Genomic DNA, 287,263 nt, shown 5'->3' with positions numbered 1-287,263 from the left:
CATAAAAGGGGATAACCATACCAGCCTCATAGAATTACTGAGTCGATGAAATGACAGAATCTCCAAAATGGGCCAAATGAAGATGATGATGATGATGGTGATGGTCATGAAGATGGTGGTGGGTAGCAGGTCTAAGCCTGCAGCACATGCCAGGCATAGTTCTGAGACCACCCTAAAAATCAGCATTTTTCATCCTCATGACAACTCAAGGAAACTGAGGCACAGGGAGGTTAAGGAACTTGCCCAGGGTCACACAGTTGGTAAGCCTTAATACGTGAAATCAAGTCCAGGCAACGTGGTGCCGAGCTTGCACTCGAGCTGCACCCTGCAGAGCCTGGCACATAGTAGGGACTCATTTAAGGGGCAAGTCTTCTGCTCACTGCATAACTCTTCTCTCTACTGGGTGGCGAGCACCTCAAGGACAGGGGCTGCTGGTTCCTGCAGCCGGGTTCCTAGCACAGGGCTGGGCCCCTAGGACTGTGGCCTGGATGGGTGTGGCCCCCCCAAATTGTCCCTCTTGTCCTGTCCTTTAATGGGATAAGGGTCCCCTGAGGTCAGGCTGCCTGGAGTTGAATCCTGGCATCACCATTTACTGGCCCCAAGCCTCAGTTTCCCTAACTGTCAGAAGGAAGCGGGAGAGTACCCGTGTTACATGGGCTGGTGACCGAGGCCAGGTTGTACAATGCTGAGCAGAGCGGTAGGTGAGAGCTCTGTGCATGTTCGCCACCATTATTAGCACCGTTATTTTCACTCTTCTTCACGCTCCCGCCGGGCTTCCCCATCAGCCCCTGGCTTTACGGGGACCAGGCCCCATTCCCAGGCAAGGAACAGTTAACCAGACTCTTTCTAGTGACAGGTAATTTAACTCCCATCTCAGATGCAGCTGCGGAGGCCAACGCAGAGGTGAGGCCGGAATTCGAGATTGGCCCTGGGCCGCGTGCTCCGAGCGCAATGGCCAGAGCTCTCGCCCCAGCCCCTTTCTTCTCCCGCCTTGCAGAGTGGCGGTCACAGATATGGCGAAACCAGATCAGCTGCGAGTGGGGCTGGGGCTGGGAGCAGGCAGGTGGGGTGGGTGTAACACAACCCTCCCGGTGTCCCTCCCAGACAACACTGAAGGTGCCCTTTGACTTCCCCCAGAGGCCCAGAGACGTTGAGGTTTTGGCCCAGTATCGCACAGCTTATCTGCAAGCCAGCTGGGCTTTCTGATCCTGGAAGTCCCTGATGATAAAACTCCGGGACACCCCCACCCCGGCTCAGCCCAAGGTCGCTTCTTGGGGAATGGGAGGCAGGGATGAGGGTCCTCGGAGCTTTTCCTATGAGTCTTGGACAGGGAGCTGGGCCAGAGCCTCCAGTGTGGGGAGGGGTGAGCCCCGAGCAGCAGGATCGGGTACCAGGCCCTGCTCCTTGGCTCCCCGGGGAGGATCAGTTGCGTGGAGGAGGGGAGGAAGGCCAGGACATCAGGTGTGGAAGGCGGTGGAAAGCCATCCCTCCAGCACAGGCTGAGGGCTCCCCCAGCCTCATCTCCCTTTCTCTCTGTACCTCGCTTCTCTCCAGCTCTCGCTCCCTCCCTTGGCCTCTCCCCGTTGTCTCTGCCCATCCTGGTCTCCCTGCTTCCTTCCCTCCCTTTTTTTTTCTTGTCAGTCTTTTTCTACATATTTCTTTGTTTCTTTTGCTCTGGCTCGGCATTTCTGTCTGTCCACATCTCTCTTTCCCTCCCCGTTTCTCCCTCGTTTCTGCCTCTCCTTCCCCCCCTGCTCTGTCTCCCCTCCGTCCTGTGACCCCACTCCCCTGGAAGGAGATGGCAGACGTGGGGTAGGAGAGTGGCACAGCAGGCTTGAGGGGTCAGCCGAGAGGCCTGGAGGTGGGGAGGGCAGGGCCGAGGACAGAGGCCGCTGTACAGGCCCAGGGAGGAGACGGCACATTCTGGGCACCGTGAAGGCTACGAGGTGCATGGGAGGGGCAGCTGTGAGGAGGACTACAGAGGAGGGAGCCCCGAGGAGAGGCTGGGAGAAGCACCAGCAGTTGGGGAAACGTCGGGAGAAAGAGGAGGAAGGGACCTCAGCACGAGCATGTCAAGGGGGTCAGGTGGGCGGAGCCTCAGGTCTGATGGGCAGGAGTGGTCTGAGTGAGGCCAGAAGGGCAGATGCTGAAACCTGGAGTCCAGGCCGGGACCAACGACGGGGGGAAGCCTTGAATGCTGACCAAGAGCCTGGACTTCAGTCCGCGTAGTGATGGCTTTTTACGTGAGTCTGATGAAACTCCAGAATTCTCCCCTGACGAATGCATATGCCCAATATTTGGCACCCACGTCAAGGCTTCTGGGACCCTCTGGAGTTCTGTCACGAGCCACAGGATTTGAAGCTGGTTCCAAGCCCTGGGGAGCCATTGAGGGGTCTGAGCTGAGGAGACAGTGGACTTGGAGCGGCACTGCAGGAAGGTGAATCTGAAGAGGTGTAGCCTCCGTTGCTGGGCAGAGAGAGGGGTCCAGCAGCAGGGCCCACCAGGCCCAGGGCCTGTTGGAGTGCCCCTGCTTCCTGGAGACCCTGCAAGTCTGGCAAGAGGGGCACTGGCCCTCCTCCCAGTGCCGTGAAGGACACTTGCTGGTCCTGAGCCCCTGGGCCTGGCCCGAGAGCCCCGGGCCTTTGCAGCCTGGTGGACGACCAGCCTGGGGGCCTGAGACAGCAGCCCCGGCCTGAAAGGTCCAGCCCAGGCGAATTCCTCCTTCCCACCCACCCACTCACCCACTGACAGTTTTGCATGTCCTGTGCCCAGTGTCTACCTCCCTGGACAATGTCCTTTAGGCAGGGAGCAGCCCCAGGGTGGGGGCTGCCCTCGCCCCGAGAACTGGGCCAGCCCGGAGTCTGCTGCAGAAGCTCAGTCCTGTGGCAGAGCGACATCGCCCAGGGAAACCTGGGTCCTGGAGGGCGGGGAGACTTCCCCTGGAGCTCTCCAGCAGGTGGTGACTCAGGCAGCCACCAGGCTTCCGGCCCCCAGGCTCTTCTGCCTGTGCTTCAAGGATGGCACTCCAGCTCCTGCACGGGACCCTGTCACCTATAACACCTGGGTCCTGTCCCTGTCACACCTTCCGCTCAGGCCGCCCCAACCAGTTGGAGCAGAACTTGCTGCTGTGTAGCCGTTAACATTCATTAAGTGCCTGCTGTGCGTGCCAGTTGCCGGGTACCATGCAGCCCTTGCAGTGAGCCACCATGTAGGGGGTGGTGGTGCCTGTTTTGCAGATGAGGAAGCTGAGGCTCGGAGGGGTTAAGTAAGTTGCCATGATCACCCTGTTAGTGACAGAGCCAAGATGGAGCCCAGTGGCAAAGTCCAGGCCTTTCTCCTCTACCACATCCCTCTCTCTGCCTGGCATACAAAGGGGGCCTCAAATTGGCTTACCTAGAAGCTTGGGAGACCCAGGAATGCGTCCCCAAATCCACACGTTCAGGCACCTGCCTGGCTCCATGAAGACCAGCTAGGGGTAGGTCAGCTTTAGCAGCCGGGGTGGGGGTAGGGGTGGGGTAAGGGTGGAGGCGGCCCTCAGCTGCTCCCTTTCCTTTAGCAGAAGAACCACAAGGGAGTGTCAGAGGTCCGTGAACCCGGTGTCCGGGGCTCTAGCTCTGCCACTGACTTGCTGTGTGACCGTGGCCTCCTCAACAGCCCCCTCTGGCTGTGCCTCTGTCTCCCCATCTCAACCTGCAGGAGCGGGGCTCCTGCCTCCCAGAGGGCGGTACCAGCCGAGTGCCTGCAATTCCTTGGCCGAAGGGAGATGTCTTGGTGCCCTCTGTGCAGAAGCTTTGCCAAGCTAAGGGTTTGGCATGCCATCTTTGCCTGCTCTGTTCGAGGGTGACTGTCTTATTCCAACAAGGAGCCACCCCCAGGGTGGCCGACTCCAAACCCCAGTGACTCACTTACAGAGCGAGGGGCAGGCGGGCGGGAGCTGTCTCTGTGGCTCTTGGCATCCGGCGGAGCCCGCGGGCCCACGAGCCCATGCCGGGCGGGAACCGGTGTCAACCACTGGCTCCTATAAATCGCAGGGCCGGGACAAGGTGGGACAGTCAGCGGCCCTTGGAGAGAAAGTGCAGCCTGTGTACTCTGGGGAGGTGACCTGGGGGGACCCTGGGCCACTCCTCGGGGGCGTTAATGAGCACTCCATCTGGTGCCATCCTCAACCACGAGCTGACGCTGACGCAGCATTTCAGAGGGCAGAGAGAGAGAGAGAGCGTGCGCGTGTATTCCAAAGCTAGCAAAGGCTCAGTTTTTCCGATCTGGAAAAATCCGTTCAAAGAAGGGAAAATTGAGGATGAGGAGCCGAAGATTGCCTGACTTATGTGGCCTTTGTCCGTGGACTTGAATGGCCCGCAGAAGACCGTCTCCCTTGATGTCTAACTGGGGAGGCCCCAGCTGGAAGGAGGCGGCGCTGTGTGGGAAGGGCCACAGCAGGACTAGAATAGAAATGTGACCTTGCCCTTCCCAACCCGAAGCTCTGACCGCTTTGCCATCCTGCCTCCCTCAGCCTTCGGCAGACTGCAACATGCACCCTGCTTCCTGACCCTGATTTGGACTCAGAACCCTCACATGTCTGCGAGCTCAGCATCACAGATACTTTTACTAGGAGGAACCCCCGGCAGAGCACCTGGAGCCCGGCCTTCAGAGGGTTCGCTGTCCCCTTTAGGAGACAGGAAGGAGCTGAAATGTGAAATCAGAAAAATAACGATGACCGATGCTGACTTGGTGCTTACTATTATGCACCAGACACAGTGCTGTTCTAAGGGCTTTTCATGTATTAACTCCTTTTGTCCTCACAACAACATATACAATGTTGTCGCCCTGGTTTACAGATGAGGAAACGGAGGCACTCTGAGGTTGAGTAACTTCCCCCTAAGTCACACAACTATAAAATCGGGTGGCCAAGCAGCCCGGGGTTTGAGCCCATAGCCCTTGTGCGGCAGGTGCCAGTGCCTCCTCCGTGCCAGGCCCCGTCCTCAGGGCAGGGGGCCCGGGGGTGGAAAGAACAGACAAGGAGACCACCCGCAAGAAACCAGTTATTCTTTCCTCTTTCACGCATCCATTCATTCCTCCTTTCATCCATCCATCATCCATCCATCCATCATCCATCCACCCATCCACCCATCCATCACCCATCCATCATCCATCCATCCATCCACCCATCCATCATCCATCTGTGTCTGGTTTCACTCACGGTTGTATCCCCCATGCTCAACATAGTGCCTGGCACATAACAAGCCCTGACCAATATTTGCTGAAGAGACGAAAAAGTGGAGACGGATTTGGGCCCTGTCCGACATCTTGGCGTCTGAGTCCCTCGCCTTCTCCCAGCCTCAGCGCGCTGGGGAGTAAACAGTGCCCGGCTCGCCTCACGGCTTTCTGGGGAGGTTCTGCTGGTGAGGAGGCAGATGCTTTGCAAACTGTGAAGGGCGGCGAAGACACAGTCAGCACGGGGCTGCTGTGCAGGCGCCGAGGCCTGCAGAGCTGTCTCTCTCAGGTCTGGCTGGGGCGACCTGTCAGACACTTCCCCTCGGCCTGCCAAGAGGCCCAGAAAGGAAAGGAAATTGACATTTAATGAGCATCCATGAGGTGCCAGGGCCTTCACACGCGTTAACCCTCTCTTCTCTTTTCTCGTGCACATCAAACAATGGAAGCCCAGAGAGGGCCAGCCACTGCCCAAGGTCACACAGACAGTGAGGAGCGGAGCCCAGCTGAACCCTGGCCTGTGAGCCCTGAAGCCTACGGTTGTGACAATGTCCCCTGCCACCTCCCCTTCAAGGGATGCTGCTGACTGCCTGCTTTCCAAACTTCCCTAAGTCTCCACTCTTCAAGGTTACACAGCAAGCTCCTGGCAGAATCTTTTAAAAAGTGTTTCCATTTAGTTTTTGCATTGATTATTTCCTTTTTGCTTTATAGGAATTTCCCCCCTTTTATATGCAAAGAAAAGCCAATATAAATGTTCTCCCCACACACGGGTTAACCCTTATCCAGCGGGTGGGTTCTGAGCAGGCACTTGGGGAGGAGACGGCAGGTCAGCTTCTCGCCACAGCTCCCTGAAGGGCCTTTTCGTGGACCCTTGCGATAGTTCACATACCAGTGTGGGTGTGCCGCCTCCTGTCGTCTGTGGCAGAAGCCCCTGGCTCCCGATCACCAGTGTCCTATGACCCGCAGTACGGGGCAGCCTTCTAGGACCTGAGTGGAAACCACCCTTTGAAACATAGAGCCCAGGGAGTAGGCTTCCTGGAGACACTACCCTGTGCCACAGGCCGGGACAGAAAAAGAAATGCCCGTGGCCACTGGTGCAGGCCACCCACGGAGATCCTGGCACGGTGCTGGGCGCCTCACCAACATCCTCTCCCTGAGTCTTTGAAACAGGAAGGGCAGGGCCCAGTGACCCCATTTTACAATGCGAGGGGGGAAAGCTGAGGCTCAGAGAGGCCGAGTCACCTACACAAGGCCACAGAGCTGGCTGGGGGCAGACGGGGTGGGACAGGACGCTGGATTATACGTTGCTGCAAGTCCAGGGTTAAAAATAAGACACCGTGCGTGTGAGGTGGCAAAGCGCCTCCTCTGTGCCAGGCGCCGTCCTCAGTCCTGGGGACCCGACCCAGCCAGGAAATGGGGGAAGCAGCCCCAGTTCTGCTAAAGGCTCGCCGCGTGGCCTCGAGTTTGTGATTCCCCGTCTATGGTCACAGAATTCACCCTGTGTGGAAGGAGGGGGCTGCATGTCTCAGCCTTCTCTGTTCTTTCTTACGTCTTGTTTGCGTAACGATTTGTAAAGTAGAGCAAGGGGCGAGAGAAGATGGCTGGGGTTTGTGGATTAGCAGCGCATTATGGCTGAGAGCTACTAAGAAGTTCTCGCTCTGCCACCTAGGACCCCCATTACCAATACCCCGAGGGGCAAGATTGGTGGAGGAGTTCAGGTACACAAGGGCCGAACTGTCCCTGCAGCCTCGTCCCACTCCTGACCCGCACCCCCTGGGGGGGCGCTGTGTGGAGGAGCTGCAGCCGTGGGTCCGACACTGAGGGGAGAAGGGAACGCACCAGGCCTTCCACGTCAGTGCTCGGGGTTCTCTGAGACCCTTCTAAGGGGCTCCTTCCCCAGCCCTTGTCCCGGGGCAGACCCTCACCCCAAGACCCAGCACCCGGCGCCCTCAGCCCCTGCCCCTCAGCAGAGGCTCAGCCTGCAGTTGGCTCCTGTGCCAGCAGGCCAGCCATTTAAGGCTCCACCTCACCCCTTTAAATTCTATTTTTTCAAACCACATTCTTGAACTTGGCAGATAACGTGGCAGCCCGACAAGAGCCCTATTTACTCGGAGAGCCGTGAATGGGCCCTTTATAACAAGCTTCATTAATATTTCTACCTATTGGCTGGCTCTCCGCTTCCTCCCCCTATACAAACAGATTCTCCACACAGAAAGACTTTTCAAATGCTCTTGTTGACTTTCCCCAAACAGGGAGAGCAGCCGGGCCGTCCAGGGTGTGTGAGTGTGTGTGCAGGGGAGGGGGCGGCCGTGGGCTCACGCCTGCCCAGCCTGGTGCAGGAAGGAAAGAGGCCCGCTATTCACGGGCAGGGGTGGGCAGCCTGGGTGAGTTCAGGTATGCCGCCTCACAAAGGCACACTGAGCCCGGCCTGCACTGCGAATTCCAGAGTGCTGGCTCGAGGAGTCAGGCGGTCCCTTCGCAGCCCCTGCTGCCTGGCCGGGTGACCCTGGGCAAGTCCCTTACTCACTCTGGGCCTCCTTCATCAGTTGGGCCTATACCCTGCTCCTCAAAGTGTGGTTGGTCCATGCACCAGCAGCAGCGGCATCTCCCGAGGGCTTGTACCACATGCAGACTCTCTGTCCAGAATCGCGGTACCTGAATTGGTGTCTTAAGACCTCGGGTGCCATGTGTGTGCAGTAGGACTTCAGAAGCCTCAGATCTACAGCATGTGCCCTTCCACCAACACCAGGGCTGTTCTGTGGCTCAGAGGACATCACAGGCCTTCAGCGTCATCGAGAAGGCAGACACCGAGGCTACTTGGCTCTCTCCATTGTGACCACTGGTCTGGCGCACAGTTGGGCCTCAGGAAACAAGCAAACAGCAAAGTGCATTGTCGAAGCCTAAAGCCTTGTGCTAATGATAGAAATTCTTCCTTTTCAGCACGTGAGAATTGGGAAGAACAGCCTATCCTGTCGTTCAGAAGGTCACGTGGCTTCAGGAGGAAGCGTCTAACATTGCAGTGGGTGATGCAGTGAGCAACCTGTGCTTCGGAGATGTGCAAGCAGAAGCTGGAGGACCTGCGAGAGGGGTTAGAGAAAGCCCCGAGCCCCATGTGTGCCTCCGGCTCAGGAAGAAACAGTGCAGGGGGTGGGCCGACAACACGTCCACACTGAGCATGCCCACGGGGCACGGTGGCGCCCTTGGAAAGAGGCAGAGCCGAGTTAGGATGCTGACGATGCCCTCCAACAGTGAGGACCTGGGCAAGTGCCTTCCTTCCCCTTCCTTGTGCATGTGATAAGTGTTTATTCTGGGTGTCAGGCCCTCTGCTGGACCTTGGGGACATGATGGCCAATAAAATAGGCTTTGTCCTTGCCGTCTCAGGGAAGAGACATTCAACAACAAAACAAAAATACCAATACAAATGCTGGGGAGGAAGCAGAGGAGGGTGACTGACAAGGTGATGTGTATGGGGTTGGGGGAACTCATTCATCAGGGGCATTAGGCAAGACATCACTGAAAGGTGGCTTTTTAAATTCAATCCTGGAGACAGAGGACGCAACTCTGTGAGGAACTCAAGGAACGGCACCCAGGTGGTGGGAACAGCATGCGTAAGGTCCTGAGGTAGGAAGCGCTTGATGCTTTGAAAGGAGGTCAGTGTGGCAATAGCATTTCTCAGGGGCAGTGGGGTGGCAACTTCTACCTTGCAGACCTGCGAGGAGGGAGGGTTGCACGAGAGAAGTTCTCAGAGCATAATGTGTTTGCTCTTAACTGATCTGCAGGCCCCTGTGGCTGCGTTAAGCTCCTATTGGGACCCGGACCGCTGTCTGCTCTTTCCATCTCTCAGCAGCAGCAGGGGTAGTGCCTCAGCTTGGGCCACAGCCCAGAACAGGGTCAGCTGAGCTGGAGGGGGCTGAATGAGCTGCCTGTGTGCATCTTGGCTACCTATATCTTACCTTTTTGGGGAGGGGGTGGCCTGCTCTCTCCTGGGAAACCTGCCCAGCGTTGGCTAGCCTAGGCGGCTTGGACAGAAATCCCTGACCCCCTGCCTAGGTCTCAGTAGCCAAAGGCCAGACCCTCTTGGGAGCACAGAGCCCTCTGACCAGCCCACACCCCACTCCCTGGCCAGCCCTTAAGTACCAGGCTGGAAATAACCAGTTGGCTCCGCCCCTTTGGGCTGAGGGCTTGCCTACCACAGGGGCTGAGGTAGCTGGGCAGAGCAGGGATGGGGGCTGTCCCAAGAGAGGCCTCTTGGATTCTTTCAGCTAGGAGGCCCCTACTTTCAGGCCTTGGAGGGTAGGATGCGTTGGTTCAAATCCTGGGTTTGCCACTGACTCCCCGGGAGCCCCTCAAAAGCTGCCTTAATTTAAGCTCAGTTTCTTTGTCTGTGCAGTGGAGTTGATCACTCCCTCTAAGGGTTATTGTGAGAATGAAATCACATGACAGCTGTGTGAGCTTTGTAAACTATAAAGTGCAATGCACATGAAAGAGTTTGTGGCTGGGGTGAATGCTTCATGTTGTATCCAAGGTCACGAAAAGACAGTTCGGGCATGCAGTCCCAACCCTACCTCTGGGGAGATCGCAGCTCTTCCGAGAGTCTCAGCTGTAGCATCTGCATCCTTCTCCCTGCCTTAAGGGGTTGTTGTTGGAATCCAGCTAATCCAAACCATATCTGCATTGAGCACCTACTATTTGCATTGCTCATGGCATTCTAGAAATCTTGCGAACGGTAGGGAAACCTTGCAAAATGTAGGTCCCCTTTTCTTCTTCAATTTCAGAGACCCCTTTCCTGAAGACTCAAGATAAGCCAAGGATGTATCCAGGAAACCAGACAAAGGACAGAGGAAGCGCAGGATTCTAGATCTCAGACGTGGCCGCCACGGTCACATTGCCAGTTGAGATCCTGCTTCAGCCTCTTACGGTCCTTATGACTTTAGGCACTTACTTAGCTCCTGTAAGCCTCAGGTTCCCCACCCATAATGCAGGGAGAATATTTATACCACAGAAGACTGCTGCTATGATTAAATATATCAGTTGATTGTGCTTAGCTCAGTCCCTAGACCATTGTGTACTGGGTTAGCCAAAAACTTCATTTGTTTTTTTCTGCAAGATGGCTGTAGTAGTGCTTAGTTGTCTTTAACTTCATTCAAAACAATTTTGTTAGACTGTTTTGTGACAGCCGTCATATCAGCACGCATTGAAAAAACTTGTCAAAATTGGGGATTTTGTGTGTAGCCATTTTAATATTGAAGATGAAAGAAATATACATTTATGGCATATTATGCTTTATTATTTTAAGAATGGTAAATATGCAACTGAAACAAAAAAAGATTTGTGCAATGTGTGGAGAAGGTGCTGTGACTGATCAAATGTGTCAAAGGTGGTTTGCAAAGTCTCCTGGTACTATTGACATTTTGGCCAAATAATTCTTTGCTTTGGGGTTGTCTTATGCATTGGAAAATATTTAGAAGCACTCCTAGCCTCTATCCTCTAGAGGTCAATAGCAAGAGATAGCCAATATACTCAAAATATCCAAATCAATAAAGTTATTGGTGACAATGAGAAATGTGTCTTTTATTTAAAAAAAAAAACCTGAACAGACTTTTTGGCCAACCCAATATAATCAATAATGTTTGCTGTTATGAGAAGTAGAAGTAAATAAGTAGTTCATCATTGTAGCAGTAGCAGTGGTAGTATATACTACTAGTATAAAAATACTAGCAGTATGATCACTAGTAGTAGCAGTAACGGTGAGAGTATTAGTAGTCTAAGTTATAGCAGTAACAGTAGTAGAGGCACTACTAGAAGTGCTGGTGGTGGTAGTCGTAGGAAGAAGCACTAGTAGTAATGGAGCGGCAGGGTACTAGTGGTAGTCATGGTAGAAGTGCTAGTAGTAATCAAATGGTAGAAATACTGGTGGTGGTAGTAGTAGAAGTGCTCCTTGTACCAGTAAACAGTGGCAGTGAAACTGGAAAAGTAGGAGTTCGTGCTGCCTGTCACTACCAGAACCAGTAAGTAGAGACAAGGATTGAATCTTTATGGGCGCTTTATTCAGATGTCAGCGATCTGAGAAGAGGATGCGTTATGTACCCTAAAATGCAACTTGACAGTCCATGTCAAGCTGACCTTTTCAGAGGGAGAAGGAAAGGGTAAAAGAGGGTTTGGAGAAAGGTTAATCAGGTAAGAGTTGCAGTCCAGCAGCAATTTTCCTAGTACAGTCATACCTTGATACCCATCGGCTTCAAAACTTGTCAAACCCTGAACTCATCACATTTTTAAAAAGATATATTTTATTGATTATGCTATTACAGTTGTTCCAATGTTTCCTCCTTTGCCTCCCTCTGCCTGGCACCCTATTCTCTACAGCAATCCCCTCCACTTTAGTTCATGACCATGGGTCATGCATATAAGCTCTTTGGCTTCTCTGTTCCCTATAATATTCTTAACATCTCCCTGTCTATTTTGTACCTATGAATTATGCTTCTCAATCCCTGTACCTTTCCCTTCATTCTCCCCCTTCCCCCTCCCAGCTGATAACCCTCCAATTCACAACTATCAACAACTGAATCTATAGAACAAACTAAGCAAACAACCAGAACTATACTGGTCACATATTGATGAGAAAAATGTTTTAGCACTCTGGCGCTTGCCTGGGACTCAGCGCACTTGCTAGAATTTGTATGAGTCACCATGACGCCCAGCAAGAGAAAATGTTTCATCACGTGTCACTTGTTCAGCACTCATCAAGAATTCTGGAACAGATTAACAAGGAGGAGTGTGAGGTACCACTGTATGTCTTTATCTGCCGATCGACAATTCTCTGTCTGAATCACAGACATTCCCTCTGTGAAACACAATGGCTCAGATACCATCTCGAAGGCTTGCAGGGCCCCTGGGGCACAAAAGTTGAATTGCCTGTGGACTTCCTGGGATCAGTAGGTCATGCATTCCAGTTCCTGGAATACCAGCTTTCCACATGCATTGATTACTTAAGCCTATCAACTATAACTGAAGCTACAATCTTTAACTCTTGAGTTCCCCTATCAGCAGCTATGGTAGTAGCAGCAAACATGTCAGTATGACTGTAGTAATAGCAGTGCCAAAGGGGGCACATGTTCCAGGGGAGAGGTAAGGCTAAGAGAATCCAGCCCCTTTTGGTCCTGGGAAGAGGACACAGGGTCCAGCTGATGGAAATTGGAAAGGAGAAGGGTCCTGAGAGATGGGCTGGAAATGAAGCAGAGCCCTAGAAATGGGGCTAATCAAGTCCTTGTCAGCTTGATAAGAGCAATGACTATCTCAGAGACAGAGTCCTGGGATTGTGGGGGCTGTGTCTCCCCCTCAATCTCTCCCAGGGAGACAGGGACAGTGTTTTTTCCCAGAAATCCCAGAATCCTGGAGTAGGCAGAGTCTTAGGGACCTCTGGCCCCTGTCCTCCTCATTCACATTCAGGAACATTGAGGCTCTGGTGTGGGTGGAGTGGGGGCGGTCTCATTGGGCAACACAGCTGGGAGACATGCTTCCCATTACCTCCTGGGGACTGGCTCTTAGGGTGTGGGCTGCTGTGGAAGCCCCCAGCCCTGCATGCCAGGTCCTTAGCTGCCTGAAGGGTGAGTCAGCAGTGGGGTCTGGCACCCACCCAGGCCTCAGAAACTCAGCATCCTCGTTGCTGATAAGGTGGGTGGATTTTCCTAAGAAGAGCCAGGAAATCATAGGAGGGGCCTCTGGAGAATCCCCAGACCCTGCTCCTCCAGAAGAGTCAGTGAAGACAAGTTCCCAGCCAGGACCATTCCCCGGGCCTCTATGGAAGCTTCTGGCTTTGGACAGTTTGGAGTATGATCCCACCAGTCTCCCTGGCTTCCCATCCTGCTAAGCAAGTTTGCTCTTCAACTTGTCCCACTTCTGGACCTTTGCTTATGCTGTTCCCTTTGCCCGAAAGGCTCTTCTTTGCCCTCATTCCTGCCTCAATTTTTTCCCGTCTTTTAAAGCCTTAGTGCCACCTCCTCCAGGAAGCCTTCCAAGATTTCCCCAGCCCTTGGTCTCTGGCCAGAATTCCCTTTCCTTGCCTGTGCTCTCATGGCATTTGGGTTCAGCTGCTACAAGTAGTGCATTTTAACAGACATGCCCTTATCCACTTTGGAGAGTTGTCTGAGGCAGACAGATGTTCATGTCCCCACACGCCAAACCAGCCAAGTGAATTAAGGTCATGGGACTGGTAGGTGTGGGGGAGTGTAGGTCCCCAGAGGAGGGCTCTCAGCCCAACCAGGAGGGCTTCCTGGGAGAGGATGTAGCCACTCTGTGCTCACAACCAAACAACACAGTGGACTGTTAGTGTCCAGTTTATGACCCAGCACATAGTGGGTGCTTTGGGTGTGCTTAATCAACATTCCAATTGAATGCGCAGCTGCATCTCCCCATTGGACTGCTTATTGTCACCAGTGTGGAGAAAAACTAGAATGAAGGAAAAATCTGGAAAACTCTTAGTGGACCCCATGGTCTCCACAGGCAGGGTCTCCGTGCAGTTCTGCCCTCCTCAGCCTGTGATTTCTCAGTGGATCCTAGGCTAGCAGCATGGGGGAGCACAGTGAGACAGCCCCCCAGAAGGGTGGATGTCCTGGCAGAAGCAGACAGAGGTCTCAAAATGCCCATCAAGATCTAAGCAACCACTGTCAGAACAGAGCCCAAGTCACACACCGGATCAGATGACTTTGGTCATCAGGAAAACTTGAAAGCCGAAGTTGTTGACACTTGTTGTGCAGTAGATCCATCTGGGGAGCTTTAAAACTCTGCCCTGGCTCCACCCCCAAACCAATTAATCAGCATCTCTGGAGGCAGGGTCTGGAATCTCCCGGTGATCCCGATGCCAGGGGTGGAGCACCGCCACCGCCTTAAAGTTTCGCTCAATGCGCCCCAGGGGAGAGGGCAAGCAGTGTGAAAGCCGATAGGGGAGCACGTTTCAACAGAGATGGTTAAATTAAGGCGAGTGTGCACTTCAAAGGCCGACTTCAGTTATCCAAGTTCAGCTTTGCAGAACAGCTCACAGAAAAGGGCTGCAGAGCGTAGAGGGCACAACCCAAGTTTTGGCAGCGGTCAGATTCCCGCATCGCTTAGTGGGTGTGTGACCTTAGACAAGTTACTGAACATCTCTGAGCCTCAGTTTTCTCATCTGCAAAATGGGACGATCATAGTGTCAGTCTCAGAAGGTTGCTTTCAAAACTAATTAAAATGAAGTAGAAGAAGTACCCAAGTGTTCAATGAACATTAACTCCCATCCCTCTGACTCAGAAGGTTGTAGACACATGAGGCATCCTTGTGCAAGAGAGGACCCTCAAGGCCCCTGTAACATTCTTACACGTCAACATGATTGTTTTTAGAGGAAACCATCCAGCTCATAGGTAAGTCATTCCCGGGGGAACAGTGGGTAGACTGACTCAGGGGAAAGCTGCTTACGTTTCCAGGGAGAAGAGCTGAGATCCCGGCAACAACAGGGAGTTTCCACAGCCCCGAGTCCTTTCACAACCACCCATGATGCTCATCTTCACCAAACGATCAACTTGGCTTCCTCTTGCAGGGACCTCCATCAGACAGACAGCGGGTGACCCTCTGTGCAGGGCCCTGAGCTGGGCCTTGGGAGTTGATCTCTCCCTTCACAAAGCTCCTTGTCAAGCGAGAAGCCTGTCGTGACTGCCAGTACCTGCCAGATGCCGCAGGGAAGCCTTGTGAGGCCACAGAGGAGAGGAGCCAGGCATTTAGGGGAAGGAGTGACCCAGGAGCATGGGTTACTGTGACTCTCTCCATTTTTTCCTAAAATCACGGCTCTTCACCACCAATGTAAGTGCTGCTCCAGCTTGTACTGCCCCTCCTTTCAGTTTTCCCACCTGTGAAATGGGGGTAGGGGACCGAATAGAAGTCAAGTCCGTGATTCCCTATGGTCCCTGCTTTGTAGGATTTTGTGAAATGAGTCCTATGGCCTACATTCACGTTTAATTAAAGATTACAACAAGCTTTCTTTGGAAAATTTCACAACTGGACTTGGATCCATCTGTCTTCTCCTCCACCCCAGGGGCACAAGTGGGACGATGCAAGATGCGAGCCATGTCATCAGCTGAGAACGTCCTTCCTCCCTGGTCTTTTTAGTCACCTCTGTCCCACCTGAGTTCAGTGCAAGGCTGTCCGGCAGGGTGAGCCCCAGACTCCTCTGCAAGCCTGGCTGGGGCTTGGGAGAGTGTCACCCAGCTTCTGGGCACTTTGGAGAGCAGCTCTGTGGCAGGGGCTGATGTTCTCCGTGATATATGAGTCCCTGCAGAGATGCTTACATCACGAAGCTAAGTGTTTGTGGTTAGCCTTGAGAGGAAGGAGGGAGGGGAGATGGCAGCTGGGAAGAGATCACCAGCCTCTCTTCTTCCTTCCCAGGTCCTTCTCTTCTCCGACCAACACTTGCTGAGCTCCTACTGTGTGCAGGAGCTCTGAGACTGCAGGGATGAAGCCAGCACAGTCCCTGCTCCCAACGGACAGGAAGACCCATCTGAACAGCACTGAATCAGCACTGCAGTGTCATCAGCACTACAACAGAGGGGAGCCCTGGAAGCTGCCGGGACAAACACAACTCCAGCCTGGCCTGGTGGGGAGAGGGTGACAGGCAAGACTTTCTATGAGAAGGCTTGCAGGACAAGCCCACCCGGTAGAAGACAGCACTCCTGGCAGAGGGAACAGCAGGAACAGTGTTTAGAGGAATCGAGCGGAAGCCCAGGAAAGCTTCTGGACTGGAGCACAGGATGCAGGGGTAGGGGGCAGTGGGTTGTGGAGAGGGACAACCACAGGGATCAGCAGACGATACAGTCCGAATGACCTTGGGTCTCAGCGGGGCAGCTCAGTCTTTATTCTGAGGCCCCAGGGAGTCAGGGCAGGATTTTCCAAGGGAGGATGGCTGGGATTGAAGGGAGGAGTGGATGGAAGGGGCTGGGCCAGAAGTAGGCATGTGCATGGGAGGGTCCCCTGATTGCTCCATGTTGCTTTTATTCGCTCCCTCAAAGAGCATTTCTTGAAGGCCTGCTCATCCCTCTCCACAAAATCAAGCTGGTCAGCCCCTGCCCAGTGCCCAAGCTCCGAAAAAAAATGTATGGAAAGAGCGTGGCTGCGTCTGACAAAGCCTCCTTTGTGATGAGCCCTGGGACCACCGTGGCGCGGTGCTCTGCTGCCCTCTAGCGGGGCCTTGGAGATTCACTCCTACAGGGTCCAGGCAGCCTCTAAGTTGTTTTGAGTTTCCCCAACTGCCTTCCTTCCCTGCGTCCCTCCCACAACCGTGAGGGGCCGGCTGTTCTTGATTAAAAGGTGCCGTTTTAGAATCGAGGACAGGCTCCAAACATCCAGCGTTGTACACATTCTGACCCAGGTTGGAAGCCTGGTGCAAAAGTCCCTACAAACTGCTCATCACATTCCAACCCGCACAGGTCCCCTGCCTCTGCACTTTTCTCGAAATCGCTTCGGTGTGGCTCATCCCTGTGAGGTAGGAGGTGGACAGCAAGCTGATGAATGAAACTGATGCACGCTAAGGTGTGAAAGACAAACAGTCCTTAACCCTTTTAAGGGCATTTAAGGAAGCACCCGTTCACTTGCTGGGTCTACAACGGGAAAAGGCAGCCTGCTCCACCCCACCTCCCCACCCCCGGGGCAAACAGCACCGGGGCTTACAGCTCAGAGTCCCTGGTTTAGAGCCCTCGGCTCTGCCGTCCACTACGGCTTTCTCCACGGACAGCCTCCCCCACCCACTCTGTGTTCTTGTCTTCTCATCTGAAAAACGGGAGTGGTAATTCTTGTCCTAGGGTTAGGAAATATATGACAGATTGTGGAACTTCAGAGTGGAAAGGAATTTTGAAGATCATCTAGGGATTTTTATTTTGCTTTTAAAAGAAAGGTTTTATTTACTTATTTTTAGAGAAAGGGGAAGGGAGGGAGAGAGAGAGGGAGAGAAACATTCATGTGTGAGAGAATCATCCATCAAGAGCAACCGGGACCTGGCCCACAACCCAGGCACGTGCCCTGACTGGGAATCAAACCGGCGACCTTTTGGTTTTCAGGACAATGCCTAACCCACTGAGCCACACTGGTTAGGACTCTATTTTGGCTTTTAGAAAAATCTTTACAATTTATGAATCACTTTCAAATACAGGCTCTTAGACTTATGATAGGGATGTAGCCCAATAAATTCATAGTAAGTTGAAAATATGTTGAAAGTCTAAAATTAATTTAATACTACACTGTAGAGTGTCAGCTGTTCACCCTCTGGACCCTGCACTGGCTGGGAGCTCCGCTCCCCGCTGCTGCCCGGTATCACGGGAAAGTACCCTACCGCATGTCACTGTTCTGGGGAAAGATCAAAATACAAAATTCAAACTATGGTTTCTACTGGATGCTGAGTGCTTTTTCACCATCATAAAGTCAAAAAATCCTAAGTTGAACCATTGTATGTCAGGGACCGTCTTTCTGTACATTCTTACTGAAACCTCAGAGCAACTACGGAAAATCATTCATCTCTTTGTACAGGAAGGAAACGGGTTAGGAAAAGGGAAAGGACTTGCCCAAAGCTCTTTGCTCTGCGTTACTCTCCCTGTTAGATCCTTCCTGTTAGGAGGCCCTATAGCCCTCACCTGCCACCCTCACCCCCTGCCCCCGCAGGCCTCTGAACTCCCCCCAGAGCTCCTGCACACTGCACTGTATTTACCTGGCTCCCTAGCAAGACTCCAGGATTCCTCCACCCGGTGCCCAGCACACTCCCAGAGATCTGTGCTGCTTTCATAAGCCAGGCCAGGAGAGGGTTAAGCACCAGTCCTGGCCTAGGCTCGGCCTTGGCATTGGAGAAGCAGGTGGCCCAATGTTTAACCAGATGCTTTGGGGGCCTTCTGTCAACTCGGTCAAGAACTCAGTCCAGCCCTGTCTTCCTAGAGCTGAGGCCTGGCCCCTCCCACCCCTCTGGCCTGGGATTCCAAGAAGCTGGAGCTGCTAGGGAGGGGAGAGGGGAGAGGAAGATCAGGAAACTGGAGGATGTGAGGAGAGCAGGGAGAGCCTGGCCCATGCCCTGCCGAGGTCTGCTGTTTGCCCTTCTCATCCTTGCCTCAGTATCCCCATCTGCACACAGAGGAGGCTGGTCTGGGTGGTCCCTCCTGATGGGATTGGGTAACAGCAAGGGATCTTCAAACTCCAGAACCCCCTAGCTAGGGGTCCCCAGCTTGGGAAAGACTTTCTCCACCAGAGGCGAGGGTGGGTAAATCTTTAACTAGCAGGCCCTGGGTAGGCCGGAGCCTTTCCGGATGGATGAATGCCTGGGGGGAGGGGAGGATGTAAGGTGTGCAGAGTCGGTCCCAGCGGTGTGGGAAAGGGGAGGGCAGTGGGGAGGAAGAGAACAAGACTCAGACAGAGCTAACTCCGAGAGCAAAGCAGGATATGGAGGAGCGCGGATCCCCCGATGGGTAAGCAGAGTTTCTGGGAGGTTCGAGGAGCCGCTGGGCGGAGGGACGGTTTAACTAACTCGCTGTGCCGCCACAGGGACCCCGCGCGGAGCCTGGAGCAGGGGCCAGAGGGGCCAGATACACCCATCCAGGTGGTGCTCAGGTGGGTATAAGTTGGCTGGGATGTGCCCGAGAGAGAAAGGGGCCGATGGAGACGTCGGGATGGACCATCCACCCTCCCGTCGGACTCCAGGGTGCGTCCCATGAGCGCTGCCGAGCTGCGCCGAGGGGAACAGAGCGTGCTGCACTGCACGGGGGCCAAGACTCTGCAGGTGAGGACCCCTCCCACCCCACTCCAACTCCCTAGCCCCACCCTAGCACCTCAAAAACCTGCCCAGGAGCGCCTCATCCCGACCCCCAGGCAACCTTGTCCAGGCCACGCCCTCCCTAGGCCCCGACCCCTACTCCACCGCCCCTCCCTCAGGTGAGCCCTCCGGGCGGGGGCCCGGAGGTGGCGTTCCGCTTCGGGGCGGTGCTGGACGGGGCGCGCACGCAGGAGGATGTGTTCCGGGCGTGTGGCGTGAGGCGACTCGGGGAGCTGGCGCTGCGCGGGTGAGTGAGGCCCTGGGGGCCCTCCGCAACCCTGCACCGCCCTGACCGCCGGCCGCACCCCGGCCGCACCCCAGCCGCCGCTGGGATCCAGCCACACACCCGCTGCCCACAGCTTCTCCTGCACCGTCTTCACCTTCGGCCAGACCGGCTCCGGGAAGACCTACACCCTGACTGGGCCTCCGCCCCAGGTGGGCTGAGCACGAGAAGAGCCCCCCAAGGTCGTGGGTCAGTGGGGAGTTACCGATGGTGCAGGCTCACAGAGGGAAGGGCTATGGACAGTGTAGCTCAGCCCCAAGTATTTGCAGACAGGGAAACTGAGGCCCAGGGAGGTGAAGAGACTTGCCAATATGCAGTTCAAATGCTGTCCCTTTTACTGACTAGCTCTCCGAGTCGTCGTCTGTAACATGGAAGTGACTGTGAGAATTCAGTGAGATGTTATATGGGAACTTGGCATTGTTTCTGGGGCATAGTAACTGGGGGTGCTAGGAAGGGTAGTTATTGCTGTGGTAATGTTTCTGCCCCCAGGAAGAGGGGGTGCCCATACCCCCCAGCCTGGCTGGCATCATGCAGAGGACCTTCGCCTGGCTGTTAGACCACGTGCAGCACCTGGGTGCGCCTGTCACCCTGCGGGCCTCCTACCTGGAGATCTACAATGAGCAGGTGGGATCTGCAGTGAGCAGGTGGGGGACTGACACGAACAGAAATCGTGCAACTGAACGGAAGCCTTGCTTCCCAAGGAGCTTGGGCCAAGGGGCAGAATAGGTGGGGCGGGGGGGACTGCTGTCGGTAAGGTCTGGGGGTGGGTCCCCTTTCCTGACCCTCCACCCTCATCTCCCAGGTCCGGGACTTGCTGAGCCCGGGGTCTCCCCGGCCCCTCCCCGTTCGCTGGAACAAGACCCGGGGCTTCTATGTGGAGCAGCTGCGGGTGGTGGAGTTTGGGAGTCTGGGGACCCTGATGGAACTTCTGCAGATGGGTGCGTGCCACTTCAGGGGAGCTTTGGGGTCCCAGGAAGCCCATCCCTCTGTGTTTCACTGAATGCACGCGGGGCCCCTGGCTGGGGCTGGGGGTGGTCAGAGGTGACCCTCGTGCGAGGCGAGGGCCAGCAAAACAACAACTCAGACACTGTGCACCGACGCCCCCCTGACCTGCCACTGCTGCCTCCCACACTCTTTCTGGGCCCGCCTCTCTTTCCAGCCCAGCACGTCTGCCTCAGGCAGGCCTTTTAAAAAAAGCTTTTTTTTTTTGCTCCATAGAGAGGCCTCGCCACCTCAAGGCCCCCTGCTTCCCATCTGCGCTCTTCCACGTGGCAAAGCACATACCCCCCAGACTCTTCCAATGTCCTTAAGGCCAAGGTCATAACTCCTAGTCTAGCCTCTCGGCCCCTCTGTTCCAGTCCTACCCGTCCATCCAGTGCTTACTGAGCACCCACCCTGGGACAGGCACTGGGGATACTGAGAGTCTGGGCTCCTGCCCAGCCCAGCGTCCTGCCCGCTGACCTCTCTGCTCCCTCTCTCTTTCTCCACACAGCAATACGAGGGGTATCGATCAAACGTGAATCAGACATTCTTCCACTCAGTTCTCTCTGTCCCCTTCTCGCCTGTTCGTGCCAGAGCCGGACCCCACATCCCCTCATCCTCCTTTCCTGCCACTGGGCCTTTGCACAGGCTGGGCCCTCCCTCGCCAGGACACCTCTGCTCCTTGTCCGTCATTGGTGACCACCTGCTCTTCCTACCAGGTCCAGCTCCTGATGCTCTTCCCCTCCAGGTCTTAGCCGTCGAAGGAGCTCAGCTCACACCCTGAACCAGGCCTCCAGCCGAAGCCATGCCCTGCTGACGCTCTATGTCGGCCGCCAGACTGTGAGTGCCCCAGCCTGGGGAGGGAGCCGGCCCGGGGCCACGCAGCAAGGGTCCGCCTCCGGTGTGTAAACAACCTGGGCGTGCACAGGAGGTCACTGTAGAAACCATGTCCCTATCAAGCCCTGACCCCCCCAGTCCCAGCAGGTGCCTCCTGTGGATCCCGGGGAACCCCCCACCGGTGGGAAGCTGTGCTTTGTAGACCTGGCCGGCAGTGAGAAGGTGGCGGCCACAGGATCCCGTGGGGAGCTGATGCTGGAGGCCAACAGCATCAACCGCAGCCTGCTGGCCCTGGGTGAGCCCCGGGGCCCGGCTCTGAGTCCCTCCTCTTGCCTGGCCTGCAGCTGTCCACGAAGGGGAAGGGCAGTAAGAGCAGTGGTGGAACCACAGGGGATATAGTGTGTAAAGAGCTGAGAGCCAGGAGCCACAGGCCTCCTTCTGGCCTCAGCTTGCTGTTGACCTGTGCCTCCACTCTCAGAACCCTGTTGATGAATCTAGACACCTCATAAACTTTATTCTGTGAGAATGCAGCTACATTCTAACCTGGGAAGTAGACTCAGTCAGGTGCAGAGTATGGGCCACCAGACACTCAGCCTGCACCTTGTGCATTGGGCAGGCTGAGGGGCGGGGACCTGCCCTGTCTTCCCTCCTCCTCCCCAGAGGGCATGCGTGGGAAGATGCTCTGGGAGCTCCTCTCCATTCAGTCCATCTGTCAGACACTTTCTGAGCCCCTGCCCAGTGCCAGGTCCCTTTTTGGGCACTGGAGGTGTGGGCAGAGGTTCCTGCTCTACATGGACCAGCTGCATGGCCTTCGGGTGTAACCTGGCTGGGCCTCACTCTCCCCACCTAGGTCACTGCATCTCCCTGCTGCTGGACCCACGGCGGAAGCAAAGCCACATTCCGTTTCGAGACAGCAAGCTCACCAAGCTGCTGGCAGACTCGCTGGGGGGGCACGGGGTCACCCTCATGGTACGGGGCGGGGGGGCCAGCAGGGAAGAGCGGGGCCTGAGGGACGGGCTCCCAGAGAGGAACACTCAGGGGCCTCCTCCCAGGTGGCCTGCGTGTCCCCCTCAGCCCAGTGCCTTCCTGAGACTCTCAGCACCCTGCGATATGCCAGCCGAGCTCAGCGGGTCACCACGCAGCCGCAGGCCCCCAAGGTGAATGGAGGGAGACACGGGCAGGGGGACGGCGGGGACGATGGCTGGGGACAGGCAGTAGTTGGAGCCTGAGTTGGTGTAATGGCTGGGACTGAGTCAGAGTTAGGAGTAGAGTTGAAGTCCTGATGATGGGGTGGGGTCAGGGTCATGGTCAGGGTTATGGCAGGTCTAAGGTTGAAGTCTGATTTGGGATATGATTCAGGGTCTAGTCTGGATCCCAGTGGGTATTGCGATTAAGTTTGAGACAAGTAGGGGTCTGATGTGGAGTTTTGTTTGGGGTCAGGACCTGAACCAAGGTTCAAACAGAACGGAGTTTTGGGTTGGACTTGGAGCAGGGTCCAGCTCACAGAGGGCCCTGCGGTCGTGCAGCCGAGGCCATAGGTACTTTGATGCCATTAGGACAAGGTGCCCCCTCCAGGTGGATGTAGCCTTGTGCCAGGGTGCAAGACTGGTGGGTGAAGCAAGGGCCGGTTGTGGGGTCCCCTCTCTCCCCACTCCCGGAGGTCCTCGTGCAGTGCGTGACTTGCACAGCCACAAACGGCAGTGCTGGGCTCTTTCCCTGCAGTCCCCTATGGCAAAGCAGCCCCAGCGTTTGGAGACTGAGATAGCACAGCTCCGGGAGGAGAACCATCTCCTTCGGTCCCAACTGGGCCGGATGGACCCCAAGGGTATGAGCTCCCTGGGGGTGAGGTGGGATGTGGAGAGGGCCTGCGCCCCTCGGGATCCGGCCGTCGCCCCTTTCCCTGCAGTCTCTGGACTCAGTGGTACCCGAGTGGCTTGGGCCCAGCGGAACCTCTACGGGATGCTCCAGGAGTTCATGCTGGAGAATGAGAGGCTCAGGTAGGGCCTGGCCAGGGGACTCAGTGCCCGCCTCTCACTGCCGGGCCGCTTCTGCCAAACTGCCTCCCTCCCCGGTCCCTCACTCCCTCTGGCTCCACCCGCCTGCTGGGGTTTGCACTGCACTGCAATGGGGGGGGGCTGGGTGACACCCCCACCAGCCCTGCTTCCTGTCCCCGTCCCGGGGCCTATTCTTCCCAGGAAAGAAAAGAGCCAGCTGCAGAGTAGCCGGGACCTGGCCCGGGATGAGCAGCACATCCTGGCCCAGCAGGTCCACGAGCTGGAGCGGTGAGCATGGCCACCAGCCCTGAGTCAGGCCTTGGGGTGGAGGGCAGGTGGGAAAGGGGTGGAATGGTTAGGAGTCTGACCTCTGGGTCCAGACCACCCGGGTTCTAATTCCAGCTCTGCCACCTACTAGCTGTGCGACCTTGGGCGAGTCCTGTAACCTCTCACTGCCTGGTTTTCCTCCTCTGTCAAGTGGGGATGATACCACGCCCACTTTACAGGCTTGTTTGAAAGACCAGATCAAATGGGTTCATGGGTAAAGCGCTGCGAATGGTGCCTGGCACACAGTCAGTGCCCCGGGAGTGTTCGCTGAAGCAGGGCATGAGGGGGCCGGCCTGGCGGGTTGGGTCGGGCTGAAGCTGCAGGCACAGACCCCGCTGTCCCTTCCAGGCGCCTCCTCTCTGCCTGCTGCCTTCACCGGCCCGGCCTCGGCCCTGCCCCGCTGTGTCCCTGTGCGACGGGGCCAGCTCCCTCCTGCCATGTGAGTCTCCACCCAGCCTGAGCAGGGAGGGGCAGGCGCCACCGGGAGCCTCTGACGTGCCCTCTTGCAGGCCCTGCCACCCCTGTGCGCCTGCCCCTGCTGCCGCCTCTGCCCTCTGTGCCGAGTGCCGCCGGCCCACTGGGCCTGCCCACGGAGGGAGCTCCACCTGCCCCAGGTAGGAAAGGCCCAGGTAGGGCTGAGGGACGTCCAGGAGAGCTGGAGACCTTGATCTGGGGGGTCAGATCAGGAGGCTCCGGAGCTCCAGGGCCTCCAGGGTCCCAGGCTGGGTCACGGGGGCCAGTGGCTGGCTTTGGGCTCCTTCTGCTGAGGGTGAGAATCGCTGTTTACCTCCTGCTCCCTGCCATCCTGCCTTCTTTTAGGAATTCTCTCCACCATGTGCTTGTTCATTCATTCACTTACACATTCCTCACGTGTGCATTTGCTTATTCCTGTGTTCACTCACTCGCTCCCTGACTCTCCCCCAAGCTCTTTGACACAGACTAGGCAAGGCCCCTACCCTCAGGGAGTTCTAGTCTCCAGAGAGTACACAACCAGGCCCCCCAACCCGCTGCCCATAGAAAAAGTGCCCAAGACCTCGCCCCTTTATGCCCATCTGACATACTTGGTGCCCCGTCAGGCAGGTGCAGCAGGGATGGTGGTATTGTGCTCAGCACCTGGGAAGTGGGGCCCAGAGGGACAGGGCTGAGGTCACCCAGTGTCGGCTCTGGTCTTTCCTGCAGGTGTTTGGCGCTAAGGCCCCAGATGGCATGACCCTGCCTGCCCGGCCCCCGCCCTGGGCACCCCCATGCAGCAGCCCTGGCTCTGCCAAGTGCCCGAGAGAGAGGTGGGCCCGGTCCCGGGGGACTGACTGGGGTGGGGCAGGAGGAGGCCTGGGCGCGGGCCGGCTCACCTGCACCACCTCGCCCCGTCCCAGGAGCCACAGCGACTGGACTCAGACCCGAGTTCTGGCGGAGATCCTCACCGAGGAGGAGGTGGTACCTTCTGCCCCGCCCCTGCCCATGGGGCCCCCCCGGAACATGTCACCAGTGCTGAGAGGTGAAGAAGGGAAAGAGGGAGGAGCCACTAGTGTGTTCTGGGACCCTAGGTCAGAGCCCGCCCTCTCCAGACCGTAGTCCTTCCATTTCTGGAGCAGGGTACGTGCTGAGTGGTAATTTCTAAGACCTTTCTCATTTCCAAATTTGGAATTCTCTTCCTTGGGTCACCTTCGGACCCAGAGGTATACCAGAGCCCACAGTGTATGTGGGGGGCAGGGGCAAGTGGGCACCCCCGGAGTCTTCCCCAGAGGATGCTGGGACCCGATGAGCCCTGGACAGTGCAGTCCTCAAGTCTCGCCGTGACCCTCAGGTGGGGCCGCAGTTCCAAACCTGGCCCGGAGGCTGGAGGCCCTCAGAGACCAGATCAGCAGCTCCCTGCGACGCGGCCGGAGCCAGCCACCCTCCCACGAGGGCACACGGAGCCCCAGCCGAGTTCTCCCTCCCTGCTGAGGGCAAAACGGAAGCCCAGGAGACCACCGTGCGACCTGGGGCTGGGCTCTTCGCTCTGGGGCTGCGCTCTCCCCATCTATTAAATGGGGGTGGTAGCTGCCGGTCCATTCTTCAGGCTGGCTGGGCAAGGACAGTTCCTGAGGGCCCGGGAGTGAGGGCTGGAGGGCTGGAGGGGAGCAAAGGGAGGGTGCCACCCCAGACTATGAGAAATGAGACTGGATTCAGGAGGAACCGGGCAGCAGGTCATGAAGTGTGCGTCCCAATAAAGAGGCCTCAGTCCCAGGTCTGGTGGGTCCTGTCCTTCGGATAGTCACTTCCCCTGGGGACACACTAGGGGGGAGGGGTTCTTGGGGGGCTGTGAGGAAGAGGAGGCAAAGATTCTTGGCAGAAATGTGTGCCCCTTTCTGATCAGGAATATTCCAGATTTCCAGCTCTTTTGTGTATTACACCCATTTCAATTGAGCAACTATTCTGTGCCACTGGGACACTATGGGGAAATCAAATGATGAGCAGTTCCAGGAGGGAGATGTGAAGGAAATTGGTCTGGCCTCGACCTGAAGCAGGTGATGGACTACGGGGGGTGCTTCTCTGTGCTGGCTGCATGTGGCTTGGTGCTGGAAGGATCATGAGCCCCAAGTTCCGACGGACCTGCTCTGAGACCCTTGGCAAGTCCTGCCCCCTCCCTAGACCACTTTCTGGATCCCGGTCGGTTAGATGGGGGACATGGCTCCCTGTTCCACTGAGCTCCGGTGAGGGTCAGGGAGGTGAGGAATCTCATGATTCCAGGCACAGTGCCTAGTAGGCTGTAGACCATCCCAGGTCTACAATTAAGGGGAAGTCCAGGCGTGCCCTGAGAGGTTAGAGGTGCCAATAGAAGACCCCATTACGACAAGAACCACAAGGCTAACCTAACTGTCCCATGTTATAGTTAGGGAAACCGAGCTCCAGATGGCTGACTCCACCATTGGCTTGTACATTCACTCATTCAAAAACACCACCGGCATCAACTGCGAATCAGGGCGATGGAAAGACTGGAGAGGAACAAGCTGGCTTCGCCCAGGGAGGTGGCACTCTGGTGGGGAGCAGACAGACAGACCCTTACCACCTCACGCATGTGCTCTGAAGGAAAGCCAGGGTACCGGAGGCACGGAGGAGGGTCACTCAGTCAGAAGGCAAAAGAGACCTTGCAGTTCAAAGGTGGCTGCACCAGGAGGTGCCCGGCCTCGTGGGCCACTTCTGGAGCTTGGGCTTGTCCTGAGGGCAAAGGGGGGCCACAGATGGGCCTTGAGGAGTCACCTGCTTAGATTTGCATTGAGGGTCACACCAACCACTGTGGCAGGTGGGCTGACAGGTGAGGGTGAGCTGGAGGCTCACCAGGAAAACGACCAGTGCAGGGAGGTGACGAAATTCCCCCACCAGAAGTGCCTGAGCCAGGCCTCGGGTTGGGATCCACTGGGGCCTGGGCCCCGGGCTCCGGCAAGGCCCCGAGCTGTCCAGCCTCAGTCACAGGCGTGGGGAGCACCGGGGCGGAGCAGGCCGAGGCCAGGGGGCACCTGGGGAGGAGCAGGGAGCCCGGGAATGCCCCTGGGGAGGGAGGTCACTGGGACAGTGCCCGGACTTGCCCACAGGCCTGGCCTGAGGAAATCAAGCCCCGTTGCTCCCACCCCACTGCCCAGTGCAAGGCCAAGCAAGCAAAGACCCAGGGCTTCCCAGCCCACCACACTAGAAAATAGCCCTGGGATGTTCCCGAACGATGCCCTCCTATCCCCAGAGGAGTGAGGGCCCACAGACAAAGCAAGGTGCCTCACGGCTACACTTGAGCATGCTGTGTGACTCGGGGCAGGCCACTTGGCCTCTCTGAGCCTTCCCCAATACAGAGCCTGTGACTGAGACTCTCTCTGCATGGCTGGTCCCTGAAATGAGCTGGCAAGGGTCAGCTCAGGGTAGAGCCCCCAGCGGCCACGAGTGAAAGGCAAGACTTGTGGCCGAGCGTTAGGAGTATTCAACAGTGGTGACTGTGGGTGGCCAGTGTCCACAGAGGCAGAGCCCAGGGAGCAGGGGTGACGGCAGACACCACAGGCAGAGAAAGAGGCCAGATAGAGGGAGCTGTGGTTAAGTCCACAGCCTGAGCTACACAAGTTCAAATCCCAGCATTATCACTTGTCCATAGTGTTACAGGGTACAGCCAAGATGGGGGACCCCAAATGGGCATTTGAAATGGGATCCAGAACCCAAGGTGTCCAGGAGATTTTAAGATGTCTCCACCCCTTCCCCCACAGGTGTAAGTTGGGGGAAGGGGCACGCAGAGCAAGAACATGCAGGGCAGCTTTGCAGCTAATCCATGGCATGGTCATTTAGCATACCTATAGCCTTTGGCTGGTCACTTAGATATGCTAAATAGCTATGGCCATGCTCTAGGCCAGGGAGATGGAAAGGGACCTCCCCCACAAGATGTGACTGGGGGCAGGTCCCCCAAGTTACAGCACCTGCGTGAGAGTTTGGAGAAGATTGGCTCCATGACATGGGGTCACACCTGCCCAGACCCGTGATGGCTACCAGAAAAGCTGGAAAAGACAGCAGATTGAGGACAAGTGTGCCCGAGTATGGGAGGAGTTGGAAATGGGGCTGCAGAGGAAGATTGGGGCGGGGATTTAAACCCACACATGGCAGCCATTGAAGGGAGAAGCACGTGGTTTTGGCTGAGTGGGGACTCCCGTGGCCCTGGGAGAGAGGACCATGTGCCTTTGCCAGAGTGAGGACCCCTGCAGCTTTAGAAGGGGGAACCACCACCTGGTTTTAGCAGAGATCCCGGCGACACAGCTGAGGGTGCCAGGAACCCAGGGAGGTCTCCCAGTCGAGATGGAGTACTAACTGGGAAGAACCAGAGGACTGCCTGAGCCATGGACTTCTATCTCCTTTCCTGAGATACGGTACTCTGGACTGGGCAAGGAGGGAAGGAAGGACTGTGTCTGTCTTTGGGTGTTTTAAGAGATTTTAGGATTTTTTGCTGAAGACATTAGGTCCCTACTTTAAGTTTGTATAGCATTAAATAAACATTTCCTTTCCTTTTCACGAATCTCTGGCATTGAGAGACATCTTTCCTCTGGCGGCGGACATAACGGACCTGGGGGCTTCTTTCAGTAATAGTATATCGTCCCAGGCACCCCCCATTTGTTCTATAACAATGGGTGATCCTGGGCAGGTGACTTAACTGCTCCGAGCCTGAGAGGCCTCATCTGCAGAACGGACACAATAACCGCCCCTCATGGGGTTAAACCCGCTGACGTGTGGGAAGACAACAGCTCGAGGCTTTGCCCGTTGCAAACAAGTTGGCCAAAAGCAACCTGTAGTTAACATGACAATTCCATGGAATTGATGATCTGAGTTTAAAAAAAAAATCAACAAATATTTATTGAGAACCCACTTTGAGCCAGCATTGATATAGCATAAAAACACAGCATAAAAATTCTTTCCCTCATGGAAGACAGACAAAAAGCAAGAAAATGGACAAAATACACGGGAAGAGAAATGCCATGGAGCAAAACAGAGTGGGGAGGTCCACCTGCCAGAGCAGGTGCAGCTCCGGGTCAGGGGGACAGGGAAGGTCTCACGCAGGTGAACCTGTGCAGAGACCCGAACGAGGGGAGGAGGGGGAGCCTGATTCACTCCATAAAGTGGCTTTTCTGCTCTCAGGAACTTTCAGCTCTAGGTGAGGGCAAGTCAGCTTGGGTGGCTCCGCAGGTGGGAGCCTAGTCTCCTCCCCCGCCAGAGCCCTTATCTCGCTCGCTGCCTCCCGGCCCCGCTTGCTGGGAGGTCTGCAGCCTCCGGCAGCGGTGGCCCCTGGCACTGAGCGTGAGACTCTCCTTAGCCGCCTTGGGAGGATGGTCAGGGACCACCCAGGGGGGCCTGGGCTGTTGCCGGTCCGTGTTTGGATGATCCCTTCTCCTGCTGGAGGCAGCCACGATTTTTCAGTCCCCTAGTTCCAGCTCAGCAAGCCCCCACTTACTTCCCCAGACACGGACACGGGACTCAAGGGGCTAAGTCTGCGCCACCGCCGTCTCATAAGCCCTGTATCCACCTCCCCGCCTGCATCCTCGCTCTAGAGCCACTGCTTGTCCAGAATCCCCGGACCCCAGGGGAATCCCACAGGACCCAGCAACACATCAGGACCCTTCCCCTCCAGGGGGCCCTACTGAGAACTTGTGAATTGCAGAGGACGCTTCTGGAACCCTGAAGGCTGGGGGCCTGTCCCAGAAGGCTGGCATGTGGGGGCATTTTTTTGGCCCCATGAAATAAGGTAGTACTCCAGAACAGTCCAGCTTAGACTGTGGTCTCTGGTACCTCAGAACGTTACAATTGGGGCAGCTCTCAGAAATCCCGAAATATTATAGGGATGTCCCAGAATCCCAAACCCCTAAAAGATCTCTCTGAAATTTTGAAATGTACAGAAGTCGGAAGGGGTTCCCTGGGATCTTTGGCTGGGGGTGGGGATGTTCACCGGAGCTCAGAGGGTCATCCGTAAGTTTCTAGAATGCTGGCCAATCTGGAGAGCGAGTGAGCGAGATATCTAGACCCCCATTTGGGCCTTCCAGATCCTCAGGGGTCCCGACTCCTAGCCCGCACCTGATGGGTGGTCAGGCAGCACAAGCCTCAGGAAGAGCGCTTCTGTGGAGACTTACTTGGGTTAAAGGCTCCGAGGTCTCATCCGGGCAGCCGACGCCCAGCGGACTCCCAAGAGGGAAAGTCAATGTGAGAGCATGTGCAGACCCCACTGCCAGGAACATCCCGCTCCCGTCTCTCTGTCTGCTTTGGCCACAGCAGCCTCCTCGCACAGCCCGGCTGTGCCCAGCTTTCTCTCACCCGGGGTCTGTCTTCCCTTTGTGTAAGGATGCATTTGCCCCCAATTCATATTTCCTTCGAGTTATACACAACAGGTTCATTTGGCTGCTTTGAAGGATATTTTGTGTTCTCTTAGAGGACTTGTTGTATTTCCATCTTCTTACTGAGCTTCCAAAAACTCATCTCCCTTTATTTTAAGCAAACAAACAGGTGCGGCCAGGTTGGGCAGGTAGGGGCGGTCTTGCCATGAAACAAGGAGCAGAAACTACTGGAACCTGGAAGCCGGCTGGTGCTGGGGTTGGAGGCCAGCACTGGGGTCAGGAGACCTGGGTCCTAAGCGTGCTGCAACGGACCTGCTATGTGAGCCAGACAGGCCCCTGGCCATCACTGACTTCTGCAGGGGCTGGCCGTGGAGGAAGCTGCCCAGAGGTGTCCTTCTCAGGACCCTTCCCTCAGCTCTTAGCTCTGCTCACGCCCTCTCTCACCCATCACACATTTACTAAGTCCCTACCTGAAGGCCAGGCCTGCTTGACTAGGGGGACAGTGGCCTAACCTGGTCCCAAGGAGCTTCTAGACAGCCAGGGGGAAGGACAATAAAAGTGACAATTGCTAGCAATGGAATAAATAACAATTAGCCAGTTTCTGTGGTGCCTGAGCATTGTTCCCAGTACTTGCTGGTGTATTAACGCATTCATTTCTCATGACAACCCTGTGAAGTAGGTACTATTGTAATCCTCATGTTGCAGCCGGGGAACCAAGGCAAGAAGAGGCTCAGGAATTTTCCAAGGTCAAACAGCTAGAAGGCGGCAGAGTGGGATTTGCACTGGAGTGGTCTAGCTCCTGCATACGTGTGCTTAACCACAATGTCAAGTGCCACCCAGTAGGACCGAAGGGGAAGGGCAAACAGCGGAGCAACTTCTATCCAACCCAGGAACCTCTGAGCACGTGGGCAGCCTCCCTGGGTAAGTCGGTCTGCACGAAAGCCCAGCACAACCCGGCAAGGCCAGACCCTGCAGGCGTCTTTGATGAGGCCAAGAAAGAGACCTCCCCAGGCCTTTTCTGTCCATAAAAAAATCTTCATCAACCCCAACGATCAAGGAATTTTTTACAAACTGCCCAGTGAAGCAGGATTCTGGGAAGCCTGAGCTGGAAATCAGAGAATTCAAAATGAGCCCCTAAAGTTAGCCCTTGTGTGGCGGATGGGGCCCTGGCTGGATATCTGGGGGGAATCCAGGCTACAGAATTGTGGGCACATCCACTCCCTCCCTCAGCCTCCGCCCGCCAACAATGGCCGTGGGAGCCTGGATAAGGAAGTTAAGGTCTCTGAACATAGTCTCCTCCCCCGCAAAACTGGGATGTTTGGTTTACTCCATGAGAAGTTAATATGCGTTTGTAGGGGATGATGTGGGGATTGAAAGAGTGGATCCATGTAAACTGTTTGGGACAGAGCCTGGCACGCAGTCAGTGCCATGTACATGCTAGCTGCCGTTACTGCTTTTTATGACACATGGATGCGCTCAGCACACATGCCCTGCCGTTCCCGTACTAACGGGAGCGGAGTTGCATTCATGTCTGGACTCCAGTTCTACGGACTCATAAACTTGTCAACGTCCGGCTCTGCTGGCCTCTTCCTTCAAGGACTCTCTGGGGACAGATGTCGACTTGGTCAGCCAGGGGTCAGGCTGGCCCCTGGAGGTCCTGCTTTAGTGGACAGGTGAGACCAGCCCCAGAGGAGCAGGAAGTGCGTGTGTCCTCTCCCTGGGTGCAGACAGGCCTTTGGAAGGTTATTCCTCTGGCAGCCCTTTCTCCAGGGGCGCAAGGGGAGCCAGACCCTGGGCCACAGGCTCTGTCCCTGGGACAGCCGGATCCCAAGGACACAGCTCCAATGTCTTGCTTTTTGCCTCTCCAGGCTAAGCCACCCATTCTCACGATCAGGAAGCTAAATTGGCAACACCTAAGGGCGCCTCCCACCCAGGGCACGTCCCCCCGGGCCTAGCACTTACTGCTGTGTGCTTGCTAGGCTCTCTGCACAGAGCAATAACAGGACACGTTTCTCATCATTTAATTCTTCTACACCCCCCTGAGCTCTTTTTAACCCCATTTAACAGAGGAACAGACTCAGATTCAGAAAGGTGGAGTAGCTTAGTTAACATCAAATGGGCGGGAAGGGGTCCCGGCCCTGACTGGAAACCAGGTCTGTCTGGGTGCAAAGTTCAGCTGCTTGACCATCCCCCTGGGGACGAAGCCTTGGGAATCCCCCCAGATACACAGACTAATTCGAAATCAACACAAGGAAAAGCCGCCACAGAACAAGGGCTCTTTGCTTTTTAAATTGCATCATTCGTGGTATCAGTCACTCATTCACTGATCATTATCACGGACTTGGGGAGGATTCAACCTCCCAGTCGCTCTCAGCTGTCTTCTCGTTGGGTGGTCCTTATTGGGGTCTGACCTCGAAGTTCTAAGTAAGTCAATTAGCACGTGTTCACCAAGCACCTACTAAGTGCCCAGCACTGTGTTAGGCCCTGAAGAGGAAAAGAAGGGTCAGATTTCAGGGGGGCAGACAATGAGCATGCTCTTGGCTGGGGAAGGGAGAGCCAGACTCCCGTAAGCCTGGCTCCAGCTGTGAGGAGTCGGTGAAGGGGAACAGCGCCCCCTGCCCCAGGTCTCTGAAAGTACACGGCCCAAGGCCCTGCTATGTATCAGGAACAGGGCCTGGCAGGTCTCTGCACAGTGACTTGGGCGTTAGGGAGACAGATCTGGGTGTGACTCGCTACTCACTGGCTGGGTGCCCTTTGACACTGGATCACCTGGTCTCTCAGCCTCAGTTTCCCCATCTGCAAAAATGACTGCCATCGTAGTAGAATGATAGAACCTTAGTGGGACAATTCAGTGAGAAGACGTGCTTGTGGGGTGCTCAGCATGGGGTCTCGCACATCACACACAGTAGGGCCTCAATCACGTGATTATTCAGATTACAGCCACCTCGTGGTCTACAGCAGTGGTACCCAATTCTGGCTCAGCAGGAGGACCTCCCAGGGAACTCTTTTTATTTATTTTTAGAGAGAGGGGAAAGGAGGGAGAAAGAAGGGGAAAGAAACATCAGTGTGTGGTTGCCTCTCACAAACCTCCAACTGGGGACCTGGCTTGCAACCAAGGAATATGCCCTGATTGGGGATCGAACCGGCGACCTTTTGGTTTGCAGGCCGGCACTCAATCCACTGAGCCACACCAGCTGAGGTCAGGGAACTCTTTTTAAAGGATCCTCCCCTAAGCATCCTGCTCTGTAGCCGGGGTGGGATAGGCAAAGTAGAAGCTGGCTGTTTCACACTCACCATTTTCAGCGGGCTTCTGTGAGAAGTTCTCCGGCCAGAACAGTTCAATGGGCCTTTGCCTTAGCCTCTGGCTCCTGGTCTGTATTGTGTGCCTCCGTGAGCAAACCCGTGGTCTTTCCAGAAGTCCTCTGCTGCCCTCTAATGGACATGGCCTGTGCTTGCCTTTCTGCAGCCTCTGTAGAGCTTGCCTGGTACCACGAGCTGTGCTAAGTGCCTGGGACGATATCGCCCCTCCAGTGTGTACACCTGGGGAGCACTTTCACAAATGCCCCTCCTCTGGCTCTTATTTAAGTCCTGTCAAGTGAGTTACTGTTACCCTCGTTTGGAGATCTAAATGAGGAAGGCAAGGCCAGAAAGGGAAGGACTGCCCCACGGTCACCCAGCAAGTTACAAGAACTGGGACCCGAGTCTCTGAAGGCCCAGCTCTTTGGGACGAGGGTGGGGAACAAGTACCAAAGCCTAGAAATCACCGGGCAGTGAGGGCATCTCCTCTCCCATCGCTGGTCACAGAGTCCTCGGTGCTGCTCACCTCCAGCTTGGCCACGAACAGACAGGCTTTGGCTCCAGGTCCAGGGGAGCTGGGCAGGGTCAGCATTTGGGGCAAAGCCTGCAGCTGGACACCTCCTCGTGGGGGGAAGAGGGTCACTTGCCATCCCCGTCCACCAGGAGCAGAGGAAGGCCCGAACCTTGACCACACCCTTTGGTCTGAGTTCTGCCCAACGTCCTTGATGGCCTTGCTGGTCCAGTCACCAAGTCCCAGTGTCCCAGCTTCTTGGAGAACTCCTAGGGAGTTACTTTCGTGGGCTTCCCACTTCCACTACCTCCTCATTGGTTTCCCCTGATCAGGAATCAGAATGGCCACTCACTCCTGAAAAACATCCAATGCTCCCCATACACTCCAGGCAAGGAGCAAGCCCCTCGGCCTGTGCCATAGTCTTAAGTGCTGGGCCTCAGCCACACCCACAGCCTCATGTGGCCACGCCCCTCTGCCCCTCAACTCCAGACCTGTGGTTTTTGGTTGGTTCAATTTTTGTATTCCAAATACATCTCCCTCCCTCCCCCTCTCTCTCTCTCTCCCCTTCTCTCTCTCTCTCTCTCTCTCTCTCTCTCCCGCTCCCTCCCTCTCTCTCTCTCTCCATCTTCCTCCTCTAAGCCTTCCTAGTTGCTGTGCCTTCTGTCTGGACTACCCTCCCCCGCCCATGCACCCCATGCACTTCTGTCTGGCTAAGTCCCCCTCATCGGGTTAGACTGCCCTCCCCGGCCTCGGATCCCCATCGCTGCAGTCACCATTCTGTCTGATTACCTCCTCCTCCCTCCTCCCTCCCACTCTGACCCGGAGTGAGCTCTGAGAGTCCTGTCCTCATTGACACGCACTCAGTGTGTATGTGGTGACAGAGAGAGTGGATGAATGAATAAGTGATGCGGAGAAGTGGGGTGCTGGAAGTCAGGCCGATCTGGGCCCCAGCTCGGCAACAAGCTGGATGACCTTGAACAAGTCCCATTGCCTCCCTGAGCACAATTTTCATCTGAGAATGAGGCCTCCCTTCCCCACTGCTTGGGGCACCTCTCAGGCTCCGAGGCCTCCTGGACGGGGCGGGCCCTTCCCCTCCCCTCAGATGGTTCCGGAACCTGGCCAGTTCCTGGGGACTCTTGAGTTCCTGGATCCCCTAAGCGGGCAGTGGCCCCAGAGCCTCCCTACCCCCCATCCCTGTGTCCAGGGAGGGAAGAGAGCGCAGCCCCTCCTGACCGCACGGCCAGTGGTGCATCTCTGTGTCCCTCCCGGGGTTAATTTTTAAAAAGCAGCTCAAAGTCCAGTGGGTCTTGGCAGAGTTTGCTCCCTCTGTTTGTGCTGGTTAATGATCTCAGGAGAGCAAACATCCCTGGAGGCAGGAGAAGAAATAAACGTCCTGGTCCGGCCTCCGGCCTCTCCCCTCCCCCAGGAGAGGCTGTGCAACTGAATGAGCGGTCCTGTCCAAAGAGGCCCATGTTGCTCTTCAGCCCGTGGGCCTTGGGCTTCCCATGCGCCCATGGGGTTGACAACCCTAATAATGCTGTGAAGGTCAGAGGGACCCTCGCAGTCCCCTCTAAAATGTTTGCTTCAATATTTTAATTTAATGAATACTGTATAGTTTCCTAAGGCTGCTGTTAACAAGGTACCAGAGATCGGGTGGTTTAAAACAACAGGAATTTATTCTGTTGGTTAGACGTTTGACCCCAAGTTGTCAGTGGGGCCATGTCTCTCCTGAAGGTTCTAGGGAAGAATTCTTCCTTGCCTCTTCCTGGCTTCCGGTGTCTGCCAGTTGTCCTTGGCCTTGACCTGCAGCTGCCTCACTCCAATCTCTGCCTCTGTCTTCACCTGATCATCTTCTTCCCTGTGTGTCTCTGTCTTCGCCTGAATCTGCCTCCTCTTCCCCTTAGGAAGACACCAGTCACTGGACTAGGGCCCACCCTCATCCAGGCTAAGCTCATGTGAACTAATTACATCTGCAAATGAGGTCATGTACGGAGGTTCTGGATGCACGTGAGTTTGGGGGACACTCTGCAACCTGCCACAAGCATATTCAGCTCTTCCTGTGTGCCAGACACTGTCCCCACAATAATGCTATGGAACTAGTACCATCCCCCTTGACAGAGGAGGAAACTGAGGCACCGAGTGGTGAAGTTTGCCCGCCCAGGCCACACAGCCGGTGAGTGGCACAGAAGGTGGTCTGGCTCCTGAGTCCGTGCCCCCAACCATGCCAAACGCTGCCTCCCTCGGCGATGCCACTTACCACAGGTGAGACCCCGGGCAAGTCGTTTGCCCCTTGGAGACTCCAGTTCCCTGAGAGGGGGAAACCCATGCCCGGGTTATGAGGCGGCGGTGGGTGAGTGTGAAGTGCTGGAGCACAGCTGGCACATGACAGGTGCTCTGGGCACGGGCATGGGAGCTGTCATTACAGTCGCCACCATCATTATTCCTGCTGTGATTTGTGGGGGCTGCAGGAAACCCGGGCAAGAGACAGAACACTGCAGACAAGATATTGTAGACTGCTCTGTGGTCTCTGATAAGTTACTTCCATTCCCTGTGCCTCAGTTTTCTCACGTGAGAAATGAGCCCACTCAGGCTTGTCCTCCCAGCTCTTGGGACTGCGAGGTCTGGGTGCAAAGACTCAGCAGGAAAGGTCAGGGCTAGCTGTGCCCTGACTCCTCGCATACCCCCGTGACAGGCGGGAGTCTCTGGGGAAGCCTTCCCGGGGGTGAGCGCAGGCTGGGCTGCATCTGGGCCCTGCTGTGTTTGGCCATCACCGCCTCTGAAACAGACACCCTGGCCCCTTTGGACCACTGACCCCCCGCCAGGGCGCTATGAGGGATCGATCAGACCTGGCCTTGAGGCCCTGATTGGCCCTAGCTGAGCAGGGCAAACACCAAAGCCACTATGACCCACTGACCCTTCCCCAGCTTCAGTTTGCAGGTGTCTCAGGCAAGGAGCTCCTCTGTCCCCAGACTGAGCCCTCGAGGGACTCCCTAGGCAGAGCCATGCAGAGTCTCAGGGCCCTGCTGCTGCTGACCGCCTGCCTGGCGGTCACCACCAACCCTGTGCCCACACTGCTGGACGACATCCAAGTGCAAGAGAACTTCAGCTTGTCCAGGGTAAGGCTGGCTTCTCTGGGGGTGATGGCGGTGCCTGAGCAGCTGGGCCCTGCTGCGGGGGGCAAGCCTGGCTTGCCTTGGGGTCTCATTCTCCCCATCTGGAACTCCGGGGTTGGGTCCCTAATGGCCTTTTTCCTGCTCCGACCATCTGGGATTTGTTGAAGCGACAACTCAGTGCACCTGCTGGTCTGTGGGACTTCTGTCTGACACGCCAAGTCAAATGCTCTCACCTTCACACCTGTCCTCTCGGGTTCCAAGGGGAACCCGTGGTTTTATTAGAACCCACCCCAGAGGCGGCTTTGAGCAGACTGCCACCCCTCAGCCACCCCCACCACCACCAAGCCCAGCTTTACAGGACTCTTCCTGCCCACCCCACCCCACCCCAGCCCTCACCCTTCAACCACTCGCCTCACCCCACAGCATCTTTGTTAGCCCATGCTGGGTCGTCTGCCCTCACAGGTCTGGGTGGCACAGGGCGGGTGCGCGGGGTTATGGGGAGAGAGGAGCAGGCCAGAGCTCGGGCCTGGCGGGGACAAGGGCGCTGTGTGCGGGGAGTCCTAGGCCTCCCTTCCAGGCCCAGCTCTGCCCGAATCACTGGGTGAACTGAAGCAGAACCTCATCCACCCAGGGCTCAGTCTGCACATTGGTCCGGGGGCCTCTCAGACCCTCGCTGTGGCATCCCATGGATTTTACTTATTTCCAGGGACCACGAAGGGCCGTGGGCGGAGGGGTGGTGAGGCGCAGGGCCCGGAGGTGGTCTGCGATGGGGGAGGGGCGCAGGCTCACTGGCCCTCAGCAGGGGACGTGGGGGCTCCCTCAACTCTCCCACGTGCAGTCAGGAGAGGGGGGCATTAGGCTTGTCCTGTATCAGCTCAAGGAAAGGAGGTACTTTATAACATGGGGCCCTGGGCTGCTCTCGAGGTGGTGAGCACCCTGCCCCCCGACTCCTGCTCTTGGGGAGCACTGGTTGGTGATGACTTCAGGGCGCAAGGATTTGGACCCCGTCCAAGTGACAGGCACAGACCTCAGATGGCAACAGAGTAAGGCTTCTGCCAGGCAGGCGGGACCCCACCTGAACACCTCCTTTCTAAGCTTGCCACAATGCCCAAAGTTCTGTTATTAGGGCTCCGTCCTCCCTTGAAGCTGTGTGGCCTCGGATTAGCTGCAAGATGTTATCACTTGAAAGCGTTAGTCATTCAGAGGCGGGAGGGGAGCAGCCATCTGCCAAGTCTTCTTTGAGGTCTGAGGCCAAATCCGGACCCTCCGCGTTGTGGCTGTCTTGTCTCCTAGTTCTATGGGAAGTGGTTCCAAGTGGCCATGGGCTCCACATGTCCGTGGATGGTGAGGTTCAAGGACAAGCTGACCATGAGCACGCTGCTGCTGAGAGAGGGAGCGACAGAGAGGCAGATCAGCACGACCAGCACCCGCTGGCGGTGAGCTTGGGGATGGGGCAGGAGGGGCAAGAGGGGCCAGGGCCCCCCAGCACCCCGCCCTGGCTTCAGTCACCACCGTGTTCTGCAAAGTTACAGGTCTCTCCTCCCAGCCAGGCCCTGGGCGCTGACCCTGGGCTCTGAGCTTGAGATCTCTCTGCTGCTTGCTCCCCCACGGGGCGGCATTTCTAAAGTGGCTTTTTTTTAAAAGATTTTATCTATTTTTAGAGAGGGAAGGGAGGGAGGAAGAGAGGGAGAGAGAGAGAGAGAGAGAGAGAAACATCAATGTGTGGTTGCTGGGGGCTGTGGCCTGCAACCCAGGCATGTGCCCTGACTGGGAATCGAACCTGTGACACTTTGGTTTGCAGCTCGAGCTCAATCCACTGAGCTACGCCAGCCAGGGTCTCTAGAGTGTTTTTTTAAAAAAATTATTTGATTATTTTTAGAGAGAGGGGAGAGGGAGAGAAACATCAATGTATGGGTGCCTCTCACGTAGCCCCCACTGGGGACCAGGCCTGCAACCCAGGCATGTGCCCTGACTAGGAATTGAACCGGCGACCCTTTGGTTTGCAGCCCAAACTCATTCCACTGAGCTATACCAGCGAGAGCCAGGGTGTCATTTCTAATCATCCCATCTGCACCTCAAGGACAATGCTTCCAACACTATGCCTGTTCTTCAACCTGCTGTCGCTCCCAGCACATCCCTTAGTGCAGTAAGCGTACTTCGACCCGCCAGCTGCCCAATCTGGAAACCTGTGCAGGAGAGCAGTGGCCTGAACTCTTGTTTCTGCTGCTGTAGGCCATTCCACCCATCATTGAGCCTCATCCTTTCTCTTCCGAAATCCCTCCCATCCATTCACTTCTCCCCTCTTCCTTACCACCAGCCTTGGTCCAAGCTGCCTCCCTTTCTTTCCTGGTTATCGACAACAGCCTCTCTGCATTTCTCCCCACCTCTAATCTCGAACCTTCCATTCAATCCAGTCTTCACCCAGCAACCAGAAAGACCTTTCAGAAACTCAAATCTGCTTAAATCTTTCTATACCTCCTCCCTATTGCCGTTGGGAACAAAATTCAACCCCTCTCACGTGGCTTCCCAGGCCCCTCCCCGCACTCACCCTTCCCTGTCCCCTTCCTCCCTGTACTCCGTGACCCACCCCTGTGGGCCTGCTTTCAGATCCTGGGACCCTTCATCCTCTCCTACCTCTTGCGCCGTATGTTCCTTCTGCTAGGGAAACCTCTCCCCACCTCCCTGGGCCAACTCCTCGGGATCCTTCGGGACTCAGGTTCTATGTCCCTTCCTCCAGGAAGGAGGAAGGCCTCCCTTGACCCCCGCAGGTTCAGGTTACAGCTTTGTCTCTGTGCTGTCAGAGCCCCTCAGGCCTGCCCACCTGTCCCACTTCACTGTAAGCTGCTTGTGGGGACAGGGTCTGTCTTGCCCTCCCCTGTATCCCCCGCACAGTGCGTGGCACATTGACGCTGCTCAATAAGTAATAATCATCGTAACAGTCAGAGCTAAGGTGTGCATGGTGCTTACTCCAAGCTCTTTACCTGTGATATCTCATTTGATCCTCCCGGCCACAATGTGAGGTAGAAACTATCATTACCCTTGTTTCAGGCAAGGGCACTAGGGCAAGAGAGACACCGAGTAATGAATGCACACGTTAATTCATCACCCCAATGCATCAGTATAACGTACAGATTTGATTTTTAGTACACGCTTTGCTAACAGATGGCACGGATTCATCCCTTTTTCCCTGTCCCTCTGTTCCCGAGTATGTGAAATGGGTGTCTTCTAGGGCTGGGGTAAGCATGTTAAACAAGATATTTGAAAATGTTCCTTTCCAAACTCAAAAAAGAAAAACATTTGAGAAGGGCCTGGGAGGAGAAGGGTGGGGTACCAGGACCACGGTCTCCACCAGAGCTCACCTTTGTTTTGGGTTTGTTCATTTCCAGGAAAGGGGTCTGCGAGGAGCTGTCTGGGTTTTTTGAGAAAACAGACACGGATGGAAAGTTCCGCTTCCACAAGTCCAGTAAGCTGGGTGAAAGGAGACACCTGCAGTTCCCTGCTTTGCTGAAAAATACCTTGACGTCTGAAGCTCTTTCCTGTGTCTCGGCATTCTCTCCTTCTGTAACCTCTCCTCTTTTTCTGAGATGTCATCTAGCCTCCCTCCAAAATTCTTCTTCCTCCTCCTCCTTCTTCTCTCTCTCTCTCTGTCTGTCTCATGTACGTGCACATCCAGAGTTAGACTGATGGTGTGAATGTGAGGATAACATCAAGATTTCGTCAGTCTTTGCGTTAGGCGTCTGCAATCAGCTGATAAAAATTTGTGAAGCATCTACCGTGTACAGTGTGCATGGTGCTAAGTGACAGAGGAACATGGGCATGAATTGATTCATTTATCCAGCACATGTTTATTGAATATGCCCGGTGTATCAAATAATTGTGTTAGGGGTTGATTATATGAATGTTTGGGTAGGTGGATGGTTGGATAAATGAGAGAATAAAGAGATTTTGGTAAATGAATATACATGTGCATGGATGGCAGATAGGTGAGTTAATTATCTATTACATAAATTGATGACTTAATAGATGGAGGAAAAAGAAGGAGGGAAAGAAGGAAGGAGGGAGGGAGGAAGGAAGATGGATACACTTCTGGACTGACATATGGAGAAGATGGATAGATGGAATGATGGTGGATGAATGAATAATGACTCTCTGTAGGAGACAGATGGGCGAATAGACAAACGAGTACATATGGAAGGGGTGGGTAGATAGGATGGCTGAGTAGGTGATGTGTGGGTGAACAGGCGAAGGATCTCAGGCTAGCAGAGCCTCCTCTGACCACCGAGCCCTTTGTTTCCCTGCATCTCCCATGCAGAATGGAACTTGACCCTAGAGCACTATGTGGTCCATACCAACTATGATGAGTATGCCATTACTCTGACCAAGAAGCTCAGCCACCACCATGGACCCACGATTACCGCCAAGCTCTATGGTAAGGGTCTGGAACCGGATATGCTCTCTGGAGCTGGGGGGCGGGAGGAGGGAGACCTGTGATTGGGGGACAGTGGAGCAGCGTGGGGAGGAACAGGGAGTTCCACCTTTTCCTTCTGATAAAACTTCAGTTACAGGACAGGTGAGAACATTTACTCCCTCTGAAGGAGGCAGAGCTCACTCTCACATTTTAGGCAGAATCCTCTTCTTTTGATTTCTAAAATTCCAGACCCAGAGAATTCCAGAGCCTCCAGGCCCTTAAAGAAACCCAGGGAAGAGCCCTCTGTGGGGATCTGGGGGACCGGGGTGGGCGCTTGGGAGGGGACATGCCTTCCTCTCCTGGAGCTGATCTTTGCATACATGCATTGAAGAGATCGAACTGGACCAATAGTTTCAAACTTGCCCTAAATGAACATCACAGGGCAACATGACCTCCGGTCCTGTCAGCCCAGGCCCCGAGGTTCTAGGTATCTTCTCTGCTCCCCACTTGCAGGACGGGAGCCGCAGCTTCGGGAAAGCCTGCTGGAGGAGTTCAGGGAGTTTGCCCTGGGCTTGGGCATCCCCAGTGACTCCATCTTCACAATGGCTGACAGAGGTAAAGGGCGCCCCCACCCCCCCTCACGCTTCTTTCTCCTCTTCAACCTTCATGGCCCCCAGAGAATATCTTCTTTGCCCTGGGTCTTTCTTCTAACCCTCTGAGATAAGTGGAGCTACAGTCCCCTTTTTCCTTCCAGAGAGGGCAGTGGGGGCCCCTGGATTTACTCCAAGTCACATAGCATGTACCTGGTTGGCGGAGCCTGGACTAGAACTAACTCAGTGTTCACTCTACTGCTATGAGTCTAGGAGAGGTTATACCCAGAATCCTTAGGTGCCTCTAAGGAGGTCACCGAGGGTAAGGGTGAAGAGCATGGCCTCCAGAGTTTGAACACCTGGGTTCATGTTGAGGGGTGTGGCTGGTTAATCTTCCAGAGCCTCATTTTCCTCATCTGTAAAATGCAGATAATAATGTCTCCCTTCTAAGTTGCTGTGAGGAGATAAAGTCGTTGAATACAATGGTGATGTGCCTGGGGTCTCGTAAGTGCTCAACAAATGTTAGCCACTGCTGTTCTGTGATGGTGCTGATGAAATGCTGGTGGTGGGGTGGAGATGACAGTGACAGTGGTGACGGTACAGCCACCAGCCTGTAGCTTTTCCAGTGAATGACCTTCAGCAGACCATGTGGGTGGAGCCATTCACGAAGAGGCTAGTGCACAAGGCAGCTGTCAGTGTGATGTCCACCTGGCCTGTGGGCGGCAGTGTGAAAGGAGCAAAGTCCTCCCCGGTCCAGGATGCTCACCATGCGTGGTCCTCTTCCTCACCTCTGTGCCCTGTCCTCTGACCTAGGAGAGTGTGTCCCCGGGGAGCAGGAACCAGAGCCCACTTCACCCCCAGTGAGTACCTCTTTCCACTCCCCCCTGCCTGCTCGTTCTTGCTGCCCTCGCTTAGGCCCTGCGTGGTGGGGGTGGGGTCGCTGAGAGGGGCCGAGGGAAGGCAGTGAGAGGCCTGGGTGTTGAAGGCGGTCCCACCGGGCCTCAGCCTCGGTTCTGCCATTGAGGCCAGTGACTGTCCTGTCTGGGCCTCACTTTTTTCCCATACGAAGTGGGTAATCAGTCCTTCCAAGAGCTGGAATTTAATGCCATGGGAGAAAAGGGGTTAGCATAATGCCTACAAGCAGTAAGATACTTAATACTGAACTAACAGTGCTCAATAAATGAAAATAAGATTAATTGATCTTTCTAAAAAATAGCAGACCAGACAGCAAGCAGCTTCTTAGAACACAGGGTGGGACTCCTGCGCTGCCTTTTGATTTTGGGGGCTTCCTAGCTCTCCTGGCTTTTTTGCCATATTGATTAGGCTTTACTCATTAGTTTTCCCTGATTATTTGAAAATTAGATATCTTAATTTATCCTTCTGATGTGTGTATAGATCTCTATGTGTGTGTATAAATATGTATGTTTATTTAGAAATGTATTCTTGAACACTGAAAAGATACAAGTGTAAAAAAACAATTGTTCTTATTCTTGCACAGAATGAATAGTTAACATATAGTATTTGTTTGCTTCTACATTTTTACAAAAAATTACCATTGACTTTATGAAACTAACATATATTCATGATAAAGAATTGAAACAAGGCAGAAAAGTATTTTAAAAAAATGGACGTTTTAAAAACATTCGACCGCCCCCAAATGACCAGCATTCTCATCGGTCTGGGAGTGCGGACGTGTGTGGGCCGGCCAGGCGGCAGGAGGTGGGCTAGACAGAGACACAGGTTTAGATACGCTGTTACTAAGTGGCATTATATTTTATATTGCAAGTGCTACTTCTAATTTTTAAAGCTTTGGTTGTAGTTTTCTTTACTTTTTAAAAAATGAAGTGGACTTCTTGAACTTCAAGTAGATATTCCTCCACCACAAAAGATTTCTTTCTTAAAGAAGGCTCTGAGTTCGAGTCAAGGTGATGACAACTCATTTAGGAGGCTGGCACCACTGGACCTACTTTTAGAGGACATCTGCTGTGTCTGTGACTTGAAAGACAACCGTTAGCACTCCCACACTTTGCTCCATCTCCTGTCCCCTTTTTCTTTACGCTGTCCAGACTACTGCTGTCGCCACAATTCCCAGTCGTCTAGTAGTAGTTCTGTGTTTTAATAGATTCTACGCTCACCCGTAGTGAATAGAAGCATAGCTTCTCCACTCCTGAGCCACTTATTTCTATTACTCTCTTAAGTAGTGCCATTTCTTTACCTAGCAGTGTTTCCAAGGAGGGTTCATGGATGTTTTCACCCCTGAATTCTTCCTTTTTGAGATTGTTTCCTTGTGTCCTTCTAATTTGAATGACAGTGGGTGGCATATTCTTGGGTTTGTCTTCTTGCCCTCAGAAGAAGTTTCATCGGCCCTGCTCCGTTGTTCTCAAGTATTGATGATCACTGTGAGAAGCCAGAGGCCAACCCAGTATTTCTTCTCCTTGTAAGCACTTTGTTTCTTCCACCCAGGGGCCTGGACAAAGTTTGTCCTTGAGGTTAATGTCTTAACAAGGCCGTGTCTTTGTGTCGGGAATTCCACATCAAAATTTCCTGGGATACGACATGCTTAGATTAGATTTCTTTGTATTTCAGGGAACTCTCCTGCATGGGAATCTTCCTCCATCCCCTTTGTTGGGTTCTGCTACCTTGGGAGCACTTGTTCTTTGTGCTGGAGCGTCTCTGTCTCCCATATCTACTAGTTCCTCTCCAAGTGCTTTCATCTGGATTATCCCCGGTCTTTCTCCTAGGACAGTCATCCCATTTGGCAGCATCCGCTCTGTTCCCACTATTTCTAATTTATTCACTCGCTCTGAATTTATAGCGTTTGGGTTCTCAATTTGTTTATCTAGGCCTGGTTCTCTCTTTTCATGTTAGTCTGGTATTTACCATTTCATCTTTGAGTCCCGTTTTAATAAATGCCTGTTCTTATTAAGTCATTGTATAGCTTGAGGCCACTGAGGAGTTGCCTTCTGTTCCTTGAGTTGTTTTTCTTCAAGGAGGTGTCACAGGTAGGGAGCCTTAGATCAACACCTGTGGAAGGGAAGGGACAAAGGGAGAGTGGGTCTGAGTTGTTTCTGTATCGTTTCTTTTTATCTTGCTCTTGCGAGCCAGTTTTAGTCAGATTTTCTAATTTGGTGGGGTGTGGGGTTTCATTTACTCTTTGGTTCTTTTCCCACTAACTTTGGCCCTACTTCCCTCTCCTCCAAAATTAGTGTAAGGTCTGGGTTTTGGTGTTCCATCCACTCTTCTGAAGTCCAAGGTTGTTGGAATACCCTTGTTGGTTTTCTCTCTTGAAGGACTGCAAAGTGTCCTACGTGGGTGGGCTTCATTCCCCCTGGCTGGGGCTGGAAGTGATGAGCATCAGGCCCATGGGGACACCCCCTGGAGAACTAGACTGCATAGTCCCAGGACCTTCACTTGCAGGGGGTCAGCCTCTGAACTCCCTCCCACTAGGAGTCATGTTCACTGCTCCTCTGCCGGAAGAGGAAAATGATAGGGTTGCCCTCAATTTTCCTCTCTCAGGATTTGGGAATATTAGGGAGCGTTATCAGGAATGTGGTGACTTGCCAGGGCTGGAAGTTGGAGGGCAGGACTAGGAGCTGACCCTTGCTGACCATCCTGTTCAGCTCCAGATTATGTGATTTATTTTCTTGATCAACAGTTTTAGTTTTTGCTTTAAATTATGTCCCTTTCTTTGTTTGGGTAATGTCGTGCACATTTGGGGGCTGGTATTTTTTAATTCATTTTTTGCTAATTGTTAGGTATTAGAGAGGGCGATTTTGAGGGACATTTCAATCTGCCATCTCCATCCAGATCACAACAGAATCTGTATTTCCTCATCAATGTCAAGAATGAAACAATAACAAATGACTCCCCTTGCAAAAGAGACTTGTAGTACACACCCATGGCTTTCCTCCAGGTTTTCAACATCCCCATTTTTGTGGATATTACCTGAGATTGATGTTTATATTTTCTATCTTTCTTTTCAAGAATTACTTTTAATATTTACATTAAGTTGTATGACCATTTTAACAATTTCACCCAAACCCTACATTTTATTGGCTTTACAGTTGACCATCATTTCTTTGCTATCACATCATCTCTTTTCCCTTCTCAGTTGGTGGGAATATTTCCATAAGTAATTATTTTCTCCAGAAAGATACATGAATGGAAAACTACTCGATCCTGGTATGGCTGGGAATGCCTTCCTGTGTTTATGTCACATAGTCAACAACTTGGATGAGTGGAGAATTCCTGGGTTACAATGTTTTCCCCTTTATAACCTTAGATATTACTCTGCAGCTTCTTTCATTAAATGTCATCATCTTCTCCAAGGGCCCCTGGGCTCTTGAGCCTTTGTCTCTAGGAAAGGCCTGGATGGGGCTCTCCATTCATTAATTTTGCCTTATTCCTTTGAGCTCTTGTAAGTGGACAACTCAAGTCTTTCTTCAAGTGAGAAGTTTTCTTCTATTATTTCTATATTGATTGCTTCTCCTCTGGCATTCATATTGCGTGAATTTCTTTCTTATAATCTCTGAAGGGTAGTGTACTACTTCCACTGTGTGGTTAAACGCAACACAATCTTTTTCATCTCTAATAACCTTCTTCTGCTCTCATACTATTCATTCCCATAACTGTTGGCTCCTCTTACATTGATGCGGTATCATCCTGAATGTCATTGATTTTTCCCTTTCTCTTCGTTCTCACCAAGGCAGGCCTACATGCAACCAGCTTGAGATGGGTTCTGGTAGGCAGTGGAGTCCCTGATCACAGCTTTCATTTGCATCTTAGAAGGAGAAGGAAATATAGTTTTACTTTTGCCAATTCCAGGTCTCGCTTATGGGCAGGAAGACTGGTGGCCCAAGTTTCCCCTTCTTAAATTGCCATGGACCCCTGACTCAGGGGACTCTATACTCGGAGACCCCTTCGACAGCTTTGGCAGCCTGCCCTGTGCCACAGCCCCAACCACCACAGCTGGGAGTTAGGTTCAGTCTCAGGCCCCTTCTCCTCCTCTAGATAGCTTCTCCTCCGTAAGGAGCTTCCACTGTAAGCAGCCTTTCCTGCAAACCAGTCACACCTGTGCTCTGTTGTGTGCAAATTGCCTTCAAGCTTCTTGCATGCGAGTACTGTCCTTCCCTGGTTTCCAGCTGCAGGGTAGATTTCTTTTCCACTTTTATATTCTTTTAACATTTCAACTGGATGTTGGACGTGAGGCATTGTTATACCTCAAGGTTATGATTTTTCACTTCAGACCAGAAATCTGTCCTCTAGTAGCTGTGCTTCTGTCTACACCCTGATTCCCCAAACAAATGGCTTATGTGTTCCAGGGGTACAGGTGAGCAATAGTGGCAAGGTTTGTACAACGACCTCTTTGTCTTCCCCACAGAGAGCCCGGCGGGCTGTGCTGCCCCTGGAAGAGGAAGGATCAGGGGCTGCGCAATCAATAGCTAGTTTCAAGAAAGAAGGTAAAGATCTCTCACTTTTTCACCCCTTTCTGGCATACTCCAGAGAGGAAGGACCCGTTGTTGGTTCACCCTAACTGCCCTCACGACCATGAAATCTCTCCTTTTTCTGCTCGAGTCCAGGACAAAGCCTAAAAAAAGACAAATCAAGGACTGCCCTGTGCCAGGAGTTGTGAGGGGAGAGAGAAGAGAAGGCATGGTCTCGGCCCGTGACAAGGAGCCAGTTCTCACCTTGTCTGTCCCGCTGTGTGGCCTCCTAGCCTGGGTTGCTTCATCTTCATGATGGGATAACAACCTGCTGAGCTGACCACGGGGGCTCTTGTGGGAGCAAGGCTGGGGGAGGACATGAGTATGCTTCGTGCAGTTGACAAGTGTTTATGAACAAGTCACTCTCCACCTTGCTCCACAAATACTGAACCCTGCTCCCCCACAGACCCAGTGCCTGGCACTGGAATCACAGAGATACATCACCCATGTGTTTTTGGAACTTCTAGCTCAAGTGGTGGAGGCAGTCAGGGAAGAAAGTGGCGGGCCCAAAAGGGAGGGACAGCTAACAGGCTGGAGTAGCTCAGAGGATGGAGGGTTGAGGAGACCAAGGGCTGCATGGATGCTGGGGAATTCATGCCATGTGCAGGCATCCAGGTAGAATTTTGCAGAGCAATGCATTCCAGGGGCAGGAACAAGGAGAGCAAAGGCGTGGAGGGGGGGCACCTCAGTTACAAGGTCAGGCTGGTGGCATGGCTGCTGGTGGATGTGTGAGAATCTTGGGGCAGACAAGACCAACACAGGGGCTGGTGGGTCTGTGGGTCACTGGTAACTCCCCATGTTATAGCGCGGAATGAACACTGGTTTTGGAGTCCAACAGACATGATTTCGAACCTCAGCTCTGTGTGACCTTGGGGAAGTCACTTTACCTCTTAGAGTCAATTCCTTCATTAATTTTTTTAAAAGATTTATTTTTAGAGTGAGGGGAAGGGAAGGAGAAAGAGAAGCAGGGAAATATCTATGTGTGGTTGCCTCTCACACGTCCCCCCACTGGGGACCTTGCCCACAACCCAGGCTTGTATCCTCACTGGGAATCAAACTGGTGACCCTTTCTTTGGTTCACAGGCCAGCACTCAATCCACTGAGCCACACCAGCCAGGGCTCAATTTCCTCAGTTATAAATTTAGTCAGTAATCCTTCCTCTTAGTGCAGAGATAAAACTAAATGAGATGATGCCTGGTTGAGCGTCCAGCCTGGTGACAGGGACACAGGAAGCACCCAGTGAGTGCCGCTGCTCTGCCCCTCCCCAGATTCCTGCCAACTGGGCTACGCAGAAGGTCCTTGCCTGGGGATGATCCAGAGGTATTTCTACAACGGCTCGTCCATGGCCTGCGAGACTTTCCAATTCGGCGGCTGTCTGGGCAACGGCAACAACTTCGTCACTGAGAAGGAGTGTCTGCAGACCTGCCGGACTGTGGGTGAGTGCGGGCCCACTGCTTCTACGCAGGCTGCATCTCACAGCGCTGTTCTCCCAACCAACCACCTGCCCATCGGACAGGTAGTTGAGAGAGGATGTTCCAGGGGTGGGATTCCTGGGCAAGTTTCCTGAAGTCAGGAACTGCCATTTGGATACGGGCAACCCTAGGCAAGTTGTCTCTTACCATGGGCTCCATCAGTTCTGCCGACAAGAGAGGGACTCTGTGATCTAGATGAGCAGGGTCCTCTGGTGTAGGCCCTTTGTCTCAAGTTAGCCAATTGTGAGGATGACTAATGCTGGCGTGCCCGCTTCCCACCCCACAGCGGCCTGCAACCTCCCCATAGTCCGTGGCCCCTGCAGAAGCTTCAGCCAGCTCTGGGCATTTGATGCCGTCCAGGGAAAGTGCATCCCCTTTACCTATGGGGGCTGCCAAGGCAACGGCAACAAGTTCTACTCGGAGAAGGAGTGCAAGGAGTACTGCGGCGTCCCTGGCGACGGTAGGAGGCTGTTGGGGTCCAGGTGGGAGAGCCCTGGTGGGTGGGGGCTGGGAGAGCGAAGTTCTGGACTCTGTACCAGGTGACCGGCCCACTCACTCTCTGGGCCTCAGCTTCCCATCTTTAAAATGGGGCCAAGCCCTAGGCTTTACCCCAGCTTGGATGGGGTACCTGGGGTACCCCAGGTACAGGCAGAGGGTGCCCAGGGTCGTCTGAGGAGCGTGGCAGAACAGGGCTGATGCTGGCACTGCCACCATCAGGCTGGCCACACTGGGCAAATGCCAACTTTAGCCTCAGTTTTCTCTCTGGAAAGTGGAACAAGACACCTACTTCCCAGACTTCACAGCACCTCACACAACGACCGCCCAGCTAATGGCAGCTGGTCCTGATGATCGCGGTGGCACGCCTCACTTTATGACACTTCACAGACACCTTATTTTTACAAACTGAAGGCAAGACCCTCCACCAGCAAAGAGATTGCAACTCACTTTATTGGGATAGTTGCTTTATCACGGTGGCCTGGGACCCAAGGCTCAGTATCTCCGAGGAATGCCTGTTACAGCATTGCGGGGAACAACAGTCATTTAAGATTACCGTGCCTTATTTCCCCACTGGGAAATGGCATCTGCAGTAAAGCAGAGGAGGCAACAAATCAGATCACTCTCTGGAATGCACTTGGGCTACCGAGTCACTCGGCAAGCAGAAGGTTCTGGCCTCAGGCTCCCACTCAGCCCGAGCGGCCTTTCCTCCTCCACGAGGTGTCCCTTCCCCTGACCTGCCCCTGCCATGCACCCTCGGGTGAGCCCCACACCTACGCCCTGGGCCCCTGTGTCCACAGGAGACGAGGAGCTGCTGCGCTTCTCCAACTGACCGGTCAGTCGAAGGCCAGAGGTCCACGGCCAGAGGATGGCAGGGAAGCTGCGGACCAGTGTCTGTTCCAGGGCCCCACACCGGGCAGGCCGGGCCAAGAGACCTGGGTTCAAATAAAAACCAAATCATAGACTCCTGCAATTAATTCCATGTCCTGACTGTTGGTTGTCACCGGAAGTGTAGGGAGATGGGGGCAGGACGGGGAGAGAAAGCTGGAGCGGGGCATGAGCAACAGAGCCTCCCTAGGAGTGAAAACTGTGTGTGTTGGGGATGTAACAGAACCATCTTCCATACGTGAAATTGGCTATGCAAATTATGAAGCATAAATCAGAGTTCTATTTGCTTGAAAGTAGTATAAAAGAGGGTTGCTTTGTTTGGGTAAACCTAGAAAAGAGGGGAAAACGCTGGGTACTTGTTTCTGGGAGAGGTTTGACCAGGTCACCAGCGACCCAGGGTCAGGATAATTGTACCTGGGGGTGCCCAGGTAGGTCAGTGCCTGAAATAATTCCCGTCTTGTCCCATGGAACTCCCTCCAATGCTTTACTTCGGCCACAGCTGCGTCCTCAGCACCACCTGCTGGAAACCGAAACACCTCAGGCCGTTTCCCCACCAGGCCCGAGTTCCCATCTCCTGGGGTCCTCACTCTGCCCTTGCCCCAGGAGAATGTTCACCGACCTTCACATCACGTCCTTGACGACCAGCAGGGCCCTGGACCAGAGCCAGCAGCCCTCGGTCTGGCTGGCTTCCCCTCCCCTCAGGACTGGCAGGCCGTCCGAGGGGTTTCAGGCAATGACCTGGCCCAAGAACGCAACTCCAACAGCCTGCAGTTCAGACACGGCGAATATACAAACATCCGGTTTATAAACACTTCTTGCGAGCTTCACCCACCCGCAGCCCAGCTGGATGCGGCTGCTGCTGGGAGGTGAGCCCAGTGTGTGTCCTGACCTGGAGGGCTGACCGGGGCAGCAGCAACCCAGGCGGGGCCAGCGCCTCTTCTCCATGGGCTGACCAGGGCTGGGGGCGAATTCAGCCAGGGGTCCTGCCCGCGCCATTAGCCCATCTGCTTAAGAGACCCACCACAAAGGAAGAAGGCAGGGCATTCCACATCCTTTTCAGTGGAGAGGATAAACCCAGAAGGAAGCATTTGGCTGTAGAAAGCTTGCACCCCCCTTGGTCAGAACACATAAAGTCCCCCCTCCCTCTGTCTCCTCCAAAGTCCAGAGCGTGGAGAGAGGACTGTCCTGAGAGACACATCTGGGGTCATGGCCAGGACTGTCTGGGCAGAAGTGCGTGGGGTCCAGGCACAGGGTGGGGGGGTGGGGTGAGAGACAGGCTCCCCAGCCTGGACCTAACAAATGGCACCACGCCTGGCTCCCGTCCACATAGGCCTCACACACCAGAGCCACCCAGGGCAGGGTGGAGGTGCCCCTCTGCAGAGGGCTCTTCTGAAGTGACCTGAAGAACAAATGCTTCAAGCAGAGGGCTCAAGCCACAGGTGTGCTGGGCAGCCACTGGATGGTGTGGGGCTCAGGAGGGGTTTCCACGGTTCTGAGTTCCCCGTTGAAAACCTGGGGTTCTCGATTCTCTAGAAAAGTGCCGTAAGTTTCGGCAGCCCTGGGCCTGCACCCTGTCCGCAGCCCCCAGCCCCCACCCAGCCTGGAGGAACTTGTCTCCATGACACTTACCAAGACCTTCCCCACAAAAACTTCCCTCGGACCCCGACTTTATCCCTCAGGGGTGCAGTGGGGGGAGGGAGCACACCGTGACCCCAGGTCCAGAGCCGCAGCGTCCACTGCAGAAGGCCCAGACTGGTCCTCAGCAAGCGGCTGCCCTGAAGACTCCCCTGACCCGAGTGGCACACTCTTGCCCGACACACAACAGACGTGGCTCGTTAGTGCACGTTCTACTTTAAACTTCCAAACCCCCAGGCTGGGGCCTTCGGCTGGATGAAGGCTCCAGGCCGGGCCTGGGCCTCATCTGTGTGCTCTGAGGTGTGGGGAGGATTGTCCGCCACAGTAGGACTCTGCCCGGACTTCTGTTTGAGACTGACAGAAACTCCTGGATTAAATGCCAGCAGCTCACTCAGGGATGCCCACGCGGTGTACGGAACAGCAGGAGACGCCCACAGGAGGGTGGTTTGGAGGGCAGGGCTGGTGCCCCGCCCCAGCCCATCTGCACTGTGTCTCCAGTGTAACGTGACGGAATTTGTCCTGCTGACTGAGGAACCCTCTCAAGGGAGAGCAGCCTGGGTCAGGTGGGAGACATGGGGAGACAGGGGTGCCGTGAGGCCCTGGGTGCTGGCACCCCATCACCTGGACACCATGAATGGCGTTCTGGCCGCAGCAGGCCTCGTTTAGGAGGGGCTGGCACCCCTCCCTCCCCACTCAGGCCTCCGCTCACCTTCCAGGGGTGTCTTTCATCTGACGTGCCTTCGGCAGGACCCGGGCAAAGCACTGCGGTGCCCAGGTCTGACAAGTGAGGCTCTGGACGAGGCCCGCAGGGCGACGAGTCCACCAGGGCGGGTCCCGGCAGTTCACACGGAGCACACGCACAGCCGCCATCAGGAATCTGGCAAAGCTGCAGACCCTCCTCCCCAGGAAACGAACCCCACACACAAGGGGCACAGGAAGGAGCTCCGGGCAAGGTGGCCTTGGATGTGTCCCTCAGGCACTGGGTCTGTGGGACTTGGGTGACATCTGCCCTTTCTCCCATGGAATGGTGATGCTCCAGGAGCCAGGCCTGTAGGGACCACACCCGCCCTTGGCCACATCCGGCCGCCATGTATCAGATACTGGCTGAGCTGCATGTGGTGCAGGAGTAGGCAATGTCCTCAGAGGGGTTGGCAACCCTGACCTCAGCGTGCCCCTGGGGAGGGACTCCAGTGGTCACCCCCGGGGAGCCCGCCTCTGGTCCATCTCTACTCACCAGCAGATGCTCCTAACTGGACGTCACGGCCCAGCCCCAAACCCAAGAAACAACACCCACACACTGCCATCTTCCTAAAGGTCGTTTTATTGTAAAACCATAAATACAACACTGACATGAAATCATTTAAGCAACTGATCCTCTCTAACCATTAAAAGGGTGTCTTTTTGCCTTGGCATCGACCGACTGGGAAACAATGTTGCGAGAATTCATGGGGTAGAGGGGTTCTGAATTGTGGGCTGGGGCTTTTGGCGACTTAAGGAACCAAGTGGAACCTTCCTCTTCTCCCTGGGAATGTCCCACTTTTGGACAAGAACGGTTCAAAACAGCAACATTTAAACAGCTCCGTTTTAAATTTTATTACTTTGTAAAAATCTTTCCTTCTTCTGTCCCTTTCCTCCATTTGACATCAGTCAAAGTTTGAAACACCACGAAGATTTGGCTGTAAATGGAGAAACGGTACCCAAACAAAGCAAAGTGGAAAACCCAAAGGACAAACAGAAAACCCTTAAATAAACCCTCAAGTTTGGTCTCGGGGGCTCATACGTCACACAAGAACCATCAACTTAACCCCCCCGCAGTGACTCCTGGCGGAGCTGTGGGATCCACACCGATGCGGGAGACCGCCAACGACGCCTTCCCTTAATTAACACAGCAAGGGTGACACTAGGTAACTTTTTTTTTTTTAATACAGTACATGGTACACAGGGTCCCAAGACGGCCCTGCATAAACCCCTCGTGGAGACTTGAGCCAAGCACTGGCTGTTTATAAAAATATTGTGTTGCTACAAAAGTATAAATTAATGCTACCGGTATTAAGAAATATTAAACACATAAAACTTATAAGGATTAAGAAAAATATTCATTAATACCTGTAGAAAACTCTGGCCTAAAAAAGATATTTTTTTTGTGTTTGTTTTTTTGTAAATTTTTTTTTGTATTTTTTTTTAAGATGACTTTGAGTTTCTTGCACGCGAAGAGAGAGACACAGTCCGATGTGCCCGTGGTATTGCCTAGATCGTCTTCACTACTGAGAAAGGGTGGGGGTGCACGCACGTGGTCACAGGGCGGGGCACGGGAGGGAGGGGCACCAAGGCTTTCTCGAGATTTACCTGATGTGAAAGAATCACCGATGGGAAGTTGTGCGGAAAAGAAGGTAGGATCAGAAGAGAACTGAAAATAATTTATACTTTTTAAAAAATATTTCGGCTTCAGGTGGTTGTACAAAATGTTTTCCTGATGCTTGGGATCTGAATGGCCCTGCTGGCATGCGCCCGGTGGGTCTGAGGCTTTGGCCCCGGCCCTGCAGGTCCCTCTGTCTCCTGGCTGCTGAGTCAGCCCCGTGCCGGTCTACGAGCTCACTCACCCTCTGGGAACCCCGCCGCCCAGGCTGAGCGGGAGGGAGGGTCCCAGGCAGGGGCTGGCTGGCACCTGGGTTGTGGGAGGAATGCCTCCTTCCGGCTGGTCTCAGACCCCAAGGTCTCCGGCCAACCTGGACTTTGGGAAGCGCCACAGGGATCTCAGGCCCCTGAGGCTGCAGTCAAGGCCGGGCTGCGCCCCTGTAAGGAACTTTGGTTTGAAGAGTCAAGGTGCCCAGTGGGACGCATTAGATGGGTAGGACCCTCACGGTCCTGATGCGGACGCCCAACTGCAAACCTCGCAGATCCCTCTCAGTATAGGAATTGAATCTTTAAAGCGACACTGTGGCAATGGCAGTGGGGCCATGAATACGCGAACAGGATCTTCACCTTCGTCCAAGTGGGAGTGGGTGCCTTCTCACACAGAAACCCCAGGGCCCCTTCTGGGAAAGACTGGCCTCTACCAACTACGACCCTCAGACCCAAACAAAAGCCAAAGAAAAACCACATCATCCTCCAGAAAACCCTGAAAAGGGGAAGCCGGGAGGGAAACATAAGGAGGAAAAACACCGTATCATTGGTTCACCATAACTGGCCTAGCAAACGTTAGCCACAGTGAAGAGAGGGGCGGGCCCCATCCCAATTCTCCCACTGGCCCAGGTGGACACAGGGAGCTGGGGCAGGGCCGAGACAGGAGCCCCCCTCTGCTGTCTCCAGGGGACAGCCTGAGCCTTACTTAGCCTCTGGGTCCTGTCTAAAGCAGCAGCCTGCCTAGGAGCCCTCCTTCAGGTACATCCCAGGGACACTGGTGCCAGCCGCTTCCCAGCCCAAGGGCATAGCTACAAACCCACTCCAGCTCCAGGAGGCTGGAGGCCGCCCACCGTGCCCTGTGCACTTCCTCTTCCTGCCTCTGCAGGCACGCCCCTCATGACGACAACATCCAGGCCCCGTCCCCGCCTGGGCCATTTCTCCAGGGCCGCCCTTCTCCATCTGCATCCCGGCTTCGTTTCAAACCTCGCTTGTGAACCTGTGGAGCCCAGAGGGTGCGCGCTGCGTCCTTGACGTCTCCCCAGGTGTCCACTCTCCAAGGGGCCTTGTCCAAGTCCAGGAGGAAGCAGGTGGCCACCTGCAAGCATGGGGAACTCCGAAAGACAGAAGTTCGGCTTCACAAACGTGCCATGTACCATTTCTCTGGTATTTCTTGAAAGTGCAGGAAAGGACCAACTGAAGGAGAGAACTCCGCAGCCTCTAGACCTGGTGGAAAGCAAATATTCCTCCCTGGAACTCTGGAGCCCCGTAACTTCCCAATGCGCCATCAAACCCTTTTCCCAGCCAACAGCCACTCTCTGAATGCCAAGCATGAGGCTGTCAGGTGGGCTGGCTGGCCTAGGCACAGGGAAGGCAGAACAGTGCCAGGCCAGGGGCATCCATGCGAGACACCTAGGATGGCACCGCTGCTCTCGGTGGAGCCAAGACCCCTGGGCTGCTCCAAGTCCGAGGGACCGCCCACCAGGCATGGTCCTGGGCTTTCGTGGTGAAGCCAACTGATCTGAGATGAGGGGCCAAGCTCCTGCAGGCTCCTCTTGTGTCTGTGCACGACAGAGCGAAGACCTGTTCTGTCCTGGGAATCACATGGCTTGAGACGAGTCGTGTCCAAGTCAGCTGGCCAACACCTGGAGCCACCCAGGATGTGACAGACATGGTTTCTGGTCATCAGCTGCCACGGGCCTGTGGCGGACAGTCCTACAGCAGTCCCAGAAGTAGGAAGCAGAAGACAAAACCCTCCTGTAGGGCCCTGCCAGGCTGAGTGCCTGGAGACGAAGTGGAAAGGTCTACCTCAGTCCTTTGGCTGAACTAGAATTGCAACAAGGTGGATATTGCTGTAAATCAGGGGGCCAGTGTCTGGGCCTGGGAGATCTTTGGGTGGTTAAGCTGCCGGCTGGGCAGGACCTGCGCTACGGGAACTGCCCGCGCGGCACAGTCTTTCCTGTTGGCAACGTGAGTTTCTGGGGAACCAGAGGGTGCGAGAGGCGAACGGCTACCTGCCGCCTTGTTACCGCATTGGGCTGAGGCGGCCCCAGGAGACGGCTGTCAGAGGGCCCAGCGGCACCGTGCCTGTCCTCGGACACCAAACCCGCCCTGAGGACCGAACTGAGGTGGAGGGGAAAAACAGAACAGGAGCTGATGCCTATGACTTAAGAGATCTGGAATTCAAGTGAGACTTACTCCAATTTTCACCCTGGAGGGCAGACATCCCACGCTCCAAAGAAGCTTCTAAATGCACATCTGGACTCGGTCTCTGATGGCTTTACGAGAAAAAGAAATGCCTGTTTTCTAAGTACCTGGCCCTCAAGTGGGGCGGCAGCAGCGCGGCTCGGCTCCAAGCAGAGGGAGGATGGGCTCCAAGGCCGGTCCCACCGATCACACGAAGGGAGCGGCTGGGGTCCTCCCGGTGTGGTTCCAATGCCTGGCCACGGGCCCATCCCCAGCAGCAAAGCGAAGCTGGAGGAACCGTTAGCTGCCGTAGGCATCTGTCACTCCCCAGCAAGCCTGCAGCCGCCTTCTGGAAGGCCCCCAGAGGCCTGGCCGAGGTCTGCCGACGCACTGTAGGCAGTGACATGAGGTGACTGTCCAGTGCGAATGGAGGCTCCTCTGATAGCGCGACCCCAGTTGGAAATGTTGCAGAGGAAACAGGTCTCCTCTCCAGGAGGGGAGCTTCTCCGGGACAGGAAGTGGAGGGTGGCTGCCGAGACCACAGCGTGCTGGAGAGAATGTGGGAACGGCCCACTCGAGTGAATGCGCTGCAGCATGTCCCAGGCCCAGAGCGTCGGCTCTCATGAGGCAGAGCGAGCAGGCTGGGCCCCCGGGGACAGTGTTTGCTCACCAACTTCGCTTCCCCACCAGCCACGGGCCGGGGGGAGAGGACTGTTGTACAGTGCTTTTTGTAGTCGAGGTATCTCGCAGTTGAGTAATGCCTTATTACTAGGAAAGGATGGTAGAATGTGCCTTTGTGAACGCCCCCCCCCCCCCCCCCGCAGCGGTGATCTTCCTCAGCCTGAAGCCCGCCGTGTGACCATCTCTGTGCCACAGCCACGGACACCGGCGGACGTGAGACCACCAGCACTTTATTCACAGAGAGGTGGGGTCCGGGGGTTGATCACTGATCCCGAAGGAACCACCTCTGGGGGAGGGGAGAGGCCGCACCCTCAGCATTTGGACTGAGTGTATGGAAACCAAATTGCTCAAGGAGAGAAAAGCCTAAGGACCTCTTTCACAGCATCAAGTTCAAGTGGCCGGATGCTATTCCACCCTCAAGACATCAATCACTTGGCCTGCAAGGCACCATGCTCAACTACTGTCCTGGAGGGAGGGCTGAGGCTCATGTGGGGGCCCCAGGGCTGCGGGCCATGGAGCCGTCGGAACCACCTGGGGTGCTGGGGAGGGAGGGGAGGCCGTGGGTCTGAGGCGTGACAGACGTGAACAGGGATCGACTCGGGAGTCCCCGTGGAGCTGGAAGTGTCAGTGATGCGGCGAGTAGTGTAATGCACTCTGGGTATAGAAATCAGACATTCGCGGTACCAGACGCAGCGAGCCAGGAGGGCGGGGCTTCCTCTCCCACTCAGAACTCCAAAGCCACGTGCTTCCCCGTGGCTTCCCCCGAACCCCACCCCTGCGGAGCCTGTGGCTCCAGCCCCACTCCTGGTCTCCAAACAGCACAGACTAGTCCATGGTCTTTGCTGTTCAAATACATGGAAACTGGACTGTACAGGGAAGGCTAATAAAAACCTTAGGAGAGAGAATATGCCACTGAGATGAGCTAGTTTACAGTGCGACTTGAGGAACAAAAAGGGCAATTTAAAAAAAAAAAACCTTCAACATATAAGTTATAGACATTCAGTGCCTCCTAGCAGAGTCTAAATTAAATTTGAAGGAACAAACCAAACCAAAACGAAACAAAACAAAAAGGTAAGAACTGCTAAAAAGTTAGGAGAAAATATTAAGGAGTGGAGACAGCATTAATACTTCTCTGAAATATGTCTTTTTCTTTTCCTCTTACATTAAAAAGCCAAAAGTCAGCTTTCTATTCTTAAAGTCTCCTTTCCTGCTCTGGGGGGAGAGAGGTGTGTTTCTAAGGCGGCCGCCCCGGGACACCCGAGGTGCCCCCGAGGCAGCAGCTCAATGCCCTGAAGGTGAACGAGAACAAAGTCCAGTGCAGAAACTGTCCATCTGATGCAGTCTGGAGAGTCCGTAGCAGGGCAGCCGGGGAGGGGCGGGGCACATCTGGGGTGGGAGGGGCCAGGGCGGGGCGTGAAGGGAAACGGGGGACCACAGGGCGGGGGACAGAGAGCGTCAAGTCACTTCAGATCTCAGCTGCCTGAACATCTTGCAACATCAGCGTTCTACCAATCTGCACACCTGAAAACGGAGTCTTAAAAAGCCCCTCGCTGAGAAAGGGAGGTGAAGCGTCCTCCCTCTTCCCCAAACACTCAGCTTTCCTGACACGCCCAGTTTAATGCACACGCGCCCACGAGCGGGCGTGTGCGCATGCACCAGGGTAGTGTGTGTGCACGCGCATGTGCGAAGCTTCTGTGGCCACGCCGGTGAGCAAAGAGCCCCACGCCCGCACCCACGGTACGTGCGCTTGGACACGCCTGCACAGGGGCAGGCGTGTGTGCACACACATGCACACACACACTGAAAAAAGCACTTAAGTTTCCAGGGGGCATTTATAATGAGGTCCACAGTGTTTAGAACTTAAATTCCTTGTCTTTGTTTGCGACAGTGTTGTGTATTTTTTTTTTCCCCTACCGTTCTCTTCTCTTTTTCTTTTCTTTTGTTCGGAAGTAACGTCTTAAAGCATGTTGGATTTCAGAAACATGAGTTTGTTCATATCTTCTGGACTGAGCAGTCGCCTCCTTTTGATCAGAAGGGCCTGTTCACACATATTCACACACCCGCTCCTGGCCCCCACGGCCGGCACGGCGAGGAGCCAGAAGGCGAGCTTGGCGAGTTTCGTGTGCTTTTGGGTGACGCACGACCAGTACTGGAAGAGATCAGGGGTGGCCTGGAAGAGGGGCTCCTGCAGGTAATCGTACACTTCGTTCTTCCCCAGCCGATCGTCTTCCTGAGCTGTGGGGTTCTCACCAGTGGCGGAGCGGGGCTTCTTGGCGGCGGGTTCAAAGTCAGCCTCCTCGGTCCAGGACTCCTTAACCTCGTTGATGAGCTCACACACCTTGCCGATGATTTCCTCATGCTGATAGGGCGGGACAGGCCGCAGCTTCTGCTGTGGGTCCAGGATCATGGCCACCTTATGCGCCGGGTGCACCTTGAAGTTCTCCTTGAGGGCTTCCAGGAAGAGGTGGCAGAGCTTGCTGACGGTGCCTGCGTCATTGGCCTTGGCCGTGAACAGCTTCTCCAGCCTGACGTAGGTGGGCAGCACCAGCTGCAGGGTGGGCTGGCTCTCGTTGCTCAGCTCGATGACCGCCTGCTTCACGGGCGTCAGGATGGCCGCCAGGTTGCTGAGCAGGTGCTTGTTGAGGCTCTGGATGAGGTTCATCTTCTTGGCCCTGCTGTAGAACTCACAGATCTGCTCGTAGCGCTCGTGCACCAGCAGCAGCGAGTCCGTGACCGAGTTCCAGCAGGGCGGCGGCGAGGTCTCCTCCAGCGACCCGAAGGTCTCCTTGGCGAGGCCCGTGGAGCCCGCCAGGTCCTCGCACACGTTGAGCAGCTCGATGACCTCGTGCATGCTGCGGGCCTGCAGCGTCCGCTTGCTCAGCACACTCTGCACCACCGAGTTCAAGGCACAGGCTGAGCAGCGCAGGCACATGCCGGCCTTGGAGAAGGCGGACGCGCTCACCCGGCAGTCCGTCACGTACACTGTCCTGATCTCCGACATCACAAACTCAGACAGCACGTTCTGCACCCAGTGGTGCACCAGGTCGCCGCTGTCGCGGATGTCCGCTCCCTTCACACCCAGCACGTAGCTCTTGATGTGGTTGCCCTCGGCCTGGTAGGCGGTGAGGATGTAGCAGGAGTCGGGGCCGACGCTCTGGGAGTGACAGGTGACGCCGATGCCCAGGCAGGCGTTGCTGCCCAAGGCACACGTCACCTTCACCTTCACCTGGTTGTACATGCGCGGCAGGTGCTTCAGCGCCAGCGTGTTGAAATTGCCCAGGATCTCAGTGACCGAGAAGGCCCCGTATCGGGCGCCACTATCCACCAGCGTCTGGGCCAGTTTCAGGAACTCCTTCCCGCTTACCACGCTCAGCGCACCCAGGTCGGCGCACATCACCCGCAGCAGCCGCTCTGCGATGTTCTGCCGCTCCTTCTCGGGGATCATGCTGTTGGATGTCAAACCAGTGGTCGTGGCTGGCAGGGGACACAAGGAGAGAGGTGATTAACCCTGGCATTTGAGGTTCCTTGGCCTGGCAGCAGCCCAATACTCTAAGCATCTAGTATGAGCAATTCTGAACCAACTTCATTTCATCAGTCTCGCAAGAATAACATTCTATGGTTGACTGATTGATTAGTAATGCTTGCCACGGGCACGGGAATAGAACATGGTGGTATGTGTGCAACATGCTTGCTGCACGTGCCATTCACCTAGACTTTGGAAGTCACCTAGTCCAGCTACTTCCTCCTTATACCAATGGCCTCAAATAAAGGGATCTCTAGCGAATAAACCATGTGAGGCCACAATGTCAGGCAGGAGCAGGCAAAAGACACTGCGAGAGCGGATTCCAGTTCTGATTCTGTCACTACTCTGTGCGCTCGGCCCACAAACGGGTCATCTCCTCTCCCCAGGCCTCCTTTTGCCCATCCCACGAGGTCGTAATTCACACCAGCGGGGTCGCAGGTGTGAACGTGCTTTGGAAGCTGTTACACGTGGTCTTCTGTCTCCATGGGAGGCACAGGGGGTGGGATGAGGGGCAGAAGGAACACGCAGAGCAGGTCTGGGGGTGCATGGGGCAGGCCTGGGAGAGACCTACCGTTGTTGGCGCTGTTCCTCTGGGCCTGGGGCTTCCACTTCTCCTCCACGACAGCGGGGGGTGACCGGGACTGGTTGGAGGCGATGTTGTTCTCATTGTCCGCTGCGGGCACAACGGGGAGACTACGTCACCCTAAGGTGTGAGAGGCCTGCGGGCGGCCGGACGAGAGCTGGAGCATGGTGGCGGGTGACGGCACACGTGGCCTCCGGGACCCAGGCCCGGCTCCGGATCCTGGAGCTCCTCCTCACACACGGACTTTATGTGTGTGAGGCCTCATTTCCATCAAGGGGAAAAGGAAGCCATCACACAGATGTTAACACAACTGCTGGCGGGACTAACAGGAGATAATACGGGAAAGGGCAGAGCACAGGGCCCAGGGGGACGCAGAGCTGGAATAAAGGCTGTCTCCCTGGGAGGGACCCAGGCAGGCAGGAGGCGGCGGCTGTTCCTGGCAGGGGATGCAGAAAGAGGAGCCAGCTCTTGCCCAGCCTCATCCTAGAATGTGCCACAGCCCCGCCTACATCACACGTCCTCTCCAGAACCCGCAGCCAGCCTGTGGCGAGTGCTGGTCAGCCCCCTTTACAGGTGAGAGGACTCGGGCCCTGAGACGGAAAGCGGTTCCGAGAGCTCAGAAATCAGGTGTGGCCTTTCCAAAGTCCTCAAACTGTAAATGCCCACCTGTCTGCTGCCTGGGGGTCCCCATGCCTCTTAGTGGGGGTCTTGGGAGGAATGATCTCTGAGGGGACCCCCGCCTCGCCTAGCAGTTTATCCAGCTGAAGAGGGCAATTACCGAAAGGGTCTTCTGGGTCCTGGCCTAACATTGTGACTGCAAAGCCTTGGGCCAGTTACGCAGCCACTCTGTGCCTCAGTTTCTTTATCTGTAAAGTGGAGCTGACGCGGACACAACTCAGATGGCTATTTGAGGGTTAAGTGAGCTAATGTGCGTAAGACTCTCAGACCACGTCCGGGCACCGAGGAGGAGCTGCAACCACGTCCACAGCGGCGCTACTTTGCACCAGTGATTCCCTTCCCTGAGCCTCAGTTTCCTTATCTGTACAGTGGGATAATGTCAGCTTGCTGACGGGCCGTGCAGGAGGTCGAATGGGATGACCACACCTGGCACAGACGACTCACTCTCCGAAGGCTGGAGGTCTCCGCATCGTCACTGCCAACACGGCCCCCTGGACTGTTACGAGAGGCGGGACAGGGTTTCCCAAAGCACACAGAGGGAGTTTATTAGTGGGAATTACCCTGTGCCAGTCAGCAGCCTCTTAATGAGATTGGTGTTACTCGAGGCTGATCCCCTTATCAGCAGCGCTGTGCACTGCACAGATCATGACGTTTAATTTCTCTGTATGGAGTCAATCCTTTAATCCCGACTCATCCGGGCTGGGCATCAGCCTGGCTCCGCGCTGGATTGCCTCCCGTATTTTCTGCCTGCACTGGACCAGAACAAAGCAGCCCAAAGCCCTTCGTGGAAAACAAGGGGAGATGCTCCGGGGAGGTGGGGCCACCAGGAGGTGCAGCCTTCATTTGCATCTTAATGGCCTCTGCCCAACTGCCTGAGGGATGTGGAAGCCCAGGCACCCAGACGCTTCCCTAATTGGCCTCAGCTTCCCGATGCTGGCGGAGCAGCAGGTGCAGGGCTGGGGTTTTGGAGAGGAGGCTCAAGGGAGCTGGGGTGTGGGCATCTTGGGCAGCGGTCCCTGACCAGACAGCCTTCCACCTGCCAATAGGACACATCATGAGGTCAAATATAAGTGTCCCGTGCTGGCACTCCAGGCCTTCGCTGGTGCAGGAGGGTTGCTGGCAAAGGCGAGTGGGTGTGTGGTACGTGAAAAGGAATCCTCGGGTGGGAGGAGGGTGGCTGGAGATGGCAGGCTTATGTGCCCTGGTGTTAGTGATGGAGACGCTCAGAGAGGGGGACAAAGTCTCCTGCCCATGGCCACAGGCCAGGGAGGCTCACCAGAGCACGGGGCTCCAGTCTTGGCTGCCAACCAACTCCGTCCTGATTTGAACAAGTCCATTAGAAAATAAATAACAGGCTTCCCAAAGCCATGTGAATCGGTGCCTAGTGTACGTCAGACACCCAGTAAATACATGCTGAATGAATGACCAGATGAATGAATGGATGAAGAATGAGTGCAGAGAGGTCACACTAATGGAACAGCACCTAGCCTGAAAGAGACCCTAGTCCTGCACTACTCTGTGCTAGTCAACTGCGTGAGGTTTGTAGACTGAAGAGAGTTCCAGGCAGTAACAGTCAAAGCAGCAGGGACAACAGCAGCTACCACTACTGAATCACCACACGGGCCTCATACTATTCATTTCCAGTGCCTCCAGGCACTACTGAGGGAGGGTGCCAGGGGCAGCTGGCTGCCTCCCCCAGACTCCTGTTCCCCTTCCCTGGGTAGTGGCTCCGGGCATTTTTCCTGCCCCTGGAATCTGAGCAACTGTGACACGTGTCACTTGTCATTTAAAGTGGTAAAGAAGGAAGCGTGCTTCTCTCCCTGCACACCGGTCACAGGGAGAGGGTTCTGCCGGCCCAGGGGAGGGAGGAGCCACACCAAAGGAGCCTGGGTCCCTGATTTGCCATGTGGCGAATCGTGCTAGGGGTCACTCGTGCTAGGCGGTGATGTGGCTAAGAAATACATGTCTATGATAAACACTGGGAATCGGGCATTCATCTGTTATAGCAAATGGCAGCTCCCCGGCTAACACAGAAATTAGACTAGCCATGGAGTGCTACTGTGCCGAAACGCCCAAATCAGAGGTATGGGTTTGAAGGCAGGGTGGCCCGGAGCGAGGGCGTTCGCACTGCAAGCTGAAGAGATGGCAGAACAGCGCATACAGAGGCGGTCTGGACAGTGGACTGTGCCCTCTGGCTCCGCAGCAGCGGCTCTCCAAGCCTGGCCCCTGGGCTAGGGCAGCGGCGCAGCTGAGGGCTCTTCAGAAAGGCGAGTCCTGCCGCCCTAGACCGGACGTACGGCATCCAAAGGTCAGGCCGGGGCGTAGACACCTGTGCTTTCCCCGGCCCTCCTGGCTGGTGACTGACGCCTCTGTGCCGAGACGGGGCGCAGGCCTCCCCGCTCGCCCTCCCGCCTCTGCTCACCCTGGTCTCAGACCATGATGCTCCGTGTGCCCCTTTGGGTCTCTTTCCTGGTCCGCTCCTCTTTGGCCTTTCGGCTCAGGCCAGGAGCCGCGACCTTCCAGAGGCCTTCTTCAGCTCTGGGCCCACTCTCTGTGCTCCCTGCGAGGCCGCTGTCCCCCCAAGAACACACACAGACCCCACCTCGTGTTATAGTGGATTGACCAGGGCTCCCCGAGGACAGATCCCGTGTCCTGTGAGCTTTTCCTGGGGAGGGGTGGCCTTCCCCGGGGCCCTCAGGCTGGCTCTGCCACCTCTGCCTTTCGCAGGGCTGGGGTGAGGCGGGGCGGGCTGCCGGCTCTCACCTGCGTGGGACTGCATGTGCTCCAGCAGGTTGTTGTAGAACTGGAACTGGATCCCGCAGGCGCCGCACGTGTAGGGTTCTGCAGGGAGAGAGGAAGTCGCCGTCTGAGGGGCAGAACCACCCCGGACGCCTTCCCTGCTGGGCTGCGGGCAGATTTGGAACTGGGAACCCACGTACACACTGGGGCGCTGGGCCCAGCCTGACATGCCCCTGTCCCTAACTAGTGAGGGGGTGGGGCTCAGGGCAGGACGGATCGGATCGATGGAGAGAGGGGGACGTGCAGATACAGAGACCGTCTAACGCAGTCAGGCAGCCATTTATTGAGTGCTTACTGTGTGCCAGGCACTGTTCTGGGCACTGGGGATGGGCTGGAGGAGGGACCGGGCGCCCCCTCGGGCAGAGACCGTGTCTTACGGGTTCCACAGCGCATCTGTCTGCCTGTGGAAGCACACGGACGTCACTGTTTGCTGGGGGAGCCCATGAATGGGCGAATGAACTAAAAACAAGGCAGTGGACGCAGAGGAAAAGCAGGGAAGAAGAAATGAGAGGACAGAGTCAGACGTGGAGGAAGCCACAGAAAGCAAGACGCAGGATAAGATGCTGAGAAGAGGAGAGGTGGAGGGCAGAGGGCAGGGAGCATCGGAGCATACAGGAACAGGAGTGAGGGCGCCCGTGGGCCTTGACCTCTCGTCTCTGTCCCCAGTACGTGACTGAGTGCCCAGCAGAGACGAGGGAGGAAGGAGAGGGGTGCACGGGAGAAAAAGGCAGAGAGAGGAAGAGGATGGCTGACACGGGGCTCAGAGGCGGTCTCTTGAGGCTGCTGCGGTGAGCAGGAGCCGGGAGGGCTGTGTTCCTGCCAGGGCCAAGGGCAGAGGCAGGCTGCCACCGGCAGGGCTCGGCCTCGCCACCCATCCAAACTCCTCCACCCGCCCGCGCCGGACCCTCCTCCTGCCCTGCCTGCCTGGGAGGGCGGCCCAAGGTCAGATGCTCTGGGGAGGCCCTGAGAGCGGGTGGCCACTGCGTTCACTCCCTGCCCTGCCTCGCCCTCTCCAGCCCCCCGGTGGGACCGTCACTTACTCTGTAGGAGAGGGAAAGTATTGGAAATCAGGGGACTTGCAGTTTCTGCAAAAGAGAAACAGTTTAGCTAAGTCTCTTCCAGCTCTGGTGCTCTGAGGTGACTGTCACTACTTCCGTGTTTAGTAAGTGGGGAGCCAGATGGGGCCCTCTGAGGATGGGAGCACCTGAGCCAGGCTCACAGCCGGGGAGGGAGGGCCCGGGACACGGGCTGAGCAAGATCAGCCAGGGCCACCCCTCTAGGACACACTCAGCTCTCCAAACCTGAGCCCACAGAGTCTAATGAGAAATGGCCACGTGGGGTGGGGGGCTGCCTGCTTCAGGACAGGAAGCTGCTTCTAGGTTCTAGGTCCTGGCACTGAACAGGGGTGTCTGGCACCCAACAGCAGGGCAGCCACAGTGAGGGCTGTGCTCCTGAGGACTTCTGCCTGCCAGGACGTCCCCCACGTTCCTGGTGGTGTTGGGGGTGCCTCAGCAGGAGGCAGCAGAAGGGCTGGGTGGACGAGGCTGGAATTCTGGCTCCACCAGGTACAAGCTGGGGACCTGAGCCCACAAGCCACTGCTCCTGAGCCTGTTTCCTCATCCAGAAAGTGAACACAACACTGACCCGACCCTCCTCCCGGGCCTGGGGTAAAAATGAAAACAGGTAAGACACAAACAGCTCTGAACACGTGCCAGGCACATAGTAAGCGCTCAGTAAGTGGCGGCTGCCCGCTACACTGGGGTTCCGGATTCTGAGTATCAGCTCTGGGGGGAGGAGGGGCGGGGGGTGCGGCCTGGCCCGCTGGGCAAGGGCTCCGGGAGACCGCAGTTCCAGTCCTGCCGCTGCTTGTTCCCGTGTGGCCTGGGGCACAGCTCCTCTTGGGGATGCTGCTGGGGTACGTTTCTCAGAAACGTGAAGGGGCTTGGAAAAGTCACCGTGCTCTCTCCAGTTTAAGGGATCATGTCAGCTTTCTTGGGGCTCCCCAGCACACCTCACTCCTTTGCTCAGGGCACCCATCAAACCACTTGATTTACTTAAAAAAAAAAAAGAAAGAAAAGAAACATGCCACCACAGGAGTGGTACGTAATCTGTGCGGGACACTCGCCGCATGTCCGCCAGCTCGGGGCTAGGTCCGCTGCCCCCACCCCGCAGCAGAGGAGGAATGACAAGGCTGGCCCACGTCGCCAGCTCACAGGCGGCAGAGCTGAGGTCGGAACCTCGGCTGCAGGTGGAAGCTGCAGCTCCAATTCTTGCACGGAAGCCTCCCCATTCAGGTCTGTGCTCCCGACTATTTCATAAACCCCTGATGGACATTCAGGCTGTGCCCATCCCTTATCTAGACCCGAGCAGGGCCCAGGACAGGCCGGCACAAGCTGAAGCCTACTATAAACTTATGAAGCTTCAACTATGTAAAAGAGTGTGTGTGTTACTTGAATATGACCAGTGTCAGAATTCTTTTCCCTTCCTGCCCTGGCTGTCACTGTGCAGACCACCTTGCTGAGCCTTTCTCGGACAGAGGCTGCTGGGGACCACCTATGGACCCTCCAGGCTGATCTAGCTCTGTTTGAGGAGAGTGGCCTTCGGCTGCTCTGTTCTAATGCACTCTCAGCCTTGCTCGGGTCACGGGCAGGCAGCCACCAGGGGGCGCCAAAACACCACCATGAACCTCAGGCAAACCTTCGCCTGGTGGAGGCTGGAAGGGAACCTTTGGATGGCCCCTGGTGCAAAGCGGGGCCAGAACTCAGAGCCTCAGGCTATTAGGCCACAGCTCTCTCTACTGAACCCCCTTTGCCCTTCCTGGAACAAAACTGGCTACAATATTTACACTAAAAACAGAAATGGCTCTTTGGGGCCCAAGACCATGTGAGCAGATGTTGCAGACCATGCGGAAGGGGAGTTCCCCTCTCCGTGGGGAAGAGACGAGGAGGGGCCACAGTCCCTGGCAGGCCCCTGAGGCTCAGAGGGACACCCCTGAGGCCCAGAGGGACGTCCCTGGAAGAAAAGGCCCCTGGGCTGCTTCTGCCTGGCCCTGGCCTCCTCCCAACACCACCGCCGTGCCCCGAGGAGACCCCAGCCCACAGAGTGCCTGCTGCAGCCGCCACTGCGGGTGGGAGCAGACGGCGACAGCGGCCTCTCCACACAGGACACCTGCCACGGGGCACACTCACCGCTGGAGTTTTGGGAACTGCTATTCGTCTCTTCAAAGTGGTTTTGTGCTTTGCTTTCTACTCTCCGACTGAAAGCGCTTTCTGCTGGTTGGGGACAGAAGAGAGCGAGAGAGAACGAGGGTGACTGACCAGCACCGGGTCCAAAGGCGGGGGCAGCAGGCCAGAGGTGGCTTGGGGGCTGAGGCACCTGGCGCCGCTCAGCCTCTGGTCTGGGGAGGGCCAGGGCCCGGAGCCAGGACTCCCAGCTCCTCAAGCTCAGCCGAGTTGCCCAATACCTTGTGAGGGCCCCAGGAGACCCCTGACAGTGCCCAGAGGGGCGGAGGTCCAGGCATGGGGGGATGGATGTGTGGGTGACCTGTCTAGGAGCACACAGATGAAATCCAGCCGAGAGAGCAGGTGGAACATGGGCCTAGGTCACCCACCATTGGCCCCTGGGGAGCCACATTTGTGACACTGAGGAATTTAGGCCTGCCCCCCACCAGTCCCCATGCCCCATTCTGCTCTCTCAGCCCCACAACAGAGCAGGCAGGTGACAGACCATCTCCTGGGGGGTGGGGGGGCCAGACAGCTAGTCCAGCTCTGCATGCCAAGTGGTCCCCGGATGGCAAGGGGGCGCCCTGGAAAGAAGGCAAACCAGGCAGAGTGGGGGAAGCTCCACGCCCCGGGAGGCCAGAGAGCAGGTGAGGTCTGACCCGAGTTCACTGGGAAAGGGACTCGCTCCTGAATGATTTCTTGGGCATCTCCGCTCACAGGTGGCCTCTCCTTAGTGACTTGCCTTCTCCCAGGCACTGCCTGGAAACCATGGAATGCAGAGATGGCGCCCAGCCGGTGGGAAAACACCAGTTTAGTGCCCACCCCTCCCCCAGCTGCAGAAGGCACTGAGACAGAACATCCATGCTAGAAGGGGACTCGGCTTTTCCAAGCAGCTCGTGGCACAACGGGGGCACTGGACGCTCCGGGAGAAAAGGGCTTCAGGAACAAGCCACTTTGGGATGAGCGGCCGACGCAGCCCCCTCATTAGGGAGAAACAACTTGCATGAGGGTGTCCAAGGCCCTGAGAAGTTCAATTGAAGAGACACCCATTTCGCTTCTTCCTTTACCCCAGACTTCCCAAATGATGCAGCCGCCGAAGCCTATTTTTTCATTATCAGATTCCTTAACATCCCTCGAAAAATGGCAATTTCAGGACCCAATTTGGGAAATGCCCCTGTTGCCCAGTCCACTGCCCCATGGCAGCAGGGCAAGCACTGACCGTGGGGGCCGGGGCTCTGGGTGGTCACTGGGGTGGTGGGACAGGACGCCAGAGGGGCTCCCACAGGTCCTGCTCAAAGCCCCGTGCCCTCCCCAGCCATGCCTGCTGCTGCTAACTCCTTTTGACAAAGGAGGCCCACACCACCACCAGGACGACACTCTCTTCCAGCTCTCTCTACATACAGAGCACCTGGGCTGAGAGCTGCATGTGTGCTGCCTTCAAGGAGTCATCTTTCAATTGGCCTAGGGGAAAGGGCAGGGGTGTTCATTTACTGAGCACCTACTACGTGCCAGGTGCTGATGCCATGTTCTCCCCCTCAATCCTCCCAATAGCTCTATGAGGTCCATGCTGTCGCTTCCACTTTACAGATGGAAAAAAAAAAGAGGAACGTGAGGTTGGCGGGTTCCTGGGGCTGAACACGCCGTAACCCTCTAAGACGGCACAAGGAGGAGACTCCCTTCTCGAATCAGACGCTTCCTTTTCCCAAGCGAATCCTTCCTCCATCTTGATCCTCGTGTGTGCGGGGAAAGGCTGGCCCCTCTGCAGAGGGTTTTCATGCAGCCTAACTGACGAACTGGTAGAACTTAGGACGACCGAGGTTATAATTAGTTTCTTGTTAGTCAGTTCATAATGCATATTTTCATCAGCTCTCCCTGCCACAGGCACCTCCGGCCGCAAACCAGTGGGGCTACGCCGCAGGCGGGGTCCCACGCACGGGCCCGCACCCCCACACAGGAGGGGCTGCCTGCTCCAGCGTCAGGAGGGAGGTGACAACGGGCAGCTCCAGCGAGCAGGTTCCCGCTTGCAACCCGGTAAAAGCCCAGGTGTGAGCCCCCAGCCCCAGGTCTTCCAGGTCCGGTAGAGGCAGCTAGAAGCAAGTCCTGCGGCTTGCTGGATGCTTACGCGGGGACACCGAGGTCCAAGAGCTGACACAGGCCACACAGCCCCTTCCAGGCAGTTCCCTGCAGAAACTACAGACGTGAAGGCTCCCAGAAGGACAGGAGTAAAAAGCAACATCTGAAAGCCACAAGCCCATTATATAGTTGAGCCAACAGTGAGCCCACGATGATGAGCAGTCTATTTCTAGAAAAATCTAATGGCTATTGGCTCTTCTCAACGCAGTACCTAGAAATCCATTAGGTTCAAGGTTCAGCCTTTACTCTCCTTCTGGGACATCTAAGCATGATAAGCTTATCTTCAACATTTTCAAGAACCACATCCTTGCGCAACAGTGTCCCCCTGCACCAAAGGTAACAACAGACACAACTAGTCCCTTGGCTGTGTCCCCAGTCGAGTCGACTGGTTCGCTGAGCTCCGTCTGATCACCTGGACGTTTAATGGAGGGCTGTGGGCCCCCTGAAAGCAACGGAAAGGCCCATGGTTCCAGGAGGACCCCACTGGCACCCTACCCTACACCCCCCACATGCAGGCATGCAGCCCAAGGCTTGCTCCATCCAGTTATGAATCAGGATTCCTGATAACCGATACTCGGCACACAATGCGTCTTATCAGCTTTCCTGGGAGGAATGCGGTGTGAACCTATTACTGCCTGTTCACCCTTCTGGGGTCTGAGCCCCTCTCTGCATGGACCCGGGAACACTGGAGCTTGCACCCGCTGGCTTCTGCTGGGCTAGGGCTCACGGAGCCATTTCACGGGCAGTGCTCGGTAGAGAGATGCCGAGGGAGCAGAGCTCCAGGTCAGCCACTCTGCTCCCAAGAGAACAGCTCTTTGTAGAAACGTGTTCACAGACTAGGGGATGCAAACTCAGGCCACGGGGTGGCGGGGTCCAGGCAGGTGACATAAATGGATGAACTGGGCTGGATGTGAGACAGACAACAGTGTGACCACGATGAGAAATGACACCTGCCACTCGGCTACTGTGTTGGGTGGGCAGGAGGGAGTGGCGGGGACTGTGGAGAACTGGCGAGCACATGCTCTATGGAAGGAGGCAGCTGTGGCTCAGCCCCAAGCCGATTGTTGCCCTGCAGGAACGTGGGCCCTGAACGGCCAGATCTGACTTGTCAATGTCTGCTAGGATCAAGTTTTACATAAAAGCTCCTAAGGTTCAAATGTTGGCAAGTAATTAAAAACATTTTTTGAAAACACCGTAGGCCATAACTTGGGAAAAAATATTCTTCTCTTTAAAAAAACCAAGTTTGCAAACCATCTTGTACAGCCCTCTGATTTAGGATAAGAAAACTCAGACTCAGAGAGGTTAGGGGGCTCGTCGTGGTCACGGCCAGCCAGAGGCACAGCCTGGACCCAGACTCGCCCCAGAGAACTATGGGACCCCCACTCTTGCTCTTGCAAAGGAACAATGACCCTGGGCACAGCTGTGGCAGGCAGGTGGAGGGCGGGGAGCGGAGGAACTGTGGGGTGACACAGGCCATCGGTACCTGCAGTTGCCTTGCTCGCCGGAGATCCCGAATTCGGAGTGCGGAACGTCTGGGTTTGGGTGGCTGGAGGGGTGCGGTGCAAGAGGGTGGAGCATCGGACCACGGAGGCCGAAGCTTTTTTCCCCGACTGGTTCGTCTGGGTCTTCGCGGCCACGAAGCGTGGAGTCGGGGAGACCTCTGGATGTGAGCACTCAGAGCCCGTGTCTGGATCGTCCGGTGGCTCCCACCCGGGGGCGGTACCTGAGAGGGTCACGCTCTCAGTCCCCAAGAGCCCCGGGAGCTGGCCGAGGAAGTGGCCTCTTGTGCCACAGACCCCCCTGCTCGAGAGTTGGAACCTCTCCTCCGTCCACAGAAAACGTCTGGGAGCCTAGGACCTTTCCCAGCTTCTCCTCGAGGGAAGCCCATCCCACAGGTTCTCCTCCCACTGGCCCCAAGGGGTACGGCAGACAGGGGTGCAGAGGCTCCGAGGGGTACACGCACCCCTCCAGGGGCACACAACAGTCTGGGGTTGAGCTAGGATGGATTTCCCAGGCTCCTAAGTCATTTCACTCCACAGTTTGCACCATCTGCTGGCCCTCTCACAGGGAACATTATCAGACTAGAATTCCCATCGGAGCTTTCACCAAGAAAGGAAGACTTTCAGACAGACCTGCCGATGGCTCTTATAAGAAAAAAATGAGATATTTGCACATAAGAGATATTTAAAAATAAGAGAACATAGTGGTCCCTCCTTTCCGTAAAGTTCAAAGTTTATCTGAAGCAAAAATTCAGAGAATATAAGGATCCACAGAAGAGTATTAACCATGCCACCAAGAGGGAGAAGAGACACGGTGGGGTTGCGGGGAGGGGTCCTCTCTGAAACCTTTACTGGGGGGAGGGGTAGAGTGAATTTGCGGCACACAGGAACAGCTCCCTCCAAGGCTGGTGGAAATGAGTGGGAGACGAGACGCAAGAGAGCTTGGGAAACCCGCCTCACGGATTTCAGTCTTCGGAAGAGAAGTGGAGACCTTACATTTCTGGCCCTGACGGAGCGACGGGTGTAGGACTAGCTCGCCTCCAAATTCAACTGTGAAGCTGGACGAAACACATGAAACGACAGTTTTCAGACCCTGAACAGAAGGAGGGGCAGGACCACGCATCCTGAAAGACGACCTCCCTCGACCTCCACGACCGCTCCTGCTCTCTGCCTGGAGAGAGGTCGCGGCCACAGCCCGGAGGTGAAGCGCAGAGGGGGCTCTTTAACCGCCCTGACCGGAGGAGGCGGTGATCAGAGTCAGGGCTTCTAAGGTGGCCGGAAGTTGCAGGGCAGAATAACATAAAAGAGAGAATCAGACAAAAAACAAAACAAAAAAAACCACCACCAACAAAAAAACCCTCCAGAAATGTGCAGAGGCACCCCTGAAGTCTTTGGCTGAATGCCAAACTGATGTGTGCAGAGAGGCTCGCACAGCCTGGCTGCCGAGAGCCACCGAGGCCCGTGAGCTCAGTCGGAGTTCAGGGGCCGCACAGGGTCAGAGGATGCGTGAGTTCCTACCTGCCAGAGAGAAGGTGCCGCTGAATAACCTGGGCACTCGGCTGAGACCCCGCAGGGCCGTGCCTTAGGAGGATTATTTTAACCCTAGCTTGAGGACTGCAGTGCCCCCCCCCTTATCCACAGGGGACACATTCCAGGACCCCCAGTGGATAGCACTGAATCTGAGATAATACTATGTTTTTTGCTGTGCATACATATTTATGATGAATTTTAATGTTTGAATCAGGCACACTAAGAGAGCAGCAACAAGAATAGTAAAATAGAACGGTTGTCACAGTACACTGTAATAAAGTCTATGTGAATGCACATGGGGCCATTATTAACACAAGCTGCTTTGGAACAAGCCCTGTGACAATGCGACGGTTGATCTGACAGCCGAGAGGGCTGCTAAGGGCTGGACAGTCACACAGCATGGATGAGCTGGGCCACAGAGGGGTCCACACTCCGGGAGGGCCGGGGCAGGACGGCATGGGGCTCCATCACGCTCCTTGGAACCCTGCACAACCTCCAATGCGTTAATTACTTATTTCTGGAATCTTCCATTTGATATTTCCTTTTTAAAATGATTTTTATTTATTTATTTTTTAGAGACAGAGGAATGGAGGGAGAAAGAGAGAAAGAGAAGCATCAATGTGCAAGAGAAACATCCATCAGTTGCTTCTTGAATGCCCTGGCCAGAATTGAACTGGTGACCTTTTGGTCCACAGGCCGGTGCTCAGTCCACTGAGCCACACCAGCCAGGGCACCATTTAATATTTTTACACCATGATTGACTGCGGGTAACTAAAACTGGAAAGTTAAACTGTGCATCAGAAGGGGCTCCTGTACTCCACACCTGCACCGACACAGCTTAAAAACAAGCCTTTGAAATATCAAGGCAATCTGTATTAACTGCCTGCCAGAACAAAATTCAACATTTTTCAAAGAAAGATAACAAAACCCAGGCACTCGACAACACTGTATCTACAATGTGCAGCATAGAATAAATACAAATATTCATTCAGTGAAGCAGGAAAATGTGAGCAATGTACTCAAGAGGGAAGAAAAACAGCCAACAGAAACGTAAGGAAATGATGACAGGGATAACGGAGTTTGCAGACAAGGACCTCAAAGCAGCCATTATTATAAATACACTCAAAGATTTAAAGGGTAACATGAACATAATGAAGAGAGAAATGATATAAAGAAGAACCAGGTGCAAGTTACAGAAATGAGAAATACGACAGCGGAAATGAGAGACTCACTCGATGAATATTGCTAATAAAAAAACTAACACACCAGAGGAGAAGAGATCAGTGAACTTGCGGACAGGGTGCTTGAAGTGATCCAAAGTGAAACACGGAGGGAAAACGAGGCTGAAACCCTGCACAGAGCTTTAGCTGATCTTAAGCATCATCTGACCATCTAACTTACATATAAATAAAGTCTCAACAGGAGATGAAAGAGAAATTGGGAGAAGAAAAGTATTTACAGAAATACCAATGGGAAATTTCCCTTGATGAAAAATTTCAACCCACTGACCCAAGAAGCCCAAGGAACCCCATGCAAGATAACCCCAAAGAAAACTGCACACCCATAGTCAAATTACTAAAACCAGTAATATATAAAAATATTTAAAACAACCCAGAGAAGAAGATATATTCAGTACAGAGTAACAATCAGAATGACCTTTGACTCCTCACGAGACACAACATACACCAGCGTATAAACAAACGACATGTGTAAGGTGCTGGGAAAAATTTTCAACCCAGAATTTCATATCCAGAGAAGAAGTCCTTCAAAAGGTGAAATAATAACATCTTTAGTTAAGAATATCTTTCACCAACAGACCTATAAGGTAAGAAATGTTAGAGAAAGTTCTTCGGGGAATAAAGGAAAATTATAATAGAGGAAATTAAGATTTATACAAAGGAAAGTACAGAAAATAGTAAGTATGTGAGTACATATAAAAAACATTTTCTCATTTCTTAATGACTGTGACAAATAACTGACTGGTGAAAGCCAAAAAGAGTAACTACTGGGTTTGCAACTTAGACTTCACGTGTGAGCCTGCGTGCAGCAGTGCGCCTGCGTGACAGAGGACCTGCTGGTCCGATGTGAGAGCAGCGTGAAGGACGGGGGGAGCAGTGGGAGGCCACGGACGGACAGAAGGTTCTCACACTATGTGTGACGTGCTGTATAAACTCATGGCAGATCGTAATACATTAAGATACATATTATACCCCACAGAGCAACCACTAAGGAAAGAGGAATAGGCATAAAGCTAAGAGAGGAAGTTTTCAACCCTTGATTAACATTAAAGAAGGCAAGACCAAATACATGAACAAGAAATGAAGCAAACAGAAATACAAGAAGACAGTAAACTTAAATACACCCATATCCCAAAATATACTAAATGTAAATGGATTAAACACTTCATTTATAAAAGGCAGGGATTGCCCTGGCTGGTGTGGCTCCATGGGTTGGGCATCATCCTGCAAAACTGAAAGGTTACAGGTTCAATTCCTGGTCAGGGCACATGCTTGAGTTGTGGGCCAGGTTGCCGGTTGGGGGTGTGCAAGAGGCAACCCATCGATGTTTCTCTCCTTCTGGTTCTCCCTCCCTTCCCCTTTCTCTAAAAACTAAAATAAGTCAATAAATAAATAAGTAAATAATTTCTTAAAAAGTCTTTAAAAGGCAGGGATTGCCTTCTTAGGATAAAGGAGTAGAAATCAGCTACATGGATGCACTTCAAGTATAAAAACACATAGACTGAAAGAAAAGAATGAAAAGTGATATACCACACAAACACTAATCCTAAGAGAGCTGCAGTGGCTATATTAATATCAGATAATGTAGATTTCAGACAATGGGTATCACCTGATATATAAAGGGCATTGCACAATTTTAAAAAGATCAATTCATCAAGATGTAATGATCCCAAGTATGTGCACCTAAAGGCAAAAGCTACAAAATACATGAATCAGAACCTGGCAGAACTAAAGGGAGAAAGAGAAAATCCACAATGCAAGTTGTAGATTTCACCTCTCCTCTCTCAGCATTTGACAGAACAAGCCTTTAAAAAAAAAAAAGCCTGAAAAGGTAAAGAGATTTGAACAGTATTATCAATCATTGCAACCTGACACTGCACTCAGGGAATTCTCTTTTCAATACCTTCTATAAGGCCAGCAATACCCTGGTAGCCAAATTAGACAAGGACATTACATGCAAAGAAAAGTATACTGCCGGTTGGAATGTAAAATGGCATAACTGCTTTGGAAAACAATTTGGCTATTTCTTACAAGTTAAACCTACCTACCGTACGACCCAGCCATGCCACTCCCAGGCATTTACCCAAGAGAAATGACAGCACTGGTCCGTACAAAGACACACACGGAAGGGTTCACAGCAGCTGTGTTTGCACCAGCTCCAAATGGCAACAACCCAAATGTCCACCCACACGCGAACACAGGAAATCATGCTACCTGCACAGCTGGTCCTCAAATAATGTAATCGCATTCAATGTTATTTCATTATAACACTGATGAGATGTAGGAACTTAACTCTTGTTGCATCAACCAGCCTATGGGAGAACTGGTATTGTTTTATACAGTTTCACTTAAAATTACAGAACCTATCGACAACATGAAATGAGGACTTACTGTATGTAGACACTACTACCACCTATCGGTGAATAGGAATGAAGAACAGATACATGCAAACACGATGAATCTTAAAACAACTGCGGTGAGCGAAAGAAGCCAGACACCCTCCTACGCCAATACAAGAGTGCACACTGTCAGATTCCATACACGCAATATTCTAGAACACGCAAAGGAATCTACAGTGATAGGAAGCCGATCGGAGCTCACCTGTGGAGGGGGGCGTGGAGAGCAAGGGATCAGAAAAGGGCGCAAGGCAACTTTTGGGAGTGACAGATGTGTCCACACTCTTGACTGCAACGATGGTTTTGTGGGTGTGCACCAGTCAGAACTTATCAAAATGTACACTTTAAATACAGGCACTGTATTACATAACAATATGCCTCAATAAAAGCGTCTTAAAGACTTCACCAGAAATAGTTATTTTTTTGTTTGTGACCATCATGAACAAACCACTGACGGAGTATGAAGCCCCCTGCTAATCCCAGTTCTCCAGTTCCGAAAGGGCCTGCTTTGGGAGCGGTTAACATCCAGGTAAAATTCTAGGGAATTTCAAATAAAGGAATCAGAAAACATGTTCTTGAAAGCAAATGAACTCTACAAACTGCCCCAGGTCTTAAAGTGATTCAGATACCTGCTCAAGAAAAGGAAGCTTCAAAGAAAGAAGTCATTTTTCTGACAAAAAAAAAAAGAAATGTCCCAACATTGTAACCTTCTTCAGTTTGACTTAGTCTTAATGTGTTTTAATCACGTAGAGGCATAGTGACTTATTAAGGAAACAAAAATAAATCCATGTAACTCACATTGTCAGAGTAAAAGATAAGAACCATAGAAGCACCTCAATGGATGCAGCAAAAAACACACAACACCAATAATCCGTGATACAAACTTTCGGTAAACTAGGAACAGAAGGCGACTTCCTCAGCCGATACAGGGCATCCGTGAAAACGCACTTCAGCGAACACAGCGCTGAGTGACGGAGACCTGCGCCCCGTCTCGGGAACGAGGCGGAGATACCCACTCACTTCATCAGTGCAGCACTGCACTGGGGGGTTCTGATCAGCACAGGCAGGAAGAAAAAGTAGTAAGAATATAGCTTGGAAAGAAACGAAGCTGTCTTTATCAGTAGAATGCATCAGTATGTATAAGGAAAATCCTAAGAATCTACCAAAACAAACTAATAGAACTAATAAGTGAACTTAGCAAAGCTGCAGGTTCAATATTCAATATTCAAAAACCAATTATGTTTACATGTACAACAACAACAACAACAACAACAACTGGAACACAAAAAGTCACAGTAATGTTAAAAACCATGAAATGCTTAGAGGTAATGTAATGAAATGTGTGCAAGACCTCTATGCTGAAAAGTAGCAACTACTGCTGATAGAAATAAAAAGACATCAATACTTAGATATATACCATGTTCATGGACTGGAAAACAGTATTATTATGTCTATTCTCCCCAAAATGGTCTACCGATTCAGTGTAATCCTAAATAAAATCCCAGTTAGATATCTTGTAGACAATGGCAGGGAGACTAACATCATAAGGAAAAAACTAAGTTCCTAGAATAGACAAATAGACTCTTTAAAAAGGGCAGCACCAAAACCCAGCGAGTACCTGAGTTAAGACTTATTATCAAACTCCAGCAGATGAGACCACAGACAAAGAAACCAATGGGGCAGAAATAAACTCACTTACTTATATATTCAACTGATTTTGAAGAAAGGTCCCCATGCAACATAATTAGGAAAAGGCAATCTTTTCAACAAACGATGTCGGAACAACTAGACATCCATCTGTATGGAATAAAATGGATCTCAACTCATACCTCTCATCAACTCACAACTTGAAGTGGATCACAGACCTAAACGCAAATGCTGAATTTATAAAGCTTCTACAAGATAATGAAGGAGATTATCTTTGCCACCTTGAGGAAGGCAAGAATATCCTAGGTAAGACCCAGAAAACACCAACCATTGGGAAAAAAAGAATACATTAGATGTCATCAAAATGAAAGACTGCTCATCAAAAAAAGACACTGTAAGAAAATCAACAGGCATGCGGAAGACTGGGAGGAAATATTTACAATATAGGCATCTGATAAAGGACCTGGATCTAGAATATATAAAGAACGTCTACAACTTAATAATAAAAAGCCCAATAACCCAACCAAAAAAATGGGCAAAAGATGTGAATAGTTTCCAAAGAGAAATAAACAAATGGCCAATGAACAAATGAAAGTGCTCGACATCATTAAGTCCCCAGGGAAACACAAGTGAATGGGAGATGCCACTGCACACTCCCCAGGACGACCGGGACAAGACAGCGCCCTGCCATCAAACGCTGGCAAGAATGTGGGATCCGTGACTGGTGGGAGGGTGAGACACTCTCCCCTAGGACCCAGCAATTCTACACTTTGGTATTTATCCAAGAGAAATGAACACGTATGTCCACACAAAGCCTTGTGCAAGCATTTTCTTAGCAGTTTCATTCACAACAGCCTAAAACCGGAAACAACTCAAATTAACGAGCAAATGGCCAAACTGGTATTTTTTCATACAATGGCTCAGTAGTCAAAATGAAGGAGTAACTGATATACATATAACATGTATGAATCTCAGCAACACTTCACTGAGTGAAAGCCAGACACAAAGGAGTACATCCTATGACTCCATCTGCAAGAACTTCTGCAGGCAGCCCAGGTCCCCCTGGACATTCTCACCACTCAGGGTCTCTCGAGGCCTGGCCCTGGGTACCACTGGAAGCTGTCAAATCTAGCCCCTGATTCCACACAGAATCCACGGACATGCAAATCTCTGGATACAAAGGCCACTGGAGGGGCCGTTGGTCAGCCTTGGAGAATCAGTCCTTTTTTGGATCTGGCCTAAATCTCTCGTGTTGTAATTTAAACACAGCTGATCCTAGAGCCCTCAGACTTCAGTGAATAACAGAGAAGAAAGATGTACTCAATAGAGAGAAGCAGAAAGGCACAGAACAAGAGTCCATCACCGAGAGAAAAAGAAAATGAGGAACAAAGGAACAGTGGACAGCCCTTCAGGAGAAAACCTGGACATTAAGGGAGAAATCTGGGTGCGTGCAATGCAGCCCCTCATGCTGTCCCATCTGACACGATGCTGGGCAGCTTCGTGGTTAAGAGAATGGCCCTGGATTTTGCCTTTGAAGGTTCAAAGCCAAGCTCCCCCTCTTATTGACTCCATGACTGTACTCAACCAGTTTCAGAAGTTTGGGAGAAGAGCAGAAGCAGCCAGCACTGAAGGCACCCTCCAAAGGCTGAAACCATGGTTGCAGGCTGGCCTTGCAACTAACACCGAAGTGCATTCTGGGGAGCGTCCTCTCCAGGCAGCAGCACAGGTGCCCATGCACGGCTGCCAGTCCCAGCCCATGGAGAGAGGAATCCCCGGAGGGCCCAGGCCATGGAGCTCAAGCCCTGCCACAGCCCTGATGACTTAGCACCGGCACCATTAGTGGGTCAAGTGGATGGGTCATGCCCACCAAGCAGAAACTGTGTCCTCTCCCCACTGCCCCTCCCCCAAACATGTGGTAGGAACTGGATGACCCGACCCGTGCATCCCCAGCCTCAGTGGCAGGATGGGTCCTCTGGTTTGGCCACACTAGAGGGTTTGGAGATGCCCAGAAACCCAGAGCCCTGGGCTGGAAAGACCTCAAGAACTTGCACAGATGGGAAACCCAGCAGGTAACTCACCAGTCAGAGGGTGAGTAGGACAAGAAGCCTAACCCAGTTACGGACCTCACACCAAGCTCTCGCCCATGGGAGACCTCCAGCCTCTGCTGCTCTGCCCAGCAGGGGGAGCTTCCTCGGGAAGCTGCCTGCACTGTCCCCTAAGCTCTGGACACCTTCCTGCCCACCCAAATGCCCCTGGGCGGGGGCTGCCACGTGCCTATGTTATTTTCCAGGCTTCCGAAGGATCCTGGGCTTCCCAGACTGTAGGCATCTTAACCCTCTGCTGACCTTGCATAACTCCTTCCTGTCTCTGGACCCAAGTCTCCCAATCCAAAGAGTGTGGAGTGGGGGCCACACAGCTCCACCAGGAGAAACAAAAGCAGGGGTACTCCCACATCTGCTCCTAAACATCTGCTCTGCCAAGGGGGGTCAAGCTCTGCCCCCGTCGAGACTGTGGTTGAGGACTGAGGGTCCCCTAGCTCATCGTACACTTGGGGTTGAAGGATGGAGCTGGCTCCAGCCTCCAGAAGTGGAGCTGGGCAATCAGCAGCGTCAGGAGGACGGAAAGCCACTGTGTCCCTGTGGGAAGGGTCCTTAGAACCTTTTCCCTGCTGGGTCAGGACAGGAGGGAGAGACTGGGGTCCAGAGACAGTGCAGGGCCTGCCCAAGGTCACATGCAAGCCCATGACCTCACCGGGATTAACACCCAGGGCTCTGAGTCCTGATTTAGCACCCCTTCTAGCTCCTTACCCTTCCACCACAAAGGGCAAAGAAGGAGCCTGCCTGTCCAGTTGGCCATCCCTCGCCTGGGTTAGGCTCTGCATGGGTTCAGACCCAGGCTGCACCCCGAGATGCTGGCTTTGGGGGTGAGAATTCAGGAGCATGATTTGGAGGTGCTTAGAGGAGGTGGGGACAGGACCACGGAAGGACTTGGGTGAGTGGTGCCCACGCTCTGAGTCCACTGAGGGAAGATTCAGTCTTTACTGGCTCAAGGGTGGGGCTTTCCCACCTATTCTAGCTGCTGGAGTTAAGGTGCCCCCCACCCCATCACAACTGGATACGAGACTGGCCTAAACCAAGCTCACCTTTATTTTCACCCTCCCCTAGCAACACCCCAGAGCCTGGGCCTGTGGCAGGCCCACCCCTTCCCCAGCAACAAAAGGTACTCACTGATGGGGGCGTGTAAGGCCACGTGCTCCTGGTAGGGCGTGTAGTACTTGTACTGCTTCCCGCAGAATTCACAGGTGTAATTGCCGGTTTCTGCCCAAGAAGGAAAAGAAAGTGTGGGACTAGGCACCCAGCTCCCATCCAGAAGCAGCGGCGTGCGCCCTCCCCGCAAACTCCTTCTCATTCTGGGACAACACACTGCAATCGGGAGACCCCACTTGAGTCAACTACGACTTGAGTTCAATTCCCAGCTCTGCCATTTGGAGCTGTGTGACCTTGTGCAAATCTCTTAACCTCTCTGTGCCTCAGTTTTCCTATCTGTAAAACGGGGATAATAATAGGACCACCTTATAGGATTGCTGTGAGGATTAAATTTCTATGTCAAGTGCTTAGAACAGTACCTGGCACACACTGTTCTCTCTCATCGCTCCGCCCCCAGGCCCCGGTGCTCAGGAAACGTGCGTTGACCCAAGGTGACCTCCAGAGCTAACCTGTCTGTCAGCCCCTTTGCCCTGACCTCTGCAACGGCCACACTCGGGTCCCCTCATCTCCAGGACCTTCCCCTGCCCCCAAGCACCCCCCACCCCCCAGCAGAAGGTCACTTCTTCCTCTCAGGTCCCACCGGACTTCATTTTTACCTCTCTTTTGGGTCTGCCTAACTTCTTTCTTCTTAAAAATTTCTGATGTAATATTGTTCACTGGGGGAAAATTATAAAATACTGATAAATACAAAATTTAAAAGAGAAGAGAAATTTCAATCATCTACAATCCCCACACCAAGAGCGGCAGCTACCCCCTGGGCACACGTGCACCTTGCAACCTACCCCGGGCCCCACCCCTCTCTCCCATTACACTGACATCACCCGTCTGGCTGCTGCGGGCCCGGAATCAGCGGCCCTGATCTATATCCACTTTGTAACCTGGTGCATTCAATCGACAATACTTTGTGGACATCTTGCTCAATCAATAAACTTCGATCTCTACTGCATTCATTGGCTGCACGGTTCCCAGTGGACTTCAGAATCTGCTGCACTAGCCTCCTGCACCAGGGGATGTTTAGATTGTTTCCAAAAAATTTCCTTTATATATATATACATATACATCCTTTATATACATATACATATATATATATGTATATGTGTGTGTGTGTATATATATATATATAAATGCTGTGAACCACATCCTTGTAGAAGTCTTTGCACATTTGCTCATTATCTTTGCACATCATTGCAAGATAAAGATTAGTGTGCATAATCTTTGTACATTATTTCCACGGGAGAAATGAAGGGCTATGTATTTTTAAGGCTTTTGATAACCACAGCACCAACCACCTGTCAAAAGGTTGGGCCAATTTTTGTCTTAATCAGAAAGATGTGAAAATGACTGTTTCCATACACTGTAGCGAGCGTTAAGTATTATTATCTTCTTAAACTGTGCCTGATAGGGGAAACCATAACGCACCGCTGGCTTTATTTTCCACCTCTTTGAGTTGTACGGAAATTGACTGTTTCTCGTGCCTAATTGCAGTTTTTCGTTCATGACTTCTCTGTGTTTGCCATAATGTTGCTATAGGTGTACTTACCTTTTTTAAATCACTAAGAACTCCGGAGATTAGGATACCAATATTTTGTATGTTAGTTATAAGTATTTTTGGTTGAATTGGCTTCTTAATTCTGTTTATGGTTTTTCTCTCTCAATATAGAAGCTTTGAAGCTTCTTTGTCTACTCAGGCGATCCCAGTCCTCACTGCTAACGGCCCTCTCTCGTTTACATCACCCTGCTCTCTGGCAGGGTGCTTCTCACCCCCAGGGAGGTCCCCGGGCCTGCAGCACCTGAATCACCACCTGGGAACCTGTTACAAATGCAAATTCTTAGGACTCACCCGAGACGCACTGAAAGAAAAACTCCAGGGATGGGCTCCAGCAACCTGTGTTTTAATAGGCCCCTTGGAAAAATTCTGATGCACGGGAAAGTTTGAGAACCACTGCTCTAATACATAATTATACAGTTCTGTTAGTTCGCCTGGCATGAATGTCATTAACTCTTGGTAATGACTTTGTCAGAGCCTCCTTTCTGCCTGCTTGCATGTGCCCAAAGATGTCTCCCCTGGATGTCCCTGTCCTCCGTTCATTGAACGGTACTGTGCTAAATGCTGGCACAAGGTGTTGAGCAAAAAGTCGTGGTTCCTGCCGTCAAGGCACTTACAGTCTGGAGAAGGAGACAGAAAACATGAAATAATCGTACAAATGAAAAGCTGCCACCATGCCGGGCGCTCTTAAAGGAGACGTGGACAGTGCTAAGAAAATTCTACCAGGGAATTCGACTTGGTTAAGAAAGCACCAATGAGTTTCCTCAGAAAGAGAAAAGATAATGAATTAACTAGGTATGCCTCTAATAAGCCCATCATAATTGGATCATTTTAAATTAACCCAAGAATCTTTGTCTTCTAATACAGAAGAGCATGCCATTTCCTTTTCTTGCCATAATTGACTTGGTTCCACTTGTTTTATGATTTTTTTTCTTTATGCTCCACCCTTCTGGTTTGTCTCCTTGAAGTTTCTGTTGTTTCATGCATAAACTCTTTTCTTTGCCTTTCCATTATTCTCCAATACACTGTCTCGGACAGTATGAATGTTTCCCTAAATGCTATAATCAAGCAGGAAGTGATATGCTCATGTCTCTTACCATTGAGAACGGGAGTTTAACTGCATGCTTCTCGGACTCTAGCATGTGTCAGAATCACCTAGAGAGATGGCCACAACACAGGTCGCTGGGCCCCAGCCCAGAGGTTCTGACTCCCCAGGTCTGGCGTGGGCCCTGGGAATTCCCGCTGTGAGTCAGCTTCCAGGGGACGCGGAGGCTGCCGCTCTGGGGACCACACTCTGAGGAGGCCTGCTTTAACCAGCCTTTCCTGGATTCCTCTCAGCGTTTCTCCCTTCTTGCATGTTCAGAACTCCCTTTTAATACTTCAGAATAAGCTTTGCCTTTTGCACTCAATTTGACAATCAGATCTGCAATATTTTAAACTTACTTCTGGTTTACCTGGCTTTGGTATTCACCACAAGTGCTCTTGTACTGTGAATTATTTCTTCATAATTGAGCCCTTAAGTGTGCTCTACCACTCAGTTCCCTGGAGCATAACTTCAAATAATTTCTTGAAGATGAGTACACAGGAGATACGGTATGTTTTTGAGTCCCGGCTTTTTCTCTTTACACACAAATCACAGTTTGTCTAGATATAAAATTCTTAGATCACAACCTTTTCCCTTCAAAACTATTCCATTACGAAAACAAAAAACAAAAACTACTTCATTACCTTTGCCATTTGGTATTGCAGAGAAGACTGAGGCCTATCCACTGTGGATTCATTTGTATGTAACTCACTTTGTTTTATTTCTAAATGGCCACATACTTTTTTTCTTTATATTTATAGCTTTGAAAAGTCACCAAAATCTGTTTAGCCACAGGTCTCTTTACATTCCCTCTACCTGACCTACGATGAGCCCTTAAATCTACACACACACAGACCTGCCTTCAAAGGAGCCAAGTTTTCTTCTAATGTATCTATGACGTGCTGCTGGTGCATCACCGGCAGTCCTGCAACTGCTTCCCCATTCTCCGTACTTATCACAATTTCTCCCTACCATCTCACCTGTTCCCACCTGCCCTTCACATCAGTTCCATCTCGACAGATCGACGCTGCTCTTTACTGCCTACAACGGAAGTCTTAGTTCTGTTCTTGTATTTTCCGCTTCTCTGCAATCCTTCCTCGTCTCGTGCCTCCTTCTGCCTTTTTGTCTTATCCTGTTGCTTTTTTTACCACACAACTCCAGGCTCCTTTTTCACAGGGTTCATGCTACGGGCTGAACTGTCCCCCATAAATTCAGATGTTGACGCCCTGCTTCCCAATGGGATGGTATTTGGCCAAAGAGTGATCACCACAGAACCCAACCATAACCGGCACCCCGATATTGGACTACCAGCCTCCAGAACTGTGAAAAAATAAACCGCTGTTAAGCCACCCATTGTTAAGGCAGCCCAAGTGGACCAAGGGCACAGAATCCACTGTGGCTGTCAAACTAAATGTTCTTCCAGATTTCGCAGTAGACCATTTTCAGAGGTATGCTCTTCCCCCTGAGTCTCCTAAGTTCTCTTTGTCTTGTTATGTGGAATTTCAGAGTTCCCATGGTTTGTTTTTTTAATTTATTTTTCAAGTGAGTCTTCCTGATCCACGTGTAAAAATCAAGTAACCTATACACGAATCCAGGCTTACTCTGTTTCAGCAGACATGAATGAGCTGCTCTGAATCTTCCCATAATCATGGTCGACCATCACGGTAATAATTCTCAGATCTGCAGCTGGGCAGCAAGCAGCCACACAGGACCCCTTAGACCAGCTCCTTCTGGCAGGACTCCTCTGCTCCTTCATGCCTTGGGCTTCCTCCTCAAGTCCCTAATTCTCTAATTTGTTCAGCTGCTGTGAACTCGGAAGGCATACTTCCCAGCATGCACTATGGCCAGGTTGTTTTCCTCTTCCCCCACCTATAATTGCTACTTGCGGCAACCAGTCCTGGCACAGTGTACGGTCCCTCTGCTGGCTCCTCCTATTCCACACCTTATTTTTATAGTTCTGTGGCACTGGCCTACTCAAAGAAGTGGCAGGAACCCAGGAAGCAGCATTCTTATCTCACAAGGCAGCTCCTGAGTGGTAACAAGGGGCAGCCTCACACTGTTCTAGCAGCCTCACGTCCATAGCGTCAAGCTTAATTTTCTCAACGCAATTCCCTCCTCCCACGCCATCGGTGATAATTCCTCCCAGATCCTAGCACGGGTTGTCTGTAAGGCACACAGAACAAGTTTCATCTTGTTCTGCACCTTTCAGGGTAATTAACAGGCACCACTTATTAAATTTAATGCTTCCATGTAAGCATCACGGACTAATTCCTTTATAAACATAATCTCCGCTCATCTCCATGACAATCCTGAGGGGTGTTGTATTGTCATCGCCCCGTCTCTGAATTCAGGAAATGGTGGATCAGAGCGATTACAGAAGGTGCAGGATGTCACGCGGGGATTAGGTGCGATAAGCTGGGATTCACGTCTGGGGTGGTTCTAAAGCTCCCGTTCTCCTCCATCTCTTGGCAGCGCCGCTCCGTCATGACGCCCTGAACACGAGCCAGGTGCTGGCTGACACTTCACACACTCACCCTGCAGAACGGACGGACGTTCTTGTGCCTGACTTACAGATGGGTCACAGGACACTCAGAGAGCGTCAGCAGCCAGTGAACCGGTGGCGCCAGCATTCGAACCCGAGCCTGCTGGACTCCGAAGCTGATGTCCACAATTACAGCGCTAGGTAAGGAATGGACGGGCAGTGCTGGGCCGAGGCTCCCTGTCCTGGACCTGTCTACGACTGTCCGTCACGGGATGTGTCTAACGCACATGAGGGTGTTCTCACGGTCTACCCCTGGCAGTTTTCCTGTTGAGGATTTCCTCCTTTTCTTTATCTTCAAGATAATTTTAATGTTACTGTTTATTGAATGTTTACTATGCATATCACAAGCAGCGTGCTAATCACTTTACAGGTATTATCAGATCTGCGGTTTTCTGAGTGCTTTAAGAGTAAGAAGCAAGCAGAGAGTCATCCCCTATGAGGAAAGAGGAACAAGAGGCATAGGTACCTGGAGCAGACTGACAGCTGTTGGAGCGGAGCTGGGGTGGGGGACCGGGTGACACAAGGGGAAGGGAGAGAACAAGAACACACAGGCATGGCCCCAGGGCATGGGCAATGGGTGGGGACTGCCTGCAGGGGTCAGGCTGGGTGGAGGTGGGCAAAGGGGGGAAAGTGGGGACAACCGTAACAGCAGCAACAACGACAACAATAACAACAACAACAACAACAACAACAACGAAGAAAAAAGGAATTCAGGGACCCAGCCAGTGCCTTCCAAGGGCCTGGGACCAAGCTCCACCCCAAGGTGCATCTCGGGCTTCCCTGTTGCGCTCCCTCGATTTCTCTTCCGTCAGAGTTCCACATCCTTTCATTCTGTGTGTGTGTGTGTGTGTGTGTGTGTGTGTGTGTGTATTTTCGCAAGCTGCCTTAATCTTTACTGTGATAAGGCAGAGTCAATAAAGGTCTTTCACAGGGCAGAGACGCACAGGACATACAGAGAGGAAGAAGCAAGAATGTACATATCTGAAGGACTGGACCAGATGGGACCACATGTGAGATGCTCCCCTCCATCCACAAATAGTCTTCCAAAAATGCAAATCAGATCCCATGCCTTCCCCATTTAGTGCGCTCTTCCCGGGTCAGCTCGTTCTACTCGGGATTGAGTCTAGATAAACTGTCCAGCATCCGAGGCTCTCTAAAACCTGAACTCAGAATCGACTTGCCTATCCCTGGCTGGTGTGGCTCAGTGGTCTGAGCACCAGCCTGTGAACCAAAGAGTCACAGGTTTGATTCCCAGTCTAGGGCACATGCCTGGGTTTCGGGCCAGGCTGCCAGTAGGGGGCATGCAAGAGGCAACTACACAATTGATGTATGTTTCTCTCCCTCTTTTTCTTCCCCCTCCCCCTCTCTAAAAAATAAATCAAATCTTTAAAAAAAGAATCAATTTGCCTTTCAATTCCCAGAAAAGTGCTGCTCTCCTGCCTATGGGTGGGATGCAGGGGCTCACTTCCCAGCCTGGTTCCCACTCGGAAGCCTCCTGGATTCCCAAGGCAGGACAGGTACTCCTGGCACCCACAGCCCCCTGTGCTTCTGGACACGCAGTAACTATTCTTACTGACCTATGGGCCTCCTCCTTTCGTGCATCACCCGAAGGGAGGGTCTGTCTTGCTCACTGCCGTGCCCCCACAACACTCAATACAAGTGTGTTGGGAACAGGCAGGTCATGTGCCTGGCTCCTGCCCTCAGGGGTTTACTGGGACAAGGACAGAGCATCTGCCTCTAGTTCCTCTGGACAGCCTCACTGGCTGATAAACCCCTTCAGATGACAATAACGAGTTATTTTCCGAGCACCTATTATGTACCAGGCACTGTGCTAATTAACAGGTGACTGATATCCACGATCTCATTTAATCCCCCAACAAACCCGTGGGGACATGTCATCCTCATGCCACAGGTGAGGAGCCGAGGCTCAGGACGGCTAACAGATTGCCAGGGCACCAAGCATGTGCTACCTTCACTGTTCTGACCTTGACCCTGTGCTGTCCTGCTGTTTCTCAAAAGCTAAATCCTAACACTGACTGACCCATTTGACAGGTGGGCAAAGTGAGGTACAAGAAGGCCAGTGGCTCGCCGGCCAGAGACGTTGCTGCCAGCTGAGCAATGCCACCCTCTTCCAGCGGCGGAACTCACCTTGCCACCCTCGGCCAGCCCCCTCCTGTGTCCCCACCCTGCCCCCGCCCCAAGGAGAGGCCCGCATACTTGGCCCGATTTTCTGGAATGGTTCCGGGGGTTCCTCCTTCACCTCTTCAGTGGCCACGACACCTTGGTCGAAGGGATCTGTGGGAGAACACACGGCCCTTAGCACCCTGGTGACCAGGTCTCAGGAGCCCAGCTGGGGACCAGAGAGGTGGCCAGCCACCAAGTACTTACCTGCCCGGTTCTCGGGGGCCCCTTCCACACTGAACACTGAGTCCGGGCGGGAGGCGGCAGCCACGGAAGGAAAGCAAAGAGGAGCCCTGTTAGTCCCTGCCCACTCACAGGTGCCTCTGCCCACTAGTCCCAGTTCCTGTCCAGGTGAGCTTGCCTTTGGGGCCTAAGGGAGCTGCCCTGGCTAGTAGGGACGCCCCAGAAACCCAGGGACCACAGGGTGGTACATCCCAACCAAGATGCAGCCTGTGTCTCCATGCCTCTGCCTCCCACAGCAGGGCACCTCTGCCCTCCCGACCCCCGGCCCGGCAGGGGCAGGCAGGTGTTTCTGCCTGCCATGTCTGGATTGCCAGCACCCCTCTGAGGGGCCAGGGAGACACCAGGGGGAGTGGGGAAAAGCAGGCAAGAGGAAGCATGAGCCAGTAGGAAGTGAGCCTGGTTGTGAGGTGGGTGAGCTCAGGGTGAGGGGGCTACAGAGGGGCCCCAAGATTCTTCCCAGGTCCAAGACCCTATTTCTAGGATTCTAAAGTTTCTAAAAACAAATTACCTAAATTCATTGTTCTAATTTCTAACTCCATAATCTAAGACACTAAAATATCAACCTTCATTTTAAAAAATTGGTTTAATTTCACCAGAGCACATGAATACTCAATACGAAATCATATAATGAATTGGTATGAAATGGTGGGTATTAGACTGATTTCGATCTACAAAACCAGCAATTTCGCTTGGGTTGCCCTGATCAGAAGTATATGTGCAAGGTGATGGAGACCTCTTCTCCCCCGGGACCCTCATGGTCTCGCCCTTGCATGACCTTCCTCTGGGTCGGAGGAGGGAGGGAGGGCTGAGGGAAGGGGGGGCCAGATAAGCAGCCCTGGGCGGTGCTGGGGCGCTCTCTCTATGTGACTCGCTCCCAAGGAGTGAGGGGCCTGACTCACCATCCACTGCGTGCAGGTCCCGGTGCTCCTGGAAACAGCTGTAGTATTTGTACTTCTTCCCGCAGATGTCACATGTGTACCTGAAATTATCTGCGGGAAACATGTGGTTACCAGGGCTTCAGTCACTTGGGGTGGGATTTTGGGGGCCAGCTCACCTGGCCTCAGGAACCAAAGAAGGGACTAGCTCAGACTGGCCCCGATGGGTGACTCCATGGAGAATCAGTTCTGGGGGTATTAGGGGTCATCTACACAAGGGGACTGGGAAGCCAGCCCCCAATCCCACCCTAGGGGAGCTCGGCTCCTAAGGGCAGGTGGTAGCTGGCCCCACGGCTAAGCAGGCCCGGGGCCGGCAGCTTCGGAGAGGGCTCCCAAGGACCCGGTCTCCTGGTGTTCACATGCTGCGTGTTCCCTTCCCCTCGAGCCTGGGCAGGACCAAGTGACTTGCTTCTAATGAAGACAATGCAGCAAAGTGACATCCCTTCTCTGTCCAGGGATGTCACATCTGAGATTAGGTTACAGAAGACCATGACTTCCATCTGGCTCATACAGTCTCACTCTCCCTAGCTGGCATGCAGTGAGCTGCCCCACGGAGACCACCTGGCAGCCTCGGTGAACAGCTGGGAGCCGAGGCCCTACATCCAAGAGCGTGCGGAAGGCCAACTCTGCCAACAACCATACGAGTGAGAGTGGAAGCAGCTGCTGCTCTGGTTGAGATCTGAGAGTTGACCATGACCCTGGCCGACACCTTGACTGCAGCCTTACATAAGACCCAGAACCGGAGGACCCACTCCCAGATTCTGACCACAGAAACTGGGAGATAATCAGTGTTTGTTGCTTTAAGTCGTTAGGTTTGGGGGAAATGCGTCAGACAGCAACAGATAAACACAGGGCCCAAGTCTGGACAATCCCTAGGTCTACCCAAAGCCAGAGGCTGGACTCACACCAAAAGTTGTCCTCCGCACACTGGTGACACTGGCAACACTAACATTTGCTCGCACAAACCTTGCGTGTGCACTCCTTGGGCTGATCTAGGGATGGCCCAGCCATTCATCCTTCTAAGGATGCCCAGCACAGGGAGGGTGGGCAGCTTGCTCAGGCTACACACTGGGGCTGGAAACAGCCAGGATTCAAGTATTGACTTAATTCTAAGCCACGGCTGAGTCAGGGTGTAACAGGGTGCAGCCAAGAGGGGGGCCCCAAATAGGGATTTGGAATGGGGCCCAGAACTCAGGGTGTCCAAGGAAATATTAGGATGTCCTCACCCTCCACCCCCACCCCCACAGGTGTGGGCTGCGGGAAGGGACAAATGGAGCAGGGCCATTGAAAGCTGTTTTGTATAGCAACAGCTTTGCAGCTAACCTCTGGCATGGTCATTTAACATATCTATAACCTTTAACTGGTTACATAGATATGTTAAATAGCTGTGGCCATGCTCTGAGCCAGGGGAATGGAAGTAACTACCCCCCCCAAGACGTAACTGGGGAGCAGGTCCCCTGAGTTACAGCACCTGGGTGGGAGGAGCTTGGAGAAGATTGGCTCCATGACATGGGGCCATGCCTGCCCAGACTCACGATGGCAGCCCAGTAAAGCTGGAAGGATATGGGAGTGTAGCCAGTTTTGGGAGGAGTCGGAAATGGGGCTGCAGAGGAAGATCAGAGTGGGGATTTAAACGGAGACACAGCAGTCATTAGAGAGAACCATGCGGTTTTGACAGAGTGGAGACTCCTGCAGCCACTGTGCAGAGGACCACTCAGCTGTGGCACTGCAGAGAACCACGTGGCTTTACCAGAGTGGGGACCCCCAGAGCTTTAGAAGGGGGAACCACCACCCAGCTTTAGCAGAGATCCCGGTGACACAGCTGATGGTGCCGGGAACCGAGGGAGGCCTACCAGCTGAGCACGGATTACTGGGAAGAACTGGGGGCTGCCTGAGCTGTGGACTTCTATTTCCTTTCCTGAGATATGGTACCCCAGACTGGGTAAAGGGGGGAAGGAAGGACTGTGTGTGTTTGTGGGTGTTTTAAGGGACTTTGAGATTTTGATGAAGGCATTAGGTCACTACTTTAAGTTTGTATAGCATTAAATAAACATTTCCTTTCCTTTTCATGAATCTCTGGCATTGAGAGGTGTCTTTCCTATAAGGTGGTGGACATAACGAACCTGGGGGGTTCCTTTCAGTAGTAGTATATTGCCTTTGGCCCCCCATTTTGTTCTGTAATAAAGGTGCATGGCCCTTCCCTGTCCAGCCACCCTCCATCCCTGGGCTGGGGCACCAGCCCCCTGGCCCCTCTTCTGCTCCTCGACACCTAAGTACAGGATCAGATGAGACCCCTCCATGCCAAAGCTGTAACGCCGGGCAATTCTGTGTGGTTTCTGGCCCCCAAGTAGCTGAACTTTGGGACACAGATGACATCAGTTGTCTCCCCACCTCTGCCCCCACTGCACCTGCAGTCTCTGAAAGTGCCAGGTGCCAGGGCCACAGAGACTGACTGGTCCCCGAGTGAGGTGTGCACACAGCCTCGGCACATGCAGACACTCTGAGGGTGGGGGGATCAGGCAGGGTCCAGCAGGCCACCCTCCTACCAGTCTCTCCCATCAGGCCTGAACCAGCCAGGGGACAGTGCGGGAGGAAGGCCTGGCCCTGCCTGACCTCACCTGACCTGCCAGCCAGGGCCACTCCACCTGGGAATTCGGTGTCCCCTCTTCCCCCTAATGTGAAGGGAGGAGAGAGGATTGACCTGAATCCTGGGGCCTTGCCCAGACTAGCCGTTCCAGGACCCCAAGCCTGGCTCGGGCTTCCCCCGTTTCCTGGCCAGGAATCCAGCTTAGACAATGACCTCCCCCATCAAGTCCCATCCAGACCACAATCCTCTCTGGGTGCTGGACACCTGGGGAACAGAGGTGGGGAAGTCAAGGCCACCTGGGGTCTGTGGGTTCCAGATGGGGCCCTGCCCCTGAAAGTCCTCTCCCACACCGGCCAGTGCTGGTCACCCCCTGCAGCTGCCTGCCCCACTTGCCTCGTCCCTGCCCACACAGCCTCTGCAGCCAGCCAGGCCACGCCTACCACCTCCGATCAAACAGGAACCCCTGGTTTCTGCCACTGACAAGCGCCCGCCCAGCATGCGGTGTTGAATCCCACGCCACTATGTCTCACAGGGACAGGGAACACATTCCCAGACCCACCTCCTAAGGCAGGAGTGGATGCGGACAGGAGAGCCGTCCCTGAAGGACGAATGGGAAACCACATTCTCAGAACTCCCGGGGAGCCGGGTGTCTCTGGAGACAGCACTGCAAACCCACTCTGGGAGGCAGGCTGCCCAAGCTCCAACCCAACTGCACGGCTTACAGGGAGGACTAACACCAGCACACTCCCCAGCCTCCGCCCCACGGCTTTCTTCTCTGTAGGAGGGGGACGACAGTTCCCCCCCCTCCCGGAGCTGTGATAAAGAATCAACAAGTACGATGCTAAGGGAATCGATGTGAGGACAGCAAGAGAAGTGGATGTGAAGTTAGTCTTTTTGTAAGCTGAGAGATGGGTAAGCGGGCAGAGGCCTCCGTATCTGTATAACTTTTCTAACAAATGAAAGATTCCCAGATTACAGGGGTGAGACCTGGCTTCTGTGCCCCCCTCCACCCCTGACAGGCTGGACGACATCTCTCTGGGTCTCAGAACGCCCATCTGCTCCACGGGTGGGCAGGACATGCTCTCCTCCACAGGACCCTTTGGCTCCAGGACTCTGCGGCTGGGCTCCCGTAATGAGGCTGGGGGGTGCGAGGGCACCAGGCTTTCTGAGCGGTGCCGCTGGCCTGGGTCAGGGCAGGGTTGCAGCACGGGGAATAAAATAAAGCCCGCTGGCCACGGGGAGAAAACGCCACAGGAAGGAAGGGAGAAGTGATGGAAGGACTAAAAATAGCCCCGGCGACAGAGTCCTTAACCAGCAGCGGGCCTGCGGGAACAACGGAAGTCGGACGGAACACAACACATCATTGAGGGGCTGCCCGAGAGGCCCAGAATCGCTGAGGAAGGAAAGATAGATGGGGAAGACCTTGGGATGGGAGGCTGACCCCAGGCAGAGACCATGGGAGCTGGAAGAGAAGGGAGCTATTGAAGGGGAAGGAGCCTGGGGCCCAGCTGGGGCGGGGCAGGGCTCAGGAGGAAGGGCAGGCCTTCCCTCCTTCCAGACATGGGCCCTCTGGCTGCTGTCGGCCAACCTGAGCCCCGGGTTCTCCTCCAGACGGTGGAAGAGCAGCCTCAGCCCTGCCTGCCTGCCTACCGCGAGGGTAAGAACCCGCAGCCAGCGGACGGGAAAGCGCCTCAGGAGGGCAGGTGCTTTGGACCCAGTGCGGTTAAGGTCCTGCTTGGGCCTCAGACGCCTGCTTCGGGTGTTTTGTTCGAGGGGGTCCTGTTTGTTTATATTTTAAAAAATGTTTTTATGGCGGTACAACAAACATGCAGGACAGGAGTTCCCGTCTGTGTAACATGGCAGAGACAAGCAGCTGTGACAGAGGTGTCCGGTGGCCTGCGAAGTCCCAAAGGATCAGCGTATGGTCCCCTACAGAAGTGTGCTGGCCCTGAGGTGCAAAGGGCACAAACCCTAAGTGTGCGGCTTGTTCCCTTTCCGCAAACCCGAAACACAGAGAGTGGGAGGAACCAGCGCCCTGCCCCGCTGTCGGGACCCAGGGGCCCCTTCCTAAGGGGAACCAGGACTCTGACTCTCGCAGTGCGACTTCGTGTCCTGTTTCTGCACTTCCTGCAGCAGAGCTCAGAGGAGGGGCTCTTTGCTGGCTGCCTTTGCTCCCGTGGTCGGTGGGCCATCCACGCTGCTGTGCGTGGCTCTAAGTCTTTGCTCCTCGTGGCTGTACTGCGGTCCTTCGTGTGAACACTCCATGACTGACTTATCGCTTTAACTACCTGGGCACTCGCTCGCTCGGGAGGTCCCTGGTTTGGAGCTGTCACAACTACTGCTGCTGAGGACACCCCAGTTCACAGCTCAGGGCGGACACAAGCACACATTTCTGCTGGGTCACACCTGGGAGTGCGTGAAGCTGCTGGGTGCCGGAGCTCAGGGTTTGTTGGGTAGGGCCGGCTCCACCCCAGCCTGCAAACCTCTGGCTGGCTGCTCACCAGGCCTGTGAGCAGCAAAGAGAACACTGTCCCCAGATGTCAAGGCCCCGCACATCCCAGGCTCCGGGGTACCGCACCCAGGTTCACTGGTGCCCATGGATGCTTAAGAGATAATTCACTGAAGCAGAAGTTCCCTAACATCAGCTATGGAGCCCAATCCATGGAGGGGAGTCAAAAGAAGAGAAGAAACTGCATATGCTGGGCCACCTTAGAGGTGCCTGTGCAGGGGCCTGAGAAGTCTGTAGCAAGAAACATGTTCACCTTATCGGAATGCAAGGTTTCCCAGGCGTTTTAGCCAGAGAACCCCTTACCAACAGAACACCTATTAGCTTCCCTGGAATGAGAATGCCATGGAACACACTTTGGAGGAGGCTGTTTCGAGGTGCTGTGTTGCAATTCCATAAGAACCCTCTGGCCCCAGAGCCTCGACCGTAACAACGTGTCTCTCAGAGGCCAGCTGGGCCCTGCTGGTTGGGGAGGGGAGAGGATGAGTGTTTCTTCCTTCTACCCCTGGCTCTCTCGCCCAGCCCCCACCCCCCAAACCCACAAGGAGGGGAAAATACTCACTGCCTTGGGAGGCTCCCTCCCCTGAGGTGGCTTCAGTGTCTGTGAGAGGAACAGAGACAGGGGGAGGGGGAGAGAGAGAATCAATGAGAAGGAGGTGAGGACGCTGGACCAACGGCTGGGCACATGAACCCACTACAATGCACACAGGGACACTCTCCCCAATTCATAATGCAGAGAACCGAGCCTCTTAGTCCCTCCCCATGCCTCCCACCCCCACATCAGTCAAGGCTCTGACCCAAAGCCTTTCCTCCCTGTCAGCCAGGCTCAGGGAGGGCCAGGTGCCAGCCCTCCTGTCCCCTCAGCTTCAGTGTCCTCATCTTCAGAATGGACACAGCCACCTGCCCCCACTCTAGGCCCGTTGAGGGGAGCACATGAGATGATGTTGGGCAACACTGAAGCATTCTGGGAGGAAGCAGGCCTGTGCGGAGAGGCAGCGGGCCTCAGTGGCAGAAGCCTGGTGACATGTCCTGCAGCCCCTCACCCCTGTGCACTCTCCCAGGTAAAGCAGGATACTCCTCTCCTCCTCTGGAGTTACCCAGGTGGGGCCCTGGCATAAATGGGCAGAGAAGAGGGGGGCGTGACCCCTGAACTCCGCCCGAGGGATACACCACTCACCTCGGTGTGCGCGTACGTGGGTCTGGAAACAGTTGTAGTACTTGTACTTCTTGCCACAGATCCCACACTCGTAGGACCCTGGAAAACAGGAAAGAAAGGAACTGCTCAGCCAGCACCCAACACCTGCAACCGTGTGGCCCCAGCACCCGCGGTGATGCCTCCAGGGACCACTGACTCTGCCTCCAGGGGGCAGGGCTCCTCCAACGGCCGTCTTGTCCCCAGTAAGCAAGGAGGCGGCAAGGACCTGCAGAGGCATCGTCACCGGACCACTGTGGGGCACTCAGGGGAACGCCGTCACCCTGACACCGGCATGGAACCGAGCGGCCTGTCATCCAGTGATTTTATGCGTCTTGTCTCGCAGGGCAGAATGTAAACACGTGCGGGGCAAAGACCAGATCTGTGTATTTCTTTGTCTTCAGCTCCACGACTGGCACAAGGCGGGGGCTCCATAAATTTACGGTGTTCTACTCATCTGTCACTGAGTAACAGTGACCCAACCCACGGCCACTGTGCACCCCAGGCTGGCGCAGTGGGCTGCTCACTGAGGGGCCTTCTGGGGACTCACTCTCAGCTGAGGCAGACCCTTCTCCCCCCTGCCTGACTTCCTGCCTCCTCACTCCCGGGTTCCCCGATTACCTTTTTGTCCTCCGTCACTGTCACTCTCTACTAAGCACCAGGTACTGCACAGGCCTGGACTCTCACCTCAACGCGCAGGTGAGGGGGCCAAAGCTGGCCGGCTGTGTGGCACCCTGCCCACCTCACACCAATGAGTGGAAGTGGGGTCCGGACTCAGGCCCCCTCACACATCAGCTCAGTGCCTCCTCACCAGCCCAGCAGCCAAAGGCAATCGTTACCCCCATTCTCAGGCGAGGGAAGTGTGGGTCGGAGGGTGACACGGACCGCCCAGATGTGTCTAGATCCAGAGCCAGCGTGCGTGCATGCCCACCACGCAATCGGCCCCTGGGGAAGCACCAAGAGGAGATGGTGCTTGTTCACAGGAACACTTACCGAGGACACCCAGGTCCCACCTCTGTCCTCCGCCTTCCCGGAAGTCCTCATGCGGTTGGGACATGTAAGCACCCACGTCAACAGTGAGTATCTGAGTTCTAAGGGGGCAGGTGGTCCAAGGCTGGGGCTACTCAGCTCATGGTTTGTGAGGAACTGGGCTCAAAGGCAGCCACCAGGCTCCAGAGCCATCCTACTGCCGCCATGCCAGGTCCCCTCCAGGTGCCACAGGAGCTGTAAATCCCCTGCCATCACGGGGCTCCCCCTGACGCTGCAGGGCAGTGGAACACCCGAACCACGCCTGGTACCATCACGGGACTCCCAGAGTCCACTGTCAAGAGGCAGCGGCAGTTGGCAGGGCATGCCAGCACTTGGAAGCGAGACTCCCCCCCCCCATCCTGCTGTCGCTAGTGACACATCAAGGACCCTCAGGCACCAACCAACAGCACTGTCCAGCACTCTCTACAGCTACCAGCAGAGAACCTGGCGTAGCACCCTCCCTGAGAGCCCTGGGCAGGCCAGGTGAGACCAGCAGAGGCCAGGGGAGGCTAGTGCCTGCCACCACTAAAAGGAAGAGGGAAGGGTCGAACACGGAGGTGGAGTAGGCCATCTCCTGAGGACAAGGAACATGGGTAGAAACCCCCCCCCAGCTGTCTCACCTGTACCCAGCTAGCTCCCGATAAGCTGCGACACGTTTCAGGACACACAGAAATGCAACAAGACAGAAATCCAGAGCCAGTGAAGGGGAAAACAAAAATGCAAACGGGGCCAGACAGAGCGATGGCCCCTCACGACGGGCAGTCCTGTACTTGGTGTGGAGCATCACAGCGGCCACAGCTCACAGATCAGATGCTGAGGAGCGGCCAGAGCCTGCTGGGGGACAGGGGACCTGGAGAGGTAAGTCAGGGACGAGCAGGTTTCCTGAGGCTCTCTGGGACTTGGCCTCGGGCCAAACATCCCCTGAACCAGGATCTTCCAAGCAGAGAGAAAAGCCCCTAGGGAGGTGTGACCACAGGCAGTTGTGAGACAACCAATCCCCCAACCATCAACGCCCACATGCATCCTTCCCAAAATCCACCTGATGGAGAACACGGCAGCAGGCAGGGAGCCCACCCCCGCTGGTTCTCCCTTCCTCCTCCCTGCTCACCTTCCCCCTTCTCCCACATTACACACGAGACGGTTCTCCCGTCCACCGAATCCCGCCTCAGCGTCCTGCACGGGACGTGAGCATCTCAGGGCTCCCGGCAAAGGCGTGGTCTGAAACACTGGCGTCGGGCTCAGATGGTGGGGGGCATCTACCGACCGGGAACAATTCACGGGAACTGAGTGTTTTCTGAGTCACAGCTCTCAGCAGAATTGACGATCTAATGGGGTCCTCAGAGGAGAGACCACGAAAAATAGTGTCTGATGAGAAACCCCCATATCACCCCAGCAGACTTTGAGTCAGAGAACTGAATGACGCCAAACAAAAATGAACTAAGCAAACAACTAGACCAAGAACAGAGCCACAGAACTGGAGATCACATGGAGGGTTATCCGCAGGGAGGGGCGAGGGGAGAATGGGGGGGGAAGGTACAGGGAATTAGTGGCATAAATGGTAGGTACAAAACAGACAGGGGGAGATTAAGAATAATACAGGAAATGGAGAAGCCAAAGAACTTACATGTACAACCCATGGACATGAACTAAGTTGGGAAATGATGGGAGGGGGGGTGCAAGGTGAAGGAGAGACTAAAAGGAGAAAAAAAATGGGGCAACTGTAATAGCACAATCAATAAAATATACTTTAAAAGTACTTAAAAATATACTTTAAAAAAAAGTGACGTTGCTAGTACAAAACTCCATACCTCCCCGGCTCCTTAGTTAGGTGATCGAGCTTTCTGAGCACTTAACACTTAGGAAAACCAAAAGACGGGGATTAAATTCATGCCGAATCCTGTCTCATTCAACATATAAGAAATATTAATTCACAGAAACATGAGCCAATTGAAAGAGAAATAAAGCCCCATCCATTTTATGAAAAGGTGCATTTTCGATAATTTTTTACTTGCACATTTATGATTGCCCTAAATTTGTTTTTGGCAAGTTGTATGCTAATAATAACTCAGCCTAGAAAAGAAATGTTTTAAAATATAGAGCTTTATGAGCCCAACAAATTTTTTTTTAGAAATTTCTATTTCAATTTACATACATCTTGTTGCGGGAGAGGAGTGTGAAACAGTGATCAATAAAAGGCTCTCAGGCATAAAAAATATATGACATCAGGGTAAAATCCTGCGAGGGGAAGTGGACTGGAAATACGAGTTCAAGGAGAAAGCGGGAGGACGTGAAACTTCCGGCTGCTGCAGATGGGCCTGTTCCCACGTTCCTTAAACGGATGATGGCGCATGGCGAGTGGCAGCGGGGCCCTAATTATGCGGGATGCATCTAAAAGGGTTCACAGCTTTATTTCCAAAGGCCACAATATTTTTTACACAATACTCCAGAAATCATATCCTCTATAATTGCTTAAACGTTGAATTAAAATGTAAGATGTCAACTCAAACACGTGAAAGAGAGTACGGTTTCTCAAAATTCTTTTAGAGGACAGCGAACAGAAGCGTGAAGCCACACGTCTGTTATTCTTATCGTTGCAGATGCAACCCCAGATGCCGCCGACGTCCGAGGCTGCGGCTAATACCACGGGTCTCTGCTTTGCATTTTTGTCCCCTTTTAAAAATGCTTTCCTGCTCTTTACTTCGCTCCACTCCCAGCACACCTACAGGCAGGTTTTACACATAGTGACGCACATAGTGAGTCCCTTGGCTCAGGGCCCTGGGGTCTGTTCCAGTGGGGGGCACCCTCCAACTGAGATCCCCTTCCCACCTTGTACCTCCCAATGAAGAGCCCTCATCAGAGACAAGATGCACCTGGGAGGGTGGCCAAACCCCCTCCTTTCTGAGTGGCTGCAGCGAGCGCAGAGCGCCGGTTCTGGCAGGCTGAGGCGTCAGGCCCTGCCAACAACCTACTGAAACTGACTATCAGCTGGCACTGCGAAGTAGGACCTGGCGCCTTCACTGCTGGGTTTGTCACACACCAAACCCATGTGGCCTTGTCTGAATGGCTGTCTGCTCTTTCGCTGCCCCTTCCAGAGCCGTGGCTCAGCTCCCTCCTCCCTGGGCAGCCCCGCACGTGTGGCGACACCTCCACCCCTTGGTGCTCACGGTTTGCTGCCTAGAAACACCCTTGCAGGATCCAGTCTGCCCTCGCACACCCCGACCAGTGACCCTCTCTGCTCACCCGTCTCTGGGGCAGGAACTCCCTCCCTCACAGGGTTCTACCCTGCTGTGGTTCCCATCATCACAAAGTCCTTCCTTTTAATGAGTTGAAAGCACCTCCTGGTAACTTCCTCATATTGGCAGGGACTACCTAAAACATGTCCGCTCTGTCTCCTCCCACCAAAACACTTAGATTCTACCATCCGTCCGGCCCACAGCTCCCCCCCCCCCCCCCCGCCCCGACAAAGAGCCCTTAGCTCTGCCCTGAGGCTGCTCCCTACTCTGAGCCGGTTAACTCTCTGGAAGTAACCTCTTGGTTCACCCCCTCATCTGAGGAGGAGTCCTCTGGGCCACTAGCTCCCTCCATGGGCTCCTCAGCCACCACCGGGGAGCCCTGACCGCCAGGTCTCCAGGCCCCTGGGGCTCTCCCTGGGCCCCTCCCTACGTAACATCTCTGGAAAAGGACCAGCAGCCTCAGCACAGAGAAGAGCACCCACTGTTTGGCAGCACATTCTGACCACCATGATGGGGCCTGGGCGTTCGGCTCTCTCTGAACCAGAAAACGTCCCAGGGGCTGGAAGGTCCTCATTGTGGCCAACCCAGCCTGCCTTGTCTTCACCATGTAGGACAAGGACGGCACGCAGTTTTCTACTACAGATTTTTCAGTTCTGGCTGACCAGTGGTGCCTTCTTGGTGTACTGTGTTGAGAAGGATTCTGAGGTCCACTGTTCGGACAGTATGCAGGGATCAACCAGCGATGCCATGAACATGGAACCAGGGAGTCGCGATGGTGGTCCCTTGTGTGTCCTAGCATTCCTCGCAGAGAAGCTCCAGAAACCTCAAGTGTGGTTCTCCCGTTCCGTGGGGCCGCTGCTGTGCAGACCTCTGCACGCTGCTTGTCGGGAGGGAACAGGCGGTTGTGAACTCACTTCCGGTTTTAGCCAACCAAGTTGTCCCTGTCAGTATTATCTCTGCTCTTCTTGCTAAATAAAGGAAGCTCAAGGCCTCGATCCTAAGCCCCACACTGGCTCCAAGGGCAATGGCGTTCCTTTCCAGAGTGAGAGGTACTCTTTCTCAGCCCAAGGAATTGCTGGGCAAAAGGGAGGTGGCAGCAACTAACGCAAGCTCGGCAGCTGGCGTCCTGGGCACACAGATGCCCCTCCTGACTCTCCCGGCCTGAGACGCTGCCAAATGCCATCCACGTGTCCATGACCCCGGCTTGTCCATGGGAAGTGCCTCAGATAACATTTGTGTCATTGGGAACACTGTTTGTCTGATGGCTGTTAAAGGGCCAATGAGCACGTGGGGGTGGGGGGATGGGAGCTCAGAGAAAAGGCAAACGGGAGGTTCCCTCATGGCACAGCACTGGGTGACCGAACAGGACCGCTATTCTATTCGGCAACAGAGCCCGGCTCTGAGCCCTAAGCGTGGCACTCGGCAGGCCCTTGGCTCTGCGGAGCCCCACGCTCCCCTGCTGGCCGCCTCGGGAACACGTTAACCCCTCGGTGCCTGGGCACCAGGGCACAGATGCACACAGGGCACGAGCTCACTTAAAGGGACGGCTCTAACCAGCATCCCACCCCAGGCAAGATCCCTGGGAGTCTTGCCCCCTTCTGGCAGCGGGTGGGAGGTGTGCTGTGAGGTGGAGTGGGGCCTCCACAAAGTGGGAGAAAATGCCACCAACCTGCTGTGTGACTCGGGGTAACTTTCCTTCTGGCAAGGCCTTTGCCCTTCTATAAAATGAAGGGGATGGGGCGTCAAATCGACAGCAGGAGTAGCCCCACTGCCTGCTTCCACAGCCGCGGCAGACATCAGTAATGGATTGTGCCCCCTTTAGAGGTTTGAACACAGACTCCTATGAGAGCCCGCAGCGGCTACCTGGACACGGCCCTCCAGATAAAATCTCCTTGCCATCTCGTGATTACATGAATTCAAAAGGTTCCATTCTAACACTGATTTGTTCTGTTGTTAAATGCTTTTCTTTCCTGGTGCTGCAGACAACCCACATCCCTCTGAGCCTGACCCTTGGCAGAAACTACACCCGCGAGGAAGGTTGGGCTGGGTGGACGCGGAACAAGAGGCCACCACGGCCAGCAGGGCACGAGCTGGGCCTGTCTGGTGAGGGCTCCCCGTGGTGGGTCCACCTCGAACTCCTCACTGTGGCTGTTGCACCTGTTCACAAGGATGTGCCCCAAGCAGGTAACTCGGAAACTTCACAAGCTACCCCAGGTTCCTGACTTCTAGGAAGGTGGTACTGGGAGGAGCTCCAGGGACGGGACACGCCTGCCCAGTTCTCAGATGAGAAAACCGAGGCCCCATTAGATCTTTGTCTTCTGACACCACATCCAGGGCCAAGTTTCTCCTCCATCCCATTCTTCCTCCTCTATATCATGCTGGCTTATTTCTTAAACTTGGGGGTGGGGGGATAGCAGAAATATTACTACTCTTTCCCCTTGAAGAGGTTATTTTATGCTATTAATACTAGTACTAGTACTAACAATTTACTAATAAGCACATTTACTAAACATAGTGTTGAGTGCTTTACTTATGTTATGTTTACTGAATCCTCACATAGCCCGGTGAATCTGCCGTAGTAAAAACTGAGGCACAGAGAGGTCAAGAAACGTGCCCAAGGTACAAGAGCATAAGTCACGGAGCCTGGATTCACTCTTAGTCCAAGGAGTAGAGTTCCTTCTCCTCACACAACAATGTTCCCTCCCTCTGCCTCTCTGGATTCCCACACCCCACAGGAGGCCAGGACGTGGAGCACGCCTCATTTAACAGAAGAGGACACTAAGGCACAGTGAGGCCAGGGACCCTGCTGCTGCGCACCAGCTGAGCCGGCTGCCAGCGTGGTGGCTGGCAAAGGGCCAAGGGCCCTGGGGCCTCCCACTGTGCAGGCAGCTGGCTCAGGGAGGGGTGCCCACATTTCCTTAGCACGGCTGCTCCAGGCTTTGCCCGCTGGACTCGGGTCCAGCCTGCCGGCTCCACTCCAAGATTCAAATTCCACTACCCTACTGCGCCTTTCCTGGTAAAGGGCATACTGGGTCCAATGAGTCTTCAAAAAAAAAATGCCCACCTCCCAGCATGAGCTGGGATGCCCTCCCCTTAGTTAAGTAACACATCTAGTGGCTACAAGTCCTTGGCCGTGGGGAGTGAATACTGATGGACGGAGGCCGGACACAGGCCCCTGGAAGAGTCTTCTCTCACAGGGCACTGGGCGAAGTCACTCACACTCTCCCCCCAATATTTCTGGTTCATTTCCCTTCTGTCACATGCTAGCATGGCATTTCCCAGCCTCCTTGAGGTTGGGTGGGCCATGTGGCTAGTTTTGGCCAATGACTGCACGGAACGAGCACCTCTCACTTCTGGGCCACAGCAGGTTGTTTGCCAGTGTGAATCCTTCCAGAGCTTTCCTCCCTTGGTCACGTGGTGGCACCATTCCATACAATGGCTGCTTTCGCCTGGGTCCAGAGCACAGTGGAGTTCCTGAAGGGCCCACAAGGGACATGCAGTGTGACTAAGAAATAAGCTTTGGTCGTTTCCAGCTACCACAATCGCTTTGTATTTTTAGGGTCTTTGTTACTGTGGCATAACCTAGCCCCATCGGGACAGGTAGAGCACCAATGTCAACACTGCTTCCTAGAGGTCAGCACCTTGCTAGGTATTGTGGGATGGGAGCCGAGAGCAGAGGGACATGGGTCCGACAGGTCCCGCAGCTCCAGGCTCCAGCAGCTCCCAACCTCATGGCAGAGACAAGCATGGACAGGGCACCTCTAACCTAAAGCAGATAATGCAAAGTGCCCAAGTGAGAGACGGTACAAACAGACCACTTCTGACCAGAAGGGATCAAGGAAGACCTCTGGGAGGAGGTGGCAATGAAGTTGGCCTTGAAGGCTGGGTTGGATTGGGGCATGTGGAAACAGCCAAAGGCATTCCAGGGAGAGGTAACAGTGAAGGCAAAGGGCAGGAAATGCAACAGAAGAACAGACTGTGCTGGAATAAAAGGTCTGGGAAGATCAGAATGAAGAAATGAGATAAAAGGCTCAGATTACAGAGGTTCTTCATTTTGTGTCTAGGGGCCTTGACCCTAGACACAGTGGGGGAATCCCAAGTTTATAGTCAGGGCATGGCACATTCAGTGTCCTGTTTCGGCCAAGGCCCCTGGCAACCAGAAGGGAGCAGGGGAGGGCAGGAAGACACAAAGGTGTGGTAGTTAGTGGGACGTCCCCATGACCCAGGTGGGGCTGATGGTGGCCAAACCCAGCGAAAGAACAGGTAGCAGAGGGATCTCAAGGCTGATTCCCAGAGGTGGGAACGGAAGGGCAGCCGGACTTGAGTCTACACTTGGGGAAACAGATGGAGGGGAACTCCCCCATTGGACCCTGCGTGCCACACGTGGGGCGCGAGCCTCGACGTCAGCACTGAGTTAGAGCTGGCCCAGGAAAGACAGGCAGAGGACGGCAACAGTGGCACTTCTAAGAACACACTTCACATGGGACACGAGTCGGCAGGCACTGGGACCCAGACTAGGCGAGGCCTCGATGCCAGGCTGAGGCACGTGGACCTGACTTTAAAGTCCAGGGTTTGCAAACGTTGGGCCCCTGGAGTGACTCCGACCCCCAGGCATGCTTGGTTTGGCGTATTTCAAAAGCCAAATTAGTTGCCAACATTTGGAGCCAAAAGAATTCACGTGAAAATTCTCATTTCTGGCATGTGGTATGTCCAGAGAGCTGGCCACACGGAGTCCCCACTAGTTACAGTCAGCTGCAGCTGAGGAGAGACCCCCGCTGCATGCCAGGCGCGGGCGCTCCAGCTGGACACGATCCCCACCACCTGCCAGTCTGGCTCGTCGCTCCTACGCTAAATAAACATATCTGCCGGGCCTCGGTGAGCCTGGCAGGAGCGCAGGCAGCCCCTGAGGGGGATCCCCAGGCTCATGCTGGAAAGTGAGGAGAGAGACAATTTCTAAGAAGCGCATCGCCACAGAGCTCCTCGGAGCCTGGCTCAGATCAGAAGACGAGGGGAAGGCACAGTCTGTCTCCAATTAGACCCTGAATCAGCATCTGCTCTGAGCCGGACCTGCGCTGGGGGCTGTCCCCAGGAGTCTCCAGTCAGGCAGAGGAGGACGACATACAGACAAGGCATGCGGGACACCAGGCTATATGGGCTGTGCTAGGCCCGCCTGGGGCACGGGAGCCGCACAGCACGAGGGACTCACCAGTCTGCAGAGAGTTCCAGGCATTTGACTCAACAAAGTCTCAGAGGATGAGGGGGGTTTTGCCACATGAGGTGGAAAGAGAAGAGCTCCAGACCAGAACTATGCAGGCAAAGGTAAGTCTAAGGCACCCAGTTCTTGCCCCGAGGGTAGCAGGGGGCAGCCACGGAAGGCTCTCGGCCAGGGAGGGGCAGAGATCCCGGGCCTCTTCTCCCGGGCACTCTGGTGCCCGCCCCAACCCTCTCAGATGCGCACTCACTCACCGAGGGTCTGCTGGTTGCGGACGCCGCCAATCACCACGCAGATCTCGGCAGGCACGTCGCCCGTCCCATCCTTGCTGACGGCCTTCTTCTCCTCCTTGGGCTCGCCCTGCCAGATCACCTCCTGGATGTAGTCGTCGGGCACCTCCGTCTTCACCTTCACCTCCGTCATCGTCCCCTGCTCGGCGCTCAGCGAGCCCTCGGCCGGCACGGGCTCTGGCCCCTCCACCTTGGTGCTCTTCTGGCTGCGCTTCAAGCGCTCCCTGGAAAAGAGGAGAGTGTTAGGTCGGACGCCATGCCCACCCGCAGACCCTACCTGGGAGCCCACCAGCCCAGGGGGCTGCAAAACCTTTAGCTACAGACCCCCCCTCTCACGTGAACCTCTCCTTGAAGCACATGGCCCGTGGCTGCCCTGGGGGGTTCTCCCTGGAAAGTCTGGGGCTCTGGCTCCCCCCATTTTACGGCTGGACAAGCTGGGCTGAAGGGGTCTAAATGTGCCCAGTAACTCCTGCCACTGGGGTTGGAAGAGCGAGAAAAGGGCAGCTCTGGCTGACTGACATCACTTCTTGTGCACGTTAATCAGCTGAGAGTCTTGGTCAAATGCAGATTCGGGTCCAGCAGGTCTGGGGTTTGGCCTGAGCTTCTACATTTCCAACGAGCACCTGCTGAGGCTGGTGCTGCTGCTCCCTCCGCCTGCCCGTGGCACAGGAGGGTTTAAGTGGTTTGATGTGTGGTTTAAGTGGCTGGTGCTGTTCCCTTCGCTCCCTGGCAGAAGGCCTGGGGATCTCATCCAGGCTCTTCCCGGCTCCAGTTTCACAGATGGGGAAACTGTAAGCCAAAAAGGCTAACTTGGTTGAGATGCCCTGGAGCCAACACTCAGCCTCCAACACGCTGGCCTCTAGGTGGCTCTTCAAACACCACAAAACATCCTCAAGGCAATGGCTCCATGCTGAGGTGGGCAGGGCATATGGACACCGAGGCCTGAGCAGAGCTGTGACTTGCCCAGGGCCACACACACAGCTGTGACTTGTCCAGGGCAAGCCAAGGCATGCAGCCAGGTCCCCGTCATCAACTCCTCAACTGTGCTGTTGTAAGGGCCCCTCATCCCTCCGGCTGGGGACTGCCACCATCGCTCCTGTGTCTGAGGTGGGGAAGGCAAGGTGTGCACAACCTGGGAAATCAAGTCACACTCCAGCCCGGGGCGGCTGCCCTGGCCGTGCCCAGCCTCCCCCACCGCTCCAGAGAAGCGTCTGCACGATTATCTTCAGGCCCAGACTGGAGGCACGCTCGGGCGACTCACTGGCACACCGACTGGGAGGCAGGGGCCCAGGGTCTGATCCTGGATCCACAGCAGACTGGCTGTGTGACTTCAGACAAGGCCCTTTCCCTCTCTGGGCTCCAGCCCCATCTAGCACGACTGCATGGGTTTTATCAGGTCTGCTGTCCCTTTCAGCCCTCAGCCCTCTCCCAGGGTAGAGAAACTGAGCGGAGAGAGACAGGAAAGGCCACCAGGGAGGTGTTCTGGACTAAATTATGTCCTCAACCCCTCCGGCTTATCTGGTGAAGTCCCAATCCCCAACAGGACTGTCCCTGGAGAGAGGGTCTTCAGGAGGTAATCAAGGTTAAACAGGTCCTATGGGTGGGGCCCTAACCTGATAGGACTGTGGCCTTCGGGGAAGAGGAAGAGAAAGATCCTTCTCTGACTCCGTCCGCACAGCATGAGGACCCAGAGAGGAGGCTGTTTGCAAGCTCGGAAGACGGCGGCACCAGAACCCAGGCCTGCTGGCACCCTGATCTCCGACACCCAGCCTGCACACCTGGGACAAAGCACCCCATCCACGGTATTTCGTAGGGCAGCCTGAGCTGACTGGTCCAGGAGGCCAGGACGCAGGCAAACGGGACAAGAATGGAAAGGGAGGTGGACAGGACACCAGCCAGAGGCAGTGCCAGCGAGCCAGCCCCTGCCTTGCCCCGTGACTTGAGGCAGCTACCTAACCTGGGAGGTTCCGTTTTCACACCTGCAACATGAGGCCAACAGGGTTTGCACATGGATTCCAATCAACTGACGCCCAAGAGGCGCTCAGCGCAGTGCCTGGCCTGCAGCTGCTCTCCAGGCACAGCCACCGTTACTGTTCCTAACAATGAAAACTATTAGAACATCTTCGGCATCCGGTGGGCCTGGTGATGCCCCCTCCTTGTGTGCTCGCCACATCAGGGCCGACCCCGTCTGACCGCACGCCCTTCTCCTCGGTGGGAAACGTAAAACCGGGTGAGCCAATCACCTCAGCATTCATCTCTTTTACTTATTTGAGAAACACACCAAGAGAGTTCCGTGTGTGCCAGGCACTGTTCTAACACTGACTCCTCTCATCCTCTGGAACCATCCTCTGAGAGGTATGATCTCCATTCTACAGATGAGGAAACTGAGGCACAATGTGAAAGAACTTGTCTGAAGTCACATGGGTACAAAGAAGTGGGACCCAGACTAATGCAAGCATCCTGGCTCTCAGCTGCGACGTACCCAGCCTGGCAGAGCAGCTGCCAGAGGGAGGCCTGCCCACCTGCACACCACGTCGCCCATTCTTGCCCTCCGGCATCCAGAACAGAGTTAGGACCAAGGCGCTAACAGTGGGTTGTCCAGGAGGACAGGGGGCTCCTGGCTTTTCTGGCTGCTGTTGACTCCACAAGCCCTCGCCCACTGGAGGCCCCCAACTACAGTCCGGTGCCCCCCTGGAAGAGGGTCATGTCTACCCCACCTCAGAAAAAAAGCCTTTGAGTTTGGACAGGTCCCAGGGCATCACCGGGACCGACAGGTCTGAGAAGTGACACAGGACAGCTATGGCTTTATGGAGGGTGAACATCCCTGCCAGCCACAGGAGGGGACAGGCTGGGGGCAGGGAGCTCCCTGGCACGGAGGCTGGCTGACAGCCTGGCGGGGATGCGATGTGACGACCTGAGAGGGAAAGGGCGCCTGGGTTTGAAGTCAGATCATCCCAGGGCCAAATCTCAGCACTGCCCTGCTGGAGTGGTGGGCTACCGCACCAGCGACCTTACACGCCCCCACCCCAGCCTTAGTCTTCACACCCATACAATGGGTAGGCACAGCACCTCCTCCTCAGTGCTGTGATGCAGACGACAAAGCAATATCTGCATGGGCCCTAGGACAGTGCCCCAGGGGAAAATGTACTATGGGTATCTGCTGTCCTGTAGGGGTGGGACAGGGGAGTGTGCCCAGGATGCAAGGGAAGGGGCTCACCCAGCACAGGCTCCAGCGCAGGGGCTGGGGAGGTAGGCTGGTGGGAGTTCAAACCCTAACTCTCTATCACTTCCTGGTTGGTGTCGCTGAGCGAGGCCCTGGCCCTCTCTGAGCCTGTTTCCATATCCATGAAGTGGGGACCCCCACACCACCTCAAAAGGCCCTGTGAGGATCACCTGCAAAAATGTAAACCTAACACCTTGTCTAAATCGACTCAGAGATGATCGTGCTGGTGGAAACTGGTGCAGAAGAGGCTGAAATTCCCATTCCCTAGGTGCGGCCACATGGGTGCTAAGGGTCAGCCAGTCCTGCCCGCTCTGAGGCTCACTAGGCACGGAGATGGACGGCGGGGTCCTGTCTGACCCTCAGTGCCAGTCCGGCAGGAACACAGCCCACAGGGCTGGGGTGGGTGGGGGTGCTGGGCAGGCCACTGAGGACTATCCGTGGCTTGGCCCTCGCCGGTCCCGACCCTGGCTGCTCCAAGTACAGTGCTTCCCAGGCCCAGCAAAGAAGCCCACTAGAGCGGGTGTCCAACCTGCCCATGGGGAAGGAGAGAGGAAGAGAGGGAAGGGGAGGGGACAGTTCAGGCCCTTGCCCAAACACCCTCAGCCCTTTCTCCACTGCCCATGTTCGGAAGCTCAGCCTGAGTCCTGGGAGCACTTGATCATGCCACCGAAACAGACTTGGCGTCCCTTCCTGCTCTCAAGGCCCTCACTAGCACCCCGACGTCCTGGTCAAAGGGAGGAGCTACTAGAAGTCAGAAAGGCTGGGTGCCTGCACACCCTGTGACCTCGGGCAGAAGACTCCCTTCTCTGAGCCTCGGTGTCCTTGTCTGTTCAAGGGGGAGCATGACCCTCACTGGGGTGGGAGCAGGCGATGAGCCAGAAGGCTGGCACAGAGCTGGCGTCCATGCCAGCAGCTGTCATGAAGAGGATGACATCCCCCACCTCCAGGGAGCCTGCCCTGCTCGCTGGAGATGGAGCTGACCCCTCTCTGAACATCCCCTCTGCTTTGCACAAGGGATTCTTACCCTTTACACTGGCAGCCGCGTGAACCGTCCTCTCACCCTCAGGCATGATGGCACGCAACGCACACTCCCTTAAAGGGGACGGACGCCCCGGCACCCTCGCTGCACTGGGCACACGCGCAACTTCTCTTCCCCGGCTTCCCGCTTTAGATTTACAAGCCCAAATGTTGCTTTTCTCAGATGCTGTGCATTTAATTAGGTGTCCTAATAACAGTGAAATTGCAGGAGTACTTATATCACTTTGAGTTAGTGGTGCAGCTCCTTCTAACTTCTGTAAAAAAAAATTTTTTTCATATATCATTTTTTAAAATAGAGCTCATTATTTTAATTATATCCATTTAAATGTACAGTGGAGCCCTTGGATATTCTCAGCACGAATCATTAGGTATATTAGGGAAAAGCACTCGGAATCTATCTACATGCTGACACTCCACAATCTATTCTATTTGTGTCTCTGTAAAACAGATTTATATATAGATAACTACAAAATAGTTGCTCAAGATATGCTATGAATTTTATATTTAACCCAAATCACACTTCAACATAAAATCTGAAGTCGGCACTAAAAGGATATTTCTCGGCAAGTACACAGCGTCTGTGGTGGCTGCCTACTACTCATGCCAGAACGCTGGGCCAGAAGCCAGACCAAAGTGGGTCCTTGTCCAAGGAATTCCCCGAGAGCCCCCACCTTCCACTGACGCAGTGGTTCGCAAAGTGTGTCCCTTAAAGGCCCCGGGGCTCCACAGCAGTGGCCCCAAAGCACCCAGGAGGCCTGAATGAGGAGGGTGGTGCTGAGGAGGGCTCCAAAATCAGTACTCCCTCTTTGATATGCACAGCTTGGCCTGATACATATATATTTGGGCTTTCTCCCTATAGTGGGGTAAATGGTGCCCCTCAATACATGCCCATGTCCTAGTTCCTAGAACCTGTGAATGAGACCTTAAGTGGAAAAAAAGGCTCTTTGCAGATATAATTAATTTAAGGACTTTGAGATGAGATCATTCCGGATTATCTGGGAGGGTCCTAATGCAAGGACAAGTCCTTACAAGAAACATAGAGAGATTGGACAGACAGAAGAAGGGGTGACAGAGGGGAGGAGGCGGCGGTAGCATGACCACAGAAAGCTCCCAGAGTCATGTGTCTGGAAGTCCAGGAACGCTGCAGCCCCCAGAAGCTGGAAGAGGCAGAAATGATTCTCCCGAAGGCCTCCAGAAGTGCGACCCAGCCGACACCTGATGTCGGACTTCTGGCCTCCAGAACTGTGAGAGAGCGAAGAACCCCTGCTGCTGTAAGCCGCCGGCGTGTGGTCATTTGTTACAGCAGCAGCAGGAAACTAATACACTACACATCAGACTAAATCTGAAGACACAGCTCCAAAGTGGCTAAGTTTGCAAATCGCTGCCCTCCGCTACCCTCAGGTTCCTTTCGCTTCGTCCTCCCTCATCCCTGTCACTGCATCTGGCCAGTCCAATGTGCCACAGAGCCTGCCTGGGGAGGTTTCAGGAACAAACCCCTTCCTCTGGATGTTACCAGATGGTTCTCCAAGTGCTCAGACCCACCCCATCACATCCAGCACTCGTGAGAGCCCTGTGGCCCAGGGTGGGAAACCGGAGCACAGAACCGTCCCCTGCACATCCACATCTTGCTGGCACACCAGGCCTGGCGCACAGCAGGCACCCGAGCAACGCAGTGAGCCAACAGCATGCCTGAGGCCACACAACTTCCAGTGACGAGCTTCTGAGCGTGGTCTGGAAACAATTCTTCCGACTCCCATCCTGGAGCAGGGCCTGCCTGAGGCAATGCAACTAAATAACACAGCAGTGGGTCTGAGGCCCAAGAACAAATGCCACTTCCGGACATGGTGGAGGAAGAGTCCCAGGTGGTACCAGCTGCCCAGGAGTCAGACAACTTTGTTTCTGGGCACAATTTCTACATCATCCCACCAAAAGTGCTAATGCTTGACATTCTGTCAGGTTCTACCAAGTTGCCGTTGCTGTGAGGAGTCCTCAGCACTCGGCAATGCGGTTCTGCGCCTGCCTGGCTCAGTTTTCTCACCTGCATGAGTGAGCTAGACTCTGATGTCTAAGGCCCCAGTCAAGGCCATACCTCTACCTGGCAGGGTGCGCCTATGTCCTTGCACAGGATGGGGATCAGCGTATCTGTCTGCACCCCAAAGTCAGCCTGAGGACCCCTCCACTCCCTCCAACGGCTACTGCGTGTTTACTCTGGCACTTCAGCCACCTGAAATAATGTAGGGTGAAAAAAATCTCTAATCACACTGTGTAAATAATGACTCGGTTAACTCCCCCTGGAATACAACTTCATTAAAGACTCCACTCATTAGGAATGAGGGTTAACTGGCCTCAAGCTGTGCTTAAGCACATTCTCCGTGAATGCATGGATGCATGGGGTGTTAAATGAATTAATGCACAAGCAGCCACGACTTCAGGGGCCATGCTCACCCTGCTGTAGGGCCTGTCCGCTGACCCAGTCCTCCAACCCCGTCCATCTGCCCACCAACCAATGATGTGAGTGCAAATAATTACCTACTTGTAGATGTTGGCGGCCCCACCCCTCCTTGGCAATGCTTCTTAGGCACCGTGAGGTTGCTGTCTCCCTCATTCTGCCAAAGCTGTTCTTCCCAAGGCCTCCCGTGACCTCCACGCTCCTCACTCCTACGGTCCCTTCTCGGTCCTCACTGAGCCCCTCCTTGGACGAGTTCCCCTTTCTCCTCCACTTTGCTCACGGGCGGGCCTCTTGTCTTCTGGCCCCTTCTCTGTCTTCTGCTGATTACTCTTTACCAGCCCAGCCCCTATACACGGACATGCTCCAAGGATCAGCTCTAGAACCTCTGCTATTTTTATCTACCCTCACTCCCTAAAAGTCAGGGGTGTCACACTCATTTTCACTGGGGGCCACATCAGCCTCGTGGTTGCCTCCAAAGGGTCGAATGTGATTTTAGGACTGTATAAATGTAACTTACTCCTTAACAATTAAGCGAGAGCTCAGTGCTGCTGCCGGATAAAACAAGGTAGAGGGCCGGATTCGGCCCGCGGGCCTTGTGTTTGCTGCCTGTGCCCTAAGTCATCGCCTCCAGACTCATGCTTTTGAATATTAACTCTATGAGGATGAACTGCAAACTCCATCTCCAGCTTGGACCTGCCCCTGGACTCCAGCCCCACATCACCAGCTGCCTGCCTGACACGCCCCCCGGGATGCCGACCAGGCACCCACACATGACAGGTCCAAACTGAGCCGCTGCCCTGCCCTCCCCCCTAAGTCAGGAAAAGGTTCTTCTGACTCCCACCCAGGGCTCTTCCCACCAGCCTCTGAGTCTAAGATGCTGCCAGCAGGTAGCTGCAGTCTTCACTGTTTACTAACAATTCTGTCCCTCCAGGTCCTCAAGCCCAGACCCTGGAATAATCCTGATCTTGAATCTACCAGCAAATCCTGTAAAAACTCCACCTTTAAAATATGTCCAGAACCTAAACCCTCCTTACCGCCCGCCAACAGCCACCATTCTCATCCAGCTGCCGTCTTTCTTCCTGTCTTGTAATAACCTCGTGGGCAGTCTCCCTGCTCCTACCCTGGCCCAGCCAGCACCCCCAAACGTGTGCTCCCCACAGCAGCCAGGGCGATGCTATGAAAATAAACCAGATTGAGTCACTCTTCGGCTCAAGATCCATTATGGTTCTGCACCTCACCCGGTGTAACAGTTGAGGTCCACACCTGACCCTCAGGGCTCTCTGTGACATGCCCCATGTGCCCGCTGACCTCATCTGCTAGCACCCCACCTTGTTCCCCCTCACTGGCTACCCTGGTCTTCGACCTGTTCCCTGAGTGCACTGGCAAGCTCCTGCCTCGGCCTCTGCACTTGCTCTGTCCTCCGCCTGGGATCTTCTCCCCTTCCCCCGATGCCTCCAAGGCTGGAGACTGCCAGTCCTTCAGGGCTTCACTCAAGTGGTGAGTGCCAGTGGAGAAGTCCTGGCTGCCCGGTCCGAGGCCTCCGACACTCCACAGCCGTTCCCTGCTGCATGTGCTCTGCTCAGTACTGACCAACCCTACGTTCATCTACCATACTTGCTACCTCTCATCCTCTTCACGGTCTGTCACCCCAACTAGAACATGAGCTACAAGAGGACGGGGACTTCGTCTTGTTGGTTCTCTGTCACATTTCAGCACCCACAGCAGCACCTGACATGTGGGAGGTGATCAGTGAGCACCGGTTCATTCTTTTAAGGATCCAAGCAAGGCATGTGACCTGGAAGAGCCAATGCCAGAGCAGCCTTCGGGGTGCCGCCCTCCAACACCACCCACCAAAGAACTGTCCATGGTTTCACTGCTTCAACTGACACTCAGAACTGAAGACAGCCATGTCCCACCCACCTTCCCTCAGTGCGACCTGGGTTGGAGATGCTTCCCAGGAGCCAGCTGAGTAAGTGACGCTTATTCCTGAAGTGTCAAAGGCATGTATTTCTGTTCCAGTGGAAGCCTCCTCAAGTGTAACACACTGTTCCTACTTCCTGCAATGCTGAAATAGAGTAGCCAGCTAACAACTCCAATACCAGCTCCTCTTCTCTCCAGGCTTACTGAGATGCTGACATATAATGCATGTGAGTGTAAGGTGTACCATGCCGTGACTGGATACTGCAAAGCAATGCTAACTCTCGAGGGTGCAGAGTCACCCCTTCTGTCATCAGTTAGCAGGCTTGGGGCCTCAGGGCACGGGGTGAGGGACCGAGGTCTTAGGGGGCCAGCAGTCTCACACCAGTGGTTTCAGGAATGCCCCCTACACTTCTAACAGGCTCCTGCCCTCTAATCCTGCACGGTTGTGGGAGACCTGCAGAGGCCAGGGCTCCACCCACTGCTTTTTGTACCCGTGCCTGGCCCCTGCTGACATGAGCTAATGCCCACTGAATGACACAAACAGAAAGTGACCACGGGTGAGGGGTACTGGTGGTGATGATGCAGAGGATGCAAATCACGACAAGGGCGGCTCAGGCCTACTGAACGGCTCTGCCGTCCCAGGCACGGGGCTGCACGTGTTCCCCCGCTGCCTCTCTCACTGTCCTCCACAACGCCTGACACAGCTGGCAGTTCTGATTACAGAGAAGAAATCCTGGGATCAGAGAAGCAGAGTGCCTTTTTCCTGCTCGCACAGCTTTCTAGGGACAAAAACGGGATTCAGCCAGGTCTGGCCAACTCTGACTCTCCGGCTTGGGGTCATTTGGACGATTTCTGTTTTCTCAAGAGAAGAGAAAAAGAACAAAAACCACCTGTTGAATGAATGAACAAATATAGGTGATCACATGAGCAGGAGCTCCGAGAGACAGGGAGCAAATTCCCTTGCCTCCTGCAGTAACCTCAGCACCCTGACAGAACAGGGCACGTGTTAGGGGCTTAAACGGAGGGGCTCCATCTCCGCCACAGAGAAAAGCACTTGGGCTCCGAGTTCCCCGCCGACCTCCAGCTCTCCTTCATGTGCTATACAACGGTGGCCATGCTTGTACATGTCCTTTGGCTAGAAAGAGCCTCCTGTGTTTAGCTGCAAGGACAGAAAAACGTAGTGGAGAAAAAGGTCGCAACGTCCACTGGCCTGGAAGGACCCCAAGAGGGAACTTACAACAAAACCCATATTTCCACAAACCCCAGTGAGGCGGCCTGCGTCTGTATTTACTATTCCGCCCGTGTTTCAAATCTTCACGCCGCCACCCGGCCCTTAATAACCCTCGGAATTATCTGCACTTCCATTACTGTCATGTATCACTGATATATTTTAATAAATAGTCAAGTAGAAAAGATTAGATTAATAGATTAAAACTATTAACCTATTAAACAACTCTTAACAGTCTAGAAATTCAAAATAACCTACAACGCATAAATTTACCATTAGTTTGAGAAAATTCCTAAGCACTTAATTGTCTTCAGTGTATGGTGTCAGTCAGCCACAGCGCTGGGTAATACTGCAGTTCAGCAAGACAGCATGAAGATTTAAATATTAAGAGTTAATTCCCTGGTTAATGTAAGCCTAAAATAGAGAAAAGCAGGAGTCATGAGCGATGCTGTCAAATCACCAACTCTAATGGTTAGCAGGCGGGGCCCTCTGGGGAAAGCTGGAAATTTCTTTTGCAGGTGTCCTGGTACATGGGAGGCTGGCCCCGGTCACTGAGAAGAAATATTGTTAACAGAGTCTTAAATGAAAGCACAGCCCTCGTCTTCCAGTGGGTCTGGCAGTGGCGTGATTTGGATCCGCAAGCAAGGCACACTGCTCTCTGAAGACCCACCTCCCCACGCTTCTTCTCACGTGACTGTCGGGACCCTGCAGACTCAGGGATTCTCGTCCAGGAAGAATCTGCTCACCGGCAGGAAGCGAAGGGGAGAGGCCACAGAGGCACACGTGCCCACTGCTCTGCATCTTCCAGGGCACCCGCGGGTCCAAAGCAGACCCCAGAGGACAGGTAATTCAATCAGTGAAGAGGGAGGCAGTCCCTAAGCTGGTCCTCATGCTGGATGATGGACAAGCAGAGAATAAATACAGGCCCTCTGCCACCAACGTCCTTTCCTGCAGAGGCTGGGCCTCGGCTGCCATCCCTTTCTCGTGCAACTCCACCGGCCCCTTTCTCCCGGAATAGGGGCCTACCCAACAGGACCACTTCCCCTCCAACATGCTGCCCACACTGACAAGTGATGCCCAGAGCTGTCCAGCTGCCGTCCTTCCAATGCACCTCTCCCCCGGTCCTAGCGTTACACCTGGCCTCCTCCCTTCCATGCTCCACTCACTAGTCCAGAAGGCCAGCTGTTGGCAGACCGAGGTTTGTAAGGCACAGTCAGCTCAGTCCACACACTCAAGGGTGAGGACCCAGCCCTGGTCCCTCACTGCCCACTGCCCCCTGCCCCACAAAGAAGACCCCTCACTACACAGTCCAGGCCCTCCCAAGGTACTGGGACGATAAACTAGGTGCATGGACCACTGCCAAGCTCCTAACCTGCCCGCAGTGCCCTGCCCTCGGGTGTCAGCCGGGGATGAGAACACTGACCACGAGGGGTTGTGTGGGAGATTATAGGACAGAGACGCACAGAGGAGCCCCGAGTGGCACCACGCATGGTCGGGCTCCGTAAATGTGAGGGTTTTTTTCTCTCCCATCCCTTCCAAGCACTTGCCAGACAAAATACAGAAAGTCTGGGGAAACGACGGAAAAGATGAGCTCTGGGCCACGGATGGAGCATGCACAGACGAGTGTAAAAGGGATTTTCAGGCCCTGTGGAGACAAAAGGGGTGCAGGGCATGGCCCCGCTCCCTGCAGCAGCGGCGAAGGGGAGAGCCGAGGACACACACCGCAGCCGAGTTCACTGCAGGAGGGCAGGCGGGAGTGATCCAGGTGGATCTGGAGTATACTGACGTTCTCTACCATCGTCACATGCTGCACGGAACCCGGAGGAAGCTGAAGCCAAGGGAGAGGATGTTTCTCTTCCATTGGCAGAGCCAGACAGATGATACGGTTGTGGAAACTTCCTGAGTCGCTTGGTCAGAACAAGGCCTCTGTCGTTGAGGGCTTCACAAAGTGAACAAGTCGGACCGTCCTAGGAACCATCCTCAAGACCGCGCTTCCCAGGACAAGACAAGGCTTCCGAGCGCTCTGAGCCGATCACCACAGTGTCACAAGAAGTTTCTTAATTTGCTCAAGGAGCACAAGAGGGAGACTCAAACTGAGAGGAGGACTGAGCAGAGGGTCCCTAGAGACTGTCGCTCCACTCTGCAGGACCACCCCAAGCTCAAGAGCCTCGGTGCCACTTGGCAAAAATGCTTCACCGATTTTGATGGCCTAAGTCAGTTTGCATTTCTGTGGCTGCCTCCACAGGGCAAAACCTACGGCTGTGTGAATTTTCAAGAATCTGCCCTATGTGCAGAGTGTAGCTTGAATGGTAACTAATAAAGCAGAGAGTGAACCCTGCCCACCAAAAATGCAATTGAACCCCATTTCCCACTTTGGAATTGAACTTTCAGAGTTGCCTGCAATTTATGATTTCTGTGGTCTAACTTTGTCCAAAATCTGATAGAGTGAGAATACACATTTTTGGAAATAAGTAAGTTCCAGTAACAAGAACATAAACCTGGAGTCAAGATGGAGGATGCACCCTGTCTAAAACACGCCCCAAGTTCTCAAGTAATTCATTCTGCTAACACCTTACTGGCCACTGACTCGCATCGAGCCTACCGGTACGGTGACTTTTTGTGCAAATGTAGTTAATTTGTTTACGGCTATGTTAATTTCATTGCTGAAATCCAAAATGCTAAACAATAATATGTTATTCAAAAAATAATTATGCAGCCACACACACGTGGTTGTTAAATTACATGGTCCACCAGTAAAAATCCTGGCTTCAATAACAAGACTCAACCTAGCCCAAAGCCATTTGACTATTTGGGTGACGCTGGACAAATCTACTCCTCAGTCCCTTCCAATGAAGAGGGATGCCCATCACTGCCTGGGAGGACCAAATTCAGTATGGACAAGCTGCATCATACAGCACGTAGACCATGGTAGCCCCTCAACAAATGTGAGCTCCAGCCCCACCCTTACCCCTACCTCCAGCCCTCTCTCCAATGTCCAGGCTCTCTCTGCAAGAAATCAATTGCCACCCCACTGTTACCTCTCCCTAGGAATGGAACCCAGCACAGTGGGAATGTGGTAAAAAAAAAAGCAAGCATTCATTGCACACCTACGATGGGCCAGGCATTGTGCTAAGGGTATACATAGTATTATTATACTTACCGGTAATATTACTAAATTGTTATTACACTTAGTAATAGTAATAGTAAAACTATCACTACTATTATCATTGACAACACTATGAGGGAGGTAATCTACTCCCATGTTACCGATGAGGAAACTGAGTCAGGGAACTAAGCCCAAGGTCACATATCCAGGAGGTGGGTGGTGCCAGGATCTGAACCCAGGCAGCCCAGGCCACAACACCATGCTAAGCTGCTTGGCCCTCAGTGGGGCTGGGCAGAGGACAAGGAAGTGAGACGCCCGGCAGAGCAGGCACGGAGAGTGGCAGCCACAGGCTGTTCCACGCTATCCCAGGACCAAGCAGGAGGCTGTGCCCTGGGGAGGCAGGGCGCACACAATGCTTTGTGAAACTGGATTCCCTAGGCCTGGGGAAAAACCAACCTTTTAGCCACTCAATTCCCAGCCTAGCTTCTAAGATCCTGCCTGTCCTGAACCCCTGGTAACACATCTTATAAGGTCTTTACCCCTGCTATTTACTCTTCTCCTGGCAGCCAGAATGATCCTCTTGAAACCAAATTCATGCCACCCTTCTGCTCAAAATCCCCAGTGGTTCCTCACCTCACACAGGATCGAGGCCGAAGTCCTGACAGCAGCCTTCCGGGGCCCTGCACAGCCACATCTGTCTCCTTACTGTTGTCCCAACATGATGGACACTTTCCTGCCCCAGGGCCTTTGGACCTATGGCTCTCCCTGCCTGGAATGCACTTCCCCCGTGAATGCTTGGCTCAGTCCTCATCCCCATCAGATTCGTGTTCAAATGTCTCCTTCCTGGTGATGCAATACTCCCTCTGGCTTGCCAATCCTCCCTGCTTTCCCCCAGAGCCCTTTCTACCACAGGACAGACCACCTGCCTTACGCATGTATTACGTCTCCGCCACTCCCACCAGAACAGCAGCTCCACAGGCCGGTGATTCCATCTGCTTTGTTCGCCGCTGCATGTCCAGCACCAGGTCAGACTCTGGCACTCAGCAGGTGCTCAGCTAAGTGTTTTTGCGGCATGAATGACCCAGACTGGGTTTTTCCTTTTCCTCCCACCCTGACAATCTTCCCGTCTGCTATATCCTGACCACCTGTTAGGCAATGGGTATGCACAGCCAACAAATGAGTCCCTCAGCCTCTTCTATCCCGGGTTTCCTTATCTTCAAGTGAGATTGCTGGACTAGATTATCTATAGGGACCTTCCAGTCTTCAACTGACCAAAAAAAAAAAAAAAAGGCACAATTCTTCATTACAGCAAGCCCGTAGTTGCATTTAGTTGATTATAAAAACCGCATTTCCCTTAGAATTTTCCACAGCCAAGGCCCCCGTAGACCCCATGCCCCTGAGAACATAAGTGACATCTGGCTGGAGCTGGGCTCCGTGACTTGTGACCTGCTCACCAGGTCAGCATTAAGCTCAAGTGCTGGGATCGCTGGCCTTGTAAAATCGACCCGGGCTGGGTTACAGGGAAGTAAACCAAACCACATTCGGGCGTCCCTCAGGATCACAAACACCACCTCTCCTTGTCCCCCTCCATTAACACTAATTCCTCAGCAGCCAGAGCTAAGGAATTAGTTGGTTTTGGGGTTTAGCCAGAACCCTTCTGGAGAGGTAACAAAATTAGGTTTTCTGGGCCAAAAAGTAGGTGCTGGGACGTAAGCAGAACCCAGCGCATAACGGCGTGGGCGGTGGCACGACTGGGGCTGAGAGTGGAAGCCCACGTCACAGGGTCGTGGGTTCATCAAGGTCGCTCCTGACGAGGGCCAGCTAGCCTCCCTCTGACCGCAGGAAGCCTCAGGCCTTTGCCCCCGCACCTGAAAGAGGGGCTAAGTGAGTCTAACGCTCCACAAAGTGTCTACAGGTCTCAACCCTACCTGGCTGACCTGACCCAAAGCCAGGGTCCAATTCACCAGCATCAGCAAAGGCCCATGTTGACATTCTCTTGATGTTTAATGCATAAGTCACTCCTGAGTGAATGCTGGGTCACTATATAACATTACTGCTTTGGTCTTTCAAAGGTACTCTATTAGCTTTAATGACAGAATCAATATAAACTCACTTGATAGCTCCTTTGGAGTCCCTGCCTTCTTGACAAGCCTCCAGCCTCTGGCACAGCCCCTGGCCCCTAACGGTCTCCGCTGCCACCTGTTAGCCGATCACGTCATACCAAGCAGCGAAGGGCACGGCGGTGAAGCCCATGCACGGGAGGAGCCAGACTCAGGGAATGTCTTGGCTGGGTGGCTTGCTTCCCACCGGGCAGCCTGAGCCCCGTGAACACCCCCGTGCCTCGGCTTCCTCGTCTGTGAAGTGAGAGCAACAAGAGTACCTCCCTCTCAGGGTTGTTATGAAGATTACATGAATTAATAGTAAGTTTGTATATGTAAGTCACTTAGCCCACAGCCTGACAGGTAAGTGCTGACGGGATGGTAGTCATTATCACTAGAAATTTCTTCCAGTTACACACGGGGATCCTAAGGTTTGGACTGGTCCTTCCTGGTGTGTATGCGGGCAGCCTAGTAATAATTCAGGGCTCCGTAACTGAGTACATGCAAGCCTAGGCCATTCAGGGAGAGCCAGGGGATGGCGTGCATGCCACCTGCCCGCTCGCCTGCCTGAGACAGGCATCTCTCACCTGCCTCAGCACTCCTCTCCCTCCCCGCACTCTGAAGCCCAGGGCTGCTAAGACTCAAGACAGAGCTTGCAGCCGCCATGACTACAGAGGAACCCGCCTGCTGTCCTCTGATCAGCGGGCAGATATGCTGGTGCGGGACAGGTTCCTGCACGAAGGCAAGGACCGCATCTGCCTGAGTCATCAGAAACAGATGGAGCTTCGTCTGTTCACTGCTGTAGACCCAGCACTTTGGACAGTGCCCTCCACGCAGCAGACACTCATGTGTCCACTGAATGAACAGACCAGCCTCACATTCATCTGAGTCCACAGCGCACGGCACTGGGCCTAACCTAGCAGGTGCTTGATGAAAGTGGGAGGATGGTGGGAGAGCTTTGCGAGACCCTCACTTGAGCCCACTATTTCTGAGTGGAGAAAGCACCCAGCTTTGGTAGGTTCAAGGCCTGACACGGCTACTTACTCATCACGTGACCCTGAGCAGGGCCTTTCCTCCCCATGTGTTCAATAAGAGGGAGGGGCCAGCCAAAGCCCCAGACCCCTTCCAGCCCTGACTTTCCAGGAAGCACTTCCTGGTACCTCTCATCTCAAGGCTCCCACTGCCCTGCAGGCCACAGCTGCCTACACTGTCCTCAGGCAAAATCCTCTTCCGGGGCACAGGAGGGAAACACAGGTGCTGGGCAGCTGCTGGTCACGACACAGGTCAGCACCTGTGTTCACAGGCCCGAGCCCGACACCCACTGCTCTCTTCCAGCCCACACGCCCGACCCCTACATCACCCCCATATCACCTCTCATCTCGCCCAGCCCACAGACACTCACTGAGCACCTGCTACAGGCCAGCCCCTCGCAGTGAACAGGACAGAATGACCTTTGCCCACAGAGCTGGCCCTGGAGAGGCAGAGGAAAGTACACAAATAAGTGAAATATTTAAAGAGGGCAAACAGGCCACGGGCCCTTGAAGGAGGAGGTCAGGGAAGGCTTCTCTGGGGAAGGGAGACAGAATCCAGACCTGAAGGATGAAAGGACCCTAATTATGGAAAGATCAGAGGGAAGAGCACTCCAGGCAAAGGAACAGCAGCTGCAAGGGCTCTTGAGGCCAGGGGCTGGCAAACCACGGCCGTCTCTGTGGTTCCGTATTATCTGCGGCACCTTCTGCATTACGTGGGCAAAGCTGAGGCTGCCGCAGAGACCGTGGCCCACTATCTGACCTTTCACAGGTCAACTTGGCTGAGCCCGGGTTGGGTATTAGAGAACTAGAGAGAAGGTCAGGAGGCCAACAGACCAAGCGAGGGGGAGACTGACTCGGGGAGGGGGCAGGGTTGTGTGGGTCACAGTGACCTGTAGCCTGTGTCACGGCCTCTACTCTACCTGCCTCCACGCCACCCTGCCAACGGTTGCCAGGGCGATCGTCCTGAAACACATGCTCCTCTTCCGCTCAAAGAACCTGAACAGCCCCCAGGTGTTCCCAGGCCCGTCCCAAGGAACGCTGGCTTTGTGGGATGGACCTCAATAAAAGGGTTCCATGGTTACGGAAGTTTGAGAAGCTTGGCATCTCTCTCTTGGATGTTTTCATGCACACGCATTAGCACAAGAAAGGCTCTGGAAAGCTCCACAGGGAAGAAATCAGTTGAGTCTGCTTAATCCACTGTCCTTCAAACTTATTTGGCCACAGAAGCCCTTTTTCCCACAAAAATCTATTAACTTTAAAAAATACAGTATTCCATGGGCTAAAGGGCAAACGCCTCGGCTTGAGCCCAACCGCAGTAGGCTGCAGCCCTAGAGCCCGCTCCAGGGGACGTGCGTGGCCTGCACAGCCGTCTCTCCCGTCTCTCCCTGGACTTCTTCTTGCCTTCAGCACCCACGTGAGGGGGCAGCCGCGGCAGCACCAACGTTTACCACCATGACAGACACCCAGCCCGTGGGCTCGTCCAGCATCTCCTCCCGCTTTCTTTGTACGGAGCTCAGCTTTCGTCTGGGCGCAACCCCTCCCATCTCCTGCCCGCTCCAAGGGTGAGGACACACCCCTGGCCTGGCTCAGCATCCGGGCAGCCCACTCCCCGGCTCTGCAGTGACTGGTTCAGGGGAACAAGCAAGCCCAGGACTCAAGCCAAGCCGCTGGATTCCAGACTAGGATGGGACCGGCTCCCCTGGAGTTCATAACACTGGAGATGAGCCAACATTCAAGCCCAGGTCTTTCTGCCCAGTCCTGTGTTTCACCCCGAAGTTCCCCCCACCTTGGGCAGGAGCAGCCAAAGGCCAGTTCGGGATAAGTCATCCTTGGTTCCATCACAGGTGCCCACAGAAGATACCGGGAGGGCTGGACAGTGCCGCCCACAACTGCACATCCTACAGGGAAGCAGGGAAACTTCCCAGCAAAGGAGACCAGCCTGGACAGCCCATCATTTTGGATGGAAGGGGAGGACCAGGGGCAGGTGGCTGTTAGTTGTGAGCCCAGGGGTGGGGAGAGGGGGTGTACCTGCTCGCCGTGCTTTTCCTTCCAGCCGCGCTGGCTCCGTCAGCCTGCAGAAGAAACCCAAAGCACACGCATTAGCCAAGGGCGAAGACACAGATTCTACCCACTGCCCCTATGCCAGGCTGCTGCTCACACCATCCTTCCCTCAGACACACGGGTGGGCTGGTCCCGACCCCCTGCTCCTTTCCTCCAGGCTAGAAAAATCTGCTCCCGGTGGCAACAGGGAGCCAGCACACCCCCAGCCCAAATTGGCTTGGCCCTTTAAATCCAGATGAGCACCCACTGCCAACACAAACCCAGCAACCACAGAGCCCTGGGGACTCGGTGGAAAGTAAGTAACCAGCTAAATCGGAGATTGAATTGCACCATTTTTATTTTCAGCTGGGATTTCCAATAAAACAGTAGCCACAGATTTATTCCTACCAATCAAGGGGGAAAATCCTATTATGTTAAAATATTCTGTCCCCCAACCCTCTGAGCAGGGGAGGCATGAGAATGGCTGTTCTTAATCTCTTTATTTGGGGGTGGGGGGGGTGGGGGAATAAGGCTGGTCAAATGAAATTTCCAGAAATCATCAAATTCTGGTTCAGATGGAGACACTGAGGCCCTGGATGAGGAGGGCGTGGCCTGAAGTTTCACGAGGACTGAACAACAGATACTCGGGGTCCCTGACTAGCCAGGCTAGTGCTGGGGGGTCCTCGACGTGGAGGTTCCTGACATATGGGGAATGCCCAGGTTTCTCCACCACCCCTGGTTGAAGACGCATTCCCTGGCTTTCTTTTTTTCTTACTGTTCAAGTACGGTTGTCTCCATCCCCCCCCACTTTCCTCCCCCCACATTCCTTAGCTTTGTGAAAACATTTAGATAACCGTGATCCTAGCTCAAATAACGTGGGTTCAAAACCCTGGGGCACACGTTTGTTCCCAAATTCAGAATCCTTCTGATCTTAGCAAGGCGATGTTGGCACACGTGTCCTGTATGCAGACACCACCCTGGCGGGGTCTGGGGAGCCCCCAGCGCCCTAGCACACTGGTGTTTCCATAGAGAAACACAGGCAGTCAGCCGTACGTGCGATAAATGAAGGTGGCGAACAGCCTCGTTTCCCTTCGGTCAAGTTCTGCCACTTCAACAGTTACAAGAACTCTTTTTTGTTGTTGTTGTTGTTTCCAAGCTTTTCCAATTCCAGGACTGTGGATGAAGGATTGAGGACGTTAAAATAAACACAGCAAGCAGCTACCTTTTGACGAGTGCTCACGGGAAGTTGCAAACTGGCAAAACCAGATGGCGGACTTGGATCCAAAGAGTAAATATATCAAAATAAAGGGATTTCACCTCCCCCCCATTTCGGCTGCTCTTTAAAAACCAGTTAATCCGGCAACACACAGCCCCACGTCCCCACAGTCTGCTAGGGCTGATACACCTGGTTCTCCAGTCCCCACCCCTCCTTCCCGCCTGATCCCCTGTCCTCCAGCCTTGTCCTGTGGGCACCCAGACTCGCTCCCCCGAAGGCCTTCCCAGCAGGCGCTAGTGTAGAACATTAAATGCCTCGTATGTCATCCTCTCAGTAGGTTCCCTAACACATCCCATTTTATAGGTGAGGCACAGAGGGTCTGTAAGTCATTCATCCAACACCCCACAGCTACAAGCCCAGGTCTGGGCCACTCCAGCACCCACAGTCCTCAGCTCGGTGGTGTTTTATCTCCCGCCAAGATTCAGGAGGGCCAATCGGGAAAGGGAGTGAGCTCATCCCGCCCCTGTTGCCCACGCAAGGAAAACGGGAAGGGGAAGGACAAGTAGGGAGGTAGAGATGCAAGGCCTGGGTGGGAGAAATTAATGGCATGCCGCTGTATTATTTCAGTAGGAGAAACAAAGCAGAAAATGGTTTGCATATCATTTCATTGCGAGCAAAAGAACAGGATCAATTACAGCCCCTCTCCGACATCTTGCATTCCTCAAAACTTGTCTGGAGAGCGAGCGGGGAGACCGCGTTCTCCAGTCCACACGGTAAGAGGCCCAAGGGGTAGGGGGTAGAAACTCTGCCCCAGAGAGCCTAAAAACCTGTAAAATCCCAAATGACCTCTCACTTTCCAGACTTAACTCTGAGCACCTATCTCCAGTGTTTCACACATCACTGTAACGTAATCTTTTTTGTCCTTTTCCGTCCTTCATAACTGCATACAGAGCTGACCGGTGCAAGTACAGTGGTCATGGGACCGGGTGGGGAAGAAGATTCTCGGTTTTGGGTGCATCTGATCGTCCCCAGTTGTGTTTCCTTTTTATGATGTTTATGATACTGCTAGCAACACCCATTTGTTTTCCACACATTTCTATAAAATAAAGACAAAATGCTGAACATGTTCAAAGAGTTGCCCTAACAAATCCCTCGGCAGAGACTCAGGCACGGGCGGGAAGGAACCTCGGAGGAGGGGTGCTGAGAGGTGTCTGTCTCACCCCGGCGGGGTGCGAAACGTCCGTTTAGGAGCTGAGGGATGACGAGCACTAGAGGAGATGTGAAAGGCAGCACGCGTCAACGTCACAGCACCTGGACCTGAGTCTAGACCCACCGTAATGACAGGGGACCGCCACTCGGGCCCTCCCAGCCCCAGCGGAGGCCCACGGTGCTGAAGGCACCAGCTCTCAGTGGTGGAGATCCCTGAGGGGCCAGGCCGGCACAATGGGTGTCCTCACCAATGAACAGATCATAGCGGTTGACCACCACTGTCGGGATTCAGTTCTGCCGCCGACACAGCCATTTTCCTAGGCCCAAAGCAATTTCATGTGACCCAACCTGAACCACAAACTCGCCTTTACCCAGTGGAATCTCACGTGCTCTCAATTTGAGCGGAAGTGTAAGAGCACAGGGGTTAGAGTTGGGGAGTCTGCGCTGGAGTCCTGGTTCTGCCACTTTCTAGTTGTACGTTCCAAGGCAAGTCACTGACACTCGCCAGGCACACACTCAGTATCCACATCTGCAAAATGGCAACAGCAATCCCAGGACCTACCTCGTGGGGCTGGCCTGAGACTTAAACAAGATGAGTTAAATGCAGTAATGCATGTCCAAGTACTTTGCGTGGGCTCAGCTGTAATAATCATCATCATGAACAACCCTAGATACCGCTACAAAAGCCATCATGTACGGGCTCCAGGAAACTGAAGCACAGAGAAACCGAGTGACTTGGATAAGACTGCATAGGAGGTGGGCAAACAAGCAGCAGGGCTGGGCTGGACAGCACCAGGGGTCTTCCCCGCCTGTCTCCGGCCTGATCTGAACCCCATGCTGCAAGTCAGCACCTCACGAGTGTCCATCAGACCCTCCCTCAGCCCTGAGATCTTGTCCCATGGGCCAGCGACTACGACACTGAACACAGCAATGCAGGCAAAGTACTAAGCGCAGGCCAGGTATGCATAGTAATCGCTTAAGTAATGGAAACCCTCCTGCTGCTGCCACCACTGGGCCGTGCGCTCCTAGAGGGCAGGCAGCTTCCTGCCCGGGTTCTGCCTGGGTCTCACCTTAAGCCTTGGGCAAACTCCTTCCTTTCCCTGGACCTGCACCTCTGCATAAGCAGAAACAGGGTCAGGAGCATGACAGTTGAATCAGACCCTCTCCACCTTCTACCCTTCTACGTGGAGTTGGCCCAAACCCCTCCATGGCAAATGAAACGTGCTGGGGGGCAGGGGGCCACAAGAGGACAGACCCTCCTGCTCACCCTCACAGAGGCTGGAGGAAAGGTCTCCAAGCCCCCAGCTCACCATCAGAATACCTGCCCCCTTCCCTGGCCCCCTCCACTCCTCATACACCGGCTTCTCCATAGGATCCGAGCAAGGCTATTTTTGGGTTCATTGGGCCCTCCTCTTCCCTCCCAAATGAATGTTAAGTTGTTCTTTTCCATTCTCTTATTAAGGATTTTCTTGGAAAGAAAATATTATTTCAAACCCAGAAATTTTATTTCTAAATTTGTGCAAATGTAAGTTGTAATACATTAGCTGCATTTCACATTTTGTGCAAATGGCAGAAACAGGCAATTCGTGTGCTACGGGATGGGGGCTGGCCAACGATTTCGATAAAATAAACCCTTTTTTAATTTAAATGCTAATGCACTGAATTAAAATTTAATAACTGAGGAAATTGAAAAGCCGAGCAGGAATATTGGAAATAAATCCAAGCAGAAACAGCTGAAATTAAAAATTCTAGAGAGTGGGAGGATAGCAGCTAAGCTGTCTTATATGATTACATTTTTTTTTTCAGAATGAAGCAAAAAAAAAAAAATCCTATCTCTCGCTGGCTCTAGGGCAGTAAATCCACAGTGCTGTGATTTATTGCTCAATTTTCCTGAGGGAAAAAAGGCTTTCTTTCATGCTGAAATATTTCATAAATTTCAAGCCAGCATAAATTCTTAATTTAAAAGTTATGGAGGTCACATTTAGTGCACTGGTACGGTTCCAAAATCTTAAAGGAATAGCAGCGACCAAAAAAAAAAAAAGCAAAGAGGAGGGGTAGAATTTGCTTTTTTTTTTCTTTTGGTTTTAATTCACAAGTTAAAATTTCATTATTAAAGATTCCTCCTGGATGGATGAAACCCAAGCACGCGGGGAACTGGTGTGTGTTTGGAAATGTGCTGCAAAAGATGAAGAGATAAAGATTTAATTCAATTATAAAAAGGCATTTTTTTTTCTTTTAAGCCACTTGAGGAATTTCTGGTAAAAATTTCCTCCCTTCACTGCCCTGGAAGGGGGGAGGGTGGGGGAGGGTGGCCAATGTAATTGCTTCTCTTAGATCTCCAATCTTTTGTGCGCACTGATATATTCATTTGTTATACAGCTGTTCAGCGGCGGAAAGAATGCTGGGGCGCCCATAATTCTAAGCAAATCAATCAAAAATTAATGATTTGTCATGCTTGCACAATGGAGGAAAACAGCTCCTTGGGTCCTGGCTGCCTGATCTCAAAGAATGAAATTGCCTTTCTTCGATAAGAGAGCCGAGCCAGAGGTTCGGGGAGGCTGAGGTGCCACTGCAAATGTGGGGGCTCGGGGTCCCCCCCAAGCTCTGGGGAGATGGAGGGGACCAACATCTCAGAGGGGGCATCCCCAAGATGGCGCTGCGGCCGGTCAAGCCCAGGACCTGGCGCAGCACGTTTCCGTGGTGGTCTAATTAAGATCTTGCCTTTGCCCTCCCCCACTGAAACTCAAAAATTGCTTCCTCTCTGGAGACGCCAATGACTCCCCCTCCCCCACCAGACTGGACTGTCCCTGTTCACTGTTCTCCAACGCTGCTAACGCATCACCACCAGCGCCTCTCACCAACTCAACGGGACTGGGACCACGGTTCCTGGGGTGCCGGCCTCCCCCAGACTGTGTGCTCCTCCTGGGCAAAGCCCACAGTGCGCATGTGGCCAGGTCTCCAGCACCCAGCTCAGGGCCTGGCACAGAGCAAAGAGTCAGCAAACATGGTCAAGTCCATTAGTTATTACTTCTCAGGAAATACAGATAATGAGGTTGCTTAGATGAATGAACTGCATGCATTGGCCAATTCCACGGGGATGAAATAGAACAACTGATCTTAAGTAATCAATCACTCCTTTATTTATCCAACAGATATTTCCTTGAAAGCCTACTATGCGTCAAGCACTGTACTCAGCTTTGGGTGGACAACTTCAACCTCCAAAGTTCACTGTCTCTGGGGCTTCTCTCTGCCTTTGGAAGGGAAGAGTGAGTGTGAACCCAGGGAGAAGGGCAGCCCTCTGCGTGTTCAAATGCCCCTGGAGTCTTGTATCCTTTCTTACTATAATTTGCATGAACGCTACATTCACAAGGATCAAATGCACGTTACTTCATAACACATGTGTTTCATACATATATATGCATGTTAATTCGAACATATAAATTGTTTTAAATTACCAAATGATCCAAATGACCCTGTAGGGAGGTGGCTCGGCCCCGGCAGTGAGGAAAACGAGTCCCCTGACCTGGAGGCCGGAAGAGCCTCCACACCTGCTAGAAGCACCTGCCAGAGGACAGGCGGGCGGGCGATTGCGTCCAGAGCAACTCAAGCCTCATCTCCCCATCTCCTCCCTTTCCAAAAGCCAATGGATCTCCAAATTTAACTTGAACTTTTCCTCTTTCCGACTGAAGCACAAGACTCAAATCAGAAGAAAGTCATTTGCTCAGCGGACAAGTATTTACTGAGCTCCTTCTACGCACCAGACGTTGTCCCGGGCAGCTGGGATGCATCCCTGCCCTCACAGCCATTACACTCAAGTGGCAGACACAGAAATATCAGGTCTAACAAATTAATCAGTAAAGACATATGCATGCCAGAAAGTGCACTGTAGGGGAAAACTAGAGAAAGGCAGGAGGTAATCCGAAGGCTGGGGACAAGGGAGGAGTTGTAGGTGGCAGTCAAGTGATCAGAGCAGGTGCCACTGGGTGTCTGGGGAAGGAAATGGCCCGAGCAGAGACCCCAGGGTGGGAGTGAGTGAGGATGAGAGAAGCGGTACAGGAGGTCCGCCCAGGGCCTGCAGGCCTCTGGCAGGTTTTGGCAAAGGGATGTAATTTGACTTTCATTTTAAAAAGATCATTTCTGGTTGCTGAGCTGAGAACAGACCACGGGCAAGGGTGGAGGCCGGTGAGGAGGTTGCCGCAGCAGCCCAGGCAGAAGATGAGGGGGGCTGCGACTGGGGTGAGGAAGAGCTGGGTTCTGAACACACTGGCAAGCAGAACCGACAGGACTTGCCAATGAAGTGGACACGGAGGTGGAGAGAAAGAGTCAAGAAAGATTCCAAAAATCTTGTGCCTTAGCACCAAGAAAAATGGACTTGCATCTCTCTGGTGTATGAAAATATTAATCATCAGCACAGCTAGCACTTTCTTGATTACTGCACTGCGCTGGATCCTCCCAATAACCCCAAGAAGACACTAGAGTTTAACTCCCTCGGATCAAGAATTAACCAGAGAGACCCAGTTGGTCAACGGCTTGGCCGGAGTTCACATGTAGAGAAACACACCTTCACCTCTAGAACCAGGAAGTCCAATCCGGCCCTAAACAATGTAGGTGAACTGCCTTTCTATCGAGCACAAGCGGTCCCCGCTCTAATCCACCAGGTGCTCCTGAAACACACCTACTAAGGGTGACTGTGCCAGCAACAGCTTTGCAACTTATGAAGAAGATGCCATTCCCAAGAAATGCTATAGAACCCCTAAGTAGACCTTGCTTCTTACATCACATCCAGCGGCGTGTTTCTCCATGTGGTAGCTGGTTCTGAATTTTGTGTATTTTGCCTGCCCAAGTGAGCGCGGTTACTCAGAGACACTGACTGCCCCTGGGCTCCAGGCTTCAGGGGTGGTGGAAGCTGCCAGAGAAGCTCTTGGTTTAAAAAGAAAGAAAAAGAAAAAGGGAACGGACGGGTGATGCTGTTTTTCAACAGATATTTATGCAGTTCATAACAGCTGTGTGACACTGAGCAAGGCCTCTGGAGACTGACACTAAGCTGAATCAGACGTGGTTCCTTATTCATTCACCCAGATAGTACCTATTCAGTGCCTACAATGTGCCGGCCACCAGGGCCGCTACTGGGGACACAACAGCAACAAGAACAGCGAGGAAGGCAAGCAGTGACTGCTTCGTTACTGTGCACTACAGACTTATAGTTACGGACTGAGCTGTGTACTCTGCCAAGAGAAGCCTGAATGCCATCAGCACCTTTGACAACAGGACCTGATGACACCACAGGGTCAGAAGGGCTTCCCTAAGGGGATGGACGCTAGAACAGGGCATCCAGAGCTCCCCCATCAATGGGGGAGATGTAAAATCTAGACGCAGATGAAACCGACACACGCTGGGTGCTAGGGCGCAAGGAGAAGGGTATGTCTTGCTTTGTTGGGGGCACTGAGCCCCACAGGGCCGTGGACTTCTCTGAGGGCCTTCACCCCTGGAGGAAGGGACAAGACCCCCAACACGCCCAGGCTCACCAGAGAGTTCCTGCCCAGACCCCAGGCCGGAGCCCAGAGGCCCCAGGGATGCCACCACCGACTGGCCAAGGCTCCGACTACCAGGGGAAGCAACGGGAAAGGAACCACGTTTTCACTCCTCTTGGTTACGGCGACCTTCTGCCTCTTCCCAAGCCCTTGCTGTCTGGAGTCAAGTGTCAACAAATAAATCAGGCTTCCCAGGAATGAAACCAGCCCAGGCCTTGACTGTTTCCCGGAAGTTTCCTGGTACTGGGAGGTTCTTCTCCTCCCTCTGGTGGGCAGCCAGGCAGACTGGAGCAGGACCTTCATGCTGACATTATCACCATCATCACTGTCTTTGTCACCACGGTCAACAGCTACTAATTACTGAGCCCCTGAAAACCATGCTAGGCAGGAGCTTCTGCTTCATTCCCAGGCTCCCTGGCCACCACAGCACGCGCACCTCTGAAAGCAACTGCTGGCTGCAGGAGGGAGGGAGGAAGCCCAACGTGAAAGCCACTGTCACCTTCCAAAGAAGAAGTGATGACGGTCTGGAGGCGGCCGTGGAGAAGAGCCAGCTCCAGGACTGACGGCTGCTGGGAGTGACAAGGATCACCTGAGACAGAGGGTGGGGAGTACCCAGGGTGAAGCTGGTACACAGCAGTCACCAATCAATGGAAGGTTTAAAAAGTCAATTCAACGGCTGCAGTGCAGCGTGCAGGGGGGCCTGGTCTCCTCTGGGCACAGCCCCGGGCACCTGGGAGGGACAGAAGGAAAAGGTGAATCCACCTCCACACCCGGGGAGTCCTGGCCTCAGGGAGGGGGGGCAGCAGCCTCCCCTGGGCTGCCCTGCAAGACTCAGCACCCACACCACAAGCCTTGCTCTCACCCCAGAGCGCCGATGGCTGCCACCATGGCTGGAGCCCACGGTCCGCCTGGACCTGCAGGGTCTGCGACGTTCCCGGTTGTTTCACATGTGCAGACTCTACGTGCCTGGCTGGGCTGGGCCACAAAGGGGCCTAAGGCTGCGTCAGAACATGCGAGGTTGTTCCTGTGGCTCAGCAAGGGTTTGGGCTTGTTGTTTTTTTTTTTATAACTTTTTATACTGAAATAATTTTACATCTATAGAAGAGTGGCAGAGAAACAACAAGCAGTTTTCTTCCACCCTGCACCCCACATGAAGGGCTTCAGGCAGGGGAGAAACGTAATCAGAATTCTGTCTGCAAAGGGGCTGCCAGAGGGGGCAGTGTGGAGGCATTGGGACTCGTTAGGGGGCTGAGGCTGGTGTCCAGGGAGTGTCAGCTGAGACCCGGTCTCCCTCCCCAGGACAGGCAGGCAGAAAGCCCTCAGGCTCCAAGACTAAACCATGCAAAAGGACCTAAAAAGTAGGAACGGAGGTCACTGGGAGTCAGGAGGGTCAAAGGCCCCAACTCTTGCTATGGGCCTTCGGGCAAGTGACGTCTCACGGCCCCAGTTCCCTCCTCTGAGAAATGGGGGTGATGCCAGTGCCCACCACAGAGCCTGCTGTGAGGACCGAGCTCATCGGGCACCTGCTTAGCGCAGGGTCCTTCACCCACGCAGTGTCCGCTCGGACTATTAATCCAGCGTAAGAGGCTCCAGGTGGGGGTAATACTGGCAATCCCGGAGTGCCCAGCATCTACTGGTCACCTCCTGTACGCCAGGCCTGGGCTTGGGCACCACAGGCATCATCGCAACCCCCCGAAGTGGCAGGGACCGCCCCCAGCCCCACTGTCCGTACGGGAACCTAGAGGCTTGCAGGGGGCAGGGGCCAGCTGGGAAGAGGCTCAGACGCTCTGATTCCGAGTCCATGTTCTCAGATCTATGTGTGCTGCTTCCAGGGCCCAGCAGGGGTGACCTTGGCCAGGGACTGTCCCTGTCTCTAGGAGTGGACACGCTCCTTTGGGTGCGTGAATGCTGATCTGTTTGTTTTCTTTAAAAAAAAAAAAGAAAAGAAAAATGCCCCAGTTCTTCACAGTCACACAGTTAATCTCTCAATTTACAAAAGAGCAAGTCATGTGACTGAATTCCACAAAAATTCTCTCTCCAGGTTTATGATTTTACAGAAAACTCCAGGGAAAACCGCCTGGAGCGAGTTAAAACCAGATCAGCCATAAACCATGTCCTGGTACAGCCCCACCAAGCCAAGACTCAGATTACTCATTAAATACATGATAAATATTCGCCTCAGATCAGCAGGAAGTGGGGGGGGGGGGGCGGTGCTAAAAAAAGAAGGGAAACTTTTTTTTGCTCCATGGGGGAAAAAACCCTATTATAAATAGGTTTATAGAGTTTTACAAGCTCCAAATTAGTGAACCCAGAACTGGGGGACAGTATTCTTAAAAGTCACCCACCCCCTTAGGTATTTTTAAGTAAGGGGGTGAGGGGGAAAAGCTGCTGCTCAAACCTCTTCAAGGGACGGAGTGAGGGGCTCCTCTGACCTGGCCGAGGTGACGCCGCAGTGTCGGGACAGCCTCCGGGGAAGACCAGCAGCCCCCCGGCCAGGAGACCCCTTCCCCTGACTGCTGGCAGAGGCCACCTCTGGCCCTCCATCTGTCCTTCTGTCCAAGGAGGCTGCTAGACCGACAGCCCCTCAGAAACCTTCCACCTGGGACACGTGGAGTCGGGCAGACCTGAGTTCAAGTTCTGTCTGGGCCACTCGGAGCTCAGTGGCTTGGCTCAAGTCCAATCACCTTTCTCAGGTGAAATGAGAGAAAAGCCCGCAAAACCACAGCACTCAGGTGGATGAAAAGGCTGAAAGTCCATCACGTTCTTGGTTAGTGCCTATGACACTCCAAGAGCCACAGATCTGAGTGGTATCACAATCACATGGACGGTGGTGAGTCAAATTAACCCATTCAAGAACCAGCCGGATACCTTGGTCCCCCCAGCAGGATGCACTGGAGCAGAACCTGGGATGGGGCTGGCCGGGTTCAAACCCTGCCTCCACGACTGACAACTGATGTGCCCTGTGACTCGGGGGAGATTCACTTAAGCCTCTGACTGTTTCCTCGCCTATGGAATGGGGATAATAACAGTACGCACCTCACAAGGTTACTTAGGATTAAATTAGTTAACAGATGGAAAGCTCTCAAAATAATGCTTGGCACATGGTGAAGCCACTATAAAAATTACCATTTATTAAACTTTTGCTATATTTTTTACCTACCTTCAGGCAAGTGCCTATTTTATTCTGAGCCGCAGTGTCCCTAGCAAAAAAAAAAAAAAAAAACGAAGGATGTGGACCAGATGGACCCTGAGGACCCTCCAAGTTCAGAAACCTGTCGATTCCGCTGTGTCTGTCTGTGCTCATGCTGTCCCCCTGCCGGGACTGCGGCTGGATCCCAGGCCCTGCTCCAGAAAGGCTTCCCCGAACCCAGGGACAACCTCCTTCATGTCCAAGGGTGTGGCAGTGAGGACACCACCTGCGAGCACCGCTGCTCTCTGCAGCCTTGCTCCCAACCCAACTGCAAGTTCAAGAAGCAGGGCCAGCTCTTTGTGAACAGCTCCTCAGTGGCTCCATAGCACCCAGGGCTGTGCTGCATATGAAAGGGGCTTCACAAAGGCCAACTAGTTGAAAACTTAAAGGAACAACAGCCTGAAAGAACCATGGTGGCAAATGAGGTCTAGGAAATGTCTCGTCCAAGAACCGCACACAGGTTTTATTTTCAATGCCCATTCTAATCAAGAGGCTGCTTGAGACAATGTGCTGAGGACTCTGGGGCCACATCAGGGCTAAGCTAGGAAAAGTGCTGGGATTGATTATTGATGTCTGCAGTGAGCACTGTAAAGGTAAAGCTGGGGATGGCAGCGTGCTAGCCCCCTCTAATCTAGTCCAATGTCCCCCTCTTACAGATAGAGACACTGAGGTCTCCTGACCCCCACAGCACTCTCTTTCTGGTCACTGCATGCTCCTTTGCAAAAAACATTCCTTAGGAAGGAGGAGCTGTGGCCTTTTAAAATTCAGAGCAAAGAGATCTCCAAGGAGAGAGAAGACCAGAGACAAATACACACAGAAGAAAACTTAAGTATAAAACATGGGGCTCACTTTGGTTTGAAAGAGAAATTATTATGGAAGGGCAAAGTAGATGTTCTAAAAAGGATTTTTTTTTCGTTTTTAAAAAAGAAAACTCTGCCACACATGCCCAAAGCAGAAATCTTACAAATTCCTATTGCAAAATAACTCCTGGTCAGCCAACCACAATCTCTATAAATACATCACAAGATCAACAGCCCAGGCAAGTGGGGGAAGGGGGTGAATGACTGCATGAATTTTTAAAAAATCAAAATAGTTCTTCTCGCAGCTGGAAAGGAAGGAGTCACCCATTTTCCTACAAAATAAAAGGCCCATGAAGAAAAGAAAGACTGTAATTCTACACATCCCAATGGGTACCTGCTGAGAAATCTAGACAGCCAGACTATTCTGAAATTATTTTATAATTCTGTTTTCTTTTCAGGGGGAAAAAAATCTGGTACTCTGAATTTATCAGGGCATTCTCGATTTTACCAGGGCTTCCCTGGAACTACTCAGGCCGGGAACAGCCAAATGTCCTAAGGGGCCTGACATGGGTGGTACGTCCTACCCAGTCTGCATCAGAAAAATAGAAGCCACTCTAGGTCTTTAAAACGAGGCAGTTTAATAGAGGGATGTGAGCACACAGGTGAGGAATGGGCTGAGAAGTCAAACAGGGAACAGAAAGACAACCAAGGATTCGCATAGGAGGAAGCTGCCACTGCCACCTACTAGGCCTGGGAGGGGAAGGGAAGAAGAGATGGTGTTACCAGAAGCTGGAGCTGCTCAGCAAGGGCTGCCCAAGGGGAATGGATCACAGAGGGGCTGGAGCAACCCAGAACATCATGAAAGAGCCACAGAATGAGAGGGGAGAAATACCCTGGGCTTTCCCCTTCTTCCCACCTTCCAATAGGCCTACTGTGCATCCTTCTGCCTCAACCATTCAGAGTCCAGAGAACAAGGGCACCTGGGAAATGCAGTTCCCTGTAATACAGAACACAGGAGGGGAAAGCAGGGGTGGGGCCGAGTGAGGTCAGACCCACAGGGGACCACCTCAGATCAGGAAAGCCTCAGAGAGCTGCACCCACTCGATGGCAGTGTCCTGCACAGCTCACCGAGGTATCCGCCTGAGTCCGGCTTCCCCTTGTGGACTGGAACTTCCTCAGAGGCATCTCACCTTCTTCCACACTGCCCAGTAGAACGACAGCTCGGCCGAAAGAGCCCTGACAGTCTGAGAAATGGAAGCCTGGCCAACCCGCCCGTCTCCCAACACATGGGATGCTTGGATGGCCCGCCAGCTTATTTTTACTTCCAGCCTTTGCAGGAACTCATCATGTGGAAGGCCGGTTGCCCCTAAGCCGTCACTCAGAAGACCTGAGCTCCCCATGGCTCCTGTAGAAGCACCTCCCAACCTCGTCTGGAACACTGTGTTCATCAGGACCAGGCGCAGAGGCTCTGTGGTGCAAAGGCCTGATGCCAGCTGGGCCGGCTGCGGGGAGAGCACTCCTAGGGCCCCAGAACTTCCCACCTTCAGAGCCATAACTCCAGATTTACGCCAGAGCTTTACGGCACTGTTTTATGAGCCGTACCATAAAAGACAAGAGCGTTCATGTCCCACAAGGCATAGCCTCAACCCTGTAAACGTCTTTGTCCCAGCTGTGGTGGAAGGCTTGGTTTCGAACTACGTTTTGCAAAGAAAGAAAGGGCGCTTTCCCTTCCCTGAAGGCTCCATGCCCCTCCCCCAAGCCATATGGCCCATCTCCTCCCCCTCCCTGTTTTCTTAAAGCACTTATTGCTTGGACCATTCAAATGGTATTGATCAACCAGCTGGTACACTCTGTCATCTTTTTATGACCTGTCTTCCCAGCTGGACCATACATCTTCCTCAGGAGTGAGGGGGGGGGGGGGCGGGCATGCCTCTGGATTCCCCAGTGCCCACCACATGGCCCAGCACACTGAGAGCATCTACACATTATCCTTAAAGGGGAAGATGACCCTGGTTCCCAGAGCTGAGCATAAGGTGAGGTAGGAATAACACATTCTACTAATGCCCCACATTTGTTCAGTGATTGACGGGACTTTCACACCCAGTACTCCGTTTAATTCTTTACGAGGCAGGTGTCATTATTTCCATCTCAGAGGGGAGGGAGTGGAGGTTAAGTGACTTTGCCCCGAGTCACTAGGTGCTGGCAGGGGTGCGAGGCAGACCCAGGGCTTCTTCCAAGACAAATACTGAGTGCTTTCCCTCCCCTGGCTCCGGTCTCCCTTTCCAAGACCCCAGGTCTTGCTTCTCTTTCATGAACTGAATCGATTTAATGAAATCATTAAGTGATAAAAAGAGTTAATAAACGTGAGGCACTCAGAAGAGAGCCTGGCACGGACCAAGTGCTGTACAAGCAATGGCTACCGCAGTCTTCCCAGTTAGCGTTGTTGCTTCTCCGTCGCGGTAAAACCCACTTCAAAGACAGCCGACCACAAGCTCAACAGCTAGCACACTTCACGGCCAAAGCAGAATATGGAAAATGCCCACACTTAATTAAAACCGGGAAATGATAGAAAGCCAAATGACGTAACGGTTAAGAAGGGGACACATGAAGACGTTATAGACTTCTCAGAAGTCTGTCCAAAGCACTGACCTCCCCTGGCTGTACCTGGCAACCCCCAACGCGTCACTCAAAACTAGGCTAGACTCTCCCTTCCCGGCCTCACGGACCACACCTTCAGTGCACAAAGCCCAGCACCGTCTCACTGATATATGGGCTTCTGAGCCAGAAGGCCTGTTGTATGGAGGGAGAATAAAAACTCCGAGTGGAGGGAATGCGTTCAAGGTCATATACATTTACACACAATCTTCAAGTCCTTTTCATGGGCCTTAGTCTTCCAGCTCCCTTGTCAGGCCCAGCGTGGGCTCCGCAATCAGAGGCACTGAATACGTGTTTTAGGCTGGGCACGTGCGTGCAAAGCAACACTCCAGCCACCAGCTCATTGCTTGACCCCAAGTCCTTGTGCAAACAAAACAAGCCAGCAGCCACCAACACAGCTACGACAGAGGATAAGAAGGCGGCATTCTGCCATGTCAACTCTCCCAAAAGGAGTTCTTCTCCAACGATCTCCAAACCCACCGAGTGCCCCCAGCTGCCACACCCACTGCCACCTTTCTACAATTTTAAGCTGGCACTATCACAACAGACCTACTAACTTGCACATTCTCTGACCTAGGAATCCACTCTGAGGAACAAACTCAACGACTACCACACAAAGGAAGGAGACGGATTCATGCACACAGATGTCCATTGCATTATTTACAGTGAAAACCGGGGAACAAACCATACGCACACCAATGTCAACAAGCGTCTACTTGCAAAGGCATGAGAAGGGATGCTCACAGATGGTGGAGAGCTACCTGAAAAGTGCTAACATGAATGACAAGAACAGAATCAAACCTACACACATGTATAATTTCACATGCACATATAGAGTACCCCCAAAAGTGCATGCCCTGGGTGGCTCAAAAATGCATGACATTTTCCCCTCCTTCCTGCTTAGCTTTCTATCATTACTACTTTCTGAGGGGAAACTCACTATAGCTTCCACATGCTGCCCATCCATCTCCACAGGCAGGTTTGGGGACAAGGTGACTTCCTGGGATGACATCCTTCTCCAGACCAAAGACCTGTGACTCTACACAACATGTACTTCAGGTCTGTCCTCGAGAAGACAGCCATCTGACATGGTGGCTGGACCCAGGGACACAGCACCCACTGGGAAGTTCAGCACCCGGGGCGTGCAAACTCCACCTGGGAGCAGAACAAGCTGACCTTGAGACTACCTTCCAGCGCTGAGATGTCCCAGGAGGCTCTTGGGGAAGATGATCTTTAAGCCTGTAGCCTTTTCAATACAACAGACCACAAACATTGTAGACTGCCGGAGTGTACTGAGACACTACTACGTGCCGGTGACATAAAAGGCTCATTAAATGTGTTTGAACTCACCCAACATCCTCGTTAACTAGGAACCATTCATTTCCTTTACGAGTGGGGAAACTGACCTGAGGTCCTGAGAGGCGAAGTGACGTGCACCGCCAGGAACTGAACCCGAGTGGGAACACTCGGAGGTGGGCGGCCCGATCGCACGGCGCAATCTGGGGTGCAGATGCAGGTGGGGCATCTTTAGGGGACCGCCCCACCCTACCCTCACCACTTCACTGCATGCTGAGGAATACTGCTGCCACCTCCCCGAGCCCTCCCCGAGGTCCCAGTGCTACTGTGATGTTATACACACACTGAGGCTCAGAGAGGTCGACTTTCCTTGCCCCAAACCACACAGCTAGTAAGGAACAGGGCTCGTATTAGTACCCAAGCCTGTCTGGCCCCAAAGCCTGTGTGTGCCACACCAACCACTGGGCCACACCTCACTCCCCGCCAAAAAGGAAAGGAAAGGAGAGAGAGATGTAGTAGTCCTGTTGCGTCACACTAGAAAGAACTACCGACGCTCAGAGGCACACAGCATGCCCAGAGGCAGTGAGCTAGCTCCCCAGGGGAGCTGTGTCACCAAAGGATGGGAAGCCCTCTGGGTACAAAAGTCATCAGTGGCTCCAGGCAAAAGGCTGGATCCGCTGTGGTGGGGGAAGGGGAAGCGGAAGGGGATGGGGGATGAAATATGTGCTGTTCCTTACCAGGATATTCCAGTTCTGGATCCTTCTAGAAGAGCCCTGACCTTCCTCACACTTCTTCAGACCAGCCCCGTTTACCCAGCCTTTCATCCTCCATATTTAAAGGCCACCATCTTTTAGTGAAACGTTGTGGACCAAATATTTCATTTCCTTTATTCCCCTCTTCCTGGCTTCACAAGTGTAGTAAAAAGTTAATGAATCTATAAATTGCTCACTGGCTTAAAAAAAATGAAAAAAAAAAAAAAAAACCAGTTAATGGAAATTTTAATGAAAACGTCAAACCCAGGGACAGAATACCTGGACCAAACCGGGTGCCACGAAAGCCTGAAAACCTTTGCTTGAAAGGAAGTGGGGTCCCAAGTTCATGGACTTCCACGGTGGCGACCTGAGCTACACCCACCCTGAGGGCAACATCATCTGCACCTTCGATCGTCACTGTGCCGGGGAACCCGGCTTCTGAGACAAGGACAATGGCACGGACCCACACTTGCTCTGAGGTCTGAGGCCAAGGCTCAGGACTTGACACCAAAGATGGGCAAAGACATAACGCAAAAGTGACCACGTACTGCCAGGGTGCCCAAGAGGAGCCCGTCCATACAGTGTAAGCACCTGAGACGACTCCCCTCTGGAAACGTCGCAGCCCACCGGAGAGAGGAATGTATGTCTTGAAAGGAGTGTCCCAGGCCATCCCGGTACGTGCTCCCTATTCAAAAGCACCGCTGTGATGTCTACTGTATGTCCAGCATGGAGCTAGAACCTTTACAGATGTAGGTATTTCTGATATGTGCCCTGCCCCCCACAACATGGAAAGGTAACCAAGACTGCCTTCACTTTAATTGGTAAGGAAAGGGAGGCTCACAGAAGTCACACACCTCGGAGTCACACAGCTAGCCCATCCCCATCATGGCAGGTAGACAGGCTGGCAGTCAGCACTCATGAAAAACTGCCCAGGTTTCCTCCAAAAACCTCCTAACGGGCCTTCCAGCCTCCATTCAAAGCCCTCCAATTCAACAGTCCCTCCACCCCCTCAGCTGCAGCCACAGAAGTCTGACCCTGTCATTCCCCCCTCCTGAAGCCCTTCACAGAGTCCCCTCCTCCTGTGGAGGTAAAACTCACACTCCTTCCCAGCTGCCACCAACGCAGCCTTCACATGGAATGCTCCGGCCACACCAGGGCTCCTGTGCCTGCTGCTCACTCACAGCCTAGCTGACTCTCCTCCCCACCCTTCAGCCAAGTCTTATCTTAGACATCACTGCTACCAGGAACCTTCTCGGCATCTGTTGTGCTCTGTCCTACCCCACCTCCCATCTCCCTCTGGCTGCCCGAGGCAGAGTTGGACCTCCTTTGATGCCCACTCTTCCCAGTGGTCCCACCGCTCAACTCCCTACCTGCCTGCCTCCTCTCCTGGCCCATGGGCAGCCCCCAGGCGGGGTCCAGAGCTTGTTCACTGAACACAGGGCCTGTCCAGAGAAGAGCTCTGGGAAATGCTGAGAATGCATGAGATGACAAGAGATGTCTTCCTGAAGCATCCTTCTCACACACAGGCTAACACCCTGGGGCTGGGGCCGGGGCCGGCTCTGCCCTGCCTCCCCCAGCCTCCCCAAGGGAGAGTCCCATGGCCAGCAGCCCACAGCTATGGTGGATGATGGAGAATTGATAAGAACTGGAAGAAACGTAGTTTTCTCCAACACCTTCAACTTCCTCGCCTGTTCATTCTTTTCTCAGAGGATAGACGTGTTTTGCAATGAAAACAAAGGAGAGTGAGAGACAGAAAACCAGAGGAGGGCAGGTACAGGGGTGCCGTGAGCACATGCGTGGGAGAGTGGACACAGGCCCAAGGTTGGCCCGAGGGTGACCTGGGCCGACCCCACAGCTGGGTGGACACAGACACCAGCCCCCGGCGGCCAGGGCTCTCACGGAACTGCACCGGGACAAGACCTACCTGGGAACCACATCAGCTGCTTTTAGTTTCCAGAGATTTTGAAGCCTCTTCCTCTTTGTTTTTCCCCTAAACCAGTTACAATTAGCGTTGAGGGATATAATTACGTTGTTAGTTTAATTGCCTGTTTGAAGCAGGATCTACGGGGGTTTAATAGAAGATTTGAGGGGGAGGGCATATAAAATAAAAAGTCAGGATAATCACAGAAGAGATGTGTAATGTGACTTTCTTCTCAGGTAGAGACGAGGCCTGAACTGTGCCAGAGGCCAGGGAATCGCGTCCCCGCCAACTAGCCGGGCAGGGATCAGCGCTTCCAGGCGGCGCGACTTTGCTGGAAATTGATTTTGGAGACGCTGACCTAATTAATCAGGGAAGGATCCTAGAAGGCCCTCGGATTTGGAGCCTTTGCACTATTATTGGCAGTGACACACTTATACATGGTCGGGCTAGATGCTCCCAGGCTGGGGGAGCGCGGTGGCAGCGAACAGAGCTGTGCTTGTGTGGGCCCAGAGACCCGCCCGTCCCTCCGGGAGGGTGGCTCTGTGCAGGGGGAGCACACAGCTCTGGGGACAGTAATTAGAGGGAGGCAGCTCTGAGCTCAGAGTGAAGAGGAACATTCTCCTCCGGGGCAGGAGGACAACTGGGAGATAGTGAGCACCTTGACGACAGAGGCATTCAAGCTGGAAGGGCTTGGGGTGGGGACCCAGAGGAACCGGGATGAGGAAGAAGCAAATGCCTTTGAGTGACTGTACAAACACCTCCTGTCTCCAGACCACGGAGAGCAAAGGGGTCTAAGGAATCTGGAAGGACAGGAGACAAATGTTTCCTTCACATCAGAGGACCCTTTCATCCCTCAGCCACCGCACTGACCCCCTGAGTTACATGGGACATCCACCCTGAAGACCCAGCCCTCGTATCTGGGCGGCGAGGAAACGCTCTTTTCTAATTACTTTTTTCCAATTACAGGTAGCAATTTGCAGTAACCAAAAGCTACCTCCATGTGGGAAATGTGAAGCTCCAACGCAGAAGTGAAACTCGAGGCAGTCTCCTAGGCAATTATGGTCACCGCAGTGGCCTTGCTCTGTTCCAGGGCCGCCTTCTGCACTGTCCCGTCTCACATCAGCACATGTGAACGGGGGGCTGGAGGAGGACCTGCATGCAAGCCCAACCTCCACCACTCTGAGGTTGAGGAAACAGGCAGAGATCAGCTGCCCCATGGGCCTTCAGCTTCCCTTCTTGGGCTGAAGACGGAAAGCGGATCCTAGCACTCCCAGTTCCAAAATGTGGGAAAGCAGGAAGCTTTCCTGCCGAGCTGCTAAGTGCAGAGATAACATCATCAGAAAGATGTGACCCTGTGTCCACACCTCACCTGTAGGAGGGAACTTCCCGCTGAAGTCTTGGCACCTGTAACTGCCACGATGCCAGGGGCTGCCACTTGCTCACCCCAGCACAGCTGGCTCCCAGCACTACGCTGGCACACAGTGGGCACTCCAAACTGTGCGGAGGGATGCCTGGCACACAGAGTAAGCCCTTAACTGTCAACCACCAGGTGGGTCTGATGAAATGACGTGTGTCCTTTTAACCCAGTAATTTTTGGTCTGAAACATCTTATTAGCTTCAGGGTCAGAGGAGAGGGACTCCGCAGTCCTTCTAGAAACTTCCAATTCCCACAGCCACATGCCTCCTGGGATCCCTCCTCCGATCTGACGACTGCAAAGTTGTGAGGTCCAGCAATACTCTTTTCGGGCCCCGAAACATTCCACGGAAAAGTGTGAGGATTTGAATTTCCAGGAAAAGAGCCACTGAGGGGCCTCGGAGTTTGGAAAGGCAGTCTCTGCTTTTCTCCCACACCACCCCGCCCCTCCACCCCAGCTCACGCCTCTCAGTGGAACAGACATATTCCAAGTCCCAGGGCTGCCTGAGAGAAATGAGTTCTGCTAGGTTTTCTGCATTTTCTCCACTCAAGGCTAACAATGGTGGTGGAGTGTGCTTGAAGCCCTAGTACAAAGAAAGCAAAAATTCCACCGCGCCATTTATGAGGTTGCGCTGCACATATGACCCAGAGCGGAGAGACTCATTGAAATCCAATAAAGATGAGGGGTGGGGGCGGCTGCTCTGTTCCCGGAGCGGCGGCGGCATCTCCTTCCACGCGATCTGCCCGGCTCTGCCATCGACCGAGAAGAGAACAGGCTGCCGTTCAGATACCCTTTGCCAGGAGCAACAAGATGATGACCATGGGGGATGTCCTGGGCTCGCCCTTCTCCCACCACCCCCACTCTTCCAGGGATTCGATTCAAAGGCCTTCAGGAGTCTGAGGCCGCTGTGGTTTTCTTTAGGGGAGGGGGCGGAGGCTGGAGAGTAACAGTTTCATTTACAATAAAACATAAAAATAGAACTGTGGCATTTGTTTTGTACTCAAGATAATTATTAGCTGTTTTCACAGTCTAAAAGGTGGGGAGACCTCGTACTTGCTCAGAAGCTCCCACATCAGGGCAGTGCAGCTGCAGAAAGCAGCCAGGGTAGGGAGACGTGGAAGGCCTGGTCCCAAACAGGGTTTCCCAAGGGCCTGGCCCTGCGCTTCCAAACACAGGCTGGAACTCTCAATTCCGGTCAGCTCGGTTCTCCTGATAATCAGAGAAGGCATGTGGCCATGGGAATTGGAAGCTTCTCGAAGGAGACTATGTGCCAAGTCCTGTGTTGGACTTTGGGGATGTAATAGGACATTTCAAAAAACTAGCTACCGGGGACGGCCAAGATGAGGTCCCGAGGAAATCACTTCAATGTCACGTGCGCTACCATCTCTCGCCCCACGTGAGCGTCCACTGTGTGCACAGCGGTGTGTGAAGGACTTTACACACATCGCCTGTTTTAACCCTTCCCATAATGCTATGGGGTAGTATTCCACATCTCAACAACCCTCCAGAGGAGGAAACAGAATTAACGAGATGAAGTATCTTGTGCAAGGGGAGGAGCCCAGGTTCAAATTCGGCTCCATCTGATTCCCAAGTTCAGTTCCCTGGACAATCCCAACCAACCAGTGAGTACAGACTCACTAACAGGCCCCTGGGCAGATCCTTTTTCAGGAGAGCCAATGGGCACAGGCAGGCTGGCTTGCTTGCTTGCTTGCTTCCTTCCTTCCTTCCTTCCACAAACCCTCCCTGAGCCACTCCTCTGAACCAGGCTCTCCACCTACATGATAAATGTGAAGGGCGGCGTGGGAAAATGGCAAGCCTCCACTTGGAAGGGGAGCGGAGAGATGCCATTGATGAATCCTCACCACGGAACCAGGATTATAGAGCATGGACAGTTAGGAGGAAGCAGGTTTTCCCAGAGCCACGCAAAACAAAATGAATGCGCCGCAGAGAAGGAGTGGGTGAGCCCTATCACTGGAAACAAGCAGCACCTGGTTAGGAACCCCGTGGTGGGAACAGGCGTCCAGTAAGGTTCCCCTGACAACCACATGCTGGCCTCCCTTTCAGCTCAGTGAGTTCGGATAGGTCCAAGTGCACAGGACCCCCCACCCTGCGACCATTTCCACGGCACACCAGTGCACACTCTCCCACCCACCTGGTTCCCATCACGCCCCTGCAGGGGGTATTTTCATACCCCAAATCCAGGACGAGGAAACTGACACGCACAGATCCTTGCTCCTCGGCCCATAATTGGCATAGAGACGACAGCGCTGTGGGGATGATTAACATCCCAGCTTGCCCCCCACCTCTCTCAAGTAATTACACACCGGGTCAGGTCTGCAGTCAGGGAAATGAAGGTGGGACGTCCTGAAGGTGCAAAGGGCTGCCTGTCTCTGCGAACTTGCACGAAGTCCCAGGACTCCCTATTTCCTTGGAAAACAGTTTCTCGACTTGTCATCTATAAATTGCCTGAATCTTTTTTTTTGGAAGGTTTCCCCCACTTCACTAATTGCTTTCTTTGCCTTTTTCTCCATAAATTTAATTAACCTGCTATGTGATCTTGGGTTAGGCATGCCACCACCCTTCTTCAAATTCAGTTTCTTTCTCTCTCTGTTAAATGAGAGCGGGTTCTAATCTCTCGGAGCCCATCCATCCCTGGGTTCCAGGACCGGACTCAGGCTAGGCACGTGACCTTCATGTTCAAAGCTGCTTCGACCGGAGCTCCCCAGGGTGCCCAGGACCATCCTGCTCGGAACAGCTCCCAGCCCTGAGTCAGCGGCATTAGCTCTCAAGGCCTCAAGTTATCCTAGATGAAGAGGCAGGACAGCCTACCTTGGCCACATCCCTTCTGTCCCAGATGGATCCCCAAAGCTCAGACCTGCCTCTGGCATTTCAGCAGAGCTGCCAGTCCCCGGCTGCAGGAGAAACTCCAGATCAGGGGCTGGATCAAGAGCATGAGCGTGAGGCTGAAATTGTAATAATAATAACTGACATTTATATCACGCCTTTCATCCCCAAATCCCAAATTAATTAACTTTTTACGAGACATTTTTAAACTAGTGCCATTTAATAAAATTCTATTAGGAGAAGTCTTTTTTTTTCCCTCAGCCCTATATTTTTATTAACAGCCACCAAAAATATAATTTACAGGCAACTGAAGCCAGTCAAGAGAGAAACAGGGAGAGGCTGGCCCTGCTCATGAGAAAGCAGGAGATCCAGCGTGGGCCACAGGGGCCGAGCCCCGGGCCTCACAGTTTGGGGTGTGAGCCCTCTGGGGTTCCCACGGGCCCTGGTTACTCTGCGAGACTGAATCTCAGCCCCGCATCATTCATCTCACATTTATTGATCATCTATTTTCTGCAGCCACTCTACGAGCCACTGTGGATAAAACAGGCAAACAAAGCATTCACGGCCTCACATTCCTGGCGCACACCCCCTCGCGGGTCATGAAACGCCAGCCAATTACCTCACTGATAACTAGGTACTTGTAATAGAGGTAGGTGCCGAGAAGAAAGAGGCCCCTTTTCCCCCGAGTGACAGCATCTAATGTTAAAATAATCTAGTCTTCAGTAGCCAGCAGGGGGACCAGGAAAGACCTCCCTGAAAAATTAGTATTTAACCTGAGAAATGGTTTGGCATAAGCCAAGCAAAGGGAAGGGGTCAGGGCGTGGGGGCACATGGGAACAGCTACATGAGAGCTCAGAGGCTGGAAGGTGCTTGGTGTGTCTGAGGAGGAAAGAGAAGGTCGGCCTGGTGGCGCAGAGGAAGGGAGGGTGTGAGATGGGGCTGGACAGGCGACAGAGCCAGCGGACTCCATCCTGAGGACAGTTGAGAGCTGACCAAGGTGCAGGCAGGGGAGAGACATGACCAGATGTGTCCTTTTCAACAACTGGTTCGCGACTGGCCTGCATACGGCAGTCTCCCCTTGCCCACAGCAGACACGTTCTGAGACCCCAGCGGATGCCCGAAACCACGGGTAGTACGGAACCCTGTAAATACTACGTGTCTTCCTGGACACACCTACCTATGACGAAGTCCAGTTTACAAATCAGACACAGTAAGAGGTTAACAGTGAGTAGTAACAAAAAAGAACAGTTGTAAAAATATGCTGTGATTAAGATTATGTGAATGTGGTCTCTCTCTCTCTCTCTCTCTCTCTCTCTCAAAATATCTTACTGTACTGCACACGCAATGGGGGCAAAGGGGGGATTCATGTCCCAGGCGGGACGGAGCGGGATGGCATGGGATTCCATCACACCACTTACAACAGAATAGAATTTAAAACCTATGATTGTTTCTTTCTGGAAGTTTCGGTTTAATATTCTCAAACCGTGGTTGACCACAGGTAACTGAAACCACAGAAAGCCAAACCACAGAAAAGGGGGTCTACGCTGTACTCTCTTGTACCTGGGGGATTACCGCTTCTGCTCACCTGTTCTGCCACACTGCCCAACACGGCTGCCGCTGGCCACATGTGGCTACTGAGCATTTGAAATGCGGCCAGTCCAAACTGAGGTGCGCCGTCTATGGAAAATACACCTCAGTTTCAAAGACTTGATACAAAATAAAGAGTATAATAGCTTGAGAGTTTTTCTATAGATTACAGGAAGTCATAACATCTTGGAGATACTGGATTAAATATACTATTAACATTCATTTCACTCACTTCTTTGTCCTGTTTCATTGTGGCTACTACAAAATTTAAAGCTATATAGGGCTAGCATTATATATCTATTGGCCATCTCTGCATTATGTATTTAAAAGAAAACCATTTAAATAAAATACGCATTCACCCACATCGAGGAAAGATGAGCATTCACGGCTCTGGGGGCTGGTTGAGGGCCGAGAGCGTATTCCTCGGCCCCCTCCCTGCCCTCCCTGACGGTGGGAAGGGCAGAAATCCCACAGAGACCTGGAACTGTGCAGGGCGGGGGCGGAGAGGGCTGGAGGTTCTGAAGAGGCAAACCAGCCCCAACCATCACCATCATACTCCCCACCCAGATTTAGTAAGACAAAAAAATAAGTTACAAGGGAAAAAAAAATCTAAAACCATTTGACTCTCACTCTCTGAGTCACAGTAAAGTCAGGTCAGGAAAAGATCTTCTCCCGAGTCGCCTGGACGCCATTTCCAAATTCAAGGCCAGGCTCTCTTTCCTGACGTTGGCAGTGGAAGGGCCACAGTCAGGGCCAGGTTGGGGGGCCCGAGTCCCTCTCCATCCTCATTTCTCTCCATCCCCTAAATAGGTTTCACAAATGTGGCCTCGAAAGGTTGGATTAGGACATATTTAAATATTTTTTTCTATTAGTTGCCATAATTCAAAATTTAGGAAATTTTACATAATACTCCAGGTTTACAGCTTCTCTTAAAAGAAAAAAAAAAAAGATCTGGCCATGCTGTGCCTGCGTTCCGCCATGCTCAGCTGAAGCTGAGTGGCAATGGCTCCCCTGAGACGGGCAGGGCAGCTGCTCCCCATCCACCGCGTGTGGGTCTGAGCCCTGCCTGCCCTCCAGCTGCACTCAGGCCGCCGAGCGTATCCTGCGTGCTTTGGAACCTCTGTATGTGCGGTAACCACTGCCCAGAACGCCCTTCCCCCTCTCACCCAGCACTGTTCTCCCACCCTCAGGCTGTCCTGGCCCCCCCTCCCAGCGCCCCCGGGCTGGGCGCAGTCTGCACTTACCACACTCTCCTGCAATCACTCATTCCCCGCCTGCTTCCTCCACCGGATGCTGAGCCACAAGAGGGCAAGGATCGCGCCCTACTCTTCTTTCCTGTCTCATCAGCGCCCGGCAGAAAAGATGCTCAAAAGTGTTTGCTTGGTGAACCGTGCCAAGAGGAGAGGGAACGTGCTGGAATCACACCCTACTCCTGTCTCCTCCCCAGCGCAATTTCTTCTGGTGACGGTTGAAGATGCACCCGGGACACTCATCGCCTTAGCAAAGCCAGCCAACCTAGAGCACCCCTCTAAATAAACTGCACTTTCACCAATAACCTGAGAGCCTAAAAAAAATCATTAGAAGTTGAAAATTATACGGAGTCTGGAGTGACTTTGAACCCATATAACCACCCTAAGTCACTTTTTCTGTTGGGCAAACAAGAAAATCTTGATCGCCCTTTTTGAAGTTGCCAGAGCCCTGTCTTGTTGCTATTAAAATGAAGTTTCACAATGGCCCTAAACCAGTTCTTCCAGTTTTCCTGAAAGAACTGACTGTCATTCAACACAAATAAAATCTTTTATAAAACAGCAAAGGCAAGGGGACCTGCTCAGCAGAGTGAGACGCAGTCATCGCTCCATGCAGCCGACATGGAGGAGCCCTGGTTCGTCAGCGGCTCCATTAGCAAGTCCCGAGCACCCGCTGGACACGAGACGAAGAGGTGAGCGAGCATACGGCCCAGGAAAGTAGCAGCAGATTCAGAGGAGACACAGAGGACACTCCAGATACAGATTGTGCACAAGGACACCTGATCTTTCATGTATTCCATCACACCAGGCTCAGGGAGGCAAGTCTGCAGCCCTTCAAGAGACAAAGAGGGAGCAAGAAAGAGACCGGAGAGGTGGGGAAGGGAAAGGAGAAAACGGGAGAAGACACCCAACTTAAGATTCAGGAGTGAGAAATTACCTCCCACCAAGCCATTCCTCTGTGAATTTTTTAAAAAGGAGAACTATACCAATGAATTTATTGAGTTCCATCACTCTGAGATTTTGAGTAAGGAGACTCAGGCTCAGAGAAGGTCCTATCTTATCCATCCTTCAAAGTCCAGCTCAAACGCCCACTCCGTCGACCTCCACTTTTGATGCCTCCAAGGAACCACAGAGAGAGCAGTTCCCGCTCCTGACGACCTGCTCCAGGCCCGACACTGTCCTACGTGCTTTGCCGGTGGGTCCCACTTCATCTCCCAACAACCCGCGTGGTAGCAGCTGTTCTCGTCTGCCTTCTCCAGATGGGAAACGTGAGGCATGGAGGGCTGTGTCAACCAGCTGTCCAGGTCCAAGCAGCACTTGCCCCCCAAGCAATCTGGCTGCCTGTGGCTGCTGAGGCCTCACTGTCTCTCCACTCTGGAGACCTGATATTCACCCAATATTGACTCATCTCTTCACAGCACAGGTCAGAAGTAAAGGCTGGAGTTTTCAGAGCTGAAGAATCAAGTGCTGACTAAGGAGAAGAAATGAAACAAAACACCCAGACACACCCTGATACAACTTCCCAACTCCAAGAACGAAGAATTCTGAACGTTGCCATAGAGATTAAAAAAAAAAACCTATAGAGAAACAAGACTTGGTCCAGCATTAGACTTGTCATCTGCAGGATCAAGAGCCAGAAGACATGAGTGTAAGAGGTACAAGGGTCTGAGAAAAAGGACTTTGAAGCTGGAACACAATCCCAGACCAACCCATCACTCCAGTGTGAGGAAAAATAATGACTTCTTCAGATACACAACGATTCTGGAGCCACCCCAGCACCTTTTCTGAAAAACACGAAGGAAAATGAATCCAAGAAAGAGAACGGAACTTTAAAAGGAAGAAAAAGGAAACCAATGAAACAACGTTAACTCCAAACAATGACAGAAAATGCAGTTTCAACGCAACTCTTACATAATTCCCCGAAAACATAATGCGGGTTTTGTTAAAAGCTGGAAATAAAATTCCATGTCACATTAACCAAGAACTGATTGATTACAAAGGGTAAGAAAATTATAAGTTCGACTCAAATATCTGTGTGGAAGGTGAGAGTAATCAGAGATACTAATTTAGTCTCGTCCAAGTTCAATTATGTTTGTTAAAAAATTTAACCATAGTGAGAAATGAGATAGAGGATTATGACTTCCAAACCAATGGGGGGCGTGGGATGGAGCAAGCATGAGGAGTAGAAAGAAAAATAAATAATACAAAGGAAAAGGGGAAACTAAAGAAAACTAGCAATCCAACCAAAGCAGGAGAAAACATCATGGACGACCAAAAGCAAAATAAGGTGGCAAAAAGAAGTTGAAATTTCAAGAAGCAATCACAATAAAAATGAATGGTATATAAATTCCCCCCTTAAAAAACACGGTATACACAGGACATACAGTCAGTAATTTTATAGTAATTATATATGGTGGCGGCCGGGTGTTGGAAATACCAGGGGACACTTTGTAAAGTATATGGTTGTCTAAGCACTGGGTTGCACACCTGAAAGTAACACAAAAGAATATCAGATGTAAACTGTGAAATGAAAAAAATTAAATAAAAACAATGTAAAAAAAACATGGTATAACAAATTGGAGGGGCGGTTGTAGGCAGGTCAGCAGCTAAAACAAAAGACCCCAAGGCTACAACAGAAAGGCTTACGGCAATGTTAGACAGAGCGTATCAGTGAGGAAAGTGGGCAAAGGGCACATACACTGTGTCTACTAGTCCTTGTGAAATCTTAAATTACTTTAAAGCAAAAAATTTTTTTTGAAAAATTAACAAAATCTAAAAAAGCAGAAACGGTAACAGACTCCATGGCAAAAAAAAAAAAAAAAAAGAAAGAAAAAGAATTATAAGGAACAGAAAGATTTTTAAAATTGATCTAAAATTCAACCACCAAAAGAACCTGCAATAACCAACTTTTACAATCCCGTAAACCACCTGGAGCAAAACTTGTTGAAAGCACAGGAGTAATGGAAAAACCCATCAGTTATAATAGGACAGAGAATGTAACACGCTTCCCAGAAATGCACAGATCAAGAGGGTTAAAAAATCAAAAACAAAAATGAGGCAATAAAGAACTCAAAAAACAATTAGCTAGTTTTATATATTTTATATGTAATTATACAACAATAAACATCCTTTCAAAACCCCCTAGAACAATTACAAACTAATCAATGTGATACTGGCTACCAAGAAGATTTCAGTATTATTTTAAATTAGAAATTACACGGGCCATACTCTCTGACCACAAGACGGTAATACTAAAAATTAAACAAAAAGAGAACCACGAAGAAATGGGAAAGTACTCCAAAGGTTATTTAGAGAAGTTTATTTTTAAAGAAATGAAAACAAACAGCAGACCTCTGAAATGGACAATGAGAGGACGTGGACAATGAGGGCTCTATCCAGCAAAAGCCACAGGATGCCTCCAAAGCAGTCATGCAAACAAGTGAAAAAAGAAAAAAATAAACCAAAAGAAAGTAGAAAATGAAAGAAAAATAATCAGAAGTTAAAGAAATAGAAAACAAAAATTTGATAATAAAAACAAGGGCAGCGAGTTCTTTGAAATTACCAATAAAATAGCTAATAGCCCTCCACCCCCAGAAAATAAAATTTAAAATATTAAGAAATGAGAAGGTGGCTGTAACTAAAGAATCAAAAGGAGGGACAGAGGGAAGGAGAAAGGAAAAAAGACTATATATATTTCAAAATTGATATTTATATATATTTAAATACATCTTAAATAGACCAGTTTCTAAATAATGAAAATTACCCAAAATTGACTCAAGAGCAAATAGAAAACCTTAATAGACCAATAATCAGAGGAAGAAATTCAAATTATAAATTACTGGGAATGTTCAAATAATTTTACTGGCAAATTCTACCAAATCCTCGATGAACAGATTGTATTTACATCTTCAGAATTGCTGAGGGGAGGGGAGGGGACTGATTTCTGCTACAGAGCCGGTGTATTCCTATTAAACCTGGGCAAGGACCATGTAAAAGGGAGAAAACTGTACATAAATCTTACGTAAATGCAGATCCAAGGTTCCTCCTTAAATGTTAGCCAATAAGACTTGGCACTAAATTAAGTAATACAACTCTAAAAAATTAACTTCAACCTAGGTCGTCTTGGAAAGACTGAGATTTAAAAGGAAGATCAATATAATTCACTAGGAATTTTTTAAAGCCTCCATAGAAAGACTGCCTCTCCAGAACATCCCTCAAACACTTAATGTAATGACAGCGCTGCTCCGGTTAAAGTCAGGAATAACCACGAATGCACACTATCACTACTACCATATTATTCAAAATTATTCTGAAGCCCTGGCTGGTGTGGCTGAGTGGGCTGAGAGCCGGCCTGTAAACCAAAAGGCTGCAGGTTGATTCCTGGTCACAGCACATGCCTGGGTTGCAGGCATGAGAGAGGCAACGGATCAATGTTTCTCTTGTGTGCTGATGCGTCTCTCGCTCTCTTTCTCCCTCCCTTCCCCTCTCTCTAAAAAATAAATAAAACCTTCAAAATAAAGTTTTTTAAATCATTCTGGAGATTCTAGCCAATGTAAAAGGACTAGAAGGAAGAAACAAGAATATTAATATTGGAAAGGATAAGACAACCCTATTATTTGCAGATATAATTGTCTACATTAAAAAATAAATTCAAAAGAATCAACTGAAAAACTATTAGATTAGAATTCAGCAGCCAGACACAGGATAAACATTCACAAGTCAGTGGCTTTCCCACACATCAACAATCATCAATTAAGAAATATAATGGGAGGAAAAATACCACTCCCACGAGTAACACAAGTTATGAAACACCAAGTAGCAAGCCTAGGACAGACGGAAGGTACAGTCATTAAAACAGCTGGAAAAAACGGCACAGAATTAGGTAAATGGATCAATTTAAAAGAATAAGATGTCCAGAGGCAGACCCATGCATCTTCGAGAATTCAGAAAATTGCAAATGTGTCGCTTCAAATCTACGGGCAAAGAAGAGCACATTCAATGGCATTCAACAGTAATCATGCGTCCTCACTGAGGAGGCCACGGCATCGTTTTTGGGTACGCAAGCAAAAACTGCTTAACCTGAATCTAATAATAAGGCAACATCAGACACACCCAAATTAAAGGACGTTCTACAAAATAACAGGCCCATACTCAAGAGAAAAAAAAACACACTGAAGGTCATAAAAGACAAAAGACTGAAGAACTGATCCAGCTGTAAAGAGACTCTTTAAAGGGACAGAACACCTGGAACACGGCCTGTGATCCAGGGGTTTCCTTCCCTGCAGAAGAATTACTGGAACAGATGGTGCAACTGGAATAAGGTCTAGAGACGCGGCTAACAGTGTTACTTTTCTAATTTTGATCACTGTGGTTATATAAGTAAATGCTCTTGTTTTTAGGAAATGCATCCTGAAGTATTTAAGGGTAAAGGGGTATCATGCCTGCAATTCTGTCTCAAATGGTTTAGGGGGGAAAATTATATACAGAGAGCTGAGGCGGGAGGGAGAGGGAGGGGAGGAAGAGAGACAGGGAGAGCAAATGTGGGAAATGCTGACATTTGGGGAATCGGAGCGTAAGTAATATAGGAATTATCTACCCTAGTCTTACAAGTTTTCTGTAAGCCTGAAATTATGACAAAGTAAGTTTTTAAAAGGAAAAAATATAAGTTGCAAGATCTCCTGGGAAAGTTGTGGTTTCGTCCACATGAAGAATTATTATAAAACGTGTCTGGGAATTATAAACACCGAATTCTAGATGGTTGTTACCTCTGGAGAAGGAGGGAATTGAGACTGGGGAAGGGGATTTCAACTCTCTATGTAGAGTTTTATTAAATTCAATCAAATGTGGCAAGAACAAATAAATAAAATTTATAAATAGGTAAGAGTGAGACACCTGCAAAAATACATAAAAATAAATGCCAGATGGATTAGATAGCTAAACAGGAAAGAGAAACACTAAAAAACTTAAATTAAAGATAATATTGGAAAAGGCATTTCTAAGCATCTTCAGAAAACAAAGCAAAACAACAACAAAAAGTAATTCCAATATGCTAGGTTCTGTTCTAGGCGTTTTGAACGCATTATATCTCCATTGATCCTTGGAAACAACCCGGTAATGTATGTTCTGTTATTCCCAGAACACAGAGGAGGCTCAGAGAGCCCGGCAGCCACAGGCCCAAGCCTCCTCCCAGACCCTGAGCTCCGCACCAGTTCTCATCCTTCTGAGCTACTCATGGCAGAAAGGCCCCAGTTTTTGCAATTCCAACGTAAAAAAAAAAAAACAACAACGAAGAAAATAAATCCAGGAACAGTAGGATTCGAGAAGATTCCCATTCACTCTTTCAACAAATATTTACCGCACATTTCTTAAATTACGTCCATTTACTGTTACCGCAGTAAGCAGTTCACTTATTTTACTTAAGCCTCATACTACCACCATGGGCTAACTTTTTCTACTCCTGTTTTCAAGCAGAGACAACAGGGACTCAGATTCTGGGAGTGAGTTGTTCAAGGTCACAGGAGGTCAGGCAGAGCCGGGATCTGAACCAGGTCTGCCTGCCTCTGGAGCCTGTCCCTTGCCCACTAGGCAGCATCTGTCACCTTTCCTATTGAGCATTCAGTGCACCATGTTCCATGTGAGAGGCTTCCCCTGGAGGAGGAGAAAAAAATTACAGCCTGTGGACTCAAGCCAACCACGCCCTCCCCTGGGATGTTAAGAAGTACAGGCCCAATCTGCTTCTGCCGAGCCTCCACGTGAGAGTGCTCAGAGCTGCAAGTAAGTGTGACTGTGGTCCATGCAGCAAACACCTGAGCAGCTAGTGTGTGCCAGGTCCCGGGACACAGTGGGGAATCAGAGTGACTTCACCCCATCCTCAACAAGCTTGCAGTCCAGACAACTGACCATCCAGGCACAATGAAGGATAAAACCAATCAAGATGGACTGGGGTAGGGGGACAAGGGAGGAGGTTAAGGGGGCTTTAGAGAAGCCCCCAGGCCCGCTCTGTTTCCACAAGCAGCACCAAGAGCCCAGAAAGAACTGGTTTGTACAAAGGTCAGGCAGCCAGCATGAGGGAGACAAATTCAAGGTTTCCAACTCCAGTCCCGGGGCAGCGCTCCTTGCCTGGGGCAAAGGGACAGAGACATGCTCAGGGCACAGTGCTAGGGGTTTCCTGGGCCAGACAGAGAGCACGTGGAGCTTCTGTCCCTGCGAGTAACTCTCACCCCAATGCAGCCTCAGGGGAAGCTGGCCAGAGGGCAGTGGCCACATCCTCTCCTGGACCTTGCCCTGGACTAGTGGCTCCCACTTCAGCTCCTACAATGACACACTTGACCTTGGTGAGATGCTCCCCTTTGTGCACCTGCTGCGACTGTCCACGGTGCCATCCAGAAGGAAGGGTCCATCTGCTTCCTCCACGGGGGCACTAGCTAGAAAGGTCAGAGTGGCCGTGGCAAGTCTCACCATCCCAGGGCCTGGGCCACAGAGTGGCACTTCCCACCTGGCAGGGGACCCTGGACTCGGCCCCACACCTGCCACAGGGGCTCCAGCCAGGCCACCCGTACTTTCCCTTATCCCTGGCCAGCCAACTGGCCATGTGGCCATTCATAAAGCTAGGCACTGGGTCTGAGGCTGCTCAGGCCTGCACTTGGGGAGGGGCCAGGCTGGGCTCCTGAGCGTGAGAGTGTGACTCAACCTTTTGGGCCCCATTCTCCTCTTGATCCCAGCACGACTCCTTCACGGAGTTGCTGTAGCAGATGAGCTTATAAAGCATTAAGGGCTGTACAAGGAAAGTCCTAGCAGCCCCCAGCCTCTCCACGCTCAGGCCAAGGCCCAGCACGTCCTCACACCTAAGGTCTCCCTCACACCTCACATCTGCCCCGAGTCACACACAGCTCGGGAATTAACTTAAGCCAGCATCTACCACCATCTGCTTCCTCACTTGGAGCCCAGAGACCGACGCTTAACCAACAGGCCAGAATACACACGACCAAAAGGGTGGCCCCCTCAAACTGCCCCGGGAAGGCTGCGCTCCTGTTCCCACAATCCCAGTTTGGGGAGCACATCTGTGAATCCCTCTCTGGGAACAAATCTTCCTCCTTTAAGGACAGTTTTGCCTTCAGTGAAAAGAGCTACCAGACTTTGGGCACCTACCATTAAGCCAGCATCAGGCTTAGGCTTACTCTGTGCTTTTTTGTCCATTTAATTCTTACCCTCGATGGATGAGGCTGGCTCAATGAGCACCCCCACTTTTCAGATGAGTGACAGTTGCCGGACCAACAAGAAACACTGGGGGCAGAGCCAAGGCTCCGCCTGGGGTGGGCTGCCTCCATCTGTGGCACCTTCCTCACCACTCTGCCACCTGCAAAGCACATCTTCTGCCTCCTGGGAAGCAGCTGCAATGCTGAACCCCTCCCCCCAGCCCTGAGGGGCAGCGCCATCCACAGACAACGTATGCCGAGGGGTATGGCCCCCCAGCACCCCAGCTCTCTCGTTCCATCCCACTCCTGTCTTCACTTTCAACAATATAAACAGCTCCGGTGACCAGCCAATCAGCTCCTTAGCCTCCTTTCTTCCAGTGGCCTTTCTTTCCCGCCCCCTCCACAAGCTCAACTACCCACGCCCACATTCACACCTGGTCCCCACCAAGGACGCCACCACACCCACAATCTCAGTCTTGGGCACCCTGTCCTCAGACTCCCAGACTCCTCCACCAGCCCTCATTCCAATGAGACCTCCCAGCCCATCTCCCCTCCCCTTCCCCCACTGCCACCACCCCCCCCCCCAGCTAAGACCAAGCCCATCATGGTAACTCCCCTTGGCATAATCTTCTACTCCCTAGCAAAACCCCAAGTGAACTCCTTGCCCACCCCGTCCTGGAGGAACACACTGAACCAGGTAGACCGTCTACTTTAAATTTATGACCACCATCCTCCAGTGGGCCCTCAGTAACCCAGCCATTTACCTCCTCAATTCACTTTCCTGCAAGATTATTTGAGACTTTCCCCTTTCTCCTCAAACCTCAAACAACCTGCTTTCCTGAGAAAATAAAAGCAACAAGAAGAAAACGACTCTTCTTCCCACCATGGGCCAGGGGTTCGCTGGCCCCAACATGCCCCTCCCACCGGATCCATTCCCTCGCTTGGGCGCTGGTCCCACCACTCTCTCCCAAATCAGACCACTGCTCCGGCGAATTCCCCTTCTCTCTGGCAACATGGGTTTTCCCTTCTCCACCAGATCCCACAGCACAGACCAGGCCCCAACAGCAGCACCAGGGGCACGCGCCCCGCCACCTAACTCTCCCATTTACAGCAAAACTCCAACACGCGTCTGTGCTCACAGGCTCCACCTCCTCTCTCCCATTCTGTCAATTCCACTACATGCTAAGCAGCCGCCCCGCCCCCAGCCCCCCAATGAAATCACTCTCCCCAGTGCCACCAGTGAACCAGCCTTCCCATTGCCAAACACAAGGGGCATTCCTCGGTCCTCATCTTGGTTAACATGGGTGATCTCTCCCTCCTTCCTGAAATGCTCGTTTCTTGGTTGTGAGAAACTCTCACCTCCTGGTTCTCCTCCCTCCTCATTGGCTGGTTCCTCCCCCACTTCCAGGAGCTCAGCTTTGGGACTCCTCTGTACCCACACTTCTTGGGTGACCTCATCAAGTCCCATAGAGTCCAGTGCCATCTGTATGCTGAGGATGCACTGGTTCCACACTCAGCTCACCTCAGAGGCATCGTAAACTCAATTCACATACCTGAAAGTTCCCATTTCCCACCCCCACCCCACCAGTACCTGCTCCTCCCCGCACCTCACCCCCCGTCTGGCAACAGCACTGCCAACCAATCACCTGTGCCCTGCAAACATCTAGGCTGCAGTCGAGTTGAGTCACTCACTTTCCCTCACACTCCACATCCAACCCACTGGTGAGTCCCACTGGCTCTGACATCGAGGTCCTCCCACATCTGAACCCCTCGGTGCCATCTCTCCTTCACACACCCAGCATCACCCCTAACCCCGGCTCCCTCTAAGTTTCCCAGCGGTCTGCTCGCTTCCATTCCTTCCCCTCCCAGAAGCCCAAGGGTGTGTGTTTGATACTCACTGCACGTCTTCATTTGGACTAGCCACGTCTCCAGGACTCTACGGCCACGCTCGGCAAGTGGCAATTGCACCAGACAGCGCAGCTCTAAAACAAGAACCTGACCAAGTCACTCCTGAACCCCTCCCTGACACCTCACCAACTCTCGGGATAACGCCCCAACTCCCCACCGGGCATGAAAAATGTCTTACGACCTGCCCCTCTGGGGCCTCCAGCCTCACCCCTCAACACTCCCCTCCTCCAAGCACACCATCACTCAGTTTTTGAATGTGCCATCTGCTCATGTGCCTCTGAGCCTCACACGCTGTCCCTTCCACCTCGATGGCTGCTTTCCTATCCACCTGCACACCACTCATTTGATCTGCAACGTCCCTTCACCCAGGGAGCTTTCACTGACACCCTAACCTCTGCAGAGGTACCCCTTCTCTGTGCTCCTAAACTGCCCATCTTCCTGAACTGTGTGTGCTCCCCAAGGGAAGGGACCGTCTTGTTCACCTGTGCTGAGCACCCAGAACCCGTGCTGAGCACCCAGAACCTGTGCTCCGTGTAACTGGTTGAATTAATGACTGAGCGAGGCTGCCCTGCAATGAGGCATATCCTACCCCCTCCTCTACTCACTCCTCCTTTCAGCACCTCCCTGCCCCCGCTCACCACCTGAACACGGAGCCACGGCAGGCTCCTACGCCACAGCTTCCTCAGCCCTTCACTGTCCTCAAATTTTATCCTGAGAGAGCAGAATTCCACATCACCCCAGGATTCTGATTTGGGTAGAATGAGGAACACACATTTTCATGTAAAATACACGCCTGTACTAATCTGGTCTTTACTTCCTTCTCCTACCCCAAACAAGGCTAAAATCCAGGCGGGAGAAATAATTTTACGTGAAAACTGATCCTATCGAGTCATCACCAGGAAAGTGGCACTTCCATACCAATACCAGGGGCACCAGCAGCACCCCTGTTGCCCAATGGGGCACCGCCACTGTCATAAGACACAGATGAGAGATCAGAGTGAGGAGGGCTAAGGATGAGGGCCTTCCTAATCTGGGCACCCTCTCATCAAGCTTTGATGGACAAAAATGCAGGCATGCGTCTGCACTCACTAATTCAATCAACATGTTAATGAGTGCTCCTTTGCAGGTACCAGGCCAGGTGCTGGGATACAAGATGGAAATTACACCTTTAAAGAAAAAAAAAAAAACTAAACTACAATGACAATAACTTCCTGTCCATGCAAGGACCAACCTGCATCTTTTTAAAAGGTTTAAAAATAAATAGGAAACGCCTGAACCTACAAAATCATTAGCATGATGTTCAATGCGTGTCTAAAATTTAATAAACTTACAAAAAAACCCTCCAGCATGGAAGAATTAGGATAATAATGTAAACTAACTGCAGGTTTCAAGGCCGAAACCTTTTTATAAGCAAGCAAAACATACGCAGTGCTCTTCCGGCCCTTAAATGACTTTGGTGACACCGTATCTAAGAAAATAAACAGAAGATAACCCAGACGTGTATTTCAATTTCCCCCAAAACTTCAGTTTTCCAGAAGGAAGGCAATTCCGAGTTTTGGATTCAGGACCTGCAGAGACTGTCCAGCGCTGGGCGTCCTCCGCACACAAGGATGAGTGAACGAACCGCCGGTTTATCACACCCCGGGGGCACCCACCTCCCCTCACGACACGGGGAAGCCCCGGGAGCCAGGCCTGTTATCAGAGGAAATGCCGGCTCTTTAGCAACACACCCCTCACAGGAACGGGAGTCCAGGGTAAACACGCTGAGTTACTAGTTATGCACTCGCCCCCACGTGACGCCATCCCTACTGTTCCTATCAGGAAGCCATTTGATTACGGGCATCCCTCGTTTTACGGCCCTCCACTCCACTCTGCTTCACAGATGCTGCATTTTCATGGATATCGAGGCAGGACCCTCCACCAGCAAAAAGATTACTCGCCGAAGGCTCAGATGATGGATAGCGCTTTTTAGCAATAAAGCATTTTTAAATTAAGATATGCACACTTTTCAGACATGATGCCATGGCACATTTAAAGGACTACATACAACATAGCATAAACACTGCTTTTACATGCACCGGGAAACCAAAACATTCTTGTGACTCACTATATTATATGTGCTTTACTGCGGTGGTCTGGGACCAAACCGGTAATATCTCCAAGGTATGCCTGTACTTAACAGTAACGACAAACACAAAACTGACATCAGAAAATACTTCCATAAAAAACAAACTTGTAAAATCATTCCCTCATCTCTGGTGAAGCATCAGGTAAGAGTTGTGCTAGTTTCCTCACGGCCCAGAGTGCTGGGAGGGTTCCCACGGCCTCTCTGCGGCACCACTGGACAAACTGAGGCCCAGGGCGCACAGACCATCCCCGAACAGCCTGGCCCGGCTTCGTCCCCCAAAGGAGAAGCAGGAGGACTACAAAGCCCAGACTGTAGTCCATCTGGCCAGGCCAAGCAGGGCTAAGAGGGGAAGGCAGCAGGAATCACTCCGTGCCCATGCCCTGGCTGTGTTCCCATCCACCTCCAGGCAAATTGAAGGGCACCATCATCCAGCACAATCATGAAATAAGAGGACATCAAAATCCACCAGGTGGGCACTGCCAGTTGCAGCTCTCCCATGGAAAAACCACGGACGTTATCAAGGCTGTCCTCACGACAAGAAAAACGCTGCACACACTGAAAATCAACAACTTTCTTTGGACTGAAGTATTGGGGTCACAGAGCACACCACCACCCTGAAAACCGGAGAGAGAGGCAAATGCGGAGAAATGCAGCTTACTGGGAACCGGAGCCGCAGGTGGCGCGGTGACTGGCGGGAACGCCTACTGTAATTGCCTAATTGCTAGAAGCGGAGTGTGAACCAGCCTGAGAGTTAAACCTCCCGGGGACCCAGTCTTAGAGGAGCCACCACACCTTTGGGCTTTAACCCCAGGAGCCTCAACAAGCTCCTGCTTCAGTGGGAAAGGTGGGGAGGAGGGAGCAGGAACCATCTGAAATTCTGAGAACAGAACACAGCCTGTCCTCAAGAAAAACGCCTTTTTCTTAGACTTGTCTGCCCTAGGGGAAGGGCGGTTGGACCATGCCAGCCCCCTAGCCTTCATGTCACACATAAAGGGACAGAAAGAAAAGGCTCAGGAACACTTCTAAAGGCTCAGAAATACAGGGGCTCAGGCCCACTAAGATAGCCTGAGATTTAATCACAAGAATACAGACCAGTTCCTCTCTCTAATGCCTTACCACTACATCAAAAAGATGAGAGCCCTAGCCGGGCAGCTCAGGTGGTTAGAGTGTGGTCCTGTACACCAAAAAGCTGTGTGTTCAATTCTTGATCAAGGCACATACCTAGGTTGCGGGTTTGATCCCCAACAGGGTACTTACAGAAGGCAACCGATCAATCTCTCTCTCTCCCCCTCCTGCCCTCCCTCCCTACTTCCTCTCTCTCTAAAATCAATAAACATATACTTGGGTAAACATATACAAAAGTATACATATACTTTTTTTAAAAAAGGTTAGAGAATAACAACAGTGGATTACAGCTGAGAGCTGCAAGACACAGATTCTATTTCAGGAGGCGTTCTTAGGGAAACCCAGAGAAGACAGACAGGCAAAGGCAAGCAGGGGACAGACAAGGAGGAAACTGAAGTCTCTGAAACCTACAGCTGCCACAAACTTGAAACGCAGCCCCACAGCCCCACAGGGCCACATAAACAAAGCTTCCCACTAAAATCCTCACGATCTCAGTTCCTCTTACTAAATACATCAGGTCTGGCTGTTAACAATACCTACAAGGCATGCTAAAAGGCAAGGAAAAAAAACTCAGTCTGGAGGGACAGAGCACACATCAGAACCACACTCAGCTATGATGCAGATTTTGGAATACAATTTAATGTCACTATGATCAATACGTTAAGGGCGCTGATGGAAAAATTAGATAGCATGCAAGAACAGATGGGTATCATAAGCAGAGAGATGAAAACTTTTTTTTAAGAATTACTTTTTTTTAAAGATTTTATTTATTTATTTTTAGAGAGGGAAGGGAGGGAGAAAGAGAAAGAGATAGAAACATCAATGTGCAGTTGCTGGGGGTCATGGCCTGCATGCAACCCAGGCATGTGCCCTGACTGGGAATCGAACCTGAGATGCTTTGGTTCGCAGCCCGTGCTCAATCCACTGAGCTACGCCAGCCAGGGCTAGAGATGAAAACTCGTAAGAAAAAGGAGGAAATGCTATACATGAAAGACACAGCACCAAAAACGAAGACTGCTTTGGATGGGCTCCTCAGCAGGCGAGACACTGCTGAGGAATCACTGAGCTGAAAGGCAGGTCAACGGAAACCACCCAAAAGGAAACACCCAAAGAGAAGGAAGAATGAGCTGGTCTGAACTTCTGCCTTCCACTTCAACACAGAGAGAGCCTAGAAGTCATCACTCCAGTACCCCACAACAAGAAAAAAGGGGAACAAACTGAAAATCGACGACTTTTCTCAGATCCAGCAGAGAACTGAGGTCACAGGGCAAAACCACTGGCCCCCAAAGTGGGCAGATGAGAAGAATCCACACTTACCGCGGCTGAAGCTGCCAGGGCGGCCAGTAACTGGTAGGAGCACCTGGACACTGGGCAGGGACTAGCTCAAGAGAGAAAAACTCCTGGGGGGGCCGGACCCTTTCATGAGTTTTTCCTCCAGGAGCTTCACCAATCCCTCAGGGTTAAGAGGGAAGAGAAATCTCCTTGTGGTTCCAGCTCCGGGACGGGAAAAGGAGCAATTCTGAAATACACCCAGAAGGTTCTGTTCTAGTCGACAAGTGCCTACCCTCAAAATAAACTGTGTGCCAGAGTCTGACCAGAGTGAGTTTTACCAGGGCCCACCTGACACGGGGGAAAGGAAATACCCAACTCCAGTCCCCTCCAGACTTCCTGTCGCACCTACAGAGGGTAAGAAAAACCGGAGAAGTACCTGTTCGGGTCACGGCCCCACCAAACACGGAAAACTAACCGTAACATCCTGAAACCCTTCTCCTTCCACACCATCGGGGCTTCTGGATAACAACAGAGGACGGTTGCTGAAAGGCGTGGGAGGCTCCTGCTCCTACTTAAGGAATCCCTAGGGAAACCCAAAGATAAGAGGGGAGACAAAAACAAGGACACCAAAGAACATTTTGGTCACAGACACCTATAGCTACAGCAAACTGTTAACACAACCTAACTTCTAGCCAGATAAATATAAACCTCACACTAGAGACCTATTTATCTTTCACCCAGTACATCATGTGTGGCTTTCAACTTCACACTAAGAGGCTGATTGTATCAGTTCCTTGACTAGATGTATCATCTCTGGCTTTCAACATCAAAAAAAAAATTACAAGGCATGCTAAAAGATGAAAACAAAACAAAAACACATCTTCAAAATCTGGAGAGATACAACAGACACAAATTTAGAAAAGATCAAACCAGGAATAATTTTAAATAACTATAATTATGATGCTAAGGGTTCTAATGGAAAAGGTGGACAACATGCAAGAACAGATGGGACTGTAAGCAGAGAGGAAACTCGAGCAAAGAATCAAACGGAAATGCTACAAGTGAAACTTCCCAAACTCGCCAAGCAAAGAGAAAAAAATATAAAAAGACAACCGAACATCTAAGAACTGCGGAACAGTTACAAAAGCTGTAACGTGCATGCAGTGGAACTATCAGGAGAAGAAAAAAGGAAAAGAAGAAATATTTGAAGTCACAATGACTGAAATTTTTCCAAAATCAATGATGACATCAAACCACAGATCCAGGAAGCTCAAAGAGCACCAAGCAGAATACAAAAAAAAAAAAAAAAAAAAAAAAATCAACATGGAGGCATAGCATATTCAAACTGCAGAAAAACCAAAGGTAAACAGGAAATCCTGAAAAAGCTAGAAGAGAAAAAAGCAAAAACAGTTTTCTGTACCCACACAGAAACAAGGATGAGAACTACATCAGATTTCTCTGCAAACACCATGCAAGCGAGAAGGCGGGGGAGGGATATATTTAAAGTGCTGGAAGAAAAAACCCACAGACCTAGAAAAATCTGGAGCCAGTAAAATTATCCTTCAAAAGTAAAAAAAAAAATTAAGACAAAATTAGGGGGATGTGCCACCAGACCTGCCCTGCCAAAAAACTTAAGTTCTTCAGAGGGTCAGAAAATAACACAGTCAGAAACTCAGGATACATAAGGAAAGGAATAGTGTTAGAGAAGGAATATGTGAAAGTAAAATGAAATCTCTTCATCCTTTTATTCTTTGTATATAAATATTTGCTCAAAATAGTAACAACAATATGCTGGGTGATTACAGCTTACAAGCAAGTGAAATGAACGGCAGCAGTGCTACAAGGCATGGGAGGGAGCAATGGGAGCATTCTGTTTTATGGCACCTGCACTACTCGTGAACCAGTGTGGTGTAATTTGAAAATGGACTTAGACTCATTGTAAATGTATATATCATAAAGTCAAGGGCAAACACTAAAAAAATTGTTTTAACAAAATGAGATGCTAAAAGGGGGGGTGGGTAATGAAATCATATTAAATGCTCAATTAAAAACAGAGAAGGGAGCCCTGGCTGGTGTGGCTCAGTGGTTAAGTGCCAGCCTGCAAATCAAAGGGTTCCATTCCCAGTCAGGGCACATGTCTGGGTTGTGAGCCAGGACCCCAGTAGGGGACGCTCAAAAGGCAACCACACATTGATGTTTCTTTCCCTCTCTTTCTCCCTCCCTTTCCTTCTCTAAAAAAATAAGTAAATAAAAACGTAAAGAAAAAAAAACGGAGAAGGGAGAAAAAAGTGCAATACAAAAAAAGCATATAAAAGACAAGGACAACAAATACAAAACAGTTCCAAGTATGGTAGATATTAACACAACTATATCAATAATCATGTTACATGGGAATGGTCTAACTACACCAATTCAGAGACTTTCAGAGTGGACTGAATAAAAAAAATACTCAACTATGTATTGTAGACAAAAACTGCACTTTAAATATAAAGACAGATGCATCTGGTTTAAAAATAAACATATGGAGAAAAACATACCACACTAACACTAATTAAAAGAAGTCTAATTAAACAATGTAACCCCAGTAAATTTAATAAATTTTTTAAAAATCTAAAGTAGCTATTTTAGTTTCAGACAAAGTAGAGATCAGAGCAAGAAAAATTGTCAGGAATACAGAGGGGCATCACACAAGGACACAGAGGTCAATTCTTCAAAACATCTTTATCATGGATGCACCTAACAACAGCACATCAAAATGCGCATCAATGGGAGTAAAAGTTAGAAAATTGTACTTGAACAGCAATTAAAATAAAATTTTTAAAAAACGTGCACCAAAAACTGACAGCACTGACTATAAAGAAACAGCCATGCCCATTATCGACATCGTCGACCAATAACCGACAGATCTAGCAGGTGAAACATCAGTAAGGACGCGGTTAAACTGACCAGCCCAGCACCGTCAGTCAACTGGATCTGACCCACCTTCGTAGAGCACTTCCTGGAACCACAGCAGAAAACACATTCTTCTCGAGCTCACGTGGAATATCCACCAAGACAGATCACACTCTCAACCATAACACACACCTAAACAAGCTTTAAGAAAAGAAGAAAAAAAGAAAAAACAGACACTACACAAAATATGTGCTTAGCCCACACAGATTCGACTAGAAATAAATAACAAAAAATCTGGTTACATTTTTAAGTATTTACTAGAAAGTTCCAAAATCCTTGGAGATTAAACAAACACACTTCTAAATAACGCATAGGTCAACATATTAGCCTCCTAAGAAATTTAAAATATTGTGAACTAAATGAATATGAAAACGCAACTATCAAAATTCGTGGAAACTAGAGGTGGAAACAGGGGAGGGAGGTGAGGATGGCTGGGGTGGGGGACGTGGTGGGGGGTGAGGCAGACAACTGTACCTGAACAACAATAAACAAATAAAAATAAATTTGTGGAAAGTAGCAAATATAGCGTTAGAAGGAATTTATAGGATTGAGTACATAAAAAAGAGAAAGATCTAAAATCAATAATCTATGCAGCCACCTTAGGAAAGGAGAGAAAGAAGAGCAATATAAACTTAAAGCATCAGCAGAAAAGAAATAATAAAAATTAGAGCAGAAATCAATGGAATTGCAAATTGGAAATCAGCAGAGAAAATTAATGAAACCAAAGACTATTTGAAAAGATCAATAAAATTTAATAAACCTATAGCTAGGCTAACCAAAGCAAAAAGACAGGAAACTAATACCTACTCACATCAGAAGTGAAAAACAGCCATTGCTACTGATCCAATGGACATTAAAAGGATAATAAAGGAATATTATGAATAATTTTTTGTCCACAAATTTGATAATCTAGATGAAACAGACCATTTCTTTGACAGATACAACCTACCAAAATTCACACAAGGAGAAAGAAATCATCGAAAAATGCCTATGCGTGCATATTCACATTTGTGAATATGTGAATTGACATACACACATTTGTCTATTCATATATATAGGCATATTCATATTTATATGTATGTATATGAAGCCAAATCGATAGTTAATAACATTTGAAAAAAGGAAGCCCCAGGCCCAGATGGTTTCAGTGGTGAACTCTAACAAGCACTTAAATGACACCAATGCTCTATTATCTCTTCCAGGAAACAGAAGCAGAGAGGACACTTCCTAACTGGTTGTGTGAGGGCAGCAGTACTCTAATACCAAAACCAGATAAACGCATTACGAGAAAGGGAAACCACAAACCAGTATCTGTCCTGAACACTGATGCATAAATCATCAACAACATATTAGCAAATTGAATCCAGCAATGTTTAAAAACAAGTGTATGCCCCAACTGAATGCGACTTATTCCAGCTAATCAAGACTGGCTCAACATTAGAAAAATCAACTCATCAGAAAAAAAATTACATTCCTGTATCGATAGATGTACATTTCACAAGATCCACTACCCATTCATAATAAAAAAAAAAAGAAACTTAGAAAACAGACTAGAGGAACTTTCTCAACATGATAAAGAGCACATACAAAAAAGCCTACAGCTACCCTCACACTTAATGGCGAGAAACTAGATACGTGTCTCCTGAGATGGAGAGCAAGGCAAGGATGTCCCCTCCTCCCCACTTCTATTCAGTCATTCGTATCAATGGAAATCCTAGCTAATGCAATAAGACAAGACTAGGAAATAAAAGATACATAGGTCAGGAAGGAAGAAATAAAACTGTCTTTATTCACAGATAACATGACTGTTGATGTACAAAATCCCCAAAAATCTACTTTTTAAAAACTGGGCTTATACAAAATCCCCCCAAAAAACAATTTTTAAAAACTGGACTTAACAGTGATTACAGGAGGTTTGCAGGATACAAGAGTAATATTTAAAAAGTCAATTGTTTTCATAAAGTAACAATGAATAATTAAAATTTGAAATTAAAAACAATACCACTTATATTAACACCAACAAAAACAAGAATTACTTAAATCTAACAAAATATGTACAGTAAATATGAAGAAAACTACAAAACTCTAATGAAAGAAATTAAAGACCTAAATAAATGAAGATATATTTCATATTCATGGAAGGAAGACGCAATACTGTTAAGATGTCAATTCTAAAAATGTGATCTATAGAATCAACACAAACCCAATCAAAATCCCAGCAAGTTATTTTAAAGCTATTGATGCTACAGTGTATGTGGAAAGACAATAGGCCACAGTAGCCAGCAGAGTACTGAAGAAGAACAAAGTCAGGAAACTTACACTACCCACTGACTCCGAGACTCACTAGCAAGCTACAGTGACCAAGACTGTGGTGTTGGCGAAAGAGGGGACAAATAATCAATGGAACAGAATAGAGAGCTCAGAAAAGACCCACACATATACAGTCAAATGACCTTGGAAAATTCAGTACAAGATAGTCTTTTCAACAAATGGTGCTAGAACTGCAAATCCACATGCAAAAACAAAAACAAAAACAAAAACCAATGAAAAACAAACAAACAAAACCCTGGCTGGGTGGCTCAATTATGGCGTCACTCAGTACACCAAAAGGTTATGGGTTCGATCCCTGGTTAGTGCACATACCTTGCTTGTGGGTTCAATGGAGGCACCTGATCTATGTTTCTCTCACATCTCACATCAATGTTTCTCTCTCTCTCTCTCTCTCTCAAAAAAAAATTAACAAATGGCCCTGACTGATGTTGCCCAGCTGGTTGAGCATCCTCCCACAAAGCAAAAGATCACTGGTTCCATTCCCGGGCAGGGAGCATGTCTGGGTTGCAGGTTCAGTCCTCTGGTCCGGCACGTCCTTGTTCCCCAACACAGGGAGCCACCGATCCCCACCACTTTCTTCGGGCAGTGTCTACCAGCTTCCCTCGGCCCCATCCAGTCCCTTTCACACCCAACCACTGCTGCTGAGTCAGGTCAAAGCTTTCAGAGCCCACGGCAACATGCACATCAATTCCAGGCCTTTCCTCAGTCCCATTGCCACTCCACTTTACTTCTTTCCTTTTGTCTACATAAATTGCCTCCTGGAGGAACTGAACCATTTGTGGGGCCTTAATTTCTCCCTAGCACTGTGCACATAGTAGGCACTCAGTAAACACTTCCTAAATGATTACATTGTGTACATGTCCTATGTCTCTTCAGTATGTGCATAAATACATTAAATACCAACACACAGAGCGATTACCTCTGGGAGGGAAAGTTATGGACTGTTTTGATTTTTTATTCCTTTTTTTGCTCACCTGAACTACCTAACTGTTCAATATGAACATGTATTACATTGGATAATAAAAATAATAATAGAAGCAAAAAAAGGCAAAAAAATCACAACATGAGAAAGGCCAGCTTTATACAAAGGAAACATTAGACATGATGATTCACTCTACAGAATGCATTTCTTGCTTTGTAAAAAGCTTTGTCATAAAAATATTTTATGCAGGGAGTAGTCCAAAAAAAAGGATTTGATTTATGGGAAACTTTCAGGATAGTGTGAAATTCGGAAAGTCCTGTTTCCCCCAAGGAGAATGAAGAGCTAGCTGCCCCGCATCCCTCCTTCCAACCACGTGCTGTTAAAGATCTTTCTCTTCGCTCCTCAAGGGAGGTCACAGCACGTTCCCAATTCTGTCAGTTCTGAGCACTGCGACCCCTGACCCCACCAGCCTCTGGGGTTTCTCCTTCAGAAGCAGGTGTTTTGTGACTCCGGAGAAACAGATGGGATTCTCAGCTGCTCCCACCAGGAAGGAGCCTTCCACTGGACTGGGCGGGGACAGGAACACCTGGAGCCCTGCAGGCAACGGAAGGAGTGATTCTCTGGATCTCTGGCCTCAGAGCAGAATCTCGGGGCACAACACCGACCTGACTTGACAGATGAGGAAACAGATCAGAGAGGGACGTAATTTACCTGCAGTCAGCCAGTTATTCCGTGGAAGAAACAAGACTAGGGACTCCAGCCCTGGGCTGACAGATGCTAAAGCTTCATGATAAATGAAGCTTTACGTTCAAGTAATTCTTAAAAATGGCAAAGCGATCGAGTGCCTGATCTGTGCCCGTTCTCAGCCCCGACCACCAAGGGAGAGCCAACCGCCTCTGCCCGGGTGGAGTCTGCATGCTAACAAGGGAAGCCCATCACATGACTCCTAATGACCTGGCAGCTCCTAATGGAATCACACTGACTTCCGCCCAGGAAACAGTCTGCCCAGGGGGAGAGTTCTCACCGTCGGCCACACCCTCGGCCAGGTGGAATGCAAACAGATGGCCAAGCACAGCTGCAACTAGCCAGCCCCCAGGCACACTGCAGATCTCCCACCGATAAAACCCCATCAGTGCTTCCACAAACTGCCCTCCTTGTGGTGGCTCTTCCCATCGGCAGGCACTGTGCTCGGCACTTCACACCCGTTACCGGATATGGACAGCCCACGACCACCCTGTAACGTGAGCTCGCTCATCCCCATCTTACAAGCAAGCAAACTGAGACTCTGAAAACAAGTGAAAAATCAAAACTGACTATAGTGCCTTCTTACAGTACCTCTCCCAGCAGTACAGAGAACTGCGTGTGGCATGAGCTGCACCCTGCAGGGATCCCCACCCCCAAAAGACACACACACAGGTGCGCGCTGGGAGGCCTCCTGGCCTCTCTTCAGGCCCCATTCTCAGAGAGTGAACTATGGAGGTCACTTCTGCATCCTCACGGCCACTGGTTGAACAAGGTCTGTCTGGACCCTGGGGTACCAAGGCCTAAGGGAGGAGGACCCAGAGGTACCTGGGAGTTCTTCCAACCGAAATTCCGTATTCTGGACCCACCGCTGCACAGGCCCCAGTGCCAGGGCCAACCAGGTGCCAGGTCTTTGCTCAGCCCAGATGGGAAGGGACCCTGGCCACAGGCCCTCAGCATCCTTGCTCACTCAGATTGCCACGAGGTAGGGAGGTGGGGTGGTGGGAAGGCTTCCTCCGCCCGGATCTGCCATGGACTGACCGAAACACTGGGCAGCACCCTCCCTGCGGTGAAGCCAGGCACAGGGGCTCCACCCTGCTGGCTCTCCACCCGTTAGCCTCAGTTTCCTCATCAGTTACACGGAGGTGGTGACAGCACCTCCTTCCCAGAGCTGTCCTGAGGATGAGTGCAGACGTATTGGCAGACAAGGGTGGCTCTCACAGGAGCCTGGATCTCCACCATCCGAGCACGTACTCATGGGGCGGTGGGGGGAAGGGCAAAAGCAGGTTTACTGTTGCGAGTGAGGGAAACATGGAGTTCGTTCTTGTAGTATTATTTGCTAATTACTGTATTGTTTTCCACACACGCAACTGTAAACCTACTTTTGCCCCACCCTGCATCGTACTGCCTACTTTGCTACCTTAAACCCCACCGGGCAGGGGTCCAGCTGTCTCACTCACCCCAGAGAACATGCCTAGAACATGCCTGGCATGCTAAAGGCACATGATAAAGACTTCTCGGGTGATGAGTAAATGATTGAAAAGAATGCTAGAATCGGCCCCTTTCCTGCTCTGGGCCGCCTTAGCCTGGAGGGGGGTTAGATATGCTGAGTGTTAAGCTGGGGGCACACCAGGCTGGGCAGATGCTCAGCTACACTGCCAGGCTGAACAAATGGGCCCCCAGCGTCCCTATCCAAAGACCACAGAAGGCTTGCTGTTGTTGACAGCTGGTCTTCCAACATCTGCTGGAATCTCTCCCTGCCCATGCCCCACGGTAAGATCACCAGCGTAAGTGCTCAGTAAATACAGGTTCCGGGCAAGCTCGCACTGCCTTCCCCTCCCAGGTGACCTGCTCCAAGCAACCGCAGTTACTCCCCCTGCTCCTCCCACATCTCCCTCAACTGCAGTAGACCTAGGCTGGCGCCCCCAACCCAGGAGAGCTATGAGAGGCTGGCAGCTGGTGTTCAGGTTTCCCTGCAGTGCCACTGAGGCGCTGTGACATCTTTTATAAACATTCATGATTTCCGGACTCCTTAGCACTATGGAGAGACAGGCACTTCCCTCGTTCTGGGTCTCAGTTTCTCCATCTGCAAACTGGGACAGCCATCCCTGCCTGGCCCACTTCCAGGACCCCCATGCAGCATCGGTGGGAATGCAGATGGCCGAGGACTCCGCAAACCCGAACTCCTGAATCGAGGCAGTATCCGTATCCGCAACTCCCCCTGGAGAAGGCTCTCCCTTGCGAAGGGGCCAGCACCGCTCTCAAAGGACGCCAGCCATGGCGGCCCGGAGCCAGCCAGGCCTCTCGACTCTGAAAAGGCTGCCACTGGCCAAGTTCGCGCCTGGCATAAAGGTCTGCCCAAATGGATGACAGGAAAGCCTCACAGCCAGTTTTCCTCCTCAGAGGCACGCGCACACACACACAACCAACTCATAAATAAAAATCTGATTAGACAGCCTTTTCCAAAGCCAATGTGACTGAGTTTTAATCTTTTATAAAGAAAAACTCATAAAATATTCAAGCGAGGCCCATGCATCTCGGGAGGGCAGAAGTGGCTCTCGGAGCCCCCAGCTGCACACGCACCAGTGGGGCCCCGGACCCGGGCCAGCCACCACTGGAGCATCTGGCCTGCTGTGGCGGCTGTTTAACCGAGTCGTCGTCAGGGAGCAGGTCTGGGCTCCGCCAGCCGCAGCTCACTCTCCAGCCAGCCTCCTCCCCTTGGCTGCTCTCCACGCTCTTGGCTCTTCCTGCTCTCCAAGATCGGGGATACCCTGGGCTGCACTTCAGACTGTGCAGTGCTGCGAACAGGCTGAAGGGGACAAACCGAGACTGGGAAACCCCTACCCTAAGGCACAAGGAGAGGAAACGGGGAAAGAGCCTCCCCCTACTTCCAGCTCTCGAATTCAGGCTCCCCAGGAGGGCGCTGCAGCCTCAGTGCCCCGGCCTACTCTGTCTCCCTTTCCAGGACTCATTTCCGTCGCTCACTCATCCGGAGATCACTTGCTGCGACCCTACCATGTGCCAGACACGGTGAGCGCGAGGGGTACAACAACAAGACAAAAACACTTGCCCTCCTTTGTGGAAGAAGGGCGGATACCTGAGCTGAAGCAGGCACAGTACACGATGAGCCAGGGACACTCGGAGAGTGTCCAACAGTCATCGAAGATGATGGGACTTGTCCTGAGGGCAGAGGAGCTGCACCAAGGGGAGGCTCTGGCCAAATCTGGAGTCATTTGAGCAACAAAATAATGACAGGAATGTATTATAATCCATAAAGTAAGTCTAAAACTGTTATATCAGTATAGACATGCAGGAGTCTACACTGATACAAATAAGTGGATAAGTACATGAGAAAGTAGAACTCTTTTTTACATTAGAATTCAAATTAATAAATGTAGAAGGAATGATGGAAATAAGAAATCCCTATTTGAAAGCACTACAGTAGTAACTATCGCAAGCAAGAATCATCCACGGATGCCAAAATTAGCGGACAAAAAGTGTGACGAGGAAAAAGGATGCCTGTATAGTTACAAAGTACCTCCTACAAAATGCTCATTAATACGCAGGGTAACAGAGTAGCTTTACAGAGAACTTGACAGATACCACCTTCACCAAGTTCCAAGTCCACGCTGCCCGTGATAAGTCATATGGACACCCTGTACCTTCTGCTGTGACGCACTGGGAAGGGGACAGCCTCGCTCTGGGGTGCCACTGCCGGAACTGCATAGCCCGAGTCAATGATCCAGCCAACATCCAACACACCCCCTGGGGGCATTCTACAAAGTAACTAGTGGGACTCTTTAAAGGGGTCAAGGGCATGGAATTCAGAGGCAGGCCAAGGATCTGCCCCGGCGTGGACCAAGCAAGGGCCTAGTGGGACCACTGCCGGAATCTGAATAAGGTCTGAGGATTACGTCATATTTGTTGCATGATTATTCATTTCCTGTATTAATATTAACTTATTAATATAATTTGAGCATTATACTGTGATTCTGTCAGGTGCCAATATTTGAGGAAGTTAGATGAAAGGTATATGGAAACTCTCTGTGGTATTTTTGCCAACTTGCGTAAGTCTGAAATTCTTTCAAAACGAAAAGCTGGAGCAGAGTGGTGCTGCGCGGGTTGGGCACCAGGTGAAGATGCTGGCCCGCATCCCTGGACTGAGTTGTACGAAAGGCGCACATCCTGCAACACAACAGTCAGCATCAGCAGGGCAAGGTGCTCCCCTTCCGAGAGGGACCGCAAGAACAGCGGTTCTCACCTCCCTGTCATCTACCCGGGGGCACCTGCCACCTGCACGCCTTACACATCCTCACGGTTACATGCATATCCGGTACAGTATCATGACACCCATTCATCACACCCTGCCTCTGCTTCCCAACTTCCCCAGGGCCCGGCTGGGTAGAGCGTCAGCTGGGTAGGGCACTGTCCTGATAGGCCAAGGTCGCGTGTTCAGTCCCTGGTCAGGACACCCACAGAAATCAGCCAGTGAATGCGTACATAAGCAGAACAACACACTGATGTTTCTCTCTCTTTTTTTTAAATCAATGTTTCTTTTTCTCTTTCTCCTTCCCTCTCTCTCCATCTTCCTTTCTCTCTCTAAAATCAGTATTTAAGAAAAAAACTGTCCCAGGGAACAGTTTTCAGGCTAGACTGGGACAGTTCACACTCACCACTAAACAAGAGAGGACATTTCCTAACTGCAGGAGTACCGCAAATTGAATTCGGTGTTAAGCTTTTTTTCTATAAATTTTCTGCTGGGACTTGTTACCCCCAATCTGTAAATGAGCTCCTCACTGGCACCATAAAGGAACAAACAGCAAACCAACCCTAGCAAAAAGATGCAGAATCGGCTAGTCCTGCCCACGTGGCCAGCTGCTTGGTTTTCTGGGCCTGGCTCAACCTGGGAATTTTTATTATAGCCATATAACAAGGTCGTATTTTCTGCTAGTAAAATTGTCCCTGGGTCACACAATGGAACCAAATTGATCAATATTTCACAGTGCCGTTACCAAAAAAAGCTTTCTGGTGATCCCACGCTTCCCCTCAAAGCCACAATACACAGACACACACACACACACACACACACACACACAGTAACAGTCCATCTCCATCCGTAAAAGGGAACGATAACATCTCCTCATAACACTGCATAAACGCGATACATACTAAGCACCTTCACTCACACACACACCAGAGCACTGACATGCACCTGCTGCGTCAGGCCTGTGCTGGGGACTGGGGACAGTGACGGGCAGGCAGACACAGCCCGTGCCCTCATGCGGCTTGAGACCTGCTCCTCCCCCTTTCCTCGAGCAGCAGTCTCCACCGCGTTTTCAGGGTCCTCAACCAGGGCACCTAGGACCTGTCTGTTCGCCTGTCCATCTGCCCACCAACCTCTCTCCTTCCCTTCCTCCTCCTCACCCCCCACACCCCTTCCATCCCGCCCCTCCCCAGACACTCTCACTGCCCCCCACACACTGTCCACTAGACCACTGGCTATTTGCCTCCTCCCTCAGGAGATATTTTAGGCATCTCGAAATGCCATTTGCATATAAACCCTCCCATTATAACCTACCTCTTTATTTGAGCCTAGGATGACCTCTCCTTTCCTCTGTGCATTTCTCAATATTAATCACACCACAAAGTCACACATCTCCTCTAGCAGGTGACCCGACCCCTCCCCCATTCTGAGGCCCCTCTTGCTCCCACCCTGGCGCAGCAGCCCCAAAGCTAAAAAAGGAGCCAACAGCCTGACTTCTCAGGAGTTCACCTCCCCCTTCATCCTGTCTCTCTGACTATGGTCGGTAAAGAGCAAGGACCACGTCCATCATTTCAAAAGCCCTGTTCCGCATAGAACAGGCAGGACAGACGCTGTGGGTGACACGCGGCTGGTGGATGAGAAGCACCCTTCAAGCCCTCCACAACGGCCACCATGGTGGGTGACACGCTCCGGGAGGCAGTTGTTCTCAACGCCAATTCCAGCTTCCTGCAGAGCCGGATGCATATAGTAGGTGCTCAATAAATCACGGTTCGTTGTTGTTGAAACAGTCTATCTTTGAAAGTTTTGCTGAACAAGGCAGAGAAATGCCTCCATGGTCAATGGAGAAGAAATGAGCAATTATATGCTGTGCTCTTAAACACTGGGGAAATTATTCAAGGAAAGGCAGGGCTGTGAATTTCAATGGGTCAGCGGCTGAGCCGGTACCTCCCACAAGCAAACCAGGCTGGAGTCCAGGGTTGGGAGACCCGTGCCACCCATTCCTGCTGACTGCTGCCAGTGGGAGCGCGTGGCCAATCCTGCCCTGGCGTCCGGGTTGTCGAACCACGTGGGAGATCTGAATTTTTTAAGACAGGCAACTACATCAGCTAGTGTGGCCGGAGCTTCGTCTCTGGTTTAACTGCCCATGCAAACACTGCGCCCCTCCTCCACCCAACCCCCCATCTCGCTGACACCAGTTGTGAACAGAAAAGGTGTTTTATAATTAGCACGGTGTTTATATTCCAATGAGAGCTTTCAGAAGGCTTAAAAATAGATTGAGTCCTTACACACTTTAGAGTTCTTTCCCTGAAGATCTTGTTTACACGAGCATTTTCCTTGGCAACCCTTCTTTTGAAAAGGTCAGCTGCAGTTCACAAATTCTTAAACTGGCAGCTCCGAGTCACTGGGATTTTGTAGTACACGTTTACGTAACTTCCAACCCCCACCAAGAGCAGTCTCCGCAGATAAATGCCCGCGAAGGGAACCCCAGGCAGAGGATATTCCAGATCCTGGGGGCCTGGCGACGGAGGGGCTCTGGGGCCCCAGAACAAACAGGGACTCTGGTTTAAGAAGACGAACTCAGGGGCTTCGACACCACCTTGCCAAGCGCTGGTGGACCCAGTCTACTGAATGGAAGTCTCAGGACAGACAGAACCAGAGAAACAACCACCTAAAAAAGCGGCTCTCTCCTGGAGTAAAATTTAAGACTTGAAGTCTGTTCACCTTAGCCAGCAGGTCATTAAACAAAAGGTGTGCTTGGGGAAGGAAAAGTGTGGCTGGGCTGGGGGAGGCTGAGTAAACAAAGTTAATCTCCTTTCCTTTTTATTTTTTTTTAATTCTCACAGGAGAATGTGTTTATTGACTTGAGAGAGAGGAGGGGTGGGGGAGGGGGGAGAGAGAAAGACAGAGAGACATCGATAGATTGCCTCCCGTACATGCTACATGCCCCTACCCAGGATCGAACCCACAAACTTCCGGTGTATGGGATGACGCTCCAACCAACTGAGCCACCCAACCAGGGCAATCTCAGTTCTTTACTGCAGGACTTTTCAGAGCCTTTGAAGGTCCAATAGCAGAGCATGCTCCATTCACAGGTCATCTAGTCCTAAGTCCACCCCTCCCCCTCTCTCCCCATGGACCACAAACGGAGCACACTGCCCGTCGCCAACTTTCGGAAATGAAGGAATGAGCTTCAGCTTCGAGAACTGAGAGAGGAATGGACTTGCTTAAGAACAGATCCGCAGATGATTAGTTAATGACCAAGGCTACCCTCGAACCCAGGACCACAGCCACCCTCCCTCAACACCGGCTCTGCTTGGCCTATTGTTTGGCTGAACAAGATGCGGTCCAACAGAAGACGAACCACCCATCCCAGTGTCCAAGCACCAGGAAGCAGTCCCCCAATTCCCGCGCTGCCCTTACCACCAGCGGCTCTAAACTAGCAGCCAGCAGCCACGCCCACCGTTCCTCGCAGGAGCTGGGTTGTAAGAGGCCTATTGAAGCCATCAGCCAACTATCGCTTATACACTGAATACCTCCAAGGACAGGGATGTTACCTCCTCTGTCAGGTTCCTCCTGTCTGGGGGCTGGCTAGAGAACAAGAACACTTCTGGTGTTTTTCCCTCACGACTGCCATACTGCACGTAGTAGGTCTGGCTGGGAGGCGCAGTTTTAAATACATCTGCAGAAGGAAGCGGTCAGGCCCGGGGACTTGGAGGTACGGCAGCCCCGATTCAACTTCCAACTCCACCCCTTACTCGTGGGTAAGCTGCTTTGACCCGGGGAGCCTCAGCATCCTCACCCCCGCAAGTGGAGAGGACACCACTCCGGGCGTGGAAGGGGTGCAGAAGGAGAAGCAGCGAGCAGCACCCTCACTCAGCACAGCGTCGGTGAGCAGCAGCACAGGTGTGAGGTGCAAGCCACCCTCCTCACACCCCTCTCTCCAGAGCCTGCACCTCCCCCCCTCGGGTCGGCTGCCCTTACATCCGCCCTAGAAACTGGCCAGAGGAACTCAGTGGGAAGGAAGAAGGGCAAAAATGGGGCAGCGCAGCTGCAGGGATAGCTGCCTCTGGCCAGAAGGGGCTGGAAAATCCTAACTCCGGCGCCAAAGGGGTGGGTGAGTGCCCAAGAGCCAGTCCGTGGCTGAACTGTGCAGATGAGCAAACCAAGGCCTGAGAGAGGAGGGATCTGCCTCAGCACACACAGCGGGTCGGCGGGGACATCAAGACGGGGCCTCTGACACCCCCTCCTCGAGTGCACCCCACTGCGGGGCGAGAACCGTAGGAAGGGGACGCGGCATCCCCAAACCCTCATCACGTTCCACCAATTTTTAATAGACTTTAACAATTTACTGACACCAGTGGAGCTTATAAAGTAGTTTAATTGAATTAATTAGCAGTCGTGACTTACTCCTGAGTTCCCCCTTTGGCTCCGGGGAGGCTGTGCCAGCCGCCTGTTTAACCCCTTGTGTCCTAGAAAAGCTGTCACTCACTCTCATTTAAGACAATTCGTCAGGGTCTTCTTCACCAGTTTCTTTCCTAAAGTAGTTCTTACCCTGGCCCTACCCACATCCCAGTGCTGAGCACCTGTCTGCACCGACATCGGCCTGCCCTGAGAGGCTGAAATCCCCCCCCCAGCCACACTTCGATGGAGGGGACCCCCTTGTGTGAAAGAATGCTGCCTTCCCCTGCAGGCTCCCCAGGCGTCCCAGCATGGGAGCTATCCACTGGCCTGGGCGGGAACCGGCCACCCATCCCCCACTGTCTCACCTCCACAGCCTCAAAGGAGAGGCTGGGTGATGCCACAACAAGGGTGGTCCCCGAACCTGCAGCCCCCGCAGCCCAGGGAGGCCGGGAGGATGCAGACTCTGGAGCATCACCTTCACTCACCGAATCAGAACCCCTGGGGTGAGGCCCTGAGAGCTGCTTTCACAAGCGCTCCAGATGAAACTTACACACACTGGAGTGGGGGGGGGGGGGGGGCCGGGGTGGTCAATGACATTCCTTCCGGATGAAAAGTCTGGGAAACAACCCACACATGCCAATCCACTTATAAAACAGTCTTCACAGCATTATATATAAGAGGGAAATCCAGAGGCAGTACAACACCCCCAAACAGGGTACTGCTGGGTAAAACCAGGGTCAGCCACTCCGTGCAGCACCAATAAAACTGGGAAACGCTCACTGTTTAACGTTGAGCTTTTTTTTTTTTTTGAAACAGGAGAAAAATTGTAACTATTGCACGTATTGACTGAAGAAGAAAAGGGGGGAGGGGAGGAGGCAGAGGAGGAGGAGGAAGAAGAGAAAGAGGAGGAGGAGAAGTGGGGGAGGGGAGGAGGCAGAGGAGGAGGAGAAAAACAATCAAAACATCGAAAGCATAATAAGCATCTGGTAGGGATCTACAGGCGGTTTTCTTTCTTTCTCAGACTTTTCTGTGCTTTCCGACTTTTTCTATACAGAGCATGTGCTACTTTTCATAATGAAGTAAAACAAACTTTGTTCTTAACAAAGATTCCATGAGAAGCTACCACTCAGAAAGCAGAATGCTCTACGCTGAGTTGGAGTTCACTCAGAATCTGGGCTTCTCTCAGTTGCTGGTCCTGGGCACAGCAGGTGTGAAGGGAGAGAGACGGAAGGGTGGAGGGAGGGAGTTTCAGCCACGCCTCTCTATGAAACCGACTTCTGCCTTGGCACTTCATTAGATGAGTTATTTAAGTAAAAACTCATGGTGAGAAACCAAACCACCCTGAAAGGACAGGCCCAAGAGAAAGGAGAACTCAGCCGATGCCACGCAGATGTCCTGTGCAGCACGGCACATGCTCACGCTTTCTCCCGGACACTCCTGGCTGGCAGGGACACACTCATTAAGCCAGTAATAAGTCAATGTTTCCAGGAACTTCTAAGCCCCTGAAGCTGGTGCTCAGTGGCAAGTCCACCCCAGCGGGTGCAAGGTGAGCAGACAGGCAGGCATCAGTAATTACAACGTGGAGAGCAGGAACCAGGTGAGCAAACACCAGGCACAGATTGATTGGATTAGCAGCTGGATTAGAGGGCAGGATGGGGGCTCACCCTGCACCCCACTCTTTGGGTGTGCTGGGAAGCTATCACACCAATGCCCCCCGCAGAAGGAACAACACGCACAAGGTGTGGAGGGGGGTCTAGGAGAGCCATCTAGTACGGCAGGTAAGGGAGGCAGAGGGGGCCAGGGGGCCAGTCACAAAAACAGTCCAGACCATGAGCACACAGGGCAGGGCACAGACAGGAGCATCCCTCTTCCAAGCACCAGAGGACTGGGAGAGGCTGCACAGGACGGGCAAGGGAAGGGTCATCCCCACTCCGCTACAGCTCATCCCAGCAAGCCCCAGGGAAGAAAGCGTGCCAGCCTCCTGTCTCCCCCTCCCCCAACCGGCGTGGGCACTGGATGGCTGCCCGCTGGGCTCTGGAAGGGCCATATTTTCCTAAATCTCAGGAAAACTCAATCAGCAGCAGCGATCATTCCGAGCCACATGCCCATTCCCCTTCCTTGCCCCCGTATTTTCTGTTGTCAAAAACCCATGAGAGTGCCCCATCTGGACCCAGGGGGGCAGGGACACAGACCTCCAAGCAAGAGCCAACAAGCCCGTCACATCCCAGAATTGACTTGGCTGTGGGTGCCAGCTACTCAGGACAGGTCTCGGGCTCCCTTCAGCATCACACAACAGCGATGTGTGAGGGCACCACCGTGTCCAACCTGCTCCGTTCCCAAATGGGCACCTCAGGCCCAGAGAGGCAGCGGTCCTTGCTAGGGTCACGCATCAGCGGAGGGGCAGAGCTGTGCCTCAAACCCCAGACTCCTATCCCAGCCCAGAAGTGGCCTGGGTACTAAAGGATTCATTGGCTTAGGGAATAAGACACAAAGTCCTACAGAGCTGGACCAGAAGGAACTCAGACAGAATAATGAGCTCCTTGTCCCTAGAAGGGTTCAAGCTGAAGCTAGCAGGTAATCAGTTGGCAGGAGTCATGCTTAAGAGACTGAAGAATAAGACCCGGGTTCCGGGGACAGGCCGGCGTGCGGGGGGGCGGAGACGGGCAGGCGGGGAGAGAATGACCTGACAGTCCACCCTCGTTGTGACACTGCACGACTCTTCCCAGTGACGCAGACCGACAGGTGGTGTCTGCTAGGGTACCAATGACGAGTCTGTGCGGTGGACGGCCTTCCAACCGGGTTGCACGCCTACACCTGCTTCCGGAGTCACCGTGGGGGCGGCCAGGTGGGTAAGGACCGGTCTCCTTGGCCGCCTCCCCCAGCCCCGGGGCCCCACAACAATGCTTTAACTTCTTTTAAAATCGGAATAAAGACGCTGAACTTTTAGGTCAGAGAAAATGTTTAACATGTAGTGTTAGTATACTCATCTTTATAACCGATGCAGTCATAAAGTACACCTCTTCGTGTTCCTATGGAGGGAGAGGCCCCCGAAAGCAAAAGTGCCGAGGGCCCACGAAAGTCATGATGCCGACCTCCCTCCCCAATTTCAGAAATAATTTCTATGTAATACACTGGGCTTCCACGTTAAGACTTCGCCCACGAAAGGGTTCTTTTGGCTACAACAGTTTTTGAAATCCTGTAGTGAGTAAAAATAACGTCTTTCTCTACAGTTTTAGGGTCTCGACTCATGAACAAATGAAACACGATGCCATCTGAGTCACGGAGCTTGTCCCAGCCAGACGCCACCCCTCTGACACAGCTGGGCCTCCCGGTGTCAGGAGCAGTCCTGACGTGTGGCCGGCCGTGGGGACCAGCGTGTCTCGGGGAGAGATGTAGACACACTCTGTGTCAGCCTTCCTCTCCATGTTACCTCCAGCGTGTGTCTTGGCCACGGAAGGCGCTCGGTGGAGAGAGTAATGCTGACCTTCAGAAAGGGATCCCACACCTTGGACCGGCTCCCCCAGGGTCTAACAGTGACCCCTCCCCATTCTGAAAGGAGCAGTTCAAATATGAAGGCGGGAGATCCTCAAAACTGGATAAACTAGTTAAACGGTCCCCTCAGGAGAAAGGAAAATTCTTCAAAAAAAAAAAAAAAAACCTAGGCGAGGAAAAACTCAGCCCACGCAAAGACAGTTACGGGAGCGAGGCAGTCAACCTGCAGTGTGCAAAAGCGAGCGCTGCTTGGCGGGGGGGAATCTGGGAAAAGCTCGCATTCTCAACCTCACCCGCCTCCCAGCCCTCCCCCCCAGGATCCAGAAACAGCAGGTCTGAGGACAGGGTTGGCAGGTGCTGGCTGCTCCAGTGTGGGAGGTCCCAGACCGCCCTCAGAAAAGTCATATATTAACGATGAAAGAGGGAGTTCAGGGGCATCCCAGCCTTCTGGGCGCTTGTTCCCTGGTGCCGACTGGGGGATGAGATTGTTCAGTGGCCTCAGACGGGGAATGGGCACAGCACAGTGGGACGGTCGGTTCTCTCTCACCCCACCACACACACACACACACACACACACACACACACTCCTCTGCTCTCCCAGACTGCACCTCCCAGGAGTGGGTCAGCTCCACCCTGGGGCTGAGGAACTGGGGCTCCAGTGCCAACGTCTCCCCCAGCCTGCTCCATGTCAACATGGTGCAGTTGTAGGCCAGACTCGGCTCTGCCAAGAGGGAGCAAAAGCCAGGAAGCCTCACCTGCCCCAGGTGGTGAGAAAGAAGAGCTAATGGCCAGAACCTGGGAAAGGCAGAATGCCACCGTCAGACCAAGATCAAGTGAGACAAGCCACTCAGGGGAGCAGGCACCAAACAGACCTGTGAGAACCATGAACAATGACTCTCCAATGGCTGCAGTGGCTAGGCTCGCTGTCAGAAGCCAGAGGGGTGATATGGACACGGTTTGGTTTCTACCCACTCAGCCTCCCTTCTTTCAAAACAGACTATCTCACCCTCCCAGGAACCCATGATCTAAGTGGTTTCAATGGGCTATCTCCAGCCCCCAAGTCCAGGGGGAGAATCAAATGACCCACATCCACCCAATCAGAACACAGCACCCTCCTGGCACTGTGATTAGCTCAGGGATGAGCCTGTGACCCAAGCTGAGCCAATGGGAGCCTTCCCTGGGACTTGGGTTGAAACTGTTGGAAAGCAGGTGCTCTCTTTCCACTGGGACTACTCTACTGTGGTGAGAAATAAGCCCAGCTACGATACAGCCGTTTCTGCCACCACCTGGGGAGGATCCACCTGACGAATAAGTCAACACAGGAAATGAGAGCTGAGAGATGAACAGCAACACATTTCTGATAATGTGACCGAAGTACCTACTGTTCAGTAGGTATGCCAGTAACTGTCCCTTTTAGTTTAAGCAAGTTTGAGATGCGTTTCTGTCACTTGCAGCCTAGGGAGTCTTGACCAAAATGAATGGTCTGATGAATGAATTGGCAGATTTGGTTTCAAGGCAGAAAGGCTCCTTGCTGTGACCTTGGGCGAGCCACGCCACCTCTGCATTTCATCCCTAGCTCCCAGGGTTGTGGCAGAGAATTAAATTATATCACAATGACTACATGAAGCACTTGGGACGTTATTTAGAATCTGCAGGTGCTCAACAGATGTCAGGAAAGAAAGTAGCAGCCTTTAGGAAGATGCCCTGAGGCATCCCCCACTTGCTGAGGAAATAACAGTCCTCCAAGGCCCAGGCTGAGCCTAGCTGGGCAGAGCAAAACGGCTATCAGAGACCCAGGTCACAGGAGGAACAGCCAGGAGGAGCACTTTCATAGGAACCACAACCCTGGGCATGCTCCCAGCACCTTACAGAGCTCCAAGCATCACGTGTTCGTGTGCCCCCCACCCCCACCCCTGCTATTAGAGTGCGACTGTCAAAGGTATGAAGTGACACAGCCTTTACCACGGCCAATTTGGAAATACCATGAACACAGAGAGCTTCCGACCCCACGACGCCCCCTCCAGGACGGCATCTTCCCAGGCACCCTCGAAAATGCAAATAATATGGACAGAAGTGCTGGTGGCTCCTGCTCATGAGAGAACCACCGAGACTAGAGGTACCACCCACTTTCAATGACTAAGAAATGGGATAAAATACGTGAAATAATAATTCCTGGACACTGGCCAACAGGCAGACGGGACAGCGATCCCAGTGAGGAAAAGCAAACAGGTGGGTCCGACGACTCTCCCAGCTGACTGCCCGGAGGATTTCCAAGCTTTGGTGCAGAGAGGGGGAACCCCAATAGGGAGTTCAAGGGTCACCCTGAGTTGAGGAGACAGAGGTAAGAATTATGGAAGAACAGGAAGCAAGGATGTGCGGGTTAGGGAATCAGAGGAAAGAGATCAAGCTCCGATTCTTCAGCCGCACGAGCACTGACTCCCACAAGCACCTTAGGGAACACCCTGAGCCGGGAACGCGAGCCACCAGAAGGAACCTGGCAGAACACGGCTCAGGGCTCACGCAGGGCTGAGAGAACTTCACATTCCCAACAGCCAAAGCGGAGAACTCTCATGATACAAGGGGCATCAGACTGAGCACTCAGGCAGATCTGTACCCAAGAGTGGAGAAAAACCATCTCTAGACAAGGGACCAGAATACCTTTTCTGTAAAGGGCCAGACAGCATGTTAGGTTTTGTGGGCCACTGTGGACTAAAAGCAGCCACTGACAATACATAAATGAATAAACATAGCTGTGTACCAATAAAACTGTATTTATAAAAACAGGTGGCAGCCCAGATCTGTCCCTTGGGCTATAGTTTGCCAAACCCTGCTCTATTCCAAAGACTGCTCTGGTCGCCCACAGCAGTCTAACTGCTGTGGTGGGCAGATTAATCCCCCCACCCCCACCCCCGTAAACCCCACCCCCCACCAGAGAAGTCTACATCCTAATCCCCAGACCTGTGACTGTGTAGGATACATGCACATGGAATTAAATCTGCTAATCAGATGACCTTGAGATGGGGAGATTATCCTGAATTACCTGCTGAGGCCCTAGGCCAAGGTCCTTCTAAATAGAAGAAGGAAGCAGAAGAGAGAGAACAGGAGAGGTGGCCAAAGAACAGGGACTCTGCCCAACCTTGCTGCCTTTCAAGGTAAAGAAATGGAGCCACAGGCCAAGGAAGGCAAGAGGCCCCTGGAAGCTGGAAAAGGAAACAGATTCTCCCCCAGCGCTTTCAGAAGGAACACAGCCCTGACAACACCTTGATCTGAGCCCAGGGAGACCCCAGTGGGACTTCCAATTTCCAGAACTGTAAGAAAATAAATTCATGCAGCTTTCACCAATAAGTTTGTGGTAATGTGATACAGCAGCAACAAGAAACTAATACAACAAGCAATTACAGGACAAAGCACGAAAATATCTGAAGTGATATTAAAACATCCAGTACCAAATGATGTGAAATTCACAGTGCCTGCCAATGAAAAAGTACTATGTATTAAAGAAGCAAAAACACAAATTAATAGGAAGAGACCCAGAAAGGACACAGATGATAGATTTTAAAGACATTAACGTACTCCATAAACGTAAGAATGTAGGGAAAACATGGGCAAGCTAGAGAAAGACACAAGAGCTGGAAAAAGACGCCCATCAAACTTCTGGAGATGAAAAATACAAGGTCTGGGATGTAGAACAGATTAGATACTGACGAAGACAAGACTGATGAACTTGAAGACACAGGGAAAGAAACTACTGACAATGAAAGAGAGAGAAAAAAGATTAGCAAAGATAAACAGGGCGTGGCTGTGCTTTAGAACATCTTCAAAAGGTCGAATCCACAGGCAACTGCAGTCCAAGAAAAAAAGGAGTGGGAGCAAGGAGAGGAAAGATCATTTAAAAAAATAGCGGCTCCAAGTTTCTGATTCGGTGCAAACTATATAGGGGTGGGCAAACCTGAAACAAGGAGTTTATTCTATTATTATTTATTCTGGCATGATATATTTTTCCGTATGAACAAATTGTAAAACTACTTTTGCCTACCCCTGCACACCCAGAGGCTCCATGAATGACAAGCTGAAGGAAAACTACTCTCGGGCATATCACAAGCAAATCAGTTCAAACCAGAAACAAAGAGAACATCTAAAAAGTCAAAAAAGATAACAGAAAGGAACAAGAATAAGAATAACAGCCAGTATCTCATCAGAAACAATCAAAACAGAGCACAACGAAGCAACATCTCAAAAGTATTGAAACAAAGAAAAAAAAACTGCCAACCTGGAATTCAATAGCCAGCAAAAATATCTTTCAAAAAATAAAGAAGTACGAAAGCTCAAAGAATTCATCACCAGCAGACCAACACCACAAGGAGGGTTGGCTCTCTGGTTATAACAGCCAGAACACTGGCAACAGGCAAAATACCCATCAGGAGACTTAGTTACGTTAAACTAGGGGAGACCCTTAAAATGAAATACTGAGCACAGATGAAAACCGAGGCAGATCTACTGGGGCTAACGTGGGAGGGCCTTAGGACACCCTACAAAGGGAGAAGAAGAGCTGAGCTACCACACACCAGGGATGGTTCGAGGCTGTGCCTGTGACGTACAAGACACGACGTGGCCTGAATATTCGCCGTCACTAGCGCTCACCTACAGGAAATGGGGCTTAGGAGGATGGGGGGCAGTGTGGAGGGGAACCACAGTAGGAGGGGGATCCTGTTTTTATTCTTTACTTCTTTATTATCCAAATTGTTTTCAAAGAATCTGTATTCATGTGATTTCAAGTTACGAAGTTAAAAAACAAAAGAGGTCCTTGGCTTGGATTCAAATCGAGCCCGACAGTCAACGTCTTCACTGGCCAAGCGCTGTTTATGATTTACTCAGTTCAGGGAATGAAAACATCGACTCCCACAGCTTCCTTCAAATACTCTCTCTCTCATCCAGTGCTACATTCCACCCTTGGGTCCACGTCGTCGTGACCAAGGTCTCACAGAAGTCCCCCTGGGCGCATGGGTAAGGATGTCACTTCAGCTGTAACTAGGGGTGGGAGAAATTAAGGGAACCTGACCGCCCATCGCTGAAAGGCAGCTGGGAAAAATGTGGGGGCTGCCTCTATCTAGCGAGCAGCCAGACACACCATGATGGACCTCAAACACTTGCCGCTGAGTACAAAAGTCAGGAACAGAATGCAATCGAGACACTACAGCACTGATGTAAGTTTTTTAAACATGCACACAAAACAGCAGCACCCATTTTGCAAGAACACATACAAACAGAAAGATGCACGGTGAACACACAGAATGAAGGGCCTGGAGATGAGGAAGCGCGGGGCCAGAGGGAAACTGGGAACACAAGGAAATGCCTGGATGAAGCAGGACGGGGGACTGTGATGAGTCCCCTAAACCGAGTACAACTGACTTAACCTGCCGCAGGTGAGCTTTAAAAGGGGGGGCGGAGCGGGGTGGGGGGGCAACAGGGGAGGAACCAGGTAACACTTGAGTGATTTCATGCTGTGTGCTTTACATGTACTGCCTCATTGAATCTTTACAATTAACTCACGGGGTTCTCTGATCCCCAGTTTACAAAGAGAAAACCGGGACGCGATGGGCTGGACAACTCGGCCAGGGTCACACGGAGGAAGTGGCAGGGCAAGACCTGCACCCAGACTGGCTGGCCCCGGAGCCCGCATCCCTCACACCTGCCGCCAGGCAGCCTCTGACTCCACCTGCTTACAGTGAGAAAACAGAAGCCCTGCCTTTTTTCTCCTGAGGGTCACAGAAGTCAGCATCAAACCCCGTGTTACATGCTACTGGACCTCCTCATGGGGATGCAAAGCCAGGCAGGCCCCGCAAAAGGCCCACAGGTGGTACCGGAGGCCAAGAAGCTGCCCCAGGCACACTTAGTCCTGACGCTTCCAGACCGGTTGGAAACATGGAGAGGCAGCAAAACAAAACAAACAGCGTCTGAAGAAGAGTAATTTGGAACAAATGACGTGAAGGGTTAGGGACCAAGGGAGCGACAGGAGAGGACGAAACCCCAAACTTCCAGGTTTGTGACCCAGCCCCAATCACACAACAGGAACGCCTGGGGTCCAGCCACTGGAAGGGGGCATTCAGGAGCTGCACAAGAACCCCATACCTTGGCCAGGCCTGCCACTCAGCTGGGACGGGGACTCCAGCCAGGGCACACCGGGTTTCGCGGGGCCTGGTTTGTCACGTCCTGGAAAAGCCCATGAGGCTCTGGCATGAGCGCCGATGTATCAGCTAATGTCTCATTCAAGTTGTCAGCGTTTTGTTAGAGCCAATTCAGTGGGTAATTAAGGAAAAAGTTGGGACCAGATGGGGAAGCAGATGCTAGCTCAGCCGCAAGTACAGTTCCCTGCAAGTGTCTGGGAAAGCACCGGGCTGGCACAGTCCTCGATAGAGGGGATGAAGCAACAGCAGCCCAGATAGGAATCGGAGGAAGGAGATGCCCATTTGAAAGATGAAGAAACTGAGGCCCAGAGAGGTGAGGACACTTGAGGGCTATTTGGAAGGATGACAATGAGAATGCAAGGAAAACCAGAAGCTTGAAAAAAAAGGGGGGGTGTAATTCTATCCTGAGGAAGAACTAGAGACAAGGCAGGACCCGCCCAAGGCAGAACAAAGAGTCTCCAGAAACAGGGGCAGAAGATGGTGCTAGAAGACAGGAGCCTGGGTTCTAGCCTCAGCTCTGCCACTTCCCTGCTGCCTCACCTCACATGAGTCATGTCTCCTCTCTGTGCCTCAGTTTACACATTTGTAACATGGGGGGGTCACTCTACAGTCCACTCAAAGGAATGATGAATTTAACACTGTGCGTAAGTGTGAAGACGGGAGCTAGACTATCTGGAGGTTGGAGCCCCAGACTTCCTACTCACCAAGTGTGTGACATTTCCTCTGGCCTCAATTTCTCCATCTCTAAAATCAGAGTGACCGCACATACCTCACATGTATGTCGTGAGGATCCAATGGGCTCCTTAGCCTTAGTACAGCATGAAGCACAAATGACAACTCCTAGCACTGCTACTATGGAGCCAATAAAAAATGACCACTGTGCCATTCATAGAGTAGTTGGAAAAATAACGGCATTTCAACATTGAGTGAAAAAGCAGGACATGCAGTTGTATGCACTGTGATGACAGTTAAACCACACGGAGGAAAAAAGTACACAGGAAAAGACACAGTTAACACAGCAATGCTCATCGTGATTATGCAGTTAAAGAACAATGATGGATTTATTTTCCTCTACTTCTCTGTATTTCAAACTTTTAATATATGAATAACTGCTTTTACAACAAAAGCAGGGTGTTAAATATAGTCCAATGAGATTTTTTAAGATTTTACTTATTTTTAGAAAAAGGGAGGGAGAAAGAGAGGGAAAGAAATATCAACATGTGGTTGCCTCTTGTGCACCCCACACTGGGGACCTTGCCCGCAACCCACGCATGTGCCCTGACTGGGAATCGAACTGGCGACCCTTTGATTTACAGGCCAGCACTCAATCCACTGAACCACACCAGCCAGGGAAATACAACAAGTGTTAAATGTTGGAGAAATGTTGGGACCTTCTCACTGGGTTCCTTTATAATACTAGCAGGACAGAATAAATACTAGCAGGACAGAATAAAAGCCAAAGGCAGTGGGAACAGAACCTGACACTGAACCCCAGACCTGCAAAAAGCTGCAAGAGGGGAGTCCTGTGAGGCAAAGGGCACAGGGACCACTAACACCTCCTGCTCTCTTCCCAGTCCCCAGAGGCTGACCACAGGAGCATGGAAACAGGAGGCACCCTGGGTCCTAGACCAGGCCAACTAGTCTAACCTGCAGGTAACAAACAAGAACGGATATTGTCTCTGGGGGAGGAAGCAGCAACTGACAAAGGACACAAAGCAACAGTCTGGACTGGAAACATTCTATGTTTCAGAGTAGGGGCAGGAGTTACATGGATGTAATGATGTATCAAACCTTCAGCTATGATGGTCCATTTTATTTATGGAGCTTTGTCCTGAAACAGCTGTAATAATGTAACCACCATCGTTAGGGAGCGTGGAGGGCAGATAGGTATCCATGATAACAGAAGGGCAACACGTCGGTGAGTACTGAAGCCGGACGATGGGTCATGGTGGGTCTGTGTTTACCACGCATATTTTTGAAACTTGCCATAATAATTTCTTTTAAAATAGGAGGAAAACTAGGATAGTTTTTCAGAAAGTATTAAACACAGAACTACCATATGATCCAGCAATTCCACCTCTGGATATATACCCCCCAAAATTGGAAGCAGGATCTCCAAGAGATACGTGTATACCTATATTCACAGCAGCATCATTCACGACAGCCGAAACGTAGACGTAACCCATCGACAAGTGAAATGGATAAATGAAACATGGCACATGCATACAGTGAGGTATTATTCAGCCTTAAAAAGGAGATTCTCACATGTTCTATGACATGAATGAACTTTGAGGGCATAATGCTAAGTTATTAAAAGACAAATATTTATGTGAGGTACCTGCAGGTGGGGGATCCCAAAAACCAGGATGGTTTTTTGGACCCATCAGGATGGCCCCCAAAAACCAGAATTATTTTCTAGAGGGTGGACCCCTTATAGTACAGGCTTACCTCACCAGCTGACTGTTCTAGGAACCCATCTGTATCAGTGTACCAGTGGGTATTGTTGCCAGGGGTTGTGTTCGGCTTCAGTGGATTTTTGTTTTGAAGACTCAACGCATTTGCCCATTTCGTGATGGGTGACTTACCAGCGCTGAGTGCTCGGCAGACTTTGCCCCAAAACAGCATGACTACCATGCCCCTCCCTCCCTGTTCACCAGATCTCGCCCCTAGACACTTTGTCGTTGCCCCGATGAAAAAAGTCCTCAGAGGAAAACATTTTACCGATGTGGAAAAGGTGAAGCAAGAAACAGTAGAAACACTAAAAGGCATCAAAATTGAGGAGTTCAAACACTGTTTTGAGCAGTGGAAAATAGTCTTGATAGACATATTACATCAAATGGACAGTACTTCGAAGATGAGAGAAGTTTTAAACATGTAAAAATAAATACACCATTTTTAAAATAAATTCCTTTTTTGGGGGGTGCCCCCTTGTAGACTAGTCAAATTCATGGAAAGTAGAGCCTGGCTGGTGTGGCTCAGTAGATTGAGCGTGGGCTGAGAACCAAGGGGTCGCAGGTTTGATTCTCAGTCAGGACACATGCCTGGGTTGCGGGCCAGGTTCCCAGTGAGGGCCACATGAGAGGCAACTGATCAATCGACGTATCTCTCGCACATTAACGTTTCTCTCCCTCTCTTTCTCCCTCCCTTCCTCTCTCTCTAAAAATAAATAAATAAGTAAAATATTTTTTAAAAAGATATTGTTAGGCCCCGGCTGGCGTAGCTCAGTGGATTGAGCGTGGGCTGCAAACCAAAACATCGCAGGTTCAATTCCCAGTCAGGACACATGTCTGGGTTGCAGGCCATGGCCCCCAGCATCCGCACATTGATGTTTCTCTCTCTCTTTCTCCCTCCCTTCCCTCTCTAAAAATAAATAAATAAATAAATAAATAAATATGATATTGTTTAAAAAAAAAACAAAACAAAACGGAAAGTAGAATGGCAGTTACCAGGGGCTGGGGGAGGGGAAGGGGGTAGTTGTTTAATGGGTAGAGTTCCAGTGTTGCCAGATGAGAAAATTCTAGAGACCAGTAGCACAGTAATGTGAACATACTTACTACTCCTACACCGTACATACACACACAATGAAAATGATAAATTTTATGTTATACGTAGCTTCCACACAAAAGCCGTTTTTTAAGGAGAGAGAGAGAGATCCTGGAGTCTAGAAGAGGATTCCACGCACAGCCACGCACTGAGTGACTTCTGCTGGAGGTCAGGCAGATGGGGACAAACCCAAGACATCCGGATGGACCGTCTCACAGCCCCCCTCCTTGAGACACGGACACAGAACCAGTAAGGTAAAAACCAAACACGGCTGGGCAGGGGATGGCGAGGCCGGGGGTTGATTTCTACAGGGAATTTCTACAGAGAAATCCCAGCAGCAGCTGAGATTCTCTCAGCTAGGCCTTTCCAACTTAACTCGGACCCCGCCGGGGAAGAATCTGGGCACAGACCCCGGGCACGTCACAGTGCGGCTTCACCAAACCAGACGATGGAGCTCAGACTGAGAAAACGCACAGCCCCAGCCCCGCCCCCGCAACCCAGACACTTGCAGCATCTGGCCCTCCCCTTTCAACGCAAGGTCTGAGGAAGCAGCTACCGATGCCATTTTACATAGGGTATATACCGTATCGGAACACACCTTTCCTTATTTAGAATGAATAAATGAAGTAAGGGAGATGGCAGATGAAATAAAAATGTGTAACAGGCCCTGGCTGGTGTAGCTAAGTGGACTGAGTGCAGGCCTGTGAACCAAAAGGTTGCCGGTTTGAATCCCAGTCAGGGCACAAGCCTGGTTGCAAGCCAGGTCCCCAGTAGGGAGCACATGAGAGGCAATCATACATTGATGTTTCTCTCCTTCTCTTTCTCCCTCCCTTCCCCCCTCTAAAAATAAATAAGTAAAATCTTTAAAAAGATGTGTAACAAAAAAAAGGGCATGAGCATTCCACTCAAGACTCAGAGAAAAATATGTAAAACCTAGTTTTATGCTGGGAAGCTGAAATAAGTTTTAGACACACTCTCCTTTGCATGCTCAACAAAACTCAAGACACCAAGACCAGAGTAAGATGGAAAGGACACTCTGGGAATTAAAAGACTACAAGGACGCGAATAATGGCACTGAGAATTAAAGCCAGCCTCAGAAGCAGTAGTCAGCACAGAAAACCGAGTAAGCGAGGCTACGGACAGACACCCTGGAGAAGCACTTATAAAACTCAGAGGGTAAAAGAGACTAACGTAATCAAAGGCAAAGAGAAGTATGGAAAACAGACAATAGGGACAGATAATTGCCATTCCGAAGAGAGATAAGACCAGTGGAACATATGGAACAAACATTTTCCAATTATTAAGAGTTACATCTGTAGACTAAATTACATACCATGTATCTAGCGAACTAATTATAAGACACCAGAACCTAGATATTGCCTGGAATAGCTCATGAATTTCGAGGGTGAAAAGAATTACACAGGAATTCAGGAAGGGTGGGGTAGGGGCTGGGGGCATCGATCACAAAAGTAAAATACCACGTGGCCTCTGAACTGTCTTCTGCAACATGAACAACAAACATAACGCTACAGAGTATCTGTGGAGTAATAAATACAGAGATAAAACGTGTGACCCAAAATGCTCTCAATTCATCCAACTTGCCATTCACATGGGAAGGAGTCAAAAGTACCTTCTTAGTTACATAAATACTTAGGAAAAAAAGAAAGCTATAATTAAATGAAGGATGTAAAAAAACACATTTGGTATTGCAATACATATAAATAGGAGTAAATTTCATATTAAAAACACAGACACTCAAACTCTGAGTTTTTAAGCATAAAAAACTACGTGCTATCTGAAAGAAACATAGCTACTTTTTAAAGGGCATAGAAAGGTTAGAAGTAAAACAAATATGTAAGATTATACCAGGTAAATTCCAACAACAGAAAGCAGGAAGTGCTTTCTCTAAAAGAAATCACTAGAATGAAAGGTGAGAGCAGAAAATGCATTACGAAATTAGAAAAACGACAACTGAAGTAGAAAGCATAAAGCTGGTCAAGGAGGGCTTATTTTTACAGATTAAGGGCAATAAATGTATAACAAATAAAACGTAACAGACAGGTATATTTCTGTTAAATAAAGAAGCTATAAAGAAGTAACATAAAGAACAGTAAAATCAAAAGAAACATTATAGAATTGAAGGATATTAACAGGTTCTCAAATTCTTGAAATAATTAACGAAAAACAATATGATTAGGGCTCTACAGGGAATCTGAAAATGTAATTAAAAATGTCAGTGATATATGAAATTGAGAAATATATGTATATAGCAAACAATAAGCTCGAAAAGCAGACATTACTTCTTTTGCAAGCAAATGAAACATATATAAAAGCTAATATTCTGAAAGAAATGCAAAAAATGTCTATAAATTACCAAAAGCAAAATCATCACTAGCAACATTCTCTCACAACAAACTAAAAATGGATACTAATAAAAACTAATGCAATGAAAGGGATCACACAAACATTTCAATCATACTTCCAAATAGTCTTTAGCCTAAATAGAACAGCAAAACTAAAATTATAGAGTATTTAGGGGAGAAAATAGTCACAACACTTCAGAGTAAGGCTGTGGGATGTGACCAACAGTGCACTGGGAGGAAAATTCATTGATTAAGCACTGTTACTATTAAAGGGCAAAATACAACTGAAGAGCTAAGGATTCAATTCAAAAATAAAAATCTAGAAAGAAAGCAGGACAGATTTATTTAACATAAACATAATAATATGGAAATGTTTTAAGTAATTAGAATTGACAAATGACTTTAAAATTTTAACAGGTGAAATGTAAAAAAAAATAGGCCTGGATATTAGTATTCAACAAAAAAATAAGGAGAAAAATACAACTATAAGAAAATGAGATTAGGAAATATAACCAAACAAAGGTCAATTCTTTAAAAAAAAACAACCTGTTCAATGAAAGTTCAAATTCTCGATGAAATTAAAAAAAGATAAGAAAAATATAAATGACTAAAACTATTTCAAAAAAGCAAAAAGCCAAAAAAGTACTGAAGAAAAGAGTACAGTGGAAAATAATTATCTCCAAAAGCCTACCAAGATAGGCAGTTATAAAGGCAAGTCCTCTTAAACTTTCAAAAGATAGCTAATCCCCACACAATGCAAACAGCTCCTGGCAAGGGCTGCAGATAAACATGTGGCAAGCGTGCTTAAACACTCACTTCCTACCCTGCAAACTGTTTACACATGACAGGGCCTCAGAATCCTTCTCAACACAGAAATCACAGTGGCTGCCACCAACAGGTACGCAATTTGAAAGGTATTTATCCTCCTTGTTCCAGATCACTAAAAACGATGGAAAGATTTCCAGCTGAAACCCACTGTACCAGCATAAACCCCCCATAAAAAATGACAAAAACACCACACTAAAAATAGAAACGTGGAACAACCTCACTAATTAATCGCACTGCAAAACAGACCCAAGATGTATTAAAATAATGAAACACCAAGAACAAAATGGGTTCCTTCTAGGATGGTTTAATATTAGGAAATCTATTAATATAATTCATCACATCAGCAGATCAAAGTAAGAAAACCATATGGCCATCTGGGTACATAATGAAAAGGCATTTGTTAAAAATTCATCATCCTTTTTCCCCCTCTCATTACTAAGTAGCTTTATAGTGGGGGAGGGGATGATTCACACCCCACTGCAAAATAAAAATTCAAGTACTGAAAAGTGAAGATCACTCCTGAATCATACCACTCACCTCCATCTTGATTAAAATTAAAAAGGGAAAAGCTCTTAGCAACCCATGAGGATGTTTACTTAGTGATAAAGAATACATATCGGAAACGAAAATAAAACTTCATACTCGATTACAAAACACTACAATCTTCCCCACAAAAAGAAATTAGACAATACATGAATACTTGTTACTTCTTATCCCTGCCATTATTCAAATTGCTCTAGTCAACTCATAATACAAGAAAAAACAACACAGTATTGTAAAAGAAGAAGGGAAATGAGTATTGTTTGCATCTGATATTATCACTCACCCAGAAATCACAAGAAACTAGAACTAAAAAGACAATATTGTAAGTTATCCACTAGCAAAGCAACAACATTAAAACCAGTAGCTTTTCTACGTACTTGCATTAATTAGGCAAAATATGCAATACAATGAGGAAAAGTATCCCATTTGCAAGTGCAGTCAAAAATATCAAATATCTAGGAATACGCTTATAAATGCCCAAAACTTATGTGGAAAACTAGGAAACTTGACTGCAGATCATACAAGGGAACATGAACGAGTGAAGAAACAGACCCCGTCACTGGGCAGAAAAACTCAGTATGGTGAGAACGTCCTTCCTACTCAATTCAATGCATAAATGTAATACAATTACAATTACAAGCAGTTTCTACTTGGAAACAAGTGATTCTCAAGTTCATGTAGTAGAACATGAGTCAGACTAATGAAAACGGTGAGAGGAAAGTAATTGGGAGAGACGTTTACCAAACATTAAAATATCTAAAACCACCCTGGCTGGTGTAGCTCAGTGGATTGAGCATGGGCTTGAGAACCAAAGGGTCACAGGTTCAATTCCTAGTCAGGGCACATGCATGGGTTAAGGGCCAGGTCCCCAAGTAAGGGGCACGCAAGAGGCAACCACACACATTGAAGTTTCTCTCCTTCTCCTTCTCCCTCCCTTCCCCACTCTCTAAAAGTAAATAAAATCTTTAAATAAATAAATATATATATGTGTGTGTGTGTGTGTGTGTGTAACCAACATTAACCAAAACAGGGTGGTACCAGAACCAAAGTTACCACACAGCTGGGTCTGTTTCTGGACTGTAACCTAACTCGTATACCCGTGTGTCCATGCCAATGCCAGTACCACCCTCTTTTAGTTATCAGAGCTTTGAAAGATTTTACTGCATATGTTTGGAAAATAGGGCCTCAAAGCCACCCATCGTTGGTCATTCCTCAGTCCTTTTATAACCTTAGAACCATCCAGCTATAGGTGAAGTAGGGCCCATGACACCCTCCAGCCCAAGAGTAGAAAATGTAAGCGAGGCCACCCCCACACTGTGATTACACATCACTAACCAATCTCGGCATCTCCTTCCCACTACGGGCTACCCACAGAACAGAAACCAACCAACCACAGCTGGAAATCGTAGTGAAAAGGCTGGGACATCTCTGAAGTCCAACCCCTTTTCATGTTATGGATCATTACAGTTTCATCCTCGTGACAGTTTTGCACTGTCCTAGTGCTCTCAATCTTTACCCATCTAAGTGTCAGTCTACCCATGTGAGAGATGCGAAGACTGATGGATGCCACAAGACGTTAAGTGATTTGCCCAAAGTCACGTAGTCTGAGAGGGGCAGATCTGGGTTTTGCAACCAGTAATCTGCCTCTGAAGTGCACACTTCCCCAGCCACGTGGCTGTGCCTCTTACCTGACTGAGCAGTCCGTCACCTAGTAACCGATTTTCCTGGGCCAGAGCAGCACCGTGTGCCACGGCCCTCAGTCCCACGGCACGCACTCCTGCCAGGCCTCCTGTCCAGCCTTCGTAAAGCTACACTGTAACCGACATCTTTGAATATCGAATATTTTTTATATTTGTACACTTTAATTCCTCTCCTTTGGATACATGTCCAAAGAGGGATTACTGGGTCATGGGTAGACACTAGTTTAACAAATTTCCATACTACACACACGAGCATAAACACACACAGTTTCTGCCATTCCCACGTAAGGCATTTCCTGGCACTAAACTTTAGAAATCTGCTGATGTGAAAAAGAAATAGAGCAAATCCCTCAAAAATGTTTTGGCTCACTTTATTATTATGAAAGGGGTTCATGTTCAATAAAGAAAAGTTAGAGTGTGTATGCAAAAGAGGAAAAGAAGACCTACAGTCCTATACCTCCCCGAGATAATCTCCAATAACGATTTTGCTCTCTGGGGCTCACTGGAACCTGAGCTTTCTAATCACTTCTAGGAAACCGGTCGCTCCACAGCTGCCTGCTTCGTGTACTCACATCTTAAACGGAAAGTTACAATATTCATCGTGAGGACGGGGGAGCCAGACAGGCCGCACACACCTGATCTGTTCCTTACCTACTGGAAAGAGGCTCTGGATTCTACCTGCTCACAGCTGGGAGGTCCTGGCAGGAGAATCCAGTACCCAGGCTTTCTTCAGGGGCCTCCAGGTTAGCATATTTCATAAGACCCATTGTGGGGTCTTAATATCAATTTAACTGAACCACAGTCAGCATTTTCCTTCCCATTTTTTTATCTTATTGCTGTTCAAGTACAGTTGTCTACCTTCCCCCACACACACACTGCTCCCCTGACCCAAGCCCTCCCCACCTCCCTCCCCAGTGTTTTCCTAAATAGAAGACATCAGAATGCTTCACAAGTAATTAAGCTAAATACTGTTCCCTGCTTTTGCTTTTCCTTGTATGTGTACACATGAGTGCATCAGATGGCGACATGAAGTGTACTTCTTCCTGTGGGTCAGTCATGAAAGTCGGAGGGATACTCACTGCCTTGCCTTGCTCTGAGACTTGGATCGAGTCCTGGCCTTGCAGCTGTCAGTACAGGACACCAGGAGGGAGCGAAGAGGCCACATTTGCAAAATCACTTTGCAAAGTTAAAACACTGTTCTGACCTGAGGCCAGGTTACCTAAGACTTAATTTCTTCCTCTGACTTTCCCTACCCGCCCCTCATATCTTATCTCTCTCTCCCTCTCTCTCTCTCCCTCTCTCCCTCTCACCTACCCCAGCCCCCTCAGAGACAAGAGTTCTGGTTAAGTGAACATTCTGGTGGGCCCACATAAAGGGGATAACCACATTTAGGCACAATTTTGTGATTCATCAGCTTTCAAAGAATTAGATTTATAATAAAATATGGGGATTGGCAAAAGTACTTCAACAGCTAATACAAAACAATAATTATGCAATAAATAATACAAGAATAAACTGTTTCGTGTACTTGCAACTATAAACCTACTTTTGCCCAACCCTGTATACTCAACACTAAAAATTCACTACAACTAAGTTCATCTTTCTTTGATGATTCATGCTCTTTATTTCATTGGCCCAGAATGCTCCACTCCAACCCTTTCCTCCCACGGACCCTTCTTTAGACCCTCAAATCTTACCTGTCCTTCAAAGCCAAGCTCAAATGCCACTTCCTCCAGGAAGTTGCCCTGGATTCCCTTTACCTTCATCTTTCCCTCCACCAACACCCCTGGCAACCAGTCTTCAAGCACTGAACAGCTTCTACGGCACTTTACTGATGTCTATAAACAGAGTTCATATTGATGCAGCACCCTGGCACCTATCAAGGCTAGCAACTGCCCCAACCTGGTGACCACTACATGTGACAATTTAATAAAATTAATTTATTAAAACAAATATTTATTGGATAGTTGGGAGATGGATAAGTTTAGAAGGTGTTTAGAATCTCAAAAGAGGAAGGATCATTATCCCAAAATGGTGCACTTGCAAAAATGCAGAAGAATGAGTTACTAGAGAATTCTGGCTAATGAGATTAAAAATAATTTACTGAAAAGTTACTGTATTTTTCAGACTATAAGATGCACTTTCTCCCCCCAAATTTGGGAGGAATAATGGTTGTTAATGCTGCTATTGAGTCTGTTTACATTGGCGAAATATGTTATTTATGTTATTAAATATTTTACCACATTTTTTGCTTCAAAATATCTTTTCCTATTTTCCTCCTCTAAAACCTAGGTGCATCTTATGGTCCAAAAAATATGGTAATATTTGTGTAAATAACTGATACAGGGTTAGACATGAAGTTAACAGATATCATCATGGAGAGGTGCAGAATTGTGGAGTCTTTTTTCTGTATATATTCTAGGTTTTTTTCATTGAATGTGAGCCCCATTCACAACAAAGTCAATGACACATTTTTTAAAGAATTTACCCAATTTACTGTCCAAGTCAACAGAGGATGCTAGATACTATGACCAGTAAGTACCCCCAACAGAGCAGGATATGTGGAAATTCAACTAATGTCCAAAGGGGATGGCTTTAAAATATCAGAGTATTTTATATACGAAGATGTTCTTTATAGTGTAATTTTATGATGAGAACCAACCTAAATGTTAAATAAACTATGTTCGGCCCTGGCTGGGTGGCTCAATTGGTTGGAGCATTATCCCATACGCCAAAAGGCTGCAGGTTTGATTCCAGGTCAGGGCACATACCTAGGTTGACTAAGGGTCTGATTTCTGGTCCTGGTGTGTAAGGAGGCAACCAATCGATGTTTCTCTCTCACGTTGATGTAGCTCTCTCTCTTTCTCTCTCTCTCCCTCTCTGACCAACCCTTTCCTATCTCTCTAAAGTCAATAAATATATATATCCTTGCATGAGGATTAAAAAAAAAACTATGTTCATTCTCTTCTATGAATATCATGCAGTTTTGAAAAAATGATTAGGAAGACAAAGAAAAGACAGAATGTTTGAAAAGGCAGTAGGCAAAAACTCTGATATATTATGACTCAAATAATAAAAATGTTTATAAAATAACTAGGAGAAAATGCACCAGATTTTAATAGTGAATATAAGGGGTCTAGAACGGATTCAGCACTATCTTTTTACTTCCTTATTTTCTGATATTTCTGTAATATCATTAGTTTAATTATTTAAAATTAATTTATTAAAACAAATGTTAGCATACATCGGCCATTTAATAAATCCTGTTTCAGATAAGCCATGACTGTTGCTTCCCATGCAATTCCACCAGCACAGGCTAGCACCGCTCTGTGCCACGTGCAGTGGAGGCAGAGCGTGTGTATATGGTCCCGAAGGCAAGACCTCCATGCACCCACGAGATATGAAATGCTGTCCAAGGAGGCCCATAGGCTTTGAGGCAGGACAGACCTAGGTTCCAAACTCCACGCTCCCACTTTACAGACACAGTAAATGAAAGCACCAATGAGCCACCTAGAGCAAGTGACCCAACTCACTGAGCCTGTTTCCGTAGCTCTAATGGCCCTGAGCCCACTCTGGGTAGCAAGGAGTCTGTGCAGTGAAGGAGCTCACCGGAAAAACTGCCCCAACTTGGTGAGCGCCATATGTGATGATTTATATGCTATTTTATAAGTCTGTTCTTAAGACATCATTCTAGTGTTAATGTTTAGTTTAAGGTGATCAAATTAAAAAGCATGATACTTGTACACCCAGGGAAATGTAACAGAGTCCAGAAACAGACCTAAGGATGTGGCAATTTAATATAAGATGACAATGGCATTTCAAGAGTTAAAGATGGATCATTCAGTTATTGGCTGACCATTCAAGTACAGCAAATAGCTCGCCATTTGGGGGAAAAAAAGAAGAGCCTGATCCTTATGTCCCTCCTCGAAAGCAAATACATTCCAGACATATAAACAATTTAGATGTAAGAAAACAAAACCTATACAAAATCATAGAAGACATAAGGATATCTTTATAAATTCTTTGTTTTATTCCCAGGGACTTAATGTTAGAAACAACTCTACTATGAGGACTCATCACACGCTTCTTGCACGGAATACAGGCACGAGGATTTCTTGAGCGTACAGGAGTGCCCCTCATCTGCGGTTTCACTTTCCAGTTTCAGTTGCCCACAGTCAACCGGTGAAAACATTAAATGGAAAGTTCTAGAAATAAACAACTCATGAGTTTTAAATTGCATGCCATCCTGAGCAGTGTGACAACATCTCGAGGGCCCACTCCATCCCGCCCAGGAGGTGAGTACATCCAGGTTGTATATACCACCTGCCCACTTGCCACTGCATAGCCTTCTCGGTCATCAGGTCACCTGCCGTGGCACTGCAGGACTGGTGCTCAAGTTACAATTATTTTACTTAGCATTAGTTGCAAAATTCAAGTATGGATGCTGTCAATTCAGGTATGCCAGAGAGAAGCCATAAGGTGCTTCCTTCAGGTGAAAAGGTGTGTTATATGTATAAGGAAAAGAGCATGTAAAGGGTTTGGTGCCACCCATGGTTTCAGGCATCCATTGGGGGTCTTGGAATGTATCCCTGCCAAATAAAGGATGACTACTTATGTTCCTAGACAACAAACTTTTGATTTGTTAGCCTACATAAATGTTTAACTTTTAAAAATCCCCTTAACCACTTTAAGTGTATACAGTTCAGGAGTGCTCAGTACAGTCTCAGTGCTGTGTGACAGATCTCTAGAAATCTCTCCTCTTGCAGAACTGAAGCCGTATACCCACCGAACAACATCTCACCACCTCCTGGTCCCCCGTCAACCATCATTCTCCTTTCTGTTTCTAAGAGTGACACTGCTGTACCCACCTCATGTGAGTGGCATCAAACAGGACATGCCTTTTTGTGACTGGCTTATCTCACTTAGCACCATGTCCCCAAGGTTCAGCCGCATTGTAGGGCATAAAAAAAGGATTCCCTTCTTTTTTAAGGCTGAATAATATTCCATTTTGTGTATATACCACATTTTGTTTATCCATTCATTTCTTTTTTTAAGATTTTATTTATTTTTAGAGGGAGGGGGAAAGGAGGGAGAAAGAGAGGGAGAGAAATATCGATTGGTTTCCCCTCACACACTCCCTATCCGGAACCTGGCTCACAACCCAGGCATGTGCCCTGACCAGGAATCAAACCAGCGACCCTTTGGTTTGCCAGACAGCACTCAATCCACTGAGCCACACCAGCCAGGGCTCCACTCATTTATTAATGGACACAAGTTACTTCTACCTCTTGGCTACTGTGAATAATGTTGCAATAAATACAGGTGAACAAATACCTCTTTGAAATCCTGCTATGAATTCTTTTGGATATACACCCAAAAGCAAGATTGCTGATCATATCGTAATTCTATTTTTTATTTTTTGAGGAACTATTTTCCATAGCAGCTACACCAAACAGTACGCACGGGTTCTAACTTCTCCACATCCTGGCCGATACCACTTACGTTCTGCTTTTGTGTTTGATAGCAGCCATCCTAACAGGTGTAAGATAACATCTACTGTGGCTTTCAATCTCTCCGACTATTAGTAATGTTGAACATGCTTCCGCATGCTTGTTGGTCACTTGTGCATCTTCTTTAGGCAAGTACCTGTGCAAGAGCTCTGCCCATTTTTTAAGTAATCGGGTTATTTTGTTGTTGTTCAGTTGTATGTAGGAATTCTTCCTGTATTCTGAAAATCATCAAATATATGATTTGAATACATTCTCTCCCATTCTGTAGGCAGCCTTTTCACTATCAGTTCTTAGTGTGGCAAAGTCTTTTAAAACCTAACACCAAAATAATAGAGACAGACGCCAAAACACAGAAAACGTACACATTTTATTTGACCACCACCACCACCACCAGATGACATTAACAAAGTTAAAAAAAAATAACTCTAGTGAAAAATACCTGGAACCTAAATGACAAAGAGTCAATATCTATAAAATTCAAAGAGCCTGGAAAACAAATAAAGGAAAAGATAAGCACCCCCAAGAGAAACAAAGGGCAAAATGCTCAAACAGGAGATTCACAAAAGAAATGCAAGTGGCTAATAAAAACATACCAATAGCTGTTTGATCGCATTCGTTTGCCCACTGGGACATCAAAGATGCAGAACACTGGTGATGCAAGGCGATGCCACCACGTGTAAGAGGAGCACCGGCAATCTCCGAGAGCAGAAACTCAGTCCACGCCACCTGCGCAAGGGGACCCCAGCTTGACCCAGCGCTCAGCCTTCTCGAGGTGAAGCTATGGAGGTTGCCGTAACAGCGAGACACGCTGTGTATACAGATTAGAACTAACCCAAACCCAACAGGGCAATGGATGTTGGGATACATGTATACATAAACATGAATAGATACACATATATACATATACACACATATATTCATTCATACGTACTGATGAAGAAAGAGATCCATGAGTTTAAAAAGAAAAAGAGAAAGCAGGCTACAGAGCAGCACGTAGAACTCACCCCCATTTGTATAAAACTATAATCATATATATTTAAGTATCGAAGAGGAGGCTTGCCTCATGTTCACCAAAATGTGAACATTGGTTATTTCTTTACCATAGGGTTTTGGGTGATTTCTTTTTTTTTAAATAAGCATATGTTTCCATACTGCTTGGAAGTTTTTGTAATGAATGTGTTATTTTAATAAATCAGAAAATTTTTTTTAGTTGGAAAAAAAAAGAGAGAGAATTAACTCTTGGACAGCCATTTTGTGTGGTCAGGAAGTCCTGAGTTCAAGTTCCAGCTCTGACACTAACAAGCTGAACGACCTTGGGCCAGTTATTTAGCTTCTTTGTGTCCTAGATCCCTGTAAAACAGAGAGGACAGTAATTCTATGCCATGGAGTTAGTTTGAGGGTAAGGGGACTAACAGTAAGTAGGTTCTCAATAAATATCATTCTCGTCCTCCCATTTGAGCTCATTACTGGAAGAACTTACCTATACTTGTCACATATTAGGTGCCCAAAACGTGTCCGGTAATTGAAGGAGATAGATGAATGGGATGGGTGGATGGACAGATGGTCATAAGGAAGGACAGACATCTAAAGGATGGGAAGATAAAATGGGTGGATGGCGGGTAGGTAGAGAGAGGGATGGACAGGTGAACAGCTAGACAGACAGACTGATGGGCAGACAAACGTATGGACTGTGTTTCCCAAAGATGACCACATGAACATATATCCAACCCCACGTGTTCAACATGAGGCTGGCACAGCTCCATAGAGAACTGGGGGTCACGTCTCTCCTCTGAACTGAGGTACGTCTTTGTAATCGCCTCAACCCACAGACTGCGGTGGAAGTTAAGTCATGCTGGATTCTCTCCCTTAGAACACGCAGTCTGGAGCCTCACGGCACCATACAGAAGTCAGGCCATGCATGCAGCCTCCGTGCTGGAGAGCACATGGATACAGATACAGATGGATGGATGGACACCCGAGGAACTTCAGCTGTTCAAGTCTTCCAAGCTTTCAGCATCACATATGACAGCAGAGAAGACGGTAAGAGGACCCAGCCATACTCACCATACAACCACAACCACAGGGAGACCCTAAACCAGACCAAACCACTGAGCTCCTCCCAGGTTCCTGACCCACGGAAACCATGAGACAATAAGCAATTATTGTTGTCTTAAGCCGCTCAATTTCTGGGTGACCTGGTACAAGGCAACAACCATCTAACGCAGACGGTAAGCCAAGCATGTGGGGGTGGGAGGACAGAGCGGTGCTGAGGGGACGACTTCTCCACAAGGAGCCCCGGAGATCAGCACATCTTGTACTAACACGAGGCCCTGCACAACTCTCTCGTCCATTCCAACGGCCGCCTGCTCACCTCCCGATTCCTAGCCTTTCTCACCTCGGCTGTTTATCCATGCTACTTCTAAAACCCACCCTCCAGCTCCAACTCTGAGTAATCAATTGTCCTACCACCCCCTGGACAAATTATCAGCACACGCTTCCTGAGATCACCTAACCCAAGCCCCTAGTGGACAGGAGGGGAAACTGAAGCTCCCCAAAGAGAAAATGAATTACCCCAAACCGTGGCTGAGTCATGAGCAGGGCTCCAACGGGAGGTCCAGGTTACTCTCCTCCAGCAGCCCGGGGGCTCCAGGATCCCGAGTTTGCGTGCTGCCTCCGCCACTCCACCGCCTGTGACGGCAGTCCCATCAGGGCAGCGAGCGATGCCACAGGCCCTGGCTGGGACTTGCCAGAGCGCTTGGCTGCAAGCATACCTTACATCTGTCTGGGCATAAATTTGCATTCTGAATCCAGGAGGCCCCGATTCCAAGTATGTCAAATGTAATTAATTACAGCAAACCTTCTGCAACTGTTTTCAAATGCGGTATTCAAGGCTCTGTGCACAGGAAACACACAACCCGCTTGTCTGGGTGGGGCGCTGCTGGGCGCGGCTGGGAGCCGGGGCATGAGGGCCTGGGAGCCCAGACCACAGCCCTGCGGAGTGGGGAGGTCAACTTCCCAAGACACCACGCTTTACTACCAACCCTTGAGGGCACGGGCAGAGCATCTGAAGGACCTGGGCTCAAGTCCCAACCCAATCACCTGGTGCAAGTTATTCCTCAACTATAAAATGGGGATGGCCATCTTAAAGGCTTCTCTGCTCTCGGGTCTGGTGCCAGGGCTTGGAAGACTCAAAGGGGTACATTGTCGGCCAGCTTTTGGCGACTATCTGAACTTGAATCCAACCGCCACTGATTAGCTGTGTAATCTTGTGCGCTTCCTCTCACCTCTGAATCTCAATACCCTCATATGGAAAACAAAACACGCAAACAAACAAAACCCTAGTCTCCAGGCTGATTAAATGAGATAATAGATGTTAAATGCTTAGCCCAGCGCCAGGAGTATAATAAACACTCGGTAAATGGGGAATGACTAGAGTTCAAGGCAGAAACATTCTATTTTGCAAAAGATCAAGTGAAATAAATGAGAACCCTACACATCAGCCTTTGGACAGAAAGCATTCCCAATTAAAAATTCAAAATTTGTAAGGCTGAATTTCTGGTACAGGGCTCAAACTCCTTTCAAAGCACCAAGCACAGAAGAAGTGGGCTGTAAAGTCAGAGACCCGGGTTCCAGTGAGCTCTGCTGCTCCCCCTGGGGCTAGCCGCCCGCTCCAGTCTCTCTACCAGGTTAGCGGTCAGGGTTGCCACCCGCCCTGCCCACCCTACGTGCTCCGCCCACTATGGCAGTGTGCCCTCTGGGTCTTCCAGAAGCCCTGCCTCCCAAATCATCACAGAGAACAGACACACCTTCCCAACAGAATGGCTTCCAGACCCCCCTGGACCCCAAAGCCACAGTCCCTAACATGACCTGGGTTTCTATTCTCTGCACGGTGCTCTCTTTCAGAAAAACCCCAGTTAAAACCCAAAGACGTTGCAGAAAACAGATTTTGAAATTTTTTGGCAAGCGGAGAAACTGTTGGGGGTAATCTTTTAGATTTGTTCTTGCTGGCCTTGTTAGACTCACTTTCTTCCTTCCTAAGTGTTTAATTAATGTTTAGGGGAATGGATGAGCAAAGTGGGAAAGAGCTTAAACTGCCTCCCGAATTACTGCTCATCTCAATCTCTCCCTCCCTCCCTCCATCTCTCTCTCCTTGCCCTCTCCACCTCTCCCCCCGCCCTGTGTCTTTTCATAAATTCCCATCACCCCCTCATTCCAACCACCCGGTTATAGTGATGCCTACACCACTGATCATCCTTTCTTCTCAATCCCACACTGAGTCCTGCAGTCTGTCCAGCTCGTTACCTGGTGGAGCCGCTGTGTGTCTCTGAGCAAGTCACGCCCCCTTTCTGAGGGGAACAGGCTGGCTTCAACCCACACAGTCCGAGAGGAATATACCAGAAGCACAACCGGGAATTTCAAGTTTTCTAGTCACCTCGTTGTTAAAAATAAAAAGTTAAAGCCCTGGCTGGTGTAGCTCAGTGGATTGAGTGGGAGCTGTGAACCAAAGTGTCACAGGTTCGATTCCCAGTCAGGGCACATGCCTGGGTTGCAGGCCATGACCCCCAGCAACCGCACATTGATGTTTCTCTCTCTCTCTCTTTCTCTCTCTGTCTATCTCCCTCCCTTCCCTCTCTAAAAATAAATAAATAAAATCTTTAAAAAAATTAAAAAATGAAAAATAAAAAGTTAAATAGTGAAATTCATACTAATAACGTATCTTATTTAAAGCCACTATATAAGATGTTATTTCAACCTGTCATCAATATTTTAAAAATTATTACTGAGATCCTTTCCATTCTTTATTTTTTTTCCCTACAAAGCCCATAAAAAGCGGTGTCGACTTGACATTTACAGCATGTCCCAATCCAGGGTGGCCGCCGTTCAATGGCGAAGAGACCTGTGCCCCATGGTCACCACTGCGTACCAGCTGGCACACGTTCAGATAATCCCTGGTCACCTCTGGAGCACTTGACTCCTCTGACCCAAAACAGAGACAAGCCTCATGGCAAAGTCCACCTCAAGCCAGCAGCAGCCCCCCAGGGAAGCTGCTCTTCCCTGCGGCTTCATTTCAGGCCAGTTTCAGTTTTATTCCAGATCAGTTTCACTTTCTGCAGTTCCAGCACACATTATAAGAAACACCCATATACACACACTTACATTTTTAGAGTTATTTTTCCCAATTGATGACATTACCAAAAAAAAAAAAAAATTTTTTTCCAGCATCCAAAAATGCCTTCACCTGTTCTCCCCGGGTATTCCAAGTGCCCCGTCTACGCCCAGCTGGCTCACAGAACTCAGAGCCCAGAATAAAACAGAACGCAAATTCTCTGCAAAACTTCTCCCTATGAAAACTCACATCCATAATTCTCTACAGTAGTCTTGGGGCTGCTGGGGATTTGTCTGGCAGAGGCTCAAAGCTGAGAGGTAGGAATGGCTCAGCCCTCAGGCGTGCTGTCTTGGACAATAACACATCCAGCGCGCCGGCCAAAACAGCTACTGACTTTAAGTGTTACCAGCAAGCCCAGGGGCTTGCCGGGGGGGACACTAGGGCCTCCTCGGCCCTACAGGAGTCATTTCCACCCATGGGGGAGACAGCAGGTTTTGCTTCTCCCTGGGAGGCCCCCTGCCCCACAGACATCCCCCCACCCTGCCCTCACCCCAGGACCAGGGCTGGCCCCTGGGAATCAAGGATTTCAGCCCTGACACGGAGCTCACTTCACTAGAAAGCAGGTTTTCCTGTGTTTTCGATGGCAGACTGGGGCGCCAAGCACCACCCGACTCCATGTACTCTCCTCAGCTTATATATATGAAGCTTCCTTCTGCTTTGTCAGCCAAAATATTTATATCCTTTTTCTGCCGACTCAATACCATACTCACCTCGGCCTCCTTCCTTTCCCTTTTAAGAAAAGAAAGGAGTTGTCGCCGCCAACATGTCTCTCCAGGCCTTCATTTCGCTGTTCATGCAGCGCTCTGGAGTCCACTGTGTGATGCCTGCAGGAAGCCTGGGAGGGGTTCATGGGTGGTGGACTGCTCTCCCACTTCACAGACCGACAAACAGAGGCTGTGTCAGTGGGCCCAACGCCAGTGCCTCCCGGCGCCAGGCAGGTCACACGTGTGGCTGAAGCGGGAGCAGGGTGGGAACTGATCAAACAGGAGAGCACATACCCCGTGAAGGTCTAAAACTTCCAAACTTTTTAAACCTTAGACCAACGTCCAATTTGTCTTGTGGGCACCCATCTGCGACTCTGGGTTTAAACAATTTACCCAACAGAGCACTAACAATTAGTGCTAGTTACAGAAATGAATACGTGTTATAAAAAAAACACCACATATTAGGGCGTCGGTTTAAAAAGCATTTTCAAATAGGTTATTTCATTTCATTCTTGGGAAAGATCATTCCATCCCATTTCCCAGATGCAGAACGAAGACTGAGTGACTGAGAGACTGGTCTGTGGACTTACAGTATGTGAAACAGCAAACTTAGGGCAAATCCAGGCAGGATGCCATCCAGGAACCCCAGGGCCTGCCTCGCCCCTCTGCCGCATCCTGGGCACTATAGCAGTGAGCAAGGGACATCGCCTGCCCCACCCAGTGGCCCAGCCACCAGTATCTCCCCCTTTGAAACCTGATCACTCCGGGATCAGGCAGAGAAGCAGGTCATCCAGCCCTGCTTTGATGACAGCCCCGAGGGTATCTAATTATAACAGTCAGGAGCCTCTATTTCTCAAGACCAAATTAACTTTAATTCCTTTTGACACAATGTATGTGCAAATAGTAGGGAGAAAGCATTGCAAAATCCGAGGCTGGAAGTTCCACCTCTGCCTGTTCACCGAGGTTTTGGACAAGTAGCTCCACCGCACTTCTGAGAAAGAGGCAGACACTAGATCAGAAATGACAAATTGGCTTTATGTCCATCCCATGCTAAACACAACTCACTGGTAGCATCATACGAAGGAGGATTCTGAAGCCACTGGCCAGTGCAAAAGCTCAATGCAAAAGACCGGCATGATCGATTAGCAATGTCTGCCACAGGTTTGGAAATAGGGAGCAGTGCCGTGTATGTTACTTAGTTACCATTCCTGGATTAGATGGTGGACAAATAACATACTGTAAATGAAAAGTACTTTGCCCATTACAAAGCTTTTCTCCTCACATCCCTCACAGCGTTTTACAAGAATCTTGTGCCGTTCCTTGGATGATCATCATCATCATCATCATCATCACCTCTATCCCAACTTTACAGACAAGGAGAACAAGTGCAGGGAGATGAAGTGCTTTGGAAAAGATCACGAAATGATCAAGAGTGGAGCCGAGAGAAGAGCCCAGCCTTGCCCCTGACCTTCAATCTGCTCATCCCACCCTTGGAAATGCCCAACCCGTGTTCTGCTGCTGGCAGGGCAGCCCGTGCACGTGGCTGTTCAGAAGGGCACAGTTTACAAAGCATTGCCGCTTCCCTCCCACTGGCCTCATACACCTTCTAGAGAAGCAAAGTTAGAAAAAGAGAGGGATGCTAACTTGAGTTCCAGAAGCTTCTGCCCAAGGTGAAGTCCTGCTTCACTGGACAGGTGGAGAAGCCAAGCCCAGAATAAGTGAGGTTAATACACACACACACACACATACACACACACACACAACTGGAGATTCCTAATGTCACAATCCACCCTACCAGGAACATGACGAGACACTTTATTCCCTCAATTCCAAGATGCTAGATACACCATCGATTTCGTAACAGCTTTTTGAGAAGAAAAAAATATGAGGGAGAAACAGCGTGCTAACAGAGCACACCCATTGTAACACATACCCCAGTTTCAGAAACGGGAGCATATGGGAACATGACCACTGAGGAATAAGGTCTCCCTCAAACTGGGCTCCTGTGCTCACTTGCTGAGCTGATCCACACATTAAGTGTTAAAAATGGCAGTGTTTTATAAAACTTACCAAAAAAAGATTAAGCAAATAAACAGAATGTTCTCAGCTTTCTCCCATAAATTTCCCTTCATCTTTGGCATCTGCAAAACAGAAACCAACCAAAGATGGGGTCTGACCGCACATCAAATCACACAGTTGGTTACTTTACGTTGAAGGGGCCCACGTGCCTTGCGGGTTCTGCAGACGGCCCCTTAGCCTTCAGGTCCTGGGCCCGAGGCCGAGAAGACGGGCTCCCAGAGGAAACACAGAGGACTGTCCAGCCCCTGCCACCTCGAGGCTGCCCCCATGTCCACCTCCTCAGAAACGCTGAGGGCCATCCACCCCACCTGCGAGTCGGCCATCCGGATGTTGGTCCTAGATGGCCTCCAAGCTGCTTAAACGAAATAGTTTCCACAGCAGAGTGAAGGGGGTGGGAACTTTTTTTTTTAAGATTTTATTTATTTATTTTCAGAGAAAGGAAGGGAAGGAGAAAGGGAGAGAAATAGCAATGTGTGGTTGCTTTTTTAAAAAAAGATTTTATTTATTTATTTTTAGAGAGGGAAGGGAGGGAGAAAGAGAGAGAGAGAGAGACATCAATGTGCGGTTGCTGGGGGTCATGGCCTGCAACCCAGGCATGTGCCCTGACTGGGAATCGAACCTGCGATGCTTTGGTTCACAGCCTGAGCTCAATCCACTGAGGTGTGCCAGCCAGGTGGGGTGGGAACTTTTTAAAAATTCCCCCAGACGTGTAAAGTCAAAGAAGAATTACTCCCATCCAACAAGCCCCCTCTGCTTTATCGTTCCCAGGGGAGCCGGCTCTAAGAAAAGGTGCTGTGTGGCTCCCTCATCCAACACAGGTGTTGACCAAATGGCCAAACCCAAAGCGGCCACCAACTCTTCGCTGGACTCAAACCCTACTGATCTGAGCTACTTCCAAAAAATCAAATTAAGTCAGCAAAAAATAGTTATGGAGCTGCAGCTCTGTGCCAGACCCTAAAATGAATAACCCATGATCTCTGCCCTCAAGGAACTCATGAGCTGGCTAGAGAAACAGAAATGCAACCAACCGATTCTCATCTGTGGGTCCAGAGCATCTGGAAGCACCGCAGAGTGGGGAGAGATGAACTCTACCCGGGGAGGCTCGGGAGGGCTCCACAGGAGAGTGTGAGCAGGCGATCCCTGGGGGGTCTGGTTTCTCATGGAGCAGAGAGGAATGAGGGGAAGGGCGCCAGAGACAGGAGGCCCAGCATCGGAAGAAGCTCAAAGGTGCACAGTTCCCCAGGATTAAGGTTTATGGCCTTTCAACACTGTGCCACAGGCTTTGAATCAAATCCAGAACTCTTCGGAGGAGCTAGAGCATCCCTGGAATGAAATCACTGAGGACGCCTTGGACAAGAAAGATGTGGAAGGCCCACAAGACGTCTTGTCCTGATCTGTCTTAAAGGACAACTGAAAAAGTACGCCTTTTCTGTTGTTACCTAACTTTGCCTGTTAAAGATAATAAGCCAAGAAGTTTTATTTGGGGGACTTGCTGTTATTGGGACTCAGACTCCCCAAAGTGTGGAGACACCCATTGGCCACTGGGTCAAGAGCTAACTGACAGGTGTTGACCACCTTCCAAGGTCCACTTTCTAAGGACTGGCTGGGTGTTTCCACAGGTGCCACTTCGTTGAACTATAAAACAACCCTTCAAGGTCAAGATCCATTACCCCCTTTTTTCCAGATGCAGAAGCTGCGGTTCCACAACCAGAAGCGACTTCCCCAAAGCAATACAAAGCCAACCGTGCCACGAGGTTGGATTTCAGTCCCCAGTCTGGGTGACCACTTCACCAACTCAGTGAATGTCAGAAAATTTCTGTGCTTCTGACCTAAAGGCCTAGCCTGGGGGAATTTCCTGGTGGTTTCATGTTTAGTTCAGAAATGAATTCCACTGACAAACTACCTTTGCCCTCTCTTCTTCCTCCTCTTGAACCCCAACCCCGCTCTTACTCACCTCCCACCTCCTTTTCTCTTCATCCTTTCAGGCCAGACTTGACTTCAACCCTGCCTCCTACGACTGCCGCCTGCTCTTCTCAACTTCAATGGCATGCCTGCTGAAGTTTCTGGCCATCATCTGTCATTTTAAACTTCAGCATTCTGGCCTAACCCTGGCAGAAGACTGCTCTGGGACAAATAAAAGGGAGGTATGGACCACTTCAGCCAGAAGAGGCTAAATGAATGAATGGGACTCATCACCACTATCAACTGAAATGCCTCCCAAGCAGATAGGGCTCAGGAAGGAAGTCCCATCAACAAAACCAAGAGCTTTGAAAGATGCGTCACTCACTCCCTGAGGCCACCCAGTAACGAACAGATGGAACACTGGTCTGACCCCGCGCTGACCGGTACAGAAGTCACTAGTCACGTGCAGCTGTTGAACCCAGGAAACGCGGCTAATCAGAAGAGACTTAACACGCCCCAAAGAAAGAATGTAAAATATCACATTAATAATTATGTTAATGCATACTGAAATGATACTATTGTCAACATATTACAATTAATTTCATCTGTTCCTTTTTATATTTTTAAAGGATTGCTAGAAAATTTAAAACTACATATGTGACTCATATGTAGTTTTATGAGGCTCAAGTCATATTTCTATTGGACGCCACTGGTCTATTTAAAAGATGAGAGACTAACACCACAATTCTGGAGGGTTTAGGAAGTGCATGCACACAAAAATACGGACACACACACAGAGTCTGTGTGAAATTTAAATACAGCATAAACATGAACCCTAACTCCAGAAAGAGTCCTCTGGCGAACTGAAGTACAAGTGAGGAATAAAAGTAACTGTGACAGCTCTCCCTCCCACCAAGACAGGGATTCCAAGTGACTCAAAATCTCCTCTCCGGCAAGAACATCTGGCAAAGACGTGGCCTTCCCTCTAGCACCTGTCCTGCAAGTCTCATTCAAGGTCAACCAGCTGGGGGGCGAGCCTGACCACCACACAGCTTGAGACTTCACAGGTGGCTCTGAAGACAGGCTCCACCAGGGGACACACATGTGGCACAGGACACCTGCCCCACAGGGTTCACGCAGAAGTCAGCTAGGGTAACAGATGAGAAACCAGAGTACAGGCAGTCCAGTGTAACCGCGGCACATCATGGTGCATCACGCAGTCCACACCTTTCACACTCTTTCTAACCATGACTCATAGAGCAATTCCATTTCTTATCATGACAGATTATCAGCAAGTATAAATAAAACAAAAGTCTCACCAGACAACGCTCACCTTCAGTATTGTGCTACGCCCTCCTGTTTGTGTTCCCTTGTATACTATTTTTTTTGTGTTGATTGTGATGCACTAAATTGATTTTACAACCCACTGAGGGGTCCTGACACAGCCTAGCCCGGGAATGGTTAATAAGAGGTACACTCCCCATTCTGGGATAGACACTGCACCCCTCTCTCCAGAATATGGGCGTGTGAATGTGACCTCAGAATCCTTCTCAACACAGTGATCCAGGCAGCTTGGAGTCAGAATCAGCGATGAAACCTACATATACATTATTGTTGCTCTGATCCCAAGCTCTCATTTTACAGATGCAAAAACTGAGGCTCAGAAGGAATAAATAATCTGGCCAAGGTCATACCGCAAGGCCGGGAGAAAGCTGGGGCTCCTGTGAAACCACAAATGTACCTCACTTTACATCAGCAGAGAGGAGACAACGACCAACACAAAATATTTCAAGGACACAGAAAAAATTCAAATTTCACCGTGACCATGAGAAGTCAGGCTTACACGTCCAGTGGAACACAGCAAGGAAGTTCTTATCACCCCACCAGGGAGAAGAAGACAGGAGGGCCCTGAGGTCAGAGGAAACAGCATTCCAAGAGCCGAGTCAAAGGTGGGGGGTGGGGGGGGACTGTATCTGACAATGAAGGAGTTTTTAAACTCTGTTTCTCAAATGAAACAAACCATGGGCTATTTATTTTCTAGGACCAGGGAGAGGTCAGCCTTCCACTGACCAGCCATCTTTGTTGCTTTCCTTCTGCAAAAGCAAGAGGCCTTGTTCAAGTTCACCACGGTGCAGGACTGAAGTATAAGCAAACCCTGTTTCCTCGCTGGGTCCAAAGTCAAGCTATAAAGCAGGCCCTTGAAATTTCAAACCTTATTAGAAAAAAAAAAAAACTCCTTAGGCAGAGAAGCAAAACATTAAGTAATAAGAGTCTCCACTGTGAAAGTGAGTATAAATGATCTTTCACCAAAATAACTCAGCCCATCATCAAATTACCACCCCTCAAGTCCAATTTGCCAGATTTTTTGCCCAATATTCTAAGAGCGTGTGGTGAGCAGACATGGGCTAATAAAAATTAGCCCATAGATCCATTTCTGGTCACATTTTCACCTAAAATGGGAGGTGACAGAGGCAAGGCCCAGGTCAGCTCTCAATCCTGAGAGACGCCAATAGAAACAAAAGAAAACTGACCCCGCCTCCAATAGTACCATCATGCACCTCTGTTTCCTCTACAACAAACATGATCAGAATAAACAATTTTTTAAGGGAAAAACAGGTCTACAACACACAAAAAATGATTTCCCGTTTCTAGCCAGGAGTTCCCTTTAAAATCTAGACAACACAACAAAATTTCAGCAGAATGGAACGAAGGAATCCGAGTTGCGTGTCACGAGAGCCAGGACACACAAAGGGACAGGCTGCAATTATTTTTATTCCTTGCACCAGAAATAACCTGTTATCTACAACCCTGACTTTTTCTCAGATGCCTGGTAGGGGTGCCCACCTACCCTCCCCAGGCCAGGGCACAGCTCTCTTCTATCTCCTGCTAAACTCAGGCCTACTGTCTCTTGAGGCCACCGGAGCCCTTGGAAATTATAAATTCTTTGACCGTCCTAGACATCGGCCTAAATAATTCAACAGAAAAAAAATTTTAATTATGCTACTTTAAAAAAAAAAAAAGCTCATTCCAAATATGTCAGAATGTGGCCAGTCAGCCCTGAAGGATTTTGTTACTAAAAAAATAAAATCTCCCAAATGCAACGGCGATGATGGGAAATGTCGAACCTCTGCCACTGTCAAATATATTTCACAGAATTCATGTCCCCTTAGAAATCTGAATTTCTACAAAACAGGGTTGGGAATCCATGGACTGGGACTACCATTTCTTCCAAGACATCTGGTGACTGATGAAGGGGGTGCAGGGCCTCCTGCCCCAGCCCTGTGTGACACCCCCATCAACTCCCCACCCAAGACCCCATGCTGCAAATGCTGACAATATTCCCCCCCACCCTTTGGACAGAAAAATGAGAACTTTTTTTGTTTTTGTTTTTGGTTCAAAATCCCCAGCAAATTCAATCAGATAGTAAATTCATCACAAATAACCCTCCAACTTTGGGTGGGTATCTTATTTTCACCTGTTAAATTTTAATTTGGTCAATATTTGTCTTCCAAAAAAATTTTTTTTTGTTTCACCTTCATTTGATCTATTCTAAGGCCAAAAATACATCAAATGTTGTTTGAACATGTGCTTTCATGTTCCAAATGCAAGAACCTTTGGGTTTGGCTTTTGTTTGTATTTTGATTTTTTCCTTCAAAAATAAAATTAAATTTTTATGCTAGAATCAATCAAATTGGTGTTTTACCTCATTTTTTCAGCAAAGTAAGTGTTCCAAAAGGGAAGGTGGATAAGAATCAGAATTTTCATCTCCTTCCTCTGTCCTTCCCTTTTTATCTTTCCTTCTTAAATTAGTAAAATTTGTGCTTCTAAAAAAAAATCACAAACACCCTAAAAAGATAAAGGCTAATGGATTTTTCTTCCCCTTTGAAAGTAATCAAATTTGTGGAATAAAAATAGCGAGTGTTAATAAACTACCAAGCCCAAATCACAATCAAAGAGGCCTGAAACCAATCTACATTTTTTTTAAATAATAAATTTTTCAAATTGGAAGAGTGAACAAGCACAGAAAAGGGAAAATTTTCTTCCTCCAAAAATTCCTCAACCCTTGTCTTTATCAACTGATTCAGTTGTATGTCATAAAAAATGAGCTTCTGTGAATCCACTGTTAGTTTTTTCATAATAATGTTAATTATGCATATCTTATTTTAATGGCGGTCTCTCCTACAAATCTGTGGGCTACTCAATTTGTATAATGTAATGCATTTACGTTTTTTCCACTTAATATTGCTCAGAAAAGGTTTCTGACATTTTCTGAATAAAACAACAACAAAAAGAAATGCCTAGACCTTTCAGAAAACAAAATCAGAAAACACTCTTAATTATTCCATCAAAACAAAACAAAATAACACAAAACCCAACATACACATGGAAAAAATGAGAGGATTTCACTCTAACTTTTCCAGTTTCTGTTTTTCTTTAGAACCTTAGGATTTAAATGCAGTAAAATGTAAATGCAAAATTTAAAAAAAAAACACCTACAATTTCTGGGTGTGTCCAAAGCCAACATTTTAGGGTCTATTTTCTCTTTTAAATCCTTCCTTCTTGGAAATAGAAAAACTTAAATATTCCCAAATGGTGAAATTAGTCTTTTTTGCCCGCTAAGCTAAACAAGTTCCAAATTACAATGAAGTACAATTTCTAATTGCTTCATAAAGCCAATTTCTCCCAGTTTTCCCTAAACTCAACAATTTCCCTCCTTTCCTCATTCCAGTTAGTTTTTTTCTCAAACTAAAATGAGTTAGGCAACCAAATTGACTTTGGTTTTAGGAGGCTTTTTGCTTTCATCCCTTCAAACACTGAATTCATTCAAATTCCAGCTTAATTTTCATTTACATATTATCTGGATTTGGCTTCAGAAATAAAAATTGTCTTCATGTTCCTGGGAAGGTCAAAGTGAAAATTTTCACCCCAAAAAGGAAAAAAAAAGAATCTCTTTCTCCACCACTGCCTTGTAGAGCAAACTTTTGAAAAAATAAGAAATAAAAAATATTTCTTTTCAATTTTAATTTCTTTTTTATTTACAAAATAGTATCCTCTAGGTGGCGTCATTTTAATGGGAAAAAACTACCGTTTGAAGAAAAATTAGAAAAAAAAAATGAGAAAGGGAAATATGGCCTTAAAAAAAAAAGATTGTTGCAAAGATGGGGGTCCAGAGAGGAAAAACCTCCCGGGGGGTCATCAGGAACCCGGAGCGCTGAGAGGGTCAGGGGGAAATTGCAAATTTGGAGGGGAGGGGGGAGAGCTGGAAGGGGTTGCATTTTTGCAAAATGTGAATTGTCCAAACTGAAATGGCTGCTCTGTTCTCTCACCGCTTTGTTTTCTGGGCTCCGGTCCGAGCCCGGGGCCGGAGAGGGCGCCGAGTTGGGGGTCCGAAAAGACCCCATCGTCTCCCCCACCCTCTTCGCACCCCGCGGCGCCCGGAGGGGGGGCTATCCAGACCCTGACCCTCCCGTTAGTGCCCACAAAAAGCCCGCAAACGTGCCCAGGCACTTTGCATTTGGCAAATATTGCAATGAAGTGGCGCAGCGCCCCGGGCCCCGGGCCCCCGGGGTCCCCTGCGCAGTGCATGCCCCCGGCCCCCCGTCGTACCTGCGGAACCGCCGCGCCGCCCGGCTGGTTCATCGGTCCGTGCGGGAGGAGGCGGCCCCGGCGCGTCCTGCTCCTCCCGGGCCGGGCTGCTGGTGCGCGCACAATGCCGCCGCCGCTGCCGCCGCTGCCGCCGCTGCCGCCGCTCCCTCCTCCGCCCGCCCCGCTCAGGCCGGGGGGGCGGGGGCGCTGGGGGCGCGCGGGGGGGGCGCCCGGCCCTCGCCCCCACCCCCGGCCCGCACCGGCCGCCGCCGCCGCCGCCGCCGCCGCCGAGCCGCCCCCCGCGGGGCTGCCGTCGCCCCCCGCCGCCCTGCCCGCCCCCGGGCCGGCCTCGCCGCGCGGCCCGCGAGCTCCGGGCCTCGGCCTCCGCGCCGCCGGCCTCCGCGCCGCACACAAAGCCGGCCGGCCCCCGGGCACGCCGCTGCCACCCGCCCGCCAGCCCCGGGGCCGAGGCGCACCCGCCCCCCAAACTTTCCCGCGCCGCGCCCTGCCCTCCGCGCGCCCCCGGGGCCCGCCCCCCAGCGCCCTTCTGCCCTCCCCCCCTTCTGCAGCCCCTCGGAAAAGTCATTTGCACGTTGGAAAAAAAGTTTGGGGAGCCGCCTCTCAGTGGAACGCAAGGGGTTAATGGGAACTCTTCTACTCCCACTACCCACCCCCAAAAAGTCAAGATTGATTTTTTGAATAAACTTTGTAGAGCCGGCCTTATGGAAGAATCGGAAGGCTCCATGGAGGTATTTCTATTACCCCTGCCACTCCTCCAAAAAAACCCAATGTCATTTAAAAATAAAAGTTTGAAGAGCTGGCCTTATGTCAGACAAGAGGGGTTAAGGGGACTCTTTCTAGACCCCCAATCAGATTGGTTTTAAAAATAAATATTTGAGGAGCTGCTTTATAATTATATGAAATACTGGGTGAGCACAGTATTTCTACCTACCCCAGTTAAAAAAAAAATAAGAACGTCGATTTTAAAAATAAAAGTTTGAAGAAATGGCCCTATGTGAGACAAGACAAGTTATAGGTTGAGGGGGGATTAGCCCCCTCCCATGTACCCCAACCAAGTTTATTTTAAAAAGAAAAACTTGAAAAACTGTTCTATGTGGAATAAATGGTGAACAAGAATGATTCTATCCAACACTCTAAAAAGTCAGATTTTTTCTTTATTTGAGGAACTGCCTCCTTGTGACTTGGGAAGTTTTAGAGGGGATTTTTTTTTTCTGTCCTCCTCTTCATCTACCCCAAAACATCAATTTAAAAAAAAGAAAAAAATTAAGTGTGAAGGACCTGCTCCCTAAGGAGACAAGAGGGATTACAGGATCCAGCCTACAACTCCCACAATAGATGGATTTTTAGAATAAAAATTTGAAAAACTGCTCATATGAGATTGGAGAAAGCTTTCTCTGCCCCCCCACCCCTTCCCTGAGAGAAAAATACAACTATATTTTTTAAAAATAAAAGCACTGGAAATTAAGGATAAACAGGTATGTTTTCACTGCCCCCACCTTAAAAAAATAAATAATAAATTTAAAGAGCTGGATCAGCTATGAGGCAAAAAAGCTTACAGAAATTTTTTCTGTGCACTCCCTAGAAAAGTTATTAGTTTTTAAATGTCAGGAAACAGAGGGACTGTATAGAAGACACTTCCTCTTTCTGAAGAATGAAAATGTGGGAGCGTAGCCCTGTATAGGAGGCATAGCATTAAGAGACACTGTTACCAGGATCTCACACACACACACACACACACACACACACGTACATGTGAGAGGTTAAGAAGGATCTTCTAACCATTCCCCTACCCCCCAAACATTGGAGAGCCATTAAAAAAAAAGTGCCCACTTCCCTCCCTGCCAGCCTGGCAAGTATGTTCCTGGCAGAGGTTCGGCAGCCTTTGCCAAAGCCGCTGTAAGACGGGCACCAAGGGAAGCCGGGCAGCCTGCAGAGTTTGGCAGAGTTGAGCTCCCATGGGCCCTGGGCATGTACACGGTGGCCAGGTAGCCCCCTGCCTGCCTGCTCCTTATCCATCAGGTGGCTGAGGACTTGTCGCCTGGACAGATGGCCAGCCTTGATGTCTCTGGCTTCATCCCTGTGTGAAGGTTTCTGGGCACCTTCCTCAAGGCCAAGTCCTCCCCTCTTCCTAGGGGAGCTAAGCCCGACCTTAGACCCTAGAATAGAAAGAAACTGGACCCAAATAACATTGTGTCTCAGTCACCAGACTCAGAGCTATAGGGTATTAAGTGGGGGGAAAGCCTTCACTGGGAGTCAGGAAAACATGATGCAATTAATATTCATTGAGAACTTACTATGTGCCCAGCACTTTATATGTGTAGTAAGGCAGACACATCACGGAGCCAAGGATTGCTTGCAGCGGCCCTTCTCAAACTTGAATGATCCTCAGAATGGCTGGGACAACCTGTGCAATGACAGGTTGTTGAGCCCCATCCAGAATTTGCATTTCTAACAAGTTCCCAGGTGATGCTAAAGCTGTTGGTCTAAGGACCACATTTTTTAAAAAAAAACAGTGCAATACTGCAAAATGCTCAGGTGCAGGAGAAAGAGGAAGGGCCCTACTCAGCCTCTGGGGTCAGCGAAAACTCGCGGAGGAATAACACGCTGCTGGAAGGCTAGGTAGAAGCACCCTTCCTCTCGGGATCGAAATCAGATGGCAGGGGCTCTCTGGATCAGGGCTTCTTACATAGAGACCTTGAATAGGTTTGGGGACCTAAGCAATCTGTGTCTTAAGCAAATTTGGGTCTATATGTACACTTGGGGTGGGGGGGAAATCTTTGACTTTCATCATTTCCTCAAAAGGGTCAGTTACACCAATCTGGAATGAGCTGCCTGCAACCTGCTTCCAGGCACATCTGGCCTGGGAGCTTCTTCCAGGTCTCTCTCGGCCTCCTCTTTCCAGAAGCACAGCAAGCCCTTCCTGCTTCTCTAACCCCCACAGGCCACAGGAGCTGCGCCTTCTCTCTGTCAGCACATCGTTGAGGAGAGCCCAGAGTGCATTCACCGCCACCTTGGACAGGCATGTCCGCCACAGGGGTCCCGGCCCTGAAGGGTCTGTCCCTTCTCTCTGTCCCGCCTGGGCCATGAACTGAGGGGACATGCTGAGGGGGCAAGAGCTGAGCCTGCTGTCTTCCTCACAAAATCCAGTTTCTAAGTGAACACTCGTATTTCCCAAACCATAGTGGAAACTCCGCAGTCACCCAGAGCTGTGATTTATCCCCGTCCAGAAGGCTCACTAAGGGTTAACTAGAGGAGGAAGGACAGGGAGAGGAGCCAAGTATTTAGTGAGATCCCAGGGGACGAGACCAGACCTGTTCAATGATGGAACAGAGGTACCATATTGCAGGGGCGGAATGACCATTGGTCAGAGCTGCCGAGAACAGACACTTACATTAGGTAGAAACATAGTCCAGCAGGGACCTCCAAGGGCTTACTGGTTCCCTACGGATCCGTAATTCAATTCAACATACCTACATTTATCAGATTCTGGAAACTTCTGACCCCTGCCATGCCCAGCCTGCTGCCCCCAGAACCGGCACTGCCGTGTTAACACCTACTCAGCTTAATTGTTAAGACCCCGTCTGCTGCCTGGGTTCCAACCTTGGCTCTGGCCCTTGCACGCTACATGATCCTGAGCAGATAATTCAACCTCCCCTTGCCTCCATTTCCTCATCTGTCAAATGGTGCTGACAACAGTATCTCCCCCGTGGGGGTGCTCCGAGGATGAAATGAGATAACACATGTAAAGCTTTGAGAAAATGCCTGGCATAAAGAACGTACTCCATGCATGTCAGCAATCGGATTCACAGAGACACGTGTTCCCCACCGCTGCCGCTGACTAGCTGTGTGCGCCTGGGCTGGCGGCTTCATCCCTGAGCCCAGGTTCTGTCTCTGTAAAATGGGAAGCCAAAACCTATCAGTCTTACCAACGTTCTTTCTATTGTAACCAGTAGTAACAAAATTACACTGAACTGGAGAAGAAGAAGAAGGAGGAGGAGGAGGAAGGTGTTGTTAAATTAGGAGATAGATCGCAGTGCCCAAGGAGGGAAAATGAAACAAAGCCTCGAGGAGATTTGGAGCTGGGCGCTAGAAAATCGTCAGGCACGGGCTTGCTCTTGCCAGCACTGTGGGCCTGGGTCTCTTGCCGTCTGAGCCCCAGTTTATTCTCTCTGTCTGTGCCTCTCATCCTCCGAACCTCCTCCCTACCTCTCCCAGGTGGGCACCCTCTGCTTCTCTAGGCCCACAGTCCAAATGGCCACCCCAGCGCCCCTTCAGTGCCAACGGCAGCTGACCGGTGTCTCTGTGTTCCAATTCAGTTTCTCAGGGCAGAGATGGGATTGACCAAGCTTGGTGCAGGTGCCACAGGAGCCGGTTATGAATGACCAGGAGCAGGGTCCCCTAGTACACAGAGACTTCTGAGACCCACCCCAGGGGAAGGAGGTGCATTGGGCTGGGAAGTCCCCTCACATGTTGAGCCCCACCAAGGCCTGTGAGGATTCGCCGAGGTCAGGGGTGTGAAGCGCCAGGCTCAGGGCCTGAGGCATGGGTACACTGAAAAGGTACGTTTCCTCCTGCTGCAGTCTGGAGACATCTGGGTAACGGGAGTGGGTGGATGATGGCAAGATTTTGTTGAATGAGGGTGGTAGGTATATGCCCAGCTCATGTCATAGGCAGTGAGGGGAACAAGGAGACCAGAGTTGCCTCCATATTGGCCTTTGGGTCACAAAGAGAACCTGGGGCTTGGCTCAAACCCTGTGGGTAGATCTTGGTGGAGAAAACGCCTTTTGTGTGAAGCAGTGGGTTCTAAAGGGTGTGGAACAGAAAGAATCAGGCAGGGACTTCACAAAACGGCGTCTTCTTCCTCAAGCCGGGTTTCTTTATTAAGCCTAAACCAGGAGGGAAGTGATTGCTTGTGACAGTCCCTCCAGGGACTTGGGCTCCCTGAGCCTCTATAAAATGGGAGAGCACCGCGCCATCCAGCCTTATAAAATCTCCTAGCAATTCATCAAACAAGATGGCAGTATTTTTTTTTTGATGTGCCTGTTTGAGTTGGGCAGGCAAGATCACCCCCGTTTTAAGGATAAGAACTTGGGAGCTCAAGTCTTTGGCCAGACCAGCCAGTGGCAGCCCAGTAGGACTGAAACCATTCTCTCCCCCCACCCCCACGCCTGGGGCTGTCCCTATGGAACTTTCTGGTGACTGGAATCAAAATCGACAGGTTCTCTAAGTCATCTTGCTGTGGCCCTGGAGTTTTCTTTCTTTTTTAAAAATTATTTTTATTTTTTTTTATTTTAGAAAGAGGGGAAGGAAGGCAGAGAAACATCGATGTGAGAGAGAAACACTTGACTGGTCTTTCATATGTGTCCCAACCAGGGACCCAACCTGCAACCCAGGCATGTGCCCTGACCAGGAATCAAACCCTCAACCTTTCAGTTTGCAGGACGACACCCAACCAACTGAGCCACACTGGCCATAGCAACACATGGTAGTTATTATTACTAGCGCCAGCCCGTTTCCACTTTAATATACACATATATAAGGAAATGCAGGTCTCCCAGGGGTGGCGACGGGGTCACCTCATTTGAGCAGCACTATCCAGCCAAGAAGGGAGCAAAGTGAGCTTTGGAGGCAGTGACCCCCAGTCTAGCAGTTTATGTCCCCACCACAGCAGCAGTCCTGACCTGAGTTCTGCTGGATCTCAGAATGGGACAGGACCCAGGCCTGCAGAAGGAAGGACAAGGAAGGAAGATGGCAGCAGCTGGCCCATCTCGTTTTCTCCTGATGTCACCCGGAGGCCCCCAAAGTGGAGCATGAATCTGTCCTTCCTGCCACAAGGTAAATTGTCAACGGGAAGAACCGACATTGTGGCACAGTACAGGGCTCAGGCTTGGGACTCAGGAAAACACTGGGTTCAAATCCTAGCTCAGCCCCTTTCCAGCCATCTGAGCCTGAGCACATCACATTCTCGTCTCTCAGCCTCAGTTATCTTAACTGTTAAGTGGAATAATAACATATGCATGTGTGTTTTATATGGGGGTTAGAAAAGAAAATGAATGCCAGCATACAGTAGGTGTCCTAGGTATTAGTGATCACGCTACTAACCATGACGGGACCTCACTGGCCTGTATCCAAGGCACAGCTACCCAGTGGGTGGAGCATGTGTGTGCCGTGACGCCATCACTGTGCTCCTCGGTGGTCTCCATGCGCACTGAGGACAGTGAGGCCCGGAGGGTGGAATGGAATGTCTCTCTCACCAGTAAGTGGACAGATGGACATGATGTACCTCCTGCTGGGAGGCACTGAGAAGAACCAACAGTGCCTACATAGAACTCCTGCCAGAAATGTATAACCCAAATCTAACCAGGAGGGAACATCAGATAAGTCCAGATCGGGGGCATTCCACCAAACACCCCGCCTGCATTCCTCTACAGTGTCAACGTAAGAAAGACAAAGCAAGGCTGAGGAACTGTTTCAGATGAGAGGAGGCTGGAGAAATACGACGACAGAGGCAAAGGGTGACCTGGAACTGGACCCTAGATCAAAGTGGAAAAAATCGCTGTAAAAAACATTATGGGAGCCATTGGTGAAATTTGAATGTGGTAGCATATTAGATAATAGTCTTTATTTGTGTTAAATTTCCGAATAAATATCTGGGGGTTGTGTAAGATGATGTTCTTGCACACTTTTGGTGTAAAAGGGCATGATATCTGCCAACTCAAATGGTTCAAAAATAAAAATGATGTATGTATTATATGAAAATCTATACATACACCTACTTACGTATGTGTGTCATATATGTGGTAAAGCAGTAATATGTGGCTGTGTATTAACAATTAGTATATCTGGGTAAGGGGTGTGCAAGAGTTCTTTGTATACTCCTCTTGCAACTCTTCCATATGACTGAAATTATTTCAGGTAAAAATTAAGAAAAGTAATATATCTGAAATGTTTGAAAAGCTAGAAGCCTCCACAGAAATCACTGTACTTTCATCAGAATGAATCATTTTCATTGTAGATTTGACAACAAAATTTGATACATTGATCGGTGGTTTGTCCGCATCAGACTTTGTTGATTACTTTGTTCTAACAACATGAGTTTTCTTTTGTGACCATTATTCGTACCGGGTCCAATTTTCCCAGGCAAATTTTGTGATCTACGTTTTTGTCAAGCAGATTTAGGTTCTGCCCGTCAATTTTCAGTCAGCCACTATCTATACTGGGTGTGTCATTGGTCTTTCTAGGTTTTGTTTTCTGTTGCTTATTTCTACCAAGGAAAAAAATTTTTGCAATTATCAGTGTTATCAATAAGATTTAATCCTTCAAACAGTTTTTTTAATTGATTTTACAATGTGTGGTTTAGAGGGATTCTCAATCCTGGGTGGGCATCTGAGTCCCCTGGTAGGGGCTTGTGAAAAAGACAGATACCCCAGCTTCTACTTACACCCTCAAGACCCTAGATTCTGAGTTAATAGGTCTGGGAAGCGGCCCAAATACCTGTATTTTTAACAAGCCCCCACCTCTCGAGCTCTTAGCGGTCAATGGCCCATCGGTTGGCACGGCACCCAACTTGCCTTGTATTACTGATAATACAATAATTGTAAACTCTCTGGGCCTTGCTAATGAGGATTATTTTAACATTCCATTTCCCCAACTTGACCATGAGGTCCATGAGGGGAAGGACAAAGTTAAGGGTTTCTGTGTGGCCAACTCAGCCTATTACATATGTTAGAGTAGGCAGCAAAATCATTAGCTGATGGGTTGTTGGTGCAACCAAATTCTTAAATATCAGCATCCATGGAGAAGATGTCTTTTTCACTTACTGTGGTGAAATGTGTATAACATGAAATTTACGGCTGTAACCCTGTTTAAGTGCATGGTTCGGTGACAGGAAGTACCTTCACATTGTTATGTAATGATCACCCCTGTTCACAGCCAGGACTTTTTACCATCCAAATCAGAAATTCTGTACTCATTACACAGCTCCTCGTGACCTCCTCCGGGTCCTCTAGGTACTTCCTGTAAGGGGAATCACAATATTTGTTCGTCTGTGTCTGGCTTGTTTCTCTTAGCACAATGTCTTCAAGGTTCATTCATGAGGCAGCGTGTGTCAGGACTTCATTCCTTTGTAAGGCTGAGTGATATTCCATTGAATGTATATACCACATTTTGTTTACCCATTCATCCATTGGGCTGTATCTGCCTTGTGGCTTTATTGTGGATAACGATGTTATGAACATTTGTGTTCACAGCACCTGTTCAAGCCCCTGCTTTCACCTCTTTTTGGTTATTCCCAGAAAGGGAATTGTTGGATCATATGGTAATTCTATGTTCAATTTTTTGAGGAACTGCCATAATATTTTCTATAGCAGATGACAAAGGAACACTTGAAAAGCCGCTTTAATAAAGGTAGAAATAATGGTTAATCCTTTTGGACTTGTATTCCAAGACTATTGAAAACAAAACCTATACATCTGTCTTTAGCCACCTCAAAGGATCATGGGATGTTGCACTTCCCCCTTCGTTGGGCAGGAGACTGATTGCATTGGAAGCCTCAACTCTGCACAGCTCCCTGCGGCACTCCCTCTTTGTCATGTGACTTTGCAGTCCTTCCCACTAAAAAGTGGGGGCGTATTTCCCCATCCCTTGACTCTGAGTTTGGCCACAAGATGGCCAGTGGGATGATGGCAAATTTCACATCAGCAAAGGCTTTCAAGGTGTTTGTGCAACTGGGTTTGTGCTTGCTCTTACACTTCTGCCCTCACCATGAGAATAAGCCCAAGCTAGCCTGCTGGAAGAATAGGAGAGAAAGGTGGAAAAACTCAGTTGCCCCAGGTGACCATCAGATGTGTGAGCCCCCAGCCAATAGCCAGACATGCCCAGAGTATGAGAGAGCTCAGAGGAGACTAGGAGAACCATCCGGGTTAAATCCCCAACCCACAAACTCATGAGCTAAGTAAATGCATATTATTTTATAGCACTGAGTTTTGAGGTGGTTTGTTACAAAGCATTATTGTGGTAACGGGTTCCTGATACAGGTCCCCTCCTACTCTTCCATCTGCTGCTATGTGTGCATGTGTCAAAGTGTGAAGAGGTAACTGATTTCACGGAGATATCATGAGAAGTAAATGCTAGGCTTAACCCCGGTCCAGTTATATTCTAAAGGCTGATTGCTCTCTTCCCTCCTAAAGCTTACTCTCTTCTAGTTCATTGGGAAGAGGGCTATAGAGGGCATCTGTTCTCAATTGCCCCTCATTCCAGTGATAGGATAACAATGTCCCTTGTAGAACAGAACCCTCACCATGCTTAGTCTGTGTTTTGGGTGGAATTGCTCAACTCACTGCTGGATGCCACTGGCAAATGACCCAGGCCTGGCCAATCAATGTATGCCATCCCCTTGACTGCAAATGGGTTCAGGAATGGTCCCATGGCAGGTCAAGGCAATGAGATTCAGTTTTAAGAATGTAAGTACGTAGTTCCCTTTCCCATTGACATTACTGAGAGAACATAGCTTAAGTCTAGAGGAGCCATGGACTGACATGTGGAGAGAACGTGCCTGCATATAACTCACTAACACAGGAAAACAGAGCCCAGAGATGGGAAGAAACAGAGTCCTGCTGACATGGTTAGAACCACTAGATCCAGCCAGGCCTGAAGCTATGAGAACTTTTAGTTCTGTGAACCAATACATATTCTTTTTGTTTATTTTGTTCAACTGATTTGAGTAACTGGAAAAGGGACTTGCCTTGTGTTCTTCTTGGGTCCCCTTCCTGGCTGAATGGTTCCTTATTTTCTCAGGCTCCTCTGTGGTGCTCTTAGCCCCACTGCTGTGAAGAACCATGGTGCTCATCACACCGCACAACCCCACCAGCAACTCCCAGGCAAAGTCCAGCCGATGGGGCGGGGCTTCTTCCAAGAGCAGGGAGAATGTGGGCAGGGCTGGGCAGACCAGGCATTCTGCTTTTGCCTGAACAGTTCTGATTTGGGCCTGTTGTCCCAGTGTGATTACTTACAGCATTCCCTTTCACTGTTGACTGTGTCATTGTTCAGTAAATTTTATGGCTCCCTGTGGCAGGCCACACATTTCATTGTGTCACCTCTTCATCCCCCAAGAGAGTCCCAAGATGGCTACAACAATGTCTCCCATCCTGTCTTCTCTTCCACAGTGTGACCTTGCCTCTCACCATCAAGAGCTGGAATAGAAGTCTCTTTCCTTCGAATCTGGGGGGCTTGTGACTGCTTCAACCAACAGACCACTGTGGAAGTGATGCTAAGTGACTTCCAAGGCAGCAGCCTGACAGCCAAACAGCTTCCACCTTATTCACCAGAATGCTCATACTTGGAGTCCTGAATCGTCTTATCAAAAGCCTGACTTCCTTGAGGCCGCCACGTTGTGAGGAAGCTAAGCCACCTTGAGAAGCCACGAGCAGCCGCTGCGGTAGGCAGCCTGGTGGGTGGACTCTCAGATGGTCTCCGATTCTGCCTGCCCTCTGGCATTCACACCCTTGCATAATCCCATCCCCTTCTGGGAGGGTGAGACCCGTAATTTGCTTCTCATCAGTAGAATATGGCCAAGGTGATAAGTTGTCATTTCAGTAATTGTTACATAAGTTTGCAGCCTCTGTCTGTCTGGCGGACTCTCCATCTTGCTGGCTTGAATGAAGCAAGCTGCCATGCTGGGGGGTTCCATGTGGCAAGGAACTGAAGACAACCTCCTGTAAACAGCCAATTAGGAAACTTAGCCTTCAGCCCAACGTCCCAAAAGGAACTGAGTCCTGCCAGCAACCGTGTAAGTGAGCTTAGAGGCAGGTCCTTCCCCGGGTGAGCCTTCAGTGACACACTAGCCCTTGCTTGCAACTTCACGAGAGACCCAGAAGCAGATTCCTGACCCACAGAAATTGTGAGATAATCACTGTGTGCTGTTTCAGGCTGTTAAGCTTGTGATAATTTGTTATGCAGCAATAGATAACATTCTCGGTCCCAGCCTTTGAGGCCTCCAGCTGTGGCACCGGCCATGTGACTGAGGAGCCTCTGGGTAATGTCAGTTCCCAGGCTGTGACTTACCTCGCAGCCTGCAGTCTGCCCTGCTGGTCCCAGAGATGGCGGAGCAGAGACAAGCCATATCCTCTGTGCTCTGTCCAAATTCTTGACCACAGAATCCAGAAGTGTAATAAAACGGTTGTTGTTTAAAGCCACCACACTTTGGGGAAGTTTTTAACACAGCCATAAGGAATGGAAGAGGAGGTGCCGTTTTTAATGGCACATTAAATAGGACCTTTCCCAGGGTCCACGACAGAAGTGATCCCTCACCCCTGACATCAGTGCTGGGTCCTCGGGCCCTTCTCACTCCAGAAGAGCACTCTCTATGGGCAGGTTGTTGACCCCATGCCAAGGGTGGGTGGGATCTTGCCCAGGGTTTCCCCCCAACAGTAAACTTCTTAGCAACGTGGAACTCCTATTCAAGCTTTAACATTATTGCTAATACAAACCTGATTAATTTCTAGACAAAGGGTACTCTGCTTCCCATATTGGGGTGAGTGGGGTGGTTCTATTCTTTCAGCTCCAGCCAGCTTAGATCTCTATAACTACGTGTCCCTGAAGGCTCTGGTAGGGACCTATGTCTGTGACGGGGAAGGGAAGGAGGGAAGAGCAGGTCAGAGAACTCAGCAAGAGGATGGGGATAAGCTCATTTTCCCCCCGGTCCAAGGAGAGACTCTGACTCAAAAGAATAGACCCCTCTGCACACATGCGTGACACGCGTGCACACACGCACACACATGCGCATACGTGCCCTCTCACTCCTTGTGCCTTCCCTACCAGAGCAAGACCATAACATTTTGACCCGCATCTATTTCTCTAAAAGATATTGCAAAAATTTATGACTTTGAATAGTCTTCAGAGAAAGAAACATTGTCAGTTGAGTCTTTCAAGTAGTTGAGGGTTACCTCTCTCTGCACCAAAAATCTTTCTCTGAATAATTTGGACTGGAAGTCCTTCCCAGCCTCGTAAACAATGGATAGCATAGTTTCTGGTGTCCTTCTTGAAATCTCACGTGGAACACTGCCCAAGAACCTGGGAAGGTGAGTTATCTAAGCCCAGGATAGTCACACAATAGAGCAAAATTTTCCAAAGAAAAACTTTTTTTCCAGATCTTTGAGAGCCCTTGAGTATGCACTCGATTCTCCAGAAGTCAGTGGTTGACTCTGTGAAATGAGAAGCAGCTTTTCCATGATTCACATGTATCCTTCCCATCAAAAGACAAATGGAATCCAGAGGTTCCCCGGGCCTTACTAGCCTGCGGGTATGAGGTCACACTTTTGATTCATTCAATCATTCATTCATTTAACAAATACTTGCCTGGGGCTTGCAATGAGCTATTCTAAGTGCATTAAAACCATTAATCTTTGTAACAGCTTGATGCGGTAGGTAGTATCATTATCTTCCCTGTGTTACAAATAAGGAAACCAAGGCACAAAGGGGTCTAGTAAACTTACCCAAGGACACAGAGCTCCTTCGTGCATCTGAGTTTTGGGCCCAGCAGTCCGACCGTGGAGCCTGTGCTTGTATTTACTTTGCTACCCTGCATCTCACTGACGTGGACCACCCTCCTGCATAGTGAGAGCATGTCAGCCCCCCTGGTAAGGTTCCTTCCCTTACCACCATTTCCAGGGACCTTGGGAGGTGCTACACAGGGCTCAGCATTCCCTCGGACACTGATCCTGGAGGGTGAGTCTGCCACTGTGCTTATTCTCTCTTACCACTACAGGGCTGCGTTACTAATAGCACTGAGACTCGGCGGCTTAAAGTAATGAGGGTGAATTTCATTCATGCATCCCCTGGCCAGTTGCAAGGTTCTTCTGGCCTTCGCTGGGCTTGTTCACACGGCTGGCGTTGGCTGGCTCTTCGCTGATCTGTGTCGGTGTGGCTGGGACAACTAGGGCCACCTGGGTCCGGTCCGCATGTTTCTCATCCGCCAGCAGGCGAGCCCAAGCACTTTTCACTTGGCAGTGGCAGAGGAGAGAAGCAGACAAGCCCAACTGTGTGTGCACTTTCCAAGCTTCTGTTCAGATCGTATTTATTAGCATCCATTGGCCCAAACGAGTCATGCCGCTGGGCCCAGAGTCAGAATCCTGCACCGTTACAAGGCCCAAGGCACGGATACAGGGCGGGATAAAGGACCGGGGGCCGTTGATACAATCAGTCCACCGCATTTATCACCTGTCTTCTTCCTGCTCGAAAAATGTCAGGACAAAATTAAATTTCAAAGTAAAAAAAAGTCATTTAGCTAAAGCTGCCCAAGACTTTATAAATTAAAGTTGTGCTCTGGGAGATAGTGAAGAGGCTGAAACCAAACCAGGGCAAGAGGCACGAGTGGCTTCTTCATAAAGGAAAGGAGTAGCATTCCTCCGTAGCAGTGGGAAATGAAGTCGAGAATTCAGAACTCAGCCCAGGGAGGCTCCCATTCGGGTGGCAAAGTGGCAGTCAGCAGGGTAGGCACTGTTTAAGCCCGGTGTCTGAGCAATGGGCTTCGCACAGAAGTCACATCAGAGCCGGCCAATGGCAAAACTGACTCACTTAGCAACTTCTTGGCATAGCAATGCCTCCTCATCTTGTCTCTCAGGTGGAAAACGCCAGTGCTGGCTTGCCTGGTGCAGAACTGACCCCCTAGGCAGCCCTGGTTCTGCCAGGAGGGCATAAGCGGATATACACTTTATTCCCATTCCTGGAAAGCGGGAACTGTCCTGTTTCTGGACTCACAGAGCCTGATTATAATTCTTCCTCTGAGAAGCCGGGAGCTCTGTGAAGACAGCCACACTGGTCTCCGAACCTCCAGCTCCATGGCCCCTTTCTTCTCCCCTGAGAGTGCGCTGGAATGATCGGCCTCTCCGGATAGCAGAGGTCTCCATCTGTGTATAAACACTGACTGACATCTTTTGAAAATATTGGGAAAAAGCTCTATGTATAGTAAAACTCCCACCCCCCCCAAAATGGCTAAAAAGGGTGGAGCATTCTGCTTTTCACCTCAGAGACATCAAGACACTTACAACGCCTTAAGGTGGGAGGCTCACACTGAGGAAAGTGGATCACACTCAGCAGGTAGGTCAGAGCTGAGTGACACCCCCACAACCCTAGGACGCCTTCTGGGTGTACTGTCAGCCATGTGCCGAGTGCTTCACACACATCACCTCAATTAATTTCTAGACTCCCCATGAGACAGAGCTGTAGGCATCCCCCATTTACAGACAAGGAAACGGGGCCACCTGAAGCTTCGGTGAAGGGAGCTGTCCAAGTCGCAGCAGCGCATACTGTGGAGGCGCCCTGGCTCCAGACTGGCCTCTGAGATAAATGGGACTCAGAGGGAGCGCCCAGCCGGGCGTGCCCTGCAGACACCTCCCCATCCCATGGCCTTCCAGTTAAGAAGCGCATCTACTGGAGATAAAATTTCCAAGGAGTCGTCTACCCAGAGAGTTTTAAGAGAATCCATTTCTAGACTGTTAGCTACCATGTGGGTGATTTCCTACATCTGACCAGTCGGAGGACTTCAATGTGAATGCGTGAACCTGGTTCTCCTTTCCAAGTCTCCTTTCTCAGCACCCAGCTCCCCCTGGACAAAATAAAAGTGGATCCCTCATCCATCCAACTCTTACTGTGGGGCATTGCCCTGGGTGGAAAAGCCTGGGCCAGGGTGGGGTGCAGGGGGGCCAGGACACCAAACCTGGGATCACTCCAAATATTGGAGAGCAGAGGTTCCTTCTACCGAGATACCACAACCCCTCTTCTGTCCATCTAATTAAAAGACAAACTTTCATTAATTTTACTTTTTATGTTTAACAATTATCAAAATTTTGATCAACTCTATCTTAGAATTAATTATGTTGATGACTCAGTTCAGAAAAATGCCTAACCCTTACAGTGCTATGATCAGAAGAAATACAAACATTTTAAGATTACCATCTAGCAACAATTTTGGTTTAGAAACTAGCCACAATGATCCACATGAAACTCACAGGCAGAGAAGTATATTACATTTCTATAAAGTTCTGTGGGGGAAGTAGAATGGAAAAATGATTTAAAGAAGAAAGAAGAACATTGCAACATTTCTAGCTGCTAAGAGTTTGTTCATGTATTTTTAAAAAAACGGATGATGGTGGGTATAACATGATTATAATATTTAAATTCCATTGGATATATTTTAAAAAGTAATGTAATGGTTTTATTTTTAAATGCTAATATTTACAATATGCAGGATGTTACAACCTTTACAACTATTTGAAACTGTGACGGCAACTTTTTAAAATTTGTGATTATGCGGTTTTTGAGAGTTCTTTTGGAGGTATATGAGGAAAAAAAATGGGAAATTTCTTTGATTTTGTCCAGCCGATCCTTTTACAGAGGAGGACCAGAAAGTCAAAAGGATTTACCCAAGATCGCCTGTCAAAGCAGAACCGGAACTGGAACCAAGAGCAAAGTTTCAGGACTCCCCACTGTCCTTATCCATGCTGGGTTGCTCCATCAGTCAGAGACCCAGCTGGTCTCAGCACGCAAATGGAATGGAAGGCAGGGGGGTTAATCACATGTCTATTTACAGGGGTGAGGGCAGTGTTAAGGGAAAGCAGCAGGGTCTGCAAACTAGCAAAGCCATTTGCACCCCTGGGCCAAGGGCAAGAGAAAGAGCTCTTACCTGGGCCTTGGGAGACTTTTAGCTATAGGGGAAGGCCACCAATAGGAGGAACATGATCCCTTCCAAACCACAGTAGCAGGGAGAGAGCTGGAGAAATAAATACAGCCTCCCACTCTTCCTGCATGGGTTTCCTGTTGGTTCTTCCCATTGGTCAGATCCACTGGAAGCCAGAGGGCAAGGGAGCTAGTTAGTACAATCTTCAGAGTTCAGCCTCTTGGGCACAGAGCAAAGTGAAAAAGAGGAGAGAGTGGGTCTTGATGGGCTACCAGAGAGTGTTCAGCACACTTACCGTTTTGAACTTGAAAGTTTTATTTAAACAAAAATACTAGGCTTTCTAGTCAAGGTAAGCCATAGCAAAAAGAAGACACCTGTCACCAGAAAAATCCAATAGCCTAAGTTTATGAGGCTAGAGGAATTTCAGAGATGTTGAGAAGGCTTTTTATTTTACATCTGTGACTATGATACACAGATATCTACTTGTTTTAATACTGTAGTTTTGGGCATCTCCTGTCATTGGAAACAGATCATTATTTCTCTAAAATTTGCCTTGTTGAATCCCCACTCCTGGATGATTTCATAGACCACTACCAACTCCAACTATAAAACCCAGGAGTTGAGGGAAATTCCCTGAGAAAAGTGATGAAAGTGGACATGTTAAACAGTATTATATTAGTAAAGATAACAATATAAATTATTAACAGTCACCTATTAAAGACACATTAATCCTGTTACTAGAGCTAAAGAATGCACACAATTGCCGTAATCCAAATGCTTTAATATTTAAGTCACCTTTCTAGGCAACCTGTTGTGCTCATGCTCTAGAAAGAGTGGCACCCTCTAGGGGCAGGAAGTTCCAATCACCCGGTGCCCTTTGACCTGTGCTTTTGCTTCACACAAGTAAGGCCATGATGGGCATTGGGATAGGGAAGAGGCTAGATGGGGGAAGAAGGGTGGAGAATGAGGAGAATTGCTCTGACACCCCATAACCCCCCCTAAGGAAGGCAGCAAGGTGATTCACAAAACCCCTTAGCTGGGAAACAGCAGACCAAGGTTCTAGTTCCAGCAGCCCCTGACTCATTGCACATCATTGGCCAGCGAACATTCTCCTCTACAAATCCAAATGTTCTCACCTGCAAATATTCATCTTCAGTGTCCCTTATGTCTCGCTTGCCTTAGCTCTAAAAGCAGGGTAATACAAACTTTTTATAGGATTGTCCTGGGCACTAAATAAAGTTAATACCTGGGGAAAAAAAACTTGTCAGATGCTAAACCAGCATAACGGAGACCACATGGTATAGTATCAAGAGCACATGCTAAGAACAATTAACCTGGTTCTAAAATTATAGCCTCAACTTCAGACTTTATGCAATGGACAAGTAAGGACATCAGCAAGTATTCTTCCCAAAGAGTAACTACAAGTTGGACAAAACTGACAAAATGACCCTTCCAGTCCTCTGGAAAGCAGCTTAAGTCATACAACAACCCGAGAAACATTTATGCTTGAAAATCTATTGAACTTTTATAAGACAATGGAACCATGGTGTTTGTGCCTGTGCTGCTCCAAACCTCCACCTTGCTCTCAGCCTATTTGGTCCAGAGGTTCAGCCAAGATGGGGCAGGCCATGAGGCCCAGCAGCTGCACTGCTGAAATCAGAGGGATGCATTTAGTTTGGAACAGTAAGGATCCACCCAGCAGCATTGGTGGAAGAAGTCATCCTGGTGGCAGGGATGAGCAGGGAGGGCCAATGGCTCTCCTGGTCTGAGACTGTGGTCATGGTCACACCAACCATATTCCTGGCTGACGCTACACATATAAGCAACAGAAGCCGGAGAGGACACAAGCTATGCACACAATCCTGGATGGCCCTAAGGCTGCTTGCATGTGTATAAGGGCCCAGTGGAAAATAAAATGCCAGGCAGACTTTAAAATGACATGAACTTTGAACCTGCTCTCTTACCCACACACCTAATTTCAGCAGAGGACGGAAGCCTTACTCGCTTGAGGCGTTTCAGCACAAACGCTATCTAATTAGCTATTAAGTCGTGCAGACATGGGATAATTCTTAGGAAGTCAAGCTTAAAAAGAAAAAAAAAACAAACACCTGGCCAAAAATATCAGTAGCTGCATACTACTGGGGAGACAGATTTAGCTCAAGCAGGTTACTAAACAAATAAAAAAGTTAACGATAATAACTTTCAGGGAGAAAGGATAGTGTCCAGACTTGTTACCATATATTATCTAAAATGTTCAGGTTTCAACAATAACATATAATATGAGACGTGCAGAGGGAAAGGAGTGTGACCCATACTCAGGAAACGGGAAACAAAAGAAACTGTTTCTGAGTGTCTCCCGGTATTTTATTGGTAGATAAACACCTGAAAGCAGCTTTAACTATGTTTTTTAAACTGTGTTTAAAAATTAAATAAAAGCATAGCAATAACAAATAAACAAATACAGAATCTCAACAGAGATAGGAATTATTGAAAGAACCCAAATGAAAATTCAAAAATAAAATGCAATGATTGAAATGAGAAACACACCTAGAGAGCTTTCACAGAAGATTCACAATGGCCAAAGAAAGAGTCAGTGAACTGGAAGACAGTGAAGAAAAGAGAGGAAAAAAGGTTGAATGAGAATGAGTAGAGTAACAGAGACCTGTGGGGCAGCATGGATCTACCAGCACACTCGCAATGGTAGTGCCGAAACGAGAGGAGAGAGAAGAAAGGGGGGACTTTTTTCTTCAAAGAAATAAGGTCAGAAAACTCCAAATTTAAGGAAAACATTAATTTGGATATACTGGAGGTTCAGTAAACCCCAAGTAAGATAAATAAAAAAGATCCATGCCTAGACAGTTCATAGTCAGTGTTGAAAGATAAGACAATGAGAAAATCATGAAAGCAGCAAGAGAAAAGTGATTCGGCACACACTGAAAAGCATCACTACCTCTCATCGCTGACTTTCCATGTAAAATAATGGAGTGAGAAGGACATATTAAAAGTACTGAAGAAAAGAATTGTCAATTGCCCTGGCTGGTGTGATTCAGTGGATTGAATGCTGGCCTGCAAATCAGGGAGTCACTGGTTCCATTCCCAGTGGAGGGCACATGCCTGGGTTGTGGGCCAGGTCCCCAGTGTGGAGCACATGAGAGGCAACCACACATTGGCGTTTCTCACCCTCTCTTTCTCCTTCCCTTCTCCTCTCTAAAAATAAATAAATAAAATCTTAAAAAATAAACAAAAACAAAAAATGGAACTGTCAACAAACAATTCTATATTAAACAAAACTCCCTGAAAAACAAAAGCTAAATAAATATATTCCCAAATTTAAAAAAAACAGAGAGGCTGAGGGAATTGATGGCTCTCAGACCTGCCCTGCCCTGCCACATACTGTAGAAAGTCCTTTAAGCCAAAAGGAATTGACACCCAATGGTAGTTTGAATCTACAAGGAGAAATGAAAATCATCAGAAATTATAAATATGTAACAAGAGTTAAAGTAAGAGTCAATATGAGAGTCTACTTATATTGTTTGTTTCATTCTTTTAACTTTTATTTATTTATTTATTTATTTATTTATTTATTTATTTATTTTAGAGAGGGAAGGGAAGGAGATAGAGAGAGAGAGAGAAACATCAATGTGCGGTTGCTGGGGGTCATGGCCTGCAACCCAGGCATGTACCCTGACTGGGAATCGAACCTGCGACACTTTGGTTTGCAGCCCGCACTCAATCCACTGAGCTATGCCAGCCAGGGCCATTGTTTTAACTTTTAAAAAAGATATAAGATTATATAAAACAATGTTAGCATTGTATTGTTAGGTTTATCCATAGATATATATGTCAATAATAGCACAAAGGAGGAAGAGTGGGAATGGAGCTATATATTATAGCAAAGTTGCTGTATTTGACCAGAATCAAGTTCACATTAATTTTAAGTATAGTATGAAAAATTAACATACATGTTATAATCCCAATGTGAGCAATGAGAAAATAATTAAAAATATATGTTAAAATGGTACACAAATATAGTTACTTGATACAAAATAAGGAAGTAAAAGAGAAACAGAAGAACAAAAAAGATAGGAGACCTATAGAAAGCAAATTAAGAACAGCAAATGTAAAGCCTATCTGTCAAAATGTACATGGTCTGATTACTCAATCAAAAGGAAGAGAATGTACTACTGGATTAAAAAAAAAAAAGCACGATCCAACTACATGCTCTCTGTAAGAGACACACCTTAGACTCAGAGGTGGCTTTAACATAAGACATGTTAGTAGAGACAAATAGGGCCATTTCATAATAATATCAGGGAAATATAGCAGTTGTGTGTGTGTGTGTGTGTGTGTGTACACCTATAACACAGCCTCAAAATACATGAAACAAAAAAAGCTGATAGAATCGAAAGGAAAAACAGACAATTCAACAATGGTAGCTGGAGAACTCAATACCATCATACTGTGGGGTGAGGTGGTGGTGCTCCGAGCAAAGGGCCTGGTGAGGATGGAACATCTGGGTGCTGAACTGAGCGTGGGAGTAGGCGCCCTTCTCAGGGACGTTGTGGGATCTAAAGAGGAATTGTGGTTAGGTATTGCCGAAACAAATGATGGAATCAGAGGGCTGAGCGGGCAGCGTGGAGCCCACACTCTCAGGGACTGATGTCTGATGCCCTGGCAGAGACGACAGAAGAGCCACAGAACCATGAGATGGGGCAACTCAACACATAGGTAACTCCTGACTGTCTGGGAGTCTAGGGCTTCCAAGGGAGCTTTCCCCGCAGCCCGAGGAGGAGGAGGAGGCACATGGGCTCTGACCCCACCAGGCACCCAGGCAGCTCCACAGCCGGCCCTCAGTGTACGTTTACACCATTCACATTGGCCAACAACACAGTCCCCAAGAGCCTGTGCCCCTCCTTCTGCATATCTGAAGTTTTGAGGACCAAATTTAGTTGGGTGGCAGCCTAAGCAAGATTTAAAAAATAGATCTATTATTGTAAAAGCCATCCATGTCCAATGTTGAAAAAATTGTACAAAGGTAAAAACAGCAATAAAGTAAAGGTATCTTTAAGCTTACTTCTAAAGCTTATGAGTGTTAGTATTTTATTGTAAAGCCCAACAAACACTTTCTACACTTATATATAATATAGATATGTGAATAATATACCTTCAAAAACAATGAAATCGAATTCTTTGAGCTGCCTGAAATGGTGCTTTTACTATGATATCATGGACCTGTCTCTAAATCAATAAATATATATTCATAGCATGTCTAATGAAAGCATAGTGTCTCACCATGTGAATATGCCATACCCTTATAATATGGTACATATGCATATGTCAAACCCTTATGATTGACTGTTTTCTGATATTTGTATTGATAGAGATAATATTGTGAAGAGCTTCTTGAACATTCCTTGTTATGAACCTTCCTGAATGTTTCCTTACAATGGAAGGGCTGCATCAAAGATTATGAATGTTTTAAGAATTTGACAGAATCCTTCCAAATCCACTACCACTCCATTCCAAACTGTTGGTCCAGCTTACAGTTTCCTTTCTCCATTCACTAACCAGTAGATGGCATGATCCTTTTCAATCTTGACCAATGTGATAGGTGAAGACCGGTATCTTGTTTTAATGTTTATTCTTTTTTTTTTATTTTAATCATTGTTCAAGTACAGTTTTCTCCCCCCTACTCCCATTCCAGCCTACCTTAATGTTTATTCTTAACTTACAACTTGAGTGAAGCATCTTTTCCGATGCTTACTGGTCATGAGTTTATACAAACATATGCTGCTGTTCACTTTTCTGCTGGAGTGTTCAATGTTTTATCATTTTTTCTTCTTTTATTTTATTCATTATTTTTCTGTACTTTTTCAATTCTGTGGTCAAATCTTTTCTCGTATGCTTAGAGGAGCCAGTCTGGCCCGTGTCATAGAAGCAGGACAGCCTCGAGGCCCACACTGTAGGAAGAACTCTACGCTTTGGGACAGTGACTCTCAACCTGAGGGTAGGTAGGTGACCCCCGGGGTCTCTGAGACCTTTTCAAGGGTCTATGAGGACCAAACTTTTAATAATGATACTAAGATGTCATTTGCCTTTTTCACTCCCATTCTCTTATGAGTTAAGTTTTTTTTAAAGATTTTATTTATTTATTTTTAGAGAGGGAAGGGAGGGAGAAAGAGAGAGAGAGAAACATCAATGTGCAGATGCTGGGGGTCATGGCCTGCAACCCAAGCATGTGCCCTGACTGGGAATTGAACCTGTGATACTTTAGTTTGCAGCCCGCGCTCAATCCACTGAGCTATGCCAGCCAGGGCAAGTTACGCTTTTAAGAGGCTCCTTGATGTGTAAGAGGGACAGACTGAACGCAGAAGAACCTGGAGTCTATGAAGCCAGACATCGAAGCAATTTGCAAAATGTAAAACAATGACACTTCTTTCACTATTTTTTTTTATTTTGGCAACTATGGTCTTTACATGAAAATGTTATCTCTGTTAACATTCTATAGGTTATTGTTGTATTTAACTGAATAAATACAAAATATAAAAAGTTATCAGTCTGAACTTCTAATATCATGAGTATTGGTGGATATAATTCACATAAACGAAGGTCTGCGGCTGTCCTAAATCATTCTTAACACTGTGAAAGGGCACTGGGACCAAACGGTCCGAGGACCACTGCTTTAGAAAAATTCCTCATTCACTACTATGCCCAAATTATGTAATTGCCCCTACTTCTAAATAGTTTAGTTTTCACTTAGGTTTTATTTTCAGTATGCTATAATTCATTGGAAGTAGTAATTGTGCAGTGTTCTGATGCTTCTAAATTTAAGGCTTTATAATTAAATAGTAAAACTAAAGCCCAAAGTAAAGATACAGAGGAGTTTGGATAAGTATCTTAAGGTTCTTTTAAAATATTATAACAAGCCCTGGCTGGCATAGCTCAGTGGATTGAGCGCGGGCTGCAAACCAAAGTGTCGCAGGTTTGATTCCCAGTCAGGGTACATGCCTGGGTTGCAGCCCATGACCCCCAGCAACTGCACATTGATGTCTCTCTCTCTCTCTATCTCCCTCCCTTCCCTCTCTAAAAATAAGTAAATAAAATCTTTTTAAAAATCTGTATAAATGGAATAAAAACAACTCAGTTATTTTAATAAAAAATAGTACAAGTGATTTATGTTGTTAGCGTGTGAGTGTGGCCCAGACAAAGAGTGCTCAAAAGCTGTATAATTAAAAGTTGAAAGACTGTACTTCCACATTGCCTTAGAAAGGCAACATGTTCATTTGAAACTCATAGTTTAAATATGGGAAAATTTTTCTTATTGATGAGAAAAATGATAAAAAATATGAAAATAAGTTTCATATAGAAAACATTGGCAATAGTAAAAATTTCTGAAAAAATTATCAGATATTGATAAAGCAAATGAAAAACAACAAGTGCCATTTTTTTTACTGTTATTCAAGTACAGTTGTCTCCATTTTTCCCCAACCCCAGCCATCCCCACCTCGCACCCCTGATCCCACCCCCCTTGGCTTTGTTCATGTGTCCTTTATACGTGTTCCTGAAAATCCTTCCCCTTTTCCCCCCATTATCCTGCCACCACCTCCCCTCTGGTTATTGTCAGTTTGTTCCTAATTTCAATGTCTCTGGCTTATTTTGCTTGGTTGGCTGTTTTGGTGATTAGGTTCCACTTATAGGTGATATCATATGGTGTTTGTCTTTCACTGCCCAGCTTATTTCACTTAGCATAATGTTCTCCAGATCCATTCATTCTGTTGTGAAGGGTAGGAGCTCCTTCTTTCTTTTTGCTGCATAGTATTCCATTGTGTAAATGTACCACAGTTTTTTGATCCACTCATTTACTGATGGGCACTTAGGTTGCTTCCAGCACTTGGCTATTGTAAATTGTACTGCTATGAACATTGGGGTGCATAGGTTCTTTTGAATTGGTGTTTCAGGGTTCTTAGGGTATAATCCTAGCAGTGGAATTTCCGGGTCAAAAGGCAGTTCCATTTTTAGTTTTCTGAGGAAATTCCACACTGTTTTCCACAGTGGCTGCACCAGTCTGCATTCCCACCAACAGTGCACTAGGGTTCCCTTTATTCCACATCCTCTCCAACACTGCTTGTTTGTTGATTTGTTTATGATGGCCATTCTGACCGGTGTGAAGTGGTATCTCATTGTGGTTTTCATTTGCATCTCTCTGATAGCTAGCGATGCTGAGCATCTTTTCGTGTGTCTCTGTATCCTCGGTGTATCCTCTTTGGAGAAGTGTCTGTTCAAGTCCTTCGCTCATTTTTTAATTGGGTTGTTTGTCTTCCTATGGCTAAAAATAATTGAACATTTTCAAACACAAACTATTTATTTACTAGACCTTCAAAGAAGAGCAATATCAATATAGACTTACAGCAATCTGAATTTATGTACTTGCTTGTTGCAAAATATTTATCTACTGAAATGAGAAAATGAGTTTTTGGAAAATGTATAAATCAAGGCAGTAAAATGTCAATCATTACTGATGAAGCCTCAAGTGTTTTATATAAAATAGTTTTAATAATTTACTTAAGATGTGAAATTCAAGACTTTGAAGATAATTTAATGGTTTTTGTTGATCTCATGAAGCAGGAAGGAGCGACATCTGAAATAATTTATCAAAATTTATTGCTGACACATAAGAAAAATGGTTTCAGTGAGAAATATTTCCATGAAAACCTTATTAGATTTTATATAAACAGTGCCTGTGAGTAATTAGGGAAGAGAGTCTACATTTTCAGCCAAAATTTAGGAATTTTTTTGGATATTTTAATTTGGCACTATCCAAGTCACTGAATTCAATTATCCCTGGATGATGCAATAAAATGCATAAAGTGAGTAAGTAATTGTAAATATTTTCCTAATTTATCATCATATAGTGTCAGGATAAATTTATAATATATCTCAGGATTTGGAATTGAGACAATGAAAACTATAACTCTTGGGCCATAGTTTGAGAACTATATCAAGTTTATCAATTGAACAAAAACTGTGGGAGAGGAGCAAACAATTGGAAGATTGCCCTTTTTGAAAAAGAGATTTCACTTTAAGCTAATTTGTTAATTAAAATATCAAAAACATCTTTATTTTAATGGAAAGTTTAAACTATGGTGGACAGCTTAATGCCCCCAAATTAAAACTGTCTGAACATATAAAACTAAAGGAAAATTGAGATTTTATAGAAATAAAGAAATATGCTCTTTTAAATAAGATAAAGTATTAATTCAAAAAGAAAATATATTAAATTGATAAATTATAAAAAGTGCATTAGTCATGTGGTGGCAAAAGTTAAAATAATTTTAACTCATTTTTCTTTAATAAACTGTATTACTTAATTTATTAAACTATTAATGTTGCTTCGGCCATTATTTGGCTAAATAATGTTTATGAAGCTCTATGAATTAAAAGTAAATGAAGATTGGTAAGTGACTTTTGTAATTAAGTTCAATATTATAATAAATGTTGTGGCTTATTTAATAATAGAAATTAATACATAGAAAGCCAAATATTTTAAAGGCTACAAGAATTCTAAATTAATTGCTGTAAATTCAGCAGAAGCTGATAGATGAGTCAGAACTATGAGCAATATTTTGGATCTTAAGAGACATTCATTTACCAAGTCACTCAATGACTACCAATTAATGGTAAGTTGTTGAAAGAATTTGGTGTGGCTTTTGTGTCAGATGATAGCTTAGAGAAAGCATCGTTATATTATGTTGGTGTCATTTTAAAAATTGCATCAACAACTTCTAAAAATCAGCAAATGGTTTGGAAATTATTAGAATGATTTGATGAAAAAACTTAACTGTAACTGCTATTAATTGACAGGCAATTTTATGGTATATAGAGTTTAGTTTCTTTCCTTGGAGAGAAAAAGGGACTAAATTTTAACATTTTTAGTGAATATATTAGTTTGTATTACTAAACACTTTGTTAAATATTTTAATGTATCCCATTATAGCAAATGAAAAGCTACATTTTGTTATAGTTTATCATCTAATTGCCTTGGCAGGCACTTACATAATGAAGTTAAGTAACAGTGATCATTAAGGACTTTGTTTTCTCCTTTCTGTTTTTTATTGCAATGTCATTAAGCATAAAGGTGACATTTGATTTGATGTAGGTTTTAAAAAATCAAATTGCATAAGTATATAAAGAATCTAATGTGGTTTCCCATCTTTGACTTATTAATATGATTAGTTATAATAGTGGATTTTTATTGAACTGACCTTCTATTTTTATAATGAGCTCTTTTTGGTGGTGGTGTATTTTTTCTTAAATGTACATCTGGATCCAATCATTCCTTTATTTTTTAAGAGATTTTATATCCATAACCCAAAGCATGACTGGTTATTAGTTTTCTTCTCTGTGTGTGTTGTCAAACTTGAGTTTGCAGTGTCTACCAATGAAACAATGGAGATTTAGTGCCTTTTTGGTGCGACTCTTTGACAGCTACCTCAAATTCAGCTGTGGTTTCTAGCCCATTTGGGTTTTCCATTTCTTTTTTAGTTTATTTCGAAGAGGCATATCCTTATAAAATTATCTAGTTCATTGAAAGTTTTAGTTTTCAGAGCATTGTATTTTATAATTTCTGTGAAATGTATCCTTAAGAATAACATATTTTTTTCTCTATATCTTTGGTTAAAACTGCTTTATTATTCCCAATGGTGTAGATGTTTTTATTGAGAGATCATTCAAATACCACAAAACTCACCCTTTTAAATGAACCACTCACTTGTTTTTAATATATTCACAAGTTTTACAACCATTACTACTATCTAATTCCAGGACATTTTTATCACCCCAAAAAGAAACCTGGTGCCAATTAAGCTGTCACTTCTCATTGTTCCCTCCCCTGCAATCTCTGGCAACCACTAACATACTTTCTGTCTCTCTGGATTTGCCTATCCTGGACATTTCATACAAATGCGATCATATAACACGTGGCCTTTCATGCCTGTCTTTTTTTCATTTAGCATAATAGTTTTGGGATTCATGTACATTTTAGAATGTATCAGTATTTCAGTCCTTTTCATAACCAAATAATATTCCGTATTGTGGCTATATCACATTTTTTTTTTATCCATTCACCCTTAACAGCCATTTGGGTTGTTTCCACTTTCTGATGATTATAAATAATGCTGGACATGTATGTACAAGCTTTTTGTGTGAATCCGTGTTTTTAATTGTCTAGGGTATATAGCTAGAGGTGGAATTGCTGGTAACTCTATGTTTAATCTTTTGAGGTAAGTAATTTACATTACTTTCAGCAGTGTATGAGGGTTCCAATTGCTCCGCATCCTTGTTAACACTTATTATCATCTACCTTTTAAATTATGGTCATCCTAGTGGGCATGGAGTGGTATCTCATTATAGTTTTATTAACATTTCCCTAAGGTGTATCTTCTTTGGAGAAATACCTATTCACATCATTTGCCTATTGGGTTATTTGTCTTTTTACCATTGAGTTAGATATAAAGAAGTTCTTATATATTCTGCATACAAGTTAGTTATCAGGTATAAATTACAAGATTTGCAAATATTTTCTCACATTCTATGGGCTGTCTTTTTAATTTCTTGATAGTCTCTTTTGAAGCATACAAGTTTTAAATTTTGATGGAGTCCAATTTTCCTATTTCTTTGATTGTTTGAGCTTTTTGATGCTGTATCTGAGAAAATATTACTTAAGAAAATCACAAAATGTACGCCTTTTCTTCTAAGAGTTTTATAATTTAGCTTTACATTTTCTCTTTAATTCATTTAATTTATTGTATATGGTGTAAAGTAAAGGTCCAACTTCATTCTTACCCATATTATCCCTGCACCATTTGTTGAAAAGACTACTCTTTGTCTATTTCATTTTCTTGGCACACTTACAGGAAATCATTTGACCATTGATGTATGGGTTTATTTCTGGACTCTTAGTTCTATACCATTGATCTATATGTTTCTCCTTATGCTAGTAACACACTGTCTTGATTATTGTAGCTTTCTACGAAGTTTTGAAGTTGGGAATTGTATGTCCTCCAACTGTCTTTTCAAGGTTATTTTGGCTATTCTTTTTCCCTTGTATTTCCATGTGAATTTTAGAATTGGCTTGTCATTTTCTCTCTGCCAAAAAAGCCTGCTAAAATTTGAATGTAATATAAGAACTTTCCAAAGCCCCAGTGGTACATCTCATTCCCCAGATTCTCCTACTAAGCTTTTTTATTTTGTCTATTGTTTCATCCAACTACTATCCACTACTATCCTCAGAACGTCAAGAAAATAAACCATTGCCTCTAATTGTTTTTGACAAGCACCTTTTTGTTTGTTTCATAACAAACAACATTAAAAATTATGAATTATCCTCTGAGTTGTACCTCAGAGTCCTTAAGTTTTGATACATGGTGTTATCATAATTATTTTCTAGCTTATAGTTACACTCTTAGTTTGTTCTTGACTTAAGCTTTATTTATGAGGGTACAGTGTTCTGCAGGGTTTTGGTTGTGTTTTGTTTTGGGTTTTGGTACTGTTTTTTCTTAGTTTTATTAGAAGAGTAGTACGAACTTCATAAAATGCATTCTCTGTTTTCATTTTGGATAGTTTCCATTGCTTTGTCTTCAACTCCATTAATCTTTTTTAATGTAATGTCTAACTGCTGTTAACCCAACCATTGTATGTTTCATCTCAGATATTGCCATTTTTATCCCTAGAAGGTTGAGTAGGGTCATTTTTTATGTCAACCACATGTACACTTAAATTCTCTACTTTCTCTAGCTTCTTGGACATATGGAATACAGTTATAATACACTTTAATGTCCTTGTATACTCATTGATATCAGCTCTGGGTCAGTTTCACTGGATTGATTTTCCTCAAAGTTGGTTGTATTTTCTGCTCCTTTACATGGCTGGTAATTTTTTATTGAATGTCATACTTGCCTAAAAACAGTTGCTTCATATATTCTGTTCAGTTTTCTGGGTGTTTGCAAGAGAAGGGCTAGTTTGATTCCAGTTACTCTATCATGTCAGAAGTGAAAGTGTGGGTAGAGTTTGTAAAACCTCTCGGCATGATTGTTTGCTTTGTCTATTATAATGCTGTGTTACTTAGTGTAAACTTCATGACATCATAAATGGAGATTTTACTTCAGCAAATAATTTAGCCCTATCCTATTTAAAAATTGGGGTTGAATTCAACCTTTTATGTCAATATTGTCCCTAAATTCCTTTTGCAAACTACCAATTGCCTTATAAATATTTTTTACCCATTCCTTTATTTTAAACATTACTATTTTGGTTTAAGTGGAGTTTGCTTTTAGGCTCAATATGGTTATCTTTGGTGTTGTTTTTGGTTTTTAGAGGAAAAGAGAGAGAAAGGCAGACAGACATTGATGTGAGAGAAACATCAATTGGTTGCCTCCTGTACACGCGCCAGTCGGGGAATGAACCTGCAACGTAGGTGTGTGCCCCAGCTGGGAATCAAACCTACAACCTTTTGGTTTACACACATTCCAACCAACTGAGCCAGGGCTAATCTTTGTCTTTTGATAGAGAAGTTTGATCTGTTTATATTTGTTGTGATGACTGATACCTTTTTTCTTAATTCTGTCATTGTGTTTAATAACTGTTTCTCATTTTTTCCCCAGTTTTTGGTTATATGTTTCACATTTTCTACTTTATATTTTTTCTATTCTTTCAGAAGTTACATGTACTCTCTTATTTTTATTTTGATTGATCCCATTTTTAAAATTCAAAATCTACTCATTCTTGACTTCTTGCCTGTATGTTTGACATTTGGAAATTTCACCATGGTATGCCTAGATGTGGGTTCTTTTCATGAACTCTACCTGCTTTTGGTGGGTGCTTCTCTCTCAGGCTGTTATTACCACTTTTAAATTTACGCTGATGGTTTTGCTCATCTCCTTTCATCTCACTATGCGTCTCTCTGAATTCTAGCAGGTTTTTTTTCAACAGCCAATTTAAATTATTAATGCAGTTTTCTTCAATGTTTAATATGCTCTTCACTGCCTCTACTACATTTAAAAATTCTGTAATCATGGTTTTCATCTTAAAGTAAAATTGTCTTATCTCAGATAATCATCTTTTCATAAATGCAATATATTCTCCACTCTCGTGGAAAATATATATTTGATATAAGATGTTTCCTTCTGTTTCTTGGAGTAAGCCTATATCATTAGGGAACATTTGTTCAGATTATATGTCTGAGTTAATTCCTTCTTTTGTACTGGGGAACACAGCAATTGGATGATTGTCCTTGTTTTACCGGCTCTTCAGAGGCAGGTCTGGATTTGGAAATGAAGTCTGTCAGCGGAGAAACAAGTTCAGTTCTTTACATCTCCGATGTGGAGCAAAAGAGGAATTTTACATTTCTGAAGGTTTGGTGGCGAGTCAGGGTGTTCGGTTTACCATGTGCTTTATAACTGATGGTAAGGCAGTCAGTTGGCACAGAAGCGCGCTTCTTTATAGAATATACCCTTTCGCCCCTCCCTACCCCGCCCCCATCTGTGTGGGCACGACAGACACAGTTCTCCAAGCCATTCTCGGGCTTGAGATGAGCTCACTTCTCACCGCCTCCTGGCTCGCTCTCAATGCTCGCCCCTGACTCTAGGCATCTGGATGAGGTTTAACGCCCAGATGACAGTGGGAAGTGCAAAAGGCCCCACAGATCAGGGGCATTCAGTGTTCAATTGAGCATATTTTGCTTTTGTTCTTGGAGTTAGCAGGGGTCACCGTGCCTCTTCTCTAGCCAGTCTGACTGTCCACCTCCGTGTGCCATCTTTTAGTGTACCTCAGAGAGAGATGGGGCAAATGCTGCAGCCAGGTGCTCCGAGCGTGGGTCTGTTTCTAACACCTGAGTGTAGCAGTTCCTAATATCTTTCCATTTGCTCTTCTTGCTCACCTTATGGACCTCCACAATCACGATCTGTTCAGAGTTTTAGGGTTTTCAGGCTTGCTTCTCTTTGCTTTTTAGGTGGTTCTTTGTCTCATTCTTCAAGCCATCCATCCATCCAACCATCTGATACTTACTGAGCAGTTACTATGTGCCACATATTGTTCCAGATGCTAGAGATTCAGTGATGGTGGAAGACAGAGGTGGAGTTCATATTCCAGAGGAGGGTTGCATCACAAGATGTGAGGACTTTTATCTCCCTCATTCTCTGCTTGTTTATACCACATTACTTTGAATATTCTTGCATTCCAACACTGACACGGATATTTTGAATGCTTTATGTGTTTGATGGGATTGGGGAGGCAGTAGACTTGAATAAAGATCATAAAGTATAAGAATCACCTACTTCTCCAAAGGAGGGGGAGAAAACAAGAGAGAAAGAAAGGAAGAAAAGAAGGAGGAGAAAATGAAGAGAGGAAGGAAGGAAAAGGAACTTTGAGTTCATCACAGCAGTTCCTAGGACCCTACTTGTCTCAAACAGCTCATGTGCACAGCCAGGCTAACTCCGGAGTCCTGGTTTTGAGTCACAGCCCCATAAACTCTTGATTTTTCCCTTTCTTAGGTTCTATTATGGTATTGTGTCCCCTCCACGCCTCACATGGAATATGACTTTGGATGTCTAACATTGTGGAAAATTAAAAAATAAATTTATCATTCACCATCATTTTATAATACAGACTATACAATTTTACTTTTTACTTAGCATATCTTATAATTTTATTTTCATCTTTTTCACTTGAATGGCAACACATTATTCCATTGTGTTGATTTCCAACATCGTCTAACTGTCTCCTTTTACTGTTTAGAGGGTTCTACGAACATAATGTATAAAGGGTGTGGGGAACGTCTTCGAGGACCTTTGTTCCTCAGATTTATTTCATCAGTATGAATTCCCAGAAAAAGGGCAATTAGGTCAAAAAGTATTGATGTTCTGGGGCTCTTGTTAGGTATTTTAAGTGACTTTTCAAAAGGGACCAGCAATGTGGCATTTTTCCTGAAACCTCATCAGCATTAGTTTGCTTTTTAAAATCAGTGTCGTACCGATTTGGTAATTTAGTAGGCAAAATTTGCAGCATATTTTATGCCTATTGATTATTTGTCTTTATGTTTACTATTTCTATTTTCTTTTCAGTAAATTGTTTGGTCATGCCTTTTACTCATTTATTTGCTTGGCTTTGGGATGTTCTTACATATTTTAATGCATTCCGTTCAGTCTAGATGTGGTATTCTTTTTAAATTTTTTTTTTTACTTTTGGAAAGATTTTTATTTCTTTATTTTTAGAGAGAGGGGAAGGAAAGGAGAAAAACATCAATGTGTGGTTGTCTCTCCCACACCCCCAACTGGGGACCTCAACTCAGGCATGTGCCCTGACGGGGAATCAAACCAGTGACCCATTGGTTCACAGGACAGTACTCAATCCACTGAGCCACACCAGCCAGGGCTAGATGTAGTATTCTTAACCTTGGGACCAAGGAGATGCTTAGGGAGTCTACCAGCCCTATACAAGTGTACCTACCATTTATGTGTGTGTGTCTATGTGTGTATGTGTGTGACAATGTGAATGTATTTGTGTGTTCCTATGTTTCTGTGTGTGTATGAATGTCTGTAGACATATGTGAAAGAGTCCTAACTTTCTTTAGATTCTCGAAAACATCATATTTTTTAAAACAGTTAAGAAGCCATATGATATAAATCTTTTCCTGAGTGTATTCTTTTTCTTTTAGTTAGTGTATGCATACATTTAGCATTTTAATGTAGCTTATTCTCTCTTTTCCCTCTTTGTAGTTTCTTACAGCTCTTCTAAACTTGGCCTATTATAATGATCTCTTAGATGGAATAAATACTTCATTTCATCTCCCACTGTGTTTTCTGTAATTTTTAAAAATTAACCCCTTCTAAATCAGTTATTAATTGTAATGTGTAGACAGAAACTACTTTCTCTGCTTACCTGCCATTCAGCTCCTTCCTTTCCTGGTGCTTCGTTTCCCACACACTTCGTGACGCCTGTTTTGTGCGTCATCGTGTCTGTTCCTGGACATTTGCTCTGATCAAGCTGTTGGTCTGACTTGCTCCACTGCCACCCCATTTCAGCTACTGTTCTTTCATGACGTACTTAAATGTTATCTGTTGTCACTGCTCTTTTATAAGAATGTTCTTTGTGCCCTGGCTGGCGTAGCTCAGTGGATTGAGTGCAGGCTGCGAAGCAAAGTGTTGTAGGTTCGATTCCCAGTCAGGGCACATGCCTGGGTTGCAGGCCATGACCCCCAGCAAGCACACATTGATGTTTCTCTCTCTCTCTCTATCTCTCTCTCTTCCCTCTCTAAAAATAAATAAATAAATAAAACCTTTTTAAAAAGACGGTAATTAAGACTTAAAAAAAAAGAATGTTCTTTGCTATTTTGCCTGTTCTTCTAAAAGATACGTGTTGTCAAATTCTGTAAGAAATCTTTTTGTATTATTTTGAGACTATCTTGAATCGCAAAAATCAAAAAATTAAAGTATTTAGACTTTCAGTTAAGAAACATACATTTTTCTATTACACTTTCTAAGAACATTTGAAAATTTTTGGTATGCCATGTTAATGCCTTAATATATAATTAATTATATTTTATTGTGAATTTGGTCTCATTTTAAAATTTGTTTCCTGCCTTGCTATTGCATTTATTTAAGAAAGTTATTGATTTTTTAAAATATTTATTATGTATTCGTATCCAGCCAGCTATTGAACTTTTGTATGACTGCTAATGGTAGCTTAAATGAGATCATAAGATTTTTAAAGGACGTAATCATGGTATCTGCTAATGAAGCTTTCTATCTTTCTAATAACCATTCCTATGGTTTCTTTTTCATGTCTTATTACATCAGCAAGATATATCAATACATATTAAATAATAATGGTGATAGAGAGCTTATTTATTTTGCTCCCTTTTCCAATAGGAAAATCTCTAATGCTTTTCTGTTCTAAAAGATGCCGGCTTGGTTTTTAATAGGTCTTCTTTATGTGAAGGAAATATCATTCTATTCCTATTTTTAAAACTGTTCTGACATCTACTGAAATGCATTCTTTGGCATCCATTAGGACGATCATATGGTTCCCATTGTTCAGCCTATCGACCTGGTGTGCTGAACTCCCCTCGCCTTGCTGGAGAAACCTCGGTGGCCATGGCGCTTCTGTCTCTGAATGTGCCGCTGAACACCGTTGGCTGGGGCTGTTCTCTCAAACGATATTGGATCCTGTTCCCTTAAAAAAAAAAAAATTCTGTATCAAGGCTTAAAATCAGGACTGCGTTTGCCTTGCAAAATGAATTAGCAGTTTTTTTAAAAGACCATTTTTCCTATGTTAAAGAATAATTTATGTAACATGGAAATGCATTGTTCTGTAACATTTGGATAGATTTCTCCAGAGACTCTAGGGTGGGTACAAACGGCCTTTTTAAGGGGGCGGGGAGGGTCGTTGTTTAATAAATTTCTCATTCCCTCAGAGTCTTTCTCATTTGCTGATCCAGCCTACATTGTTTGTTGTATGAATTGGACTATTTTATATTTTTGTGGACTATTGTCTGTTTAATTGATAATTTCAAATTTGTTAAAGAATTATGCACAATACCCCCCTCAATATTTTTAATCTTTTTGATGCATCATTGTAATCACTTCCTCATTTCTGATTTCATTTTTTCTTGATTATATTTGCTAGAGGTTGGTCTTTTTTTATTAGCTCTCTCAAAGAATCAGCTCTTGGTTTTATTTATTGATTTCACTGTTTTTGTGCTTCCTAATTTGTTTATTCCTGCTATTATCTTTCTTTCTTTCCTGCCTACTCTTATCCTTAGGGTTGTCTGTGGTAATAGGGGTGGGGGAGGGAAACCTGTTTTCTGAGACCTAAAGCAGTAAGCTTCGGTCACTGGTTTTCACTGTGTGTGTGTTAATTTATAAGGCATCTAAAACAGAATTTACCTCTGTGTACTAGCTGACATACTTCTAATGGTCTTAAAATGCCCTGTTTTAGACCCGTGGTCAGGTGGTCCAGTGTAGAGTGCGATACAGACTTGTGGGCTGCGGTGTCAGAGAGGTGGAGGGGTGGGGGCAGTATCCGGGATACCTGACCCAAACATTCACACTTTCAGGGTTTCTTTTACATCACAAGACCTTCCCTGTCCTCAGCTCTACCCGGCTCTGTGCCCTTCCTCCACCTTGGGCTCCACAGATGCTGAGTCTTTGTGTGCGTTCATGTGTTTGTAAAAGGAGATACCTGCCCCAGCTGGTGTGGCTCAGTGGGTTGAGTGCAGGCCTACGAACCAAAGGGTCACCAGTTCAGTTCCTGGTTGGGGCACATGCCTGGATTCCAGGTCAGGTCTCCAGTTAGGGGTGTGCCAGAGGCAACCAATCGATGTTTCTCTCTCTCTCCTTCCCTTGCCCTGTCTCTAAAAATAATTAACTATTTTTAAAAATATATTAAAAGGAGATATCTTTTCCAAAGAGATCCAGGGATGCAGTATGGACCACTTCATGATGAACTAGAACAGTTTCAAACACCTGCCAGGACCCTTAACCTGAGGCATGGTTACAGTTCAGGAGGCCTAGTAACCTTGGATGGGGAAAAATATGCATATCTATTTTTCTTTATTTTCACCAATTCCATAACTGAAATCGAGCGCTTTCTTCCCTTCTGAATGTAAGCAACAAACCACAGGCACATTAGCAGAATTGCGATGTGTCACCAGTAAAAAGCCCAGATGTGTCCCTGTCCCAGCACAGCTGTTGCAGGTATCTTGCACTATCATTTCGGTTCATCACTATCTCAAAATCCTGTTGGTTGTTAGGCCTGTTGCTAGAGCTTGTTGTTGAATGTATTAATAAAGAAATATATCTATTATTATCTTCCATGTTTGTTGATTTAATGTTGAGAACGGCATTTCAATATAATGGCTTTTCTTTGCAATCCTATAGAATATTTGCATCAAAAAATACATGCGCACTTAAATATATATGCATTGTTTTCATTTAAAAACAGTATTCTGAGAAATAATCTAAGGGCTTCCTCGGACTGCCAAAGAGATCAACACCTCAAAAACAAGGTCAGGAACTCTGCTCAAATGCAAAGTTGCAGCCAGGCCCTCCTGGACCTCGTGGGATTTCAGGAGGATTCAGAACCTTTGTGAACATTTCTAAAAGATCTCTGACCAGAAAGGTGAGGGGCGTGGGGTAGGATGTGCTTCCAAAATCGGATTAGAACATACTGTTGTTACTTTTATTCTTTCTAGACGGAGTGTCAGCTATGTGACTGGCATGGCCAGTGTCCCTCCCCTCACGGTGCTAACAGGACAGCAGGCGTGACCAGGGAGTCTCTTATTCCCGCTCCTGCTCCCAATCTTTCCAATTAGGTCAGTTTTCTATTAATTAACAGGGGTCTCTTTCCTTCCACATTGGCGTACTCTCCCTGTTTCATAGGCAGGCCATGCCTCCCCATTCCTGTACCTCTGGTCTCAGGCAGGGGGTGGTCTGCGCTAGGCAGGAAGGAAATGGATGCTCTATGTTAGGAAATGGACATTCTAAAAGGTCCGCCTTCTGTCCTGTGGCTTCATTGAAAATCTCCGCCATTTCTATCCACATTTACAAAACTCAGTCACTTAATGTCATTTCACTTGACCAGCCAGCCCTCTGAGGGATTAGTCCAGTTTTACAGATGAGGAAACGGAGGCTCTGATGTTTAGAGAAGTGCCCTGATTGGTGTGGCTTGGTGGGATGGGAGTCCTACAGAAAACGAAAATGTGGCTGGTTCCATTTCCGGTCAGGGTCAGGGCGCAGGCCTGGGTTGCAGGCCAGGTCCCCAGTTGGGGGCGTGAAAGAGGCAACTGATTGATGTTTCTCTCCCTCTCCTCCTGCCTCCCTCCCCCTCTCTACAAATACATAAAGAGAGAAAATCTGAAGTGGTAGAGGTGTTAGGATGGCTATTTCAAGGCCCCTCTGCTCATCGATGAAAGAGTCAGGAGTTAAACTCAGCTCCTCTCATTCCTAATTAATTGCTGTGCCTACTTCACTACAATGCTTTCTGTAAATTTTAATTTTCTCTAATGGTGCATTTAAACCCACAATTGTGGGAGTTTTTCTTCATTTTCAATATTACCCTATTCTTATTTTAAATGGGACACCCAGATATGCTTGAGGCTTTTCTAGGTAATAGAGATGACATCCACCAATCTTCTTTAACCTGATGTGTCTCCTCAGAGCTCCAGGGAAAACCTGAAAATCTGGAAAATTCCCCCTTTGCTCTATCTTTGTTCATAGCTTCAACCACCCTAGTACCATGGAAACTTTTTTATAATTAATAAAAATGACATCACTTTCCATGCATTTATTTAAAAAAAAATTTTTTTATTCTCACCCGAGGATATGCTTAATGGTTTTAGAGAGGAAGAAAGGAGGGAGAGAGAGGGAGAGAAACATTGATGTGAGAGAGAAACAGTGATTGGCTACCCCTCATCCGCACCCCAAGCAGGGACTGAACCTGCAACCCAGGCATATGCCCTGGCCAGGAATTGAACCCACAACCTTTAGGCTTGTGGGACAATGCTTCAACCCACCAAGCCACACTGGCCAGGGCCATTTGTTGAAAAATCTTAATTGAACACCTACTATGAACATCCAGCTAGTCCGCCTATAATGACATGTTCATTGTAGAAAAGTCGAAAATGCATGGAAGACAACTCAATGTCCACCGACATTAGAGTGGGTAGATGAATTGTAGTGTAGACACACAATGTATTACTACACAGCATCAGAAATGCACCAAGGATAGCCACAGGCAGAACAAGGATACATTTTGAAAACAAGTTGGTTTAGCGAAGACAGACATGCACCCACCAAATACAGCATCATTCCATTACTATAAATTTCAGAAACAGGACAAACTGTTCTCCTGGAATGCTCACTTAGGTAGTAAGACCATGAGAAATAGAAGCCAGGAGATGATCAGCCAGAAGCCGCTGGTCCCGGGACAGGAAGGGCTCTGCGGCGAAGGGCCCTTGAGAGGCTTCCGGGGGTGACGACGAAGGTCATTTCACACGTGTGTGCTCTACAGTTATTCGGTAAACTCGGCATTCATGTGCTATGCACTCTACCGCATGTGTGTTCTATTCCATTAAAACTAAAAAAGGTTTAAAATTTCAGGTAAGAATGAGGGGGAAATCGACTGAACATTGGGCTATAGCCTCCTAGCCACCATTTTCCTGAGCAGATACTATATATCTCCACTTTTTCCTCTGCATGTATTGTTTTTCCTAACAGAAGGGACACCGCTTCAATAAACAGTTTGATTTTTCATTCTGTTCCTTTAGCGAAGATTGTTACCCTCCCACTTCCCCGTGCCCCCTCCTCCCAGTACGAGGGGGGCCTCCGGCTGTGGAGCTGCCCTTTACTCTCAGCAAACAAGAGAACAGGAGATGGACTTCAAAGTAGTTTAATTTACTGACAAACAACCGCTTCTGAAATTCCAATAAGAGCCTAAGCCTCCCTCTCATCATTTATAAAGCAACAGCAAACTCAGACCATTGCCCCACTTTACAGATGGAGGAACTGAGGGCCGGAGAAGAGAAGTGACTCACCCAGGGGCATGGAGCAAGCAGGTCAGTGGCAGAACTGGCACCCACTTCTCCCATCTTGCTGACCCCCCTCCCTCACCTCAGTTCACCCATTCTAACCTGAAGGCCAGTTCTGAACCCTTGGCCTAAATAAAGTGATGGGCCCCAGGGCCAGCCACGCTCCTTGCAGGGAGGCAGGTTGCGTCCCCAGAGCCTGAGCGGTGCACCGGGACTCCAGGGAGGTGGCAGCGAGGGCTCCGGGCTCCAGGCGGCGGCCTGCCAGGGCTCCCAGAGCAGCCAATTGCATCATCACTCACGCCTTGTCAAGCCTTATTGCTCCAACATCCCCTCAATGACAAAGTTGGATTCATTAAGTGTAAATTCAATCAAACTTGAGAGAGAGAGAGAAAATAAAAGTGACTTGGAATAAGAGAAATGGAAGCGCCGGTAAGACAGGTTGCTGCTTTCTTTAGGAGGAGCCCTTAAGCCCTCTCTGTGCTCCAGGCAGCGGGCTCAGCAACCTCTGAGGGTGAGGCTAACCCTAGTTCAAATCCTGCCTCCAGCATTTGCTAGCCGTGAGGTCTTGGACACTTAAGTCACATCGCCTCTTGAAGCCTCAGTTTTTCCAGCTGAAGATGGGAATGTCTACCACCCATGATTGACTGCACTGAGGGTAAAAGGGTACTGTGCACGTATCAGTGTATTAAGTAAGGGATGATTTGAGTTTTCGAGCCCTTGCCTCTGCTGAGGCTGAAAGTAAAAAGGCACCCAGGGACCTGGGCAGGTTGAGGGCCACCTTGGAGATGTGAAGATAGCCAAGGACATGAGACACTGGGTGGAAGGAGAAAGAGAATAATCCTTAGACGGGGTTCTCAGAACTCTGAGGTTGTGATGCACGAGACGAACGGCCTTTTATAGCAGAGCCCACTACACACACACACACACACACACACACACACGCACACACCGGATTTTCACACATGCCCATATAAAAGTGGAACAATTTTTTTTAAATAGCGCTTAGCTGTACTATGGCAGATACACACTGGTGTTTTAAACATCCTTTTACAACTAAACACCCACTGAATGGATTTCATGACCTACTAATGAAGGCTTCGGACAAGGCCACAAAGCAAGCGGGAGGCAATGTTGGGGCTAGAACGAGGTCTCCTGGCCTTTAGCCCATCACTTCTCCCTGCCGGTGTCCACTTTAGGCTGGGTGAGTACTTATCCCACTAAGTGCCGGCCATCGGAGGTGGCAGGCTTCCAGGCTGGGCGGGACTCCCCCAGCCTTGAGCAATGAAACTCACGGGAAAGCTCTCACGGCAGCATGTACACCCAGTAGGAACAAGAGAAATAAGAGTTGAATGAGGGAAGACGTTCCGAGACCACCTGAACCTGGGTCTGATCCTGGCTCTGCCACCGTGTTATGGTGGGTCCTTGGAAGTGGCACTTTGGCTCTCGGAGCTTCACTTTTCCCTTTTTAGGTGTGTGTATGGAGTGGGGAGCTAAGGTTCACATACCTAACGCAGAAGGGTTAGTAAGAAGTTCCTTCAGGCATTCCACAGGCTGCTTTGAAGCACTGCCACCTACTGGCCACTGTCTCTCATTACACTCCACCTCTTGTGGGCTCTCTCGGTGATAACCCCTTAAACGCTTGGTCCTTTCCACCATTCAAAACTCACCCATGTCATGCAGGTTCTTTGATTCCTTGGAGCAGCCTTGTGAGAAAAGCAGATATCTTTGTGTCCAGTTTACACACGAAGAATTTGGGGGCCAGAGAGGGTAAGTGACTCACTCAAGGACACACAGGATTTTCACACCCATGCCCTGACTCCCAGTCCGGTGCTCCTGCCTGTCCCAAGTAGCAAACCCCGGCAGGCTGCTTAGCTAAAGGCAGAAAGACGGGAGCATGGGAGCCGATATTGACTGTTCAGAAGGGAGGGAGGGGAGGAACAGCTTGTTTGGGCAGTTCCAGGAGACACTGTGAGGTGTAGCCCCTTTCATACTGTCTAGCCAGTCCTGCTTTGGACACTCCAGAAAACCAGACAGGGGAGCCATTCCAAAGAGCGACGTCCTCCGGCTCCATTCTACAGGAGGTGATTTGGGGGTGCCGCAGTTACCAGGTTAATTTGGTCCGTGCAGCAGCTGAACTGTCCAGCGTAGACCCGGCAGAATCTGATCTCATTTTCTTTCGTAATGCAATAAGCTGAGTCAGGTGGTGTGGTGTCATGGTTAGGAGGCTGGTTCTAATATCATACTCTCTGGGTTCAAATCCCATCTCTGCCACTTTGGGGCAAATTAGTCAAGTTCTATGTAAAACAAGCACTCTCAGTTTCTTCACCCATAAAACGGGGCTACCCATAGTACTCAATTTCATTGGCTGTTGTGTGAATTAAGGGAACTAACATAAATGAAGCATTAGAGAGTACTTGGCCTGTGGTAGGCACTGGTTAAGTTGTTCTATAACAGTTGAAAGGAGTTTGAGGTATTCCAATCTGGATGAAAATCCTATCTTTGTCACCGACTCACTTCATGACCTTGACCTTTTCCTTTCTGGGGATCATCCTGCTGGACCATTCTCCGACTCCTGTGACTGCTGAGTGGTGACTGCGTCATAGTCAAAGTCTACACTCAAGGTCAGCCAGGCAGTGGGTTCGCTGGTGTCGGGGGAGGGGCAGGGGGGCGGGGACACGTTTGCTCCCTTGGCTAGAATTTAGCTCTTTTATTTTCCCCCCTTGGACCTATTTTATGCAGCAAGGTCAAGTGTGCGGGACTAGGAATCAATTTAAACAAAAGCGCTGAGGCAGATACCCTTGAACTCCAGTGACTTAAAATAGCCTCATCGTCATCCTTAGCCAAACACCCAGTACCTGAGTTCACTTAGCCTGTCATCGCCGACTAATAAACCATCCTCTTCATGGAAAGCGACCAGAATGAAACCTTTGAATCAAAGTGGATGTGAGGCCTCTTTGGATTAATAGAGCTGCATCTGTCTCCCTCTGTGTTCCCAGGATTGCTAGAGAGGTTGATGCATTCTTAGGGAAATGAATATCTTATTCATTAATATCAGGGAAGACCAGCCCAGCCATCTTAATCATGACCCTGGCTGCTCTGTGAGTAGTCGAGTGTGGCATAGCCTTCTCTGTGGAATGCCTCAATTTTCTGCCTTAGAAACTGGGTGGAATGGCTTAAGGAGGGCTGGAGGCCAGTGGGGGTGGGCAGGGGAGCCCAGGGTATTTATTTGGAAAGGAAAACAATCAAACACTTAGCACTTCCTGTGTGCCCAGCGCTCTGCTAGGAGCTGTAGAGTCAACACCTCATTTCTTCTCCACTGTTACTGGGTATGGTGGAGGTTTGCTACCAGTTTCTAAAATAACAGCTTTATTGAGGTATAAATCACATGCTGTCTGTATTAGAGTTCTCCAAAGAACTGGAACCAATCAGATATATAGATAGAGATATGGATAGAGATATGACAAGTATGTAAATTTATGTCTATTTCTAAGAGAAATATTTTAAAAGAGTTACCATTAGGAATTGGCTCCCATGATCACGGAGGCTGAGAAGTCCCACTATCTGCCATTTGTAAGCTGGAGGCCCAGGAAAGCCAGTGGTCTGGTTCTGGCCCCAGTCCAAAGGCCCGAGAACCTGACCTATGGTGTAAGTCCTAGTTCAAGGGCAGGAGAAGATGGATGCTTCAGTTCAAGCAGTGAGAGAGAGAGAGAGAGAGAGAGAGAGAGAACTCAGCCCTTTGCCTTGTCGTTCTGGTCAGGCCATCAGTGGGTTGGGTGCTGGCCACCCACACAGTGTAGGGGGGGGCGATCTGCTTCACTCAGACCACCCATCCAAGTGCTCACCTCTTCCCAGACACCCTCACAAATGCATTTGCCTGCAATAATGTGCAACCAACTATCTGGACAGCTCATGGCCTGGGAAAGTTGACACATAAATTTAACCATTACACCATCAATTCATTTTCTGAACGTATGCAGGTCAGTGGTTTTAGCATGTTTACCAAGTGGTGGGACCGTACCATTATCTAATCTCAGGACATTCCGTCGCCCCACAAAGAAACCCCACACCCACGAACAGTCACTCCCCACTGTCCCCTCCCCCAGCCCCTATAAACCACTATCCTCCTCGCTCCCTATATGGATCCATCAGATCCGGACATTTCCTACAAATGGAATCGTAGAATATGTGGCCTTTGGTGACCAGATTCTTCTACTTAGCATGATGTTTTCAAAGCGCCTCCACGTAGCATGTATCAGTGCTTCACACCTTTTTAGGGCTGAATAATATTCTGTTGTATGGATGTAACACATCTTGTTTATCCAATTTTCAGTTGATGGACATTTGGCAGCTTCTATTTTTTGCCTGTTATCAATAATGCTGTTATGAACGTTCATATACATGTTTTGTGGGGACATATGTTCTCCATTATCTTGACGTTGGGAGGAGGATTGCTGGGAGTGGAATCGCTGGGTCACGTGGTAACTCTGCGTTTCACTTTTTGAAGAACTGCCACACTGCTTTCCAAAGTAGCAACCCGGGAAGTTTCCCATTTCTTCACATTTTCAACAATGTTTCTTGTTGCCCATCTTGTTGCTCATGCTCGCCCCAGGGCGTGTGAAGTGTATCTCAGCGGCTTTGGTTGGCATTTCCCTGATGACTAAGGCTGTTGAGCTCCTTTTTATGTGCTTGCTGGTCATCTGTATGTGTTCCTGGGAAGAAATACATATTTGAGAAATGTATACTCGTATCTTTTGATATCTGCTTAAACGCCCAATTTTAATTGGGTTATATTTTTTAAAAATATTTTTTAAAGCCCTGGCTGGCGTAGCTCAGTGGATTGAGCATGGGCTGCAAACCAAAGTGTCACAGGTTCGATTCCTAGTCAGGGTACATGCCTGGGTTGCAGGCCACGGCCCCCAGCAACTGCACATTGATGTTTCTCTCTCTCTCTCTCTCTTCCTCCCTTCCCTCTCTAAAATAAATAAATAAATAAAATCTTTAATATATATATATATTTTTTTATTTATTTTTACAGAGAAGGAAAGGGGGGAAGAAGGGAGAGAAATACTGATGTGCAAGAGAAACATCGATCATCCAGGCATGTGCTTTACCAGGGAATCGAACCCTCAACTTTTCAGTTTGTAGGACAGCATCCAGCCCACTGAGCCACACCAGTCAGGGCTAATTGGGTTATTTATTATTACTATTTTTGAATTGTAAGATTTCTTGATATATTCTGCATACAATTCTCTTATCAGATATATGATTTGCAAATGTCATCTCCCGTCATCCCTGTAACTTTCTCAATAATGTCTTTTGAAACACGCATCTTTTCTTAATTTTGAGGTCTAATTTATTTTCCTGCTGTCACTCATATTGTTGGTGCCATACCTAAGAATCATCGCTTCGTCCAAAGTCATAAAGGTTTACGCCTGTTTTCTTCTGAGAGTTTTACAGTTTTAGGTCTTACGCTTCCATCTATGACCCATGGAATGATGTGGGAGACGGGGTCCAGCTTGGTACTTCCGCACGTGGGGAGCCGGTTGTTCCGACTCCATTTCTTGCAAAGACTATCCTTTCCCCACTTCGTTGTCTTGACGTGCCTGTTGAGAAGTAGTTGGCCATAGATGTGTGGGCTTATTTCTGCACACTTCATTCTACACTGTCTTGATTACTGTAGCTTTGTAGAAAGTTTTGACATTGGCAAGTGAAAGTTGAAGTTATGAGTTCTCTAATTTTACTCTTCTTTTTTAAGATTGTTTTGGCTATTCTTGGTGCCTGGCACTTCCATGTGAGTTTGGGGATCAGCATGTCAATATCTGAAGAAAAGGCAGTTGGAATTTCGTGGAAATTGCATGGAGTATACGGATCAATTTGATGAGGAACTACTACTTATCAATATTAAGTCTTCCATGCATACAGGGTATCTACATTTATTTAGGTCTTCTGTAATCTCTTTCGACAATGTTTTATAGTTTTTAGTGTTAAAGTCTTACGCTCCTTTGTTAAATTTATTCCTAAATATTTTTTGAAGCTATTATAACTGACATTGTTTTCCTAACTTCCTTTTTGGATTGTTCATTACTAGTATATAGAAATACAATTGATTTTTGTGTATTAATCCTGCAACATTGCTATTGATATACTATTACACAAGCAAGAACATAGAGGACCAGACAGAGAGAGTACCTGGCTTGAGACACATAACCTTTTGTATTCCCAGTGTCCCTCTCTTTGCAGAACCACTCTCCCCTGCTGCCTGGAAATCCTGCTCAGTCTATGTAGTGAGCTCATTCTACCTCCTCTTCCTCATCAGGGATGGCCACAGCCATCCTTCCCACCACTGCCAAAACCCTGCTGAGAAATGAAGTCAATACAGAGAAAGTCACAGCTGAATTGAAGAGAGAAAAAGAGCTCTTTCACCATCATGGAGCACCTGGATCCAGCCATACCTAAAGCCAGAACCTCTAAAATTTTTAGATCCATAGTCAATGCTTCTTTTTAGCTTGAAATCGTTCAAATTATATTTCTGTCACATGTCACATTCTTTGGGTTAAAAGAACTTGGCAGACAGTGAGTAAAGGGTAGAGTATGGGTTTGAAATGAGACCTGCATGATTCCAGAGCTGTCTCCCCTTCCTGACACTCAGTGTAGGTGAGTGGATGTTTGAGTGGCTTCCAGGAACATACGGAGTTTGCAAGAGATAAGCAACAGAGGGGCTAGAGTTCAAGACCCCTGGGACCTGCAGGTGCAAGGAAAGCCTCAAGAAACCAGACAGAAGGACAGCTGGGGTCAAAGACAGACCCCCAACCTGCCTGTGAGGTCTTGGCCAGTCTCAGCCTCTCTGAGGCACAGGTGCCTGGGACGGGACACCGTTTTCCGATTGTTTTGCAGGCCTACGCCAGGCACAGAGGCCCCAGAGGAAATCACGGCAGTTCCTGAAATGTACCGGCCCATCATCACACCAAATTCCTGGGAGAACTCTGAGTGTCCAGGAGGGCAAGGTGATCTTGGCCATTGTATAGATGGGGAAACTGAGGCTAGGCAGTGCTTAGGGACTTACTTAAAAGCTCCCAGCTCCTGAAAGACTCAGCAAAACTCAGATCTTGCGTCTTTGTGCCTAATACTCTCACAGTGAGCCAGGGAAGGCAATGGCGCCTCCTTGAGATGTGCCTGGGGCCCGAGACTTCCCATAATGCAATTAATAAATTGTCCAAGATGGAGGGCCAGCTCCCAATTAGTTCTCCTTCCCCCCTGGTGCCTCTTGGAGTTTGTGGGTAGCAACTCCCTGGAAAGGGAAGAGAAACCCCCACCCCGCACGCTCCCTCCTTGGGAACCAGGGGTCTAGAAATTAGCTGATTCTTGATAAGCCCTAATTATAAATTAGGTCTTATTATCTGTGGTTCCTGAAACTATGCCGGATGAATTAAAACTCTAGGAAAAGGAATATTTCAATTAACCACATGAACTCAGGTAATTGCCTGCCGAGGAACAGCCCTGACAAACGAGTGTTGCAGCAGTTATGAGGACAGCGGAAGGGAAGGGACCGCATGAGGGGACCGTCTCGGGCACGGTCTGCAGGAGACAGAAGCCACCGGCCGTGTTCTGAGGACGTGGTCCTGGACACGGCAGATGTGGGGGTGCATCGTCACCAGGGCCTTGGGCTGGGGATGGGCGGACCAGGGTTGGGGTTCTCTCTCAGTCTTCTCCCACTCCAGAAATCCGTGCCTCAGTTTCCTGACCTGAAAACAGGTGCATCCGAAGAGATAATGGATATGAAAGGGTTTGGTCTATGAGGGAGCGTGGCATGCGCACCAGACATTATGGTTTGGGGGCCATCAGATGCTCTTAAATGAGGAAGAGGGAGGGGAAGAAAAGGATGGAAAACTGTCTGAACTGACTTCAGAAGGCGGGGCAGGGGGAGGGGTGCAGCAGCTCTGACCTCTGTAGCCACTCATTCATTCATTCATTCATTCATCCCACAAACAGTCGTGGGTGCTCGCCCTGTGCCAGGCACTGAGCTGGCAGCAGAGGGCACAGAGAGCGAAGAAGTCACAGACTTAGGGGGAGAGAGACAGGAAAGCAAATAGGCAGGACACTCCTTACGGGTGGGGTCTCCTAGCAGTGGCCTCTGGGGGGCAGGGGACTCATGGGATAAGGGACCCCAAAGCCCATGAGGGCATGGGGCTCCTTGAACAAAGGTTAGCATAGGGTCATGGAGTTTTCCCCCAAAACGAGCCCAGCTTTCCCTTTCAGTTTCTTCACACAGCCAGGGAGCCATTGAGAGTCTCGGCTTTCTACAAGGAATTCTAGGAATTCCAAAACACGCTGACGTTTGCTGGAACCTGATTCCTGAGGTGGGGAAGGAGGCAGAGAGGGCAACCCTGTGTCAAGGTCACCCCTGTGTCAAGGTCACCCCTTGTAGGAAACACAGAAGGGACGTGCTCCCCTGAGTTCTTCTGAGCTCTCTCGCCTACTTTCCTTGGGAGGGCAAGTCAGAAGAGCAACAAGTCTGAAGTTGAGGATTAAGCTAAAGAACATTCGGTTCTGTAACTCGGAAGTAAATGCAATGACACAGACAACCCTACCACGGGGATAGGTGACTGGGAGGGAGCAGAGTGTGTGCGTCACCCAAGAGGAGCGTGCTGCCGGTGGGCTGGCAGGCGCCATTAAAATCCTGGAAATTGGTGATAAATTTCCCATATAACCTTCCTTGCAGCTTATGCTAAAAGACACCCCTGTGTAAGTCCCATCCAGCAATCCCTGCACCTTGAAAATGCTAATCCCTTCCCTAATGTTGGAACCCCCTCTATGGCTCAGCAGTTCACACACTGTGCTTGAATACCACCAGCAATAGGGCACTTACCACCGCCAAAAGAATTTTGGCCTGTGGCCAGATGAGTGTGGTCATCATCACATTCCTCTTAATAATGGGCTGAAATCTGACTCTCTTGCACCTGTGGGCGAGGAATGGCGTCAGGATCTCTGCTGGGCGAAGGTAGGAAGGCCCTTTCTACCCAGTGAAGGAAACTGCCTTCCTCTTCTTCGCGGGTGCAACCAAACATTTAATTACAGAAGCTTCTCCAAGGCAATAGATGTTAAAAATTAAGATGAATACACTCATTTTGGCCAATAGCACAAACCGCTATCACTCTGCAAGTCCCAATTCATTACTGTATATTGTAACGGAACATTAACACTCACATAACGACCTCGAGATCAGTCTCGCATGCACAATCAGCACGCTCTGCCCGGACTCCTTCATACCCAGGGAAGAAAGAAAAAAAACCCAGATGCCCTCGGTAAATTGCCTTTCCAGGAGAAACATTGACAGATCCTTAATTACAACCATGCACCACGTGTAGCCTGATGCCACAACTCAATTCCCGGGCCCAGCCACATGACGGTGTGAGCTGTGAGGGAAGCGGTGGGGAGCCTGGGTTCTGCAGATCTCCTAACCTAGCGGAACACCCTTCCATCTGCCCTGCTGCTCCATCCCTCAGAGGTGCCTCTGTCTCTCCACCTGTGTGCGTGGGAGAGTTGCCTGAAGTATGGCAGGAGGCTCCCAGGGACCAGACTCCAGGGACCCCACTCCTCCACCTGCAGGAACACCCTGGTTCTTTGGAGACGAAGAGCACCTCTCAAGTCGACCCTGCTGTCCCCAGCTTGAAACCCTTCAACGGCTCCCCGTGCCCTCGGGACAGAATCCCAAGTTCTGACAGAGACCCACAGACTCTGTGTGTTTGGGTCTCAGCCTATAGCTCTCCAGCCTCCTCCCTGCCACACACACACTTCCCTTCCTGCCCCTCTGGACCGTCTCTTCTGTCTCTGTAACTGCCTCCTGACTCAGGGCCCTCGCACATGCTGTTCCCTCCACACCCTTCCTCTCACTCCTGGGCTGGCTATTTCTCTTCCTTTGTCAGGTCTGAGCTGGGAGGTTTTCCTAGAGAGGAGAAATCTCCTGTTGGCTCCTGTCCTCTTCTTACCTGACGCTTGGCACCACTGGTCATTATCTATTTGCTTGTTTGTTGTCTATCTAGTTCCTCGGTCATTCCATTCTGAATTACTCCCTCTGTGTCCCTAGCATCTGCCACGATGCTTGTTCAGAGGAGACAACAGTGACCACGTGCTGAATAAATCAGTGAGCATGTCACACCTATTCCCAAAGCTCCACAGAGTTTCTGAAACACAAACATGGCCCTGACTGAACTTGGCTTTCTAATTTCCAGCCCGGGTGTCACATAGACCCATAGGCATTTGGAAGAAGCCCGGGTAGGAGTCTGTCCTGCCATGATCCCTGCCTTTCAGATGAGGATGGGAAGCCACTGAGAGCAGAGGATATTAGTCCGAGTTCCCCAGAGAACCAGAACCAGTGGGATGGGGTGTGTGTGTGTGTGTGTGTGTATCGATACTGATGAAAGAGAGGGGTTTTAAGGAATTGTGGAGGCTCGCAAGTCCAAAATCTGTAGGGCAGCCTTGCAGCCTGAGAACCTGGCTGAAAACCTGGCGACGAGCAGTTTTCAAGTGTGAAGCTGCAGTTTAAGTCCGACGGCAGACCGCTGGCAGAATCACCTTTGCTTCGGGGGACATCCGTCTTTTCCCGTGGTGACTGTCAGCTGATTGAATGAGATCCACCCTCACGCATTATGGAGGGTAATTTGCTTTGCTCAAAGTTGGCTGACTTCAATGTTAATCCCCTCTAAGGCATATTTTCCCAGAAACCTCTAGACTAGTGTTGGACCATATATGTAGGCACGTGGCCGAGCCAAGCTGACACACGAAATGAACCGTGACAGGAGGTGATGTGCCTGAATTCCCGCGGGGGCTGAGGACACAGTCATGAGCAGAGGGTCCAGTGCAGGTGGCCCGTGGGACCACAATTCAGGCACGGTTCGCGCTCCCTCCCAGCTGGTCCTGTGGATGCTTTAAGGAGGTATTCGCTGAAGGCAAGGACCGGTCTCATTTATTCCGGAGAACCCTGTTCCCTGAGTCCAACCTGCTCCTGGAAATGGAGGGCTGAGCAATGGACAAAGAAAGCCCCGGGCCTCTCTCCCCACCCAGGCCATCGTGCGGCCTCCAGACTGTTGGACAGCCCAGGGCGAGGGCCTGGCCTCGGGGGAGAAGCTCTGGAGCTACGTGACCTGACAAATCACCTCGCTTTTTGGCCCCAGTTTACCACTGTAATACGCAATAACAATTTCTACATTTAGGATTGTTATGAGAACTCAGAGTGATCTTGGATACAGAAAGCACTTAGAATGGTTCCTGGCAATATATAATTAGTTTTCAATAAATAGTGGCTATTAATAATCTTAGCAGCAATATTAATGGGCGTAAAAGCCCTCTGTAACATCCTCAGTGCTGTCTGGATGTGACCACGGGATCATTCAGGCCTGGGTTGAAATGAGGATGACCAGCTCCCCGGTTCTCCTGCCGCTGTCCTGATTTTAGCACAGAAAGGCCCACGTCCCAGAAAACCCCTCATTCCTAAGCAACCCATGTCGGCTTGCCATGCTGTGGGTCCTGCTTCCTTCTAGCTTGTCTAGCTGTGGGCTAGTCACTTTACCTCTCGGAGCCTCAGTTTCCCCACCTGTAAAATGGGAATAATGCTGTAAACCAGCAACCCCTAAGCCAGCAGTATTGCCTGGAAATGCAAATTCTGAGGTCCTACTGAACCAAATTATATGGGGATATTTTACAGACCCTCCTGGTGAGTCTGATGCCTGCTAAAGTGCGGGAGCCACAGGTATGAAAAAAACCCTCACAAACTTTGCAGGCTAGAAAGGGATTGGTAAGACATATTCAAAGTCATGAAAAGCAGGGACCTACAGCCAAGATGGCTCCACCCAGTAAATCTATCATTTAGAATCGAAGGGCAAAGAGCTTCCCAGAGAAGAAAAAACTGAAGGAGTTCATCATCACCAAACCATTATTATATGAAACGTTAAAGGGACTTATTGGAAAGAGAGGAAGATCAAAACTATGAATGCTAAAATGGCAATAAATACATATCTGTCAACAACTGAATCTAAAAAGCAAACTAAGCAAACAAGAACAGAGACAGAATCATGGACACGGGGAGCATTTTGATGGTTGTCAGATGGGAGGGGTGAGGGGGAGTGGGTGAAGAGGTGAGGGGATTAAGCAGTACCAATAGGTAGTTACAGAATAGTCACGGGGATGTAAAGTACAGCATAGGAAATGGAGTAGTCAGCTTACACACATGACCCACGAACATGAACAAGGGTGGGGAGGTTGCCTGAGGGAGTGGGGGGTGCTGGGTGGAGGGAGGCAAAAGGGGAAAAACTGGGACAACTGTAGTAGCCTAATCAATAAAATATAATAAAAAAAAATAAAGGCCCTCCCAGGGCATAGCGGGTCATATCAGACCAGGAGCTCTCCTGGTCTCCATGTCGTGAGCACTCAGCAGCCAGCGGCCATCACTGCCATCATTATAAAGGAGGTGCTGGAATCATTGATGTGGGGGGGGGAATGTGGGGTGAACAGTAGCATTGTGGAGCCTCCCCCACCAAAATTTCTTTCCTACCTGGAGCCGTGCATGTGTTTGGAGTTTGCTGCCTGACAGCTGGGTCAACCTCCTGCTTTCAAGAGCTCAATGCTCTTCCTTCCCATTTGGAGCAGACTCAGCGACGCTCCAATTCAATGCCTCCTCTCTCGTCTGATTCAATGCCCTTCACCCTCAATGCCTCCTTGAGAGTGAAGGGCATTTGTGGACCTGTGGTCATTTGGGGGGTGTTCCTTCTGGGCCCTGTTTTGACTCCATGGGTGAGGAGGGTGCAACGACAGCTACCACTTTCTGGACCTGTGCTACGTACCAGGCGCTCTGCGGTCACCACGGAGCCTGGGTCTGCCTTGGTCCCCCACAGAATGCCCCACCCAGCATCAAATGCGTGCTCAATGCCTATTTGTTAAATCACTGACTGAGTGTTCTGAGTGTACAATACACATCTTGGTGAATTCTCACGATCCCTTCGTGAACTGGGTGCAGCCATCACCACCTGCTGTGCAGATGCGGACACTCAGTCCAGAAACTTGGAGGACTCGCCTGTAGCTCCCCAGCTGTAAGGAGCAGGCCTGGGATTCAGAGCCCAATGTTCCTCTGGATGATGCCTGCTTTTATGGAGAAAGTGCTGTGTGATGTGCTGGGTTCGACTCAAATACCGCTTCCTCTGAGAAGCCTTCCCTGACTCCTGCCCCCTTCCCTCCAGCCCTGGTCACACATTTTATGCGCCGCCCCCAGACCTCTCCCAAGGCTGGCATTGCCTTGCCATTGTTCAGGCGTGTGTCCAGCTTAGCCTCTCCAAAGCAGGTCTGTTTATGTCTTTGGTAAAAGTTTGGCGAACAAATGAAGGAACCCGGAGACTCTGAGAGGGAGCCAGGGTTCTGGTGAGGAGGAGCAGGGAGTAAGCGCCTCCCTTCACTAAAAGGAAGGTGGATGGTGATCTGGCGAATGAACCCTCTGGTTTCCACAGGAGGGGGTCCTGGGGCATCGAGCTCCGATGCTCATCTCAGGATGTTCTCAAAAACTGCAATACGCAGAGCCCTGGCTGGCGTAGCTCAGTGGATTGAGCTCGGGCTGCGAACCAAAGTGTCGCAGGTTTGATTCCCAGTCAGGGTACATGCCTGGGTTGCAAGCCATGACCCTCAGGAACCGCACATTGATGTTTCTCTCTCTCTCTCTATCTTCCTCCCTTCTCTCTCTGAAAATAAATAAATAAAATCTTTAAAAAACAACAACAAAAAAAAAACTGCAATACGCCCAAGACACCTGGGCATCCCTTGGAGACTTCACTCCAACCGAAAACATCAAAGCTGAAGGCAAAACCGGCTCCCTCGGCCGACACTTCATTTGCTTGCTGTGCTCCTGGTAACATATTGCTCCAGCCGTGACTTTTCAAAACAATGAAAACATCAAATTAAAGGGCCCAGCTGCGAGGAAAGAGACGAATGATTGGGACTGATAACTTGATTCAGTATTTATTTCTAAGTAAATGGGGGAGTGTCGACAATACCCAGAGTGCCCTGAATACCGATTCTTCTTCTTTCCCGAGATTTCAGGGAGCGGGCTGGTTGGACAGCCTCCACCAGCCCTCAGCGGAGGTAAAGGTTTTCCAATGTGTAAATAATGATATTTATAAAAAGACTCCCGTTGGGAGAACTAAGTCAAATCCCTTTTGTCAAGGAAATTCATGTCAGACATAATTTTCCTTGAGTTTCCAAAGCCAGACTCTTAACCTTGACTAACAAGACAGAGAGGCTACAAAGCACCGGTTGGTCCCCAACACTTTCGTCACCAGGGTCGGGTTTCGTGGAAGGCAATTTTCCCACGGGGGTGGGGACGGTTTCAGGATGATTCAAGCGCACTGCATTCAAGCTCACCTCCTGCTGTGTGGCCCGGGTTCTAGCAGGCCTGGACCGGTCCCGGTCCCCGGCCTGGAGGTCGAGGACCCCCGCTATAAACCAACGTGAATGTCAGTTTTAAGAAATCCCAGTTTCGTCATCCTTGGGGAAGTTGGACTTGCTAGGATCATTTTCTCTCTTGTGATGCTGTTGTTATTACGTGTGTGCTTTTGCTTTTTATCTTATTTTATTAGATGATTAGCTCCTAGAAAGAGTCCGTTTAAAAAACTCATCTTTTATCCTTTATGTTCTTCCCTAATGCTGCCTGATAGCTATACGCTGCAGCAGCGAAACAGTGGCTTCTCGCTGAGCAGGGTGGTTGTGAGGGTTAGGTGAGACCGTCTGCCCAATGTCCTGGCAGGTCGCCTGACAAATGCAGATGAGCACGTATTAGTTTGGTGATGGACACAGTTAAGGTGACCAACCGTCCTGGTTTGCCTGGGGTGGAGGAGGGTCCTAGGAGGGACAGTCCTGGATAAACCAGGCCAAGTCTGTCGCCCTGGGGACGGTGATGGCTCTTGAGTGCGGAGGGCTCCTCAGTCATGCAGCTGAGTAACTCACGTGGACGATCTTATTTAAATCTCGCAACAGCTCTGTGAGCTAGTTATAATTATTCTCATTTGTCAGAGTCATAAATTAAAGCTTTAGTCCTTCCCCATCAGATACTGATTTTATTTTTTAACAAACAAATGACTTAACTGTTTTATGGCACCATGGTAAAATGAGTGTCCCTCCCCTCTATTCAGTTCTTCACTCCTCCCTGCAGCCACACCCTTGCCATGTGACTTGGGCTTGACCGTGTGACCTGCTTTGGCCAATGGCATGTAGACAAAAGTGATCGCGTACCAGAATAATTCCCAGACCTTCCTCACAGGCCTCAGCTCACACCCTGGAGCTTCTGCCATCCCCACGGGAAGACCCTGCCACAGCCAGCCTGCCGGTCCAAGGAGCCTGAGACAGCCTGAGACGCCTGTGGAGCGGAGGTGCCCAGCAAGCCCCAGACCTGCTGTGAGGAAAAGAGGCGCCCTGCTCAGCCCAGCCTCGATCAGCCAAACCCCAGGCAACCAGTAGATGGGTCAGTGAAAATAAATAGTTGCTTTTAAGCTCCTGAGTGCTTTGAGGAAGTTTGTTACATAGCAATAGCTAACTGATATAGCCACCAGCTTGCCCTAATGGTTTGGATTATTAGATTTCGCTGATGAACTAAACTAGTGTATTAAGTCTGGCTAAGTGTTCCCGATTGCTGGGTTCCTCATTTAGGGGAATAGTTGCTATGGTTTTCAGGGGTCATTGTGAAGGGTTAGAAGGGAAGAGGAAGGAGAGTGCTTACTGAGTGCCCAGTGCAGGGCTCAGTGCTCCCAGATGTTCTCTCGTTTGGGTTAGATTAACGGAGTCTGATGACCCGGAAGCCATTTCAGGCTTCCCTCGCCCTGGGAGAGAGGCAGTTCTAGGAGAGATGGAGTTACCAGAGGGGGGCACTCTGGCGACCCCCTCCAGACTTCATCTTCCATACACACGAAGGGACACGGTGGGAAATGACCAGATGGTAAGAGGCAGGAGACCTGGGATCCAGCCCCGCTCTTGCTGCTGGACTTGGGCAATCCATCCCCCTCCGGGCCTCTGCCCGCCCCTTTGCTCCTGAGGGTTTGCCGTTGAATGTGGGCTCTGCCAGGCAGCACGGAGCAGCTGCATGTGAGGTGGTCGTGCACAAAAGGTTTGGAGTCAGACCCAGGTTTGTACCCTGCTGTTGACCTTGCGCGCTCTGCGAGCTTGGGCATGCTGCTTCACCGCCCCCCCACCCGATCTCAGTCCCCCCTCACTGTAAGAGAGCCGTTGTGCACTAAAGCATGAATGGGCCTGGCGCAGGGAGGCCCTTGGTCGGTGGTGTTTGTTGTCACTAATGCAGTGCAGCTAGTCAGTCTCCTGAAATCAGTCATCCCAACACAGCAATCAGTTACTCCCAAAAGAATATTTTTCTTCTTTGGCATCATTTCCAGCCTTCACTCTTTAATCTTACAGTTGCGTTTACAAAAGAGTTATTTACAGTGCAGAAGGGTAGGATGGCCTGCCTCCTTGAAATGGTTTCACAAATTTCCTCGGCTTCCTGTTAAGATATTAGAGCCCGGTAATTGTCGCTGTATATAAATGTGCAGCCTCGGCTGCAAAGGCGCGCCCTGTAGTAATTGTGAGTTGTCTTGACGCTAATTACATAGGGGAGCCTGTTTAATTGCCAGTTAAATTGTGTGTGTTTTTCTCTAATCTGTGTTTCTGGGCAAGTTGGATGACATCAGCTCCTCCTTGGACTAAGCGTGAATTGGGGAGACCCAAAGAGGAGAGAGTGAAGCTGGTGGAAGACAGGGGGCAAGGGCAGCCAATAACAACAGGACTGTGATGGTTCAATGCATGGTCATTGTGGGACCCAGCCTGGGGTCTCCTGGAAATTGAGGAAGGGAAGCTGGGTGAAACTGGAGGGCTGCACAGGGCCAGAATGAGAGCTTCGGCCTGTCCTCAGGACCATGCTCAGCGGGGTCCTACGTGACAGCACCCAGATCTGTCCCGGAGTCCCTGTACTGGCTGCTTCTGCACGTCCCCCTCTGGACCGCTGCTGACACCGGTCCTTCTGTCTGCTGTGTGGGTCCCAGTCTTCTCTTCCTCATCCTCCCAACTCCACATCTGCAGTGTCATGCCATGCCTCCTTTTCCACGAAGCTCTTCTTGATTACCCATTTGGAGAAAGGGATCCCCTCCAGTCCAAACCCCAATACTTCTCTGTAGCCACTTTCCCCTTGTATTTGATATAATCAAGAACCAGACTATGAGCTCCCTGAAGACAGGTCAGGCTTCCTACACCGTGTGTGCTTAACAACAGGAGGTGGGAGTCGGGGGAGAGAGGAGAGGAAGGAGGAAGAGACAAAGGGGAGGCAAAACAAGGAAGGAGAATTGAGGAGCAAGAATAGCAACTAGCACCTCTTGAGTGTTGCTGCGTGTGTGCGTGTGTGCGTACCCACCAAGCCCCGTCCTAAGTGAGTGCTTTGTCTTTGTGACTGCACTTACTCTGCCACGCAGTCCTGAGGTGGGTGCCCGTGTCAGCCCCACTTCACAGATGAAGAAACTGAGGACTTTGAGAAGCTAAGTCACTTGTTCACACAGCCCTAAGGGGTAGATCCCAGCCCTGAGCTTCCCACTCCTGGGCTAAGCTGTAGTGGAGGAGGAAGGACCGAGGGCGGGAGACAGAAAGAGAGTTGAATTCCACAGTGTCGGTTCTCCTGATGTTTAAAAACCTCTCCAGCCTTCCACACACGCTTTCTCTTTAGCTCAAAAGCTAAATTAGAGTGGATTGCACTCTCCTCACTTTAGTAATTTAGATAAAAGTAAAATTTTGTCTGAGAGCAGAAGCAATTATAGCACGGGTTTTGTGATTAACTTGATTAACACTGTTTCGCTCTAAAAATGATCCCCCCCCCTCTGCTGGCACACTGTAATCAGAGCCCCGTCTTTCAACTGTGCTACAGCTGCTCTTTCTCCCCACACTCCCCAAAAAGGGTTTTGACATAAATACTTATTAGGGAGCACTCTCGTCTCTGGCTGGAACAGTTGAGCCAAGAGGAGGACACCGTCTCCTTCCATTCGCATCTATAGCCGGTTAAAAGGCTATTGCCCGCTACCTAGGTTACTGACAAAGATCCCAATTATGCAGCGATGAAATATACATACATGATACAGGAGGGCTTATACATTTTTAATTTTTGTTTCAAAGAGACAACGTTCAGAGAAAACTCTAATTAGAGATTTCGTTTCTTTAAGAGGAAAATGATATGTGGTTTCAAGAAAGATTATTTGGAGTTATCGTTGGGCAATTGAGAATCTTTCCAACCCTACGCCTCTGCTTCTTAGAAAGAGACCAGAGCTGACCAGGCAGTTGTGGAAATACTGAGGTCTTCTGTGGTCTTCTGTGAGCGGAGCTTTGAGATTTGAACCCCAGGTGGGTTTGGGGGGTGAGCCAGCACCCCACTGTCTCCTGCCGGGACGCTCCTCTGTGCCGTCTGAGTCTGAGACCAGCGTGCTGCCACCCTGGACCTCCTGACCACCAGCTTCGGGAGTCCCCACTACCAGCCAGGTGAGAAACCTCATCAGAAACCTCTTGTGAACCAAACCTACTAGCCTAGGTGGGAAATGCTACTACCCACACCGTGACAGGTAAAGAAATGAGCTCCACAGGGTCAGGCCAAGGTCACACAGCTGCTCAGTGGTGAAGCTGGACTTGAACCCACACACAGCGCCTCCAAAGCCCCTGCCTGCTCTCCCTGGCCATGTAGACGCCTAGAGAATTACAGAGCGTTATGGCTTAGAGGGACTGTGGAGGAGGACGACCACCCCACTCAGCAGTGGGGAAACTGAGGCCCCAGGAAGAAACGGGACTTGGCTAGGGCCACAGAGCCTCTAGTCTGGGGGAGGCTGGGTGGCCTGGTTCCTGGGCCCCTCCCCTTACTCTGGGGTCAGGTCAGCCTCATCCAGCCTTCCCCTGTACTGACCCCTATGAACTGAATTTTGTTCCACCAAAATTCCTACATTGAAGGCATAACCCTCAATGTGACTTGTTTGGAGACAGGGCCTTTAGGAAGGTAATTAAGGTTAAATGAGGTCAAAGGGTGAGACCCTAATCCACTAGGACTGCTGTGGTGTCCTTACAGGAAGAGGAAGAGGCACCGGAAGTGCCCATGTGCAGAGAAGAGGCCATGTGAGGACCCAGCACCAGGCCATCTGCCAGCCAGGAGGCCAGGCCTCCCCGGAAGCCAACTCTGCTGGCACCTTGATCTTGGACTTGCAGCCTCCAGAAGTGTGAGGACGTAATTTTCTGTTGTTTAATTCCCCCAGTCGGTGGCATCCGGCATGGCAACCCGAGCTGACTCGCAGCCTCCAAGACTTGTCTGCTTTGACGTTGACCAGAGCAAGGACCAGAACAAGCAGAGGAGGTGGATCCTTTTACTAAAATCCACAGGCTTTTGCTAGAGATGCGTCTGCTGTGGCCGGCTCCTGGGTGATCTCGGGAAACTTTCCGGGATCCTCCGATACTGCTTAGGGTGCAAAAGTCCCAAACATTACAATTTCCTTCTTTCAGCATCCCAGCAGTTCATCTAGAGCTTCTCCCTGAAATCAGGTTCCTGCAAACCTCGTGTCACTGATGGGCTCAGGTTTTCCAGTGTTGCCTTCATTGGCTATTTACCCTCCATGGAGTCAATCAAGTCTGGAAGCCTAGAGCCTCTCTCTCTGCCTTCCCCACCCCAGTGCAGGGCGGCAGCGTCCTCCCAGGGAAGGCAGAGTAGAAGTGACATCAGCATGTATCACTGAGAGGAGCTCTGGGGCAAGCCTGGGTTCAAATCCCAGCTCAAATCCCCTTGTCAGTGGGGCAACCGTGAGCAGGGCCTCTGACCTCTCTGGGCCTCAGCGTCCCCATCTGTAAAATGAGGCTGTGCAGGCCTCATGGGGCTGAAGTTCAATCAGGTTATTTGTTGAGGGCACACAGACTAGAGCACAGGTTGTTAGTGTGGTCTTCCTCACTACATGGATGGATGGGTTGAGCCGTACGAAACAGCTCTTGCATAGGTTAAAGTACCTGGTCACATCTCAGCAGTTTCGTATGTGTCAAGCTCATATCTCCTGAGCACTCAGTAGGCGGTAGATGCTGCACCTCACAGGCACCATTTGGGTAAGTGCATCGGGGTGGGGATGCCAGGAGAGGGCAGAACCTGCAGCTAGCAGAGAGCCGAGCAGGGAAGCAGAGCCAGGCCTCCTGGACACGCAGGCAGTCACCTGGCAGACTGAGCCATGGCTCCGAACCCCAAGTCCAGCTTTCTCTACCCTGCGCCTCCTTCTGCAGTCCAAGATGGAGGCAGACAGCCTGCAGGTGGGGAGACGGAGGCTGTCAAAATTCATCTTCTTCCTCTACATCCAACCATCCTGGAGGGGCTCACGGGGGTCCATCTCCCGCCTCCTCGGCCCCCTCCCGTCCAGCCCTCAGCTGGCCTCCTGATTTCCCATCCTGTGTCACCAGCACCCGCCTGCCTTTCCTGGGGCGGGCTCGGGCCTGGCGCTGCTCCAGAACGGCTTAATCAGGATAAATCCTGAGAAAGCACATGTATTATTTATTCCAGCAAAGGTTAAATAATTTGATGAATTTCTCAGGATGCTGCCGGAATGCTGATGGCCTCTCGGAAACACACACACACACACACACACACACACACACCAACACAAACAAAATTAAAAAACCCAACAAATTTCTCTCTGTAACTAAACACACACACATACACACACAGCAGCTACTGTCACTTGGCCCATGCCTTTTGCTCCGTGTTAGCTCATGCTGGGGACCAAGGGGGCAGCCTTCAGTGACACCAGCACTGGGGCCCGGGAGGAGACGTAGATTTTGCTTTTGCTCCTCGCTGACTGGAGATGACAGCTCCGCCCCCCGGCCTCTCAGGCCTGATGCATTATCTGGAGTGGACTGTGCCTTTGATTCTGCAAGTGGCCACAGAAAGCCTATTGATTTATAGGCCCAGATGATGGCCTGGGCTCTGGGGCTGCTGGGACCCAGGAAGGGGCCGGCAGGAAGACAGGAGGGCATGGAGAGGAGCCCCTGCCTGGGGACTGTGGGTGGCCGCACCCGTCTCACCTGTGGCTGCCTTGGCGGACCGGCTCCCTGAGCCAAGGCCGGAGGCCAGGGATGGAGGCAAGTCAGAGCAGGTCATGAGTGTCCTCATTCTCCTCCCCTTCCTGTTCCTCTTCCTCTGCTTCCTCCTCTTTCTCCCTTTCGTCTTCCTCCTCCCCTCCTTCCTCCTCTTCCTCCACCTCCTCCTCCTCCTCACAGGGGCTGCCATTCATCCAGCACTTCCATGTGCCAAGCACGGGGCTGAGTGTTTTATGAACATCACATCTTGAAACCCTCCCAACAGCCCCAGCGAGCTGAGCACTTGCATTTAAATCTCCATTTAAGAGATAAATAGTCCCAGAGAGGTTCAGTGAGTTGCCAAAGGGCACAGAACCATCAGGCAGAGCCAGGCTTCTCACCGCCTCTCTGGGCACCGGGCCGGCTTTCTCTCTGCTCTGCCATGTGGACTGGAGTGGGGAAGAGCTCATGCTGCGGGCGCTGAGGACACAGAGTGCCGCCGTGGGGTGCTGCGAACGTTTCCCAAGGCCTGTGCCTGTACAGTGAAGGTCACTGTCGCTGCCTCCTAGGGTCGGGGTGACGGTCAAATGGGATGACACCAGGCAGGACTGAGGCTCCGAGTGGCATCGGGCACAGACTGAGGGCCGTCGTCATGTCGACCATGACAGTTCTCCCCGCACAGCCTCCACCCACCAGCAGTCACACGCGCCAGGTTGGAGACTACGCCCCTTTTGACAAGTGCTTCTTCATCACATTGGTTCATTCCATCCTCGATCCCCAAACGACCCACTTTATAGACAAGGAAAGAGAAGCCGACTCAGAGAGGCCTGGTGGAGATTCTGCCTGTTGCAGAACCGCCCCTTGGGGAGGCAGCAGAAAGGCAGGTGAAGGGCGCAGAACTTGCGTGACTGACCTGGGCAGGGATCACGGCTCTGGCCACTTTGTGGTGTGACCAGTGGCTTGCAGCTTTGGCTCTCTGACCTTTAATTTCTCATCTTCAGTGAAAAAATGGGGGAAATGCAACCTATGTCACATGGTAGTTCCCTCCCAGGACCTGGCGCTGGGCTGAAGAGGCATTTCCAGGCTCAATCTCACACACGGGGCATGGCCCGATGTGCCCTGTGCATGGCACTCGGCAAACAGCGGCTGCTCCTGTTCTCCAGCTGACCTGTCCTCCTGCCCATCCCGAGTGTCCAGTGCCCTAAAAGGCAGCCCCATCCATCTGCTGCTTGCTTCTTCGCACACTGCCTCCTATTTACCTCCTCATGCCCGTCCCACCCTACACCCCCCAACATAAAGCTTATCCTAATTTTCTCCATTGTTGGCCCTTTACTTCTGTTTATTCAGCCCTTTGGACATGACGCTGGAGGCTGTTCTTGGGTGTGGAGCCTATTGTCCTCAGGGACACGGTCTTCTGTTCCCTTTGGTGCTCTGTTCCCTGTCCAGGAAGGGACGTATCTTCCTCCGGTTTGCCTGGGTAGGATGAGGGTCAGCAGAGACACTTGGTGAGCCTGCCCAGCTTCTGAGGACAGATGGTGGAGGCTGCATGAGCCTCCTCCAGACTCAGAACTCCTTGAAGACAGGAAGGGGTTCGGTTCACCTCTGTGTCCCCGGCATCCTTTGTGGGACCCAGCACACAGTAGGCATGCAGAAAATGGTTGCTAAGTCCCAAGTCAAACCTGGATCCAGGGTCCCCAGAAGGATTCTCACAGTGGTCAGTCTTCCCAAGCACCCTGCCCCGAACACCGGAGCTGTGGCTTACAGGACCGAAGGCACACGTCAGAGTAATTGCAGGTGGTGGTCCTTCTGTGTGTTTGCTCAGCCACAGACAGTTCTGAGAGTCGCCTCGTGCAGCAGGACTGCATGTTATCCACTGACCACTCGCTCAAAGCTGCTGCTCATCGAGAAGCATCTGGATTCTTTGCCACCTGTGGAAGCCTGCCCTCCACGATCTCAGTCATCCATGAAGTTGGGAGGAAATGATGGGACAGCTGCCAAGATGGATATGGAACCGTTGTCACAACAGCGTCGATCCGTGGACACTGTCCCTGACTCTGGATGAATTAGACGTACACCCAGCTTTCCATCCACCCACCCACCCGCCCCATCCATCCATCCATCCATCTGTCCACCCATCCATCCATCCATAAGACGGGTGATGATGGGTCAGCCAGAGTCCCTCTTGCCACAATGCCTTCATGTCTTCATGCTGAAAAAGACCATAAGACCCGTTAGTCAGCTTGGGCTGCCAGGATGGACCATGGCCTCAGTGGCCTAAACAACAGACATGTACTTTCTCACGGTCCTGGAGGCCGGAAGTCTGAGATCAGGACACCAGCACGCTGGGTCCAGGTTCTCTTTCCCCGGCTTGCAGACGCCACCTATTCGCTGTGTGTTCACGTGGCCTTTCCTTGGAGAAAGAGAGGTCACGTTCTCATCTTCCTAGAAGACCACCTGTCCTATCGAGTTAGGATCTTACCCTCATGGCCTCATTTAACCTTAGTTGCCTCCTAAAAACCCTATCTCCCAATGTAGTCATGTTGAGGGTTAGAGATTTAACGTAGGAATTTGGGGGGAGCACAATTCAATCTGTAGCAACCCTCCAGGACAGGAGCGTCTGACTGGGTCCCCTCCTCCCACGCTCTTAGCCCAGCAGGACACAGATGGAAACTGCCAGTTAGTTCACTGTTTGGCCTTGACCAATCCTACCCCAAATACTCACAACTGGGAATAAAAAAAGGCAGGATGAAATTACTTGGAGTCAGGCAGATATGGCTTTGATTCTAGGCTCTGTCACATAGTTGGGTGAGGGGCGGCATTTAATCTTCGAGAGCCTTAGTTTCCCCATCTGTAAAATGGGGATAATCACAATCCACCTTTATAAAATGGGATTCCCCATGTCGAGCACACAGCACAGGTCCTGGAACAGCATGGTCTTGAGCAAATGGAAACATCAAGTATTATTAGGAAGACCCAGGCCTAGGAAAGAGCATTTCATAAAGGTGAGAGGCGACAGAGTGCAGGGCTGATGGGAGTGGGCTCCAGGGCCGTCCCCCCAAAGCTCAAATGCTAGTGTTGCCTCTTCTTAGTTGAATGACTTGGGGTCTGTGCCTCAGTTTCCCCATCGAGAAAAATGGAGTCAGTAACAGCAGCTATCATGTGAGATTATTATGACTTAATACCTAAAAAGTTCTTAGAACATAGTAAAAACATTTTTAAATACTGGTTATGATTTTTTGAGAGCCAAGAAATTCTGAGTAATCTTTATAGGGGGAGGGGTAATATTGCAACCCCTTAGATATACTTTTTGTTAATGTACAATCACTTTTTATTAAATTACGTCACTTGCAGGTCCCTCCCTGGGGCCTCCCCGGGGCCCTGTCCCGGTGTCTTCCCTCTCAGCCCATCTCCGCTGGGGCAGCTCCAGCCAGAGCTGAAGCACAGGCCCCAGGGCGGGTCCCCTAAGTGCCCTGGATCCTGCCAGTCTGCCGGCCAGGTCCCAGTGGGAAGGTGTGAGCAGAGAGACTGCATACTGCTCCCCCTTTTTAATTACCGCTTCCCTAATTGAGTCACAAGTGGTGTTTGTGTTGCCATCAAACCCACGAGGACCTTGTTGTTCACGAGAATGACTCTCAGCGGAGTGACAGCTCCAAATGTGAGATGTTCTGTTTGCACCAATTGAAACAAAGTGGTGGGCAATGGCGGCAACGGCCTCAGGTTTCTTTAGTGGTGCGTGGCCTGGGAGCCACCAAAACAAGCTGGTCTTTCCTTTGCAAAGAGCGACACGAAATGTAGAATGGAGCCTGAATGTCACAGAATCCTGCAGCCAGGGAACCTTAGACTCTTCGAGCCACAGAGGGTCTCCAATCTGCTGCTCTGACGCTCCCTGAGACGGTGAACGTCACTCCTTGTGAGGCAGCACATTCCCTGTGCAGACACTGCCTATCAGGAAGACCCCTGCCTGTCGGGGAGACCCCCGCTCATTAAGCTCCACTCTGCATTTCCCTGACGCTGAGTGCTCTGGAGTAGCCACATCTGGAGCAGCAGCTGGAGTGGGAGACCGTGGCAGGGCCCGGATACATCGACACTCAGACTTTCTTTCTGTGAGTAACATCAACAATTATATATTGAGACTTACTATGGGCCTGGGCTTGTGCCGGAAGCTACGGAGAAGACGAGAGGGGATTCCAAAGGGACTTTCTTTTTGAGAAATGTGCGCTCAAGCTGGCAAGGGCCCCACACACGGAAGGACAGAGGTGGTAACTGAGAGAATCAAGAGCCTGGTCCGGAGACCCATATTCTACGTGCAACCAGGAAAGGAAGTCAGAGAAGGCTTCCAGGAGGAGGAGTCACATGAACTGGGCCCTGAGGGTTGAGCACAGTGAGAAAGGATAGGGAGGAGGAGCAAAGGGACTGGGCAACAACATCTCCTACTCTCATTGCATCAAATGCAGGCATAGTCCATTGGCTCTCCCTCAGGTGGCCCGTACGACCCCGGCCAGGCAGCAGCCCAGGAGGAGCCTGTGCCTGCGGAGCTTCCCACTTATTTATTTATTTATTTGGGGTTTATGAAAAGATAATTCAGGAGACATTATTTCAATCAGACCCCTACGCAGTTTAGGAATGCTAATGCTTCCTCTATTAAAAAGGTGTGGAATAATTAGAATGCTGATGAAGACCAGGGGCAAACTCTGGAGAGATCCATTACCCCGTGCTCAGTGCTTTTCCGTCCCCTCTGTATCCCCAAGTGACAAATTAACACACCACAGAACAGCGGCTGCTAACACTTAGGGCACATTTAGTTCAGACTGGAAGCTAGGTTTTGTGGAAAATGATTTTCATGGCTCACCCCTGGAACGATTTGGGACCGCAGAAGGGAGCCAGAAGAGGGTGAGCGGCGTGGCAACCAGGGGCTGGGGAGGCACGGAGCGACAAGGCCAGGCAACAGCACGGGACGTCTGGGCTTTAATCCTGTGCATTTGCAGTGTGACCTTGGGATGTCATGACCTCCTACTTGGGGACAGTGAAAGGGTGAGCCTCACCAGAGGGAAGAAACAAAGGGAGACTTCGAAAAACATAAAAATGATCTTAGTTAACGTTCACTGACTGCTTCTGGCTAGCTAGGCATCATTCAAAGGGTCTATTTGTATCAATTCGTGTTAGGCTCATAATAGAGCCCGGGAGGTAGGTACTATAGTTACGCCTATTTTAAGGAGAAGAAATGGAGGCACGGAGGGCATTAGTGACTCTGTGGATGGCAGAACGGAAGCTGGACTTCGGATGTCACTGTGGGCAGCATCAGACGGCCCTGTGGCCAGAACTGGGGAGGCACAAGGACCACCCAGGGAACACCCAGGACAGGGGGTGCGGGCCCAGCTTACGAAGGGCCCCAGAAACCAGGTTTTACAGGCTGAGTGAGTCCACCAAAAAGACACTGAGGTCCTGCTCCCCAGCACTTATGAGTGTGACCTAGATAGAGGGTCTTCGAAGATGATCAAGTTAAGATGAAGTCGTGAAGGGGAGCCCTAATTCGGTATCCCTGAGGTCCTTAAATAAAGGGGAAATTTAGCTGCAGAAAGAGACGTGCCCAGAGAGAGGGTGACACAATGACACAGAAGGAGTGTCGTCGACACGCTGAGGACTGTCTGAGGCTGCCGGGACCTAGGGGAGAGGAACTGAGCAGATTCTCCCTCCCAGCCCTTGGAAGGAACCATCTCTGCCAGCACCTCGACCTTGGACTTCTAGTCTCCAGAGCTGTGAGACAATACGTTTCTGTTGTTTAAGCTGCCCAGTTGGTGGCACTTCGTAAGGGCAGCCCTAGGACACTAACACCACAGGGAAGGGAGATGCGTGTCAGGGACCTAGGCAACAGGGAGCTGCTGCAGATACCTGAGCAAGGGAATTGCATGTGATGGGTCGTTTTAGAAGATCATCCCAGGGGTGGGCACGCCCAGCATCCGGAAAAGTAAGTGCTGAAAGCAGAAGAGCTGCCGTTATCGTGTGGAAGCTGATGTGGTTGCTGGCCAGGGGCTGGGTGGGAATGGGGCGGGGGGTGGGGGGCGGTGAGGGTGCGACAGGAACCACGGATATTGTCAACAGGTGAGGGACCCGGCCCCATTTCAGGGCTACAATAATAATGATGTTAAATAGCTGCAATCGCTAAATCAACCGCCTGCTTTCGCGGCTTTATCCCCCGGGGAGACCGCCATGCTCTGAGTTAATATGTGAAAGGAAAAAAAGAGGTGGAATTCAGGGATCAAACAACTTTTTTGATGAGGGAAGTGTTATTTCTACCAAGCTAAGACATCAAAGCCCATGAATGGCGCTTTTTAGGTAATATTAAAGTGGGCCCTAAATCATGTTTGCATATTTCCCCGCTTCACCCAGGGATCCCAGCCGGGCTGTTTGAGAGGGAGAACACCAGGGACGCCCGGGGCCGGCCTCCTCTCCGGGAGGACCTGTGGGCTTTGCTGGGAATACAGCGCTTGTGTAAATATGGCTTAACTATCCTTTTGTATTTAGCAGCCCAAGCATTAACATCCATTGTTCTTGGCCTACTATGCCTTTCTGTAGATTCAATTGGCAAAAAGCCTGACAGACAGACAGTTTAGCTGTGTTTTGACAGTTCTATCCACACCAATGGCCCTTGCGTCTGGAGATGTACTTGCACTATGGCAAGGCCACCCATTGACCGAGTAGCTAAAAAGCAAATTCTGTGTAACAAACCTAGTGACTTAAAATAACAACCACTTTATTAATGCTCATGGAGTCCGAGGGTCCACCAGGCAGTTCCACAGTTAGCCCGGGGGTTGGCTGGGGGCTGGCGGTTCTGGAACGGCCTCACTCACATGTTGGCTAGAGTGAGCAGGGGAAACGAGCCGTGTGCCTCTGTCCCTCCAGCAGGCTAGACCAGGCTCACTCACGTGGCCCCAGGTTCAGGGTCTCGCAAGTATACTTTGCAAGCTTCTGCTTGTGCCACATTTGCTAATGCCTCGTTAGGCAAACCAAATCACATAACCACACCCAGATGCTGGACAGGAGAGAGAGCGAGCACAAGAGAGCCCCCAGGGATGATGGCACTTTGAAGACAGGTGAGCTTACAGAAGTGGGAGAAATCTGTGCAGTCTACCATACGCCTTCTCTTATAAGAATAGATACAGCTGGCATATTTTAATGTACTTTGTGTCAGCTAGGTTCTTTATATCTCATTTAGACAGAGAAGTCACGTAATTTCCTCAAGGTCACACAGCTAGTCATCACTGTAGCCAAGAGTCAGTCTCAGAACTGTCTGAACCTACATCTTCCACTGTTTTCCACGACTCTTTTCTGTCTACTGGTTACGCAGTTGACATTTTGGGGTTCTTAGAGCACATCGCTGGACTCTTCACTATATTCTAGTCAGTTACTTTCTGTTCTGTTTCCCCCACTGTTTGTCATCCAACCTCCCCTTGCTTACCCCCCATGATGGGGAACTCACTATCTACCTGGCTGCCTAATTCACCGTTAAAAACTCAATCTATTACAAACTTATTTTA

The 287,263-nt window shown here is 50.0% G+C and overlaps 3 protein-coding genes across 18 annotated transcripts; 2 read left to right on the top strand and 1 right to left on the bottom strand.

Annotated features, from left to right (window-relative positions):
• The first annotated feature begins 18,635 nt into the window (after positions 1-18,635).
• Positions 18,636-25,655, top strand: KIF12 (kinesin family member 12). Of its 3 annotated transcripts, none has more exons than XM_036022112.1 (18): positions 18,636-18,668; positions 18,745-18,810; positions 18,901-18,979; positions 19,132-19,259; positions 19,372-19,447; positions 19,785-19,919; positions 20,098-20,233; positions 21,025-21,116; positions 21,261-21,408; positions 21,964-22,082; positions 22,166-22,270; positions 22,836-23,110; positions 23,309-23,395; positions 23,783-23,873; positions 23,944-24,048; positions 24,614-24,717; positions 24,808-24,929; positions 25,239-25,655. In XM_036022112.1, exons 1-18 carry the CDS (start codon positions 18,643-18,645, stop codon positions 25,376-25,378), a joined length of 2,034 nt encoding a protein of 677 aa, XP_035878005.1. In that variant the 5' UTR covers positions 18,636-18,642; the 3' UTR covers positions 25,379-25,655. The 3 variants fall into 3 exon arrangements, with proteins under 3 accessions (XP_035878005.1, XP_035878004.1, XP_035878006.1); XM_036022111.1 differs by having other exon boundaries at positions 21,258-21,408; XM_036022113.1 differs by lacking the exons at positions 18,636-18,668; positions 18,745-18,810; positions 18,901-18,979; positions 19,132-19,259 and having other exon boundaries at positions 19,423-19,484; positions 21,258-21,408.
• An 11,201-nt stretch (positions 25,656-36,856) lies between these two features.
• LOC114506699 (alpha-1-microglobulin/bikunin precursor) lies at positions 36,857-50,600 on the top strand. Its single transcript, XM_028524519.2, has 10 exons — positions 36,857-37,182; positions 38,473-38,615; positions 40,566-40,642; positions 41,492-41,608; positions 42,101-42,202; positions 42,991-43,037; positions 47,558-47,636; positions 48,929-49,096; positions 49,419-49,592; positions 50,428-50,600. The coding sequence occupies exons 1-10, from the start codon at positions 37,069-37,071 to the stop codon at positions 50,457-50,459; spliced, it is 1,053 nt and encodes a 350-aa protein (XP_028380320.1). The 5' UTR covers positions 36,857-37,068; the 3' UTR covers positions 50,460-50,600.
• Positions 50,601-53,453: 2,853 nt separating this feature from the next.
• Positions 53,454-220,539, bottom strand: ZNF618 (zinc finger protein 618). Of its 14 annotated transcripts, none has more exons than XM_028533021.2 (16): positions 220,390-220,539; positions 124,853-124,896; positions 106,695-106,954; positions 96,952-97,029; positions 96,337-96,375; positions 90,646-90,735; positions 89,711-89,746; positions 89,540-89,617; positions 82,747-82,806; positions 82,112-82,201; positions 72,058-72,297; positions 68,409-68,492; positions 66,261-66,305; positions 65,185-65,262; positions 61,732-61,833; positions 53,454-61,111 (listed from the first exon to the last, which is right to left on the bottom strand). In XM_028533021.2, exons 1-16 carry the CDS (start codon positions 220,420-220,422, stop codon positions 59,595-59,597), a joined length of 2,874 nt encoding a protein of 957 aa, XP_028388822.2. In that variant the 5' UTR covers positions 220,423-220,539; the 3' UTR covers positions 53,454-59,594. The 14 variants fall into 14 exon arrangements, with proteins under 14 accessions (XP_028388822.2, XP_035877990.1, XP_035877997.1 ...); XM_036022097.1 differs by having other exon boundaries at positions 68,409-68,489; XM_036022104.1 differs by lacking the exon at positions 220,390-220,539 and adding an exon at positions 150,525-150,668.
• Between the last annotated feature and the right edge of the window lie 66,724 nt (positions 220,540-287,263).

This window comes from Phyllostomus discolor, chromosome 3, assembly GCF_004126475.2.
Source record: "Phyllostomus discolor isolate MPI-MPIP mPhyDis1 chromosome 3, mPhyDis1.pri.v3, whole genome shotgun sequence".
NCBI lineage: Eukaryota > Metazoa > Chordata > Mammalia > Chiroptera > Phyllostomidae > Phyllostomus > Phyllostomus discolor.
This window is presented reverse-complemented; position numbering and strand designations above follow the sequence as displayed.

Coding starts and splice junctions, on each gene's coding strand:
- KIF12 (XM_036022111.1), top strand. CDS start 18,643: ATGGAGGAGCGCGGATCCCCCGATGG. Junction 18,980..19,131: donor CGGGGGCCAAGACTCTGCAG/GTGAGGACCCCT, acceptor CCCCTCCCTCAG/GTGAGCCCTCCGGGCGGGGG. Junction 23,111..23,308: donor CTGGAGAATGAGAGGCTCAG/GTAGGGCCTGGC, acceptor TATTCTTCCCAG/GAAAGAAAAGAGCCAGCTGC.
- LOC114506699 (XM_028524519.2), top strand. CDS start 37,069: ATGCAGAGTCTCAGGGCCCTGCTGCTGCTGACCGCCTGCCTGGCGGTC. Junction 37,183..38,472: donor AGAACTTCAGCTTGTCCAGG/GTAAGGCTGGCT, acceptor CTTGTCTCCTAG/TTCTATGGGAAGTGGTTCCA. Junction 42,203..42,990: donor CTTCACAATGGCTGACAGAG/GTAAAGGGCGCC, acceptor CCTCTGACCTAG/GAGAGTGTGTCCCCGGGGAG.
- ZNF618 (XM_028533021.2), bottom strand. CDS start 220,422: ATGAACCAGCCGGGCGGCGCGGCGGTTCCGCAG. Junction 82,202..82,746: donor TAGGCAGACCCAAAAGAGAG/GTAAAAATGAAG, acceptor CTTCTTGGGCAG/AAACCGGCAATTACACCTGT. Junction 65,263..66,260: donor TACTTTCCCTCTCCTACAGA/GTAAGTGACGGT, acceptor CTCTCCCTGCAG/AACCCTACACGTGCGGCGCC.